Source organism: Salarias fasciatus, chromosome 23, assembly GCF_902148845.1.
Source record: "Salarias fasciatus chromosome 23, fSalaFa1.1, whole genome shotgun sequence".
Lineage (NCBI taxonomy): Eukaryota > Metazoa > Chordata > Actinopteri > Blenniiformes > Blenniidae > Salarias > Salarias fasciatus.
Window position 1 is genome coordinate 34,317,463 of NC_043766.1, and position 283,155 is coordinate 34,600,617.

General features: G+C 44.1%; 3 protein-coding genes and 1 long non-coding RNA gene across 4 annotated transcripts; all 4 read left to right on the top strand.

The window, feature by feature from the left end:
* Positions 1-52,690: 52,690 nt before the first annotated feature.
* On the top strand, positions 52,691-111,349 carry LOC115381302 (uncharacterized). The gene is made up of 12 exons (XM_030082580.1): positions 52,691-53,607; positions 53,676-54,124; positions 54,274-54,903; positions 54,959-55,696; positions 55,742-55,970; positions 64,986-65,233; positions 66,553-68,359; positions 93,075-93,248; positions 93,332-93,505; positions 94,548-94,594; positions 94,779-95,340; positions 111,338-111,349. Exons 1-11 carry the CDS (start codon positions 52,691-52,693, stop codon positions 95,312-95,314), a joined length of 5,949 nt encoding a protein of 1,982 aa, XP_029938440.1. The 3' UTR covers positions 95,315-95,340; positions 111,338-111,349.
* On the top strand, positions 107,254-241,655 carry LOC115381303 (uncharacterized; the record flags this gene model as incomplete). The annotated part of the gene is given in 15 exon segments (XM_030082582.1): positions 107,254-107,342; positions 108,998-109,245; positions 110,564-112,370; positions 112,451-112,624; positions 113,715-113,888; positions 113,972-114,145; positions 118,777-118,823; positions 119,008-119,532; positions 133,932-135,753; positions 135,834-136,007; positions 147,930-148,103; positions 148,180-148,353; positions 197,513-197,604; positions 197,607-197,685; positions 241,499-241,655. Coding segments are annotated over 15 exon segments (5,910 nt in total), but the record flags the coding sequence as incomplete, so codon positions are not given.
* On the top strand, positions 213,203-240,434 carry LOC115382202 (NLR family CARD domain-containing protein 3-like). Its single transcript, XM_030083897.1, has 3 exons — positions 213,203-213,389; positions 237,612-238,004; positions 238,408-240,434. Exons 2-3 carry the CDS (start codon positions 237,728-237,730, stop codon positions 240,273-240,275), a joined length of 2,145 nt encoding a protein of 714 aa, XP_029939757.1. The 5' UTR covers positions 213,203-213,389; positions 237,612-237,727; the 3' UTR covers positions 240,276-240,434.
* A 35,359-nt stretch (positions 241,656-277,014) lies between the features above and the next one.
* Positions 277,015-280,227, top strand: LOC115382252 (uncharacterized). Its single transcript, XR_003930511.1, has 5 exons — positions 277,015-278,205; positions 278,530-278,786; positions 278,982-279,417; positions 279,583-279,766; positions 279,898-280,227. It is a non-coding gene; the product is annotated as an uncharacterized LOC115382252 (long non-coding RNA).
* The last annotated feature ends 2,928 nt before the right edge of the window (positions 280,228-283,155 follow it).

The following is a 283,155-nucleotide window of genomic DNA, read 5'->3' on the forward strand; positions in this document are numbered from 1 at the left end:
GTTAGCATCTCCCATCCACTAACATGGAGTAGTTAGCATGTCCCATCCACTAACATGGAGTAGTTAGCATCTCCCATCCACTAACATGGAGTAGTTAGCATCTCCCATCTACTAACATGGAGTAGTTAGCATCTCCCATCCACTAACATGGAGCTGTTAGCATCTCCCATCCACTAACATAAAGTAGTTAGCATCTCCCATCCACTAACATGGAGTAGTTAGCATCTCCCATCCACTAACATGGAGTAGTTAGCATCTCCAATCCACTAACATGGAGTAGTTAGCATCCCCCATCCACTAACATGGAGTAGTTAGCATCCCCCATCCACGAACATGGAGAAGTTAACATCTCCCATCCACTAACATGGAGTAGTTAGCATCTCCCATCCACTAACATGGAGTAGTGAGCATCTCCCATCCACTAACATCAAGCTGTTAGCATCTCCCATCAACTAACATGGAGTAGTTAGCATCTCCCATCCACTAACATGGAGTAGTTAGCATCTCCCATCCACTAACATGGAGTAGTTAGCATCTCCCATCCACTAACATGGAGTAGTTAACATCTCCCATCCACTAACATGGAGTAGTTAGCACCTCCCATCCACTAACAAGGAGTAGTTAGCTTTTGCCATCTGCTTTCCAGAGTCACTGAATGAAGTCATTGAGTGTCAGAGTTTGATTGACAGCTGCTGTCAGCTGTGTAACTGCACTGTATGCCCATATATGGTCATGTGAGTTAGAGTGGAGAGAGGAGAAAATAAATGTCTTTTTTGGGGAAACAACTGCTCCTTGTTCCTTTGCTGTTTGGCATAACTGAACAAAAAATATCACGTTTGATAGGAAAATTTGTTGTCTTTCAGTTGGTGAGGCTTTCAGAGCAGTCAGACTTTTCGTTTGGACCTCAGAGGCCTCAGTTTGTGAGAAGCGCGAGATTTTTCCCCATCCGGCTCCATTATAACTGACAGGGAAAAAAATGCAGAGCGCACACCAACTTATACCTGTGAAAACGTACATAAATCATGACATTTTCCCCACTTATGTTACATCATCTTGTTCGGGAGAACCTGCTGGAACTTTACGTGTGCTCGGTTTGTTGATAGGAGTCACGGTTTAGTCGCAGTCGCCACTTGTTCGAGGTGCTGAAAAAAGGCGACTTTTTTCCTTTTTTCCCCATTATAACGGATGAGGGCCGGAGCAAGGCAGGATTTCAGACTTCCAACTTTGAACGTTAATAAAATCCACACCGTTAGACTTTTGACAAAGTTGTTCACAACTTTTGTAGAGAAATGTGTCCTCTTTCACGTCGTGTGACTCTTATGTCTGTACGACAAACGGTCTCGGAGGAGATAATTTTTTCGTGAGGAGTGATTTTGATCAAAATTTTACTTTGAAAGGGAAATAGCGGACTTCCTGTTGGATTTAGGTCAGGGGTGTCAGCGCGTGAAATGTAGATCTCGATGAGACGAACGCGTCAACGTAGGTTTGATCTCTCTGCGACATTCCTGCGGGCTGTGGCGCCTATTTTACTGTTTCTAGGTGGCGCTAGAGAGCAGATGGGGTCAATTTTTCCATTTTATAAAATTTTTCGCCGGTCATGACGTGCGTGCCAAATTTGGTGAGTTTTCGTGCATGTTTAGGGGGTCAAATTTGCGTTTACTTGGTAGGTCAGTATAATAATGAAGAAGAAGAACGAGAACGAGAAACACACGAATAACAATAGAGACCTTGCCCTACGGGCAAGGTGGCCTGCGGCCACCTTGCCCTCCGGGGCTCGGTCCCTAATTAAAGCCGCAAGCGGCATTGGACGGGACCTCGCCCTCTGGCAAGGTGGCCTGACTGAGGTCGTCCTCGTACCTTGATGACCGAAGTCCAGGTCACTGGGAACCTTGCTCCTCCATAGACTTCCAGCACCCTCTCACCCACTAACATGGAGTTGTTAGCATCCCCCATCCACTGACGTGGAGCTTTTAGCATCTGCCATCCGCTAACATGTAGCTGTTAGCATCCCCCATCTGCTAACAGGTAGCTGTTAGCATCTCTCATCCGCTAGCAAGTAGCTGTTAGCATCTCCCATCCACTCACATGTAGCTGTTAGCATCTCCCTTCCGCTAACATGTAGCTGTTAGCATCTGTCATCCGCTAGCATGTAGCTGTTAGCATCTCTCATCCGCTAGCATGTAGCTGTTAGCATCTCCCATCCACTCACATGTAGCTGTTAGCTTCTGTCATCCGCTAGCATGTAGCTGTTAGCATCTGTCATCTGCTAACATTTAGCTGTTAGCATCTCCCATCCGCTAACATGTAGCTGTTAGCATCTTCCATCCACTCACATGTAGCTGTTAGCATCTTCCATCCGCTAACATGTAGCTGTTAGCATCTCGCATCCGCTAACATGTAGCTGTTAGCATCTCCCATCCGCTAACATGTAGCTGTTAGCATCTCCCATCCGCTAGCATGTAGCTGTTAGCATCTTCCATCCGCTAACATGTAGCTGTTAGCATCTTCCATCCACTCACATGTAGCTGTTAGCATCTTCCATCCGCTAACATGTAGCTGTTAGCATCTCCCATCCGCTAACATGTAGCTGTTAGCATCTCCCATCCACTATCATGTAGCTGTTAGCATCTGTCATCTGATTCAGCAGGGGCCACGGCAATGGATTGCAGTGCGGGAAGCTCCATTGCCGTGGCCCCCGCTGAATCGGTTGGATTTAAATAACTTCTGAAGGAATCCAAGCTGCACCATGTTTGTCTGAGTGAGTACATGAGCAGGCACACACCTATAAATAAGGTCCAGGTATCAAAAAAACCGGAGTTGCCCTTTAACACTGTTGAATTTGAAATTATCCCTGTGCTTTGTTAAAAATGTCATATTTTGCAAAAATATGGGGTGTGACGCTCTTATTTTGATAGTCATGTCTGCTCCACTATGTCAAACACCAATATATCCATGTGAGTGTGATTCCATACATTCATTTGCCTGTTTGAGCAGCAATCCATTACTCGTGTGATTTGTGGTCACGGAGCGCCATCTACTGTGGAAAGCAGGGACAACATGCAGAATGTTTTACAGCAGCTCTCAGATCAGCCCTGAGGCTCAATGCCCATATATGGCATAAGTAGGTCACATGATGTTAGAGTGTGACTCGGCAGACACACAGTTTCTCTTTGGTCAAAACAGCTGGGGAAATGCATTTCCGTGGACCAAAGTGAGCAAACAATGTCAGAAAGTGATAGGAAATTTAGTTGTCTTTCACTGTAGAGCTTTTCAGAGCAGTCAGACTTATAGTTTTGAAACGGGAGGCTTAATTGATGAAGAAGGTGAGATTTTTGAGCAAAATTTGAGCAAAATTTTGAGCAGAAAGTGTGAATGATGGACTATCTGTTGCATTTAGGTCATGGGTACGAGTGAGAAAGTTGTAGATCTCGATGAGACGAACGCGTGCATATGTTTCTTTTCTCTGTACGACACTGTGAAGGGTGAAACAGTCCATATTAGTGGTTTTTGAGTGAAAAGTGTTTTGAGGCACATTTGATTTGACAGGAAATAACGGACTTCCTGTTGGATTTAGGTATAGGTATGTCTCTTGGTAAATTGTAGAGCTCGATCAGACGAACTCATCCATGTTGATTTTATTTCTCTGCGACATTCGTGCGGGTCGCACTGTCCATTGTAGTGTTGCAAGTGCGTTTTCAGACTTCAAACTTTAAGGGTTAATAAAATCCACACCCTGAGACTTTTGAAAAAGTTTTTAACAACTTTGTGAGAGACACTTGTCCTCTTTTATTTGGCACTACTCTGACGTCTCCACGACAAGCGGTCTCGGAGCAGATAATTTTTAAAGGAGAAGTCATTTTTTGCCAAATTTTACACTGAAAGGGAAATAGTGGACTTCCTGTTGGGTTTAGGACATTTTTGTCAATTAGAGATTTTTAGATCTTGAGGAGACGAACGCATCCACATCAATTTGATCTCTCTACGGCATTCCTAATGGTTGCTGTGGCTATTTTACTGTTTCTAGGTGGCGCTAGAGAGCGGATGGGCTTATGGGGTTAATTTTTCCACCATATAAAATTTTTCGCGAGTCAGGATGTGCCTGCCAAATTTGGTGAGTTTTCGTGCATGTTTAAGGGGTCAAAATTGCGTCGAAAGACGGTGTCAGTATAATAATAATAAGAAGAAACGAACGAAGAACAATAGAGGCCTTGCCCTCAGGCAAGGTGGCCTCAGTTGAGGCCACCTCGCCCTCGGGCTCGGTCCCTAATAAGAAACGAACGAATAACAATAGAGACCTTGCCCTCCGGGCATGGTGGCCTGCGGCCACCATGCCCTCCGGGCTCGGTCCCTAATTAAAGCCGCAAGCGGCATTGGTCGGGACCGAGCCTCCCCGCCAGCCCACGACTGAGACGTCCACCCTTTAACATGGGAGTTATTAGCATGTCCCATCCACTAACATGTAGCTGTTAGCATCTCTCATCCACTAACATGTAGCTGTTAGCATCTCCCATCCACTAACATGGAGTAGTTAGCATCTCCCATTCACTAACATGGAGCAGTTAGTATCTCCCATCCACTAACATGGAGTAGTTAGCATCTCCCATCCACTAACATGGAGTAGTTAGCATCTCCCATCCACTTACATGGAGTAGTTAGCATCTCCCATCCACTAACATGGAGTAGTTAGCATCTCCCATCCACTAACATGGAGTAGTTAGCATGTCCCATCCACTAACATGGAGTAGTTAGCATGTCCCATCCACTAACATGGAGCTGTTAGCATCTCCCATCCACTAACATGGAGTAGTTAGCATCTCCCATCCACTAACATGGAGTAGTTATCATCTCCCATCCACTAACATGGAGTAGTTAGCATGTCCCATTAACTAACATGGAGTAGTTAGCATGTCCCATCCACTAACATGGAGTAGTTAGCATCTCCCATCCACTAACATGGAGTAGTTAGCATCTCCCATCCACTAACATGGAGTAGCTCGCATCTCCCATCCACTAACATGGAGTAGTTAGCATTTCCCATCCACTAACATGGAGTTGCTAGCATCTCCCATCCACTAACATGGAGTAGCTAGCATCTCCCATCCACTAACATGGAGTAGTTAGCATCTCCCATCCACTAACATGGAGTTGTTAGCTTCTCCCATCTGCTTTTGAGAGTCACTGAATGAAGGCAATCAGTGGCAGAGTTTGATTGACAGCTGCTGTCAGCTGTGTAACTGCAATGCATGCCCATATATGGTCATTTCAGTTAGAGTGGAGAGAGGATAAAATAAAAGTCTTTTTTGGGGAAACAACTGCTCCTTGTTCCTTTGCTGTTTGGCATAACTGAACAAAAAATATCACGTTTGATAGGAAAATTTGTTGTCTTTCAGTTGGTGAGGCTTTCAGAGCAGTCAGACTTTTAGTTTGGACTGTAGAGGCCTCAGTTTGTGAGAAGCGCGAGATTTTTCCCCATCCGGCTCCATTATAACTGGGGGAAAAAAAAATGCAGAGCGCACACCTTTTCTTACCTGTGAAAACATACATATAACATGATATTTTCCCCACTTATGTTACATCATCTTGTTCGGGAGAACCTGCTGGAACTTTGCGCGTGCTCGGTTTGTTGATAGGAGTCACGGTTTAGCCGCAGTCGCCACTTGTTCGAGGTGCTGAAAAAAGGCGACTTTTTTCCTTTTTTCCCCCATTATAACGGATGAGGGCCGGAGAAAGGCAGGATTTCAGACTTCCAACTTTGAACGCTAATAAAATCCACACCGTGGGACTTTTGACAAAGTTGTTCACAACTTTTGTAGAGAAAATTGTCCTCTTTCACGTTGCGTGACTCTTATGTCTGTACGACAAACGGTCTCGGAGGAGATAATTTTTTCGTGAGGAGTGATTTTGATCAAAATTTTACTTTGAAAGGGAAATAGCGGATTTCCTGTTGGATTTAGGTCAGGGGTGTGAGCGCGTGAAATGTAGATCATGATGAGACGAACGCGTGAGTGTTGGTTTGATCTCTCTACGACATTCCTATGGGTCGTGGCGACTGTTTTAGACGTTTTTTGGGATATAGGTGGCGCTAGAGAGCTGATGGTGTTCGTTTTTGTATTTTATAAAATTTTTCGCCGGTCATGACGGGCGTGCCAAATTTGGTGAGTTTTCGTGCATGTTTAGGGGGTGAAATTCGCGTTTATTTGGGCGTTAGTATAATAATTAAAGCCGCAAGCGGCATTGGTCGGGACCGAGCCTCCTTGCCGGCCCACGACTGAGACGTCCACCCACTTACATGGAGTTGTTAGCATCTCCCATCCACTAACATGTAGCTCTTTGCATCTGTCTTCCACTAACATGGAGTCGTTAGCATCTCCCATCCACTAACATGGAGTAGTTAGCATGTCCCATCCACTAACATGGAGTAGTTAGCATATCCCATCCACTAACATGGAGTAGCTAGCATCTCCCATCCACTAACATGGAGTAGTTAGCATCTCCCATCCACTAACATGGAGTAGCTAGCATCTCCCATCCACTAACATGGAGTAGTTAGCATCTCCCATCCGCTAACATGGAGTAGTTAGCATCTCCCATCCACTAACATGGAGTAGCTAGCATCTCCCATCCACTAACATGGAGTAGTTAGCATCTCCCATCCACTAACATGGAGTAGTTAGCATGTCCCATCCACTAACATGGAGTAGTTAGCATCTCCCATCCACTAACATGGAGTAGTTAGCATCTCCCATCCACTAACATGGAGTAGTGAGCATCTCCCATCCACTAACATGGAGTAGTGAGCATCTCCCATCCACTAACATGGAGCTGTTAGCATCTGTCATGCACTAAGATGGAATTGTTACCATCTCCCGTCCACTAACATGGAGCCGTTAGCATCTCCCATCCACTAACATGGAGTAGTTAGCATCTCCCATCCACTAACATGGAGTAGTTAGCATCGCCCATCCACTAACATGGAGTAGTTAGCATCTCCCATCCACCAACATGGAGTTGTTAGCATCTCCCATCCACTAACATGGAGTAGTTAGCATCTCCCATCCACTAACATGGAGTTGCTAGCATCTGCCATCCACTAACATGGAGTAGTTAGCATCTTCCATCCACTAACATGGAGTAGCTAGCATCTCCCATCCACTAACATTGAGTTGTTAGCATGTTCCATCCATTAACATGGAGCTGGTGGCATCAGTCATCCACTAACATGGAGTTGTTAGCATGTTCCATCCACTAACATGGAGTTGTTAGCTTCTCCCATCTGCTTTTGAGAGTCACTATGAAGGCAATCAGTGGCAGAGTTTGATTGGCAGCTGCTGTCAGCTGTGTAACTGCAATGCATGCCCATATATGGGAATGTGAGCTAGAGTGGAGAGAGGAGAAAATAAAAGTCTTTTTTGGGGAAACAACTGCTCCTTGTTCCTTTGCTGTTTGGCCTAACTGAACAAAAAATATCACGTTTGATAGGAAAATTTGTTGTCTTTCAGTTGGTGAGGCTTTCAGAGCAGTCAGACTTTTAGTTTGGACCCCAAAGGCCTCAGCTTGGGAGAAGCGCGAGATTTTTCCCCATCCAGCTCCATTACAACTGAGAGGGAAAAAAATGCAGAGCGCACACCAACTTATACCTGTGAAAACGTACATAAATCATGAAATTTTCCCCACTTATGTTACATCATCTTGTTCGGGAGAATCTGGTGAGACTTTACGTGTGCTCGGTTTGTTGATAGGAGTCACGGTTTAGCCGCAGTTGCCACTTGTTCGAGCTCCTGAAAAAAGGCGACTTTTTTTTTTTTTCCCCATTATAACGGATGAGGGCCGGAGCAAGGCAGGATTTCAGACTTCCAACTTTGAACGCTAATAAAATCCACACCGTTAGACTTTTGACAAAGTTGTTCACAACTTTTGTAGAGAAATTTGTCCTCTTTCACGTAGCGTGACTCTTATGTCTGTACGACAAACGGTCTCGGAGGAGATAATTTTTTCGTGAGGAGTGATTTTGAGCAAAATTTTAATTTGAAAGGGAAATAGCAGACTTCCTGTTGGATTTAGGTCAGGGGTGTCAGCGCGTGAAATGTAGATCTCGATGAGACGAACGCGTCAACGTTGGTTTGATCTCTCTGCGACATTCCTGCGGGCCGTGGCGCATATTTTACTGTTTCTAGGTGGCGCTAGAGAGCAGATGGGGTCAATTTTTCCATTTTATAAAATTTTTCGCCGGTCATGATGTGCGTGCCAAATTTGGTGAGTTTTCGTGCATGTTTAGGGGGTCAAATTTGCGTTTACTTGGTAGGTCAGTATAATAATGAAGAAGAAGAACGAGAACGAGAACGAGAACGAGAAACACACGAATAACAATAGAGACCTTGCCCTACGGGCAAGGTGGCCTGCGGCCACCTTGCCCTCCGGGGCTCGGTCCCTAATAATAATATAGAAGGAGAACGAGAACGACAAACGAACGAAAAACAATAGAGACCTTGCCCTACGGGCAAGGTGGCCTGCGGCCACCTTGCCCTCCGGGGCTCGGTCCCTAATGAAGAACGAGAACGACAAACACCGGAAGAACAATAGAGACCTTGCCCTACGGGCATGGTGGCCTGCGGCCACCATGCCCTCCGGGGCTCGGTCCCTAATAAACGAACAATACCCTCAAATATGAACTTAGCCAAAATAACTTTAATACTTAAACCAGGGAAAGACCCTACACTTCCATCCAGTTATCGTCCCATCTCATAATACATCCTGACCAAACAGTGTTCATTAAAGGTAGACATTCATCCACTAACATGCGCAGATTAATTAGGGACCGAGCCCCGGAGGGCAAGGTGGCCGCAGGCCACCTTGCCCGTAGGGCAAGGTCTCTATTGTTATTCGTTCGTTTGTCGTTCTCGTTCTCCTCCTCTATTATTATACTTACGCCCAAGTAAACGCGAATTTGACCCCCTAAACATGCACGAAAACTCACCAAATTTGGCACGCACATCATGACCGGCGAAAAATTTTATAAAATGGAAAAAAAACCAACATCTGCTCTCTAGCGCCACCTAGATCCCAAAAAACGTCTAAAACAGTCGCTACGGCCCGCAGGAATGTCGTAGAGAGATCAAACCAACGTTGACGCGTTCGTCTCATTGAGATCTACATTTCACGCGCTGACACCCCTGACCTAAATCCAACAGGAAGTCGGTTATTTCCCTTTCAAAGTAAAATTTTGCTCAAAATCACTCCTCACGAAAAAATTATCTCCTCCGAGACCGTTTGTCGTACAAACATAAGAGTCACGCGACGTGAAAGAGGACAATTTTCTCTACAAAAGTTGTGAACAACTTTGTCAAAAGTCTAACGGTGTGGATTTTATTAGCGTTCAAATTTGGAAGTCTGAAATCCTGCCTTGCTCCGGCCCTCATCCATTATAATGGGGGAAAAAGGAAAAAGGTCGCCTTTTTTCAGCACCTCGAACAAGTGGCGACTGCGGCTAAACCGTGACTCCTATCAACAAACCGAGCACACGCAAAGTTGCAGCAGGTTCTCCCGAACAAGATGATGTAACATAAGTGGGGAAAATACCATGTTATATGTATGTTTTCACAGGTAAGAAAAGGTGTGCGCTCTGCATTTTTTTGCCTCTCAGTTATAATGGAGCCGGATGGGGAAAAATCTTGCGCTTCTCACAAGCTGAGGCCTCTGGGGTACAAACTAAAAGTGTGACTGCTCTGAAAGCCTCACCAAGTGAAAGACAACAAATTTTCCTGTCAAACGAGATATTTTTTGTTCAGTTATGCCAAACAGCAAAGGAACAAGGACCAGTTGTTTCCCAAACAGAAACTTTTATTTTCGCCTCTCTCCACTCTAACTGAAATTACCATATATGGGCATACAGTGCAGTTACACAGCTGACAGCAGCTGTCAATCAAACTCTGACACTCAGTGCCTTCATTCAGTGACTGTCAAAAGCAGATGGCAAAAGCTAACTACTCCTTGTTAGTGGATGGGAGATGCTAACTACTCCATGTTAGTGGAAGACAGATGCTAAGAGCTCCATGTTAGTGGGTGGGAAATGCTGAGAACTCCATGTTAGTGGATGGGAGATGCTCACTACTCCATGTTAGTGGATGAGACATGCTAACTACTCCATGTTAGTGGATTGGAGATGCTAACTACTCCATGTTAGTGGAAGACAGATGCTAAGAGCTCCATGTTAGTGGATGGGAGATGCTAACAATTCCATGTTAGTAGATGGGAGATGCTAACAACTCACTGTTAGTGAATGGGAGATGCTAAGAGCTCCATGTTAGTGGATGGGAGATGCTAACTGCTCCATGTTAGTGGATGGGAGATGCTAAGAACTCCATGTTAGTGGATGGGAGATGCTAGCTACTCCATGTTAGTGGATGGGAGATGCTAACTACTCCATGTTAGTGGATGGGATATGCTAACTACTCCATGTTAGTGGATGGGAGATGCTAACTACTCCATGTTAGTGGATGGGAGATGCTAGCTACTCCATGTTAGTGGATGGGAGATGCTAACTACTCCATGTTAGTGGATGGGAGATGCTAACTACTCCATGTTAGTGGATGGGACATGCTAAGTACTCCATGTTAGTGGATGGGAGATGCTAACTACTCCATGTTAGTGGATGGGAGATGCTAACAGTTCCATGTTAGTGGATGGGAGATGCTAACTACTCCATGTTAGTGGATGGGAGATGCTAACAGCTCCATGTTAGTGGATGGGAGATGCTAACTACTCCATGTTAGTGGATGGGAGATGCTAACTACTCCATGTTAGTGGATGGGAGATGCTAACAGCTCCATGTTAGTGGATGGGAGATGCTAACACCTACATGTTAGTGGATGGGAGATGCTCACTACTCCATGTTAGTGGATGGAAGATGCTAACGACTCCATGTTAGTGGAAGACAGATGCAAAGAGCTACATGTTAGTGGATGGGAGATGCTAACAACTCCATGTAAGTGGATGGCAGACGCTAACTACTCCATGTTAGTGGATGGGAGATACTAACTACTCAATGTTCGTGGTTGGGAGATGCTAACTACTCCATGTTAGTGGATGACACATGCCAACAACTCCCATGTCAGTGGGTGGACGTCTCAGTCGTGGGCCGGCAAGGAGGCTCGGTCCCGACCAATGCCGCTTGCGGCTTTAATTAATATAACAGATTACTCTACACCGTAAAACACCCAATTACTAAAACATTGACTCAATTAGAAGATTGCTAAGGCAAGTTGAAATAGATAATTGGCTCAAATGCTGTTATTGGGAATGCCAGTTAATAAATGTTTGTACAATTATTCATAAAAAAATATTGAGTCAGGTGATAAATTGTTGTTGAGTGAACGCCCACAATGGCTGATAATGACTCAACTAACATACAGTAATTGAGTGAATGGACTGGACAAGTTGTGCATTTGTTGACTGAACAAATGTGGGCGGCGTCATTTACGGTAATGAACTTCGAGCGAAGGAAGCCACAAAGTTTGTCGATACCGCCTCACGGAGGGACGAGGAGTGACATGTAAGCAACACTGTGCGTTTGCTTCTTTAACATTGTCAATCTCTGAAACCACAGTCAAAAGAAATTTGTTTTTCTGTGGAATCTGTTCTTGAGGGACTGTAACATTTTTTGCTTGCTAGGTAGCCGGGCAGCTAACTTACATATTACCCCTCTAACTCATAAGGTCAATGTTTAGCCAGCTAACAAGCTAACAGCGTTAACCGTCTAAGCGCCCAGGGCCCCACGAGCCGCACGTCCGCACGTTAGCTAACCTGCGGGGCAGGGTTTAGCTAAAGCTAGCTCCGGTCCCGCGAGCGGCACGTCCGCCCATAGCCCGCTAGCTGACGCTCGCCCTGGCGTGGGCATAACAGCGCCTCTGTGCGGGAGCTGTTGGCAGATGAACGCTGTCAGCTCATTGGCCAGCTCGCTCTAGCATAGATTTATAATATGGTTTTGCCTGGTAAACAGCCTAGCAAGCAAACCATCAGTCGGGAAGCAAACGTCTAGGCGGGAAAGCTAGCTTTGAAGGCTTTAATAAAGCCAGTTTTTCTAGCATTTGTATTTAGAATCATCTTTATTTATACCAATACTTGCTCTGGAAGTAGCTGTAATCTTGTCATTATCAAACCACTGGGTTCCCTTAACTCTGACAGAGTACAAATTGAACTAAATGGACCCCAGTCACAATAAAGTTGTTTGACATTTAAGGTATAATGGACGATGTTTTAGCCAATGAATGGCGTGATGCGAGTGTCAACTATTGGTCCTCCGACATGTCAATCACGCTGAAGAAATGCTTGCGTCACACCGTCAAGCATGCTCGTAGGAGCAGCAGAGCAGGTAGGACGGTCTGGCGCATGCGTGTTTTTCAAAAAGCGAGTAACAGACGTTTGGCTTCAACTTTTTCGAGAAAATCGTCCATTATACCTTTAAGAAAAACACTTTTTCCTTAGCTTGTAAGGGTCATTTCACAGTCTCCTAAAGCAGTGGTTCCCAAACCTTTTTGCCTGTGACCTAAAGGGGAATTATGACATTTGCCAGAACTCAAACTAGTGAAAACAACAGATCTACAAGCCCACAACACATCATGAAATAAATTGGCTGTGCCGTTCTTTGGCTTCCATCTTAACTTTTTATTTTGGCATCTCTCTACTCAGGGCAGTTTCTTCTGCTTGACACAGTTTCTTCTTCTCATTGACTTGCACTACCCTGTAAATATCTGTCGCATATCTATAGTTATGTATCTTCTCCCTCAGACGAAAGGAGGTTGTTGCTGAAGATGTGCATGTCTCCACAATCAGCCAGAGATGGCCAGCCCTATTCTTGTTGGATCAGGTAAGTTTGTGTATGTTTTACTTTGTTCCTTCCTCAAAGTACACATAAAATGTCACACAACTGAGACAACCATATGCACTGGAGAGGGGTGGAACTAACTGTAGGTGGGAAGAGAAATAGGATGTAATGATTCTGTCAAGAGGAAGTTAGACTAATATTTCTAGAAACAGAATAAACACAAAAACAACACCAGGGCCATGTTTCGTATACCCTAACATTAAATAAAGGGTCTGATGCCTGAAAGGTGGAATGGCCCTTTAAGCCTGGTATTGAAGATGGTCACTCTGATCTGTCCTGAGCAAGTGATGTGATGCTACATCTATGGTTTTTGCTATGATCTGTCTACAGGTTGTACATTCACAAGTTGTCTCTTCATTATCTAATTGTTGTGCAGGTACATGCAGAATCCACAAGAGTAACAGGAAAAGAATTGATGGAAACGTTCTTCCCCTCCTTGGACGAGCACACCAGAGCACACCGCACCGTAGCTCACCACCCCACTCAAGTGACACTAAGGAGTCTGTTGGAGTACCTAGACGAGCAGGCAAGATGGAAAATAATGGACAAATGTGTCTTCACCACTTAAACCCTACTGGGTGTCCGGAGACCCTCACGATTGAAAATAGTGTTTTCTGTTATTGTGGGTAAAGCTTCTGCTGAGAATAGCTGATCGACAAGCTCACAGTGGCCCAGTTTACATGGGTGTTTTTTTCAATCCGATTGTAAACAATCGCATTAAACGGAGTGTATTCATGTACGGCATACAAAGCGATCCATGATGCATCCTCGTTTACAAGAACCACTTTGTGAAGCGGATTATACAGCGTCCTGTGACATGCGCACAAAGTCTCACGAGGAACTTCCAGGTCTTCCTCTCTGCAGCAGCAGTCCTCAGCGCCGAGCAGAGTGGTTTATCTGCTGATATCTGCTCAAATAATGTCACAAAATCTCCATGATATGCTGCTGAAGGAGCGGCTGCTCTCCTGGCCAGAGCACCGCTGCAGAGCGCCACGTCTCGCTGTGAGCTCTGCGCTGCCATGTTAACTTGTGACCAATACATGACTAAAACATGTAGTCGTTCTGGCGAACATCGGTTATCGACATTTACAGTGAGTGTATACGTTTAACATCTTTTGTGAGTCTTACTTTAACAACTGCTGTAATCAGCATGTGTTTACACAGACCTCCGCCGTCATTCGTTAACACGGGAACCAGTTAATCCATAACACCAGCAGACGATCGCTGGTATTCTGCTATGGAGCTCTTTATACAACTCACTGTTGAGCAATTTGGTTCCATCTCACCTCACCAATGTTTTTTCTGTTGGGGGTTTTTACTAAAAAAGTGTTTTTCAACCACCGTGGCGTTCTTCTGCTGGTTTTTTGACTGTGCGGCTTCCTGTTTACTGGCACGTCACACGTCACTACATATGAGGGAACGCATGCGCAGAACAAACACTCCCCCAGTTCACTCTCCGAGTGAAGCGGATCCACTCGGTCGTTTACATGGCACATTTTACAATCCGCTCCACGTACAATCCGCTTTTACGTGGTCAATGTAAACATGCCCAGTGTCGCATTGTGAGCTTGTCAGTCTGCTATTTTCAGTAGAAGCTATTTTCTGCTATTTTCAGTATACTGTATATACAGTAGATGTATGTATGCAGTTACAATGAATCAGCCTTTCGATTCTAGATGTGAAATGAGCTGCCTGCCCACTCCATTCCCACAGTATGTCTGAAAGAGAGAACATTGTAAAAATTGTACAGTGACAGCATTACATAGTTGTTTTTTGTTTTAATTTAGAACTTACTTTGTTTTCATGTTTAAGCACTTTGAGTTTACACGTCTTGTATGAAATATGCTATATAATGTACATGTATGAACAATATGCATGTGACTTGACTTGTCCTGTGTATCCAGACCACAGAGATCGTTAAACATCGGAGGGTGGTGGCTGTCAAAGGACTGCAGTATTACCTGGGGGAGAAAACCGAGCTTTTCAAGACCTGCCAGGTAAATCAGCACTTCAAGGAGAACATCCATCTGTCCATCAATATCATTTGGATATTGTTTTTAATTTCCTTTTTATTAATGTGCTCCATCTATAGCCAGGCGGTGTGTACGAAGCCTCATGCCAATGGATATCCTGGAGATTGTGGGGCCTCCAGGAGGCCCGGAAGCTGCGCCATTGCTACCTTCGTATTAGCCTTGAACCCCACACTTTCCTTTACAGCTTATACTGTCGGCTATTGGTGTTGCACTGTTTTGCACTCTTTTCAAATGTTGTGTAATTGTTTGAATTTGAATTTAAATGTTTTTTGTACACAGAAAAATAAAAATTGAAAGTAAATTTGTTTTTATTAGTTTTTATTTAATTAGGCTATATTTTGTTGAGTATATATCATAGTATATATCATTTAAATATTAATTCATGCAATCGTTATGTTATTCACTCAATTTTTACTCTATAGTTGTAATGACTAATAAGTCCTAGTTGAGTGAGCACATGATGTGGAATATGACATGGTGTCAACTAATTTGTTTCAATTGGATCAATTAATAAGCCAACAGTCTTTCGTTCTGTCAACAATGATTAAGCAATTGGCTGAATTAATAGCCAACGAAGAATTTTTCGTTCAGTCAATGTTTTTAAATAGTTGTGGGACACATGAACAGATAATGGGGGCCCCCCCCAAAAAAAACTGTTTGAGTTCATGCATTTAATTTCATTTTTCAGTTTATTTAATTTAATAACAGTTACACTATATGTTGTTTAAACTGTCTTGTTGATGATGTTTATTTTCAGAAGTTGATAACAGCTAAGGATAATTCAGGCACTGTAAACACGGGACTAATTACAGATAATACAGAAAACAGTACACACCAAAAAATGGAGGAACAGGAATGGACCTAAAAAGGTACAAAGGGTTTGTCGCTCCAGCTGTACCCTAATGGAGAACAATATTGTACCTCCAAATACAGGTAGATTTTTGTACCATATTGTTTGTACCTTTAAAAGAACATTTCTGTACCTCTAGTGACAAATATGTACCTTTATGTAGAGGTACAAAAATGTACCAGTTAAAAAGGGAACAATTACGTACCCTATGAGGTACAGATTGAGAAACATGTCAAATAGTACCTTAATGAGACAAAAACAAGCCAATAAAATTACAAAATATTTATTGCTCAAAATGCATTTATTTTACATCAGCTCATTTAGATAAAATCACTCTTTTCATACGAACCTGACCATGTTCAGTGCTTTTCATTTATGCCATGTTCTGAAACACTTGAATTTGAAACAAAAGTTTAACAATTCATAACATGACCAAAAAACAGTCTTAGCAACTCAGTAAAAGGTTGAAGATATGATAGTTTATCTCCAGGACTACACAAATTTGCTCTTGCAACCCCTGTATATAGGCCGTTATACCAAACATCTCAATCCAACATACAAATTGTCGTCAATGGTGTATGTGTCAAGTGATGTATGGTCCTTTTCATCTCCTGGTTTAAGCAAAATCCACTCACTGTCTACTCTTACACGATACGCGTGAAAATGCAAGTCAAAGGACAATGGATGCAAAATTTTGCTGCAAAGAAACCACATAGTATCAATGTTGAGAATGTATTTTATCTGACCAAATACTGGAATTTTTTCCACATGTACAAGATCTAGGGTTAACACATCTCTAACAGCATATTTAACATTGTTTACAGTTACTTCTGACACGCGCTGTATTACTTTCCCTTCTACACTACTGAAGTTGCCACTTTCTTTTAGTGTAGTTTGAAGACATGAGGGTAGAGACGATATTGGTGTGCTGATGCTTCTCCCAGGCACCTGTTCAAAATCACCCAAGATGTTACTATGGAAAAATTCCCAACATTGTTTGAGCTGGTGACGAGTACTCAGTGTCACAGTTATGTTTCTGAAATTTCGACAGTTGTTAGTCAAACTCTTGAAATATTGATGTTTTCCTTCGAAACGCATACACCATAGAGATCTAAGAGGACCATACACTGACATTAGTCTGGCGTAATGAACAAGATAATGACATTTTGGCGTTAATACAGTTCCAAAAACCTCTGTCATTTCAGAAAGAAATGTATGTACAAGCAATTCTAGATATGCCTGGTCATCTTTCCTCACTTTGTCTGCCAAAACAATGTCTGCAATATCTCTGCATAATAAGAACACATGCCAGTATCTGCTCCCAGGTGGAATACGGTGCCCTATTATAAAAGGCAGCAATCTGAAAAGGCACCATTTTTGGGCAGCAGTTCCTACAATCTCTTTATTTTTGAGGACCTGTTCAGAGAATATTACAGGCTTATTGGCCTTGTAATTCTGCCCAACACAAAATCTTTGAAGCTCTTCATTTAGCTCTGCAATACTTATATGCTTTTGTTTGCATGCTTCAACAAGAACATGTTTCATCGTCAGTGGAAAAACTCCTTCCAGCAAATCATGCATTAAATCCGGAGGCAAAGACTTGGTTACGTCAAAATAGTCCAGTGCATCAAATGGACTTCTGCAATGCACACCATACACAGCAGCAGTCTCAACATTTTGCTGGACACACTGGAGATGATATTTGTGAACTTCACTTGTTCGTTGAACAAAGTCTCTTTCTTGGAATTTGTGATTAATTTCTGAATGTGTTGCCATACAGTACCGACAAATTCGACCAGAGTGAAAACACATGCGAAAGCCACCAAACATATGAGCTGACAGATTGTCACCTGAAAAAGTAGCTAAAGCAGCATAAACTTTTTCATCTCTACCATAGACATTTATAATAAAGCCTTCTGTTGAAAGTTGTTTTAGGTCCTCAATCATTGGTTTTAATATGACCTCCATGCCAAACTGTTTCACATGAGAATAACGAACTAGCAAAGCTAAGTGAATATGTTTAAGCTGAGACCGATACTTGCCACTCAAATTTCCGATAGTGTAGTAAAATGCACACAACTTATATTTTGTTCTCTTTGATCCTAAAGGATTTACAATTTCAAATTCATCTTCATACAAATGAAGCCTTAAAGCATTTGGATGCTCCTTGAAAAATGCATGTTCCTTAAAATAGATAGAATCTCTGTAGTCTGTCAGAGTGTCTGGATCTTTGACTTCATTTTTTTCAGATAAAACCTGATCCCAGACATCTTCATGAGAACAGTACTTTTGTAAAACTTCAGATATAGGAACATAGGAATATGTTCCCATTGGGTTCCCAAGGGAGTCTTTTAATGCATAGTGTATAGGTTCTGTGTAGTCCATCTTGGTCTTGCAGTGTTCTTTTATCATGTATGGGGAACGGACAGCCTCACAGGCTTTATCGAAGAAATCAGGTGAATGTAAAACTTGCTGAAGTTCAGGACATTTTGAAATATCAAAACCACTCTTCTCAAGATGATAAGAGATGAATGCATCATAGTTTTCTTTGAAAAAACTAAGAAGAAATTGAACATCATCAGTAATTTCTTGTTGAACTGATAAGTGCAAAAGATTTTTCTCTCTACATTTTAGGACAAATTTGAACAGATTGTCTCTAAATTCCTCCAGCAGTTTATCTAAATTGGGCTCAACTATTTGAGGAACACATGAATCTATTTCAGAATCTTGCTGATCAAGGTGCAGATTTTGTTGCTCTACAATGGCATCCTCAGTTTGATCTTCAGGATCAGAAGACTGAAAGACAGAGCATCGATGCTTTCTGTACACATGTTTTCTGAAGGATTGGAACTGGGAAAAAGTTGACTGACATTCACTTATACCACAGGTGATACTAAACCCTGCATCATGGGCATGAACGAGCCCAACATGTTGAATCAATTTAACAAGAGTAAAGGTCCTTCGCAAGCACTTCGGACACCGATATAAGTGTGGCATCAGGATCTAGCCTAGTTGGTTAATGATTCTCAGTACAGTTATAGGCAGAGCCTTGTTTCCTTCTTCCACAATGCTGACAATCCGCCTCTGAAGGAAGGTCATGGTGTTTTTCAGCTGTGGTGGGTAGGCAATGTTGAAGATGAAGTACATACTGAAGGCTGTTATGAAGGCTTCATCAAGACCTTTGCACTGGCAGACATCGACTCCATCCACTTTCACCACACTGGGCCTGGGACTGGTCATCAACATTTTCCAGTCGTTATCCATCAGCTGAATGGTTGGATAGGGTGTAGCAGCATCTCTCTATATAAATGAAACAATAACAAAAAAAAAAAAAACACACACACATGAACTGGCGTGTTATGGGGTTTATAGAGGATATACACTCAAAAATATAAACACAACACTTTTGTTTTTGCTCCCATTTTTCATGAGATGGACTCAAAGATCTAAAATTCATTCCAGATACACAATATTACCCTTCCTTTCAAACATTGTTCACAAATCTGTCTAAATGTGTGATAGTGAGCACTTCTGCTTTGCTGAGATAATCCCTCCCACCTCACAGGTATGCCACATCCAGATGCTGATCAGACACCATGATTAGTGCGCAGATGAGTCTTATACTGCCCACAATAAAAGGCCACCCTGAAATGTGCATTTTTTTTTATTTTTATTTTTTTGCTTTATTGGGGGTCTGGGGACTCAGAACCAGTCAGTATCTGGTGTGACCACCATTTGCCTCATGCAGTGCAACACATCTTCTTCACACATCACCTCATGTTTCAGCAGGATAATGCACGGCCCCATGTTGCGAGGATCTGTACACAATTCTTGGAAGCTGAAAATGTCACAGTTCTTGCATGGCCAGCATCTCACCGGACATGTCACCCATTGAGCATGTGTGGGATGTGCTTGACCGCCATATACGACAGCGTGAACCAGTTCCCACTAACAAGCAGGAACTTCGTACAGCCTTCACAGGCCACAATTGACAATCTGATAAACTCTATGCGAAGAAGATGTGTTGCACTGCATGAGGCAAATGGTGGTCACACCTGATACTGACAGGTTCTGAGTCCCCAGACCCCCAATAAAGCAAAAAAAAAAAAAGCACATTTCAGGGTGGCCTTTTATTGTGACAGTCTAAGGCACACCTGTGCACTAATCATAGTGTCTGATCAGCATCTGAATGTGGCATACCTGTGAGGTGGGAGGGATTATCCCCCGATGCACACTGGATGTGGTCCGGCTCCGGAACGGCTCCGGTCCGGACACCGCAGCTAATCCGTAGTCATTAAAATCAATGCTGTGATGCACACCGGCCGCGGTCCGGCTGCGGTCCGGCTGCGGAGCCTCTGCGGAGCTCCGGTCTCTTTCTGCAAAGATCCTATTTTTGCGCATGCCGGAGCCCTACCGCGTCAATTCCGACAGAAGCAAGTCGGGCGCCGGAAGGAAACGCGATACGTGTTCCAAAATAAGTCACTTCAAAATAAAATCTGTGTCGTGTTTTTGCCTTAATATTCTATTTTTTTTACTTCTTCTGGTAGAATACAGAACAAACAACGTCATGTAGTCATTATAGGCATTAGAAGAATGAACGGTTTTGCTCTTCGTCACTGCTGAAAAGTCAAATGACTCCAAAATGGCTCAAAACAGCTCTGTGACCGGAGCAGCTCCGTGTTGCCAGATTGGGCGAGTCTGTTCCAAATCAAGCATCTTTTTTGAACACGTTGGACGGGTTGATGAAATGATTATGTGTTTATGACGTGTTTTTTATCATACAAATACGGTTTTAACGTGCATTTTCATCCGAGGCGGTGGTTTCGGCTGCTTTCTATTGAGTAAAACGGGTTTCAAATTGTCTACGGGGGATAACGACAGATCTGGCAACCTCCTCCGGCTTGACTGCGGAGACACCGCAGGCGGTGTGAATCACAGTGCTCCGGTGTACCGGGCCGGAGCCGGACCGGTGCCGTTCCGTAGCCGGACCGCATCCAGTGTGCATCGGGGGTCACTCAGCAAAGCAGAAGTGCTCACTATCACACATTTAGACAGATTTGTGAACGATGTTTGAAAGAAATGGCAATATTGTGTATCTGGAATGAATTTTAGATCTTTAAGTCCATCTCATGAAAAATGGGAGCAAAAACAAAAGTGTTGTGTTTATATTTTTGTTGAGTATAGTTACAAGTTGTTTTTTATATCAGATGAGCACGCTGGGTATATAGATGAACAAACTTCTGTGTCTTACAATTTTTCATTTTCCTCCTGAAATCTACTAGTTAGCAAAGCAGAACAATTCAAAAGCCTACCTCTCCCAAAGTGATGTAGTGTTCAATCTTTTCTCTGAAGATGGATGGCAAAAGGAGGAGTCCAGCCCTCAAATCAATCCCTTGATATTAAATGCAAAGGGGAAAAAAATTACAACAGTTCAACTACAACGCCATGTTTATAAACAAGATGACTGACTACCTGAATGATCTTCACTCAAGGCATCTTGTCTTGCATCAATGTACTGTTTTGCCAGCGCAGACTTCCCCTGTGCGAGCTGGAGTACACTCGGCAAGACACTGGCAAATCCATCTCTGAAGCGTTTACAGAAGGCAATTGTTGAAGGATGAATTCTGTCAACCTCCTCCATACACTGTAGAAACATAGACATTATAAATTGAGCAGAATATTGATAAAAGTAACTGCAGGTCATATATTAACATTTTATTTCAGAAAACTATAGGACATATTTACATTTGTGGTAATCGAATGTATAGTTTCTCGTGATAAAGAAAGTGGAATGTGGCAGGTTTAATTGTAGCAATAAATAATATTGCTATTTTGGCACATTTTTTGCATTAATGTCTTAATATTTTCTAATTATTCTCCCTTTCATTTGTCTGTAATGGCTATTTGAACGTAACCATCAATTTGCTTTGGAGACAATCAATGCACATTTAATTCTGTCAGTGCATAACAGGGTTTGGTCAGTTTCATTACTACTGTCTAATAATTTCCTATATAAGGGTAATAATACATATAGTAGGATATAATAAATCTAGTAATTTTAAATTGGCTGAAAACAGAATATTTTTAAGTTTGTTTCTTTGAAAACAAGTTTTCAATGCTGAATTTGTTCAATCAACTGTTATCAAGTAGGATACTGCATCATCATCGAAACATACATCAAACATCCCTTATTAAGCAGTTTATTCTCTCCTTAGTTGATGTTGTCCCACAGGCAAAAAAAAAAAAAAAAAAAAAAAAAATCACAAACCAGTGGCTACTGCATCATGCCTAATAGACATTGAATCTATCGCTGTACTTACTATAGCAGGCATCTTTAAGAATGGATATTTGTTGAGTACTTCCTCAACTGGCCTCCCTTCCACGATTTCACGTCGTCGCCAGGAGAATGTTCGCGTCATGAGGTCTTTGACAGTGGTCATATCAGGATGCATCTTCCGATACTCACTCTGGAGCACAATAGCATGGGCTTCAACAGATGTAGAATCTTCACCGATACCAATTTCCTTTGGCATAAAGAAAGACAGGGCTTAAGCAGTGGTAAGGAATGACTTCCTGTATTACCTTGTCAGTATAAGGCAATAATGCGGTTGATCTGTAAATGCAACTCTTAAAGCAGGGCTACTCAACCCGGGTCCTCGTGGGCTGCAATCCAGCATGTTTTAGATGTTTCCCTCATCCAACACAGCTGATTCAAATGATCAGCTCATCATCAAGCTCTGCAGAAGCCTGGTAACGATCCTGATCAATTGAATCAGCTGTGTTGGAAGAGGGAAACATCTAAAACATGCTGGATTGCGGCCCACGAGGACCAGGGTTGAATAGCAATGTCTTAAAGTGTGCTATATTATTTTTTAAAGTTGGCTTTAGAACATGTAAAATGCATTCTATAAAGATTATTACAAAAAGTCAAAATGTAAGCAATGAATAACACATGGAGATGTACTCACCAATGACTGACTTGGTGGCCTTCGGGACACATCTGAAGATTTGTTGGTTGTCTATGACTGTTTTGTATGGCCAAACTTCTCCTTCAGCTTTTTGACTTCAGAGTCACTGACAAGTGGGGCTCGTTCTGCTTTAAATTTCCGTTTCAAAGACATGTGCCAAGTGTGCTAGAATAATTATATGAAACATAAGTAAAATCCATGTACACTATGTTATACATGCTAATATATGTTGATGGACAATAAGAAATACTCACATAGCCATTTCCTTCCATGTCTCTCAAAAAAGGGTATTTCATGATAAGAGCCTTGGCAACCTGAGTGTACTCCGCATTGGTTGGATACCTATCACAAAGACAAAGAGTTACTTTTTTGCATATGCAACACACCAATAATATAGCAATAGTACTAAAAAGTTACTTACAAGGTATATTCTGCCATCATCTCGTACAGTACTCTGATAATTTTGTTGCGGAGTTTGGGGACTCTGTGACATGGTTCTTTTGCATCCAGTTTCATCTGGACATCTTTAGGAAACATTGGAATGACGGTCACAATAGGGAGTCTCCTATGAGCTGCTTCTCTGCTAAAATGCAAACAAAGAAAAAAAGTTAGAATTTCTCAAGATTGGCAATAAAACAGCATAATACCACTTAAAGGAATACTCCACCCAAAAAACGATTTGGCCTCATTTTCTACTCACCCTCATGCTGAGAAACACTCTGGAGCACTTTTTTGACGATTCAAATGCAATTGGAGATGTTTGGGGATTTTCGTGGTCAACAAACAGGGACCGACAGAGCCCGACAGAAAAAATGGTCCATAAAATCCACAAAACGTTCCCATTTTCCTTCATACTGCTCGTCCGCTGTAATCCAAGTGTCCTGAGCGTGTAACGTCCATAATTAATTCTTAACGAGGTCATTTAGTACATTTTAAGAGCCCAAACAGGGCACTCTCATACAGCTCCATTGCATGTCTGCGCGCGCACCCTGAACTACGGAAGCCGCGGCAGACCAAGCAACACGCTTGTGCCCTTTCAGCAGGACACCGAATACAAAGCTTTAAAACAGTAGCCAATCACTTTTGTGATTGTCCACAGCTCGATCACTCACAGCAGAATATAAACAGCGGAACTTCTTCTTCTACGCTTGCAATTTAGAAAAGTAGTCGCTGAAAGCACGCAAGCGTCTGGCTTGGTCTGCCGCGGCTTCCGTAGTTCAAGGTGCGCGCGCAGACTTGCAATGGAGCTGTATGAGAGTGCCCTGTTTGGGCTCTTAAAATGTACTAAATGACCTCGTTAAGAATTAATTATGGACGTTAAGCGCTCAGGACACTTGGATTACAGCGGACGAGCAGTATGAAGGAAAATGGGAACGTTTTGTGGATTTTATGGACCATTTTTTCTGTCGGGCTCTGTCGGTCCCTGTTTGTTGACAACGAAAATCCCCAAACATCTCCAACTGCATTTGAAACGTCAAAAAAGTGCTCCAGAGTGTTTCTCAGCATGAGGGTGAGTAGAAAATGAGGCCAAATCGTTTTTTGGGTGGAGTATTCCTTTAAGTAAAATAAATAAAACAAAATGGGAAAAAATATTTATTTCGTAAAAGATTTTTGCCAAGATCGCTCCCAATGTTAATTTGGCTGGAAAAGGATTTTCTTGGCCACAAAAAGGCATAACTTGATCTGGACCATAAAGTATTTGTACATTACAACTAGTTTTGTTTGTCTTATTTTTTTTGTGACATTTTAAAAGTGTTTTGTCTCATTTTTAGGGAGTTTCTGTTTTGTAATTTTTGAGGGTTTTGAGTCATTTTTTAAAGTTTTTCTTCTTTTTTAGAGGATTTTGTGTAGTTTTTAGAGATTTTTTTTTTGAGAGAGAGAGTTTTGCATCACGTTTCAGCAGTGAAGAGGAAACCCTTTTGGCAGAAACACCTTTAGTATATATGATGGTGTTTCTTGGGGGCCCCAAGCAGCTGCATAGTCTGCTTACAGGCTGGGCTGGCCCTGCAAGTGGCAGATTTTTAATTTAAACAGCATCAAACAACAAAGTTAAAACCCAAAGTGCCATGCTGAAGCGTCACATTACATAACACTGAAACATATTTCAAAACAAATCTCATTCAATACAATTTTGAAGAAATACACTTGCCTTGCATCAGTAGATGGCAGATATTGGAGCTCTGCAGAAGATGTAGAGGGACAGTAAAGTTCCACTGGTACTGGCTCCAGGGTCATCATCGTCTCACCCTCCTTATACTGGCGCACAAACTGTTGAAACTTGACTTGCTTCTTGAATGAACCATCAAAGAGGAAGGCGACCATGGCTTCTGTTAGTCCACAATCCACCGTCTCTCCATCCACATCATTTTCTGCGGAGTACAGGCACGATGAATCGCGCGCGCGCACACACACACACACACACACACACACACACACACACACACACACACACACACACACACACACACACACACACACACACATTCAGATGAAGCACGCATAAGGGTCTGTAAAGTCAATGTCTTGTATCACGTGCGCTCCTCTTTTTCTGATGAGGCTCCCACCGAGAAGAGTGGCGGTGGCAGTGACGGAGCAGTAGCGGGGCTTCGCTGTCGGCTTCGCGGGGAGCTGTGCTCCGCTCCGCACGCCACGGGCACGAGCAGGCCTGCGCACCGAACCAGCCAAGCTTACGGCAAAAACATAATAAGACCTAACTCACCTAAGAAGCAGAGATAATAGTACCATGCCGCCCACCTTGTACGTGCATAGAAATCCATGTAAAGCCACCGAGTGATACACGATAGGCTGCCGTCTCCCAGTGAAAAGGGGTCGATTAACGAGGAGTCTTCCGTTAGCATGTTAGCTAAATCTGGCTAGCGCCACTGGCGCCAAGTCAGCTAATGTTAGGATATCTTGAGTTAGGCCACTACCGGAAAGCTTTTTGAAATAAATTTTGAATTCCTGTTACAAAATTAATCACTAACATTAACACAAGACCCAACATTTACATTTCAAAATTACAAAGACAATAAATTACAGCTTCTAGTTCAAGTACATTTAGTGGATAGACCGTGTTTAAACTGAAGGGGCCTGGGAGCTGCCTGCACCACAAAATATATAGCCCCTAAATAACGAAAACAAACATTTAGCGAAACAAAAATGGTGAAAACACAATCCCACCATGATAATGATATTCACTGGTAAAAAGTTATAAAGAAAAGAAGAGAAGTCAGAGTAAATTTAGTAATTTCTGTAACACACCGCCAACATGCTGGGCACTGTTTGCAATTAATCTTACTTCAATTCATATAAACTGAGTTTCGCCAAAGACAGAAATAGGTTCAAATACTTACCCCTGAATTTTCTTGCCTCTTCTTCGTTGACTTTGATGCCAAATTCAGATATTTTTAAAAGAAGTTCTTCCGTGGACAGGGAGCATAAACCACCAGGGCTGTCCACCATTTTATATTTCTGCCGCGTTTTCTGTGGCTGGGAGGAGACATGCTGACACCTACTGGTACACTTTTGTACCTTTTACTCCGAGGATCGATCTTGTACCCCTAAAATTAAATAAAGGTCTACAGTAAACCACTTCAAGGGCCATATATGTACTTGCAGGGTACTTTTCTGATTAAAGTACCTTTTAAGTACAAAATTTGACCTTTATTTTTCTGTGTGTAACACATTAAACAGACAATAGTCAGCATAGCTATGTGTAATGTGCGGCACAGAAGTGGGCAGCTACCTTGGGGTCCTATGTAGTTGAGGACCAGCACGAATAGCATTGGAAGCTGTGTTAGCGAGCTGTCTGCGGGATGCTGTTTTCTGTGCTTTGCAGGTGAGTATTGATGGGCCAGAACGAGTATAAAAGGGTGAAAAGGACATGAGAATGTGGCTGTGATGAAAGTATGTGTTTGTCACTGTCATGTGTGATAATGCCGGCGAGAGTGCGCACCGCGGCGGCCGCGAGTAGGCGAAGTGCGTCTGTGATTGGTAATATCCAAGCCGTGTGGATGAACGAGTGTCTGCGTTACCATGCTTCACTGTCTAGCAACCGAGTAGTCGAAGTGCGTTTGTTATTGGTAGTATGCGAGCGGTGTGGAAGAGTGAGTGCCTGTGGTGTAATGTTTCACTGCGTAGCGAAGTTGGTTTCAGAAACGTTATTGTTAGACATGTGTAGGGATGAGAGCATCTAATTAAAGGGAAATACTGTGTTGTTTGAAGGATGTAATAATGTAAAACAGTTCAGGAAACAAAATATGTTTAGAAAGAACAGAAAAAGGCTGGAATTGTAAATCTTGATTTACTATTTTCTTTATTTTTCTATTTTGTTTATTCTTTGTTTAATGCACATGCAGGCTTTTGTTTGCTTTCACTTAGCATTAGTATTTGATCTGTATAGTTGAGGACCAGCACGAATAGCATTGGAAGCTGTGTTAGCGAGCTGTCTGCGTGATGCTGTGTTTCTGTGCTTTGCAGAATAAAAATGGATCCTCATGCCACCACACACTGAAGACTTCTTGTTGCCTTTGTCTAAGTGTGTAACATAGTAATTGAGTCAACTCAAAACATTTCGTGAAACGCTTCACCCTATGAATAATCAATTCAACCATTTTTTTTTAATACAGTGATACATAATCTAGAATCCATAATTATCTCTTTAGATGCGGAAAAAGCTTTTGATCGAGTAAACTGGACATTTTTATTTGGAATATTAACCAAATTTGGGTTTGGAATGTCTTTCATAGACTGAATTAAAATCTTATAGAACAACCCAGCTGCTTGTGTAAAGACTAACGAACAGACTTCTCCAAGCTTCTGTTTGCAGCGAGGAACCAGACAGGGCTGTCCACTCTTTCCCTCACTGTTTGCCATCTTTATCAAACCTCTGGCAGCTGCTATAAGACAAAATAAAGACATCAGAGGGATCCTGGCCAACAATAATATAGAACATAAAATAAGTCTTTATGCAGATGACGTATTGCTTTTCCTGCAGAACTCTCCATTTTCTATCTCCCAGACAATCACACTTATTGACAAATTTTCACTAATATCTGACTATTCTATCAACTGGTCTAAGACTACTGTGATTTACAAAGTATACCTAATGCTACAATCCAGTCTGGAAACATTAGATATTTAGGCATAAACATTTCTCCAAGGATATCAGAACTTTCAAAACTAAATTATGTTCCGTTACTGAAATCAATAGAGGATGACCCCCACCCGGGGGGGTGGCGCCCCTGGCCCTGTCCTTCATCCGTGGGCTCCTGGGTGACGGGGGTGCTGCGGCATCTCTGGACCCCCCTCTCCTCCCGCTCTCATGCACACACACGTAGGGCTTTGGGAGGCGGGCTTATCAGGTAGGGTGTGGTGGAGGGGGCCGTCTAAGTGGCCTCAATCACTGCACCCTTCAGTGGCTCACCTCTCAGTCTTAATTGCACTTAGTCATTTAACACGACCAAATACATACAAACACACACGTTGGGGGGTCTTGGCGCGCCGTGTTGGGGGGGGGGGGGGGGGGGGGGGGGGCTGTTCAGGTAGATGGGACTGCTTGTTTGGCCTCACTCTCGGCACGGTGTGGTTACTGCCCCTCAATTTTAATCGCAAACAACATATACTCCATCAACACACACGAGCCGGGTGTGTGTGTGTGTGCGTGTGTGCGTGTGTGCGTGTGTGCGTGTGGGTGTGTGTGCGTGCGTGCGTGCGTGCGTGCGTGCGTGTGTGTGTGTGTGTGTACGTGTTTGCTAGCGTGTGTGAGTGTGTCAGAATGTGGGTGTGTTTGGTTTAGGGATGAGTGGTTGTGTGTGGCTGCTGGATGTGTGTGTGTGTGTGTGTGTGTGTGTGTGTGTGTGTGTGTGCGTTCTCGTATTTCTATCCTTGTTGGGGCCAAATGTCCCCACAAGGATAGCAAAACGTGGAACGACGTGCCTTGTGGGGACCTTTTTCCGGTCCTAAGTAGGAGAAACAGTGTTTTCTTGACCATGTTGTTGTTACTGAAAAAAGTAAAAGTGCAAAAACATTTCTTTAGGGTTAGGCTTTGTTGTGGTGTGGGTTAGGGTTAGGGTAAGGGTCAGGGTTAGGGGCTAGACATGAATGGGAGTCAATGGACGGTCCCCACAAGGATAGAAATACAAGACTGGGCGCGCATGCGTGTGTGTGTGTCAGCGTGAGTGAGTGGGTGTAAGTGTTGGGTTGGGGCGGGGGGGAGTAAGGTGGGAGAGGACAGGGCGGGAGGGGTGGGTCAGGGGGTGGACGGGGTGGGGGGGGGGGGGGGGGGGGGTGATGCCCTGGATCTCAGGGTGCGTGGCCGGAGCGCTGGGGGGTGTACTGGCCTGGGGTGGGTAGCCGCCCGTGTGGGCCGGTTCTCCCGGGTGGGTCATGGCCCTCCGCCTGTGTGGGGGGTCGCCTGTGCGGTTTGTGTCGTCCTTTTGTGTTGGTTGTCGGCTCTGTTTTGATGTTGTCTAGATTGGGGTTTGGGATTGTTCTTGGTTGCGTGTGGTGCGTTGACAACACTGTTTTGCATTGTGAGTTTGTACATCGGTTGTGCAGTCCATGGACCAGTCCACTGGGTTTAATTGGGACATTTTGCAACGAACAAGAAGACATTAAACGTGCCTTGATGAAGAGAGGGAAATGCCAGGCTGAGGCGCCAATCAGCATGGACGAAAACACAGGACAGGAAATTCAGAAACCATTCGGAATGCGTTAAAAGGAATTTTTAAAGAGACAAAGTAGTTTTCAAGCCTTCATATTGTTTGCGGATCTATTTTTAGTCTCAGAGTGCGACCGTGGCTGGTTCCCCCGCCGGTGCGAGGTTTACAAAACTGTACTAAAGGAAGAGACACCTAATCCTATCAATCATCAGTTAAACAGAGGAAGAGAGCAAATATATGAAAGCACACACACTTCCAACAAAACGTTCGACTGGTTCTTACTGGTCGCTTCTCCTTTGTGTGTTCCCCACCAGCACGCCGAAGTCCAGCGATCTACTTGTCTCTCCGTTCTACATCGACCGGAAACCTGTGAAACGACGATCTTTCCCCTCTGTAGCTGCTACACCAGCTGCTACACAGCTGACAACCATTTTTTCACTACTTTGATGCAGATTTCTCCGCCGAACACGCCACACACTGCTCCGTGTTTGATTTCACTCCAACATGGCGGCAACATCCCGGCATGCATTGCGAGGCCGGTGTGACATCAGCTGCATCAGCGCGGCCCAGAGCTTTTAGCCTAGCATTTAGCACTTCTGTGAGGACATCGTGATTTCCCAAAACTGAATGAATCCCGCACATAGCAATGCAAAACCGCTTTGTTAACTCACTCATGTTGTAACTAGAACATCCGCTGAAATTTTTTTTTTTTCTGGACTTATAGTAACAGGGTAGTTTAACAGCGGCTAGCTTGCTAGCGGCTGGTCATTGGGTGGTTACCGGCTACCTGCAGTGAGTCGTTTTATGGTGCATCACCCTTTGGATGAAAAAGGCATGATCGGCCCACCGACATCAAACCGACCTTGCTGAGACATTTAATGAGCTGGGAAAAAACCAGCTTGTCGGCCGACGCTTGGCCGGCACTTGTCAGATGTTATAAATTGCGGGCCGACGTTCCGATCTGAGGTACGTGTGCTGTCTGGGTTGTTTTTTTCGGTTCTTCTCTTGACTCCCCAAAACAGTTCCACCCACTCCCATGCCCACAGCGCCCCCACAAGGTAACATAACATAACTCAAAAACTCCCACAGCAATAAAGAATCAACATATCAGAATACCTCAGTCATTTTGTTCTCGCACCGCCTCACGAGCCGAACTTTGTTCTTGTGGAGTATGAATAGGCCTTCAGAAGACTTGTCACCTCTGATCCAAGTGGTTTCATTGGTTGTTGTTTTCTACTCTGATGAAGTCACTTGGATAAGGGATGAAATATAAACATATAACCATAAGATCAGTTGACCTGATTAACTTGCTTTGAGACTTGAACTGTATTCCAGCACTGGTCAGTGTCATGTTCCTGCTTTGTACTGTGTGTTTGTGGTATTTCTAATGTCTCTGTGGCTCCCCCTCCTCACGCTGATTGCTGCTCCCTGCCCTGATGTGGTTCACCTGTGCCTGATTGTGTGACTGCAGTCACCTGGTGCTCTGTCTTCAAAAGGAGCTGACTGCCTGTGTTCTGTTTGCCAGTTAGTCTTGTCTTCCTGCTGTGTCTGCCATGCCTTGCCTGTGTTGTGTGTTCAGTCCGTTTCTGTCTGTTAAAAGTCTGTGTCCATTTCTGCAGCCATAACAGCACCACCAGTCCTCTAAAGTACACACAATATCAACAGGCAACTCTTATTCCACTGTTGAGGAAAACAGAGTTTCTAAGAGGGCTTCTGTCATGTTTTCTCTCACTGAACAAGACTAGACTTTCCTTGCTGCTTTTTCTTGAGTCAATTCAAATTAATTTCCCACTACCTTCTTTTCATTGGTTTCCCAAGTGCAGTAGGATTGCATAATTTGATGGATTTAAATTCTTTCATACACCCTGAAGGAGGGGGGGAGGGGGAACAACGGGTAAAAGCAGCCTCATCAGAGTGACAGTTAAACTGCAAATACCTTTGTAATGTTGACTTCCTTCTCTGATGACACTGTGGGTTGAGTTGCTAGTTCCTTGGTTGCGTTCACGCACCAGTTAAAACAGACACACTAAGTTGTTTATGCAAAGCTTAGCAGTTTACATTGGAGAATTCATCAGAAAATTAAAGCTGCAACAACAGAGTGTTGCTGCGGCCTTTGACAGGGGAACAGTGCAGTACTAATTAATGAGTGAAGAACCTAAAACTAGTCAACGTTCAAAGAAAATGTACCTCAGTAAGTGCATTGAAGACTTTAAACTGCTGAAGTTTCTCATAAACATCGCTGTAGAATGGAAGTTTTCACAGCATGACTTAGGTAATTTTTCACACAGTTGATTTCTGAACTCTGGTTATGACTGATTGATGCACTTTCTCACTGAGAACTGCCCTGTTGATGTAGCAGTAAACTGTCACATCAGACCTGAGCCTGGTCTCAGGTTAGCAGTGACCACAAAGCAGGTTTTCCTCTGATGATGCATGTGTGCAGATGTGCCAGATGGGTGTTTTTCTAATGTAAGCATGTGTGTTTTACTGGCAACAACTTTTGTTTATTAAAGAGAGGTTTTATATATTGTAGCGTTGAGCGGCGACTTGAAGGCAGAAGAAGAGGAGACTGCTGTTCATTGCTCAACTGGGCTTTATTGTTACAACTTAACCACGGGAATATTTCACATCACACAGACAATTATGGCCACCTCGCAGGCCCCATGTCACTCCCCCAGCAACCCCCCTGGCCCACGGTCCGACACATGATAAACATGACACAACACGAAAGTGGCAACAGCACACAAGAACACAAATCCAAAACATAACCATGAATAAAGCAACTGCCACAACCACACAGAACCACCACAAACGGTCCCAAAAGTCCCGAACGGGGAGCTCCCAGCATGCCCCGCGGCTCCCCGGAACAGGCTGCCTCTGGCAGCGACCTCTGGCGGCCCCCACGGCCGCTACAATATTTTTTTCATTGATTTTTATTTTTATTTATTTTCTTTTTTTTACTGACTATCACCAAAGAATTTCCGAAACTGTGGAGTGAAACTAAAGAGTCCACAGTTTCGGAGATTCTTTGGTGATGTTCAGTGAAAAAAAAAAAAAAATGCTGTTCATGGAATGCTGTTCATGGGCCTGCAGAAAGAAACTTAATCACCCCCCAAAATCACAAATGCTGAAAACAACAGTCACAATCTGGCTGGAAATAGATCACAATGTCCCAACTCCCCCCCCCCCCCCCCCCCCCCCCAAAAAAAAAAAATCATCGTCTCAGTGGCAAGGGAAACAGACTTTATCGTTTCAAGCAGTTGGAGTTTCCAGTTTTGTGATCTGCAGTCTGAGATGGTGCTACGTCTGGGTAGAAATGAGGGACAATTAAAACTTCAGATGAGGTGTGCTGAAGCAGGGAGTGGTATAAAACATGCAGGACTTCTGCCCAGAGTTGAGCAGCCTTGCTCGAGAGTCTTGACAAAGCCATACAATTTTCTTTTTCAGCTTCAAAGTTCCAGCAGTAAGAACCACTAGAAGAAGTTTTTGCGTTTCTGTGTGTGGCGTTAAACTTTGGAACCGACTGGGAACAGATCTCAAGCAATGTCAAAAAATTTACCAGTTTAAATGAAGATATAAAAAATTTCTTCTTTCTAATTACATGAAAGAAGACAGGGGTGAAGGTGTGTGTTAAAAGATCTAAATCATTATGTATAATAAATATGCACAACTATATAGTGTTATACTATATACTACATACTATATGATGACAAACATCCGATTATAGCAAATATAGAATTGGGTACATGGGTGTGTACAAATGCATGTGTATGCAGGTGTGTATGTGTATATGTAGATATGTATATGAACAATGTGTGTTTATGTACGTGTATACAGTACTCGAGTTGAGGGGGGATGAGGCGGATGGCATCCCCCCTAAAATAAAAAAACCGGTCAAAATCATCCCCGCTGTAAAACTGCCATCCCCCTTTCCATCCCTTCACCTTTCACAGTAAATGTTGGAAATATAATTGATAATTATATATGTAACAGGGTCGATTATACAGCTGTATATGTGTATGTATTTGGAATACAGTATGTATTAGTTTTTTTTAATAATTACACAAAATCTGTATCTGTATCTGGTTTGTTTGTTTTTGTTTCAGTTAATGCCTGACTGTACCTCCTCGTCAGCAAGTGGAACTTTGGTTTGGGTGCCACAATACGTGTAACACTGCCCTTTTTGAGAAGCATTCTCGCGCCAATTCTCTCCCTTTCGTCTCTGATTTCTGCGGTAGAGGTAGGCAGCTTTTGAGTCCGGGGAAATTTCTGTTGTAAACTTGTTATGAGATGTTCATGTTGTCGTTAATTGATCTGTTTAGGGGCATGTGTTTTGGCGACTGCTGACGGGAGGATTTTGTGTTTCTACTGTGTGTCACAGCCCGAAAATAAATGGAGACTGCCTCCAAAAAGATGCACGTCTGATCCATCATTAACACAACGCAGAGACAGATACACACCGGTCACATATATAATAATTTCATCATTAGAAAGTAGTACGCATGTTTAATAAAAGAAATAAACTCTGAGGGCACAGGAGCGCTCAAACATGCAATGACGCAACATGATTGTTATTTTTAATTGGTTGATGCCTGATGACAGAGGGACAAGCGGCAGTGCAGAGCGACATCACTGCAACATCAGCATGGCCAAACGAGCAGCTGGACAACCAGATGTCAGGGAATATTTTAGTCCAAAAAGGTTAATTGGTCTTCCAAGTTATAATCCAAAACAAAGGTTCTTTTCCAAAAACCAGGGAGGTATTTTGTTATTTACCTGACGGTTTCGGCAGCTGTCAGCTGTCTTCTTCAGAGTGTCACGTGATGTTATTGTGACGTATCTTGTCAGCTGATTTATACAGGTTTTGGCGCTATTCTCCCACTAGTGGAAGCGGGAGAACTGGATAAAAGAGGCTATTGAAATTCGGAAACGTGCCCCCGAGACAGTGAACCGGGATGAGGGGGCCTTTTTGCTTTCACACACCTTGGATGCTGTACTCAAGAAGTCGGACTGCAGATGGCGCTGTTCTCCCGCTTCCACTAGTGGGAGAATAGCGCCAAAACCTGTATAAATCAGCTGACAAGATACATCACAACAACATCACGTGACACTCTGAAGAAGACAGCTGACAGCTGCCGAAACCATCAGGTAAATAATAAAATACCTCCCTGGTCTTTGGAAAAGAACCTTTGTTAGGGAATATTTTAGAAAGACGAGATTTACAGGTGAGCTATAAATCAAGACTCAGGAATCTCAGTCATTACTTTTTATTAATCTATACAAGTCGCCAGACTTGCCACAGGCTGCATGCACAATAACAACACAGCTCGTTTTCCAAAGTCACCGTGCAGCCTCCAAACTAGCTGTGATTAACTCACGTTAACGTTAATTTAGAATAACGTTAAAGTTCATTTCGAATAGTTAGATAGCTTGATAAAACACAGGACTTTTCATTGACTCACATTACATTTGGGTTTGTGAGCGTGGCAAACGTGGAACAGCTTACTGTTAATGTTAGACGAGAGTTTGTCTCAAACATTTTACCAGTATTAATGATGAAATATTCTTAATGTGGCTAATTATATTTTCACCAATAGGACTCGTCAGGCAACACAAATAAGTGGAGATGTTAGCTACAATTATGACGTTCAAGGCAGGGGACATCAAAGGTGATCTCCAATGAGTTTTTCCCCCTTCTGGTTCTGGGGCCATTTGCTAGCCTGTAATTTAACAGTACAGACAGTGAATATGCTAAATGTGATTTTAATCTATATTGTACATTCTGTTATCCCAGAACAAGCTCGTGTGTTTTTAATCATTTGTGAAACTTAATAGCATGACATGCCTGCTCAGTCTATCAAGCCCTTTTGTTTTCTTCTCATAAAGGAAAGCCATGGCAGGAAGCAGGAGCGTCAAGAGGAGGAGAAGAAACAGGTTTGATTGTTAAACCTTCTGGCTTTAGATCAGGGATTATGTTAAATGGGAATTACCAGTAATTGACTGTTTTTTCTACACAATAATTGAAAAATCTGAAGGCTGTCAGTCTTCTTTTAATGTAATTAAGTAATTTTAATGTAGAAACTGATAACACAATTTTCATGACTGTCAAAATGGCTGATTACAACAAAAAAGTATAGTGCAACCTGTAGTTTACACACTTACGTTTTTCAATTCATATGTAAGCTTACTAGCTCATTATCTCAGTGGAAATAAGCAAAATGAATTGATGCTTGATTTTGTTGTTTTTGCAGTGGAAACGAGAGAGGAGGGTCAGGACAGGAGAGCAGGAGGGCCAAGAGGAGGAGAAGGAACAGGTTTGATTATTTTACATGTTGAGTTTAGACTCTTTTTCAATTCATATTTAGGCCTGCCACCTACTATAGCTCATTATGTCAAAGGAAATGAGACAAATTAATTATTTGATTTTGTTGTAAAAGTATTGTAAAATGTTGGAAATTCTGTTCTGTAAATTGCTACAATTTGTCACTCAAAGGTACAATGGACAATTTTCTCGAAAAAGTCGAAGCCAAACGTCTGTTACTCACTTTTTGAAAAACGTGCATGCGCCAGAGCATCCTACCTGCTCTGCTGCTCCTACAAGCGCGCTTTGACGGTGTGACGCAAGCATTTCTCCAGCGTGATTGACATGTCGGAGGACCAATAGTTGACGCTATCATCACGCTATCATCATTGGCCAAAACATCGTCCATTATACCTTTAAAATAAACTTGGCTTGACTTATTTGAGAGGATTCAGAAGTCTTATTTACAGTCTTTTTTGTTGATAATGAATTTACATGAATGAGACCCCTGCACCCCCACTCCTTTTTTTGTAAAGATTAAAAAAAGTTGACCATCCCTGTGGTGTAATCTGAAGTTGTATATTTGTGTCACCACTAGAGGGCAGACCATGCTTGGAAGGTGCCTTGATACTACACATTGGTACTCTACTACCGGAGAGTTAGAATGGCTGTGTTGTTGTGAGCAGTTCATCAAAGTGGCTCCGTAAAACCCAAAGAAGCAGTCTTTATTGTAGACAGAACCCAACACGACATGGTGTCAGAAATGGACGCGCTTCGAGGTGTGAAAGAGTGAGCAAAGCCCATGCCGGAGGACGACGAGGGGCTGGTAGCTTCAGCAGCGGGACGGCAGGGACAGCAGCTGCCCAAGCAAATGTGCCGACAGGTCCAGTAGTGGCGGCCGCGGCGGCAACCCCAGCAGCAAACTTCACCATCAAACCACCGGAGCCTTTTGATTTTGCAAAACCCCAGGAGTGGGAAAAGTGGATCCGACGTTTTGAGTGCTTCATACTGGCGAGTAACCTGAACAACTCCTCAGATGCAAATCAAGTAAACACACTGGTTTATGACAAGGGAGATGAGGCTGACGACGTGCTTAGAGGGCTTGAGCTAACAAATATGCAGCGCCAGCAATATGCCGCCGTCAAAGCAGCGTTTGATAGACATTTTGTTTCAAGAAAGAATGTGATCTATGAAAGAGCAAAATTCAACAAAACAGTGCAACAACCATCAGAACCCGTGGATTCATTCATAACAGCACTTTATGCGCTTGCAGAAAACTGAGTATGGTGGACTCCACCTTGAACTTTTGAGAGATAGGCTTGTAGTGGGTCTGAAAGATTCGTCACTGTCAGAGAGAATGCAGCTGGATAAGATCTAACCCTTGCTAAAGCTATCACAATGGCTAGACAATCCAAAGAAATCAAACGTCAGCAAACTCACCTGAGAAGTGAAGTCACCCCAAACAAATCAGCTATGGATACCGTGCATGTGAGAAAGGTCAAGCCAAACAAGTTCAAAAGCAAAGAACAACCACTCACTGAGCAAAAAGACGTTGAATCAACGTATTTTTAAGGTCATTGTTGGACGTCCCAGGAAGGTACCCACAAGCTGGAGAATGTAACGCCAGATGACGTTTTTTTTTTTTACATAATTTCGACGTCGGGTATCAACGTCACCAGGACCTCCAGACAAGGGCCAAAAAAAAGGAGGGGTAAATATAATTTAAACTGACCAAAATCTAATCGCCGGGTTTGGACTCCGAGTTTCACGCTTATTCATCCAGTCACTTCAGCATTTCATTACAGAGGGGTGACACATGAAATTCGAACTCACGACTTACTGTTCAGCGATCCTCAGCCTTACCTGTTGAGCTGTTACTTTATTGAGCATTTCATCAGTAAACAGGAGGGTGACCACTATTTTACGGAAAACTATTCCTGAAATACAGCGCAATACACACGAAACAAAGTGGTGGTTTTAAAAATGTTTGTTTTGTGTTTCTCCATAGTTCACAATTTGATGGAAATACGAACTAAATTTAACTGCTTGGGCGGCTCTTTTATCAGACATAATTCTATATTTAAGAGACAATGACAACAGACTCAAAGAAAAAGAAATACAAGGCAGGGTTAACGTTCACATAAACACTTTTCCAATGGTAAATTTATCAACGTTGTCTGGATGTTGAAATAACGTTTTTCAACTGACATATTTCAGGAAAATTTTTATAAGTCATGATTTAAAAATACTGATGATTATATACATCTAAAGAATGTTGATAATTCAATGTTGAATCCACAGTGAGTTTAAGACACAACTTCACCTATTTACTATCAACGTTGTTTTGAGTCCAAGGTTATTTTCCTATTACTTCATTTGAATCAATCACCAGCAGATGCTAACTCGAAATGCATAAAGACGGCATCCAACCTCCTGACAAGCCAAGGTACAGCAAAATTCACAGGTACAGGAAACTACGATCACAATCCAATTCTTTTTAAACAGATTTTATTGTAAAAACTTCACAGTACTCAAAATACCGGACCAGTGACGAATCTGCAGCTAACTCTTCCTCCATCCGATGTGCCAGCATGCTATGGTGCTGATTTGCCCTCAGAAAGGACTGTGACCGCCCAGTCCAAGGTGGCTCCAGACTACCGTAGGTCCACAAAACAGGAATCAGTGTTCCCCGACAACCACTGGACTTGCGATCAAGGGAAAAACACTTAATTAGCCCGACAGCAGTGTCTCCAGCTCCGTGGCTTTCACAGTAAAGCTACGCATCTGACACACCTCCACTTCCGGTTTCACTCAGTCAAGCTAATATACACTATGGCAGCCAGTAAGTGAACACAGACACAGAACTTCCTGTCTGTCGCCCTTCAAAATAAAACAAAAATAAAATACATCAAAACCCATTTCATACATAATGTCATCTCATCTCTTTCAGATGGTAAACATTTTTAATCAAAAGTTTCCCCGACTTTCGAATGTTCAACTGCATGTAGACGTCGACATTGGGTCCTAATTTCGACGTCCAGATCTTCAACGTCATCTAGACGTCGAAATTGGGTAATAATAAGACGTCCAAATACCTCACCTATTTTGGACGTCCAAAATAGGTCTATAATTGGTCTTGGACGGACGCAATATGGACATGATCTGGACGTCCATACGACGTCCAATGTTTAAGGGGCACAGTTTCGACCTCCAAAGCCTCAGCAGACAAAACAGGACAATAAGACATACTCCAAATGTGGAAAAGCACCAGGACACGTGGCAGCACAGTGCCCAGCAAAAAAATGCAGAATGTCATAACTGTGGGAAACGTGGACATTATGGCAGGGTCTATAGGTCCAATCCAACAGTGAATGAGGTTGCTGATGGTGCAGAAGTATTTTTTCTGGGTGAGGTAGATTCTGGAGAAGATCCTTGGCTTGCAGACATAAATGTGAGAGGGAATACAGTGACTTTCAAGTTAGATTCCGGAGCAGATGTCACAGCTGTTTCACAACAAGTATTTGAAAACTTCAAAAGAAAAGATGAACCGTTGGAGAAAGCAAAAAAAACACTCTACGGACCAGGGGGTACCGCACTCAACGTGTTGGGGTCAACAACGCAGATGATCACATATGGGGACAGGAGCACATCAGAGAAAATCTACGTTGTGAAAAACCTATGTATGGCACTGCTCCGTAGAACAGCTTCTGTGAGACTGAACCTGATTGCCAGAGTTGACACAATAGACCAGGAGGCCGTGAGAAAAGCATACCCGAAGCTATGTGATGGACTCGGACTAGTTCAGAAGCCGTACACAATAAAACTGAGGACAGATGCTAGACCATTTTCACTGAAGGTGCGGAGACGTGTGCCACTGCCGCTCATGGGCAAAGTGAAAGAGGAGCTGGACCAAAGCTGTTCAGGACATGAAGGAACCAAGCAATGTGAGTGAGCTTAGGAGCCTCCTCAGAATGGTGAATAAGCTTGGAAAGTTTGTTCCTAACCTTTCAGAAAGGGACAAACCACTGATGGACTTACTTTCAACAAAGAGCATGTGGTACTGGGGACATGAACAACAAATGGCATTCCAGAACCTGAAACAAGAACTTTCTTCTGCTCCTGTACTGCAGCTCTATGATCCAAACAAACCACTAAAAATCTGTGCAGATGCCTCTTCATACGGGCTGGGGGCAGTCATGCTGCAGAAAGAGGGAGTTGTATGGTCACCAGTTGCTAATGCGTCCAGATCACTGACAACAACAGAGCAACGCGACGCTCAGCTAGCCTGGCAGGCCAGACTGTCTCTCCATGCTCAGGGATACACGGAGATACAGTCTGGTATCGCGCCAATTGAATCTGACTTCTGTCCGGCAAACCTCTGCCGGGCGAATCACAGCCCACGAGAGGCGGGAGTTAGCAGTGCGTCATAGTATACCCCCCCCCCCCCCCCCCCCCCCCCCCCCCAAAACAATCATGGTGGTGGCCGCAACACAGCGAGACTTTACCACGGCTCTGTTTGAAGTTTTGAACGAACTGAATTTGGCGCTGAAACCACAGCAGGAATCTGCTCTGAAGGCTTTACTTTCTAACCCCAAAATTCCACCCAAAATTCCAGAAGCGCCGGTGTTTCGACAGATCACCAGAATGGAGGTGCGCGCTACGGCGCTGGTGATTCGCTTCAGGTCACCGCTTAAATGACGCGGCGCTCCCGGTGTGCATTGACTTCAGGAACAAGACGCCGGCGTGATGCGGCGCTTAAGCGTCCGGTGGAATTTGGGGGTAAAACGGACGTAAAACTCCATGCCATGATCCCATGTTTTGGACTACAAAACTGCTACAATGGAGCGTTGCGTCACGTCACAGCCTCGTTTCTTGGAATTGGTTCTCTCCGCTCAATAGTCCAGCCTCTCGTCAGCCAGTTTGAAATGAAGCCCCAATGTCGCCGTGCCAGACTGTGTCTGTGTGTAACATATGAGGTCAGTCTGGCATGCCAGGCTAACGCTCAGCTGGAAAAAGAAGCGCTGGCTCTCACTTGGGCCTGCGGGGGGTTCAACGACTTCATTCTTGGCCTTCACTTCGAGCTTGAAACTGACCACAAGTCACTAGTAAGTCTATTGGGAGGACAAGCTCTGGATGCACTTCCACCATGAATACAAAGATTTCGCCTGCGCCTGATGAGGTACTCCTGCGCTATTAAGCACATCCCAGGCAAATGTCTCACCACATCTGATACACTTTCACGTTCACTGCTCAGAAACAGTGTTACTCACACGGACACAGATCTTATGGAGGACACTAACATTTATGTTGAATCTGTGCTACAAGCAGCAACTATCTTGCAGATCTTCGGGAGCAGCTGCAGTTGGACAGCGTCTGTTCTCAAGTCAAGAAGTTCTGTGCGGAAGGCTGGCCTGATCGTAACCAGCTACAAGTAGCGGTGAAACACTACTGGCCTGAGAGAGCCGTCCTGAGCATGCACAACAGACTACTACTGAGAGGCATGAGGTTAGTTATTCCTGCCGACATGAGAAATGCAGTTTTGGATAAAATACAAGTGCCAAGTGGCGGTACCTTGCCGTCCTGTCCTTCCTGGAGCCCTCCGTGGCACCACGCCAAACTAGTGGGAATATGAGCCCACGGAGGGCCAAGGAGGATCAGGACGAAGGCCGCCCAGAGGAGCCAGAAGAAGCAGCAGCAGGGCTTTCAGGTGCATGAGGTCTCTCAAATGAAGCTATGAAAATATGTTGTACAAGGCTGACAAAATAGAACAAGGATTATGTGACTCATTGCTATCAATACTGGAGTATTTATTTTACTTTTATTATTTTCATGTAATGAAATATTAATATCATTTGCTGTAGTACTCAGTGCAGTTGCAGCAGCTATAATAGCAGTAAAAACAATGTGATAACAATCCAAATGCTTGCACTTATGAGGTCTTATTTTTTATTTCTTTAATTATACCCTTTCGAACCAGGTGAGCTGTCGACCCAGCCGTAGGACACACAACAGCCAGAGTCCTCCCTGGTAGCTCATTGAATGAGGCGAGCAATGAGGCACTGAGACAGCAAGTGAAGCTCGAGCAAGCAAACAAGACACTGGAGAAGGACTTGGCAAAACAGATGGTCAGATTTGGTGTGAAAATCTGAAATTCAGAAGAAAATGCTCGTTGTGAAGCCTGTCAGGTTGAAGCTCATCCTCTTTTCACTACACGAGACGTTTTGTATTTGTTAGGTCTACAACAAATCAACAATCACCATACAGCAAAGGGAGAAGGGAAACTGACGGCTCAAACAAGACATGCTACACTTGACTGTAACGACAATAATCTGTCTCCAGCAGATAATAACCAGTTTTTTAATTTGTAGCTCTTTGAATCTCCTGTAACTGAACAGTGTCTGGTACTTTTTCTTCAAGCCCGACAGGATGACTGCTAAAGACTAGTTTTTCCAAACGAGTAACAAGTTTCAAACATTTGTCATACTCGTGGTGAAAGAATTTTCTCATATTGAAACTCAATTATTTTAAATTGATCAAAAATGTCTCCATTCAATTAATCTCTGCATATACATGCAATGGTCTCAAATCCATTGTTAGGTGTATGTTATTTAATTTATGAGCCCTTTCAAAACTTAAAATCTTCTCAGTTCAGTTTTTTTAGTTGTTTGTTTCAGTGGTGCTAATGTTCAATATGTGAACATGTTTGTGAACTAATTGTTTTTGTCAAAGTTTGAGCACTGAGCCAAAACCATTGATTTCAAAGATTGTTGTGCTTTGAAACCCACACACACACACACACACACACACACACACACACACACACACACACACACACACACACACACACACACACACACACACACACACACACACACACACACTACACACTACACACAGCTGGGTTGCATGCTTTAATAATCATTAACTGAACTGGACGATTCATTGTTGTTTTTGGTGGTATTTGTGGCAAAGAGGAGTTTGTCCACCTACCTCAAGAAACCAGCGAAGTCACCGCAAAGCCGAGCGGAGCATCCATGAAACTGGAGCTCAACATGTACCTGCAGACAGCTGACCTGAACACAGATGCTATTTGCAGGTATATGTAAAAAAATAGGCATCATGAAAATGTTCAATATTTTTTGTCACTCATTTCAGAAAGTCAGACCCACATACAGTCTAATATCGGCTCAGGACACATTGTCCTGAAATCTTGACGTCTTGGCATTTTGATTTGGCTCACAAATAATAAAAACTCAAAAATCAGTGTCTCGAAATTACAATATTAAATAAGAATTAAAAAGAGGGTATTTTAAACAAAAACAAGGGACAATAAGGTACTTTCCCCCCACTTGAATATTCATTAGTAAAATAATTTTCATTTGCAAACTTCAAGACAAACCACTTAATACTTTCATATTACTATAGCCTGAAGGATTGCTGGTTGTCCCTAAACCAGTTCTCCCTTTCAGTCTTTTACATACCGGTAGTTCATTTTCTCTGCTTTTGTGTTTTACCTTTTCCAATAAGAAGTCTTGCACTATCTTCAGGCATCGATCTTTTGCTGATGGTGTTTCCTGACCCCAGTTTGTCATGATTGCTTGTTCGCTGGCAACCAACAGTATTGTTATCAAATATTTGTCACTGTGTCGGACAATTCCTTCAGGAATTTTACAAAGATATAGAATTAAAAAGCTCATTAGGAGTTAATATCTGAGCTTTTCTCTTAATTATTTATTCATTATTTACATGTTCCCAAAAACCTTATTTTCTGGCATTTCCAGAAGACATGAGAATGATCACATATAACCAGTTTCATTAGATAACCTTGTTAAACATCACCCTTCATTTTTATTTATTTTTTCTGACCATTTGGACATTTGAGCCTTTAAAGCATTGTGGCTGTATTTTAAGCAGCTAAATCAAGCTTTGAGAAAAAAAAAATCCATCAACATTTTCTTTTCTTAAGCTGTAACTGCCTTGTTTCACACAGAATAAAGAATGAGCAGAACAAAAGGCCAGCAAGCCCAAAGTCATCCAAACTCCCGTCATCACCTCGACTTCCCCACAAAGACAGTGAGAATAAAGATCCAGGTGACTCCAAAGCCAATCAGAAGGTGCCTGTTAAGCACTGGAAGTCTGCTCCCACCGGGTCACAAAGTCATTTCACCCTCAGACTCCCAACTGCAGTCTGGTCCTGCGCCTGGGAGGAAAAGCCTCTGGTGCGTCTCCTCACCGTTCGGTCCATTCAGTGTCAGAACGTTAAATTGATTTTCAGCCCTCCGCCCTTCCTGCAGGGTAAATCCAAGAGGAAGAAGCCGTGCACCCGGCCTGTGCCCTTCAACCTCTCTTGGCCCAGAGGTTCAAGAGCGGCCACTGAAAGGCGGGTGAATCTTGTGGAATCGCACACTGGTGGCCAAGCTAACCCACCTGGAGCAGGAGGGTTTTAGTTTGTGGATTTTAGTAGTGCCTTCAACACGGTAATCCCCCAGAAGCTGGTCCATAAACTCACCAACCTTGGACTCCCCACCCCACTATGTTCATGGATTATGGACTTCCTGACCAACAGGCCTCAGAATGTCAGGATGGAGAATCTGACATCCGGCACCATAATCATGAACACAGGAACACCACAGGGCTGTGTTCTTAGTCCAGCACTCTTCACCATGGACTGTGTTCCCATCCACTCCTCCTGATAAAGTTTGCTGATGACACCACGGTGGTAGGCCTTATCAGGGATAACAACAAGACCGGCAGGCAGGAGGTCCAACATCTGGTAGGGTGGTGTGGAGACAATGACCTGGTCCTCAATACCATCAAGACAAATGAGGTCATTATAGACTTCAGGAGGGCCAGGAGAGTTGTGCAGTCCCCACTCTACATCAGGCAAGAAGAGGTGGAGAGGGTGGACACAGTCAGATTCCTTGGCTCGCACATTACCAAGGATCTGACATGGACACTAAACACCTCCACACTGGTGAACAAAGCCCAGCGGATGTTCTTCCTGAGGAAGCCGAAGTGGGCGGCTCTGGCCCCGTGGCTGCTCAGAAACTTCTACGGAGGTGCCATCCAGAGCATCCTGCCAGGGCTGCACGCTGTGGTATAGTTCCTGCACTGCAAAGGACAGACAAGACCTGTCCCGGGTGGTAAAGGTGGCAGAGAGGATCGTGGGAGCAGACCTCCCAGACCTGGACTCTGTGTACACTAAGCGCACGCAGAGAAGAGCGTGGTCCATCTCCATGGACGTCAGTCACCCGGGACACTCCCTGTTTGTCCCCCTACCATCAGGGAGGAGGTTTCGGGCCATCAGAGCACGGACTACCAGGCTGGGGAACAGCTTCTTCCCCAGAGCTGTTGAATCCATCACACCGTTACATATCCTCCTTCCCCCCACCCCTCTGCTCTCAAACTGACGGACAATAATGTTCACTTTGATGTGCAATGGCCATTCACATCGAGCATTTTACTGCATACTTTAGCTCAGATGTTGCACTTTATTGCACTATTGCTTTGCCACTAAATATTATTTGTTTGTATATATATTTAGTGCTTGTTTTGCTTTTGTTCAACAAGATCATGATGAACTAGCCGAAAAACACTCGCAGGCCGAGGCTGAGTTGCAGGCACAGCTCTTAGATTACAGTCAAGTCGGCCCCAAGCCAAGTTGATCCCGACTGACTCGGTCCGACGCGTCTTTTGTCACGCACTCACACCACGCATTGAAAACTGAAAAAAAATTACTGGTAAATTTTTCTGGTGTGCTGCTGCTATGGAACCGGGAGGAATCAAACACATGGTTTGAACATGAAAAATAATTTTTGCCAAAGTTTTCTGCAAGAGCCAACATAAAATTGTCTGCCAGAAAAGCAGCTTCATGGACAGTTTGTACTAACTTTTTAACAATAAATATGCATATCTCTGACTCTTGTTGCAGGCGGATGTCAATGGTAACACAGACTGATGAACTCTGTCATAGCATTGAAGCCCGATCTGAGGAAGCCCACCAGAGGCTGGATCAGATCGGAGACCAGACTGTGCAGGCTCACCTTACATCACCAGTCAGCTCACACAAGTGCTCAAAGCCACATCTGCTCAGTGTAGAAGCATGTGCGCAGGGCTGGATGAGGCCAGTAACAATCTGATCGCACTAAAAGGTGAATTGAAATGAGGACCAGATGGGACTGTGACGCCTCATGCACACTGAATGCGGTCTGGCTGCGGTCTGGAATCACCGCAGCACTGTGATTCACACCGCCTGTGGTGTCTCTCCAGTCTGCTGGAGGAGGTTGCCAGATCTGTCACTGTCCCCCGTAAACAATGTGAAACCGGTTTAACTCAATAGAAAGCAGCCCAAACTGCCATCTCAGTTGAAAACGCACGTTAAAACTGTATTTTTTTATAATAAAGAAAATGTCATAAACACAATCATTTCATCAACCTGCTCAACAAGTTCAAAAAAGAAGCTTGATTTGGTCGAAGCCCACCCAATCTGGCAACACAGAGCTGCTCTGGTCAGAGAGCTGTTTTGAGCCATTTTGGTGTCGTTTGACTTTCCCGCAGTGACGAAGTACAAAACCGTTCATTCTTGTAAAGCGTATAATGACTGCATCACGTTGTTTGTTCTGTATTCTACCAGAAGAAGTAAAAAAAAAAAAAAAAAAAAAAATTGATTATGAAGGAAAAAACATGACACAGATTTTATTTTGAAGTCACTTATTTTGGACCACGTATCGTGTTTCCTTCCAGCATCCGGCTTGCTTCCATCTGAAATGACGCGGTAGAGCTGTGGCATGTGGAAAAATAAGATCCTTGCGGAAAGATACCGGAGCTCCGCAAGGGCACCACAGCCGGACCGTGGCCGCACCATGGCTGGATCATACCCGCACCGCAGCCGGACCGTGGCCGCACCACAGCCGGGCTGTGGCCGGTGTCAACCACAGCATTGATTTTAATGACTACGGATTAGCTGCGGTGTCCGTTCCGCAGCCGTTCTGCATCTACAGTCATGGCCAAAAGTTTTGAGAATGGCACAACTATTCTTCGTCACAAAGTCTGTGGTACTAATTTTTGTAATGGCAGTTTGCATATCCCCCAGAATGTTATGAGGAGTAATCAGCTCAACTGTAATTCATTGCAAAGTCCCTCTTCACTTTGAAAATGAACTTTATCACCAAAAAGCCATTTCCACTGCATTTCAGCCCTGCCACAAAAGGACCAATTAACCTAATTTTAATGACAGACAGGTGTCACACAAATTAACACAAGTGTGGGTGTTGATGAGGACAAGGCTGGAGCTCATTCTGTCATGACTAGACACTTTAAATGGAAGCCAGTGCATGGCACCATTGTTCCTCATCTGTTGCCATGGTTACCTGCAAAGAAACACGTGCAACCATCATTGCACTGCACAAAAAGGGCCTAACAGGGAAGTCCATAGCAGCAAGTAAGATTGCACCTCTGTCAGCTGTCTTTCGCATTATCAAGAACTTCAAGGAGAGAGGTTCACTTGTTGCCACACAGGCTCCTGGGCACCCAAGAAAGTCCAGCAAGCGCCAGGACCACCTCCTGAAGATGCTTTAACTGCGGGATCGGACCACCAACAGTGCAGAGCTCGCTCAGGAATGGCAGCAAGCTGGTGTGAGTGCATCTGCATGCACAGTGAGGCCAAGACTTTTGGAGGAAGGCCTGGTGTCAAGGAGGGTGGCAAGGAAGCCACTACTCTCCAAGAAAAAACATCCGGGACAGACTGGTATTCTGCAGAAGATACAGAGACTGGACTGCTGAGGACTGGGGTAAAGTCATTTTCTCTGATGAATCCCCTTTCCGATTGTTTGGGTCACCTGGAAGAAGGCTTGTTCAGAGAAGATGAGGTGAGCGCTACCATCAGTCCTGTGTCATGCCAACAGTGAAGCATCCTGAAACCATTCATGTGTGGGCTTGCCTTTCAGTTAAGGGGTTGGGCTCTTTCACAATCTTGCCTAAAAACACAGCCATGAATAAAAAATGGTACCAGAACATCCTCCGAGAGCAACTTCTCCCAACCATCCGAGGGCAGTTTGGTGACGAAGAATGCCTTTTCCAGCATGATGGAGCACCTTGCCATAAAGCAAAAGTCATAAGAAAATGGCTCGAGGAACATAACAGTAAGATTTTGAGCCCTTGGCCAGGAAACTCCCCAGATCTTAATCCCATCGACAATTTGTGGTCAGTTCTCAAGAGGCAGGTGGACAACTGAAAACCCACAAATTATGACAAACTCCAAGCATTGATTACACAAGAATGGACTGCCATCAGTCAGGATTTGGTCCAGAAGTTGATTGACAGCAGCCAGGGAGAATTGCAGAGGTCTTAAAAAGGAAGGGTCACCACTGCAAATATTGACTTATTGCATGAATTCTGTTTAATTCTCAATAAAAGCTTTTGATACTCACGAAATGCTTCTATTTGTATTTCATAATACCATAGAAACATCTGACAAAATGCCTAGCAACCCTGAAGCAGCGGACTTTGTGTAAACTTAACAGTTGTGTCATTCTCAAAACTTTTGGCCATGACTGTAGTGTGCATCAGGGGTGAATCAGCTTAAAGTGTGGAATTCAAAGATTTGTTTTGTTTTCTGCTGAAGAGGATGGAGGTGTGGCAGCGCGCTTGGTTTGCTGTGAGCAACACTCCAACAGCTGGTCTTTGTTCCAACTATTCAGCAAATCTCCAGAGGGGGACTGGACAAAATCAGCAGCAGTAGCCATGACGAGACAGCATCAACCCCAGACGCAGCACAGAAATTAAAACTTTCCCACTAGCTACCTACCCAAAGACTAACTAATCTCAACCCTAGTCTTCATGCAGCTACTAACAGTGGGTACTTATGCACTCGAACCCGCTAGAGCGAAAAAGGCAACTGTGTCCACAGCGACCCCTCGACCTCTAGGGAGGTGCTCCCGAGACAACTGCTCAAACGCTTTCGCTGCAACACTACCAGAATCACGAACCAGTCCCAAAGGGGAACCGTTCCTTCAGCCTGCCAGGGAAAGCTTTAATTTAGTATTTGCACGTCAAAAAATTAATGCTGTCACAACGGCTTGATTAACTCAAAGTCTGCACACACCCCTCAACAGAAAACGCACCAATGCTCCATCATTGCATGCAAAACTGCCCGAATCAGGGCAAAAACGCATATCCTACAAAACTTGTGGAAACACAACCAAGCTGACTATATTCACACCCAAAACCACGATAAAGACAACAAGGCCTCCTAAAACCAGTCTTCAGAACATTCAAAGCCCAGACTAACAAACACACTGCTTGAAATACTCTTCTATCCTCCAAGGACAAATCCAAACCCTCACAAATGCACCATGGTGCCAAGACATAGGTGAGAACAAAACGCAGCAGCCTCAAACTAACAGTAGATGATCGACAAGTATCTTAGACCTCAAAGCGAGAATCAGGAAATCTAGCAGCTGGTGTGTGTGTGTGTGTGTGTGTGTGTGTGTGTGTGTGTGTGTCTGTGTGTGTGCGCGCGCACACATGAGTCCTTCAACAAAATATACAACCACAGAAGAAGCCAGTCTGCAGGTCCGGGGAGCGTGGGGAGAATGCGAGCAGCTCAGCTTTTCAGGCTCCTGAGTCCAGCCTACAGAGGTGTACTCCATCACTTCAACTGTCAGGTAAACTCCACCCACAGCTCCCTGCAACACACACGCAGAGGCAGAATATCACAAGGCCAACCCTGAGGCCGCCACACAACCAGAAAACACCTGCTTTCAAGTTCAGTAAGGCAAAAATCAAGGTACAAACATTAAAAAGTACCTAGTTTGTGAATCCAGTACGTACGTCCAAGTCCAAGTGAAGAAAGAAATCCAAACCAAAGCGTGTCCCCGATGGCAGCGTGATCACCACCTGCTGGTCCTAGCAGCTGGTGTGTGTGTGTGTGTGACGGAGTCACTCTGACGGTGGCCGCGGCGCAGCGCTGGAGCTCATTAAAACGCACATTACACTCACCTGTGTCTTTTCTCCGTTTGTCTGCTAAGTTCCCCGCATAGTTGGACATTGTTATTCACCGCAGTAGTCGTGGGTGCACACTCGACCGCTGCCAAATCATCCTCCTGCCATAATCTATCACCCTGCAAACTTTTTCACCAGTATTCATGTCCCATTCACGTCCTCCCACAGTCAAACCGAGCGCCGTGTTCACTTCCTGTTTATAGCCGTCAGATGGGGAATCCCGGAAGTGACGTCATGATGACGTCACTGAAAGGTGCAAAGTTCGGCGTGAAAATAATTTGTTTTTGTTTCGGACCTATTTTGAGATGCAGTGGTTCGACTGTTTGTTTCTGTATATTTCTGAACAAATTACCATGAATTTATTATGGGGATTTATTATGTTTTGTGGGAGAAAACTGTGATTCCCTTGTTAATTACCTGAGGGGAGGGGCCTGTGGTGTTAAAAGGAGGCCCATCTCCACCTGTGAGAGAGAGAGAGTCAGACTTCCCTCTGACTGAGAGAGAGTGGGAGCCTGCAAGCGTTGGTTTTTGCATTGTTACAGTGGAGGTGACAGAAAGCCAGTGAACTTTGTAAGAATTTTCTTTTTCCTTCCTATTCTTTTCTGTAAATATTGTAAATAGTTTTTGAGCTCCTTGTTTTGTTCTGCACTTTGGGATTACGTTGGGTGAAATAAACAATCTCAACATCATCAGCACCCTCGGCTGTGCCATCATTTCAACAACAGACAAGGATCCGCATCACAGTCACCCTCCAGTGAGTGAGATCCAGTAGCAGTGTTGGAGCAGTCTTCCAGCACCTCCAGATGACAGATCTCCACCGCCAGACCCGATCAATGATAGTCCACCGAGGGAACGTCAGCTGGGTTTCGCCACAGCAGACTTCTGCAAAATACAGTCTGCTCATCCTACAGCCACTGTTCTCTGAACAGTTTCACTTCACATCACAGTTGTCCTTTGTGTTTTAAACTGGATTTTATTAATCTGTTGAATCTGGTGTGTGAGTCACATTCTTTGCATTCATTTTCTAGACTGTTCCATAGCTGGACCCCTTGTACTGAAATGCAGTGTTCTGTCACTTTGGTTCCAAGGTTACATTTTGTAAAGTTATTTTCTCGCTTTGGAAATCTGCTCTGAATATTTTTGGGTAATTTTTTTTTTTTTTTTTAATGCACAATATTTTTAATCTTTAATGCAATACATTTCAATAGTTTCAACTGGCTAAATCAATGCTTTGTGGGATATCTGTATTTTCTTTTTGATATTTTTACTTTTGCGTAGTTTGTGTGATTTCCAGTTCAATTTCTCATCCACCATGACGCTCAAAAACTGAGTTAACCCTCACTCTGTTAGTTTCTCTACCTTCTATATTGTCAAGTCCTCAGAATTTTTGTGCTGCTCCAGGCTTGAACGGAGTGTTCTCTTCACATGGATTTAAAGAGGATTCCACTTAAACAATCAGTCCAAGTTTTCTTTCAATTCTTTTGTTGTCATCACATCACCATTAGCTTTCAAGTTCTTTAGACTTCTTTAGTTGTCTGGGATTTCTTTGCCTTCTTCATAATTCTTTGGATCTTAAGTTCTTTTAGGTTCCTTCAATTTTCTTTTAGCTTTGTTTTGAATTCTTCGACCCTTTAGCAGGTTCTTAGTTTCTCTTCATTAGTTTGTAGTCTTTGGCTGTTAGGTGAAAAAGGAAAGACTCAAAATATGCCCACTTACTCCTAGGAGTTGTATTTGAGTTTTTTTTTTTTTTCACAAAAGTTCCATTCAAAGTAATCTGACAACTAATAATGATTTGACATTAAAGTGTCAACTATTTTTAACAAAGGTAGATTTTAAATATTTAACTTAAACTTCATCCACACTTTAAATTAATTGTTGTTTAAACCCAATGAGCAACACAAACTTTGCACTTTCATTGAAAAAACAAAACAAAAAACACATTAAACTTAAAGTTTGCATCTGAAGCCGGAATGTCCCAGGCGCTCCTGAACACAACAAACATTTCGTTGATTACACAACCACCGATATTCAGCGCTGGGAGATGTTATCTGGGAAATCTTAGGTGACTTTATGGTTCTTAATGACTGGCTTCTTTGTGTGTTGATTGTACTGATTGTTGTGTTGCTTCTTATGTGTGTTTTATTCATTTATACAGTCATTCCAATGCAATATACTCTGTATAGAACGACAAAGCTCTCTAAACCAAGCATATTTCTTTTCATGTCAAGGAAATAATAAAAATATTTGAATTAAAAAAAAGTATGATTTATAATAACTTAAAATACCAAGTCTTTACCAAGATTACCACCCCCGACCCCCACGCCCCCCAACACATACACACCAGCAAGAGCAGAGCAGATGAAAACTAAGTTTGCTATGAGGCACACTTCCTCAAACTTCATTGTATTTCTGACTCTCAGACAGAGAAGACAGGATAAATTCAGTCACGCCGAATTGTGCCTCATTAAGCCAGATTGTGTGTTATTTGCGTGTGTTCAGCGCCTGAAGACTGCCCAGCAGGCCGAAACGTTGTGCCGGCAAAAGGCGCAATTTAAGTTTCATTTTGGTTCTTGTCATATTTGTGCTCCTCATTTCAGTTTGTGCCTCATACCAGCCTTTTCCTCCTGATTTTTCTGATAATTTGGCCGAGTTCATTATGGCAAATATGGCAAATTATGTGTGTGTGTGTGTGTGTGTGTGTGTGTGTGTGTGGGGCGGGGGGGGCCTTAACGCCTGATGAAAATATTTGTTGGCGGTAAGGAAGCAGTTTATTGGTTTATTGTTGTTGTGCTGTTCCCACCCATTTTGTGTTGTTTATTTTTCATTTGTTTGAGCACCGTGGCTCAGGGGGACCTGTGGGGGAGGGACCTGCCTGCATGCGGTGTGGGGAGGGCGCTTTTTGGTGCCGGGTTAGTTGTTCTAACAATAAACTCCAGTGCTTGTGTGAACTGAAGAACAGACTCAGCCTCCTTCGCTGTCTCCGCTGCTCGTCGGGATGGAGCCACGGCAAACTCCAAAGAGAAGAAGCCCGGAGAACACAGGAAGGATCGCCGCACAGTGGGGGACCTCGAGCCGGCCCGACGGATCCAGTGATCAGCGGAAGCACCAACCAGAAGCGGCGAGGATGGCCGAAGATGGTGACGGTCGCATGGATGCGGGAGCTCGCCCACCCACCGCTATGGCGAGAGCTGCCGTCAAGCTGCCGAAGTATGATGGTGCCGGCTCACTGGAGCTCTTCATCAAGCAGACACGAGTCGCCGCTACTCATGACGGCTGGAGTGACCAAGACACCTCCGCGCATTTAGCCCTGGCCTTGGAAAGCAAGGCCCAGCAAGTTCTCCTCGACTTGGCGCCGGGAGAAGAGCGGGTCCTGGCTGCGTTAATCACCACACTTGAGCAGCGCTTCGGGCGGCGCACCGTAGAGGCTGCTGAGAGAGAAAAGCTGAATAATCGCCGCCGCCGTGAAGGAGAGAACTTGGGCTCCTTCGCCGCTGACGTCCAGCTATACACACGGCAGGGCTTCCCCACCTTCCCCGTAAGCATGCTGGAGGAACTGGTCCTCCACGCATTCCTGCAAGGACTCACACCCGAGCGGCTGCGTCAGCATGTGCAGCTCGCTACCCCACAGACCTTGGAGGAGGCCCTCCGGGAAGCAGAACGAGCTAAGACGATCCTCTCTACACCACGGGTTGGCGCCAAATCACCGCCCCGTGTTCGTCTGGCAGACACCGCCGAAGAAGAAGCTGAAACAGCCCTCCAGGCACAGCGCTCCACATCGCCCCAAACAATTCGTCGGAAATGCTGCGAAGATGACCGCTGTTACCGGTGTGGCAAGCCAGGCCACGTCGCAAGAAACTATCCGTCGCCCGCCCCAAAAAGTCAGGCTCCGGGAAATGGGAGAGGAGCGGCACCGTGAGGGGGTCGTCGCTCCCCGCTCCAACCCCTCGCCTAGATCCATGTCCGCTGCTGGGACCGTGCAGCTGCACGAAAGGGCTGTATCTGTCCTGTAATGTAAACAATCAACCGTGCCACGCCCTCGTCGACACCGGCTCCACCATCTCCATTGTGCGGCCTGGCTTCCTCCCCGACACAGCGGACCGACTCGCCGCCGACTGGGCCCCCACCGACGTCAAGCTGATGACCATCTCCGGGGAGAAGATCGACATGGCGGGGAAGAAGCAGCTGACTGTCCACACCGGCAACCAAGACATAAAACACGAATTCTGGCTCGCTAATATCCAGGCCCCCTGCATCATCGGTCTGGACCTGCTGAGCCGCTGGAGAGCCAAGATCGACGTAACCAGAGGCAGCATCATCCTGGGGTCCCACATCCTCCCGCTCCAGCCTGACCGGAAGAAACACTGCCGAGTGGGGCAGACGGACGACTCCGCCCACTCCGAGAAGCAGTCGTCAACTACATCCGCAGAACGTGAAGTCAACTCCATTCCTACAGAGCGCGCACCAATCGCAGCGTGAGAGCAGAGCTCCACCCCCTTCAAGAAACTGTCTCCAACGATGTCCGCCGTCCAGAGACAGCACCTCGCTGAGTCCACCTGGGTGGTGGCCACCCATCGTCAGCAGCCTCGCCGCCGTCGCAGAGCAGCCCCTCCGTTGAAACCGCCGAGGCGATTAACAAACTGTGGCAGCGTAGCAGCATCAGGCTAACTCCGCACCAGCAGCAGCAGCTGAGAGAGCTTCTGGGGCAGTTCCGAGATATCTTCGCGGCCAACACCAAAGACTGCCAGCGAACCTCCCTCGTCCAACACCACATCGAGATGGGGGATGCCCCGGCCATCCGACTACGCCCCCACCGGCTCACGTTCACAAAGCGGCAGGCAGCAGAGGAAGTACTCCAGGAAATGATTGACGCTGGGGTAGTGGAGCCCTCTGACAGCCCCTGGGCCATGCCGGTTGTGCTGGTGAAGAAGAAAGGAGGCAGGTGGTGGTTCTGTGTGGATTACTGGCATCTCCACAACGTAACCAAGAAAGACTTCTACCCACTGCCGCGTATTGATGGCGCCCTCGACTACATCTCCGGTTCCAGCTGGTTCAGCTCCCTCAGCCTCCACAGCAGCTTCTGGCAGGTGGAGCTCGCCCTCGAGTCGAGACCAAAAACTGTGTTCACTTTTGGCCAGGGGCTGTGGCAGTTCCGGGTCATGCCGTTCGGGCTCTGCAACGCTCCGGCAACATTCGAGGCTGATGGAGAGGGTGCTGGCCACCGTTCCACATGAACGCTGTGTGGTGTACCTCGACGACCTGCTAGTACACGCTGACAGCTTCAAGAGAGCCCTCGCCAACTTAAAAGAAGTCTTCGAGCGCATCCGCCGGGCCGGGCTGAAGCTGCACCCAGGGAAGTGCCGCCTGCTGAGCCAGGAAGCGGAGTTCCTGGGGCATGTCGTCAGCGCTCGGGGTGTGGCCACCAACCCCAGCAAGGTGGGGGCAGGCTGGGACTGGCCGCGGCCGACCAACGTCAGTGAACTCCGAAGCTTCCTGGGACTGGCCTCGTACTACTGCCGCTTCATGAAAAACTTCGCCACCATCATCAGCCCACTCCACCGGCTGACCGACAAGGGCCGGCCGTTCCAGTGGGACGACAGCTGCACCGCCGCCTTCTACTCCGTCCAAGCTGCGCTGACTGAGGCTCCAGTCCTGGCGTATCCATCTCCAAACGAGCCGTTCATCATGGATACTGACGCCAGCAATGTCGGTGTGGGAGCGGTGCTGTCCCAAGGAGAAGGAGAGGCCAAGAAGGTCGTGGCCTACTTCAGCAGAGTGCTGAGCTGGTCCAAGCGGAACTACTGCGTCATGCGAAGAGAGCTGCTGGCAGTGGTGCTGGCTCTGCGGCAGTTCTGGCCGTATCTCCTGGGCCGGCGGTTTCTCCTCTGCACCGATCACGCTTCGCTGACATGGCTGCTGAGCTTCAAGAACCCAGAGGGCCAGGTGGCTCGCTGGATTGAAATTCTCCAGGAGTTTGACTTTGAGATCCGGCACCGGGCGGGGTGTCAGCACAGCAACGCTAACGCGCTATCCCGGTGACCCTGTGCAGCAGCTGAGTGCCATTACTGTCAGCCGCAGGAGGAGCGGGGACCCAAAGTCCAGAGTGCGGACGTGGTGAGTATCACCCACGGTCTATCACTCTGCGCTGCTGAGTTACAGGCGTCCCAGGTGGCGGATGAAACGCTGAAATTCCTCCAGAGATGGCTGGAGGCGGGCCAGCGGCCTGAGCGGGCCGAGGTGGCTGGCTGTGCGCTTGAGGTGAAGGCGTACTACTCACAGTGGGGCTGCTTCGAGAGCCATGATGGGCTGCTGTCATGAATCATGATGTTTACATTAGTCTGTAATTCAGGTACTTTTTAGACCAGCAGAGAAGGCCTTGCAGGCCCTGACGGCCCACCACTGATATATCTATCTATCTATCTATCTATCTATCTATCTATCTATCTATCTATCGATATATATACAGTATATATATATATATATATATATATATATATATATATATATATATATATATATATATATATATATATATGTCTATATATATATATATATATATATATATATATATATATATATATATATATATATATATATATATAGACATACATAAATTTAAAAGCATTTATTCTTACTGGGCTCAGTCTAAAACAAATTACACAACTCAGTGAGTCATTTGCTCTGTTCTCTACTAAGACTGAACAGTCTTGGTTAAAAGTTAAAAACCGTCAAAAATAGAGGCGCGGCTATAATCATAAAAAAATAATTCCCTTTTCACCAACTAATATAATACTGGATCCGTGTGGGAAGTATGTTATTGTTACAGGAAAATTGTATAATAAACCAGTAACTTTAGCAAATGTATATGCCCCCAATACTGATGATGAGGCCTTCATTAACACTTTTTTCACAGCAGTCCCACATATGAATTCACATCAATTGATTATCGGAGGAGATTTTAACCTTGTTTTAGATCTGATTATTGACAGGTCATCACAAACAACATCCAGTTTATCTAAATCCGCCAAAGCTATTCATAGTTTCATGAATAGTTACAAACTATTTGATCCTTTTAGGATCCTGTCGCCCAATGGAAGAAAATATTCTTATTTTTCTCCGGTTCACCATTCATTTTCCAGGATAGATTTCTTCTTAATGGATTACATAAACTTAACAGACGTCAAACATTGTGATTATGAAGCGATCGTTTTATCAGATCATAGTCCAGTGACATTTGAAATGGCAATAGGCTTTGGTTTCACACCCAAAAAATGGAGAATTAATAATGCACTTTTATCAGACAGTAACATGATGGAAAAACTAAGAAAAAGCATTGCGTTGTTTCTCCAAGCAAATGATAACCCAGAGATCTCTAGATCCACATTGTGGGAAACATTTAAGGCACACTTGAGAGGCCAGATAATTTCTCTTAATAGTTTAAAGAATAAACAAAGAATGGAAAACGAGCTTAAAATCATCCAAGAACTCAAAGAAATTGATGAAAAATATGCAAATTCCCCTACACCAGATCTATATAAAAGAAAGCAGTCACTACACACAGACCTAAATCTACTTTATACTGCAGAAACTACTAAACTGCTGACACAACTTAAACATAAAAATTATGAATATGGAGAGAAAACTGGTAAATTATTAGCACAGCAGATTAAGAAAGAAGCTGCATCAAGGTTAATCACTAACATATGATCGGACATTGGTCAAACAACGACGGACCCTAAAATGATCAATGACACATTTAGAAGTTTTTATTCTAAACTCTACTCATCAGAATCGAAAAATGACCCAAACCTAATGAATATTTTTTTTGAAAATCTCCAAATACCTACAGTGAGCCTCCATCATAAGGAAATGCTAGACCAACCACTTTCAAAAGATGAAATCAAACAGGCTATACAAAATATGCAAAGCTCTAAATGTCCTGGCCCAGATGGGTATAGTGCAGAGTTCTACAAGGCTTTCATTGATCAAGTTTGTCCTCTTCTTTTGAATGTTTATAATGAAGCTGTGGCAGGATAGGTGTGTTTATTGTTGTTCTCAGCCTATTGCCTGGGGGCGCTATAAAAACCCCTCGTACGTCTGTGTCGGCCTCTGGTTCTTGCACTTTCGGGTTGGTGCTGGCTGGTAACGGTGTTTCATGAGAGCAGGTAAAGGCTAACTCCCCTTTATGAAATATATTGTGTTGGTCCTGATGGAAGTTATGCCCTGCAGTATCGCGATGGCTCCGGGGGAGCGCGTCAAGCGCATGCCGCAGCAGCTGTAGATCGGGCGCGTGGGTCCCGATGGTCCGGTGCTGGTCTGAGCATTTGTCCCGCTAACGGAAGTAGGAAGCGGTATGTTGTTGTTTAACTTTCTGTTAATCAACAGGTGTACAGGCTGTAACAAACCCTTTTCATTTATTAGGTTCTGCCCTGTTCGAGCCCCGTTCCAGCGCAGACACACCACGGCTGTCTTTGTTCCTTGTTTTCTTTGTCTTTGTGTTTGTCCGTCCTGGAGCTGCTGCCATGTTAAATGTTATTCTGTGTCGTGTCCTCCGCACGGTGGCGTGTTGGTGTGGGCCAGCCCAAGCATGCACGGGACTTTGGACCGAAATGATGCGCGCTCCTGTCAATTAAATGTTTTTGTTTGAAACAATAATTTGAACGAATGTAACTGAACTTAACTAAGAATAGAATAAATTATTTTCACTTGGAACCTCTGTACTCCTTTTGTCATCCGGTGAACCTGTGTGTCCTTTTGTCACTGGGAAAGCTGAGAGGAGTATACATCACCCAAATTGACCAGACACACCACTCTGTTACAAAGCCTTGGTGACAGGCTCACTTCCACCGACTCTATATGACGCGTGCATCTCTTTGATTCATAAGGCCGGAAAAGACCCATTAGACCCAGGCTCATATAGGCCCATAAGTCTATTAAATGTAGATAATAAAATATTGGCAAAGATCTTGGCAACGCGGTTGGAAAAGGTTCTTCCAACAATCGTGTCACCAGATCAAACTGGGTTCGTGAAAGACAGTCTTTTTAAGTTAAAGAATAACTGTTTAACATAATCTATACCAAAAACCCCAATAAACAAAAGTCGGAGATACTGCTCTCACTGGATGCAGAAAAAGTCTTCGACAGGGTTGAGTGGGATTTCCTCTTCTCAACCCTGTCCAGGTTTGGGTTTGGCCAACATTACATCTCATTGATTAAACTGCTTTATATTCAACCCCAAGCCACAGTACAGACATATAACTTGGAATCACGCCCATTCTCTCTTTGTCGTTCAACATGGCAAGGGTCTCCGCTAACGCCTTTACTTTTTGCTTTGGTCATTGAACCACTTGCTATTTCATTACGATCCTCAGTGGAAAATGTGAAACAGCTGCTGGTGGTCAGAGGAGAGTGGGGTGTTGTCTGCAGGGGTGGGGTGGGAGAAAAGTGGTGGGGAGGAGTTCAACTTTGTGAAGTACTTAGGTTTGAAGAGTTTCAAACAAGCTGTTTTCTACCCAAAGGGAGGGGCTGCTGTAGAGAGCAGCAGGCTGAAAGAGATTACTCAGACATGTGTGGATGGAGGCAAATAACATTTTGGGGGTGGCTTTTAAGGGAATTCAACTTTGGGGCATGCTGAAAACCTTAAAAAATTGGATTTTGCATGATATAGGTCCTTTAAATATCTTGGAATACATATTGTTCATGAAATGTCTGGTCGCTTCAGTAAAAACTTTGTGAGTCTTTATCAACAAACTGAGCAAGAGCTTAATAGATGGTCTAATCTTCCCATCTCGCTAGCTGGACAAATAAACATCATCAGGATGAATATGTTACCAAAATATCTATTTTTCTTTCAATGTATTCCAATATTAATTAAAGCTGTAGGCAGGATTTTGCTAGTCAATGCTAATTTTTCTGTGTTTTCTTTGGATTAAATGTTAGAGTATCCATTGATAATCCTTTAGGAGTGCAGTATAACTGCACTACCGCGAGGGCGCAGTGTTCCCATCTGTCTCTGTTCTGAGCTGAAAAGGAATCTCGACCGCTCCAGGTACCTTTGACCAATCAGAAGAGCCCATGAGGTTCTAACCGTGATTGGTTGAGGGGCGTTCTTGTAGGAGGGGCTTAACTTGCGTAAGGGCGTAATGTCAGAGAAAACAGGACAGGATTGGATGTGCTGGGTTTCAAATCGCCATCTTGCTTAGGTAAAAATTAGACTCTTTAATAAATTCATTTATTTGGAATAAAAAGACACCAAGAATGAAAAAGTCTTTCTTGCAAAGACCAAAACCTATTGGTGGGATGGGGCTACCTAATTTCTGACTTTATTACTGGTCTTGTAATATCAGAAGTATGTCATTCTGGAATGCATCTCTTGAACCTGATTGGGAACGAATGGAAAGCTTTGCATTTTCCCCCAACACATTGAAATCATTACTCTACTGTACTTCTGATCTCTCCAGATTCAAATGCCAAAATCCTGTGGTTTCTCATTCATTGAAAATATGGTCTCAGATTAGAAGACACTTTCAGTGGTGTCAGTGTTCAGTTCTAACACCACATACTGGTAATCAAGCCGTAAGTCTGCTCTCAGGTAATATATTTCAACAATGGGACTTTAAAGGCACACATGTAATCAAAGATTTGTTTATCAATAAATATTTTCCAACATTTGAGCAACTGCAACGTAAATTTAAAATGGAAAACAAAGACTTCTACAAATATTTACAAATACGTGGTTTCATAAAAGCTACATTTCCATCCTTTCCCAATCAACCTCACGAAAATCCAGTGGATAATATTTTGTTATTCAAGAAAGGGTCCATTTCCAAAATATGTAACAGTCTTTTACAGGTAGAGTGCTCAACTTTATTAGATCATATCAAGGATGCCTGGAGTAAAGATTTGGGAATAAACCTTACAGCAGACCAATGGACAGAAGCTCAAGAGCGGGTTCACTCCTCCTCTGTCTGTATCCGCCATGGTCTTCTACAATTCAAAATCCTTCATCGACTGCATTTGTCCAAGGAAAGACTTTCAAAGATGTTCCCAGGAACAGATGCCTCTTGTGAACGATGCGGTCAGACACCGGCTTCATTAGCACATACGTTTTGGCACTGTCCTAATATCACATTCGACTGGTCCAAAACGATAGAGATGTTGTCTGAAATCTTTAAAACTCGTTTACTAATGGATCAGGTTATATGTTTATTTGGAGTTATACCGGCAGGTCTACACCTGAACAGTTCACAAATCAATGTTATTTCCTTTGTAATGTTTTTAGCTCGGCACTTGATTCTTTTAAATTGGAAAAGTAAGACCCCTCCTACTCATCAAAACCTTACGAGAGAAATAATGCAATGCCTACAATTAGAAAAAAAACAAATATACTTTAAGACAAAAAGAACACAAGTTTTTCATTACTTGGCAACCCTTTATCAGGTATTTTAATAAAGATAATTTAGGATAATTCCTTAAAGCTCCCCAAAATTCCTCCTTGGTTTGGAATTGTGCAGGTTCCTTTATTTTTTTTATTTTTTTACTTATTTATTTATTTATTTATTTGATTTTATTTTTTTTTTTTCTTGTCTTGTTTTTGTTTTGTTTTTCGTGGTTGGTATTGTTTTTGTTGCATTGTTGTTCTGTTATTTGGGAAAAATAAAAAAAAAATTATACATGTGAACAATTCATATTTTGAAATAAAAACGTTTCAATAAAAAAAAAAGTATTAAAAGTTAAAAACTGAGTTAACAAACTGAATTTGAGAATTGTTTGAAGTTCCCAAACGTTTTTCAGTAAAATGTTCAAAACTACAGAAACAGATGCATGAATACCTGCAAAAGAGAAAGAAAGAAGGAAGGCAGTTCCCTGGTGGACAGTGTGACGACTAAAGGTTGAAAGACCTATAATGGATCATTTTTATTCTCTCCACACGTCGAGGCAGGCCTGCTAATCACACTGCAGTTATTAGATTCACAACTTTCAAAAAATGTGTTTTTCAGATTTGTTTACATTCCTGTTTCAATCAGTGAAACAACTCAAACCTTGGAGCGACGCCTTCTGTTGTTATTTCCTCCCATTTGACAGAAGCATGGAGAACTTTGGGGATGTCGGAGTTGTCTGGTTCTGTCTGTGGTGAGGAGGCTTCACTGCTCCGCCCTCTCATGCATCAGGGGGCCATTCTCAGTGTGTGTTGAACTTGTATGGTGTTTGGCTGCCCCCTGCTGGACAGACTGCACAGTGCAGCCACATGAATAGTGCTTGGTTGGCCAACAGATTTGACTGTTCTCTGACATAGATGTGTAGAAAGTAGACTCCTCGGTGTGGCGGCCATCTTGGATGGGTCTGCATTGTCTTCTATTGAAGAATGAGGTCTTTACTCTCAAAACGTCAAAACTTACCGAATTTACAACCATTTTTCAGCTGATTTGCTTTGTTACAAACAGCAGACATGACATTAAGATCCAAGATGATTTTATAAATGTATAACTTGCTCTTGGTTCATTCGAAATGGAACTTTTTAGACTAAAATACACATTCTGTTCAAAAATGAAAAAAATGTGGCAACAAGAGTGGTTATATTGTTATATTGTATAGTTGTTATGTTGTTTGTTATACAGTTTTTTTTTTTTTTAACTGTAAAGCAGTTGTGCTGCTTCTGTTCCTTTGATGAAAAGTTTTCTGTACAGTTACAGCTGTGTGTTTGCTTCTTGTCTCAATTCAGATGGACTGTGGCGCTCTGAGGGCGTGTCAGAGCTGAACATGGACTTTGACTACTGGACTGGGAGTTGTGAAGCTGAGACGGCGTCCTCACATCAAGCAGAGACAGACAGAAGGACCGAGGAGGGACGGAGAGCAGCTTCTTCTCTCCTACAGCGTCTGGAAGAAGATGTGAAGAGAGTTCAGCAGGTGAGAATCTCTGTCAGCTCACAACAGAGCTTTCACCACGCCGTCTTCCACTGGATTCCACTGTGTGGCTGCTGGATGTGTGTGTGTGTGTGTGTGTGTGTGTGTGTGTGTGTGTGTGTGTGTGTGTGTGTGTGTGTGTGTTTCAAAGCACAACAATCTTTGACACACACATGTGGGACACATGCCAGCAACATCCTTCAAATGTGTGTGTCTCTCTACACTGTGACTGTGGAGGTCCTGGTGAGGAAATCAATTCATTTGAGGTAACACTTTTTATAATCATGATCAGTTTGTGCACTCACTCGTGTGTGTGTGTGTGTGTGTGTGTGTGTGTGTGTGTGTGTGTGTGTGTGTGTGTGTGTTGCTCAGGCTGAGACTGAAATGGTTCAGAGTGTCAGAGTTAAACAAGGTTAAATATTAACAAGAATGTTGAATTTATGGTGTTGATTAATCTTTATCTTTATGGTTTCACACACACAAGCACACATCCATCTGCCTGTTTCCATGTTTGAGCTCGTTGTCCTTCTGGAAGGTGAAGCTTTGCCACAGATTCACATCTTTTCAGACACTAACAGGTTTAAATCCAGCGTTGTCCACTATTCATGTCCATCAGGTCTGAGCGGCGTCCCTGTCCTCCCCGACAGCGTGCTGCGGAGTGTGTCGGTGTGTCCTCTGCTATGGACCAGTGTGAGGACGGACAGGGGGGAGGCCGTCCCTCTAAAAGGACTCTGAGTGGGGAACACCAGAAACAGACCAAAGCTAAACGGTCAGACTTCCATTTTTAACTGTCCTCCACTCTTCTGCACACCACGCTGTGTGTGTGTGTGTGTGTGTGTGTGTCCAAGAATGATCTTGATCTGAACTTTATTTTTTTGTTCTTCTCGTTCCCTCAAAATCTGAAAATGTTTCCTTGAAGGATGAGGCAGCGGAACAAAGCAGACTCTCCTGGATCTGGACCTGAGCCTAGACCTGGGCCTAAGCTTAGACCGAGACCTGGACATGGACCTGGGTCTAAACTTAGACCTAGACCTGCATCTAAACCTAGATCTGGACCTAAGCCTAAAGTAAAACCTGGTCCTGAAGCTGGACCTGAATGGATACCTGGTCCCAGCTGTGTGTCCATGAGGAGTGACTGGTCCCAGAACCTCAGTGTGGATTTCAGAGGATCCCCTTCCTTAAACTCTCCGTAGGTGTTCTCTCTTCTGGTCTCTGTGTTTTCCATCATTCTTTACTGAATGATTCACTGAACACGACGCCTCTCCTTCTATTTCTCTTCATCAGTATCAGACACATCCGGGCAGGACAGGATCAAACTCATCTGGACCCCATATTTGAGGTGAGAACAAGTCTCCATTCATCACTTTACCGTCACATCAATGGGACAGAAGAAGCTGAAACAGGAAACAGACTCTCAACTTCTTAGATCCATTCAGGTCCAGCGTGAAACAGTCCGACCTTCATCCAGCTTCCAGAGTTCACTTACGACTGAAGATGTCTCTGCTGGAGATCCCATATGAAGTGTGATCTGGCTTCACATGTTGTCTGTTCTGCTGCCTGCTAGCATTTAGCTGAAATAACAGCTTCAGCCACAACTGTAGTGACGACAGCAGAAACCTGAGCAGTAACGCTGGTTTCCATGCTGACAGTTGCATTAATCTTTATAACAACAGCTTTAATGGTGGCTGTAACCTCAGCAGCCGCAGCAACACTTTCAGTGATAATGCTAGCAGTAATTACAGCGATAACAGGAGAGTTTTGCCTAACATTAGCAGTCAGGGTAGCGGTGACCTTAGTGGTGACTGTAGCTGAAACAATAGCCTTAGCGCTAACATTAGCAGTCAGGGTAGCGGTGACCTTAGTGGTGACTGTAGCTGAAACAATAGCCTTAGCGCTAACATTAGCAGTCAGGGTAGCCGTAACCTTAGTGGTGACTGTAGCTGAAATAATAAAAGCATTCATGATTACAGCAGCTGTAGCTGTAACAGTAACCGTAGCAGAATGCTAACAGTCATGCTGATGTTTGTGGTCAGGGCAGCGGTAATATAGCAGGAGCTTTAGAAGTAGCAGTAGTGTTGGTAGCTGTGGTTCACAGTAGCTGTAGCGGTAACGGCAGTGTTCCTGGTAATGTTATCCACATGGGAAGCTGTAACATTAGCTTCAATGGAACAATATTGCTAATACAATATTGCTAATGACAGCTCCAGCAGTAACAGTAGCAGGAAAAGTAACAGTAATCCTAGCAGTAAGAGTAGCTTCAGTGCTAATGATAGCATCAATGGTTGTGGTAGCGCTAACAGTAGTGATATCGGTGGTGTTTGCAGTAACCATGGTGATAACCGTCGCCGTAATGCTGAGAGATTTCCACTCACATCTGGATCTATCTTTAGTCTCAGCTCAAAGTCAACTCCAGATGTTTCTCTGTTCCAGCTGCTGGAGGACAACATGCTGACATTCATGAAGGGGGAGCTGAAGAAGATGAAGAAGCTCCTGAGTCCAGATTACCCAGCATGCTCATGGAGTGTGCGGGAGGATGAGGATGAAGAGCAGAGGGGCAGCAGAGAATCATTTCTGATGTTCTCACTGGACTTCCTGAGGAGGATGAAGCAGGAGGAGCTGGCTCAGCGTCTGAGGAGCAGTACGAGGATTTGATCTCATCAAGCACTGAAATGTTTTCAACTTCAAAGGAAATCAATCAGAAAATGAGTCCTGTCTCAGAACACAGCTCATTTCCAGCTCATACACACTAAGAGAGTTCCTCAACTCTGCTCTCCGTGTCATGCAAGCATCAATCATTCCAGTAACAACTTCAATTAGATGTTCTAGTTCACAAAACTCTGAACTCAGCTGTCATTTGGAATGGGGTTGTTTTCTCCTGGGCTGCAGGGTCACTGTGTCACATCACAGAACAGTGCCAGAGATCCCAACACTGACCATGTTTACACATAAAATCTAGTCGTAGAATAGTGTTTGTTGAGAGCACAGAGTGGCTTCTCAGAATGGAAGTGATTTTGGAGCAAAAATCAAATTAAAAAGCATGATCAGAAGTGCTTTTTAATATGAGGCTGCATTAACTGACTCAGATTACAGATAGTCAATCATTGAAATGGAATTTTCATTTCCTTCTTTAGGTTTCACATTTTGTGAAAAAAACAAAAAATTAATTGTTTAATTATTAATTGGTAATTAATTGATTGGTCGTTTTCATGGCCGCCCTGTGAAAAGTGAATTAAAATTCAATTTGCCTTCGCCATCCGAAGTGGCACAGGAGGGTGAACACTCAGTCAGTGAACGCTCCACAATTCTCTCCTGTAAAATGAGAATCTGGGGCTCCAGTTCCAATTACATTTTTCTTTGTTTTTGGAATGGTGACACAACTATGAATGGCTTCATGTCTCTGGGATTTATGGCACCGACTTCACCGTTCTTCTCCTTTTGGCGTTCTCTCTTTTGAGAATTGTGGTTGTTACCTTATCTCAGGAAGAATTTCTCCTTTTGTTGGTTTTCCCAACATTCAATGTACCCAACAGTGTTTCTGGTTGCTTTGACCTCACTGGCATGTGCTTCAGTTCCCGAAAAGTTCCTCTTTTACCCCCTTTGCCATGATGATGAAAGGTGAGGAAAACACACCAATCTATCAAAAGGTGTTTTGTTGCCATATATAGTTGAGTTGAGTGAATGTGTGCTGGTTGGAGCTTCAGGGCTGAGTGTTCTAATCTAAGGTGCTGCAAATTCCCAAGAAAGACAAAACAAGAATGTACACTTCAAGACAGAGAAAACAAGAATACACGAGAAGCAGGGAATTTCCATGACAACACCTGCCTGAGATCAGAGGCATTTGGTCTCCACTGAGGAGCTGGATGGATTTGATGGAGGAGAAACATCTCCATCAACACACTTTCATCTTCACATTCAATATCAAATGCTTTCCACTGATTCATGGTTTCCTCTTTTCAGGAATTTCTGCTGGAGTCTGCCAACAGAAACTGAAATGTGGCCTGAAGAAGAGGTTCAAGTGTGTGTTTGAGGGGGTCTCTGAAGGAGGACAGTCCACTGAGCAGAACCAGATCTACTCAGAGCTCCACATCACAGTGGGAGGGACTGCAGAAGTCAGTGAGGAACATGAGGTCAGACAGGTTGAAACAGCATCCAGGAAACCAAACACAGAAGAAAGAAGCATCAGACCAGGAGACATCTTTAAAGACTCATCTGGAAGATCTCAACCAATCAGAACAGTGCTGACAAAGGGAGTGGCTGGCATTGGGAAAACAGTCCTGACACAGAAGTTCACTCTGGACTGGGCTGAAGACAAAGACAACCAGGACATCCACTTCATATTTCCATTCACCTTCAGAGAGCTGAATGTAGTGAAGGAGGACAAGTTCAGCTTGGTGGGACTTGTTCATCACTTCTTCAAAGAAACCAAAGAAGCAGGAATCTACAGCTTTGAAGAATTCCAGGTGATCTTCATCTTTGATGGTCTGGATGAGTGTCGATTCCCTCTGAACTTCCACCAGACTGAGACCCTGACTGATGTTACAGAGCCCACCTCAGTGGATGTTCTGCTGATAAACCTCATCAGGGGGAAACTGCTTCCCTCTGCTCACATCTGGATCACCACACGACGTGCAGCAGCCAATCAGATTCCTGCTGACTGTGTGGACAGGGTGACAGAGGTCCGAGGGTTTAACGACCCCCAGAAGGAGGAGTACTTCAGGAGGAGGTTCAGAGAGGAGGAGCAAGCCAGCAGGATCGTCTCCCACATCAAGAAATCACGAAGCCTCGACATCATGTGCCACATCCCGGTCTTCTGCTGGATCACTGCTGAAGTTCTGGAGGAGGAGTTGAAGAGCAGAGAGGGAGGAGAGCTGCCCAAGACCCTGACTGAGGTGTTCATCCACCACCTGGTGGTCCAGGTCAAAATGAACAAGGTCAGGTTTGATGGAGGAGCTGCTACAGATCCACACTGGAGTCCAGAGAGCAGAAAGGTAATGGAGGCTCTGGGAAAACTGGCTTTTGATCAGCTGCAGAAAGGAAACCCAATCTTCTATAAATCTGACTTGAAAGAGTGTGGCATCGACCTCAAAGCAGCCTCAGTGTACTCAGGAATGTTCCCACAGATCTTTAAAGAGGAAAAATTCCTGAACAAGGACAAATTGTTCTGCTTCACCCATTCGGGCCTTCAGGAGTTTCTGGCTGCTCTTCATGTCCATCAGACCTTCATCAAGTCTGGGATTGACCTACTGCAAGAGCAACAACAACAACCCTCCAGGGGGTCAAAAGCAATGAAGAAGAGGCCAAATATTCACTTTCTCCATCAGAGCGCTGTGAATGAGGCCTTGAAGAGTCCAAATGGACACCTGGACTTGTTCCTCCGCTTCCTCCTGGGTCTTTCACTGCAGACCAATCAGAGTCTCCTTCAAGGTCTCCTGACAAAGACACGAAGTAACTCAGAGGCCAGGCAGGACACATTATGGTACATCAAGGGGAAGCTGTTTGAGAGTGCATCTGTAGAAAGAAGCATCAATCTGTTCCACTGTCTGAATGAACTGAATGACGTTTCTGTGATGGAGGAGATTGAAGCGCACCTGAGATCAGCAAATCTCACCACATATCCGCTGTCTCCTGCTCTGTGGTCAGCTCTGGTCTACATCTTACTGTCATCTGAAGAAGATCTGAAGGAGTTTGACCCCAAGAAATATTCTGCTTCAGAGGAGGCTCTTCTGAAGCTGCTGCCAGTGGTCAAAGCCTCCAACAAAGCTCTGTATGTACTTTGTGAACTAATATGAAGACCTGAGTCCAGAACAAAGATTTAGCTGGTTTTCATTGTTGGTTCTTCTTCAGGTTGAGCTGCTGTGATCTGTCAGAGAGAAGCTGTAAAGCTCTGTCTTCAGTTCTCAGCTCTCAGTCCTCCAGTCTGACACATCTGGACCTGAGTAACAACGGCCTGAAAGATTCAGGAGTGAAGCTGATTTGTGCTGGACTGGAGAGTCCTCACTCTAAACTGGAAGCTCTCAGGTTCTGTTATCATCATTTTTAGGGACCGAGCCCGGAGGGCATGGTGGCCGCAGGCCACCATGCCCGGAGGGCAAGGTCTCTATTGTTATTCGTTCGTTTCTTATTAGGGACCGAGCCCCGGAGGGCAAGGTGGCCGCAGGCCACCTTGCCCGTAGGGCAAGGTCTCTATTGTTATTCGTTCGTTTATTGTCGTCGTTCTATATTATTAGGGACCGAGCCCCGGAGGGCAAGGTGGCCGCAGGCCACCTTGCCCGTAGGGCAAGGTCTCTATTGTTATTCGTTCGTTTATTATTCTACTCACCCGGTGTTTCAAGCCAAATTTGACCCCCTAAACATGCACGAAAACTCACCAAATTTGGCACGCACGTCATGACCGGCGAAAAATTTTATAAAATGGAAAAATTAACCCAATCTGCTCTCTAGCGCCACCTAGAAACAGTAAAATAGGCGCCACGGCCCGCAGGAATGTCGCAGAGAGATCAAACCTACGTTGACGCGTTCGTCTCATCGAGATCTACATTTCACACACTGACACACCTGACCTAAATCCAACAGGAAGTCCGCTATTTACCTTTCAAAGTAAAATTTTGATCAAAATCACACCTCACGAAAAAATTATCTCCTCCGAGACCGTTTGTCGTACAGACATAAGAGTAACGCGACGTGAAAGAAGACAAATTTCTCTACAAAAGTTGTGAACAACTTTGTCAAAAGTCTAACGGTGTGGATTTTATTAACGTTCAAAGTTGGAAGTCTGAAATCCTGCCTTGCTCCGGCCCTCTTCCGTTATAATGGGGAAAAAAGAAAAAAAGTCGCCTTTTTTCAGCACCTCGAACAAGTGGCGACTGCGGCTAAACCGTGACTCCTATCAACAAACCGAGCACATGGAAAGTTCCAGCAGGTTCTCCCGAACAAGATGATGTAACATAAGTGGGGAAAATATCATGTTATATGTATGTTTTCACAGGTAAGAAAAGGTGTGCGCTCTGCATTTTTTTTGTTCTCAGTTATAATGGAGCCGGATGGGGAAAAATCTCGCGGTTCTCACAAGCTGAGGCCTCTGAGGTCCAAACTAAACGTCTGACTGCTCTGAAAGCCTCACCAACTGAAAGAAAACAAATTTTCCTATCAAACGTGATATTTTTTGTTCAGTTAGGCCAAACAGCAAAGGAACAAGGAGCAGTTGTTTCCCAAACAGAAGCTTTGATTTTCTCCTCTCTCCACTCTAACTGAAATGACCATATATGGGCATCCAGTGCAGTTACACAGCTGACAGCAGCTGTCAATCAAACTCTGACACTCAGTGCCTTCATTCAGTGACTGTCAAAACCAGATGGCAAAAGCTAACTACTCCTTGTTAGTGGATGGGAGATGCTAACTACTCCATGTTAGTGGATGGGAGATGCTAACTACTCCATGTTAGTGGATGGGACATGCTAACTACTCCATGTTAGTGGATGGGAGATGCTAACTACTCCATGTTAGTGGATGGGAGATGTTAACTATTCCATGTTAGTGGATGACAGATGCTAAGAGCTTCATGTTAGTGGATGGGAGATGCTAACAACTCCATGTTAGTGGATGAAAGATGCTAACAGCTACTTGTTAGTGGATGGGATATGCTAACAAGTCCACTATTACAGATGCTAACAGCTACATGTTAGTGGATGGAACATGCTAACAACTCCATGCTAGTGGATGGGAGATGCTAGCTACTCCATGTTAGTGGATGGGAGACGCTGACTACTCCATGTTAGTGGATGGGAGATGCTAGCTACTCCATGTTAGTGGATGGGAGATGCTAACTACTCCATGTTAGTGGATGGGAGATGCTAGCTACTCCATGTTAGTGGATGGGAGATGCTAACTACTCCATGTTAGTGGATGGGAGACGCTAACTACTCCATGCTAGTGGATGGGAGACGCTGACTACTCCATGCTAGTGGATGGGAAATGCTAACTACTCCATGTTAGTGGATGGGAGATGCTAACTACTCCATGTTAGTGGACGGGAGATGCTAACAACTCCATGTTAGTGGATGAAAGATGCTAACAGCTACTTGTTAGTGGATGGGACATGCTAACAAGTCCACTATTACAGATGCTAACAGCTACATGTTAGTGGATGGGACATGCTAACAACTCCATGCTAGTGGATGGGAGATGCTAGCTACTCCATGTTAGTGGATGGGAGACGCTGACTACTCCATGTTAGTGGATGGGAGATGCTAGCTACTCCATGTTAGTGGATGGGAGATGCTAACTACTCCATGTTAGTGGATGGGAGATGCTAGCTACTCCATGTTAGTGGATGGGAGATGCTAACTACTCCATGTTAGTGGACGGGAGATGCTAACAGCTCCATGTTAGTGGATGAAAGATGCTAACAGCTACATGTTAGTGGGTGGACGTCTCAGTCGCTGGCCGGCGGGGAGGCTCGGTCCCGACCAATGCCGCTTGCGGCTTTAATTAGGGACCGAGCCCCGGAGGGCAAGGTGGCCGCAGGCCACCTTGCCCGTAGGGCAAGGTCTCTATTGTTATTCGTTCGTTTATTGTCGTCGTTCTATATTATTATTATACTAACGCCCAAAGAAACGCAAATTTGACCCACTAAACATGCACGAAAACTCACCAAATTTGGCACGCACATCATGACCGGCGAAAAATTTTATAAAATGGAAAAATTAACCCCAGCTGCTCTCTAGCGCCACCTAGAAACAGTAAAATTGTCACTACAGTCCGCAGGAATGTCGCAGAGAGATCAACCCAACGTTGACGCGTTCGTCTCATCAAGGTCTACATTTCACGCGCTGACACCCCTGACCTAAATCCAACAGGAAGTCTGCCATTTCCCTTTCAATGTAAAATTTTGATCAAAATCACTCCTCACGAAAAAATTATCTCCTCCGAGACCGTTTGTCGTGCAGACATAAGAGTCACGCGACGTGAAAGAGGACAAATTTCTCTACAAAAGTTGTGAACAACTTTGTCAAAAGTCTAACGGTGTGGATTTTATTAGCGTACAAAGTTGGAAGTCTGAAATCCTGCCTTGCTCCGGCCCTCATCCGTTATAATGGGGAAAAAAGGAAAAAAGTCGCCTTTTTTCAGCACCTCGAACAAGTGGCGACTGCGGCTAACCCGTGACTCCTATCAACAAACCGAGCACACGTAAAGTCTCAAAAGATTCTCCCGAACAAGATAATGCAACATAAGTGGGGAAAATTTCATGATTTATGTATGTTTTCACAGGTATAAGTTGGTGTGCGCTCTGCATTTTTTTCCCTCTCAGTTATAATGGAGCCGGATGGGGAAAAATCTCGCGCTTCTCCCAAGCTGAGGCCTCTACAGTCCAAACTAAAAGTCTGACTGCTCTGAAAGCCTCACCAACTGAAAGACAACAAATTTTCCTATCAAACGTGATATTTTTTGTTCAGTTATGCCAAACAGAAAAGGAACAAGGAGCAGTTGTTTCCCCAAAAAACACTTTTATTTTCTCCTCTCTCCACTCTAACTGAAATGACCATATATGGCCATGCGGTGCAGTTACACAGCTGACAGCAGCTGTCAATCAAACTGTGACACTCAGTGCCTTCATTCAGTGACTCTCAAAAGCAGATGGCTACAGCTAACTACTCCTTGTTAATGGATGGGAGATGCTAACTACTCCATGTTAGTGGATGGCAGATGCTAACTACACCATGTTAGTGGATGGAAGATGCTAACAACTCCATGTTAGTGGATGGGACATGCTAACGACTCCATGTTAGTGGATGGGATATGCTAACTACTCCATGTTAGTGGAAGGGAAATGCTAACAGCTCCATGTTAGTGGATGGGAGATGCTAAATACTCCATGTTAGTGGATGGGAGATGCTAACTCCTCCATGTTAGTGGATGGAAGATGCTAACTACTCCATGTTAGTGGATGGGAGATGCTAACTACTCCATGTTAGTGGATGGGAGATGCTAACTACTCCATGTTAGTGGATGGGAGATGCTAACTACTCCATGTTAGTGGATGGGAGATGCTAGCTACTCCATGTTAGTGGATGGGGGATGCTAACTACTCCATGTTAGTGGATGGGAGATGCTAACTACTCCATGTTAGTGGATGGGAGATGCTAGCAACTCCATGTCAGTGGATGGGGGATGCTAACTGCTCCATGTTAGTGGATGGGAGATGCTAGCTACTCCATGTTAGTGGATGGGACATGCTAACTACTCCATGTTAGTGGATGGGAGATGCTAACTACTCCATGTTAGTGGATGGGAGATGCTAATAACTCCATGTTAGTGGATGGGAGATGCTAACTGCTCCATGTTAGTGGATGGGAGATGCTAACTACTCAATGTTAGTGGATGGGAGACGCTAACTATTCCATGTCAGTGGATGGGAGATGCTAACTACTCCATGTTAGTGGATGGGAGATGCTAACACCTACATGTTAGTGGATGGGACATGCTAACAACTCCCATGATAGGGGTTGGACGTCTCAGTCGTGGGCTGGCGGGGAGGCTCGGTCCCGACCAATGCCGCTTGCGGCTTTAATTAGGGACCGAGCCCGGAGGGCATGGTGGCCGCAGGCCACCATGCCCGTAGGGCAAGGTCTCTATGTTATTCGTCGTTTCTTTTCTTAGCTATTATTATTATACTCCCCGCGCCTTTGACCTCAAATTTGACCCCCTAAACATGCACGAAAACTCACCAATTTGGCACGCACATCGTGACCGGCGAAAAATTTTATAAATACAAAAATAAAAACCATCAGCTCTCTAGCGCCACCTATATCCCCAAAAACGTCTAAAACAGTCGCTACGACCCGCAGGAATGTCGTAGAGAGATCAAACCAACACTCCACGCGTTCGTCTCATCATGATCTACATTTCACGTGCTGACACCCCTGGCCTAAATCCAACAGGAAGTCTCCTATTTCCCTTTCAAAGTAAAATTTTGCTCAAAATCACTCCTCACGAAAAAATTATCTCCTCCGAGACCGTTTGTCGTACAGATATAAGAGTCACGCGACGTGAAAGAGGACAAATTTCTCTACAAAAGTTGTGAACAACTTTGTCAAAAGTCTAACGGTGTGGATTTTATTAGCATTCAAAGTTGGAAGTCTGAAATCCTGCCTTTCTCCGGCCCTCATCCGTTATAATGGGTAAAAAGGAAAAAAATCGCCTTTTTTCAGCACCTTGAACAAGTGGCGACTGCGGCTAAACCGTAACTCCTATCAACAAAACCGAGCACACGAAAAGTTCCAGCAGGTTCTCCCGAACAAGATGATGTAACATAAGTGGGGAAAATTTCATGATATATGTATGTTTTCACAGGTATAAATTGGTGTGCACCTTGCATTTTTTTCGCTCTCAGTTATAATGGAGCCGGATGGGGAAAAACCTCGCGCTTCTCACAAGCTGAGGCCTCTGGGGTCCAAACTAAAAAGTCTGACTGCTCTGAAAGCCTCACCAACTGAAAGACAACAAATTTCCTATCAAACGTGATATTTTTTGTTCAGTTATGCCAAACAGCAAAGGAACAAGGAGCAGTTGTTTCCCCAAAAAAGACTTTTATTTTCTCCTCTCTCCACTCTAACTCACATTACCATATATGGGCATGCATTGCAGTTGCACAGCTGACAGCAGCTGTCAATCAAACTCTGACACTGATTGCCTTCATTCAGTGACTCTCAAAAGCAGATGGCAAAAGCTAACTACTCCTTGTTAGTGGATGATAGATGCTAACTACTCAATGTTAGTGGATGGAGATGCTAACTACTCCATGTTAGTGGATGGGACATGCTAACTACTCCATGTTAGTGGATGGAACATGCTAACTACTCCATGTTAGTGGATGACTGATGCCAACAGCTCCATGTTAGTGAATGGGAGATGCTAACTACTCCATGTTAGTGGATGGGAGACGCTAGCTATTCCATGTTAGTGGATGGGAGACGCTAGCTATTCCATGTTAGTGGATGGGAGATGCTAACTACTCCATGTTAGTGGATGGGAGATGCTAACTACTCCATGTTAGTGGATGGGAGATGCTAACAACTCATTGTTAGTGGATGGGAGATGCTAATTACTCAATGTTAGTGGATAGGAGATGCTAATTACTCAATGTTAGTGGATGGGAGATGCTAACAACTCCATGTTAGTGGATGGGAGATGCTAACTACTCAATGTTAGTGGATGGGAGATGCTAACTACTCCATGTTAGTGGATGGGAGATGCTAACAACTCCATGTTAGTGGATGGAACATGCTCACAACTCCATGTTAGTGGATGGAACATGCAAACAACTCAATGTTAGTGGATGGGAGACGCTAACTACTCCATGTTAGTGGATGGAGATGCTAACAACTCATTGTTAGTGGATGGGAGATGCTAATTACTCAATGTTAGTGGATGGGAGATGCTAACAACTCCATGTTAGTGGATGGGAGATGCTAACTACTCAATGTTAGTGGATGGGAGATGCTAACTACTCCATGTTAGTGGATGGGAGATGCTAACAACTCCATGTTAGTGGAATACAGATGCTAACAGCTCCTTGTTAGTGGACTGGGCAAGCTAACAACTCCATGTTAGTGGATGACAGATGCTAACAACTCCATGTTAGTGGATGGAACATGCTAACAACTCAATGTTAGTGGATGGGAGACGCTAACTACTCCATGTTATTGGGTGGGATATGCTAGCTACTCCATGTTAGTGGATGGGAGATGCTAACTCCTCCATGTTAGTGGATGGGAGATGCTAACAGCTCCATGTTAGTGGATGGGAGATGCTAACTACTCCATGTTAGTGGATGGGAGATGCTAACAACTCCAATGTAAGTGGATGGCAGACGCTAACTACTCAATGTTAGTGGATGGGAGATGCTGACGACTCCATGTTAGTGGATGAGACATGCTAACTATCATGTTAGTGGATGGCAGATGCTAACTACTCCCATGTTAGTGGATGGGATATGCTAACACTCCATGTTAGTGGATTACAGATGCTAACAGCTACATGTTAGTGGATGTGACAGCTAAACTCCCATGTTAGAGGGTGACGTCTCAGTCGTGGCCAGCGGGGAGGCTCGTCCCGACCATGCCGCTTGCGGCTTTAAATTATTATACTAACGCCCAAAGAACGCAAATTTGACCCACTAAACATGCACGAAAACTCACCAAATTTGGCACGCACATCATGCCGTCGAAAAATTTTATAAAATGGAAAAATTAACCCCATCTGCTCTCTAGCGCCACCTAGAAACAGTTAAATTGTCGCTACAGTCCGCAGGAAGTCGCAGAGAGATCAAAACCAACGTTGACGCGTTCGTCTCATCAAGGGCTACATTTCACGCGCTGAGACCCCTGACCTAAATCCAACAGGAAGTCTGCCATTTCCCTTTCAAAGTAAAATTTTGATCAAAATCACTCCTCACGAAAAAATTATCTCCTCCGAGACCGTTTGTCGTACAGACATAAGAGTCACGCGATGTGAAAGAGGACAAATTTCTCTACAAAAGTTGTGAACAACTTTGTCAAAAGTCTAACGGTGTGGATTTTATTAGCGTTCAAAGTTGGAAGTCTGAAATACTGCCTTTCTCCGGCCCTCATCCGTTATAATGGGGAAAAAAGGAAAAAAGTCGCCTTTTTCAGCACCTCCAACAAGTGGCGACTGAGGCTAAACCGTGACTCCTATCAACAAACCGAGCACACGCAAAGTTCCAGCAGGTTCTCCCGAACAAGATGATGTAACATAAGTGGGGAAAATTTCATGATTTATGTATGTTTTCACAGGTATAAGTTGGTGTGCGCTCTGCATTTTTTTTGCTCTCAGTTATAATGGAGCCGGAAGGGGGAAAATCTTGCGCTTCTCACAAGCTGAGGCCTCTGGGGTCCAAACTAAAAGTCTGACTGCTCTGAAAGCCTCACGAACTGAAAGATGACAAATTTTCCTATCAAACGTGATATTTTTTGTTCAGTTATGCCAAACAGCAAAGGAACAAGGAGCAGTTGTTTCCCCAAAAAAGACATTAATTTTCTCCTCTCTCCACTCCAACTGAAATGACCATATATGGGCATGCGGTGCAGTTACACAGCTGACAGCAGCTGTCAATCAAACTGTGACACTCAGTGCCTTCATTGAGTGACTCTTAAAAGCAGATGGCAAAAGCTAACTACTCCTTGTTAATGGATGGGAGATGCTAACTACTCCATGTTAGTGGATGGGAGATGCTAACAGCTCCATGTTAGTGGATGGGAGATGCTAACAACTCAATGTTAGTGGATGGGAGATGCTAACTACTCCTTGTTAATGGATGGGAGATGCTAACAACTCAATGTTAGTGGATGGGAGATGCTAACTACTCCATGTTAGTGGATGGGAGATGCTAACTACTCCATTTAGTGGATGGGAGATGCTAACAGCTACATGTTAGTGGATGGGAGATGCTACAGCTACATGTTATTGGATGACAGACGCTAACAGCTACATCTTAGACGAAGGGAGATGCTAACAACTTGCATGTTCATGGGGTGGACGTCTCAGTTGCGGGCCGGCCGGGAGGCCGGTCCCGACCAATGCGCTTGCGGCTTTAATTAGGGACCGAGCCCCGGAGGCAAGGTGGCCGCAGGGCCACCTTGCCGAGGGCAAGGTCTCTATTGTTATTCGTTCGTTTGTTCGTTCTCCTCCTATATTATTATTATTATACTAACGCCCAAATAAACGCGAATTTGACCCCCCTAAACTGCACGAAAACTCACCAAATTTGGCACGCACAATCGTGACCGGCCGAAAAATTTATAAAATCGAAAACGAAAACCATCAGCTCTCTAGCGCCACCTATATCCCTGAAAAACGTCTAAAAACAGTCGTCTACGGCCCGCAGGAATGTCGTAGAGAGATCAAACCAACACTCACGCGTTTCCGTCTCATCGAGATCTAAATTCACGCGCTCAGACCCCTGACCTAAATTAAACAGGAAGTCCGCTATTTCCCTTTCAAAGTAAAATTTTTGCTCAAAATCACTCCTCACGAAAAAATTATCTCCTCCGAGACCGTTTGTCGTACAGACATAAGAGTCACGCGACGTGAAAGAGGACAAATTTCTCTACAAAAGTTGTGAACAACTTTGTCAAAAGTCTAACGGTGTGGATTTTATTAGCGTTCAAAGTTGGAAGTCTGAAATCCTGCCTTGCTTCCGGCCCTCATCCGTTATAATGGGGAAAAAAAGGAAAAAAGTCGCCTTTTTCAGCACCTCGAACAAGTGGCTGACTGCGGCTAACCGTGACTCCTATCAACAAAACCGAGCACACGAAAAGTTCCAGCAGGTTCTCCCCGAACAAGATGATGTAACATAAGTGGGGAAAATTATCATGTATATGTAGGTTTCACAGGTAAGAAATTGGTGTGCGCCTCTGCATTTTTTTTGCTCTCAGTTATAATGGAGCGGATGGGGAAAAATCTCGCGCTTCTCACAAACTGAGGCCTCTGGGGTCCAAACTAAAAGTCGACTGCTCTGAAAGCCTCACCAACTGAAAGACAACAAATTTTCCTATCAAACGTGATATTTTTTGTTCAGTTATGCCAAACAGCAAAGGAACAAGGAGCAGTGTTTCCCCAAAAAAGCTTTTATTTCTCCTCTCTCCACTCTAACTCACATTACCATATATGGGCATGCATTGCAGTTACACAGCTGACAGCAGCTGTCAATCAAACTATGACACTGATTGCCTTCATTCAGTGACTCTCAGAGCAGATGGCAAAAGCTAACTACTCCTTGTTAGTGGATGGGCATGCTAACTACTCCATGTTGTGGATGGAACATGCTAACAACTCCATGTTAGTGGATGACTGATGCCACCAGCTCCATGTTAGTGGATGGGATGCTAACTACTCCATGTTAGTGGATGGGAACGCTCTACTCCATGTTAGTGGATGGGAGACGCTAGCTACTCCATGTTAGTGGATGGGAGATGCTAACTACTCCATGTTAGTGGATGGGAGATGCTAACTACTCCATGTTAGTGGATGGGAGATGCTAACAGCTCCATGTTAGTGGATGTGAGATGCTAACAACTCCATGTTAGTGGATGGCAGACGCTAACTACTCCATGTTAGTGGATGGAAGATGCTAACTACTCCTGTTAGTGGATGGAACATGCTAACAACTCCATGTTAGTGGATGACTGATGCCACCGCTCCATGTTAGTGGATGGGAGATGCTAACTACTCCATGTTAGTGGATGGGAGACGCTAGTACTCCATGTTAGTGGATGGGAGACGCTAGCTACTCCATGTTAGTGGATGGGAGATGCTAACTACTCCATGTTAGTGGATGGGAGATGCTAACTACTCCATGTTAGTGGATGGGAGATGCTAACAGCTCCATGTTAGTGGATGTGAGATGCTAACAACTCCATGTTAGTGGATGGCAGACGCTAACTACTACTCCATGTTAGTGGATGGGAGATGCTAACAATTCCATGTTAGTGGATGGAACAGCTAACAACTCTGTGTTAATGGAAGACAGATTCTAACAGCTTATGTCAGTGGGTGGACGTCTCAGTCGCTGGCCGGCGGGGAGGCTCGTCCCGACCAATGCCGCTTGCGGCTTTATTAGGGACCGAGCCCGGAGGGCATGGTGGCCTGCGGCCACCATGCCCGGAGGCAAGGTCTCTATTGTTCTTCGTTCGTTTGTCGTTCTCCTCCTCCTCCTCCTCGTTCTCTATTATTATACTAACGCCCAAATAACGCGAATTTGACCCCCTAAACATGCACGAAAACTCACCAAATTTGGCACGCAAATCATGACCGGCGAAAAATTTTATAAATGGAAAATTGGCCCCATCTGCTCTCTAGCGCCACCTAGATCCCAAAAAACGTCTAAAACGTCGCTACGGCCCGCAGGAATTGTCAGAGAAATCAAACCAACACTCATGCGTTCGTCTCATCAAGATCTACATTTCACGCGCTCACACCCCTGACCTAAATCCAACAGGAAGTCCGCTATTTTCCCTTTCAAAGTAAAATTTTGATCAAAATCACTCCTCACGAAAAAATTATCTCCTCCGAGACCGTTTGTCGCACACACATAAGAGTCACGCGACGTGAAAGAGGACAAATTTCTCTACAAAAGTTGTGAACAACTTTGTCAAAAGTCTAACGGTGTGGATTTTATTAGCGTTCAAAGTTGGAAGTCTGAAATCCTGCCTTGCTCCGGCCCTCATCCGTTATAATGGGGAAAAAAGGAAAAAAGTCGCCTTTTTTCAGCACCTCAAACAAGTGGCGACTGCGGCTAAACCGTGACTGCTATCAACAAACCGAGCACACGTAAAGTTCCAGCAGGTTCTCCTGAACAAGATGATGTAACATAAGTGGGGAAATATGATGATATATGCATGTTGACACAGGTAAGAATTGGGGTGCGCTCTGCATTTTTTTGCTCTCAGTTATAATGGAGCCGATGGGGAAAAATCTCGCCTTCTCACAAACTGAGGCCTCTGGGTCCAAACTAAAAGTCTCAATGCTCTGAAAGCCTCACCAACTGAAAGACAACTAATTTTCCTATCAAACGTGATTTTTTTGTTCAGTTTTGCCAAACAGAAAGGTACAAGGAGCAGTTGTTTCGCAGAAGGAAACTGTAATTTTCTCCTCTCTCCCACTCTAACTGAATGACCATATATGGACATGCAGAGCAGTTACACAGCTGACAGCAGCTGTCAATCAACTCTGACACTCATGACTTCATTCAGTGGCTGTGTCCGAATGTGCACCCTATGCCCTAACCCTCAATCACTACATAGTGCACTACATAGTGTTGACTACGTAGTGCACTACATAGTGCCCTGAATCTGTTGGCGATTCGGACACTCAGCTCCCTACTTTTTCCCTCAGCGCTGATCACGTGACCCTCGGCCAGTACGATGAAACTACACGCACCGGCTCGTTAAGACTTGATATTTTTAAATGTGCTCTTTCTGCATTTTACTTTCCTCGTCATGTTTCTAATCATTGAAGAAAAAAAATATATTACTTATATATAATACGTTTATGTTTTGTGTTTGCGCCACTCACCTGCTGCGGGAGTCTCATCCACCCGGCGAAATGGCCCCCACTGTCAAGTTTTCTGTGTTTTTGTGCACTTTAATTCAACTTTTACTGGCCAAAATGGCACAAATAAAGGAGAGGAAACGACTGAGAAGCCTTGAGGAGGAGACGGCGAGTGACAGTGGCTCTCATCGCTCATCTCGCACCACGTAAGAACATAACGCTAGTTAATTCCCTTTTATTGCAATTTTCACGCCATCTGCTGGGGAAAGTTAGCTAAAGGTATTATAGTCCTTATTTTTAATTGATTGCTTTTAAGCATTGGCAAATTAATCTCATTTATCAATGGGAATCACTGCAGGACTTGATCTCGTCCATATACCATTTCAGCTATTTACAGTAACTACCCAAAAACCAGCTATTCAACATGTAAACACTTTTAAGTCCATTTGGTATTAGCTGAATGCTACAATGAATTGGCAAACTAAATGAAATGACCATATACTTGAGGAAACAAGTTTTTCATTGACAACATCCTTTCTGACTCCCTGTGTTAACTATATGCATAATTATGATAACAGGAATACATATGGGAAGGAATAAATCCTCTGAAAATCCAGATACAACCTGTGAATAAAGCATTTACCCTTAATAACATGAGAAGTCACCAACCTTGTGTTTTAGTTTTTATTAAGGCAACAACAAAAGAAAGACATACAATATTGAAGTGCAAAAGATAAACCTACAAAACAAGAATATAGAACCACTTTCCACAGCTTTAAACTCCCAGAAATGCTACCATGAGAAGTTGCATTTTCAGGAGCTTAAAGCTGTGCAAAGTGGTTCTAGATTATTCACACAACAAACAAGCGACCTGTTTTTCCCCCCCAGACACCACCGCACTTTATTGTGTGGTCAACAGAAACGTTCCCCTGTTGGCCGGGTACTTCGATGGCCACTCAGAGCTCCGGCCAGACTTCTGGCTACACCGCACCACCATCTCCAGTGCTGGGGGAGGCACCTGGACACCCTGGTGTTCTTCTTCTGGCTGGCTGAGGATACGGAGGCGCCTGATCTCCTTTCCTCCTGCAGAAGAGCTGGAAGAGATCTCTGCTGGTTTCCAGCAGTCGGCTGATCTGCCTCTTTTCGGAGGGTCGTGGGAAGCATCGACGGCTGCCACGTCAGGAAAGCCCCATGCAGAACACGCACAGTGTTATTTTAACCACAAGATGTTCCACTTGGTGCAGTTTCAGGCGGTGTGTGATCACCGAGGAAGATTTCTAGACGTCTTTGCTGGTTACCCTGGCTCGGTCCACGACTCCCGTGTGTTGAGGAACAGCCCCATCTACACCGAGCAGCTGCATCCTCCCGCCGGCTTCATCCTCCTCGGTGATGGGGGGTACCTCCGCCTGTCACGGCCCATCACCGCCCTGACGCCGTACAGGCAGCCTGTGAGGAATCCTGTTGAGGCCAGGTTCAACGGTCTGTGGTGGAGAGAGCGTTCGGAGTCATGAAGGCCAGGTGGCGGGCCATATTAAGGCACTGGAGGTTCAACCCACCTTTGCTGTGAAGGTCATCGCCTGCTGCGCTGTCCTGCACAACCTCTGCCTTCACCACGGGGCCTGTTGGAGCCGGAGCCAGTCCAGGAGCCAGAGACAGAGGCTGTCCACCGGCCAGACAGAGGCTGTCCACCAGAGCCAGAGACAGAGGCTGTCCACCAGGAGCCAGAGACAGAGGCTGTCCACCAGGAGCCAGAGACAGAGGCTGTCCACCAGGAGCAGGACGACCAGGGCCAGCAGAGCGGGGAGTCACTGCAGGCAGCCATGGCAGCGGGGGTCAGGCATCAGGCACTGCTGGACCACAATTACTGACTCTACTGGTGTCATTTTGTTCATGTTTGTTCTAAAATAAATGTTCATATGTACAGCAACAGTTTAATATAATGTAAATAGTTTGTGTAAATAGTTCATTTAATTGTCTATCCTGAAACATAACTATATAATTTTTCTTTAATAATCATCCTTGTTTTTATTTGATTTCTTTATTATTACATTGTTGATTTGGGAACTTTCAACTGTGAACTTAAATAACACACAAAACAAACTCAATTAATTTTGCCCACAATTTTTTCAAGCAGTTAACAGTCTCTCCTCTTCCCCCTTGACCTCTTGCCTGCAGTCTCTATACAATCACACAACACAACCACACAGTTTTATGCAATAGCACACGAATTGGCGTTAAAATAGTTATAGTTCCACAATCACATACAACCACGCAATATTCTGTAACAGAACACAAACGTGCACAATAGAAATAGTATAATAAGCTTACTCCCAGCCGGCGGCCGAGGCCAATCTCTTCCCACTGAAGGCTACTACAGCACCGGAGCCGCACCAGCCGCTCCACTCCTCGTCTGTCCCTTGAAAGACACAACACGTAATATACACACTCAGATATAAGCCCCTGGGTGTCACTACACCCGACATATTATCAGATGAACTGTTAATCATTAAGTATTTACGTTAGAAAACGCCGAAGATATCGATGCACTGTAGCTAACACAGGCTAAATATTAGCGCCGGCTAACTTTCAACTTACTGGGTCAAATATACGTTCAGTGGCCGAAACTTTACATATCTTTAACCTTTACCGTGTTTAACTTATTCATGCCCAGCAAATTCACAACATTGTAATGAATACTTACATTTATGTGTCACAGCTCCGGCTCCCGGCTCGCGCTGCTGCTGAGAGGCTGCTCTTACGTCATTTGCTGGAGACTCGCAATGCACGATGGGTAATATCGAGCCGTCTAGGGAGCATCGATGCTCACTACTTTTCAAGATGCATTGTGGGAAATTTCTAGTGCCCTACTTTTTTGTTATCTGGACATTCGGACACCCCTAAAATGGCGTCTTCACTATGTAGTGCCCTATGTAGGGAATAGGGTGCACATTCGGACACAGCCAGTGACTCAGGAAAGCATGGCAAAAGCTAACTACTCCTTGTTAATGGATGGAGATGCTAACGACTCCATGTTAGTGGATGGAACATGCTAACAACTCCATGTTAGTGGATGACTGAAGCCACCAGCTCCATGTCAATGGATGGAACATGCTAAGAACTCCATGTTAGTGGATGGGAGATGCTAACTACTCCATGTTAGTGGATAGGAGATGCGAGCTACTCCATGTTAGTGGATGGGAGATGCTAACTACTCCATGTTAGTGGATGGGAGATGCTAACTACTCCATGTTAGTGGATGGGAGATGCTAGCTACTCCATGTTAGTGGATGGGAGATGCTAACGACTCCATGTTAGTGGATGGAACATGCTAACAACTCCATGTTAGTGGATGACTGAAGCCACCAGCTCCATGTTAATGGATGGAACATGCTAAGAACTCCATGTTAGTGGATGGGAGATGCTAACTACTCCATGTTAGTGGATAGGAGATGCGAGCTACTCCATGTTAGTGGATGGGAGATGCTAACTACTCCATGTTAGTGGATGGGAGATGCTAACTACTCCATGTTAGTGGATGGGAGATGCTAGCTACTCCATGTTAGTGGATGGGAGATGCTAACTACTCCATGTTAGTGGATGGCAGATGCTAGCTACTCCATGTTAGTGGATGGGAGATGCTAACTACTCCATGTTAGTGGATGGGAGATGCTAACTACTCCATGTTAGTGGATGGAAATGCTAACTACTCCATGTTAGTGATGGGAGATGCTACTACCCATGTTAGTGGATGGGAGATGCTAACTCCTGCTTGTTAGTGGATGACAGATGCGAGCTACTCCATGTTAGTGGATGGGAGATGCTAACTACTCCATGTTAGTGGATGGGAGATGCGAGCTACTCCATGTTAGGGGATGGGAGATGCTAACTACTCCATGTTAGTGGATGGGAGATGCAACTACTCCATGTTAGTGGATGGGAGATGCTAACTACTCCCATGTTAGTGGATGGGAGATGCTAGCTACTCCATGTTAGTGGTGGGATGCTAACTACTCCATGTTAGTGGATGGGAGATGCTAGCTACTCCATGTTAGTGGATGGGAGATGCTAACTACTCCATGTTAGTGGATGGGAGATGCTAACGACTCCATGTTAGTGGATGGGATGCTAACCATGTTAGTGGATGGGAGATGCTAACAGCTCCATGTTAGCGGATGGGGATGCTAACAGCTCCATGTTAGTGGATAGTAGATGCTAACAGCTACATGTTAGTGGATGGGAGATACTAACAGCTACATGTTAGTGGATGACAGATGCTAACAGCTACATCTTAGACAAAGGGAGATGCTAACAACTTGCATGTTCCTGGGTGGACGTCTCAGTCGCAGGCCGGCGGGGAGGCTCGGTCCCCCAATGCCGCTTGCGGCTTTAATTATTATTCTTACGCCCTCCTGTTGACCCCAAATTTGACCCCCTAAACATGCACGAAAACTCACCAAATTTGGCACACACATCCGGATCGGCGAAAAATTCGATAAATGGAAAGAAAAACAGCATCTGCTCTATAGCGCCACCTACATCCCGAAAACGTCTAAAACAGTCGCTACGGCCCGCAGGAATGGCGTAGAGAGATCAAACCAACACTCACGCATTTGTCTCATCAAGATCTACATTTCACGCGCTCACCCCCCTGACCTAATCCAACAGGAAGTCCGCTATTTCCCTTTCAAAGTAATTTTGATCAAAATCACTCCTCACGAAAAAATTATCTCCTCCGAGACCGTTTGTCGTGCAGACATAAGAGTCACACGACGTGAAAGAGGACAATTTTCCTACAAAAGTTGTGAACAACTTTGTCAAAAGTCCACGGTGTGGATTTTTTAGCGTTCAAAGTTGGAAGTCTGAAATCCTGCCTTGCTCCGGCCCTCATCCGTTATAATGGGGAAAAAAGGAAAAAAGTCGCCTTTTTTCAGCACCTCGAACAAGTGGCGACTGCGGCTAAACCGTGACTCCTATCAACAAACCGAGCACACGTAAAGTTCCAGCAGGTTCTCCTGAACAATGATGTAACATAAGTGGGGAAAATATCATGTATCTGTAAGTTTACACAGGTAAGAAAAGGTGTGCGCTCTGCATTTTTTTTGCTCTCAGTTATAATGGAGCCGGATGGGGAAAAATCTCGCGCTTCTCACAAACTGAGGCCTCTGCGGTCCAAACTAAAAGTCGAATGCTCTGAAAGCCTCACCAACTGAAAGACAACTAATTTTCCTATCAAACGTGATATTTTTGTTCAGTTTTGCCAAACAGGAAAGGTACAAGGAGCAGTTGTTTCGCAGAAGGAAACTGTAATTTTCTCCTCTCTCCACTCTAACTGAAATTACCATATGGGCATGCAGAGCAGTTACACAGCTGACAGCAGCTGTCAATCAAACTCTGACACTCAATGACTTCATTCAGTGACTCAGGAAGCAGATGGCAAAAGCTAACTACTCCTTGTTAATGGATGGGAGATGCTAACTCCATGTTAGTGGATGGAACATGCTAACAACTCCATGTTAGTGGATGACTGAAGCCACCAGCTCCATGTTAATGGATGGAACATGCTAAGAACTCCATGTTAGTGGATGGGAGATGCTAACTCCTCCATGTAAGTGGATGGCAGATGCTAACTACTCAATGTTAGTGGATGGGACATGCTAACTACTCAATGTTAGTGGATGGGAGATGCTAACTACTCAATGTTAGTGGATGGGAGATGCTAACTCCTCCATGTTAGTGGATGGAAGATGCTAACAACTCCATGTTAGTGGATGGGAGATGCTAACTACTCCATGTTAGTGGATGGGAGATGCTAACTACTCCATGTTAGTGGATGGGAGATGATAACTACTCCATGTTAGTGGATGGGAGATGCTAACAATTTCATGTTAGTGGATGGGAGATGCTAACTACTCCATGTTAGTGGATGGAAGATGCTAACTACTCCATGTTAGTAGATGGAAGATGCTAACTTCTCCGTTAGTGGATGGAGATGCTAACTACTCCATGTTAGTGGATGGGAGATGCTAACTACTCCATGTTAGTGGATAGGAGATATAATACAACTACTCCATGTTAGTGGATGGGAGATGCTAACAATTTCATGTTAGTGGATGGGAGATGCTAACAACTCCATGTTAGTGGATGACAGATGCTAACAGCTACTTGTTAGTGGATGGGACATGCTAAAAAGTCCACTATTACAGATGCTAACAGCTACATGTTAGTGGGTGGACGTCTCAGTCGCTGGCCGGCGGGAGGCTCGGTCCCGACCAATGCCGCTTGCGGCTTTAATTTATCCACCAGTCTCTTTTCTCCTCTTCACAGTAGTGGTACTTTATTGTAATTTTCTACTTGTTGTTTTTTTAATACTGTTGCTGTTGCTTATGACTGTTCCTGGTTTGACTGTCCTGTAAGCTACTTTGTTTGGCCATAGCCATCAATGTAGACTGGACCAGGATCATGTGTTTGCCCTTTCTGAAGATCAGCACAGTGTCTTTTGTTGTTTAGCAGGAGATTGTTGGTGGAGCACCAGTCAGTTTGATGTTTCACCTTCACCTGTATTGCTGTCTTGTCACCATTAATTGTCAGACCCACAACTGTTGCTCTGTCAGTAAACTCTATGATGGTCTAGACCTATGGGTGGGTCAACAGTAATGGGTGGAGAGAGTGAACAGGAGGGACGCGCCACACATCCTTGTTGAACTGTGGTGTTTAAGGTGAGGGTTGAGGACGAGTCCTTGCCTCGCCTCAGAATCTACAGCTGGCTTGTCAGAAAATCCAACACAGAGTTTCAGATGGTTGAGTTGACACTGAAGCTGTGGAGCTTTCACATCAGGCTATGGAGGGTTACAGAATTGAAGACTGAGCTGTCCAGGAAGTGCAGGAAGAGCATCCTGACATCAGTGATAGGCTTTTCAAGATGCTCCAGGATGATGTGGAAGAAGGGCTGAATCCAACCTCTTGATCAGTTTTCCCTAGATGCTGGTTCAGTATGACGGGTACGGTGTGCTGGATATAGCTTAGAGTCCGTCTCTCAAAACATTGGTCATGACTGCTGTGAGCTTAATGAGGCAGTAGTCATTCAGCATAATTCTGGTTTTATCTGACTTGAGTCTCTTCAGTGCCGTTAGCACTCAGATCTTTACAACAACTACAGCAATTCAGTTTGTCAGTACAATCCTTCATCCTAGCATGAAGAATAAACTCGGGTATGGATCGCCCTCTGAAATCAACACTTGCTGGTAGCCGTAACCTTAGTGGTGACTGTAGCTGAAATAATAAAAGCATTCATGATTACAGCAGCTGTAGCTGTAACAGTAACCGTAGCAGAATGCTAACAGTCATGCTGATGTTTGTGGTCAGGGCAGCGGTAATATAGCAGGAGCTTTAGAAGTAGCAGTAGTGTTGGTAGCTATGGTTCACAGTAGCTGTAGTGGTAACGGCAGTGTTCCTGGTAATGTTATCCACATGGGAAGCTGTAACATTAGCTTCAATGGAACAATATTGCTAATACAATATTGCTAATGACAGCTCCAGCAGTAACAGTAGCAGGAAAAGTAACAGTAATCCTAGCAGTAACAGTAGCTTCAGTGCTAATGATAGCATCAATGGTTGTGGTAGCGCTAACAGTAGTGATATCGGTGGTGTTTGCAGTAACCATGGTGATAACCGTCGCCGTAATGCTGAGAGATTTCCACTCACATCTGGATCTATCTTTAGTCTCAGCTCAAAGTCAACTCCAGATGTTTCTCTGTTCCAGCTGCTGGAGGACAACATGCTGACTTTCATGAAGGGGGAGCTGAAGAAGATGAAGAAGCTCCTGAGTCCAGATTACCCAGCATGCTCATGGAGTGAGCGGGAGGATGAGGATGAAGAGCAGAGGGGCAGCAGAGATCATTTCTGATGTTCACACTGGACTTCCTGAGGAGGATGAAGCAGGAGGAGCTGGCTCAGCGTCTGAGGAGCAGTACGAGGATTTGATCTCATCAAGCACTGAAATGTTTTCAACTTCAAAGGAAATCAATCAGAAAATGAGTCCTGTCTCAGAACACAGCTCATTTCCAGCTCATACACACTAAGAGAGTTCCTCAACTCTGCTCTCCGTGTCATGCAAGCATCAATCATTCCAGTAACAACTTCAATTAGATGTTCTAGTTCACAAAACTCTGAACTCAGCTGTCATTTGGAATGGGGTTGTTTTCTTCTGGGCTGCAGGGTCACTGTGTCACATCACAGAACAGTGCCAGAGATCCCAACACTGACCATGTTTACACATAAAATCTAGTCGTAGAATAGTGTTTGTTGAGAGCACAGAGTGGCTTCTCAGAATGGAAGTGATTTTGGAGCAAAAATCAAATTAAAAAGCATGATCAGAAATGCTTTTTAATATGAGGCTGCATTAACTGACTCAGATTACAGATAGTCAATCATTGAAATGGAATTTTCATTTCCTTCTTTAGGTTTCACATTTTGTGAAAAAACAAAAAATTAATTGTTTAATTATTAATTGGTAATTAATTGATTGGTCGTTTTCATGGCCGCCCTGTGAAAAGTGAATTAAAATTCAATTTGCCTTCGCCATCCGAAGTGGCACAGGAGGGTGAACACTCAGTCAGTGAACGCTCCACAATTCTCTCCTGTAAAATGAGAATCTGGGGCTCCAGTTCCAATTACATTTTTCTTTGTTTTTGGAATGGTGACACAAGTATGAATGGCTTCATGTCTCTGGGATTTATGGCACCGACTTCACCGTTCTTCTCCTTTTGGCGTTCTCTCTTTTGAGAATTATGGTTGTTACCTTATCTCAGGAAGAATTCTCCTTTTGTTGGTTTTCCCAACATTCAATGTACCCAACAGTGTTTCTGGTTGCTTTGACCTCACTGGCATGTGCTTCAGTTCCCGAAAAGTTCCTCTTTTACCCCCTTTGCCATGATGATGAAAGGTGAGGAAAACACACCAATCTATCAAAAGGTGTTTCGTTGCCATATATAGTTGAGTTGAGTGTATGTGTGCTTGTTGGAGCTTCAGGGCTGAGTGTTCTAATCTAAGGTGCTGCAAATTCCCAAGAAAGACAAAACAAGAATGTACACTTCAAGACAGAGAAAACAAGAATACACGAGAAGCAGGGAATTTCCATGACAACACCTGCCTGAGATCAGAGGCATTTGGTCTCCACTGAGGAGCTGGATGGATTTGATGGAGGAGAAACATCTCCATCAACACACTTTCATCTTCACATTCAATATCAAATGCTTTCCACTGATTCATGGTTTCCTCTTTTCAGGAATTTCTGCTGGAGTCTGCCAACAGAAACTGAAATGTGGCCTGAGAAGAGGTTCAAGTGTGTGTTGAGGGGGTCTCTGAAGGAGGACAGTCCACTGAGCAGAACCAGATCTACTCAGAGCTCCACATCACAGTGGGAGGGACTGCAGAGTCATGAGGAACACGAGGTCAGACAGGTTGAAACAGCATCCAGGAAAACCAACAGAAGAAAGAAGCATCAGCCAGGAGACATATTTAAAGACTCATCTGGAAGTCTAAACCAATCAGAAGAGTGCTGACAAAGGGAGTGGCTGGCATTGGGAAAACAGTCCTGACACAGAAGTTCACTCTGGACTGGGCTGAAGACAAAGCCAACCAGGACATCCACTTCATATTTCCATTCACCTTCAGAGAGCTGAATGTAGTGAAGGAGGACAAGTTCAGCTTGGTGGGACTTGTTCATCACTTCTTCAAAGAAACCAAAGAAGCAGGAATCTACAGCTTTGAAGAATTCCAGGTGATCTTCATCTTTGATGGTCTGGATGAGTGTCGACTCCCTCTGAACTTCCACCAGACTGAGATCCTGACTGATGTTACAGAGTCCACCTCAGTGGATGTTCTGCTGATAAACCTCTTCAGGGGGAAACTGCTTCCCTCTGCTCGCCTCTGGATCACCACACGACCTGCAGCAGCCAATCAGATCCCTGCTGACTGTGTGGACAGGGTGACAGAGGTCCGAGGGTTCACGACCCCCAGAAGGAGGAGTACTTCAGGAGGAGGTTCAAGAGGAGGAGCAGCCCGCAGGATCATCTCCCACATCAAGAAATCCGAAGCCTCACATCATGTGCCACATCCGGTCTTCTGCTGGATCACTGCTGAAGTTCTGGAGGAAGAGTTGAAGAGCAGAGAGGGAGGAGAGCTGCCCAAGACCCTGACTGAGGTTTCATCCACCACCTGGTGGTCCAGGTCAAAATGAACAAGGTCAGGTTTGATGGAGGAGCTGCTACAGATCCACACTGGAGTCCAGAGAGCAGAAAGGTAATGGAGGCTCTGGGAAAACTGGCTTTTGATCAGCTGCAGAAAGGAAACCCAATCTTCTATAAATGACTTGAAAGAGTGTGGTATGACCTCAAAGCAGCCTCATGTACTCAGGAATGTTCCCACAGATCTTTAAAGAGGAAAAAGTCCTGAACAAGGACAAATTGTTCTGCTTCACCCATTCGGGCCTTCAGGAGTTTCTGGCTGCTCTTCATGTCCATCAGACCTTCATCAAGTCTGGGATTGACCTACTGCAAGAGCAACAACAACCCTCCAGGGGGTCGAAAGCAATGAAGAAGAGGCCAAAATTCACTTTCTCCATCAGAGCGCTGTGAATGAGGCCTTGAAGAGTCCAAATGGACACCTGGACTTGTTCCTCCGCTTCCTCCTGGGTCTTTCACTGCAGACCAATCAGAGTCTCCTTCAAGGTCTCCTGACAAAGACACGAAGTAACTCAGAGGCCAGGCAGGACACATTATGGTACATCAAGGGGAAGCTGTTTGAGAGTGCATCTGTAGAAAGAAGCATCAATCTGTTCCACTGTCTGAATGAACTGGAATGGACTTTCTGTGATGGAGGAGATTGAAGCGGCACCTGAGATCAGAAAATCTCACCACAGATCCGCTGTCTCCTGCTCTGTGGTCAGCTCTGGTCTACATCTTACTGTCATCTGAAGAAGATCTGAAGGAGTTTGACCCCAAGAAATATTCTGCTTCAGAGGAGGCTCTTCTGAAGCTGCTGCCAGTGGTCAAAGCCTCCAACAAAGCTCTGTATGTACTTTGTGAACTAATATGAAGACCTGAGTCCAGAACAAAGATTTAGCTGGTTTTCATTGTTGGTTCTTCTTCAGGTTGAGCTGCTGTGATCTGTCAGAGAGAAGCTGTAAAGCTCTGTCTTCAGTTCTCAGCTCTCAGTCCTCCAGTCTGACACATCTGGACCTGAGTAACAACGGCCTGAAGGATTCAGGAGTGAAGCTGATTTGTGCTGGACTGGAGAGTCCTCACTCTAAACTGGAAGCTCTCAGGTTCTGTTATCATCATTTCTTATCCACCAGTCTCTTTTCTCCTCTTCACAGTAGTGGTACTTTATTGTAATTTTCTACTTGTTTTTTTTTTAATACTGTTGCTGTTTGCTTATGACTGTTCCTGGTTTGACTGTCCTGTAAGCTACTTTGTTTGGCCATAGCCATCAATGTAGACTGGACCAGGATCAGTGTGTTTGCCCTTTCTGAAGATCAGCACAGTGTCTTTTGTGTGTTTAGCAGGAGATTGTTGGTGGAGCACCAGTCAGTTTGATGTTTCACCTTCACCTGTATTGCTGTCTTGTCACCATTAATTGTCAGACCCACAACTGTTGCTCTGTCAGTAAACTCTATGATGGTCTAGACCTGTGGGTGGGTCAACAGTAATGGGTGGAGAGAGTGAACAGGAGGGGACGCGCCACACATCCTTGTTGAACTGTGGTGTTTAAGGTGAGGGTTGAGGACGAGTCCTTGCCTCGTCTCAGAATCTACAGCTGGCTTGTCAGAAAATCCAACACAGAGTTTCAGATGGTTGAGTTGACACTGAAGCTGTGGAGCTTTCACATCAGGCTATGGAGGGTTACAGAATTGAAGACTGAGCTGTCCAGGAAGTGCAGGAAGAGCATCCTGACATCAGTGATAGGCTTTTCAAGATGCTCCAGGATGATGTGGAAGAAGGGGCTGAATCCAACCTCTTGATCAGTTTTCCCCAGTTGATGCTGGTTCAGTATGGCGGGTACGGTGTGCTGGATATAGCTTAGAGTCCGTCTCTCAAAACATTTGGTCATGACTGCTGTGAGCTTAATGAGGCAGTAGTCATTCAGCATAATTCTGGTTTTATCTGACTTGAGTCTCTTCAGTGCCGTTAGCGCTCAGATCTTTACAACAACTACAGCAATTCAGTTTGTCAGTACAATCCTTCATCCTGGCATGAAGAATAAACTCGGGTATGGATCACCCTCTGAAATCAACACTTGCTCTCCTTGCACTCCTTTCAGCTCTGTCTATAATTCAGCGACACATGGAATCACGAGTGGAGTGTTGTGTGTGTTTTATGACTTTACTGACTTCTTTGTTTGACCTTCTTCTTCAGGTTGAGGAACTGTGGTCTGTCAGAGAGAAGCTGTGGAGCTCTGTCTTCAGTTCTCAGCTCTCAGTCCTCCAGTCTGACACATCTGGACCTGAGTAACAACGACCTGAAGAATTCAGGAGTGAAGTTTCTATCTTGCGGACTGGAGAGTCCTCATTGTAAACTGGAAGCTCTCAGGTCAGGATCCAGCTGCTGCTTCATCATGTGGAGGATCTTCCTTTTTCCTTCTTGACTTGATGCAGCCGTGTTTGTGCCTCCAGTCTGTCAGGGTGTCTGGTCTCAGAGGAAGGCTGTGCTTCTCTGGTCTCAGCTGTGAGATCCAAGTCCTCCCATCTGACAGAGCTGGACCTGAGCTACAACCATCCAGGAGACTCAGGAGTCAAACTACTGTCTGCTGCTGTGGAGGATCCACACTGCAAACTGAAGACTCTCAGGTATGAACTCACAACAGGAGCTTATCCTGGAGACTGAGATGTTCTTCAGAATGTCTCCAGTTGTCAGCAACTTACACTCAATTCCCTTCTTCTCTCGGTCAAAGTGAGGACACAGTTGCACACAGCCAGATGTTTGCAAAAAAACCCCAATATATCAGCCTCTCCATTGAGGAAAAAAACATTGCAGTGAAAGCTGCTATGACCATGCCAAACCTTTAGGGGGCAGTGTAAAGAGAAACATCAAGCATGGCAGTCAATCAGAAGCCTGAAAAAAAAAAAAAATACAGGTTAAAGACATAATGCCCATGCCAACGAGCTAATGCTAATTTGCTACCATAGTTTGCATAGTTAACTTAAAAACAAAATTAAAATAACTAATACATTAGAAAACAACAAGAAAAGTGAAGTTAATGGAAAGCTTTGTAAATTAATGCCATGAATGTAACAACAAACACGTCAACCTCATCATAATTTTAACTACGAAAAGTTTCCAACCTCATCGCAAATTGAATTAAAAAAATCATTTATGCAATCATATTGTAAATTTCACTGAAAATCATACATTTAAGTAGCAAAACATTTTAACTAAAAATATTATAAAGATGTCTAAAATCATGTTGAGTACAATGAAAAAGATTTTATGATAAAACTGTTCTAATCTTATTGTGAATTTCATTAAAAACATATATAACAAAAAAAGTGATTAAGTTGACTACAAAAATGGAAATTTCATAAGAATATCAGAAACTTAAATGACTTAAATAAGCCTAAAAACTGTAAACTTAAAGAACATGCTGACTGCATTGAACTAAATTGAATTAACTCAATTAAATAAATTGAATTGAATTGGATAAATTGTCTTGTTAGATGATCTTGAGGTAGAAATGTTGGACTTGTTCTCCAGACTCATTCAGACGTTGACTCAGAGTCTTTCAGCCTCTTTCTGTCTGCAGAGACAAACTGAGGAGTTCTGCTTCATGTTCAGCAGCAGTGAGGACTCATGTTGGAGAGAAAACCCTTCTGACTGTCTTTCTTCCTGCAGGGTGGACCATGGTGGACAGCAGAGGCTCAAACCTGGTCTGAGGAAGTGTAAGTTGGACTCATCACTGTCCGTTTGTCTTTCAGTCAAAGCTTTGGATTCATTCAAACATTACTGTGAAGAGAAGCCTGACAAAAAGTGTCCTCATCAAACTTTCTCTCAATCAGGAAGTCCACAAACAACAAATCCATCACATGTGTCTGATCAGGACTTTTCTGTTTTTCTCTCCATCAGATTTCACCCAACTTGACCTGGATGAAAACTCCATGAGCAGAAAGCTCAAACTGTCCAACAACAACAGGAAGGTGACACATGTGGAGGAAGAGCAGCCGTATCCCGATCATTCAGACAGATTTGGAGGCCACTGGACTCCTCAGCTGCTGTGTGGAAATGATCTGAGTGGTCGATGCTACTGGGAGGTCGAGTGGAGCGGAGATGTTGATATATCAGTGAGCTACAGAGGAATCAGGAGGAAAGGGGAGAGTTCTGAATGTGTGTTTGGATGGAATAATCAGTCCTGGAGTCTGAGGAGCTATGATAGCAATTACTGTGTCTGGCACAACAACATCGTAACATACATCTCCAGCGCTTCCTCCTCTGGTAGAGTAGCAGTGTATGTGGACTGTCCTGCTGGCTCTCTGTCCTTCTTCAGAGTCTCCTCTGACTCTCTGATCCACCTCTACACCTTCAACACCACATTGACTCAACCTCTATATGCTGGATTTGGATTCTGGTCCCCTGGTTCTTCAGTGAGTCTGTGTCCTCTGTAGGAAGGACGTCTCTGTCTCTGACAGCAGTCCTGTCAGCACCAATCAGAGACACAGAACATATTAGTGGAGTGCAGCAGGGCTCACAGATGGAGCCTCAAACAGTTTGGAAACACATCCTCACTCTCACTTTCTGGACAATATTCTAAAGTTAACAGGCTCGAAGCTAACAGGATAAAGGCTAACAGCCAAGAGGCTAACAGGAAAATGCTAATAGGCTAGAAGCTAACAGGATAAAGGCTAACAGCCAAGAGGCTAACAGGAAAATGCTAATAGGCTAGAAGCTAACAGTACAAGGGCAAAGAAGTAAAAGATTAAAACAATTTGAAACTGTTATACATAAATCAATTAACAAGTGAAATTATTAAAGCCACTAAATGTGTGGCAGTTGCTGAATACAGCCTAAAAACCACCTAATAGGACAAAATCTGCCAACAATGTCAAAATCATTACATATAGCCTCAAACAGGTGCATTTCTTAAGACTGTTAAAATTATTAGCCTACTTAACAATGGTAAATTTGCTCAATTTCAGTGGTGTCAATCAGTTATCTTTTTAAGCAATTAATTGTAAATCAGACTGTAGTTATCATAATTAGTTGCAGCATTTGTGAACTTGTAATCAACATAAAAATCACCATTTAAATGCAAAAAAAGGTCATTCTGAATATTTTATCTCAATTGAAACATGTATTTTAATTTTAAACAATTTAACATTAAAAAAAAAATCAGAAATGTGGAATTAAAACCAATATTTAGGAATGCTCAAGGGCAGGGCGGTCTCACTGTCTGTTATGATCAAAACCAGAAATTAAACTGATTTAATTTGCTCAAATAACTTGAAATTAAAATGAAGTGCAACACCAGTGCATTAATTTCAAGGTTATAAAATTCACAGTATTCCAATGAAATGTTGATATCTGAGAATGTGCAAGTGGGAGACACATTAGTGCTCGATACTCCTCTTCACAGATTGAACCGTAGCAAAAGTGTACACACACTGGAAGTGTCTTCAGAAAAGATTCTATTTCCTTTTGTTCCATTTTGTTTGGTGAAACATCATCATTGTTGGTTTGCTTGAAGTGTTCAATCATGAAGTAATAAAGACAAATCATTGACAAGAAAAAGACAGTTTCAATTTTCTTTGTCGTGTTACAGATAGATAGATAGATAGATAGATAGATAGATAGACGGATGGACGGACGGATGGACGGACAGACAGACAAGTTTATTGTCCCACTTGGGAAATTTGTCTTGGGAAAAGTGCAACGTGCTACATTAACATATAAAAGACAAAACAACACAAAACCACAGTAGCAGAAAACTACAGCATTTTGAGAAGAACACTGGCATTTAAGATACATATTTCCATAAAGCAACACAGAACAGCAAGTGCAGGAATGTCAGTCCTGCAATAGCCGGTAGCCGGCACCGTAGTTAGAGCTGTGCACTATGCCGCCAGCTGTTCAATAATACAATAAAAACAGGAAAGAAGGAAAGTTTAAACGGTTCCTCTTGGTGTAACACACTCTATAACACCGACCAGAAGGTAACAGCTCATACTCAGGAAAAAGAGTGTGAGAAGGATCAGACAGTACTCTGTTAGCCAGACTGAGCTCTGCCTTCTCAACGATCATCTGAAGAGATGGAGAGTCCTGCTTGCCAGTTACCTTCATGGCTGTTCTTTCCATGTTGGCTAGTCTGGCTTTCAGCTGGACAGAGAGAGTCCCGGCCCAAGCTGTCATACCATACCTAATGATGCTTTTTTTTTTTTTTTTTTTTTTTTTTTTTTTTTCCCTTGTCCTGTTTGGCAGCTGGGGCGTGCAATATTGTATGATTGTAGCCTTTTACTATCCGAACAGTTTTTAATATTAGCAGCAGGACGAGACTGAGTCTCCTCCTGCTGCTGCCTTTATTTAAAGCTGGCATCCGGCATGGCTGCCGGACAGGACCGGGACGGAAATGATCAGAGAGCAGGGACAGAAAGAGAGAAGATAAAGACAGGGAGAACGGAAGGGGGGGGGGGGGGGGGGGGGGCACAACCTATGTACAAAGTCACAATACAAAACAGTGTTGTCGACGCACCACACGCAACCTAGAACAATCCCAAACCCCCAATCTAGACAACACCAAAACAGAGCCGACAACCAACACAGAAAATTACAGAACCATACATACATTTTTTTTTTCTTCTTTTTTTCCGAACCATATTGGTGAACAGACCAGGCCACAAAAATAAAAGGAGGTGTAGGGGAGGAAGGAAATGCAAGGACACCACAAACCGTAGTTTTTTTTTTTTTTTTTTTTTTGAATATAGCTAGTCGTAACTAGTAGTAAACTAGGGGCGTGCATCAAGAGAGGTCTGCTACAGATCACCATTAGTCTAACCACCACAAGAAGACAAGGTAACCCAGTATGTAAAGAGTGATTAAAGATCAACGTGATCATGTGAATATGATGGTGACAGTGATGGTGATAGTGATCATGCATATATGACCTCTGACCTCTGAGAAGGCCAGAAACAGGCCAGAGAGGCCCTCAGAGCCCAGACAGCCGGCGGACATCACAGAGCCCGGATCCAAGCCGCCCCCCCCAGGCAGACGCCCACGCTCCAGTCCAGAAACGGGGCAGAGGAAAGCCCCGGCCGGGGACCCCGGCAGTCCCGGGGCCCGGGCCCCGCGGAGCCACGACCGGCAGGAGCCGGTCCACCCCGGGCGCCGGACGCCCGGGGCGGGCAGGGCCGAGAGCCCAAGGCCCAAGAGCCCAGGAGCCAACCCCCCACCCAGGCGGAGGGCCATGACCCATCCGGGAGAACCAGCCCACACGGGCGGCTACCCACCCCGGGCCAGTACACCCCCCAGCGCTCCGGCCACGCACCCGAGATCCAGGGCATCACCCCCCCACCCCACCCCCCCACCCCCACCCCACGCCCCCCACCCGGAACCCCCCCCCCCGTCCACCGCCCGGCCCACCCCTCCCACCCCCTGTCCTCTACCGCCTCACTCCCCCCCACCCCAACCCAACACTCACACCCACTCACTCATACTGACACACACACATGCACACACGCACACACACAACCACTCATCCCTAAACCAAACGCACACACACACACACTCACATTCCAACACACTGACACCCTCTCACGCACACGCTAACAAGCACGCGCGCACACACACACACACACACACACACACACACACACACACACACACAGTCCATCCTACCCCAAACACACTCACATTCCCGCGTCATCCAACTGTCACATCCTGTGGGAGACACCCCCGGAAGGCAAGGGAACACCGAACCCCACATCCAGGACCCCCCGCCACCCACAACTGCCGCCCCCACCCCCCCACCCCACCGCCGCAGACAGGTATGCACCCCCCTGAGCCAGCAGCCCCCCAAACCACATACCTAATGATGCTGCCTAGCACTGACTTCCAGACTTCCATGCTCACGCCAAAAAGTCTGAGCCTGCGTCAAAAATGCATTCTTTGGGCCACAAGTAACACACAGGTAATCAACATGTACATTCCATTTGGCCTGGTTGTCCATTTGGATACCAAGATATTTAGATGAGGCAACCGGCTCAATTTGTGTATCCCCCAAAACCACAGGTTCATGGACACGCACACCTTTAAGATCAAATACCATTTCTTTGGTTTTGGTAGCATTCAGAACAAGGTGATTGTTCTCACACCAAGCTTTAAAATGATGAATCTCTTCCAGATATCCCACCAGACTGCCAGCACCTCTCAGAAGACTAAGAATTACAGCGCCATCTGAGAATTTTGAAATGTAGTTATTTACCTGACTGCTCCTACAGTCATCTGAATAGATGGTAAAAAGAAAAGGAGAACTCACGCCCCCTTGTGGCACACCAGTGCTACACTGTCTAGTGCCAGAGAGTACAGAGTTAACCCTGACCTGTTGAGATCTATTAGTTAACAGAGAATGAAACCATCCATCCATCCATTTTCTTATCCGGGGCCGGGTCGCGGGGGCAGCAGTCTCAGCAGAGATGCCCAGACTTCCCTGTCCCCAGACACTTCCTCCAGCTCCTCTGGGAGGATCCCAAGGTGTTCCCAGGCCAGCCGAGAGACATAGTCTCTCCAGTGTGTCCTGGGTCTTCCCCAGGGTCTCCTCCCAGTGGGACATGCCCGGAACTCCTCCCCAGGGAGGCGTCCAGGAGGCGTCCTGACCAGATGCCCGAGCCCCCTCAGCTGGCCCCTCTCGATGTGGAGGAGTAGCGGCTCTACTCCGAGCTCCTCCCTGGTGACTGAGCTCCTCACCCTATCTCTAAGGGAGCGCCCAGCCACCCTACGGTGGAAGCTCATTTCAGCTGCTCGCATCTTTTCCTTTTGGTCATGACACAAAGCTCATGACCATAGGTGAGGGTGGGAATGTAGATTGACCATTTATGAAACCATTTATTTATAAACGGATTGACATTCATGCTGGAGAGCTTTTGCACCAGAAGCTGAGGACAGACAGTATCATAGGCAGAGCTAAAGTCTGCAAAGAGAGCACGTGCATAGGCCGTCGGTTTCCTCAAAGTGCTGACTAATTACGTGAGTTATGCTTACAGCAGCATCCTCAGTACTTCGTCCAGCTCTATACGCAAATTGTAAGGGGTCATAGTAATAGGGGTCATGGTAATAGGCTTTGGTTTCACACCCAAAAAATGGAGAATTAATAATGCACTTTTATCAGACAGTAACATGATGGAAAAACTAAGAAAAAGCATTGCGTTGTTTCTCCAAGCAAATGATAACCCAGAGATCTCTAGATCCACATTGTGGGAAACATTTAAGGCACACTTGAGAGGCCAGATAATTTCTCTTAATAGTTTAAAGAATAAACAAAGAATGGAAAACGAGCTTAAAATCATCCAAGAACTCAAAGAAATTGATGAAAATATGCAAACTCCCCTACACCAGATCTATATAAAAGAAAGCAGTCACTACACACAGACCTAAATCTACTTTATACTGCAGAAACTACTAAACTGCTGACACAACTTAAACATAAAAATTATGAATATGGAGAGAAAACTGGTAAATTATTAGCACAGCAGATTAAGAAAGAAGCTGCATCAAGGTTAATCACTGACATATGATCGGACATTGGTCAAACAACGACGGACCCTAAAATGATCAATGACACATTTAGAAGTTTTTATTCTAAACTCTACTCATCAGAATCGAAAAATGACCCAAACCTAATGAATAATTTTTTTGAAAATCTCCAAATACCTACAATGAGCCTCCATCATAAGGAAATGCTAGACCAACCACTTTCAAAAGATGAAATCAAACAGGCTATACAAAATATGCAAAGCTCTAAATGTCCTGGCCCAGATGGGTATAGTGCAGAGTTCTACAAGGCTTTCATTGATCAAGTTTGTCCTCTTCTTTTGAATGTTTATAATGAAGCTGTGGCAGGATAGGTGTGTTTATTGTTGTTCTCAGCCTATTGGCTGGGGGCGCTATAAAAACCCCTCGTACGTCTGTGTCGGCCTCTGGTTCTTGCACTTCCGGGTTGGTGCTGGCTGGTAACGGTGTTTCATGAGAGCAGGTAAAGGCTAACTCCCCTTTATGAAATATATTGTGTTGGTTCTGATGGAAGTTATGCCCTGCAGTATCGCGATGGCTCCGGGGGAGCGCGTCAAGCGCATGCCGCAGCAGCTGTAGATCGGGCGCGTGGGTCCCGATGGTCCGGTGCTGGTCTGAGCATTTGTCCCGCTAACGGAAGTAGGAAGCGGTATGTTGTTGTTTAACTTTCTGTTAATCAACAGGTGTACAGGCTGTAACAAACCCTTTTCATTTATTAGGTTCTGCCCTGTTCGAGCCCCGTTCCAGCGCAGACACACCACGGCTGTCTTTGTTCCTTGTTTTCTTTGTCCTTGTGTTTGTCCGTCCTGGAGCTGCTGCCATGTTAAATGTTATTCTGTGTCGTGTCCTCCGCACGGTGGCGTGTTGGTGTGGGCCAGCCCAAGCATGCACGGGACTTTGGACCGAAATGATGCGCGCTCCTGTCAATTAAATGTTTTTGTTTGAAACAATAATTTGAACGAATGTAACTGAACTTAACTAAGAATAGAATAAATTATTTTCACTTGGAACCTCTGTACTTCTTTTGTCATCCGGTGAACCTGTGTGTCCTTTTGTCACTGGGAAAGCTGAGAGGAGTATACATCACCCAAATTGACCAGGCACACCACTCTGTTACAAAGCCTTGGTGACAGGCTCACTTCCACCGACTCTATATGACGCGTGCATCTGTTTGATTCATAAGGCCGGAAAAGACTCATTAGACCCAGGCTCATATAGGCCCATAAGTCTATTAAATGTAGATAATAAAATATTGGCAAAGATCTTGGCAACGCGGTTGGAAAAGGTTCTTCCAACAATCGTGTCACCAGATCAAACTGGGTTCGTGAAAGACAGACAGTTATTCTTTAACTTAAAAAGACTGTTTAACATAATCTATACCAAAAACCCCAATAAACAAAAGTCGGAGATACTGCTCTCACTGGATGCAGAAAAAGTCTTCGACAGGGTTGAGTGGGATTTCCTCTTCTCAACCCTGTCCAGGTTTGGGTTTGGCCAACATTACATCTCATTAATTAAACTGCTTTATATTCAACCCCAAGCCACAGTACAGACAAATAACTTGGAATCACGCCCATTCTCTCTTTGTCGTTCAACATGGCAAGGGTCTCCGCTAACGCCTTTACTTTTTGCTTTGGTCATTGAACCACTTGCTATTTCATTACGATCAACAAAGGAAAATAAAAGCATCATGAGGGGAGGTACAGAGCACAAAGTGTCGTTGTACGCAGACGATCAGCTGCTATACATCTCAGATCCACCAATTTCTTTGCCAAAAATTATGACCATGCTCTCTGATGTTGGGAAAGTGTCTGGGTATAAAATGAATTTTTCAAAAAGTATACTTTTCCCCATTATTACCAAAGCAAAAGAAAACAAAATCAAATGGGTCTCATTTCCTCTCTCCATTTCAAATAGTTTTAAATGGCCTGTATCATGCTTTTTTAGCTCATCCAAACGCTATTATTGGCATTAACATGGTAATAGTTTATTTTTGGCACAAAGGAAAAGTCATTTTGTGTTAAATAAAGCATTTTCAGAGGTTCATTCTGAAACCCGGAAGAGAAAATGCTCTGTTTCACTGAAAATCCCGCCTCTTCCCCTGTGGACTTTGACTGACAGCGAACTTCAACCAGTCGGAGCTACGTTAGCTTCTCTAAGGGTTAGCTTTAGCTCTTTAGCTTTAGCTTCTCTACATGCAAAGACACGCGAAAACGTCTTTTCCAGTCAGAAACTCACCAAGCGCAGACCCTTCAGACTCTTGCTCTTGCTTGATTGTTGCTTTCAGACGATGGTTAAAGTTTATCTCCGTAATAGGAGTCACAAAAAGCGGCGACGTTGATTGCCGAGGGCCTGGGGAGGGGGGGGGGGGGGGGGGGGGGGGGGGGGGCTCCTCAGTGGAAAATGTGAAACAGCTGCTGGTGGTCAGAGGAGAGTGGGGTGTTGTCTGCAGGGGTGGGGTGGGAGAAAAGTGGTGGGGAGGAGTTCAACTTTGTGAAGTACTTAGGTTTGAAGAGTTTCAAACAAGCTGTTTTCTACCCAAAGGGAGGGGCTGCTGTAGAGAGCAGCAGGCTGAAAGAGATTACTCAGACATGTGTGGATGGAGGCAAATAACATTTTGGGGGTGGCTTTTAAGGGAATTCAACTTTGGGGCATGCTGAAAACCTTAAAAAATTGGATTTTGCATGATATAGGTCCTTTAAATATCTTGGAATAAATATTGTTCATGAAATGTCTGGTCGCTTCAGTAAAAACTTTGTGAGTCTTTATCAACAAACTGAGCAAGAGCTTAATAGATGGTCTAATCTTCCCATCTCGCTAGCTGGACAAATAAACATCATCAGGATGAATATGTTACCAAAATATCTATTTTTCTTTCAATGTATTCCAATATTAATTAAAGCTGTAGGCAGGATTTTGCTAGTCAATGCTAATTTTTCTGTGTTTTCTTTGGATTAAATGTTAGAGTATCCATTGATAATCCTTTAGGAGTGTAGTATAATTGCACTACCGCGAGGGCGCAGCGTTTCCATCTGTCTCTGTTCTGAGCTGAAAAGGAATCTCGACCGCTCCAGGTACCTTTGACCAATCAGAAGAGCCCATGAGGTTCTAACCGTGATTGGTCGAGGGGCGTTCTTGTAGGAGGGGCTTAACTTGCGTAAGGGCGTAATGTCAGAGAAAACAGGACAGGATTGGATGTGCTGGGTTTCAAATCGCCATCTTGCTTAGGTAACCCTAAGCAAGATGGCGGAGATGTGGAATCCTGCCTACAGCACAAGGCATTTTTTACTAAATTAGACTCTTTAATAAATTCATTTATTTGGAATAAAAAGACACCAAGAATGAAAAAGTCTTTCTTGCAAAGACCAAAACCTATTGGTGGGATGGGGCTACCTAATTTCTGACTTTATTACTGGTCTTGTAATATCAGAAGTATGTCATTCTGGAATGCATCTCTTGAACCTGATTGGGAACGAATAGAAAGCTTAGCATTTACCCCCAACACATTGAAATCATTACTCTACTGTACTTCTGATCTCTCCAGATTCAAATGCCAAAATCCTGTGGTTTCTCATTCATTGAAAATATGGTCTCAGATTAGAAGACACTGTCAGTGGTGTCAGTGTTCAGTTCTAACACCACATACTGGTAATCAAGCCGTAAGTCTGCTCTCAGGTAATATATTTCAACAATGGGACTTTAAAGGCACACATGTAATCAAAGATTTGTTTATCAATAAATCTTTTCCAACATTTGAGCAACTGCAACGTAAATTTAAAATGGAAAACAAAGACTTCTACAAATATTTACAAATACGTGGTTTCATAAAAGCTACATTTCCATCCTTTCCCAATCAACCTCACGAAAATCCAGTGGATAATATTTTGTTATTCAAGAAAGGGTCCATTTCCAAAATATGTAACAGTCTTTTACAGGTAGAGTGCTCAACTTTATTAGATCATATCAAGGATGCCTGGAGTAAAGATTTGGGAATAAACCTTACAGCAGACCAATGGACAGAAGCTCAAGAGCGGGTGCACTCCTCCTCTGTCTGTATCCGCCATGGTCTTCTACAATTCAAAATCCTTCATCGACTGCATTTGTCCAAGGAAAGACTTTCAAAGATGTTCCCAGGAACAGATGCCTCTTGTGAACGATGCGGTCAGACACCGGCTTCATTAGCACATACGTTTTGGCACTGTCCTAATATCACATTCGACTGGTCCAAAACGATAGAGATGTTGTCTGAAATCTTTAAAACTCGTTTACTAATGGATCAGGTTATATGTTTATTTGGAGTTATACCGGCAGGTCTACACCTGAACAGTTCACAAATCAATGTTATTTCCTTTGTAATGTTTTTAGCTCGGCACTTGATTCTTTTAAATTGGAAAAGTAAGACCCCTCCTACTCATCAAAACCTTACGAGAGAAATAATGCAATGCCTACAATTAGAAAAAAAAAATATATACTTTAAGACAAAAAGAACACAAGTTTTTCATTACTTGGCAACCCTTTATCAGGTATTTTAATAAAGATAATTTAGGATAATTCCTTAAAGCTCCCCAAAATTCCTCCTTGGTTTGGAATTGTGCAGGTTCCTTTATTTTTTTATTTTGTTACTTATTTATTTATTTATTTATTTTATTTTTATTTTATTTTTTTTTTGTCTTGTTTTTGTTTTGTTTTTCGTGGTTGGTATTGTTTTTGCTGCATTGTTGTTCTGTTATTTGGGAAAAATAAAAAAAATTATACATGTGAACAATGGGGTATTTTCACAGCTTCACTACTTCCTGAAAATAGCTGTGCACATTCATTTCCTGTCTTACATTATTGGCCAAACTGATTAATCCAGGTGTGTCTGGTTTAGACTGCTGCAACAAGACACACCTGGATTAATCATTTTGGCCAATAATGCAAGACAGGAAATGAATGTGCACAGTTAATTTCAGGAAGTAGTGGAGCTGTGAAAATGGCCCATTCATATTTTGAAATGAAAACGTTTCAATTAAAAAAAAGTATTAAAAGTTAAAAACTGAGTTAACAAACTGAATTTGAGAATTGTTTGAAGTTCCCAAACGTTTTTCAGTAAAATGTTCAAAACTACAGAAACAGATGCATGAATACCTACAAAAGAGAAAGAAAGAAGGAAGGCAGTTCCCTGGTGGACAGTGTGACGACTAAAGGTTGAAAGACCTATAATGGATCATTTTTATTCTCTCCACACGTCAAGGCAGGCCTGCTAATCACACTGCAGTTATTAGTTTCACAACTTTCAAAAAATGTGTTTTTCAGATTCGTTTACATTCCTGTTTCAATCAGTGAAACAACTCAAACCTTGGAGCGACGCGTTCTGTTGTTATTTCCTCCCATTTGACAGAAGCTTGGAGAACTTTGGGGATGTCGGAGTTGTCTGGTTCTGTCTGTGGTGAGGAGGCTTCACTGCTCCGCCCTCTCATGCATCAGGGGGCCATTCTCAGTGTGTGTTGAACTTGTATGGTGTTTGGCTGCCCCCTGCTGGACAGACTGCACAGTGCAGCCACATGAATAGTGCTTGGTTGGCCAACAGATTGGACTGTTCTCTGACATAGATGTGTAGAAAGTAGACTCCTCGGTGTGGCGGCCATCTTGGATGGGTCTGCATTGTCGTCTATTGAAGAATGAGGTCTTTACTCTCAAAACGTCAAAACTCACCGAATTTACAACCATTTTTCAGCTGATTTGCTTTGTTACAAACAGCAGACATGACATTAAGATCCAAGATGATGTTATAAATGTATAACTTGCTCTTGGTTCATTCGAAATGGAACTTGTTAGACTAAAATACACATTCTGTTCAAAAATGAAAAAAATGTGGCAACAAGAGTGGTTATATTGTTATATTGTATAGTTGTTATGTTGTTTGTTATACAGTTTTTTGTTTGTTTGTTTTGTTTTTTTTTTTTAATGTAAAGCAGTTGTGCTGCTTCTGTTCCTTTGATGAAAAGTTTTCTGTACAGTTACAGCTGTGTGTTTGCTTCTTGTCTCAGTTCAGATGGACTGTGGCGCTCTGAGGGCGTGTCAGAGCTGAACATGGACTTTGACTCCTGGACTGGGAGTTGTGAAGCTGAGACGGCGTCCTCACATCAAGCAGAGACAGACAGAAGGACCGAGGAGGGACGGAGAGCAGCTTCTTCTCTCCTACAGCGTCTGGAAGAAGATGTGAAGAGAGTTCAGCAGGTGAGAATCTCTGTCAGCTCACAGCAGAGCTTTCACCACGCCGTCTTCCACTGGATTCCACTGTGTGGCTGCTGGATGTGTGTGTGTGTGTGTGTGTGTGTGTGTGTGTGTGTGTGTCTGACACATATGTGGGACACACGCCAGCAACATCCTTCAAATGTGTGTGTCTCTCTACACTGTGACTGTGGAGGTCCTGGTGAGGAAATCAATTCATTTGAGGTAACACTTTTTATAATCATGATCAGTTTGTGCACTCACTCGTGTGTGTGTGTGTGTGTGTGTGTGTGTGTGTTGCTCAGGCTGAGACTGAAATGGTTCAGAGTGTCAGAGTTAAACAAGGTTAAATATTAACAAGAATGTTGAATTTATGGTGTTGATTAATCTTTATCTTTATTGTCTCACACACACAAGCACACATCCATCTGCCTGTTTCCATGTTTGAGCTCGTTGTCCTTCTGGAAGGTGAAGCTTTGCCACAGATTCACATCTTTTCAGACACTAACAGGTTTAAATCCAGCGTTGTCCACTATTCATGTCCATCAGGTCTGAGCGGTGTCCCTGTCCTCCCCCACAGCGTGCTGCGGAGTGTGTCGGTGTGTCCTCTGCTATGGACCAGTGTGAGGACGGACAGTGGGGAGGCCGTCCCTCTAAAAGGACTCTGAGTGGGGAACACCAGAAACAGACCAAAGCTAAACGGTCAGACTTCCATTTTTAACTGTCCTCCACTCTTCTGCACACCACGCTGTGTGTGTGTGTGTGTGTGTGTGTGTGTGTGTGTGTGTGTGTGTGTGTGTGTGTGTGTGTCCAAGAATGATCTTGATCTGAACTTTATTTTTTTGTTCTTCTCGTTCCCTCAAAATCTGAAAATGTTTTCTTGAAGGATGAGGCAGCGGAACAAAGCAGACTCTCCTGGATCTGGACCTGAGCCTAGACCTGGGCCTAAGCTTAGACCTAGACCTGGACATGGACCTGGGTCTAAACTTAGACCTAGACCTGCATCTAAACCTAGATCTGGACCTAAGCCTAAAGTAAAACCTGGTCCTGAAGCTGGACCTGAATGGATACCTGGTCCCAGCTGTGTGTCCATGAAGAGTGACTGGTCCCAGAACCTCAGTGTGGATTTCAGAGGATCCCCTTCCTTAAACTCTCCGTAGGTGTTCTCTCTTCTGGTCTCTGTGTTTTCCATCATTCTTTACTGAATGATTCACTGAACACGACGCCTCTCCTTCTATTTCTCTTCATCAGTATCAGACACATCCGGGCAGGACAGGATCAAACTCATCTGGACCCCATATTTGAGGTGAGAACAAGTCTCCATTCATCACTTTACCGTCACATCAATGGGACAGAAGAAGCTGAAACAGGAAACAGACTCTCAGCTTCTTAGATCCATTCAGGTCCAGCGTGAAACAGTCCGACCTTCATCCAGCTTCCAGAGTTCACTTACGACTGAAGATGTCTCTGCTGGAGATCCCATATGAAGTGTGATCTGGCTTCACATGTTGTCTGTTTTGCTGCCTGCTAGCATTTAGCTGAAATAACAGCTTCAGCCACAACTGTAGTGACGACAGCAGAAACCTGAGCAGTAACGCTGGTTTCCATGCTGACAGTTGCATTAATCTTTATAACAACAGCTTTAATGGTGGCTGTAACCTCAGCAGCCGCAGCAACACTTTCAGTGATAATGCTAGCAGTAATTACAGCGATAACAGGAGAGTTTTGCCTAACATTAGCAGTCAGGGTAGCGGTGACATTAGTGGTGACTGTAGCTGAAACAATAGCCTTAGCGCTAACATTAGCAGTCAGGGTAGCGGTGACCTTAGTGGTGACTGTAGCTGAAACAATAGCCTTAGCGCTAACATTAGCAGTCAGGGTAGCCGTAACCTCAGTGGTGACTGTAGCTGAAATAATAAAAGCATTCATGATTACAGCAGCTGTAGCTGTAACAGTAACCGTAGCAGAATGCTAACAGTCATGCTGATGTTTGTGGTCAGGGCAGCGGTAATATAGCAGGAGCTTTAGAAGTAGCAGTAGTGTTGGTAGCTGTGGTTCGCAGTAGCTGTAGTGGTAACGGCAGTGTTCCTGGTAATGTTATCCACATGGGAAGCTGTAACATTAGCTTCAATGGAACAATATTGCTAATACAATATTGCTAATGACAGCTCCAGCAGTAACAGTAGCAGGAAAAGTAACAGTAATCCTAGCAGTAACAGTAGCTTCAGTGCTAATGATAGCATCAATGGTTGTGGTAGCGCTAACAGTAGTGATATCGGTGGTGTTTGCAGTAACCATGGTGATAACCGTCGCCGTAATGCTGAGAGATTTCCACTCACATCTGGATCTATCTTTAGTCTCAGCTCAAAGTCAACTCCAGATGTTTCTCTCTTCCAGCTGCTGGAGGACAACATGCTGACTTTCATGAAGGGGGAGCTGAAGAAGATGAAGAAGCTCCTGAGTCCAGATTACCCAGCATGCTCATGGAGTGAGCGGGAGGATGAGGATGAAGAGCAGAGGGGCAGCAGAGAATCATTTCTGATGTTCACACTGGACTTCCTGAGGAGGATGAAGCAGGAGGAGCTGGCTCAGCGTCTGAGGAGCAGTACGAGGATTTGATCTCATCAAGCACTGAAATGTTTTCAACTTCAAAGGAAATCAATCAGAAAATGAGTCCTGTCTCAGAACACAGCTCATTTCCAGCTCATACACACTAAGAGAGTTCCTCAACTCTGCTCTCCGTGTCATGCAAGCATCAATCATTCCAGTAACAACTTCAATTAGATGTTCTAGTTCACAAAACTCTGAACTCAGCTGTCATTTGGAATGGGGTTGTTTTCTCCTGGGCTGCAGGGTCACTGTGTCACATCACAGAACAGTGCCAGAGATCCCAACACTGACCATGTTTACACATAAAATCTAGTCGTAGAATAGTGTTTGTTGAGAGCACAGAGTGGCTTCTCAGAATGGAAGTGATTTTGGAGCAAAAATCAAATTAAAAAGCATGATCAGAAGTGCTTTTTAATATGAGGCTGCATTAACTGACTCAGATTACAGATAGTCAATCATTGAAATGGAATTTTCATTTCCTTCTTTAGGTTTCACATTTTGTGAAAAAACAAAAAAATAATTGTTTAATTATTAATTGGTAATTAATTGATTGGTCGTTTTCATGGCCGCCCTGTGAAAAGTGAATTAAAATTCAATTTGCCTTCGCCATCCGAAGTGGCACAGGAGGGTGAACACTCAGTCAGTGAACGCTCCACAATTCTCTCCTGTAAAATGAGAATCTGGGGCTCCAGTTCCAATTACATTTTTCTTTGTTTTTGGAATGGGGACACAAGTATGAATGGCTTCATGTCTCTGGGATTTATGGCACCGACTTCACCGTTCTTCTCCTTTTGGCGTTCTCTCTTTTGAGAATTGTGGTTGTTACCTTATCTCAGGAAGAATTTCTCCTTTTGTTGGTTTTCCCAACATTCAATGTACCCAACAGTGTTTCTGGTTGCTTTGACCTCACTGGCATGTGCTTCAGTTCCCGAAAAGTTCCTCTTTTACCCCCTTTGCCATGATGATGAAAGGTGAGGAAAACACACCAATCTATCAAAAGGTGTTTCGTTGCCATATATAGTTGAGTTGAGTGAATGTGTGCTGGTTGGAGCTTCAGGGCTGAGTGTTCTAATCTAAGGTGCTGCAAATTCCCAAGAAAGACAAAACAAGAATATACACTTCAAGACAGAGAAAACAAGAATACACGAGAAGCAGGGAATTTCCATGACAACACCTGCCTGAGATCAGAGGCATTTGGTCTCCACTGAGGAGCTGGATGGATTTGATGGAGGAGAAACATCTCCATCAACACACTTTCATCTTCACATTCAATATCAAATGCTTTCCACTGATTCATGGTTTCCTCTTTTCAGGAATTTCTGCTGGAGTCTGCCAACAGAAACTGAAATGTGGCCTGGAGAAGAGGTTCAAGTGTGTGTTTGAGGGGGTCTCTGAAGGAGGACAGTCCACTGAGCAGAACCAGATCTACTCAGAGCTCCACATCACAGTGGGAGGGACTGCAGAGGTCAATGAGGAACACGAGGTCAGACAGGTTGAAACAGCATCCAGGAAAACAAACACAGAAGAAAGAAGCATCAGCCCAGGAGACATATTTAAAGACTCACCTGGAAGGTCTAAACCAATCAGAAGAGTGCTGACAAAGGGAGTGGCTGGCATTGGGAAAACAGTCCTGACACAGAAGTTCACTCTGGACTGGGCTGAAGACAAAGCCAACCAGGACGTCCACTTCATATTTCCATTCACCTTCAGAGAGCTGAATGTAGTGAAGGAGGACAAGTTCAGCTTGGTGGGACTTGTTCATCACTTCTTCAAAGAAACCAAAGAAGCAGGAATCTGCAGCTTTGAAGAATTCCAGGTGATCTTCATCTTTGATGGTCTGGATGAGTGTCGACTCCCTCTGAACTTCCACCAGACTGAGATCCTGACTGATGTTACAGAGTCCACCTCAGTGGATGTTCTGCTGATAAACCTCTTCAGGGGGAAACTGCTTCCCTCTGCTCGCCTCTGGATCACCACACGACCTGCAGCAGCCAATCAGATCCCTGCTGACTGTGTGGACAGGGTGACAGAGGTCCGAGGGTTCACCGACCCCCAGAAGGAGGAGTACTTCAGGAGGAGGTTCAAAGAGGAGGAGCAGGCCCGCAGGATCATCTCCCACATCAAGAAATCCCGAAGCCTCCACATCATGTGCCACATCCTGGTCTTCTGCTGGATCACTGCTGAAGTTCTGGAGGAAGAGTTGAAGAGCAGAGAGGGAGGAGAGCTGCCCAAGACCCTGACTGAGGTTTTCATCCACCACCTGGTGGTCCAGGTCAAAATGAACAAGGTCAGGTTTGATGGAGGAGCTGCTACAGATCCACACTGGAGTCCAGAGAGCAGAAAGGTAATGGAGGCTCTGGGAAAACTGGCTTTTGATCAGCTGCAGAAAGGAAACCCAATCTTCTATAAATCCGACTTGAAAGAGTGTGGTATTGACCTCAAAGCAGCCTCAATGTACTCAGGAATGTTCCCACAGATCTTTAAAGAGGAAAAAGTCCTGAACAAGGACAAATTGTTCTGCTTCACCCATTCGGGCCTTCAGGAGTTTCTGGCTGCTCTTCATGTCCATCAGACCTTCATCAAGTCTGGGACTGACCTACTGCAAGAGCAACAACAACAACCCTCCAGGGGGTCGAAAGCAATGAAGAAGAGGCCAAATATTCACTTTCTCCATCAGAGCGCTGTGAATGAGGCCTTGAAGAGTCCAAATGGACACCTGGACTTGTTCCTCCGCTTCCTCCTGGGTCTTTCACTGCAGACCAATCAGAGTCTCCTTCAAGGTCTCCTGACAAAGACACGAAGTAACTCAGAGGCCAGGCAGGACACATTATGGTACATCAAGGGGAAGCTGTTTGAGAGTGCATCTGTAGAAAGAAGCATCAATCTGTTCCACTGTCTGAATGAACTGAATGACGTTTCTGTGATGGAGGAGATTGAAGCGCACCTGAGATCAGAAAATCTCACCACAGATCCGCTGTCTCCTGCTCTGTGGTCAGCTCTGGTCTACATCTTACTGTCATCTGAAGAAGATCTGAAGGAGTTTGACCCCAAGAAATATTCTGCTTCAGAGGAGGCTCTTCTGAAGCTGCTGCCAGTGGTCAAAGCCTCCAACAAAGCTCTGTATGTACTTTGTGAACTAATATGAAGACCTGAGTCCAGAACAAAGATTTAGCTGGTTTTCATTGTTGGTTCTTCTTCAGGTTGAGCTGCTGTGATCTGTCAGAGAGAAGCTGTAAAGCTCTGTCTTCAGTTCTCAGCTCTCAGTCCTCCAGTCTGACACATCTGGACCTGAGTAACAACGGCCTGAAAGATTCAGGAGTGAAGCTGATTTGTGCTGGACTGGAGAGTCCTCACTCTAAACTGGAAGCTCTCAGGTTCTGTTATCATCATTTTTTATCCACCAGTCTCTTTTCTCCTCTTCACAGTAGTGGTACTTTATTGTAATTTTCTACTTGTTTTTTTTTTAATACTGTTGCTGTTTGCTTATGACTGTTCCTGGTTTGACTGTCCTGTAAGCTACTTTGTTTGGCCATAGCCATCAATGTAGACTGGACCAGGATCAGTGTGTTTGCCCTTTCTGAAGATCAGCACAGTGTCTTTTGTGTGTTTAGCAGGAGATTGTTGGTGGAGCACCAGTCAGTTTGATGTTTCACCTTCACCTGTATTGCTGTCTTGTCACCATTAATTGTCAGACCCACAACTGTTGCTCTGTCAGTAAACTCTATGATGGTCTAGACCTGTGGGTGGGTCAACAGTAATGGGTGGAGAGAGTGAACAGGAGGGGACGCGCCACACATCCTTGTTGAACTGTGGTGTTTAAGGTGAGGGTTGAGGACGAGTCCTTGCCTCGCCTCAGAATCTACAGCTGGCTTGTCAGAAAATCCAACACAGAGTTTCAGATGGTTGAGTTGACACTGAAGCTGTGGAGCTTTCACATCAGGCTATGGAGGGTTACAGAATTGAAGACTGAGCTGTCCAGGAAGTGCAGGAAGAGCATCCTGACATCAGTGATAGGCTTTTCAAGATGCTCCAGGATGATGTGGAAGAAGGGGCTGAATCCAACCTCTTGATCAGTTTTCCCCAGTTGATGCTGGTTCAGTATGACGGGTACGGTGTGCTGGATATAGCTTAGAGTCCGTCTCTCAAAACATTTGGTCATGACTGCTGTGAGCTTAATGAGGCAGTAGTCATTCAGCATAATTCTGGTTTTATCTGACTTGAGTCTCTTCAGTGCCGTTAGCGCTCAGATCTTTACAACAACTACAGCAATTCAGTTTGTCAGTACAATCCTTCATCCTAGCATGAAGAATAAACTCGGGTATGGATCACCCTCTGAAATCAACACTTGCTCTCCTTGCACTCCTTTCAGCTCTGTCTATAATTCAGCGACACATGGAATCACGAGTGGAGTGTTGTGTGTGTTTTATGACTTTACTGACTTCTTTGTTTGACCTTCTTCTTCAGGTTGAGGAACTGTGGTCTGTCAGAGAGAAGCTGTGGAGCTCTGTCTTCAGTTCTCAGCTCTCAGTCCTCCAGTCTGACACATCTGGACCTGAGTAACAACGACCTGAAGAATTCAGGAGTGAAGTTTCTATCTTGCGGACTGGAGAGTCCTCATTGTAAACTGGAAGCTCTCAGGTCAGGATCCAGCTGCTGCTTCATCATGTGGAGGATCTTCCTTTTTCCTTCTTGACTTGATGCAGCCGTGTTTGTGCCTCCAGTCTGTCAGGGTGTCTGGTCTCAGAGGAAGGCTGTGCTTCTCTGGTCTCAGCTGTGAGATCCAAGTCCTCCCATCTGACAGAGCTGGACCTGAGCTACAACCATCCAGGAGACTCAGGAGTCAAACTACTGTCTGCTGCACTGGAGGATCCACACTGCAAACTGAAGACTCTCAGGTATGAACTCACAACAGGAGCTCATCCTGGAGACTGAGATGTTCTTCAGAATGTCTCCAGTTGTCAGCAACTTACACTCAATTCCCTTCTTCTCTCGGTCAAAGTGAGGACACAGTTGCACACAGCCAGATGTTTGCAAAAAAACCCCAATATATCAGCCTCTCCATTGAGGAAAAAAACATTGCAGTGAAAGCTGCTATGACCATGCCAAACCTTTAGGGGGCAGTGTAAAGAGAAACATCAAGCATGGCAGTCAATCAGAAGCCTGAAAAAAAAAAAAAATACAGGTTAAAGACATAATGCCCATGCCAACGAGCTAATGCTAATTTGCTACCATAGTTTGCATAGTTAACTTAAAAACAAAATTAAAATAACTAATACATTAGAAAACAACAAGAAAAGTGAAGTTAATGGAAAAGCTTTGTAAATTAATGCCATGAATGTAACAACAAACACGTCAACCTCATCATAATTTTAACTACGAAAAGTTTCCAACCTCATCGCAAATTGAATTAAAAAAATCATTTATGCAATCATATTGTAAATTTCACTGAAAATCATACATTTAAGTAGCAAAACATTTTAACTAAAAATATTATAAAGATGTCTAAAATCATGTTGAGTACAATGAAAAAGATTTTATGATAAAACTGTTCTAATCTTATTGTGAATTTCATTAAAAACATATATAACAAAAAAGTGATTAAGTTTGACTACAAAAAATGGAAATTTCATAAGAATATCAGAAACTTAAATGACTTAAATAAGCCTAAAAACTGTAAACTTAAAGAACATGCTGACTGCATTGAACTAAATTGAATTAACTCAATTAAATAAATTGAATTGGATAAATTGTCTTGTTGGATGATCTTGAGGTAGAAATGTTGGACTTGTTCTCCAGACTCATTCAGACGTGGACTCAGAGTCTTTCAGCCTCTTTCTCAAAACGGGGCATTATGTCAACAAGATGGCGCCTGTGACTGGCTGTGCCTCTGCTCGGCTCCTGTGTAGACTCTCTATGATAATTTTTTCTGCATGTGTGATCTTATCAGCCCGACTAACTCATGGATGCGCCTTGGCTTTGCAAACTTATGACCGGGACTCTCTGTTTTGCATCAAAGAGACCATGGAGAGCCTGTTTCATACTCAGGAACGCTACAAACAGGCATTTCCTCCCCCGGTGTCTATTGACCTAAACTCACCGGAATATTTGTTGCTGTTCCGGGCGACTGGCAAGGTCCGCAGGAGATCGAGGAAAAGGCGAGGATCCCGGGGCGGTGTCCAGGTACGGCGAAGGCGTGAGGCTGCTCGCCTGGGCTCTGCCACTGCACGCTGCGGAGGACGCGCTCGATGTCTCCGCCACGTCCTGCTCCTCGATGATAGCGACAGCGCATCCATGCCGCTGTTTGCCCGGGCCACGACTGTCCTGAATTCTGGGCAGCGTTTGAATCCTGGTCGCGGATCCTCATCGGAGCAGCGCACTTCCGTGTTTCCATCTGCACGGTCCAGCTGGTGCCCGCGTAGCAGCTGCCTTCGCCCAATCACGCTGGACACTTCGGACCCAACCTCCGTGACGTCACACTCGATCCATCTCGGTCTTCTGAACGCCTGATCCATCGGGAACAAATCCTTTTCCCTGAACGACCTCATCTCAAGGGAAAACATGGATATAATGTGTATCACGGAGACTTGGCAGAAAGAAGAGGAGTTTATACATTTAAACGAGCTCTGCCCCACTGGATTTGCCGTGCACGGGAAGCCACGCCCCCATCGAGGTGGAGGGGGGCTGGCATTCGTCCACAAGGAGGATTATATTTGCAAAGTGATTCCTTCACAGGATTACTCTTCTTTTGAATCCCAGATGGTCAAGGTGGGAACCCTGCACCCTCTCTACTGTGTTGTGGTCTACCGTCCTCCTGGCTCTGCTGCTGCCTTCTTAAAGGATTTTAGTGACTTTTTATCCTCTATTATAAAGCTGGAACCTGTTTTAATCCTTGGAGACTTTAACCTTCATGTTGACAGCACCTCCTCACCCTATGCAATGGAATTTTTATCACTGACTGAAGCTTTTAACCTTGTTCAACACGTTTCATTGCCAACCCACCGAAAGGGCCACATTTTAGACTTAGTTTTTGCACTCGGCCTGGACATCTCGAATGTGTCTGTGACTGATGTCCACATGAGTGATCACTGTCTTGTGTCATGTGATTTGCATTTCAGTCTCGAGCCCAAACTTTTAAAAGTAAGGTCTCAGAGGCGGATCATCACTGCTAATACTGCAGAAAGGTTCTCTGTTTTGTTTGATCCCCCTCCTTTTACAAATGGCTCCAGTGTAGACGACCTAATCCAGTGCTTTGATGACCACTGTGTAATGGTTTTGGATCAAGTGGCTCCTGTTAAAGTCAATCTGTCTACGCAGAAAAAAGCATGTCCTTGGATAAACGAGCATATTTTAAGCTTTAAGAGACTGTGTCGAAAGACTGAACGCCTGTGGAAATCCACTAACCTTGAGGTTCACAGGCTCCATCTCAGGGATCTTATTTCCTCATACAACAAAATGGTTGAAAATGCCAGGTCCAACTATATCCGCCAACTGGTGGCAGCAAATAAGAAAAACCCTAAAGTACTGTTTGATACAATTAACTCTTTCATTTGCCCTGCTGCTCCTGTCACCCCCGTTTTCATCTAAGCTGACAGCCATGCTTTCCTGAATTTTTTCGCTGATAAAATCAAGAAGCTCAAGGACAACATGCCACCCCCTCAGTGTGGTGCCTCGGCTGCTGCTGAGCCTATCTCCAGCTTGTGGTCCACCTTCGAGCCTGTAACTCTTGCTGATGTTCTGGCTCTGGTAAACAAGACGAAACTCTCATCCTGTTCCTCTGATGTCATTCCCTGTAGACTGTTCCCAGAGGTTCTGGAGGCAGTTGGTCCCTCGGTCATTGAAATGATAAACCTCTCTCTGTCATCAGGTGTGTTCCCGAATGCCTTCAAGCACGCCATTGTGGAGCCTCTTCTAAAAAAAGGAGGTTTAGACCCGGCAGACCGAAATAGTTATAGGCCCATCTCTAAGCTGCTATTTCTGTCAAAGATTCTTGAGAAGGTGGTCTGCAATCAGCTGTCTTCCTACCTCGACCAATACAACCTCTTCGACAAATTCCAATCTGGCTTCCGTAAGCACCACTCCACAGAAACAGCCCTACTAAAAGTGTCCAGTGACATAATGATGTCTGCCGATTCGGGCAGTTGCACCGTCCTAGTTCTCCTGGATCTGTCCTCAGCGTTCGACACTGTTGACCACCAGGTCCTGCTATGTAGACTGAGGGACCATGTGGGACTGTCGGGGTCGGTTCTCCAGTGGTTCACTTCATATCTGTCTGGACGCAGCTTTTGTGTGTCTATAAACCAGGTTAAATCAGAGTCCATGAATCTGGCAAGTGGGGTGCCTCAGGGCTCCGTCCTGGGCCCTATTTTATTTCTATTGTATCTGCTCCCCCTGGGTAACATAATCCAAAGGTTTAAGGATGTCTCTTACCACTTGTACGCTGATGACATCCAGCTCTACTGCTCTTTCAAGCCAGATGGGATACAGAAGCTGGATTCCTTTTTCCACTGCTTGGCAGAAATCAAACAATGGCTCAGCAAAAATTCTCTCCAACTTAACGCAGACAAAACTGAAACACTCATCTTCGCCCCTGATGTCTCAATTCCAGGGATCAAACAGTACCTTGGTGACCTCGGGCAGTCTGCCAAATCCAGTCTTAGAAACCTGGGTGTTTTCTTTGATAAAGACATGTCTCTGGTGGAGCACTGCAAGCAGCTGACGAGAAACTGTTTCTTTCAATTGAGAAAAATCTCTAAACTTAGGAAAATGGTCTCATTCAATGATTTAGAGCTCATCATTCATGCTTTTGTCTCTTCGCGCTTAGACTACTGCAACAGCTTGTTCTCATGCCTGAATAAGAAGGAGCTTTCGAGGCTGCAACTTGTGCAAAACTCTGCAGCAAGAATCCTGACCCGCACAAACAGATGGACCCGCATTTCTCCCATTTTGAAGGAGCTTCATTGGCTGCCAGTCTCCTATAGAGTTAACTTTAAGATTTTGGTTTTAACCTTTCGGGCCTTGCACGACCAAGCTCCCTCTTATATTCGCGATCTGCTCCAGCCCTACTCCCCTGTGAGGGCTTTAAGGTCTGCGGACCAGAATCTCTTAAAGGTGCCGCGTACCCGCTTTAAGACCAGAGGAGCCCGATCATTCCAGGCCGTTGCTCCCAGGCTCTGGAACGATCTCCCGCTCTCTCTTCGATCAGTTGTGACTGTTGACACTTTTAAGTCACAACTTAAAACTTTTTTATTCTCTCAAGCATTTGCTTAGTTTTTCGGGCCTGTTTTGATCACATTTTTAGTGCTGCTTATTTATGTATGTGTATTTAATTGTTGTTTTATTTATGTATGCTGTGAAGCACCTTGTGACTTTGTGTCTGTGAAAGGTGCTATATAAATAAACTTTACTTACTTACTTACTTACTTACTTTCTGTCTCCAGAGACAAACTGAGGAGTTCTGCTTCATGTTCAGCAGCAGTGAGGACTCATGTTGGAGAGAAAACCCTTCTGACTGTCTTTCTTCCTGCAGGGTGGACCATGGTGGACAGCAGTGGCTCAAACCTGGTCTGAGGAAGTGTAAGTTGGACTCATCACTGTCCGTTTGTCTTTCAGTCAAAGCTTTGGATTCATTCAAACATTACTGTGAAGAGAAGCCTGACAAAAAGTGTCCTCATCAAACTTTCTCTCAATCAGGAAGTCCACAAACAACAAATCCATCACATGTGTCTGATCAGGACTTTTCTGTTTTTCTCTCCATCAGATTTCATTCAACTTGACCTGGATGAAAACTCCATGAGCAGAAAGCTCAAACTGTCCAACAACAACAGGAAGGTGACACATGTGGAGGAAGAGCAGCCGTATCCCGATCATTCAGACAGATTTGGAGGCCACTGGACTCCTCAGCTGCTGTGTGGAAATGATCTGAGTGGTCGATGCTACTGGGAGGTTGAGTGGAGCGGAGATGTTGATATATCAGTGAGCTACAGAGGAATCAGGAGGAAAGGGGAGAGTTCTGAATGTGTGTTTGGATGGAATAATCAGTCCTGGAGTCTGAGGAGCTATGATAGCAATTACTGTGTCTGGCACAACAACATCGTAACATACATCTCCAGCGCTTCCTCCTCTGGTAGAGTAGCAGTGTATGTGGACTGTCCTGCTGGCTCTCTGTCCTTCTTCAGAGTCTCCTCTGACTCTCTGATCCACCTCTACACCTTCAACACCACATTGACTCAACCTCTATATGCTGGATTTGGATTCTGGTCCCCTGGTTCTTCAGTGAGTCTTTGTCCTCTGTAGGAAGGACGTCTCTGTCTCTGACAGCAGTCCTGTCAGCACCAATCAGAGACACAGAACATATTAGTGGAGTGCAGCAGGGCTCACAGATGGAGCCTCAAACAGTTTGGAAACACATCCTCACTCTCACTTTCTGGACAATATTCTAAAGTTAACAGGCTCGAAGCTAACAGGATAAAGGCTGATAGCCAAGAGGCTAACAGGAAAATGCTAATAGGCTAGAAGCTAACAGGATAAAGGCTAACAGCCAAGAGGCTAACAGGAAAATGCTAATAGGCTAGAAGCTAACAGGACAAGGGCAAAGAAGTAAAAGATTAAAACAATTTGAAACTGTTATACATAAATCAATTAACAAGTGAAATTATTAAAGCCACTAAATGTGTGACACTTGCTGAATACAGCCTAAAAACCACCTAATAGGACAAAATCTGCCAACAATGTCAAAATCATTACATATGGCCTCAAACAGGTGCATTTCTTAAGACTGTTAAAATTATTAGCCTACTTAACAATGGTAAATTTGCTCAATTTCAGTGGTGTCAATCAATTATTTTTTTAAGCAATTAATTGTAAATCAGACTGTAGTTATCATAATTAGTTGCAGCATTTGTGAACTTGTAATCAACATAAAAATCACCATTTAAATGCAAAAAAAGGTCATTCTGAATATTTTATCTCAATTGAAACATGTATTTTAATTTTAAACAATTTAACATTAAAAAAAAATTAGAAATGTGGAATTAAAACCAATATTTAGGAATGCTCAAGGGCAGGGCGGTCTCACTGTCTGTTATGATCAAAACCAGAAATTAAACTGATTTAATTTGCTCAAATAACTTGAAATTAAAATGAAGTGCAACACCAGTGCATTAATTTCAAGGTTATAAAATTCACAGTATTCCAATGAAATGTTGATATCTGAGAATGTGCAAGTGGGAGACACATTAGTGCTCGATACTCCTCTTCACAGATTGAACCGTAGCAAAAGTGTACACACACTGGAAGTGTCTTCAGAAAAGATTCTATTTCCTTTTTTTCCATTTTGTTTGGTGAAACATCATCATTGTTGGTTTGCTTGAAGTGTTCAATCATGAAGTAATAAAGACAAATCATTGACAAGAAAAAGACAGTTTCAATTTTCTTTGTCGTGTTACAGATAGATAGATAGATAGATAGATAGACGGATGGACGGACGGATGGACGGACAGACAGACAAGTTTATTGTCCCACTTGGGAAATTTGTCTTGGGAAAAGTGCAAAGTGCTACATTAACATATAAAAGACAAAACAACATAAAACCACAATAGCAGAAAAGTTCTCAGCATTTTGAGAAGAACTCTGGATTTTAAGATACATATTTCCATAAAGAAACACAGAACAGCAAGTGCAGGAATGTCAGTCCTGCAATAGCCGGTAGCCGGCACCGTAGTTAGAGCTGTGCACTATGCCGCCAGCTGTTCGATAATACAATAGAAACAGGAAGGAAGGAAAGTTTAAATGGTTCCTCTTGGTGTAACACACTCTATAACACCGACCAGAAGGTAACAGCTCATACTCAGGAAAAAGAGTGTGAGAAGGATCAGACAGTACTCTGTTAGCCAGACTGAGCTCTGCCTTCTCAACGATCATCTGAAGAGATGGAGAGTCCTACTTGCCAGTTACCTTCATGGCTGTTCTTTCCATGTTGGCTAGTCTGGCTTTCAGCTGGACAGAGAGAGTCCCGGCCCAAGCTGTCATACCATACCTAATGATGCTGCCTAGCACTGACTTCCAGACTTCCATGCTCACGCCAAAAAGTCTGAGCCTGCGTCAAAAATGCATTCTTTGGGCCACAAGTAACACACAGGTAATCAACATGTACATTCCATTTGGCCTGGTTGTCCATTTGGATACCAAGAAATTTAGATGAGGCAACCGGCTCAATTTGCGTATCCCCCAAAACCACAGGTTCATGGACACGCACACCTTTAAGATCAAATACCATTTCTTTGGTTTTGGTAGCATTCAGAACAAGGTGATTGTTCTCACACCAAGCTTTAAAATGATGAATCTCTTCCAGATATCCCACCAGACTGCCAGCACCTCTCAGAAGACTAAGAATTACAGTGCCATCTGAGAATTTTGAAATGTAGTTGTTTACCTGACTGCTCCTACAGTCATCTGAATAGATGGTAAAAAGAAAAGAAGAATTCACGCCCCCTTGTGGCACGCCAGTGCTACACTGTCTAGTGCCAGAGAGTACAGAGTTAACCCTGACCTGTTGAGATCTATTAGTTAACAGAGAATGAAACCATTTATTTATAAACAGATTGACATTCATGCTGGAGAGCTTTTGCACCAGAAGCTTCGGACAGACAGTATCATATGCAGAGCTAAAGTCTGCAAAGAGAGCATGTGCATAGGCCTTTGGTTTTCTCAAAGTGCTTAATAATTACGTGAGTTATGCTTACAGCAGCATCCTCAGTACTTCGTCCAGCTCTATACGCAAATTGTAAGGGGTCGAGTAATGGAGAAACCTCAGACTTAAGAACATTTTCAATAATTCTCTCAAAACACTTCATAACCACACAAGTTGAAGCAATAGGTCTGTAGTCTTTGTTCTCTGAAGGACAAGAGACTCTGGGAACAGGGATTATTAAAAACCTTTTCCAAATATTAGCAACCATATGTTTGTCCATAGACTGCTGAAATATGAGACACCAGGCAGCAGTAAGCTCCTCTAACACCCGACCAGGCAGCCCATCAGGCCCTGTGTTTTTTTTTGTTCCCAATTTTACTAAAAGTACTCTGGACCTGACCAGGATTGATAACGATACGATCTGATGCATCACAAATGGGGAGAGAGATATCAAAGTTAAAGTCCGCTGACATCTGTGATGAACATGCTGTGTCATATCTAAGAAAAAAATCATTCAACTCGTTAGCTCTCTCAAGTTCATCAGGAGTAACAATTTGATTGTGGCTGGAGTTCATGTTGGTAATCTTTTTCATATGATCCCTTTTTGGTATTCATGGTGCTGACACAGTCCTCCAGAGCAGCGTGATGGTTCTTCCTGACCTGCCTTAGTAGTTGATTAAGCTCTTTTTGAGCCGCGATCATCACCTCTTTTAAAAGCCAACTTCTGTTGTTGATGCACTGTTTTACCTCCTCGGTGATATCGGGCTTGTTGTTCAGAAAGTGTTGAATTGTCTTTTTGGGCACAATGTTGTCCACAATTATTGTGCTCTAATGATTTTCTGAACTGAATGATATGGTTCTCTAAAAATTATCAAATATTTAAAACCACTGCAATTGCTTCAAATGCTAAATTGAGTACTAACATTTTAAAAAATTGTACACGTGTGTGTGTGTGTGTGTGTGTGTGTGTGTGTGTGTGTGTGTGTGTGTGTGTGTGTGTGTGTGTGTGCGTGTGTAAACTGTACAGTTTGCATGGTTCAGCCACATGGATAGTTTTTGTTTGGCCAGCAGATTTGCTCTCTGTCATAGACATATAGAAGCAGACTCCTCAGTGAACGGTGTGGCGGCCATCTTGGATGGGCCTTCAATGACAACTACTGAGGAAAGAAGTGTTTACTCTCTAAAAAGTCACAACTGACTGAATTTACAGCACATTTTCACCTGATCTGCTTTGTTACAAACAACAGACCTGAGGTTATTATGATCCAGGATGATTTTATACATTTAGATCTTATTTTAGCCCATTAAAAATGTGACAGTTTGCAGTGAAATACTGACTCTGGAGAAATAAAATGGAAAGACAGAATTATGGATGAGGAGAGTGGCTGTCAGCGTTTTACTGCTTCGTCTTTTTCTACTGTGAAACACTTATTCATTTGATGAAAAGTTTAATAAAGAGTTCCAGCTTTGTGTTTAATGTATTCTCTGTTAAATGTCTGTGTTTTGTTTCCACAGGGTATTTATTTTTGTTACAATGAATCAGGAGCAATGTGGATTTCATGAACCAGCAGTATCCACATGAAGAATTGTTGTGATGAGAGATGAGAGACGACAAAATGAGGTCAGACTGGATTTTAATAATGTCTGGTTACTGTGGCAGGGAGGATATGTGCACGATGAGGTTGCTGTCTTTTTTTGCTTTTGTACAGCCAATTTGTACATATGCTTTCTGGAATAAGGATCCAAGAAAGGCTGTCTTTGAAAGTTAATTGAAGCTTCATCACACAGTCATATAATCCTAAGTGAATCCTCAGAGGTCTGCAAGTGTGTGTGTGCGCGTATGTGTATGTGTGTGTGTGTACGGGTATTTCTATCCTTGTGGGGACCAAATGTCCCCACAAGGATAGGAAAACCTGGCACGACCTGCCTCGTGGGGACATTTTTTGGGTCCCCATGGGGGGAAACAGTGTTTTCTTGGCCATGTTGTTGTTATTGAAAAAAGTAAAAGTGCAAAAACATTTCTTTAGGGCTACGCTTTGTTTTGGAGTGGGTTAGGGTTAGGGTAAGGGTCAGGGTTAGGAGTTAGACATGAATGGGAGTCAATGGACGGTCCCCACGAGGATATAAATACAAACATGTGTGTGTGTGTGTGTGTGTGTGTGTGAGTGTCATGCTCCTCAGTGCATGAAGTCTTAAACCCCTCAGGGCGGGGCTGAGGGCCTATCAAAGCACAGCTTCATGCACGTACACACTCTAAAACTCATCTCCGCTCTTACCCACTCTTTCTCATCATTTACTGCTCCCCTCTCCTTCTCCAAGCAGCACTGCATTGCTCTCTCCTGCCCCCTGGTGGAAGCTGGTACCATGCTCCAGCATCCAGCTGCTGTTAAACTCATAAGGCAGTTATTTCCCTTTATAACCAACAGTAAATAAATAAAAATCACTCAGATGACATGTCATTTGTTATAAATTTGTCACCACACTTCATTCTGTTTATTTTTATTTATTCAACCTTTAGGCAAAACCATATTTTGTGCTTCTATGTGAAAAAGGCCACACTGAATGTATTTTTAGTGTGTTTTGGACCACCCTGAAAGGTGCAGTTTCTAAATTCTACCACCAGGGGGGAGTGTCTAACCAGCTGAGCGCTGCTTGTGGGACCAGGAGGCTTTCTTTCCTCAGAGAACAGCCTGCTGAAGGCGCCCCGCTGTGGCCTCATGACTCTGCTTTTCCTGTATTTAACAGGTTAGTAATGTGCTTCAGTTCATGACATGACACTCTGAAGGACTTTTAAAACCTTTCTGATGTTGTTTTCACCATGTTTGGAGAAGAAAGTATGAAGTTTTTTTGTTGATCATCAAGGCAGCTCCCCTGGAAAAAACAAGATGGTGACCTCCATGAAAATTTAGTATTTCGTTATTAATATTACCCCTTGACAGAAACATACTTTACCCTGCACAAGTAAAAAAGGTTTGAGTGAAATTAATAGGTTTTATACCACAGCAATATGTGATATGAGTCATATAAACGAATCTGTTGGATCGTGTCCAGGAGCCTGTTTTCTACATGTGTCTGGGGTCCTGGTCCACAACCATCTAGACTGTCAATGGACCGACATATTTTAGGAGCAGGGGTGGCGCTATCAGGAGATCAGTAAGAATTGCAGCATCTCGCTGGAATCGCTGCTCTCCCACACTAACTTGGTTACCGGAGCCACAACCTCAAGCTTCCTCCAACACGTCTGATGAAGTAAAACACAAAGTTACTACAATACTGTGAACTGTTTTACTCTTACTTCACATGAAACACATTTTACTTCACCTGCAGCACATTTCCAGATTTCCATTCAGTTAATTAGAGTAAGTTAATTCATAATGCTGAGCCTGAGTTTGAAACACAAACAGAACTACACACGTCATGGTGTCTTCAATCACGTTGCATTGTGACGCTAATGGGAGTCGTAGTTCTTTCTTCAAAATACTGTTTTTTTTTCCAAATAGAAGAATGAAATATGAAAATGTAAGTACATTCAGGGGTTTAAATTGATGAGGAACACGTTCTTCCGGACTGAGTTAACAAATGAAATTGATTTTAACAGGTGAAATGAAGTTCTTACCTGATACCATGATGCCCCTGCTGGTGATGATATCAAGTCGCAGATTACATATTTGTGGAGTTAAAGAACTTTGTATCACAGTTGGTCGCATGATTCAAGCATATTTCATTGTCAACATATAAGCTTTAAAAGTTTTACCAAAGTCAGAGTTCAAAGGTCAATATCTCTGAGCACATGCAAATTAAAGCTTCCAGACTGGCCTCCAGAGGTGTCAAGAAAGTACTTTCCCATGCCATGTTTTTGTTGTGCCCAGTCAGTTAACAAAGGGCTGGGCTGATTTGAATCACCTGCAACAAACAGTTCTGGGCCCAGGTGATCACAATCAGCCCAGCTCTTCGAGAACTGACTGGGTACATGGAAAACATGGCATGGGAAAGTACTTTCTTGCCACCTCTGCTGGCCTCATCTTACTAACCTCATCATCTGAAGCAGTCAGACTGACAGTAAGATGAACTCAAACACAGCAGAAACCAAAAAATGACCTGCATGCAGCTCTCATTGTTCACTACTGAGCTGATCCCAGGAGGACTTCTCCACCTGTCCTGCAGAGGGAGCTGTTTCTACACTTTGACCTGGAGGACAGCCTCACTGATCACATGGAGAAACCACCCACCCATCCATGTGTGTTTGTGCACAGGTTTGGGGAGTAACGGATTACATGTAACGGCGTTACGTAATCAGGATACAAAAAAAATGTTACTGTAATCCGTTACATTACACACAAAAAATATGTAATCTCGTTACAGCAGTGGCGGACTGTCCATTTCACATTAAGGCCTTCAGAACAGATCCGCCTGAATCAATCCACCTCTCAATAACTATTTTATGTCTATAAAAAAAATATCTTATTGTGCAGATATGCACATAAAGAGTTGTTGCACAGCAGATAGATACTTGTGCAGCCAGAATAAATGCCTTTGCTGAAGTGCACAAGTCTCCTACTACATCTGTGCACATACAATGAGCATCAACAACTTAAAGGGCAACTCCGGTTTTTTGACACCTGGACCTTATTTATAGGTGTGTGCATGCTCATATACTCACTCAGACAAACATGGTGCAGCTCGGAGTCCTTCAGAAGTTATTTAGATCCAACCGATGTAGCTGCACTAGCGGCGGTTCCACAGCAATGGAGTGTTAGCGCTGGACATAATCTCTGCAAAGTCGCTCATTTCGGCTGTATTTTTCCTCCATCGGCGCTGGGTTGCCTTTCGGTCAGAAGGGGGGCCTCCGGCGGTGTCCCGTGGCCTGGCTTAGAGCGCGCATCCGCCGGGCGGCGGAGATCTGGATTCTCCCGGCGAGGAGAAAGCTCCGGCCGTCGCGCGTCCCACGGCTGGCGTGGAGCGCGCATCCGCCGGGGAGCAGAGATACGCTTCCTCCCGGCGAGGAGAGAGCACCGGCCTCAGCGTGGCGGGCCGTCGCGCGTCCCGCGGCCGGCCCGGAGCGCGCATCCACCGGGGAGCGGAGATACGCATCCTCCCAGCGAGGAGAGACATCCAGCGGCCCAGCGGCCGCGTGTGAGCCGTGCGTCTTCGCGGGTGTCCGGAGCCTCCGTGGAGCAGCTGAGGGCCGTTTTCCAACTCGGCCCCTGGAAGTCAGACGCCGGGGCACCGTGACAGCCGAGGCCGACTCAAAGTGCCTCTCTGCAGGGGAGAGGAGCGCCGCAACATTCCCATCTGAGCTAATTGTGGCTAAGTTAGCGAAAACTGTCAGCTCTTCAGCTGACCCACCTGAAGACGGTAGACGAGCTGACTTTATAACACTGGCGATGGATGAAGAAATACAGCCGAAATGAGCGACTGTGCAGAGATTATGTCCAGCGCTAACGCTCCATTGCCGTGGCCCCCGCTAGTGCGGCTACATCGTTTGGATCTAAATAACTTCTGAAGGACTCCGAGCTGCACGATGTTTGTCTGAGTGAGTATATGAGCATGCACACACCTATAAATAAGGTCCAGGTGTCAAAAAACCGGAGTTGCCCTTTAATAAAACAGCAATATTATTTAGGAAAAGAGGAAATTTTACTCACCAAAATCCCGATTATTTGAAAACAAAATACATCCACCTTTCCTTCCTCAAAAAGAGTTCAACTGCTCTGTCATATAGATTATCCGTGCGTTTCAGTTCCATAAAGCCAGGGCTGAAAGTCCAGCTTGCCTTGTGGTATTTCTGGCATAAGTTTTATTTCTCTTCAGGTCTTCTTCTTCTTCTTCTTTGAAATAATTGAGGTAGGCAACCAACAACTTAGGTGCATACCGCCCCCTACTGTATCTCTTGGTGAATGTAAATCAGAAGGCCTGGATGTGCTGTTGTTGGTGTACACTAGCTAGAAGGCGCTGAGTCGCCAACTCGAAATCTGATTGGTTGAAGCAACTGTCTGCTTGACGCTTCACTTTACTTTACTGCGCTATCAGAACGGACAGTGAAGGCCTCAGGCAGATTTCTTTTTACCCTAGCAACAGATGATGCCTGAAATCTGATTGATTAAATGATTTAATATGAAAAAAACATGTCTGGAAGCAGCGTGACCACGGGAAAACTATGAAAGGAACTGGAACATACCGTTTGGAATCATTTAGTAAGTATTCATGGACAAAATATAATTTACATCAGTCTGTAATTCAGATAACTTTTAGGCCAGCAGAGAAGGCCTTGCAGGCCCTGACGGCCCACCACTGCCTTACAGTACAGGCAAAAAATATGTAATCTCGTTACAGGTATATCTGATAAAAGATGGATTACTGAGTGGGATTACTTTTGAAAATCAGACGGACTATACCAGCAACAACAGACATATGCGCCGTATACAGACATTGTGACACTTTACAGCACTTTATGGCACAAACCGCCACATCATAGATCTATAAACAATAGACACCGTAGATATATAAATGATAGACGCCGCATCGACTGCTGTCTTGGAGCAGCCTCCCGCTATACTATTATATGTTTAATCGCGAATGAAACAACCGGTGTTGCAACCAGAGTGTTTCCAAAGGAGAGTGTCAGAGATGTGAGAGGACTTGATGGTCTGGTCTGTCATGGTGATGATGTGCTTGTGAAAACAAAGCCAAAGTGACTGAGCAGCTGCCACAGCCCAAGTGAGAGGAAGACCTTCACCATCTCACGAGCATGGCTAACGACCTCGCTAAGTTCATGCCACAGTTGGCCACAATAGCCACACCGCTGAAGGAGCTGCTTCATCTGCTTCATCTGCTTTTGGAAGCTGAGGTTGAGATTCCTTTATTAGCCCCACAGGGGGAGATTTCCAGTCATCAAGAGACACCAGGAGGATGAGGAGGGGGGGAGTGAGCAGGCAAAACAGGAGACACCGTACAAGACCACTTCAGAAACTTACACCTGGACAGAAAGTCTGGATCAGCACAGATGAAACTGCAGGAGCAGTAGTTCCACCTGCCAGTCCTCCCAGATCTTATGCGGTAGACACTGATGGAGGGTTTCTAAGGAGAAACTCCTGAGACCTACAGGGGTTCTTACAAGACCTGGAGGAGTGGTGGGACCTCCTGATAGGATGGATGAGTCAACCAGGGACACATGCTCACTTTTCTGACTAAAAGAAGCTTTCAAACATTGTTCATGCTGTCATTTTAAACACTTTGTGTTCATGTTGTGAACAAAGAGAGACGTTCAGGTTCGGGTTGAAATGAGTCTGCAGGACTTTAATGTTCATATCAGCGGTCAGATACTTTATGCTGTTTACCTGAAAATGAGTCTGAATTGATCTTAAAGGAGGAGGTAAAATAGTAGGACTACTGGACTACTTATCCCAGAATGCTTTGCACCTACAGGTTGGATGAAGGTTCCTGGTTCCTGAAAACAGTTTTTTTTCCTTAGAAACCTGCTTCAACACAACAACACATCATCATTGGTGGGAAGCTGCTTGCAGACTAACAGCTCACTGGCTGTGATTTTCTCCTCCTTCAAGCTTTAGCAGAATTCCAATCAACGCTCCAAAGACACCAGTTGTTTGTCTTCCGTCTCAGAGACATGAAGGGGACACTGCCGGCCCAGCAGGAAGTCCATCAATCATTGACTTGTTGAGGAGTGCTGCCATACAGATCACGTTGCCTCACCTTAGTTCAGATGGACTGTGGCGCTCTGAGGGCGTGTCAGAGCTGAACATGGACTTTGACTCTTGGTTGTGAAGCTGAGATGGCGTCCTCACATCAAGCAGAGACAGACAGAAGGGCCGAGGAGGGACGGAGAGCAGCTTCTTCTCTCCTACAGTGTCTGGAAGAAGATTTGAAGAGAGTTCAGCAGGTGAGAATCTCTGTCAGCTCACAGCAGAGCTTTCACCACGCCGTCTTCCACTGGACTTCACTGTGTGGCTGCTGGATGTGTGTGTGTGTCTGTCCAGCCTACGTTTCTAGTGGGGCACACATCAGGAACATCCTTCAAATGTGTGTGTGTGTTTCTCTATACTGTCACTATGGAGGTCCTGATGAGGAAAATCCATTCATTTGGAGGAGACCACTTGTTTTACAGCCACGTTTTGTTCCAGTCTGCAGGAAGTTAATGGAGTGTCCTCATTAGAATAATTGATCATAACTGTAATTTCCTGAAAATATTTATTTTTGTTCAACTCTGACACACTGTCTGAACCAAACAGTGTCTATCTGAGGAACACACACACACACACACACACACACACCCACACACACACACACACACACACACACACACACACACACACACACTTACACACACACACACACACACACACACACACACACACACACACACACACACACACACACACACACACACACACACACACACACGCTTATCTGATTGATTGTGCTGTTAGTCAGAAGCCTGTGTTCTTTGTTTATTCAGGGCAGTCTTGCCTCTGACTCCTGGGGCCTCATTTATCAACTCTGCACATGCACATTGTGTGTGTTTTGAGTGTGTACGAGCATTTCCACCAACGTCTGGAATTTATGAACTTGAACCTAAAGTTATGAATGTGTTTAAATGTAAGTACAACTCTGACCATGGTTCCACAAAGCACCTAGTGGTTTTACAGTGGAACTACAAGTAGAAAGAATGACGAGAGTCATCAGGTGCAAACGCCGCATATGTCCTCTGTTTGCTCAATAAGTCATTTTATTGAGTGTATGTGATTAAAAGGTTCTAAAATAAACTGTGACAGCTTGTTAAAATGTTTATCAGTACTCACAGAGGTTTTTAGCCAAGCCATGAACGTGCAGCTGACCGGTTAGCTGAGAGCACAGAGGTAAAGGCACCGATTAGTTTTAGTTTATTTGTCCAGAGAGTTCAGCAACAGAAAACCTTTGAAATAATCAGTTTTGACTAATCCAACTGTCCCGTGATAAACTTGTTGCCCTTCATGTGAGAAGTTCAGGTTCAATTCCCATCAGCGACGACATTTTGTTAATATTCTTGGCAAAACAAATCATGGATTTATGCAGTGATTTCTGCTCTATTGAAGCCAGAGACTAGAAGAAGAGAAGCCATCCCAGAGCTCATCCAGCTCCTGTCTTTTCTGGGATTTATGACACTGATTCTACCGTCAAACCAAACTTTTCTTTCTTCTGCTGACCTCTCCTCTGAGCATTGACTGGTGGTTCCTTATCAGGCAGCACTGCTCCTGGTGTTGGTTTTCCCAACATTCAGTGTACCAAACAATGTTTTCTGGTTTGCTTCATTTTTTGCTATGACGATAAAAAGTAAAAAAAAAAAAAAAAAAAAAAACGTCAGTATTTACAAAGAGCCGTGTTGTTCCATATATGGTTAATTTGAGGCGGCTCTGAATGCAAATGAGCCCGAAAGTGGATGAGCATGGTGATTCAGAACAAGTGGAATTTATCAACACTGCTGACTTACTGATCTGAGTACGACCCACACACGCATTTCTGGCAAATATGGATTTTTGGGGGATTTACACACTTTCAAAATTCCATTTTAAGGCCTCAGGAGCCTCATTTATAAACGTTGCTTACGCTCAAAACAGGGCCTGAAAGTGGTGTACTCCACTTCCTACGTCAACGTCAGGATTTCAAATTATGACTCAACGTGACAATGAGTGCACCGCTACGCCAACTTTAAAACTGGAGGATGGAGATGATGGACACAGGAGGAGCCACCTGCACCATGGCATCTGAGCCCTGGGATTCCTGCTCATCATCCGGGCCCTGATGGCTTCTCTGGCCTGCTTGTGGTTTTCTCAGAGGTCAGAGGTCATATTTGCATGATCACTGTCACATTTCATGATCACGCTGACCTTTAATCGCTCGTCACATTCTACATGTGGACTGTGTTACTGTCCTCTGGTGGGTCAGACTAATGGCTGTCTGGATTAGATCTCTCCTGATGCCCTGGTTTGTAATTTGACACCTGGATCTTCAGCTTGCATGTCTCAGATATGTACCAGCTATGTTCTCTAACAAAATTCCACAGGATGTCCCTCTGTCATATCTTTATGGAGGTGTAGCAGCCAGTCATCTGGAGTGTTGGTTCCAATTGAAGGATCGTGATATTTTCCTTCTCTCCACTGTTTTTTTTTTTTAATGTATTTTTTTCTACTTCTTTTTCCTCTCTTTCTGTCCCCCTGTCAGGTCAAAAGTATCATGTACTCATATTCAAAGTAAATGAAATAAAATAAGAAAAATATTATCAAGAGGAGCTTTACACTTTACACAAGCTCCCCTTGGAAGAGCAAATCACAACTCCTGCTCTGTAGACCGCATTGTTCCTCAAAACTTCTGAGTATTTAACATACATTTCAATCAGCTTTTACAATTTCTTTTCCAACCTTTTACACTACGTCGAGCTACATGAAATTTTGATTTGACCGATTTTAATGAAAGCAAAGAAAGGGCATATGCTGTGTTGGCACCTGCTGTGACTCTTTTCAAACTTTTTATTTGTAGTTTCACTGGTCTACTGCTAGATTTTGTGCACACGTGGTCGGAGTAGCGGGAAACTTTTCATTCGTTCCAAAGCAAAAATTCAAGTTGATAAATTCCACACTTTGCCTAGAAATGCACGTACGCACTCAGTACACACATATCTGTGAGTGCGAATTGATAAATGAGATCTCAGGTCTCTGACTCCTGCTCTCTGACTCCTGGTCTCTGACTCCTGTGAATGCAAGTGAATGATTGAGAAGGAGCTCATGAGGATTCTTGTTTTGTGTTTTTCAGAGTCAAACATCTCACCTGCAGTAAAGCATGTGAAAAGTTTCGTGACATAAATCAGACTCTTCACATGGTTAAAGATGAGCTCAACCCTAGAAATCCTCCTGGGAATTCTGGAGGATTTGGGACATGAAGACTTTGATAATTTCCAGTGGTATTTGTGGCATGATAGGGTTCTTGAAGGGTTCAAATCAATCCCAAAGAGTAAACTGGAGGGATTGGACAGGAAAAACACAGTGGATGAGATGATCCAAGCCTACAGCATTCATACTCTTAAAGTCACTAAAATGGTTTTGGAGAAAATGAAGATGATGGGTTTATGGGAGAAGCACGAAAAAAAGATTCCAAAACCTGAAGGTAAGTCCTGGAAACATGAAAACTTGATGATGTTCTAACTGACATTTGTCAGGACCCTGTGGGCCCCACCCCCTGACCAAGTCTCCCATTCTTCTGCTGTCCAAGTCCCTCGCTGGTTCCTCTCCTGTGTGTCATCAGTTCCACCTGTCGTCTCTCTGCCTCACCTCATGTTTCAATCTTCCGATTAGCCAGTCTCCTCCCAGCTTCTTCCCTCCTGAATGTATTTAATCTCCTCTGTCCTGTCAGTTGGTGTTGGATCATTGTACCTTTTGTGCCCTTCCTTGTGTGCTCCCAGTCACCCCATAGCCTTGTGTCTGTATTTCTGGACCCAAGAAATTAATCAAAAAAATGAACTCCACCTGTCCTTCGACATTTGGGCCGATCCGCCGGTCATGACAACATTTGCACAACGTGAAAAAACAGATGAATGGTTAAAGCAAAATTGTCTTCTGCTTTCACAACATTGGATCTTTTTAATTTTTCTCTTGTTGATATTTTATTAGATTAAATGATAGATGACCTTTGATTCTCTTTCTCTGTCAAACACCACAAATCTGCTGAAAATCAGTTTGTGATTTCTGTATGACACTTTGGACTGTCTGAAGTTCACAGTCCAGTGAGCTGATGAGAAAAACATGAGGAAATGATTCATTATTCTTTTAACCTCGGAACACCTCTTGAGTTGATTGGCATTTTTGAGTATGTCTAATCACAAAGCTAAGATTGTATAGTTTTTGCTGATGTTTAGAGGAAGTGTGAGTCCTAGGATTTTGTGGAACAGTTTGAATGCAAATCTTTTTATCTTTTTTTTTTCTTTTTGTCTCTGAAAAAATGAATAGTGGAAGATGATTCTCAAAAGAGGTGTCAGGAACAACTGAAGTCCAACCTGCAGAACAGGTTCCAGGAGGTGTTTGAGGGGATCGCTAAACAAGGAGAGTCCACCGTCCTGAACCAGATCTACACAGAGCTCCACATCACAGAGGGAGGGACTGCAGGGGTCAATCAGGAACATGAGGTCAGACAGATAGAAAAAGCATCCAGGAAACTAGACAAAGAAGAAAGAAGAATCAGACCAGAGGAAATCTTTAATGACTCACCTGGAAGGTCTAAACCAATCAGAACGGTGCTGACAAAGGGAGTGGCTGGCATTGGGAAAACAGTCCTGACACAGAAGTTCACTCTGGACTGGGCTGAAGACAAAGCCAACCAGGACGCCCACTTCATATTTCCATTCACCTTCAGAGAGCTGAATGTGCTGAAGGAGGACAAGTTCAGCTTGGTGGAACTTGTTCATCACTTCTTCACTGAAACTAAAGAAGCAGGAATCTGCAGCTTTGAAGAATTCCAGGTGATCTTCATCTTTGATGGTCTGGATGAGTATCGACGCCCTCTGGACTTCCACCAGACCAAATTCGTGACTGATGTTACAGAGTCCACCTCAGTGGATGTTCTGCTGATAAACCTCATCAGGGGGAAACTGCTTCGCTCTGCTCGAATCTGGATCACCACACGACCTGCAGCAGCCAATCAGATCCCTGCTGACTGTGTGGACATGGTGACAGAGGTCCGAGGGTTTAACGACCCCCAGAAGGAGGAGTACTTCAGGAGGAGGTTCAGAGACAAGGAGCAGGCCTGCAGGATCATCTCCCACATCAAGACCTTACGAAGCCTCCACATCATGTGCCACATCCCGGTCTTCTGCTGGATCACTGCTGAAGTTCTGGAGGAGGAGCTGAAGAGCAGAGAGGGAGGAGAGCCACCCAAGACCCTGACTGAGATGTACATCCGCCACCTGGTGGCCCAGGCCAAAATGAACAAGGTCAAGTATGATGACGGATCTGCCAAAAATGAAATCTGGAGTCCAAAGAGCAGGGAGATGATAGAGTCTCTGGGACAGCTGGCTTTTGATCAGCTGCAGAAAGGAAACCTGAGCTTTGATCCATCCGACCTGAAAGAGTGTGGCATTGATCTTGAAGCAGCCTCAGTGTACTCAGGAATGTTCACAAAGATCTTTAAAAAGGAGAAAGGTGACGAGAATGTTTTGTTCTGCTTCATCCATCTGAGCTTTCAGGAGTTTCTGGCTGCTCTTCATGTCCATCAGACCTTCGTCAACTCTGGAATCAACCTGCTGGAGAAGAAACAAACCATCAGGTGGCCAAAACTGTTGATGAAGACACCTAAGCTCCACCATCTCCATCAGAGAGCTGTGGACGAGGCCTTGAAGAGTCCAAATGGACACCTGGACTTGTTCCTCCGCTTCCTCCTGGGTCTTTCACTAGAAAGCAATCAGCGTCTCCTAAAGGATCTGCTGACACAGACAGGAAGTAGCTCAACAACCAATAAGGAAACAGTCCAGTACATCAAGAAGAAGCTGAGTGAGAATCTGTCTGCAGAGAGAAGCATCAATCTGTTCCACTGTCTGAATGAACTGAATGATGGTTCTCTGGTAGAGCAGATCCAACGGTACCTGGGATCAGGGCGTCTCTCAATAGTTGCAGTGTCTCCTGCTGAGTGGTCAGCTCTGGTTTTCATCTTACTGTCATCAGAAGAAGATCTGACGGAGTTTGACCTAAAGAATTACTATGCTTCAAACTCTTCAGGAGCCTCAGAGGAGGCTCTTCTGAACCTGCTGCCAGTGGTCAAAGCCTCCAACAAAGCTCTGTATGTACTTCATGAACAAATATGTAGAACTGAGTCCATGACAAACATTGATCTGGTTTTCATTGTTGGTTCTTCTTCAGGTTGCGCAGCTGTGGTCTGTCAGAGAGAAGCTGTGGAGCTCTGTCTTCAGTTCTCAGCTCTCAGTCCTCCAGTCTGACACATCTGGACCTGAGTAACAACGACCTGAAGGATACAGGAGTGAAGCTTCTGTTTTCTGCGGTGGAGGATCCATGCTGCACATTGAATAATTTGAGGTTGTAAGATAATTGTTATTTATTCACCACTCTCTGGTGTCTTCCACACATTTGTAGAACATCTGAATGGAACTTTGAAACATTTGATATTTTCTCTACAACTGTCCAGGAAGTAAAACTACAGTGTAAATCCAGAATGTCAATCATGTAGAAAAGTGATTTAACCATTTCTAATTTGATGTAAGTCAGTTTTACTTTGTGTTTTTCAGTTCTGGGTATAACCGATCATTCCTATCATTGTGAAGCAGAATTCACCAAGCGTTGGATTGTTCACCCACTAATAGAGAATGTGAGCTGGGTTTAGACCGTCGTGAGACAGGTTAGTTTTACCCTACTGATGATGTGTTGTTGCAATAGTAATCCCACTAATAATAATCAGTGGGTGAAAAGTCCAATGCTTGGTGAATTCTGCTTAACAATGATAGGAAGAGCTGACATTGAATGGTAAATGGTAAATGGTAAATGGACTACACTTATATAGCACTTTTTACCGTGCACTGACCCAAAGCACTTTACACTGCAATATCACATTCACCCATTCACACTCACATTCACACACCAGTGGAGAAGGCTGCCATGCAAGGCGCTCAGTCCATCCACTGGGGGCGATGTAGGGTTCAGTGTCTTGCCCAAGGACACTTTGACATGCAGACAGGGGGAGACAGGAATCGAACTAACAACTTCAGAATAGTCTTTATTGTCATTGCAACAAGTTACCGAAGTTACAAGTTACAACGAAATTGCTTGGGTTTTAAAGACACCCAGCCAGCCAATTATGGTGCTCCGTCTTGAAAAGGACACAGAGTCAAAGAAACCACAAAAGTGTGGTGGAGACGTTGAGAGTGGGGGAGGGACGGGCCTTGAACGAAGCAGTCCAAAGGTGAACTTGGGTAGCAGCTGGGAGAGAGAGAGGGATGATAGAGAAAGAGGTCAATCTTGTCCTTGAATCTTCAGGGAGATTGTTTGGTCTTCCAGGGGCGCCAGATGTAATCAGAAGGTATCTTGTTTTGGTGTAAAGAGCCGTTTAACCTTCCTTTGCTTGGTATCTCCACTTTCAGACAGAAGCTGGGTTTAACCCTCTCGGTGATGGTGACATCCAACTAGCGTCTCAATTGTCCATAACCCAAATTGTCCACCTTTCGAAAGGGTTCACACAAACGATCAGCCTCAGCTTTTGCCCGTTGATTTGAAAAGACCGCCATCCCTTGGACGTCTTTTGTGGTGGCGGTCTTCTTAATCCTCCAGAGGATCAGGTCGCAGTACAAGCCAATCAGCAGCAGGCCGATCATCATAAATCCGAAAATGTAATCATCCACAATGTCCTTGATGGACAGGGGTGCCAGGCATGTGACACCCCTCCACTTCTCCCGGGCGTCCATCACATACCCAGCATGCCGAGTCCCGTCCGGACAGGCAGTATCCCCTGCTCCTGTGCTCTTTGTTGAAAAACTCAAATCAGTTGCGTAGAGAGACCAGCTGATCAATTCCATGGTTGATATTTGGTTTGTTTAAAAAATCAAGTCAAGTGATTACTCCAGTTAAACAGATGAGACAAGAGTGCAGCAAGCAGAGACAAGAGGGAGGGAGAAGCAAGTAGGGAGCGACAGAAAAAGCATCTGCCTCCTCTGAGAGCCAGCCAGAATGTCAACCTTCTGAATGAGAGACGACTGCTATCCCCACTGAACCACAGCCGCTCAAAAAGCCACGTCAGAAACAAAAATGATCTCCACAAGAGCAACGACGGTCGGAACAGTTAGTCTGAGTTATGTGCTGCAAATACAGGACTCATCCAAGAGTTGGTAGGTGGAGCTGTAGAGTGGAATTGATGTAGGAAGCAGGTGTAGTAGTGAGGTCCTACAGGTGTAGTGGTGAGGGTCATTTTGGTGTAGTGGTGAGGTCCTACAGGTGTAGTGGTGAGGATCGTCTAGGTGTTGTGGTGAGGTTGTCTAGGTGTAGTGGTGCGGTCCTGCAGGTGTGGTGATGAGGTTGTCTAGATGGAGTGGTGAGGTGTTACAGGTATAGTGGTGAGGTCCTACAGGTGTAGTGGTCAGGTCCGACAGGTGTAGTGGTGAGGTCCTACAGGTGTAGTGGTCAGGTCCGACAGGTATAGTGGTGAGGTCGTCTCGGCGTAGTGGTGAGGTCCTGCAGGTGTAGTGGTCAGGTCCTACAGGTGTAGTGGTGAGGTTGTCTAGATGTAATGGTGAGGTCCTACAGGTGTAGTGGTCAGGTCCTACAGGTGTAATGTTGAGGTCCTACAGGTGTAGTGGTCAGGTCCTACAAGTGTAGTGGTCAGGTCCTACAGGTGTAATGGCGAGGTCCTACAGGTGTAGTGGTCAGGTCCTACAGGTGTAGTGGTCAAGTCCTACAGGTGTAATGGTGAGGTCCTACAGGTGTAGTGGTCAGGTCCTGCAGGTGTAGTGGTCAGGTCCTCCAGGTGTAATGGTGAGGTCGTCTAGGTGTAGTGGTAAGGTCCTACAGGTGTAATGGTGAGGTCGTCTAGGTGTAGTGGTGAGGTCCTACAGGTGTAGTGGTCAGGTCCTACAGGTGGAATGGAGCTGCTGTGATCCTGATTTTCAGGATCACCAGTCTCTCCAATCTATTTACCAGCGCGGCCGATTTTGCAGTCATCACCAGAATTCCATTCCCCAGTTTTTTTTTCTAGTCGCATGACAAAGTGGGGCATTTGTGAACGTTTGTTCTTTTGTGACGGCAGCAGCTTGCAGCTCCTGCCAGAAGAAATTGCAACTGTGAGATCGAAATCAAAACTAAAGTCGTGTGATCAAAGTTCCAACTGTGAAATGCGCATTAACTGGCTGCAGTGCACAGTCAGTCTCTGCTCCATAGTTGATTCAGTACAAAAGTCCTCCACAGTGCTTAGAGTTGGGAAACTGTGTCTGCTTGCAGATGACCTGTCCCACAGTCTGCAGACACAAGAGAATTCACCCACTCTTAGTCAAACTGCTCCTCTTCTGCTCCCCTGTCTCTCTCACACACGAACACACCAGCTAGGTTCAGAAATCACAGCCTCAGTCACACCTGAACCAATCAACCTGGACCTGCACACATCTCACACACCTCTGCAGAAAAATTACCCTAACATAGAATTCCTTTTACAACATACATGAAATAAAATACATTCAAACATTTTAATAGTGCTGTCAGTTTTAATTGCATTAATCGTGATTCTGTCAGGGGCGGCTGTTAGATTTTTTATTTTATTTTTTTTTAAATTCCAATTAATGAAAAAGTTAGGGTTAGGGTTGGCAGTTGGCTCAAAGAAAAGAAACAGGATACAACTTATTTACTGTCATTGGAACTTCATTGTTTTTTTCCATCCCTGTGCAGTACAGCAGAATTATGAGGATTCAATTCTTCATTTGATACTTGAAAATGTGATAATGTCCTACTGTCCTGCTGTGGCTGTCTATTTTTTGGACTGTTCAACATTAAGAAAGTTGCACATCTCGACTTTAAAATGTCGAATGTTTCAAATTTGACATTTGTGAGTGTTTTCTCATGTGAAACTGTTCCACTCAAGTTGAAACATCCAGATAAAGACATTTCGGTGTAATAAATTGGTGATTTTATGTGTTGATTATAAGTTCACAAATGATGTGATTAATCACAAATAACTATGGTCAAAGTTGCAATTAATTAGTTAATTTTTTAAATCAATTGACAGCACTATTTTTTCACAATCCACATGCATTTTAAACAGAAATGCAGAAACTGATAATACACATTTGAATTGTTTTAATCCATTGAAAACATTCTATTTATTAACATATTTAAACATTTATCATTATTTCTCACTGAGCTACAAAGAATTTGTAGTCTAAATTCAGTTGGAGAGTAGCAGCTTTCTGTCCTCCACTCACTGGCCTTCATTTATTAAACGGTCGTACGATGGTATATGGGCGTACGCCCGTCGTACGTCCATATGAAAGACGGGTTAGTTATTTATCAATTTGGTCGTGTTGGGGTTTACAATTGTTAATTGGAAATAAAATACTAAAGTATCGATTACTGGGAGTAATTGGTTACTTTAAGTAATTTAGTTACTTATTAATTTGAGTAAATTTTGATTTACCAATTAATAATTGCAGGTCAATCACAGTGGATCACCAATAACAATCAATTACTGCGCAATAAACTGTTTAAAGTGAAGCACCAAGTAATTTAACCCAACATCAATTATTATTAATCAGAATAAACTGTTAATTATTCGTTAATAATGTTAAATAATCAGCTATTTGGGAATAGAGTAGACCATAGGGTGATTTAACCATTAAATTATTGATTAACAAGGTGTTATTCGTTAACCAATAAAGCCACAAATTACCAATTATTGGAAATGGGTAAATTACAGAAAATGAGCTGAGGGAAGTTGTGAATTATGCATTAAATAAACCTGTGGGTTATTTAATTGATAATTCCGGGGCACCACCTCATCAGAGGAACATTCATTACCAATTTTCAGTCTCAAAGATGGAAAGATAATTTGAGCTGGTTGTTAATCTTTGGATACACAACCTTTAAATTATCAGAGAAGGTGTGAGATCGAGCATAGACTGTTACAACCAGGACATTTGTCACAAAACACAATGAATTGTCCAGTTCAGTTAATGAGCGTTTATTAACAATGTCTATTACTAATTAACACATCTAATCAACAAAACAGAACATTCAAAACTGAATCAAGACTGAATCTCCTCCTGCTGCTGCCTTTATTTAAAGCTGGCATCCGGCATGGCTGCTGGACAGGACCGGGACGGAAACGCTCAGAGAGCAAGAGACAGAAAGAGAGAAAGATAAAGACAGGGAGAACAGGGGGGGGGGGGGGGGGGGGGGGGGGGGGTTTTGGGCACAACCTATGTACAAATGCAAAACAGTGTTGTCGACGCACCACACGCAACCAAGAACAGTCCCAAACCCCAATCTAGACAACACCAAAACAGACCCAACAACCAACACAAAAACTGACAGAACCATACATATACATATATATAAATAATTTTTTTTTTTTTTGGAGAATATAGCTTGTAGTAACTAGTAGTAAACTCGGGGCGTGCATCAAGAGAGGTCTACTACAGATCACCATTAGTCTAACCACCACAAGAAGACAAGGTAACCGAGTATGTGAAGAGTGATTAAAGATCAGCGTGCTCATGCGAGAGAGAGCGTCTGGAGATGCACAGGAAGGGGCGTTAACCCATTCGGAGCGTGGCCCGATTGGGTCAGCTGTGTGGTCCCTCTTCCTGGAGGAAGAGGAGGGGTGTGTGAGTGTGGGTGTGAGCGTGGGTGTGTGTGTGGTGTAGTGGCCACCTGAAGTGACAGGAGGAGTCGATCCTGAGTCACTCACGAAGCAGGCGTGACTCGGGTCAGGCTTGGGTGTTCGTGAGTGTCCGGATGGCTGACGAGTTGGCACATGGGTGTCCGCATGCGCGGTAGAGAGAGAGAGAGAGAGAGAGAGAGAGAGAGAGAGAGAGAGAGAGAGAGAGAGAGAGACAGAGAGAGGATGAGGGAACGGAGTTCTGGCCGAGCAGGACGGGCGACCCTGTGCGCGCGTGCAGAACCGGTGTCTGCACGCCTGCGCGGCAGAGAGAGGAGGGGAGGGGGTGTTCTCCGGACCTTCCCCTTGGTGGGCGGTGTGCGGATCTGCTTCTCGGGGTGTGAGACGAGATTACGCGAGATGGAGACGGAGGGGAGGAGGAAGAGAGAGAGGGGAGAATCGAGCGGGCGAGCGATGCACGTGCATGCTCCTGACGGAGGTCTACCGCGCTGGTTCAACTTACTACTCTCGGGTTAGTAAAGAGGAGAGGCGGAGAAAGATGAGCCTGTCTTCCTATCTCACACGCACAGATGCACGGCTAGCCGGCATCTTGCGGGTCTGATCTGTGAGGAGGAAGCGCGTGCTCATGAGCGTGCGCATGGGAGCGCACGAGGAGAAAGAGAGAGAGATGAAGAAAGGAAACAACAGTGCATATGTCATGAATGGCTTCAGTCCTGGTTCACAATAAAAACACAAGCATGAATCATCACCACTATCTAAGCCTGTGGTATCATACATCCGAGGATGCTTCTCCTTCAGTCATCTTGCAATGACTGGAGCTTTTAGCCAGGGGGTTGTGTCATCAGATGGTTATCAACGATCCTCAAGTGCTTCGACCCTGAACCATAACACTCTCCTGTTGGTGGGTCAGCAGTGGTGGCCAGCCACTACTCACTTCCCCGTGGCTGCCAGCTCAGTTCCTCCCTTCTATTCCATATCCAACAGGAGGCTCTCTCTGCTGCCTCCCCGAGTCTTCATACCACTTTCTTTCTCTCAATTGCTCTCATTCCCACAGCAGACAGCAGCTTCCAGACAGACTGGACAGGGAAACCTCTGCATCCCACCTCAACAGTGTAAAGCTACATCTGCCAGCCTTTGTCTTTGCAATCCTGCACCAAGTCACTGTAGCGATCAGACTTTCTTTCAGATGCCTCTTCACACCCCTCCTCCCAAGGGACAGTAAGCTCCACTAGGATGATCTTCTTTCCTACAGTGGAGAAAAGTACTGCATCAGGCCTGAGGGTTGTGTGGACAAAATCCGGAAACTGAAGTCTTCTCTTCAGGTCAGCTCTGAGCTCCCATGCTTGGGTTGCCTGCAGGATGCCTGCCCTTGGTTTTCTGGGCCCGGGAAGCTTTGCTCCCTCCTTGACAAATTCTATTCCAGGGAATGGCTTGATCTTACATGGACGTTTCCTGGTTCTTTCCTGCTCTAAGATGTCAGCGAGCATGACCAGTACTTTGTCATGGCGCCATCTGTATCTATCCTGGGCTAGTGCTGTTGTGTACCCTGTCAAGATGTGTGCCATGGTTCCTCTCTGCCCGCAGAGCTTGCACGATGGATCATCCTTCAAGCCCCATTCATGAAGGTTCACTGGAGATGGAAGGGTGTCATAGACAGACCTTAGCAGAAAGGAAATGCGGTAGGCCTCTAGCCTCCAGAGGTCGCTCCAGGTCACTTTCCTTTTAGGGAGGTCCCACTTTGTCCAGGCTCCCTGCGATCCTAGCTCCAAGATTCTAGCCTTCCTTTGCTCCTCTGCTAGGTTCCTTACTTCTTCCTGGAGCATGCCTCTTCTTTCTGTAGTGTTAGCTGATCCCCAGGTTTGAAAAAGGGTCATTCCTAAGCCTTGGCGCCCTATGCAGGGTGATCCAATGATATCCTTGAGCCTCAGGCTCCCCTCAGCCTGGGCCAGAGAGGCAGAGGCCGCCCACTTTCGTCCCAACCTTGTTGTTACACCGGCCTCTCTGACACTGCTGTCCTTTGAGTCTCTGAAAGTCAGTGCCACCCTGCATTTAGCTACTTGAAACTCCTCTACCAGAGAAGAAAAGGGCAGTTGTAGTTGTCCGGATCTGATGTACAGGCCTACTGACGTGAAGCTAGGTGGAATTCCCAGCCATTTTCTGAGATGTGAGTTGATTTTATGCTCCACTCCTTCCACCACTGAAAGTGGGATCTCGTAGACAGTCAGTAGCCACATCAATCTGGGAAGCAGGCCATGTTGATATAGCCACGCTTTGAACTTCCCTGGGAGACCGGCTTTCTCGATCTTCTCCAGCCAGGTCGACACTTGCTTCTCAGTGGTGCGAACGTTGTTATGGTCTGTTAAAGATTCATCATACCACTTACCCAGGTACTTGATGGGATTGTTCTTGATGGAGGGAATGGTCTCACCTTGGATGGAAAGGCTATATTTGAAAGAAATGTTACCCTTACTGATAATCAAGCACCTTGATTTCTTTGGCTTGTATGTCATTCTTGCCCATGTAGCCATCTCTTCGAGCTTTGACAAGACCCACCTAGCCTGCACATGGGATGCAGTTGTAATCGTGAGGTCATCCATGTAACCTCTGATAGGCGGTTGTCGGATCCCTGAGTCCATCAAGGGTCCCCTGGTTTCCTTTTCTCCTGCCTGAATCAGAAGATTCATGCCCATCACGAATAAGATGGGGGACACAGTGCATCCTGTAACAATCCCTCTTCCAAGATGCTGCCACTGTGTGATGTAGTCCTTTGTCTTAAAACGAAGCTTGATTCCATTCAAATAGGTGTTGAACATACTCCTGATGTGGTCTGGGATGTTGTAGTGTGTTAGAGCTGTCCGGATTAGAAAGTGGGGGATGGTCCCAAAGGCATTTGTTAGATCCATCCAGACAACAGTCAAGTCCCCTTTCTTCCTACGGGCCTCTCGAATCATCTGACTCAGGACTCCAGTGTGTTCCAGGCATCTAGAGAAACCTGGTATACCCCCATTTTGAACTGAGGTGTTCACATATCCATTTTTGATCATGTACGCGGACATTCTCTTTGCCACCACTGAGAAGAAGATTTTGCATTCGGTGCTGAGTAAGGAAATAGTTCTAAATTGGCTGATGCTCACTGAGGCCTCCTCTTTGGAGACAAAGCAACCTTCTGCTTTCTGCCAGAAGGTCAGAACAACACCTTTCTTCCAGATCCTCCTGAGCAACTTCCACAGTCGCCGAAGAAGCTTTGGACACTTCTTATACACCTTGTAAGGAAGGCCACTTGGACCTGGGGCTGAGGCAGCACGTGCCTTTTTCACCACCTCCTGGATTTCCTTCCAGGTTGGTTCAATGGTGTTTAACATGGTGTTAGGAGGTTGTGCCAGGCCGATGTTGATATTCTCCTCCAGTGGGAGGTTGCTGTTTGGATCACTGTGCGTCTCCTTGAGGTAGGCCTCCACTTCCTCCTTGGGACTAATGAGGATCCCAGATTTTGCTTCTTCCAGTAAAGACCTGGTGAAGTTAAAATGATCCTTAATAAACTGAGCCCTCCGCTGGTCTCTTTCTCTTCTCAGTTTCCGTGTTCTTTCCACTCTTCTTAGTCTCCTAAGGCGATCCCGAAGGTTGCTTGTGATCTCCTTAATCCCTTCTTTCTCCTCAGCACAACTGCCCTTGTATCTCTTGTTTAGGCTCTTTATTTCCTTCCTCAGCTTCTGAATTTCCCTCTCTCGTCTGTTTGCTTGTCTCACAGGCTTAGAGCTAATTTTCCGCTCAATGGCTCCACACCGTTCCTTTGCTAGGTTGTACGCGATCTCTGTTAGCATGTTTAATTTGCGTTCTGCAGTGCCCGCCACTGTGACTTCGAGGATTCTATTCAGGTCTTCATCATAGGTGACCCACTCTTTAGAGTCTGACATTTTTGGCCACCTGATCCACTCCTTCACGGCCTCCAACTGAGGTAAGGAGTTTGAAGTGCTCTGTTTGGGTGCAGGTGACTGGGGTGCTGAGAAATCTCTTAGCACTGTGGGGTGACTCCTGGCTGGGGCCTTCCTGCGTCTCACCAGATTTTACATTTGTGCGCTGCACCTCAGTCTTACCCTTCCCACACTTTGTCTTGGCCTGGCCTGAAGCTGCCCAAGGCTCACCTCTGTGTGATGGAGGATTTAGCAGCTCTCTCAGCTGCTCTGTGTGTGTCCTGTGGCTGATGAGGTGTTCGGTGGGGAGATCAAAGCCGTCACTCTGATCTCGATCGGGTTCTGTTGTGTTCAACAGAACCCTGGGCTCTTGGAGGGGTCCACGTGGAGGAAAAGAGGCATCTGGTTCTCCGGTCTGGGCCCTCAGTTGGTTCTTGGTCGGCTGCGGGGGGAGGAGAAGGGAGGAGCTCTGAGCTGTGGCTCTGCAGGAGGAGCGGAGCTGTAGCGGTGCGGTCCTGCTGGTGTCTTCGGTCTGCTCCAGGGGAGTCCCTGCCGTTCTGCTCTGCTGGGAAAAGGGGTTCACCGGTGAAGGAAAGTTGGGCCCGAAAGTCCCGGCCAGCGGGTCAGTTCGGTACCGGGTTTAGTCCGTGGGAGAGACGCGCTGCACACGTCCTACCTAGACAGAAACTTAAGTTGAACTAAAGATGGCGTCTTGTGACTCTATTTGACTGGCGGGTGGAGCTCCCGCCCCCAGGGTCTTCTTGGCCAATCAGGTGGTGATCTGGGTCCTCCCTCCACTGCTCTGGGGAGGAGCCTCACAAGCGCCCTCGTGAGGTTGGCACTGGTATTGCACCCTCATCTGGTTTTCTTGCGCTGTGAGGAGAGATGAGCGGCCATTACATGAGGGTTTCTTTGTTCTGAGCACATGGTGGAGGAGATGGGCAGCCATTTTGAGGCTCTGTGGACCATCATGGTGCTGGCCCTCCTGCTGGGGGAAGAAGTTCCTCTCCTTTGTTCTAGAGAGCTTCAAAGTCTGCTGTGTCTCTGTCACAGCAGGGGTCATGTCTCCTCTGTGAAGGGGGACAGTATTCGCAGACAACATGACTCTGGGTTATGTCTTGAAGGGCCTGTGGCCTGCTGAAAAGGCCTGGGTCCTTCACATTAATATTTCCATTAATGCGTCCCCAACAGTCGTGATCGTTCGGAAAGATGAAATCTCACAACAGGTCTGACATCGTGTTTCAGTTTCAGTCAGTGCGGACTTGCGGTGCAGTGCAGAAAAACCTGGCAGAGCGTGAAAATAATTATAAAGCACATTTCAAACACACCATAAAGCACAAGCAGCACACATTCAATACAGATTGAAAATAAATAAATAAATAAAACATAAAATGATGCCCTTACAGAATATCTAATAAAATTCTTGCTTGTGGGATTAATAAAGGATTTTTAACTTTCAATAAGTACGCTGGTCCATCCTGCCACGGAGAGGAGCGCAGTTTTAACAGTGCGCAAAGACACACACATGCTGCTGCTGTGGAGCAGCTTCAGACGCTCAGATCCAGCGGTGGAAACACTGCTGTTCCTGATCATCCCCGAAAATGTGTGTGATTTTATTTAGGCAGTTTTACACAATATTGCACCGGCCGATAGAGTTGCTTTTGATTCGCTTGCGCCACAAGGATGTGGGAACCAGTAGACCCTCGACTGGATCTGGACGGAGGAGACAGGACCTGAAGAACCGCTATTGAAATGTAAATAAACTCTAAAGTTTAGCAAATGATGTATTTAATCAGTGACGTGATGCCAGTAACCTAGAAAATGACATGAACTAAAGGGAGATTAAATACAGACAGTGAACGTTTAGTCAAACATTTTATTAAGATTTCTATAAATTGTCTTTCATTTAAACAGATCCGGCAGCAGGTGGCACGCACCGCCCTCGGTGGCCTGAGTCCCGGCTCCTGTTCGGTCCTGTGTCCCGTTCGGTCCGGGGTCCTGCTCGGCACCGGGTCCGGTGCTGGGTGTGTGTGTCTCGGTGGGACCGTCCCTGCTTTGGGGAGGAGACCGGGCCGCGGTGCCGCGCTGTCCGACTCTGAGACATAATTAAACGAAACAATAAAAATCTGAGCTGTATAACATGAATCAGCCTCATTATTTGTAATACCAGGGTTAAATTAACGGATCTATAATCTATTCAGACTTCAGCCGGTGTCTGTTCGTCCAGGTGACACGGCTCACCGCTGCCGTGAACAGCGTCCTCCAGACAGCGTTTTTCTATTCTCCTTTAATTTTAGTTTTTATTCTTCTGAAGAGCTCCTCCTGATTTACGTTAATCTCAGACCTGACAGCATCCATTTCCAGCTTCCAAAGGTTTCTTTTTTCGCCAAAATCGATCCTTTTCTGTGTTTGACCTCACTGGGTGCGGCTTCGGAACCATGAATATTTCAGGGCGTAAAATGTTAATGTCGATCAAATTCAGCCGCCGCATTTATCAACACCCATCATTCAAACACTGAGATCGGCGAGGTACGGAAGTTTCTGTAATGCCACGCGAGCCCCATCGTACGATGAGCTCACTGCTCAGATATACACCCGTTTCAAAGATCGTTTGATAAATGAGGGCCACTGTGTTTGTGACGCCCCAAGCCAGACACGGACGCAGAACCGAGTCCAGGACAAACATTGATCTGGTTTTCACTGTTGGTTCTTCTTCAGGTTGAGCTACTGTGGTCTGTCAGAGAGAAGCTGTGGAGCTCTGTCTTCAGTTCTCAGCTCTCAGTCCTCCAGTCTGACACATCTGGACCTGAGTAACAACGACCTGAAGGATTCAGGAGTGAAGCTGATTTCTGCTGGACTGGAGAGTCCTCACTGTAAACTGGAAGCTCTCAGGTCAGGATCCAGCTGCTCATGTGGAGGATCTTCCTTCTTCCTTCTTGACTTGATGCAGCCATGTTTGTGCCTCCAGTCTGTCAGGGTGTCTGGTCTCAGAGGAAGGCTGTGCTTCTCTGGTCTCAGCTGTGAGATCCAAGTCCTCCCATCTGACAGAGCTGGACCTGAGCTACAACCATCCAGGAGACTCAGGAGTCAAACTACTGTCTGCTGCAGTGGAGGATCCACACTGCAAACTGGAGACTCTCAGGTATGAACTCACAACAGGAGCTCATCCTGGAGACTGACATGTTCTTCAGAATGTCTCCAGTTGATGATCAGACAGGATTTATCAGAACGAGGTTTTATTCCTGTCAGGTGGAAAGATTCCTAAATGTTGAACAGTCCTCGCTGTTGTAACACTGGACACTAACTTTATCATTAGACATGGGAAAGATGTATGATATAGTTAAGTGGGAGTTTGTTGGGATGTCATGGACAGGTTTGGATGAGGAGAGGAGCTGATTTAAAACAATAAAAATAAAACAGATACTCACTTATTCTCAAGAGGTTTTTATCTTGACCAATTTCATGTTCTCTTCCCCCTTCCTGTCAAGGGACAGTACAGGGACGCCTCGTGTCCTCCTTCTTTTAGTCCTCGCGTCAGAGACACTGGAAAAATGTATCAGGAATAGTCAGGATATTCACGGTGTTACTTAAAGGAGTCATATTATGCAAAATTCACTTTAAAAAGGTGTCTTTACAGTCATATTGCCTCCCAGAGCCTCTGTATGATCCCCCAGAAGTGAAAAATTCAGTCACCTCCCTCAATTGTGCGCTCCACTTTTAAGAAAATATACACTCAAACATGCGGTTCTGAAATCTCCCTCTTTCTGACGTCAGGAAGAGGAACGCCACTCCTCCCCCCCCCCGGAAAAGAATCCAGCCTTTGGCCGGCCCCCAGACAGGTCGCTCATTTCGGCTGTATTTTCTCATCCATCGCCAGTGTTTTCATAAAGTCAGCTCATCCACCGTCTTCAGGTGGGTCAGCTGACGAGCTGACAGTTTTTGCTAACTTAGCTACAATTAGCTCGGATGGGAATGTAGCGGAGCTCCTCTCCCCAGCAGAGAGGCACTTTGAGTCGGCCACGGCTGTGACAGCGCCCGAGCGTCTGACTTCCAGGAGCCGAGTTGGGGCCGATTGGGTAAACGGCCCGGAGCTGCTCCACCCCGGTGCCCGATGGAGGCGCACTGCGGATGAAGAGGGCTGCTCCTCTGAGGGGCTGTCGTGCTCTTGATATCATACGAACAACACATGATATAAACAGAAAATAAAAAACACACCTCATTTCGCTTCTGCGAGGTCGCTCTGCTTGTCCCAGCCACATTGATCTGTAATTTATAGACTTCCAGCAAGGATGTACATGGTTTATGTTTTGATCTCAAATGAGTGCTTTTCTTTATCCAATCGTTGCTTTTGTATGGTTTATTCTATACAAAAATGGTAATTTCCGCGTTTGCTACTGTCTGGGACCCTGTTCAGCTGATTCTCGTGCCTCCCGAGGCGGCATAATAACAACATATAGGAAAAAATTTACGTCCGTGAGGTCGTGCATTGTGTTTTATTTTGAAGGTGCTTTCTTAACGACAGTGAATTTACGAGGTGGGCGTGGCCAGATGCGTTCAAGTTCATCACGGAAAATAGGCTGTCAAAAACAGGCTGTTCTGAAGAAGGCTCCTCAGAGCCACTTTTAAGAATGCTCAAACTCCGAAAATAGGACGAGTTTGGGGCAAACAAACTTATATACTATGTTTTTAGGTGTCTGTGACCTATATGACGTGACTGAAAAATAGCATAATAGGTTCACTTTAAGGCAAGACTACAGAAGATATTGTTATATGCTGATGACATTTCACTTTTTCTTTCAAACCCTGAAGTCTCAGTCCTGGACACTGTCAGTTTTTAACATGTGGTTGAATATGTGGATATAAAGCAAATCTGAGGCTGATACAGAAAGACAATGTAAGATACTGCATAGAGCCCACATAACATCATGTGTCTTTAAAAAGAGGGATAACCAGACCTCTGTTCTTTGCATTCAATGGAAACAGAATATAGGGACATTCATTCAATGTTTCTGGGAGTGTTGTTTGATTTCAAGGTTTTGGAGCAAAGTAGCACAGGAATTGGGTCAAATGTTCTCTCTTAAAGGACCTGTATCATGCAAAATCCACTTTTTTAAGGTTTCAAGCATGCCACAAAGTTGATTTCCCTTTGAAACCACCCCCAAAATGTTATTTGCCTTCTTCCACGGATGTCTGAGTAATCTCTTTCAGTCTGCTGCTCTCTGCAGCAGCCCCTCCCTTTGGGTAGAAAACAGTTAGTTTGAAACTCTTCAAACCTAAGTACGTCACAAAAGTAGAACTCCTCCCCACCACTCTTCTCCCATCCCACCGCCGCACAGACAATACGCCAACTCTCCTCTGATCAGCACTCAGCTGATTCGCATTTTCCACTGAGGAAGATTAGACCTGCCTTCAGAAACATGATCTCTGAGGAGATCTGACTTCAGAATCTGTGGCAAACTTGTGTTTGTGGTGAGGAAATGCAGTTTAAAACAGTGGAAAAGAGACAAACCATCCATCGTTACACTATGGGACCAAGAAATGCAGAAAGTTTGACCTAGATAAAGATTGACTGCATGAATGAATGGAGCTGATCATCTGTTTGAGAAGACATGGTCTGCTTTTCTGACGTACTTAATCTCGCCCCTTCAGGGAACTGGACATAAGGTCATAAGGTCATAAGGACATAAGCCCTCAACTGGTGTTCTTCCACCAGATGATCTGTCAGAACGAAATGTGAAGATTTATTGTTAACACTTGTCTTTAAACCTCCAACTGAAAAGATCCTTTAAAAGCAAATTTCTGAACTGCATTTAGGAGGAGAGGAACATAAAAATTCCAACAGGTTTCATCTTCATCACACTGATTCAAAGCAGCAGAAAGACTGTCAGGTTTGGAGCAAAGTTTGAACCTTTAAGAGGAAACACAGGATATATCTCAATTTCTCTCTTCATGTTGGAAAACCCTTCTGACTGTCTTTCTTCCTGCAGGGTGGACCCTGGTGGACAGCAGTGGCTCAAACCTGGTCTGAGGAAGTGTAAGTTGGACAAGAAAAGCCTGTCAAAAAGTGTCCTCATCAAACTTTCTCTCAATCAGGAAGTCCACAAACAACAAATCCATCACGTGTTTCTGATCAGGACTTTTCTCTTTTTCTCTCCATCAGATTTCATTCAACTTGAACTGGATGAAAACTCCATGAGCAGAAAAGTCAAACTGTCCAACAACAACAGGACGATGACATATGTGCAAAAACCGCAGCCATATCCTGATCACCCAGACAGATTTGGTGACTGGGGTGGTCGGCTGCTGTGTAAAAATGTTCTGAGTGGTCGATGTTACTGGGAGGTCGAGTGGAGTAGACTGAATTCCGTATTAGTGAGCTACAGAGGAATCAGTCGGAAACGAGGCATTGAGAACATGTCTGGACATCATGATCAGTCCTGGGAGCTGTTCTGGTATGCTCGAGATTATGCTGTCTTTCACAATGACAAAACAACATTGTTGCCCAAATCCTCCTTCTTCTCCTCCTGGTCTGGTAGAGTAGCAGTGTATGTGGACTGTCCTGCTGGCTCTCTGTCCTTCTTCAGAGTCTCCTCTGACTCTCTGATCCACCTCTACACCTTCAACACCACATTCACTGATCCTCTCTATGCTGGATTTTCAGTCTCGACTTCAATGAGTCTGTGTGACCTGTAAGAAGGCTGGTCTCTGTCTCTGACAGCAGGAAGGAGGAGACGCCCATCAGAAAGTGGGAGGGGTCTGTAATAAAGTAGCTCCTTCAAAGATTTCTTGAAATGTTCAATGCTGACATGTTGATGACATTGTAAAAAATATGACACAAGGGGAATTTCACTTCCAGGAGATAAAAGAAAGGAAGGTCATGCAATGTTTGACAACACCGGACAGAGACAAAAATTTTCCCAAACTACAACCACACTTTATTCACAGTAATAAAACCAGTAAACACTAAAACCTAAAAATGACAGAGCAACTCGGTTCAATGAAAGGAATGAGTGTAACAGCTTAACTTTTCCATTTTGACCGAGGTCTGCTGACCACTCAACCACATGACAAGCCACCCTGAAGGCCAGCAAGAGGCAGCAAGGAAAGAAAAGCAAGGCTCACCTCCATCACAATGACCACACACACACTGGAAGACGAGACACCACTGCACTAAGTGAAGTGACAATGTAAATAGTCATGACAATGAATAAAACACTTGCTGTTGGAGCTCTAATCTCAGTTTCATGTTTGACCACTAGGTGGGGCATGATGATCAGAAATGATTATTGGAAAGACACAGGTGATGGGCAGCAGGTTTTTTTCTCTGTAAGAGAAGAAAGAGTTTAACAGGCCATGATGTGACTTTACTGTTTATCTAAATGTTTATCAAATGAAAGAAACTGCAGCTGTCAGCCTGGCTCGGATCAGGTTTGCATTCCTTGGAAAGCGCAGGGAGGAATGTGTCGTGAACATTTATGTTTTTGAAATGTTTGATTGTTCTAATGATTTGACTACTCTGTGAAATGTTGATCTAATTATTATTTTGTTTATACAGATGCTTTGAAAACTGTTTCACTGTGTCGTAAGTAGTTCATCTTGATGAATAAATAAAGCCCCGTGGCATCAGACAGAGCTCTTGCGTGGTTAATCCAAGGGCTGCTGCACACACGTCTGGACAGGAACCATGGTGCTGTCCATGGTGCTGAACAACAACCAAATACAGTTACTGGGTACTGTTTAAGCCTCATGCACGCAAAAAACTCAAATGTAAACACACACACACACACACACACACACACACACACACACATACATACATATAAATGGACATACACATATGGACACACAAACAAACAGTCATAAATGGACATACGCAGTTATTTTCAGGACACATGGTGCTGTCCATGGTGCTGAAGCAACAGCTGAAGATTAGTATAAGTGTTTTTGTTTTTAAATTTCTCAACAGCCTTGCACCCTCTTATGCCATGCCCATGCCGAATTGGGGCCAGGGCCTCACTTTGAACCGGTTTTTGTGTTTCCACCGACTGAAGGCCAGCTCCGGCTCCAAAAAATGGGGGCTTTTTCGGGCACCTCTTCTGTGCTGGGCCAGATCAGGCCCCAGCCACGTATCCACTACATCAAGCCCTGGGGGGCGGGGTTACATCTCTTCCAGCAAAACACGGAGTCGCCATTTTTTTACAATCAGAAAGTGGCAGTGGAGCAGCACTTAATTTAGTTTAATTTAGCCAAGAAATTGATTTTAAGAATACGCGGTGGTCTGAGGAGGAGACCCGGGGCCTCCTGGTGCTGTGGTCTGCAGCAGAAGTTCAGGAGAAACTTGGCGGGGCAGCGCAGACCCTATTTGGGATCCAATGGGAGGTGAAGCAGCTCCTGAATGACTCTGTATCCTGGTAAGTTTTATTCATAAAGCACCAAGGTGTTAGCCTGCTGTGAATATGGAAGCTAGAAATGATCCAAACTTTGAGACTGATCAGCAGTTCGCCGGTACCGTCCTGCAGGATGTCTGATCGCCATCCTGCCAGACCAGACTCGACCCGTAAGATTTGTTTACAGTACCAACTCATGACCGCAGAGTACAACAGTTATTGGTTTGCTTATGAAAGTAGAGAATATTTATTAAAAGCTGTTCTTGTTTCTGTGCTTTTATTCAGCAAAACGAAGCGCGGTTCTGACGGCGGTCCGACCTCAGCCCGGCCCACTCTCGATCCCCACCTACTGAAATCATGGATTATAATCTTACATATGAAAATACCAATATTCTGTAAAGCCTTTTCGAAAACATTTCCAATTCATTGCAAGGAAGGGTTGCTTTATAATGCAAATTTATTTCAACACAAGCACATCAACATATTAGACGACACATCTTCATCATTTCAGAATATATATTTCAAATATATGTTAACAGATGTCCAAAAATTGAAAATAAAAAATAAATATAAAGATTGAAAAAAAAATTGAAAAATTGAAATAAAAACATAAAATATTAGATTTAGAAAATAAAATAAGAGAATGTGCTTTCTCATAACACTATCATCTGTTTTTCAAAGAAACATGGCCAACCCTTAAACATGAATAAGCACCTGAGCCGAGCTCCGGCCTCTGCCACTTTGTTTATGAGAAGATTATTGCTCAAGTTGTTTCTGGGTCAAAGGGCTCCTGTACTGTTTTTAATGATTTTTGCTGATGAACTGCCCTCACAGGATACTTGTGTGATGGACAGTGTTAATAGCAACTTGTAGGCCTGTTCAGTCACATGGTAGAAATCACTGAGCAGAAACTGAGAGAGAATGAGGTGAGCACAATGACGTCACTTTCATCCTTTTTGCTTTTCAACAGTGGGCTTTGTGTATTTACTATCTTACTTTTAATGATTAAAAAATATGTCACTGGTCACTCCTGCCGTTCAGGTATAGAAAGTGGTATTACTGGAAGTAATGCTGGCTTGTTCGCACACTGTTCTGACAGCTCAGCTGTTCTTCCATCCTGACAGGATCAGTCCCTCATCACCTCTGGCTCCTGCTCTGCTTCCGTCACACTTTAAAGCAGAACTATGCAACTTTTTTACCTCAATAAATGTGTTTCAGAATCCCTGTGGGGGTAAACAAAGACTTGTCACGGTGATTCGTCTGTCCCTTCACTCTCCCCGGGGTCTGTGTCCTGAAAACAGCGCTTGCAATTTCATGCAGAGGGATGCAGAGGGGGGATGCAGAGGACGTTTGCGACAGTGAGCTTTCACAGGAGACCAGTAGGGGGAGCGCTAAAGCAAATCTTGCATAGTTCTGCTTTAAACATGATCTAAATTTTGAGCTCAAATCTCCCCAGTTTATAAAGCCTTCTAATCTAACATTGTGTACTACTGACTGTACATTCACTGGGGTAAATAAACACAGTGAAAGGAATGAAATCAAACGGGACTCACCCTGAACTCATGAACATATGAAGCAGATATAACCTCACACTAACAGCCAATACACACTCACACTGTTAGCTTCAAGATGCTAACTTGCGAATGCTAACAAGCAAAAACGGACGTTATTCCTTGAATTGAAAACGGTATCTTCAAGTGTGGTTATCGGTTTAATATATCGACCACCCAGTTCTGATACTGAAACCTTCAACATCAAATTTGGAAATATCTTAGTTCTCCTAAATCAAATGAATAAAAAGAGCATCATATTGGGAGACTTCAACATTGATATCTCTAAAGAAGATAATAAGGCGGCAGATTTTCTAAATACTCTGCACTCTACATCATTCTACCCAACAATCAATAAATACACTCGAGTCTCAAAGACAAACAAGACAATTATCCTATAACATAATAACAAATTTACAGAGCTATGATTGTAAATCAGGAGTATTATACTCTGACATTTCTGATCATTATGCTGTTATGTTTTTTACCAATTGGATTAAAAGAGCTCCTCAATCAAGTATGAAAAGGAAAGTAAGGGATCAGAAACAAAACCCTCTCAAATCTAAATCAATTTCTTCAATCCAAGACCTGGGATGCAATTTATAACTCTGCTGATCCAAATCATGCATATAATATCTTGATCCATGAATTAACTGTATCTATTCAGATGAAAATTCCTGAAAAGACAATAAAACACTCTGACAGAAATAATCCATGGATCACAAGAGGTATCCTGAATTCAATAAGGAAGAAGAATAAATTATACAATCGATACTGGAAAAACCCAAATAGTTGTAATAAAAATATTTACACTAATTATAAAAACAAATGGACACGCCTAATAAGAGTAAGTAAAAAAAAAATATTATACTAACCGTCTTAAAAAATCCTTGGGAGATCAAAAGAAGTCATGGGGGGTGTTAAATGAGATTCTTGGCAGAAACAGTAAATCTCCAATATTGCCAGACACTGTAATGCAACCTCCATCGAATGCTTCAAACATAAACGATGATACAATACTTTCAACAATTATTTTGCCTCTGTTGGAAGGAGACTTTCTAAACAAATTAGTCCACCAGGGGGCATCACCTCCAAACATTTTATGCAAAACAGTTTTCCCAACTCACTATTCCTCAAACCTACTTGTAAGGTTGAAGTGACAAATATAATTAACAAAATGAAATGTACGTACACGTCAGATGCTGATGGCATATGCAGTAAGATCATGAAAGCTATTGTAAATCATATAGCAGAGCCACTTGTGTACATAATTAATTTGTCCTTGCAGCAAGGTATTGTCCCTAACAAAGTTAAAGTAGCAAAAATAATACCTATATATAAATCTGGGGACAAAAATAATGTAGAAAACTATCAGCCCATTTCAATCCTGCCTACCTTGTCCAAAGTTTTCGAAAGAGTGATCTATTCAAGATTAACAGATTATTTAGATAAAAATGATATCATAGTGCCATCACAATATGGCTTTCGTAAGAACAGGGACACATGTATGGCCATTCTGGACTTAATTGAGAAAATTCCTGACACTTTTGAAAGAGGTGAAAACAGTGTCGGAGTCTTCCTCGACCTTTCTAAGGCATTTGACACCATCAGTTTTTCTATCTTACTTGACAAGTTGCATCATTATGGTGTCAGGGGCACTGCCCTTCAGTGGCTTAAGAGTTATATCTATGGAAGAGATGTATGTGAACATCAACGGTTTAAATTCCGAAATGGAAAGCATAGACACTGGGGTACCACAGGGATCTATTCTAGGCCCACTCTTGTTTATTTTATACATAAATGATTTTGTGTACTGCTCAAGACTACAGAAAATACTCTTTGCTGATGATAATAACTTATTTTTTTCACATAAACAAAATGATCATCTTGAAATTCTCCTAAATAACCAACTAGCTAATGTAAATATTTGGTTTAGGTGCAATCAATTGTCCCTAAACATAAATAAATCATACTATATTGTTTTTTGTTCAAACAGAAATAAAAACATTGGGCATATAAGTATAAATATTGACGGCACACCAATAAAAAGAGTGGATTCCACTAAATTTCTTGGAGTATATTTTGATCAATATTTAAATTTTGCAAAACATATCAATGAAATAAGTAAAAAATTATCCAAAATCGTAGGACTATTTTACAAAGTCGGGAAATTTCTTCCATTCGAAGCACTGTTGACTCTGTTCAGGTCACTTTTGAGCCTCATTTAAACTATTGCAATGTTGTTTGGAATAATACATATCCAACGTATACTACAAAACTACTCATATTGCAAAAGAAAGCAGTGAGAGCCAGTCCTTGGGCTTCTTATAATGCTCCCAGTGACCCACTCTTCCATAGATATAGACCAGGGGTCCTCAAATACAAATCTTGAAGGTCCACATTTGTTTTTTACATACAAGCATGGGTCAGGGCTTCAGCACCCTGGGGGGGCGGGGGTGATAACGAGGGATGCCAGGCAGTGCCGAGCAGTGCGGTGTGATGGAGCGCACCGCAGAGCGGGGCGGTGCAGAACGGTGCTCATACGGAACACGGAGCGTTTAAAGAAAGTTTTTTTTTCTTTTTTTTTTCCCATACATTTGCCCTGGGTCCACGGCGAGGTGTGCCGGACCGCGGTCCGCGGTCCGCTAATTGAGGAACCCGGATATAGACTAGTAAGACTCCCTGAAAATAATCTTTATCATAATGCTTGTTTAACTTAAAAAGTTATCTATGGGTTAAACAATAGACTGACTGAGCTCCTTTCATTATCCCTACCCTCTCATCAACATGACACCAGACAAAAGTTCCTTTATTGAGGGAAAAATAGAACATTACAAATCACTCGCTTTGGTGTATGTTATAGAGGGCCTTGGATATGGAATGAATTGGAAAGTGATCTAAAAAACTCTGCCACTTTATCTATATTTAAAAGAAAGTTAAAACAAAGGCTTCTGGAGAACTATGCTGGATGAGACACTAATGAGTGGGTAAAATTGACTAATAACTATTCTTTTGTGTTTACAAATTATCATGGTATGGACTTACACTTGCCTCGGACCAATTATGGTAACATAATATGACCTTAACCACTCACTCTGTCATTGTTTGCACTGTGATGTTTTATTTTATGACATTACTTGTAATGACCTGGAGTTTGAATTCAGACTGTACACAGTGCAATTACTTGGTGGTGGGTTGGACCCCTGTTGAAAAGCGCTAAGCTTCTGGGGTGTCCATTTTCACAATATGCTACGCAGTTTTTGTAGGTTACAGTTTTTTAGTGCTTATAAAATTGTGAAATAAATGCACAAACAAACAAACAATTTTAAGCAGCATAAATACAGCCCAGGAGCTACACAACACTAACAGAAGATTTAACATCACTTGGAACATAATATACACCATGGAGCACCACAATGATGCTCCATCACCATAAATGCTTCAGCAGCTGAACGTTGGAGCAAGAAGGAAGTGCGGACATCTTCAACAATAAGAGCGCCACTTCAACATAAAAGTACACACACAACTTGACACTTTCTCTTTCTGTCACTGCGCCTCCCCTGAAGCCCTCTGGCGCCACCCAGGGGAGGCGCGCCTCACACTTTGAAAACCGCTGCTATAGAGCAATAAAACGTCTGATATTTACCTTCTTTCTCAAACGCCGTAGCTGGTGAGACAGGGTGCGTGTCGCTAACAGCTGGATGATGAAATATGGGAGTCCTCCATTGTTGTTGTGGTTTGCGTGTGAACGACTGCGCCCACAGTGACGTACTGATGTTCTGCAATGACGCAATGACATGGCTCCACCTCCGCCTTCATGGCTCCCGACCGGTGGAAAAGCAGATCCGGTTTTCAGGAGGCCCGGGATTTCAACCAAGTTGGCCTCGGCCCCGATTCAGCCAGAGAGCCAGTTTGGTGGAAAAGGGAAAAGATCAGTGGAGGTTCTGGCTCTTCTGGTTCCTCTCTGATCAGTGAAGGTTCTGGTTCTTCTGGTTCTGCTCTGATCAGTGGAGGTTCTGGTTCTTCCTGCTCTGGACAGTCGTTTGTTTCCTGTTTCACGATCTGCTCCTCTCCACAGTCATGTTGCCTTTGGAGCTCTGAAGGAACAGAAAAGTACGAGATAAAAAGTTAATGACATTAGTTCTGTACGGAGCCCCGGACATGACATGGTAAAAAAAATAATTTAATTGTGGCCACGAATTACTAATTTGTTCCCTCGAATTAATAAATCGTGCGCACGAATTACTAATTCGTTCCCACGAATTAGTTCTATCATTCATATACTGAACAGTTCAGTAAAGTTGGCAGCATATTGACAGATACGGACTTTCGGTCTCAATAACTCTTTAACAAAATGTCAGTAACATACAAAGGGCGCCTGCATCCCATCGTTGTGAGGTGGACGATATGCTACAAGTTCATTTTTATTAAAAATATCTGTCTATCAAGCAGCAGAAACAATATTGATTTCAATCAGCACCCGGTAGTGCTGCAGGCTTCAGGGACCGTCTACAATTTACAAGACGCAGCAACAGTGAAGACAAATAGCTCAAAAAAAAAAAACCCAACAACTAAAACAACAACAACAACAAAAAAAACGTAATACCACCACTTGGATTTACTACAGTGTCACCATAATCGCTACAACCTTCATTTGTCTCCTATCAAATTTATTGGATATGGTCTTTGTCTTCACTGTTGCTGCGTCTTGTAAATTGTAGACGGTCCCTGAAGCCCGCAGCACTACCGGGTGCTGATTGAAATCAATATTGTTTCTGCTGCTTGATAGACAGATATTTTTAATAAAAATGAGCTTACAGCATATCGTCCACCTCACAACGATGGGATGCAGGCACCCTTTGTATGTTACTGACATTTTGTTGAAGAGTTATTGAGACTGAAAGTCCGTGTCTGTCAATATGCTGCCAACTTTACTGAACTGTTCAGTATATGAATGATAGAACTAATTCGTGGGAACGAATTAGTAATTCGTGCGCACGATTTAATTATTTCGAGGGAACGAATTAGTAATTCGTGGGAACGAATTAGTAATTCGTGCGCACGATTTAATTATTTCGTGGGAACGAATTAGTAATTCGTGGGAACGAATTAGTAATTCGTGCGCACGATTTATTAATTCGTGGGAACGAATTAGTAATTCGTGGCCACAATTTAATTTTTTTTTTTTACCATGTCATGTCCGGGGCTCCGTAGTTCTGCAGTTCCAGCTTCAAAATAAAAAATCACCTGGGACTCAAGTTTCGACATTGATGAATTTTTAAAAAAATGGAAAATATAGGGTTCAATCACAACATTATTGCTTGATTTGCACCTTGAGCTGCTGAGCAGCTGGTAGATTAACCCCTTCTGTTGTGGATGAACGTTTTCTAGGTGGAGATGTTGATATATCAGTGAGCTACAGAGGAATCAGGAGGAAAGGGGAGAGTTCTGAATGTGTGTTCGGATGGAATCATCAGTCCTGGAATCTGAGATGCTATGATAGCAATTACTGTGTCTGGCACAACAACATCGTAACATACATCTCCAGCGCTTCCTCCTCTGGTAGAGTAGGAGTGTTTGTGGACTGTCCTGCTGGCTCTCTGTCCTTCTTCAGAGTCTCCTCTGACTCTCTGATCCACCTCTACACCTTCAACACCACATTGACTCAACCTCTATATGCTGGATTTGGATTCTGGTCCTCTGGTTCTTCAGTGAGTCTGTGTCCTCTGTAGGAAGGACGTCGCTGTCTCTGACAGCAGTCCTGTCAGCACCAATCAGAGACACAGAGCACATTAGTGGAGTTCAGCAGGGCTCACTGACGGAGCCTCAAACACTTTGGAAACACATCCTCACTCTCACTTTCAGGACAATATTCTAAAGTTAACAGGCTAGAAGCTAACAGGATAAAGGCTAACAGCCAAGAGGCTAACAGGAAAATGCTAATAGGCTAGAAGCTAACAGGATAAAGGTGAACAGACAAGAAGCTAACAGGAAAATGCTAATAGGCTAGAAGCTAACAGGATAAAGGTGAACAGACAAGAAGCTGATAGAAAAATGAAGAAGTGAAAGATTAAAACTATTTTAAATTGTTATATATAAATAAATTAACAAGTGAAATTGTTAAAGCCACTAAATTTGTGACAGTTGCTAAATACAGCCTGAATACCATCTAATATGACAAAATTTGCCAAAATTGTCTAAATCATTACATAAAGATGAAACAGGTGCATGTTTTTAAGGCTGCTCAAATTGTTAGCCTCATAAACAATGGTAAAAAAATGTAATTTCAGTGGTGTGAATCGGTTATCTTTTTGAAGTAATTAATTGCAAATCAGACTGTAGTTATCATGATTAATTGCACCATTTGTGAACTTGCAATCAATGCAAAACTCACCAATTATGTGAAAAAAATGTTGTATCTCAGTTGAAACGTATTTTAATTGTTAACAGTTTCACAATCAAAAACATTCACAGATGTGGAATTTTAACCAATATTTAGAAATGCTCAAGGGCAGGACAGTCTCACTGTTTGTTATGCTCAAAACCAGAAATTAAACTGACTGAAGTCACTCAAATAACTTGAGAGTAAAAGAAAGTCCAACACCAGCATATGAATTTAAAGTTCAGAAAATTCACAGTATTCCACTGAAATGTTAATATCTGAGTATGTGCCAATGGGTACAGCATTATGGGGCGCTGAATGTAAAATTTCACTTACTGTGTAATTGGTCACACTTTTCTCACATTTAGATCACTTTTCTCACATTTAGCTCATTTTTATTTCATTTGTAAATGTATATCTAAATGTTAAATCTAAATGTTACATCTAAATGTTAAATGTAAATGTCAAATCTAAATCTAAATGTTAAATCTAAATGTTAAATCTAAATCTAAATGCTAAATCTAAATCTAAATGGTAAATCTAAACCTAAATGTTAAATCTAAATCTAAATCTAAATGTTAAATCTAAATGTTAAATCTAAATGTTAAATCTATATCTAAATGCCAAATCTAAATCTAAATGGTAAATCTAAACCTAAATGTTAAATCTAAATCTAAATCTAAATGCTAAATCTAAATGTTAAATCTAAATCTAAATGTTAAATCTAAATGTTAAATCTATATCTAAATGCTAAATCTAAATCTAAATGGTAAATCTAAACCTAAATGTTAAATCTAAATCTAAATCTAAATCTAAATGCTAAATCTAAATGTTAAATCTAAATGTTAAATCTAAATGTTTAGAAATTATGCAAAGTAGGCAGGTCTTCCACGCCTCTAGCAGGAGCCTCAGATCACGAAGCCCCGCCCACAGCAGCAGCGGGGAAGAGACAGACATGGCGGGCGAACTCCCATCTGGCGAGTTAGAGAGAGCGGTAATGGCCGGTGTACGGGCTGCTCTTCAAAGTCTTGCTCCACAGGTTCCTTCTACATCACAAACGGTAAGTGATTCACAGCAAACATTTTTCAATGCTATGTTTGAAAAACGTAACTCCGTGTCACCACTACTTAGCGCAGCGTTTGGCAATATGGCTGCCCGCTTGCCAAATGATATCTGACCCGCCAGACGATTTTGAAAATCTGAGGCACCTGTTTCGCGGAGGCAGTAACATCGTTCATTAACTTTTATCCAGCTCGTCCTAAACTGCCTCAATTGCCCGTTTGAAAACCTCTGCGTGCTGGCAGCAAGCTATAGCTTAGCTACCAGCATCTCGTCAACTGTTAGCTTAGCTGTTAGCCACCTCACACAGCCTGGATCAAGTTGCCCGTCGTTTAGCGGGTACCAGTAGCAACAGTGACCATGCTGTGCTGTCAGTGATGTTAAAATATAATCTCCAAGCAGCTGACATTAGCTTGATTGCAAGCAAAGGTTTGCCTGGTAAAGATCTTTACAAAATCAAATTCTACCGCGGGTCCAGGACTTAAGCTACATATGCTAAAATCTCAAATATGTTGATGTGTTGAGATCCACAGTGTCACCTGTGCTGAACTCAGAGAAATCTGACAGCCTGTACAGCGCCTTTATTTGAGACTGAACACTAATTTCTGTTTCGAGAAAAACATGAGTGAACTCCACTAATGTTAATAAAAAAAATTAATTAAAGCTGAATATATTATTTGCACACCGGAGAACTTTCGCCTCACAGTGGTGAACACGAAGTATTGCACCTCCGTACAGCAGCATTACAGTAGCAAATTGAAGACATACTATAAATGTCTCTTAACATGATGTGTATATATTTACATTTAAAACTTTAGTGACTAATCATAATTTCCATATGATCCACTTCTCCAAGTTGTCTTGGAGTTGATTCTTTTATTGATAAGTGGACATTTAGTGTAGTGATTTGAAACACAGTGTAGAAAGAGATGTCAACTAATGCAGGTTCATAAGTCATTAAGTACTTGAAATTGGATAATTACTTTGGCCCAGTCTACTTACCTTGTGTTCAGGACAGGGGCTCTTCCGCCACACCTGACATTTGAAATATGGCCCTTTGTTTCAGGTTTCCACACCACAGATGCCTCTGGCGGGGCCCTCACATGCACCAAGCTTTGCCACTACCACCACGTCTTTGAGATCAGTAAGTAAAGCTGTCCTATGTGGCCAAAAAATGTGATGTAGGACACACTGGAAATGAGAATACTGGTTGTGTGCCAATCAGGATAGCTGTTGGCAAATTGAATGAAGTCTATGACTTCTAAATTAAAGATGCACATGGTAGGATTATTTAGTAATTTTGAAGTTCAACATTGGTCATAATGGGTGTATGTAAACAATGATATTGATTTTCTGTTTTCCTTACATGGCACATATTTACATTCTGTGTGATACGAAAGCCTCCAGATCACTAGATTTCAGCCTGTTGGTCTGTAACAGGACTGCTGCCTGTCTTGTCTATTAACAAAATATCTTGGTGTGCTTATTTTTCAATAGGCACCCCTCCCATCCATTCCACGATATGGTGGTGCTCGATCCAGATATCAGGACCAACGGCATGTCAAAACATACACCAAGGACGTTGTATGCCTGCCTTTTTCAACAAACAATTCAGTGTTTGTGATACCTCGAGGAGATACTCGGACCAGGCTGGCTCAGGCTGGCCTTGTTGGAAAAATTTCATTCTCCACAGTAGGGCTGTAGCGATACACTTATTTGACGATACGATACGATACACGATATTCAGCTCACGATATGATATATATCACGATTTTCGGCCAACGATATGATCCGATACGATTCAATGCAACTCGATACGATTTGTTACACTAACATTTTCTGCAAGATTTTCAGGGGAAAGTGTGATTTTGGTGACATCTTGTTACTGTTCCATCGACTTGGATTGATTTAACCAAACTGAAAAAAGAATGCATCAAATACACAATATATGGCTCTGACTAGGCAGAGAGTCTACAGCTTGCAAATGCTGCATAAAGTGAATCAAAGACGTGGTGAGAAAATGTCTTTTTTATTGAAACAGTGCAAACTGTGGCTTGCAAGCCTTTGCGAGGTAAATAAAGTGCAACAGCATTCCAGTGCACATTGAAAATTGTAGCAAGTGGCCTGTTCTGAACAGTTTCTTTTACAGTTTTTTTAACTTTACATTTAACATCTGAGGGTATCCCTCTAGCCACCCAGTCAGTAAACATAGTACCTTGGCTACTCTAAAACATCCAATAATTCAAGTAACAAAGTGCCATTTGAACACATTTAACTTCAAATGTAACCATCTTAGTGAAGCAACGCAGGGCTTGTAGGCCCTGGCATACAAGTGAACACTAACTAGAAAGTCTTTCGCACTACAGATCAAGTGACCTACATTCTCCTCAGATTTTTGTTCAGGAATAGAATCTGATCGACGTGCTCTGGGAGAAGAGCACTTCTTTGAGCAGTGATGATATCTCCGGCGGTGGAGAAGGCCCTCTCTGAGGAGACGCTGGTGCCAGGGACGCAGAGGTACCTTTTAGCAAGATGTGACAAGAGTGGATACTCATACTGGTGATCCTTCCACCAGAGCAGTGGATCTTCTTTCACTTCCAAGAGATCTGCCTCCTTGTAGCGGGTCATATGCTCCCTGGCCTCGTCCTCTAGGGTATTTGCCTTGGGTCGTGCTGCACCACCGTATCGTTCACCAAGAAGCACAGCCAGTGGACAAGATGGTCTTGGATTCTTGGGTGGATGATGCTGACCTGCAAATAAGTAAATAATAAAAACAAAACATAATTTATAGTTAAGTTCTTTCCATAACTCCAACACAAAGGTTCAGATAGTACAGTGTGCCTCACAGGATGACAGTGGGTGATACTAACCATGACTGCTCTCTCCTTCATCGAATCGCTCTCCATCACCTACACCCTCTTCTCCAGATGTCAATGCGATCCCCTCTTCATCAGCACTGGGGTTTGCTGTCCCCTCTTTGCTCACATTCCGGAGTGACAACTAAATTAAATAGATCAACATGAAATTAATTTCATTAGCTTTTAGAGTAATAAATATTTAAGTACTATATTTAATATCTATGTCTTCAAACCTGTAAACATAATACTGTATTGGCCCGAATATAATATATATATTTTTTCCAGAAACTGTATTCTCCAAAATGAAGTCTTGCTATAATCAAGGACTAGGTTGTCGTTACACATCTGCGCCGCTAGATGGAGCCAAAATACCAGTGACCAGAAAGGGAATGAAGCCTCAGTCATATGATGCCTGTGGTGGTCACAGTGATCTGATGAAAAATGGAGGAGCATGACCTGGAACGAAGGAGCTTAAATGCTAGACAAGTGAGCAAACAGAGGAGAAATTTTGATGCCAACTTTAAACTGATGCTAATCAATGCAGCAGAGTCAACAAACAACTGCCAAACTGCCAAGATATATTAGACTGAATTATTAATGTTCATGAAGTTGAATAGAACTTGAATTTGATGGTTATAAAGTTGTTGTCTCACTAATGCAGTTACTGAACCTTTGAGGTTCTTATTTGTTGCTTATTCACTGAGTCACAGCCTCAGATTTTGAGAAAGGGAATATAGTTTTTATTTAATTCTGCAGTAATATTTCTTGATCTTAAACCACATGAAATATTATCTCTGTTTGTGAGTTTTCCTAGACAATTGTACAATTAAAATTAGTTTTTTGAGTGACCTTATTGTCTTCAACATATTTTATTTTTTACAAAATGATATTTGAAAAAAAGGGATCGTCTTATAATCAGAGTCGTCTTATATTTAGGCCAATATGCTAGTATTTATTTTTTTCAACTATTTGTTATTTATCCATTTTAAACTGTCAAATTGTAGTATTTGCCTATACTTTTGCCAGGGTAATATGATACCTATTATAACTCAGCAGTGTTATCATTGCCTTACCTCTGTTGACTGCATGCCCAATCTTGCAGCCTCTGCAATCAGTCCATCATAGACGTCCCGTCTTTCGTCGTCAGTCAGGAAGGGAAGACTTTGAATCTTGGATCCATCGCTGAACATGCATTAAGAGTTGCCTTTAGGTTGATGTACCTCTTCTGAAGATCCTCAGCCATGGCAGCCTTCATCTCTTCTATGACTGCAGATTCACCTTGTATTGGCTTCAGTCCATTTATCAGTGTGTCCTGAAGGGGTGCCACAACTGACAATGTGGGGGTCTTCTCCTTGGACATGTACAGTGTGGCCTCCTTCATGGGCTTCAGTGCACCGACGACTTCTTCAGCTGTTGTCACGTCTGACTCGGTCAGTGTGCACAGATCTTTCTCTGACTTCCTCACCTCGCTTGAGAGCAATGCTGCGCAGATGGCCGGTTGTTGCTCGAGGAATCTTTCCAACATGTCGTGCGCACTGTTCCACCTGTAGTTAAATAAAGGTAGAAATTTATAGATGATAGCATGGATGCAAAGAATGCTGCTCTAAATTTAAGTGTATTTTTATATATCAATATGGACTAGGACAATATCAAAACATTACTGTCTATACCAGGGGTGCTCAGTCCTGTTCCTGGAGAGCCCCTATCCAGCATGTTTTAGTTCTCTCCCTGCTTCAACACACCTGAATCCAATTATTGTGTCATCGTCGAGCACCTAACAAAACACAATGATGAGCCTGTCATTGCATTCAGGGTGTGTAAAAGCAGGGAGAGAACTAAAACATGCTGGATAGGGCTCTCCAGGAACAGGATTGAGCACCCCTGGTCTATACTATACACTTTGCCCATATCCCCAGCCCTAAGTGAAAGTAAAACACAAACCTGGTGACCACGTCTGTCATCAACTTGTGCTGTGGTAGTTGTAGCAGTCTCTGTTTGATTTTCAGCATGTTGCTTGCTGTGGTGCTTCGCCTGAAGAAATTTACAATGCGCCTCACCCGTCCCAATAGGCGTGCAACTGCTGGGATTTGAGTGCACGTTGTGCTGCCAGATTGAGGGTGTGAGCGTAGCATTTGACGTGAAGTGTGAACAGTGCCTCCTCTGCTGCTATTGTCATATTTGATGCATTGTCGTTACAATTACTGGATCTTTTCTGTTAGTTCCCACTCAGCGAGGGCTTTTCTCAGATTTTCGCCAGGTTGTGTCCGGTGTGGCTCTCGGGCATGTCCCTTGTTGTAGCACATAATTAACGAGCTCCAATTCTCGTTGATGAAGTGAGCTGTGATGGTGACATACGCTTCAGTTGTTCGTGAAGTCCACCCGTCCGCAGGTCAGGGCAACTCTCTCCGCTCTGGCCGGGAGGTTTTAACGTGTGCCTTTGTCTGCGCGTACAGCCTGGAACACAAAACCTTGTGAGGTGTTCGCGGGTCGGAATGGGATAGCGGGCTCCATTGCATTCACCATGCGCCTGAATCCTGTGTTTTCAACCACCGAATAAGGTCTCAGATCCTGACAAAAAAGTAGGCAATGGCCTCTGTAATCTTCTGCGACCTTGGCGAGGTAGATGGAAACTTGTGGGAACATCCACCATCGCTGTCCAGCACGGTTTGTTTTGGGTCAAGCCGCAGCTTCGATGGCTCCCCAGTTTGTATTACCTTGTCCGGGTGTGACGTTTGAGGTGCGCCCGTAAGTTGGTTGTATTTCCTGAGTATTTGACGTTTGCGTGACACAGCTTGCAACCGCAAAGTTTTTGTCCAAATCGACACTTTCTTTCTTCTTTTTAAAACCAAAGTGCTCCCACACATCAGATTTAAGACACGACGGCGCTGGAGTTAATTTCTCGGCCATTTTGTCGATGCTTCACGCTCTTTCTTCTTCTGTGGGTAATTACTAGAAGTGCTACAGCGACACCAGTGGCTGCTGACCTAATTGCTCTTCCTGCAAAGCAGACGAGCAGGGGGAGGGCAGCGAGCAGAGTGCCGGACGGAACAAGCGGGATTTGAGACTTAATCTATCGATACTTGCGGCTGAAAGATCATACTTTCTGGGGGAAAAAATATCGATTTATATCACAGAATCGATAAAATTGCCCAGCCTTACTCCACAGCCTGGTCAGAAGAGCAACTAAAAAATGAAATTACAGCTATCTTCAGAGGACTGTTTGGGCTATCAGAGCATCAGATACTCCCATTTCATTACTTGAGCACCATCAAGGGATGTAAGAAACTGATGAAACCCAGGCTCACGTCCAATTTCCCATGGAGTAGTAAAGAAGTTGCCTCTGTTTGTTCCGGCACCTGTCTGTATATTCTTGCAGAAATGGAACTTCCAGCACAGGTGAGCATGTACTGTACACATCCAAATATGGTTTAAAGTATCAGGAATTGCAAACATTGTTATACACGGTCCACTTATTTTAGAAGTCATTAGGCACTAAAAACAATGTTCTGCTTTAAAACCTTGTCCAGAGTCCTGTGCAGGCGAGCTGTCTGATGACAGTGATTTTGAAAGCTCATCTCTACAAGGCGCAGAGGTGTGTACCAAGTAACAAATACTTCTAACACTCTTCATCTGTATGAAGATCATTGCAAATACTAGCCTGCTAATTGCTGATCTTAATAAGGTGATGAATTTATGACTGATGGTTAAGTTTAAAAGGCAGGGTTGATGAGTATAATCCGGGACACTTAAGCTCCAATGCATTTATCACTTGTCTACAACATTGGAGTGAACATGATTGGTTTTGAATTCAAGCAGGGATGTTGTAATAGAAATCTTGTGACTTTGTATTTATGATAGCATCAATGGGGGTGACAAAATACACAGGATGTACCTTGTGAAATGCACACAATGGTCATGACATAGGATTTGCACACCTGTTAAATATAATAATATAATAACTATAAATAAATAAAATATCTGACAGTTGTCTTCTGATTTATTGAGAACACCAACACCAAAAAATATGTTGATACTTTTTATTAGCTTCATATGCAAATTACTAAGTTAGAATTGAGAATATATCAATATCCACCCTACTGAATTGTTTTGTCTGTTTAGTGAGACAAAGAATGGCACCATCTACTACCCAGAGGGAACTCAATCAGATACGCGAAGCTGTTCCTGCCAGTGATCCAAGTGATGATGCAGAAGAATTACTGCAAGGGCCAAATGAGGCTGCTCACTTTGCAGATTTCATGTATAAGTAGTCATAATTTCACAGATAAGTTTTCTTAATGTTGGTCCCTTTTTTTCCTTGTTATTCACCTTGTTTTTTCCCCCTGTGGCTTATTTCTAGTCCTATTGATGTTGATGAAGATGAAGTCATTGAGGAGGCCATCAGACGCAGTCTCGAAGGACCTGAGCAATCCTTACAGGATACAGCGTATGCTAATAGGTCAGTGAAAACAAGGATTGGTGAGAAATTCAGACGTGGTAAATCTTTATAAGCAGCATCAGGTTTGTTGAAATGTACATTTATTTTTGTTTGAAGGTCTTCAGAAACTTTGACCACAGAAGAAATCAGAGGAATAGTGCAGGCACACAGTGACAGAGTGGTCACAACAGCCTACAGACCAATCTACATCAGCCGGCAAATTGTGGACAACTGCCCTCCGACAATTTAGCAGACGTCGATTCGCTGACAGCACTGATATGCTCTATGTCACTTTTGCGAGCGATGAAGACACCACCGAGGACAGAAGACCTTGGAGGCCCCAGACGAGAATTCTTCCATCTACTTGGGAAGGCTATCTTTAAAGACAGTGGAGCATTTGAAGGTAATCCTTTTTTTCATAAGTGTACACAATTTGTACAATGTATTACTTTGTGTTTTTTTTGTTTTTTTTTATATATGCCCTTCAAAACGTATTATTTCCTCCAGTATTTTGTGTGCTTTTCCTTAATGATTTTGCAGCCTAAATGCCTCATTTCACAGCAGATTTTCAAAAATAGTGATTTTAGGCAGCATCCTATACCTGCTTACTGATGGAGCATCTCTAGTCTTCATTGAGTGTCCAGACCTTTTCTTACAGCACACAGAGGAAGTTGTAGTATTCCTGCATTATTCCCCCCCCCCCCCCCCCCCCCCCCCCCCCCCCCCCCCCCCCCCCCCTTAATTCCTTAATTTAATGAGGGCCCAGTTACAGCAGATTACTGTATCTTGTTAAACAACATAACATCTCGTCTTATATTTGGTTTGAAATACATTGATATTTAAAAAAAAAAAAAACACATCTCAATCATAAAAGTGTGATGTTGTGACCTCATGAGCTCAATTAGACTTGGCAGCACAAATCAGACGAGGCATAGTAAATGATACAGACTATCATCAATAGGAAACACTGCTGTTGTAACTAAGTTAGATTTGCATCAATCAAGTTAGCATGGAAAGATTTCCTCCTGATGTTCAGTGACAAATATATTAAAGATTGTGTTGAACTCTTGGGTTTAGGATTCTTTAGGCCAAATAGTTCAGTTGAGTCTAAGGTACCAGTACTTAGTTTTTTTTCTCTCCTCTTACAAATAATCTATTTCAATTTAATGGTATTTTCAGTATATATATATATATATATATTACAAATATATTTTATAAAATATAAAAATAATATATTACATATTACATATAATTACATAAACATATGAAAGAGTCATCACCATATGTGCCCGCGTCTTTCACATGAACAACCGGATAGGAAGAAGAATACTTATGTAATCATGCCCCTTCGCATCACTGCTATTATCTTATCATACAAAACAATATATCTTTGTCCGTCAACACTTTCAATTCATTAGAATACTATAGTGGTACTATGTCAACAGTTAAAACATCCATCACTCAAACAGCACCACGAATGGGTGTCTTTATTCAATGTGTAATTCTGTTTTGCCCTTTCCTTTTAGAGTCTCCGAATGGCTTCATTCCAAAATTGAACATTTCATATGTTCAGAATGGAGTGTACAACACGATTGGACGGATGATGTCAACCATTATAGTCCAGGGTGGTGAGCCTCCAGCCCTCCTTTCTCCTTTGGTGGTGGACTACCTGATGACCGGAAACTTTTTTCAGATGAATGTCACTCCAGATGACATTGCTGACAGGGAACTGAGAGAGGCCCTGAAGAAGGTATGATGGTGTGATTGATGCCATTTTGTTTCAGTTGATACCTACTGTCTGAGGTATTTATTTGAATTGTGGTGTGTGCGTCTGTTTTCATTATGCACTTGGAGGTTCATCAAGCAGCATCCAGTGATGAACTGGAGCAAGCAATGGAATACTGTGACTCGTGGAGGCATCACATTGAGGGTCTTCCACACCAAGTGGACATGGAGAACAGAGATGCATTTGTGCAGAGTGCAATACGTTTCCATGTACTCATGCAACGCCAGGCCTGCCTAGATCAGTTGGTTGAGGGTTTGAAGCACTATGAGGTAAGTTGAGACTTGTATGTTACTGTAATAGCATTCTACTGTGCAGGAGTGTGTGTCTGTGTGTGTCTGTCTGTCTGTGTCTGTGTCTGGCTTGGAATGGACTTTTGTTTGTGATTTTACAGGTTTTACCACTGCTGAGAAACCATTCCAGCTTCAGGGCTCTTTTGGAAAAAAACAGAATGTGGCGAAGTCGCAGCGGATGTTGTGGCTGCCCTCCTAAAACCCAGCTACTCTGTTCTTGGGAGTAATAGAAGACCAAGGGAGGAGTTAATGGTGGTTAAGTTCAGAGAGTTCCTCCTCTCTGTTCAAGGTAAATGGATGTAATTATTTCAACATTTTTCCATGACAAACACTAATTTTGCTTAATTATAAAAAAATAGACCAATACTCTTAGTAGTAGGAATACTACAGCTTTTATCAGTCGCCTCCAGGGTTTGTCATGATGCATTGTGATTTAGATGGGAATATTCCAATTGATTACAATTACCATGTATCCAGGGGTAACTCTCTGCTCAGGCATGTAAACGGGTTATTCCCAATATTTCAGAAACTGGAATTCTGACCAGAACCCTTACGCCGGGTTCACACTGGATCCATTCTGGCTGCGGAACAGACACTGCAGCTAATCCGTAGTCATTAAATTTAATGCTGTGGCTCACACCGATCGCTTTCACGTGACAGAGCCCTTGCAGAGCCCTTGCAGAGCTCCGGTATCTTTCTGCAAGGATCCTATTTTTCCAGACGCTGGAGCCCTACCGATCAATCCAGACAGAAGCAGGTCGGGTGCCGGAAGGAAATGCGATATGTTTCCAAAATAAGTGATTTCAAAATAAAATCTGTCTTGTTTTTGCCTTAATTTTCTATTTATTATTTACTTCTTCTGGTAGAATGCAGAACAAACAACGTGATGTAGTCATTATACGCATTCGAAGAATGAACGGTTTTGTACTTCGTCACGGCAGGAAAGTCAAATGACTCCAAAATGGCACATGACAGCTCTCTGACCGGAGCAGCTCTGTGTTGCCAGATTGGGCGAGTTTCTGCGAAATTAAGCTTCTTTGAACATGTCTGACAGGGTTGATGAAATGGTTATGTGTTTGATGAGTTTTTTTTATCAAACAGATACGGTTTTTATGGTTTTAATGTGCATTTTCAACCGAGATGGTGGTTTGGGCTGCTTTCTATTGAGCTAAACGTGTTTCATATTGTTTGTGGGGGACAGCAACGGATCTGGCAACCTCCTCCAGCGGACTGCAGAGGCGCGGCAGGCGGTGTGAATCACAGTGCTTCGGTGATTCCGTTCAGTAGACGCAACGCATCCAGTGTGAACCCAGCGTTAACTGACAGCAGTGAACACATGAAGAGGCATTTCGTCAAATTGTTTTCCTCCAAAATAAGTGTAATGAATTTTATGACCACTGACGCAGAGCTCTGAAAACAGTGCTGAATGGACAGACTGTTGCACTAGTTTTTGAGCTGGTAAGGGGGGGGGGGTCCTGGAAGCCAATATAGTAACAGCATATAATGTGATAAAACAATATCACATTATCGACATTTCATTTATTAGATAACTGAAACTGAGTGCATTCTCTTTCTTTGTGCATTACTCGATTGTGACTGCTTTTTTGCATTCATGTACTTATGTAATTTTGATATTTTTTATTTCGTACCTTTTTTCACCCTTTGTAGATAAGGAGGTGGAGGAACGCCTACACACCAGGGACCTCACTGAAGATGAAAAGGCATTCATCCAGACATTAAATCTCGGACACGTCTTGGCTTTTGCAACGGGAAGCAGCAAAATTCCTGCAATTGGATTTAGTCCCAGCCCAAAACTGGTTTTTATTCATGACGATACAAAATGCTTCCCAGTTGCTCACACATGCTCAAATGAGCTTCAGCTCTTTGTTAATGACAAGAATCTGGCAGATGACGATGCTTTTGACTACTGTTTCGTGGTAGCTCTCATGAATGGGGCCATTTTTAGTGCAGTGTAGTCTGCAGACAAAAAAAGAACATGCATGTGAAAAAAAATCATTAACACAAAGTACACTGAGAAGTTTCTGATGTTTAATGTTTTTATTCATGTGAAGTATTTACAAATATATCAGTAACTATTTACAAAAGATGTACACCTCTGTTCTTGTTACATTTAGACTGTTGCGTCTGCTGCTGTTTAATAAAAATTACACTGCCACAAGTTTGTGGAACACAAATTCTTGGACTCTGCGATATATTGTTTTTCCCTTGTTCCCATCATTTTCAAGTGGGTTCACTGCCACAACAAGTTCTTGCAAGTCCTGTTGGTTAAGAGGGCAGAAGGAATGCTGTGTGTGAGATGTTGCCACTGTATCCACTGTCCTTTCATTGGTTGCAGTTTGTGGGAAGTTTAGTGTCAGGAGATGTCTGTCTAGTGTGAAAAGCTGAGCTGGGGTTCTGTTCCCTTCAGAGGAAATTGTATGATGGTTAAATGCAGCTTTGAACTCTTCTAATGTGCGATTTACCCTGGGGATGTAAACAAAATGAAGACAAAACAAATCAGATTCATTGTCCACATCCAAGGTCTCCATTGACTCAAGCTCATAGAAAATAGGTGCAAAGACATCACGACAGTTTTTGTTCAAGTCCCGATTGAATCGTTCAGTTCGCTGATTATGGACCGAGCTTCCAGTCAACGCAGAATTTTCACCTCTGTGGAGTCTCATGTCTTCCCATATCCGGACATTCTCCCCGCCTTGATCGGTTCTGATGTGAAGCGGTCGACCAAATTCACTGATGGCTGCATTGAAGAGGTCCTGAACAGTTTCAGCTCGGTTGTTGTTCGAACACTGCAGAAAGGTCAACATTCTGCTGTATCCATCCATTGCGGCATGTACAGCTAGTTTCCACCTAATGAGTTTATGGTTGCCGTCAATGTGCCATATGTATTTTGGACAAGGTACAGTGTACACTCGTCTTCGCACCGTTACTGTTCTTCTGGAATGAACGCCAGCGTCATCGACCCTTCTCACAGAGGCTCTAAGACGGTGTCTTTGCACCACAATGTTTCTTGCACGCAAATGTCCTTTTAGCATAACCTCTCCTACGTGAGGATGCTCTGCCTTTATGTCCTTGATGGTTTCATCCAATTCCTGATCAGAAATCTCTGAAAATTTTGTGTGCCTTATCCCGTATGCCCGCATCAGCTTGTACAGTGTGGGTCTGGAGATCCTCAGGACCGAAGCCACTTCAGTATATGTTATTCCCAGCTTCAGTAAATCTTCAATTTCCTCTTTGGAGATGAAGGTATCATCACCCTGGAAAAAAAAAAAGGTGTAAAGTGTGTAAAATTTGCCAACAGCTATCCTGATTGGCACACAACCAGTATTCTCATTTCCAGTGTGCCCTACATCACATTTTTTGGCCACATAGGACAGCTTTACTTACTGATCTCAATGACGTGGTGGTAGTGGCAAAGCTTGGTGCATGTGAGGGCCCCGCCAGAGGCATCTGTGGTGTGGAAACCTGAAACAAAGGGCCATATTTCAAATGTCAGGTGTGGCGGAAGAGCCCCTGTCCTGAACACAAGGTAAGTAGACTGGGCCAAAGTAATTATCCAATTTCAAGTACTTAATTACTTATGAACCTGCATTAGTTGACATCTCTTTCTACACTGTGTTTCAAATCACTACACTAAATGTCCACTTATCAATAAAAGAATCAACTCCAAGACAACTTGGAGAAGTGGATCATATGGAAATTATGATTCACTAAAGTTTTAAATGTAAATATACACATCATGTTAAGAGACATTTATAGTATGTCTTCAATTTGCTACTGTAATTGCACTGCTGTAGGAGGTGCAATACTTCGTGTTCACCACTGTGAGGCGAAAGTTCTCCGGTGTGCAAATAATATTCAGCTTTAATTAATTTTTTTATTAACATTAGTGAGTTCACTCATGTTTTTCGAACAGAAATTAGTGTTCAGTCTCAAATAAAGGCGCTGTACAGGCTGTCAGATTTCTCTGAGTTCAGCACAGGTGACACTGTGGATCTCAACACATCAACATATTTGAGATTTTAGCATATGTAGCTTAAGTCCTGGACCCGCGGTAGAATTTGATTTTGTAAAGATCTTTACCAGGCAAACCTTTGCTTGCAATCAAGCTAATGTCAGCTGCTTGGAGATTATATTTTAACATCACTGACAGCACAGCATGGTCACTGTTGCTACTGGTACCCGCTAAACGACGGGCAACTTGATCCAGGCTGTGTGAGGTGGCTAACAGCTAAGCTAACAGTTGACGAGATGCTGGTAGCTAAGCTATAGCTTGCTGCCAGCACGCAGAGGTTTTCAAACGGGCAATTGAGGCAGTTTAGGACGAGCTGGATAAAAGTTAATGAACGATGTTACTGCCTCCGCGAAACAGGCCTCAGATTTTCAAAATCGTCTGGCGGGTCTATCATTTGGCAAGCGGGCAGCCATATGCAAACGCTGCGCTAAGTAGTGGTGACACGGAGTTACGTTTTTCAAACATAGCATTGAAAAATGTTTGCTGTGAATCACTTACCGTTTGTGATGTAGAAGGAACCTGTGGAGCAAGACTTTGAAGAGCAGCCCGTACACCGGCCATTACCGCTCTCTCTAACTCGCCAGATGGGAGTTCGCCCGCCATGTCTCTGTCTCTTCCCCGCTGCTGCTGTGGGCGGGGCTTCGTGATCTGAGGCTCCTGCTAGAGGCGTGGAAGACCTGCCTACTTTGCATAATTTCTAAACATTTAGATTTAAAGCTATAGTGCGTAACTTTGGTCGCCCTCTAGCGGAATTCTGCGTTGTTACAACAATAAAGCCGGCGCTTCCATATGACGTACGCTCGGGTGTCCCCAGTGCCCCCCCTCCCTCCTCTTCCCAATCTGCCACGGTGATTCGCGTTTCCACAGCGCGAATCACAGTTGGAAACGGTTTTTATTCTGCGTGAATAAGGACAGCTGGTGAAAAAAAAGATGGATTCTTTCGAAGAGGTAATTATTGTTTTCTTTTTTTTTGCCACAGAAATGTAAAGCTTATTAAAACGGGAGACAAGGTGCCTGCTAATTTGTAACTGACAGGTTAGTGGATGAAAAGACCCAGTGGTAGTCAGCAGAAATCATTTGTTGTCCGTTGGTCTCCAGTAGCTTCTTGATGAAAAACGAAGTGTTACACACAAAGTACAGTGTTTCCTACAGGAAAAGAGTTTGGCAGTGGGGTGGGGGGTAGCGTGTGGTGTTGCTGCTAACGCTGCTGGCTGCTAACGCCGCTAATGCTGCTAATGCTGCCGGTGTTCGCCGTCTGAGAGGTTTTTTTTTTTTTTCCTCCGTTGTCCGGGTGCTGCACAACTTAGCGCGGGCGGGGCGCCCGGACTGAACCCTGAAGTCGCATGTGGCTTCCTCGGTCTGCCTGAGACTGTGAGCTGAGCCTGTTGCTATGAGACCCTCCACGCGTCCTCCCCCTCCCTTCTTGCTTTGACGTAAAATGCGTAATTTCCTGCGCGCCAGCGCGGGAATGTCGCCGGTCGACACGCAAAGCAATAATTATATATACTGAAAAATCCCGCGACATGTTAGAGGAGCCAATCGGCTTAATCAGCATTTTGTCATCTCCACTAGTAGTGGCTTGGCTAAAACGGACGTTCATAGACATTTAAAAGTTACGCACTATAGCTTTAACATTTAGATTTAACATTTAGATTTAGCATTTAGATTTAGATTTAGATTTAGATTTAACATTTAGGTTTAGATTTACCATTTAGATTTAGATTTAGCATTTAGATATAGATTTAACATTTAGATTTAACATTTAGATTAACATTTAGATTTAGATTTAACATTTAGATTTAGATTTAGATTTACATTTAGGTTTAGATTTACCATTTAGATTTAGATTTAGCATTTAGATATAGATTTAACATTTAGATTTAACATTTAGGTTTAGATTTACCATTTAGATTGATTTAGCATTTAGATTTATATTTAACATTTAGATTTAACATTTAGATTTAGATTTAACATTTAGATTTAGATTTAACATTTACATTTATCATTTAGATGTAACATTTAGATTTAACATTTAGATATACATTTACAAATGAAATAAAAACGAGCTAAATGTGAGAAAAGTGATCTAAATGTGAGAAAAGTGTGACCAATTACACAGTAAGTGAAATTTTACATTCGGCGCCCCATAAAGCATTAGTGCTCGATGCTCCTCTTCACAGATTGAACTGTTAAAATGTACACACACTGGAAGTGTCTTCAGGAAAGATTCTATTTGTTTTTTGATCCATTTTGTTTTGGTGCAACACCATCATTGTTGGTTTGCTTGAAATGTTTAATCATAAAGTAATAAAGCCAAATCATTGACAAGAAAAAGACAGTTTCAGTTTTCGTTTTTGTTATTGTGCTCTAATGTACGGAGCCCCAGACATGACATGGCAAAAAAACCAAAAATTAAATTGTGGCCACGAAATACTAAAAATTGAAAAAATTGGTGTGCACCAATTGCTAATTTGCGGCCAAATTAGTAATTGCAACAACACATCATCAGTAGGGTAAAACTAACCTGTCTCATGACAGTCTAACCTGTCTCCCAACGGTCTAATCCTCACTCATGTTTCCTATTAGTGGGTAAACAATCCAACGCTTGGTCAATTCTGCTTCACAATGACATGGAGGAGTCGACATCCGAGGATCAAAAAGCAATGTCGCTATGAACACTTGGCCGCCACAAGCGGTTCTCTGTGGCAACTTTTCTGACACCTCCTGCTTAAAGCGACACTAAGGAACTTTTCAACCATAATAAAACATTTTAATGTCTTTTGTGATGATACATCAACTTACAACTAGTTGAATGACCCTCTGTCACGGGCTGAGGGCGTCAGTATTGCTTCACTTGGACTGAGCAGCTGTGAGGAGGGTGGTAGGAACCCTGCACACTAAAAAGCTCCAAATGTGGACTGCTTTACGGCATGCGTCACATCATGATATAACATTGTTTAGCCACCCTTAGATTCATAACCTATATATATATATATACGTATATATATATATATATATATATATATATATATATATATATATATATTATATATATATATATATATATGTATCGCTTCTGGTTCTGTCCGTTTTTGTGTTGGTTGTCGGCTCTGTTTTGGTGTTGTCTAGATTGGGGTTTGGGATTGTTCTTGGTTGCGTGTGGTATGTCGACAACACTGTTTTGTATTGTGAATTTGTATATAAGTTGTGTGTCTCCCCCCCCCCCCCCCCCCCCCCCCCCCCCCGCCGCTGATAAGTACGGTTTAAACAGCTTTCACGTCGTTTATAGAATGAAGTAGAGCTCCATTTTAGGAGCGACGTTGCCCATGCCCTGTCTGCTAGACGTATATGGATGGCCGCCGCTCGATTTTGGATCTAAATTTCTCCCAAAGCACCGTTTGGATCAGAAAAGCCTTCACTTCATTTTATAAACAACGTGAAAGCTGTTTAAACCGTACTCATCCTTTAAAGCCCCATAGCTTTAAGACTTTACGGCTCAGGGCACACCCCCTTTCTATTGGAGAACACGTTTTTGCGTTTTATTTTATAGACGCTTACAGTGTCTGCCGACAACTTCGCCTGACAGTGCTTTGGTGGAAAAGTCTACTGTTCCCATGGCGCAGCCTACAGACTCTGCTCGCATCACTCCTCCAGCTGCTGTGGAAGGTTTCTCATCCTGCCGAGACCCCTGTGACAAGGTGAGACCAGAACAGGTTCAGAATAATGCTTAGTTCTGCAGTATGGTAGTTGTTTAGAACTCACCGTGAGGTCTTCACATGCTCTGACAAATCACATATTGTGAATTGGCTGAAGGAGAACTTTCACTCAGAAGTTTCTCTGTCTTTGTTTTACCGCATACGAGGACAACAAAACAGCTGAGCAGCACTGACAACAGAAGACTTCACAGACAGCGCCAGCAGAAAACCGTTGAAAGCAAGATGAGTCAGCAGTGGGCTGTTCTTCAGACGAGTTGGAGTCAGATGCCGCAGTGGATCAGTTGGGTGATGAATCAGAATGGGACTCCTCCAGTGTAGATATGGGAAACGAATACAAACCGACTAAGATGAATATGAGGACAGCACAGATGATTTGAGTGGAAGTGAATAATTCTTCACACAGAGGAAAAAAATAAAGAGGACCACAAAGAAAGGTGATGCAGTGTCATCAAATAGCAGAGCCCCGGCTTCACGGAAAATAAGAAGCAGCAGCATCCCTGCCACATCTAAAAGTCCTCCTGGTTAGAAAGAAGGTGAGACACCACTACCTTGTCCTGTGTCTGTTTCTGAAGTCTCCAAAAAGTCAGATGGGGCCCGGATATGTGACAAAAAAACAGTACTAGTACTGCCAAGTTTGTGAAAAATCAGTAACTGAATGTGCAAGACCATCTGGAGCGTCATCACAGTAGTGTGGCCGAAGTTGCCAAGGCTTTAAGTTACAACAAGGGTTCAAAGGAAAGAAAAAGTCATTTGAATTTTCTTAGAAGCAGTGGCAACTTTCACCATCATGCATCTGTACTCAAGAGTGGACATGGTAGCCTCATCGCAAAGAAGTGACCCAGAGCACATAGTTCCAAGAAAAAAATATGTACACTGTGCGCACTGCCTTGGCCTTTTTTCAAGAAAGCTATTGTGGAAACACCTCAGAAAATGACCATCTGAGAAAGGAGCACAGAAAACGCTGTCTAAAACTCGAGTGCTGGCCACTTGCTCTGTTGAACAGCCTTCACCTTCAGACACGCCTGGAATGTTTAACGATCTGGCCAAGAGCATGCGTCATGATGATATCAGTGATATTGTGAAAACCGATCCAGCAATCAGGGGTTTTGGCTGCCATTTATTGAACAAAGTCATGGAAAGTGGTACTGACACATTTGGCAATAACAAGAATGTCACACAACAGCTGAGGAATCTTGGTAGGATGATAAAGGCAGCAAGACTGATAACAACTATGAAGACCATCCAAGACTTAGTAAGCCCTGAAAATTTCAAGGAGACCATTAAGGTTGCTCGTCATGTCGTCAGTTTTGATGAAACGACATCAAGGTCAGAAATTGCAAGTCCTTATAGTTAATTGGGTTTTGGATTGAACAATGTGGCAAAGTACTTGAGAGCTGAAGCACTGCAGGTCATGGATCATGCCGAAGCAGACCGGTACCGTGCATTTTCCACAATTTATGAAAGTCACTGGGGCGTGTACGTGTCAGGTCATGACTGGAGGGACCTCAGGGAGGCCAAATTCAATGCTCCCAAGCTCTTGCCATTTACAGATGATGTTCGACTTCTTCATGCTCATCTTGATAAAGAGGTAACCCATGGCATCAAGGACCTGGAAGAGGAAGCTTCACCAGCTCAGTGGAAAAGACTGTGTGAGGCTACTTTGACAGGTTCATTGTTTCAGGGGCAACCGGAGGCGACAGAACAACTTTCTTCTTCCAGTCCAGTTTAGTGCAAAATGGAAGAATATCTGTCAGATGAAGATGTTGTGGACGAGAACTTTGAATGTGAAGGGTGTCCTTACAGTTTTAAGCCAGAGTATACAGATGAAGAGCACATCGAAAGGCGAGCGCAGAGACAAAGAATAAACAAAGCTTTCAGTTCAGAGGTCAACAAAACAACAAAAACATTTATCTCGACACCGGGCTGTGGTGGAGGAGTGGCATGAGCGAACCATGATGAAATATTGATGAAACTCATGAGTTTTTGGACGATTAAAGCCGTTTTAGGAGCGGCTATACAAATGCCCAGTGTGCTAGACCTATACGGATGTCTGCCACTCGATTTTGGATCTAAATTTCTCCCGAAGCACTGTTCGGATCAGAAAACCCTTCTGGGTGAGTATATTGTTCTACTTCATTCTATAAACAACGTGAAAGCTGTTTAAATCCTACTTTTCCTTGAATATATGGTGTTGTGCACATTCAAACATAGGAAATATCAAGGCTGTTATTGCAATTTTTTCAGGTAACGAAATGGAACAAAGGATGGTGGGAAGAATAAATCCAGTTACATAAACTAAATTTACATAAATCAGTGCATCCGCAAAAGAATAGTGTATGATGCTTCTTCGACAGCTCCATTTGTCTGATGATTTTGAGGGTACAGAGAGCAAGAAACCACTGATATGTGAGTCGGGTTTATATCACAACAGCAGGTGGGGATGGGTGTTTCTAACAGGGTGGAATCCAGTCTGTTGTGAATTGTTAAGTAGATGACAGTGTCCACAGCTCTCATGAGAAAAGTGTAGCCTGCATGTAACTTTTTTTATTTTAGGCTGTGATCCGATCAGAAGGCTCCGTTGGTTCTCGGAGTGGAGAGTAAAAGACTGAACGCAGATTGGTTGGAAGTGATGGTACCCTTTATAATTTGTGCAAATAGACAAACAAACAACAGACAAAGAACACAAACAATAAGTTGATAATTATAGGAAACAAATGAACATTCGACAAAAACCTATATACACGCATGCGTCACACAATGCAGCGCGTCATTGTCCACCGAAAAACCACACGAATAGGGATCCGTGTGTCAGGTGGGAAAAACAACCAGTTCAGGTCCCACTTGTGAGCGTCCAGAGGGAAATCCAAATTGGGGAAGGGGATGTTATGGTTGCAAGTGGCCTGTGAATGAGTTGTGGGGGCAGAACGAGGGCAGCTGCAGTGTGATGTATCCTACCAGCCTGACCAGGGCAGAGTAGAACAGCGCAGGGCAGAACAGGACAAAGCGAGGTCCACACTTGGTCTGTTTCTCCAAGTTTCCTCAGGCTCTCGTGCCTGACTGGGCCTTCTGGCTCGCCATCGACACCTGGCCTGTATCAAAACAGGTCCAGTGAGTTGAAGTGTACACTTATCAAAAATAACTTGTACTAAATAACATATTGTTATAAATACAACCAATCCCATATTGTACAATATAATATATCCATTATAAAATCTGATTTGAATAAATATAAATACAATCAGTGTTAAAGTACCGTATTGGCCCGAATATAAGACGACTCTGATTAAAACACGACCCCTATTTTTCAAAGATCATTTTGTGAAAAATCAGAAGAAGAGGAGCAGCCCACCAACTCCAGTGTTGAAAGTGCCAACGTCTGTGTGTGAAAGAGGGAGAATCAATAACTTACTGTCAAATGAATGAATGAAGTATTAAATGTGTGTTAATGCACCCTGCTCAGTGATTTAGTTTTTTTTTTTTTTTTCCCTTGTCCTGTTCAGCAGCTGGGGCGTGCAATATTGAATGATTGAAGCCTTTTACTGTCCGAACGGATTTCAATCTTAGCAGGAGGAAGAGACTGAATCTCCTCCTGCTGCTGCCTTAATTTGAGACTGGCATCTGGCATGGCTGCCGGACCGGACCGGGATGGAAATGCTCAGAGAGAAGATGGCGGCCCCCCCAAGGTACACCAGAGAAGGGACACAGAGAGGGGCGCCCGGGCCCGGAGCAGCCCGCAGGAGGGGCGGGTGCACAGGGCACCAGAGACCGGGCCAGCAGACCGGGACCGGGCGGAGGTCGGAGCCCCCAGGCCAAGCGGCACTGCTCAGTGATTTACAATATGTGCAAGAGGCAGTGCAGTGGAGAGTGAGAGATGTTGGTTTGTTTTGCATTTTGTATAAATGTATTCATTGTCAATTCATCAGACTGTGTCCCGGAATATGTTGTTGGCATCTGCTGTGGTCTAAAGTTACGGTAGGTGTATGCATGTTATTTTCTGAGCTGACTTCCTGATTCCATCCAGGTCTTTATCAGCTGTAGTGCAACTGCTGAACTATGAAGTTGTGTGTGATGATGCCTTGCACGGGACGTGTAGAATGACATTTGTGTGTGTGTGTGTGTGTGTGTGTGTGGTGTGTGTGTGTGTGTGTGTGTGTGGTGTGTGTGTGTTCGAGGTAGGTATTTGGAGGAGTTGAGGAGGTGAACAGCGCCGGGGTCAAAGGTCACTCTCGAGCTGCAGCAGAGACGTCGTCCTGAAGGGAGACAGTGGAATGCAGCATGGAGAGGGGGGGAGGGGTCCTGCAGGATTCTGTTCGATGAAGCGTTCCTACTGGGAGTTCAGGGATCTCAGAGCACACTCTCACAGGAATCCCCTCCCTCCCCGCCCCCCACTTCCTGTTTCCTCTGTCAGCTCTCCTCCTCCACCTCTCTGAAGGACACGTGACTTCCCTTAAAGATAAAAAAACTTTTCGCTGTGTGTTTGTACAGCGGAACGGAGACAGAGTGAAGAACGGAGACGGACTGAAGCAGCTTTTTCTCTCCAAAAGCGTCTGGAAGAAGATGTGAAGAGAGTTGATCAGGTGAGAACCTCTGTCAGCTCACCGCAGAGCTTTCTCTACTCTGTGTTGGACTGGATTTGACTGTGTGGCTGCTGCTGTGTGTCTGTCCAGCCTACATTATGGAGACCTGCTGTTCTAGTGGAGACACACTTCAGGAACAGCCTCCAAGTGTGTGTGTGTGTGTGTGTGTGTGTGTGTGTGTGTGTGTGTGGTTGTGAGTGATTTCACTATAGCCCCTTTCACACTTGCCAAAAAACCTGTTTAAACCTGCGAATAATCGGCTCCTCATGGCAGTGTGAAAGGGTTTAATCGGCATGTTGACCCGGGTCTTTCAACCGTGCAATCGACGCGGGTTTTTAGCGGGTCGGCTTCTATCAGCTTTTAGTGGGAGGGGCGAAAGGGAGACGCGAGACGACGCGGTAATTTATGTGATGAGTCGGCTCGCCAGCAGGCAGGTCTGCAGGCAGTGTGAAAGGAGTCAAAAGGCGATTGTTAGCAGGTCAGAAACACGGGTCGACCCGCTAGTTGCAGTGGGAAAGGGGTATGAGAGGAGGAAAAGAATCAGACATCAGGTATTCATACATATGCTTAAATTAAAAGCGCCTCAGAAGCTGAAACTTTGTCCGGTGGTCTTATTAAATATCAGCGTTGCATTTGCTATCAGCTGGAGTTTACTGCTGGCATTCTGAGTGTGATTGTGTTACTCCGAGGACGATGACTGTAAACTCCTGGGAGTAGCAGCGTCTAAACACATTTTTACACAAACTCTTAATCCAGATGACACATTTTTCTACCTTATAACAAACTCTGTTTGCCAAAATCCCACCATCATCCTCCAATCGGTGACTTCAGCAGCGCCGTTTACGGGCCGGGGACCGTCGATTGCGTCCATTTATTGGAACCGTCTCCATGTCTTTTCAGCCGCGCTCTTTCAGTCCTGGTCCTTGGTGTTTCAGTTTTTCTCGGCACTGGGTTGAGGTCTGGTGGGATCCGTGGTCCGCCACCGACTCAGGGAGGTCTTGAAAAACTGGGTCTTTTAATTCCCACTAAACAAATGATCATCTGAACATCCCAACATACCAAGGAGTTACTGTTTGCTTTGCTGACATTGTTTTTATTATTATTATTGTATTCATTTTCTTCTGTTTCTCCTTTAGCGCCTGTATCAGCAGTCTTTTAAGCATGGCGATATTTTTGTTTTCTCTCAAACCACAGCTGGTCGCTGATTGTTCAAAATCACTGACCAATCAGCTACTAGTATGATTGGCATCACATTTTCAGCCTGACCAGTCCCCCCCCCCACCCCTACACGACATCATACGTAGACGCCTCCTTCACGGTGCTGTGGACTGGAGCCGACGTGCCTGCGCGGCGGCCATCTTGCTGGAGTGGACCTCGCTTCCACAGCACATTGAGGAACGATATATTTCACCATAATAGTGATCATAAATCCATCATTTTTTAAATTCTATTCATATTTATTATAAACATCAGACATGGAGGACACACAGACATAAACAGAGCAAAATGAACTCAGGAACCGTTGAGGCTGACTGAGGTTTTAATTGAGAAAATTGGTTTAAGGATTTAGAATGAACAGTATCTGGTTTAAATAGAACATCCATAAGAGGGACAAAAAAATCCAGCATCTTTTCCAGTTAAATAGTGTTGGATTTTGTTTTTAAAACATCCAAGCATCCTGTGTCATGGCCACACGTGATGTTTTTTTTTTACAAATCATCACTAATTCTACTTTAGGGTGAAGGAGAAGCCCTGACCTCCATCCACTTTCATGCACTGCAGTGTCTCTGACCCCCTCTCCAAGATGGCCGCCACACAGACATGTCTCTTCACACGCAACGAGGGTCTCTGTGGTCCCCCCGGCTGAGTAGGGCCAAAAAAACCTACCCAGGTAGCGGTAAAGTGGGCTGATGGAAACGCCCAGAAGAGGGGTAGAGCCGAGTGGAGTAGAGCAGAGTGAGGGAGGTAGAAACACACCATAACAGGAGACATTCCCACTCTCCCTGTTTCATGTCTCAGTTCTCCTCCCTCCTCCTCTCTTCAAAACGTGGTTTCTGTGTAAGATGAAAAACACATTTCCTTATCAGAGAAAGAAGGTGAGGAGCTTCTTGAGGCTGTTTTCTTGTTCTTTGTTTATTCAGAGCAGCTGTGTGTTCATGACGTGTTCTTCAGGATTCACATCATCGTTTTATAGTTTTAACAGAAGTTTGTTCAGAGATTTGATGGTTTTATTGAGGGGAGCAGGTTTGACTTTGTGTTTTAACAGGAAGCAGGAAAAAGTAGTTGGTTCAAAGCTGTGTCGGTTATGAGGCTGAGACGGTGTCTCTCTCTCTCTCTCACACACACACACACACACACACACACACACACACACACACACACACACACACACACACACACACAACAGTAGGACTCAGGAGTCTGTAGAAAGTGTAAAGGCAACTTTATCTAACAAAGGGCATCAAGCGGTGAGTTCTTGGTGGTCTCAATTTTTTAAGCTGAGAAATCACACAGTCACTAGAGTGAGTTCCGCCCTCGCAGGGGCGTGCAAGTTTATAAAAACTGTCTACCACGTTCACTCCCAGAGGCCTTGACTGCACCCAGCTGTAGGCCGGACACAGGAAGACTCCCACGAGTGCCCGCAGCTGCTGAGCTAAGATTACCAGGAAAAGTAAATTCTAGACAAAGCTTTCGCAGTTCCCCACACATCTGAGTGTGTGAGAGCTACAGTTATTTATAATAAATACATCTAAGCACTACCAAACAATTAAGCATGCACTCAAAAGAAAGTTCCACCACACATTTCCCCCTTTTGATAAAATCAGTCTCGTTTTAATCAGCCTTATGGGAAATTTCACCTGATCACTTCATCACTCAACTTCGAATCATCAGGATCATCGGAGATGTGTGTGAAAGAGGAACAGAAGGTTCAACAGAATGAAGCAAAGTGTATTGAGCCAAAGCAGCTGTGAACATGCGAGCAACCAAACAGCGAACCAGGAGAATAATGCTGCAGGAAAATGAAGACAACACAGATTATAAAACAGCAAGCATGCCAGCAATCTTAGTAAGCCAAGCTCGCCAGCTGCCCTCAGTCAGCCATCTCCAGAAGTCCCATCTGGACGAGAGGACACCCGTTTCCCGAGAGTGCAGTTCAGCAAGGAGGGAACACAGCTGAGTGTCTATGTTAGTCATGTTATCCGAGATTATTGGACTACACTTATGTAGCGCTTTTCACCCTGCATTAACAGAGCCCAAAGTGCTTTACACTGTATTATCACATTCACCCATTCACACACACATTCACACCCCAGTGGAGGCGGCCGCCATGCAAGGCGCTCAAACCATTCACTGGGGGCAATTTGGGGTTCAGTGTCTTGCCCAAGGACACTTCGACATGCAGACAGGGGGGGACAGGAATCAAACTAACAACCATAACCTCCCGATTATGAAGCTCACCCGATGCTCTCCCCCACTGAACCACAGCTGCCCCAGATGTGAGGAACCTCGGTGCAGCACTGATCACCTATGAGAGGGCAAACCCTCCTTTCTTGTCAAGAAGGAGGACCAGGGCCACTCAGTTCTGTAGGCCCAGGACACACACGGCCTCCAGCTCCCCCTTGAGGTCAAATCAGACTAGTGAGGGTCTCGTGCTGGTTATGAATGGTGGTTGGTTCAGAATGCTGCTGCAAAGGAGAGGGAAAGGGTTATGATGAGAGTAAGGGTTAGAGTGAGAAGCATTAGGATGTCACAGCTCTGTATCACTGCTATTCCTGCCATCATGCAGAAATGTGTAGAGAGAATCCTCGAGAGCAACAGGAACAAGGATTACTAGAGTGTTAGCGGAGGCAGCATAAGGCATACAAGCACAAACAATACAACTGACATCATGTAACCCTCGAGCTCTCCACCACAGGCTGTCCTGATGTCCAGCCAGGTCCACAATGTGTGTCTGCAATGAAGCGAGGGTGCCACTGCACTTTGGGGCAGCAGTATCACCAGGAGCAGGAACATCTCCACCGTTCCCTGGTGGAGGGTGGACTACCTCACACAGAGCTGATCTCAGGGATTATTCTGCCCTGTGCCTGGGAGATCAGCTGGTGGAGTCAGGGTGGTACTGGAGAAGGCTTATGGTGACTGGTGTGGATCCAGGTAGCTCACTCTGCTACCTTAACGGCAGTGTGAGTCACCAGCAGGATCTGGAACGGACCTGGCCCCGTCTGGCCTTCCAGTGTTTCCTGCAGAAGTCCTTCACCAGGATCCAGTCACCTGGGTTCAGCCAGTGGAAACGGCCTTCAGCCAGGAGGGGAAAGGCTTCTTTTACAGTCTTTCTGATCTGAATCAGAGTCAGCTCCACAAAGTCCATCATGAGGTAGTCACAGTGGCACTCAGGTGGCGGGGAGCAGCATTCTCCACAGCGTTATCCTCCACCTGCCTTGTGAGCTGCACACTCCAAACACTTTATAGTGTTGTTCTGCTGCCACTGAGAACCTCCTGGTAAACCAGAGTGATGTGACCTGTTGGGAATGATGAGGCCTGATGTGTCATTCTCCCCTCCAGACACACCATATACACTCATATACACCCAGACATCAACACATCAGAATGGATCAGTTTGTTAAAGCTTTGAGCAGGGGGGAAATAAAAAAATTTTTATTGTCCAGAAGTTGCTGAGAGTGTAAAGGAGGGGCTGAGCACTCTGAAGAGACAGCTCTATGAAAACAATCTCAAACACAAGCTGCATGTTATCAGCATGTCCTTCAACTCCAGTCATTTTCCCCAGTGTGAAATTCGAACAACCTGAGCCTGGTGGCCAAAACAAACAGTGTATCATGACACAAGCTGCTAATGTGGAAAGAACATTTAACTGTTAACACAAACAACATTATGATATTCAATTTTACTAGGAAATCAGAACCATAACATCACATTTTGATCAATATCAGAAACAATAAATGACAGGTTGAGACACATAAGTGAAGAAAGACTGCAGGGCCTGGGACACTTCCAGGTCATCTGGAGTCCAGGAAACCTGCAAACATGCAGTCAGAGACCTATCCAGAGTCAGAGACCTAACGGAAGCATTAAATCACAATAACTTAGCGCAAACTGTCGACAGCAGGAATACATTGCCAGGAATGAGACAACCTGTTTCTCGGTGAGCGGTTTTGGTGTGAAATCTGGTGAATTGTATGGACTCTCTGTCTCAACTAAACACCTTGGCCATTTATTCACTCCATATCACGTTCAACACCTGCAACCACTTTCATTGTCCAGGATGTGTTATATGACATCTGGATTTAACTTTACTCTGTGAGGTTTAGCTGAGGTTATTAAGCTTAATATTGTTTATGTTTAGCCTGTAGTGGAGCCAGAGTGGGGCCAAGGGCATTGGGCCCCGTTTCATGTCATGTGTTCACATTTACTCATAAATAAATTATTATAATAAAATGTGCAGTGTGTGCGAGATGCTGTATGCATATGATTGTGGGCTCCAATTTGCCAATTCTTACATCACGACTGTCCATGAATGCACCAGAGCTGTAAGCCAGTGCTGATTGGCTGTGCGGCATTAACGAGTTTTTTTTCTTTTGTACTTGATCTGAACTCTTTGGAGGGAAGTTAAACAGTATGCTAAACACTATGCTAGCCGCTAGCGGTACTACCCAAAACCTGACATCGGAGCCACTGGTGAGTCAGTGAAACCTTCAAAATATTATCTTTATCAGAATGCTGTGGTCTTAAACACCTGCCTATTTGAATGTGCCTTGTGTTGCTCTCAACTACAAGAGACCGCAGAGTCTATTTTTTTGTAATATATGTGAATTCCAAAAGATATAGATAGCTGTGTCTATATCTATCTGAATAGATTGTGTAATTTTAGACCAGCTGTGTTCATTTTATATTGAAGCTGTATCAAAGATGGTACAGATGTAGCAAATGAGTTTTTAATCTGAGCTTTCAGCACCATGGACAGCGGACGCTCTGAGATAGACCCTGTCAGGCTGCATTTGTGTGTGTGTTGTGTGCGTGTGTGTGTTCTTGTACATACCCAAAAGTAAGGACCAAAATTCGTATTTCACCAACAGAGTGAGGACATTTTTGCAAAGTGAGGATATTTTGCCTGTCCTCACTTTTCAAAAGGCCTTTTTTGGCTTTTTTGAGGGTTCAGACTTGGTTTTTGATTTTGGGTTACATTGGGTTTAGGTTAGGTTTAGGGCTCTTTTTGATGGTTAGGGTTAGTGTAAGGGGCTAGGAAATGCATTATGTCAATGAGTGTCCTCACAACGATATAAGTACAAAACGTGTGTGTGTGTGTGTGTGTGTGGTGGGTGTGTGTGTGTGTGTGTGTGTGTGGTGTGTGTGTGTTCGTGGCCTGACCTCAGCGATCAGTCATGATGCTTCATGTCGTCGTAACGTCTCAGCATGTCATCGTCCCGGAAGTTTTCACATTCATAATCAAAACCCACCGCCTCCACAGCTTCCTCAACCTGCCAACCACCACACATTCAGCCTCTGGAGCAGCTCCCTCCATTAATGTGTCCACTGCTTTCACAGCCACAACACTTTCTCCTTACTTCCTGTTTAAAAAAGTCTCTGCAGAAACAGAAGAAGAATCACCACACGTCCTCAGAAAAACAAATCTAAATCTGAGTCCGTCGTGTGTGTGTGTGTGTGTGTGTGTGTGTGTGTGTGTGTGTGTGTGTGTGTGTGTGTGTGTGTGCAGTGTGGCTGGTAATAGAGGATCGGAATTGTGTAAACGATGGAGGGTACCTGCAGGAATTTTCTCACAAAACAAAAACACATCAGTATATTATTTTTCTATTAAACAACTTGATTAGTGCACTTTCAAAAGGATGATGCCCTTTATTAAATAGAATTGCCTTTACAAGGATCTTTGTATCTTCATTCTCCCCACTCTTTTTAAAACAAAGTTCTGCTCTCTCTCTCTTCCTGTTTTGTGTGCCCCTGTCAGGTCCAGAAATATCATATTCAAATGAAATAAAATATAAGAAAAACATTATCAAAAGGTAATCATTGACATATGAGGCCCCAGATCCCTGAATCCTGGTCTCTGACTCCTGGTCCCTGACTCCTGTCCTGGTCTCTGACTCCGTCTTTCATTAAGTGAACCTGAAACACTCCTGGTCTGCAAACACCTCGGCTGTCTTTAAGAAGGCACAGCAGCGTCTGCACTTCCTGAGAGTTCTCAGGAAAAGTAACATCTGTGAGAAGCTGCTGGTGACCTTCTACCGCTCCACCGTTGAGAGCATCCTGACCTACTGCATCACCGTGTGGTTCTCCCACTGCACCGAGGCAGACAGGCAGAGACTACAAAGAGTGGTGAGGACAGCTGAAAAGATCATCGGATGCCCTCTTCCCTCCATCAGAGACTTATTCACATCCCGCTGCCTCAGCAGAGCTGAGGCAATCAAAGAGACAGTACCCACCCAGCACACCACCTGTTTGAACTGTTACCCTCTGGCAGGCGCTACAGGTCCATCAAAACAAAGACAAACACACTAAGAACAGCTTCTTTCCACAAGCCATCACTGCACTGAATCTGAAGGGTCACTGACAGACACGCACTCATGGAAATGTGCAATAATCTGCAAATACTGCAAGTTCTTTTCTATATATTATTATTTTATTTATATTTTCCTTTTAAATTTGCACTATTGTTAGGTTGTTCTTTAAATTATATATACACGGATGCTGCTTGAAATTTCGTTGCACTTTGTGCAAAGACAATGAACTGATTCTGATTCTGATTCTGAAACAACAGAATGACTGAGAAGGAGCTCATGAGGATTCTTGTTTTGTGTTTTTCAGAGTCAAACATCTCGCCTGCATTAAAGCATGTCAGCACCCCTCGTGGACTTTCCAGGGAACAGAGTGAAGTTTTGTGAATTAAATCAGACTCTTCACAAGGACAAAGATGAGTTCAACTCGAGAAATCCTCTTGGGAATACTGGAGGATTTGGGACGTGAAGACTTTGAAAGGTTCAAGTGGTATTTGGGGCTTGATGAGGTTCTTGAAGGGTTCAAACCAATCCCAAGGAGTAAACTTGAGAGCTCGGGTAGAATTGACATGGTGGATACGATGGTCCAAGCCTACAGCAGCCATGCTCTTGAAGTCACGAAGATGGTTTTAGAGAGAATGCGTATGACCCACATATGGGAGGAACACGCCAGAAACATCTTTGAACCTGAAGGTAAGTCCTGGAAACATGAAAACTTGATGGTGTCATAAATCACATTTATAACACCATCAAGTGAAAGAACAAGAACAACAGGGCTGATGGATTACAATCAAGACAGCAGTAGTGACAAGTATTTCATTTGATAAGGTGACACATGACCTTACAGTCTGTCTCTCACACATAGAAAATCTCTTCCTAAATATCCACAAGTCTCTGGAGTTCATGTTGAACATCAGTTTATGACGTCTACATGACAGTTTGTACCCAGCCTGCAATTCACAGGAGTAGCTGAAGAGAAAACAAACACATGAGAAGATGATCCATGACTCCATATTACTGAACATTTTAAGGAATTTTGAGTGGATTGTCGATGATTATACATACCCAAATACCAAAGCTCAGATCTTTTAGTGTCTGGTGATGTGTATAGGAAGTGTGTGAGTAAAATGAAAGTCATGAATGTAACTACAGTTTGAATCCCAGATGACTGCCAGAAGGCGGTGCTGACAGCACTGAATGTTCCCTTCACACATGCGCAGTTCAAGTATGCATACCAACAAGGTCACCTGTGACCCCTGGGTGATGCCAGGAAGGTAATAAGTTCTGATGCCCACACAGGCTCATCCTGCAGAATCTTCTTGCGTGATCACGAGAATTCTGAGTGACAGAACGCTTTGGCGTTCACCCAGGATTTGTAGAACCATAGCTACATTCATAGCTTTCATTCTATTTCATCCCTACTGACCGCCAGAAGGCGGTGCTGAAAACACTGAATGACGTATCCCAACTGAGTCACAAGGAATCCCAGAAAGACACCACGCTGGGAAGCTTCATCCAGAGGAGACGCCACAGCGGCACCAACCCACCTTAAAGGATGAGTTCGGTTTAAACAGTTTTCACGTTGTTTGTTGAAAGAAGTACAACAATATACTCACCCAGAGAGCTTTTCTGATCCAAACAGTGCTTCGGGGCAGACGGGGCTATGTGTATAGCCACGCCTAAAACGGCTTTAATCGTCCAAAAACTCATTAGTTTCACCAATATTTCAGGCAGTACGGTGGATGAGTGGTTAGCACTCTTGCCTCACAACAAGAAGGTCACGAGTTCAATCCCTGGACCGTGTGGACCTTTCTGTGTGGAGTTTGCATGTTTCTCCCTGTATTTGGATGGGTTTCCTCCAGGATCTCCGGTTTCCCCCCATCAACCGATAACATGCACTACAGATCAATCCTCCGGTCAGGCGATCTGACCATAAGCCTGGCTCTACATCTGGAGATGGGTCCTACTGCTCCTACGGAATGCTTCAGGGGCATCGATGGATGGGTTAAATGCAGGAAACAAAATTTGTTGTACCTCTCTTCCAGCCCGGGGTCGCGAGATATGTCATATATGCAGATATAGTTCGATTTGAATGTACTACTTGGTGTCCATGCATATCTAGACACCTACTTCTAGATATCTATGTCTATATGTCTAGGTGATAGTGTGACGTAAGCGGGAGCTACGGAAGCCGCAGTGTTGTTGTGTGTTTCTTCGACTGCCGATCCTAACGCATGTTTCTGAACAAACATCTGAATAAACATCCTCACGCTGCCAAACGCTCTGGACTTCTTTCAAGCATGTTAGAGAGATAAATGTTTTGGTTGTTTTGTTGACCTCTGAACTGAAAGCTTTGTTTACGCGCCGCGCCATGCGCAGTACGGCTCATTGTTTCCGGGGCAACCTGAGGCTACACACGGCGCTTTTTTTCCCAGTGAAGTGTAAAATGGACGAATATCTGTCGGATGAATGTTGTGGATGAGAACTTTGAATGATTTTCTCTTTAGCAAAAGCAGCATTAGCATTTAGCATCGGCAGTCGAAAAAAACACACACACCAACACTGCGGCTTCCGTAGCCCCCGCTTACGTCACACTACTGCCGAGACATATAGACATAAATATCTAGATGTAGGTGTCTAGATACGCGTGGACGCCAAGTAGTACATTCAAATCGAACATATATCTGCATATATCATATCTGGCGAAGCCGGCTGTCATGGAGGAGAGGCATGAGCGGACCGTGATGAAATATTGGTGAAACTGAGTTTTTGGACGATTAAAGTCGTTTTGCTAGTGGCGCTATACATGCCCCGTCTGCTAACAGCATAGGGATGTGCGCCGCTTGATTTTGGATCTAAATTTCTCCCAAAGCACTGTTGGGATCAGAAAAGCCTGGCTGAGTATATTGTTGTACTTCATTCTATAAACAACATGAAAACTGTTTAAACCAACTTATCCTTAAAGGAAGGAAAAGGGTGTAACCGCCATCGCAGGATTTGGAGGGCAAACTTCGCTGCTCAGACCAATGCAGTTGCAGGGCTATCAGCGACAAAATAAGATGCTGTATAGGCTTGTCATATAATGTTCCAAGTGGATGCAAAATGCAGATGAGAAAAAGAGGAGCCGAATATGAGTTGACACCAGAATTTATTATCTTCCTGGGGGTCACCCAGGGGTCACAGGTGATGTTGTTGGTTTGCACACTCGAACTGTGCAAACATGAAGGGAACATTCAGTGCTTTCAGCACCGCCTCCTGGCGGTCAGTACGATGAAATAGAAACTAAATCATTCTCGAACAGTTCCATCATGACTTGATTTTTTTTTTTTTTAATTGTCTCCCAAAAAACAAACAGGGCAAAAAAGTCCTGAAGAGGATCTGTTGTCAGCAGAATCTAAGAGCTGTCAAATAAACCTCAAGGCCAACCTGAAAACAAGTTCGAGAATGTGTTTGAGGGGATCCCTAAACAAGGACAGTCCACTGAGCTGAACCAGATCTACACAGAGCTCTACATCACAGTGGGGGGACTGCAGGGGTCAATCAGGAACATGAGTCATACAGATTGAAAATGCATCAAGGGAACCAGACACAGAGGAAACAATTACCACACTAGACAACATCTTTAAAGACTCACCTGGAAGGTCTAAACCAATCAGAAGTGCTGACAAAGGGAGTAGCTGGCATTGGGAAAACAGTCCTGACACAGAAGTTCACTCTGGACTGGGCCGAAGACAAAGCCCAGGACGTCCACTTCATATTTCCATTCCCTGCAGAGAGCTGAATGTGCTGAAGGAGGAAGTTCAGCTTGGTGGGACTTGTTCATCGCTTCTTCATGAAACTGAAGAAGCAGGAATCTGCAGCTTTGAAGAATTCCAGGTGGTCTTCATCTTTGATGGTCTGGATGAGTGTCGATTCCCTCTGGACTTCCACCAGACTAAATTCCTGAATAAAGTTACAGAGCCCACCTCAGTGGATGTTCTGCTGATAAACCTCATCAGGGGGAAACTGCTTCCCTCTGCTCGCCTCTGGATCACCACACGACCTGCAGCAGCCAATCAGATCCTGTTGACTGTGTGGACAGGGTGACAGAGGTCCGAGGGTTTAACGACTTACAGAAGGAGAAGTACTTCAGGAGAAGGTTCAGAGACAAGGAGCAGGCCAGCAGGATCATCTCCCACATCAAGAAATCCCGAAGCCTCCACATCATGTGCCACATCCCGGTCTTCTGCTGGATCACTGCTACAGTTCTGGAGAAGGTGTTGAAGAGCAGAGAGGGAGGAGAGCTGCCCAAGACCCTGACTCAGATGTACATCTACCACCTGGTGGTCCAGGCCAAAGTCAAGAAGGTGAAGTATGATGGCGGAGCTGCCACAGATCCACACTGGAGTCCAGAGAGCAGGGAGATGATAGAGTCTCTGGGAAAACTGGCTTTTGATCAGCTGCAGAAAGAAAACCTGATCTTCTATGAACCCGACCTTACAGATTGTGGCATCGACCTCAAGCAGCCTCAATGTACTCAGGAATGTTCACACAGATCTTGAAAGAGGAAAGCTGCCTGTACCAGGACATTGTGTTCTGCTTCATCCATCTGACCTTTCAGGAGTTTCTGGCTGCTCTTCATGTCCATCAGACCTTCATCAAGTCAGGACTGAACCCCCTGGATGGAAAACAGGAAACATCCAGGATGTCCAAAGGGATGAAGACAACACCGAATCTCCACCATCTCCATCAGAGAGCTGTGGACGAGGCCTTGAAGAGTCCAAATGGACACCTGGACTTGTTCCTCCGCTTCCTCCTGGGTCTTTCACTGCAGACCAATCAGAGTCTCCTTCGAGGTCTGCTGACACAGACAGGAAGTAGCTCACAGACCAATCAGGAAACAGTCCAGTACATCAAGAAGAAGCTGAGTGAGAGTAAGAGTCAGTCTGTAGAGAGAAGCATCAATCTGTTCCACTGTCTGAATGAACTGAATTATGGTTCTCTGGTGGAGGAGATCCAACAGTCCCTGAGGTCAGGAAGTCTGTCCACAGACAGACTGTCTCCTGCTCAGTGGTCAGCTCTGGTCTTCATCTTACTGTCATCAGAAGAAGATCTAAGGAGTTTGACCTGAAGAAATACTCTGCTTCAGAGAGGCTCTTCTGAACCTGCTGCCAGTGGTCAAAGCCTCCAACAAAGCTCTGTACGTACTTCCAACTAATATGAAGACCTGAGACCATGACGAACATTTAACTGCTTTTCATTTATGGTTCTTCTTCAGGTTGAGCGGCTGTGGTCTGTCAGAGAGAACTGTGATGCTCTGTTCTCAGTTCTCGTCTCTAGTCCTCCCGTCTGACTGATCTGGACCTGAGCTACAACCATCCAGGGGAGTCAGGAGTGGAGATGCTGTGTGGTGCAGTGGAGAATCAAGACTGCATACTGAAGACTCTCAGGTTCTAACATGATTGTCAAATCATATCCGCCACTCTCTGTTCTCCTCACTTCTGCAGAACATCTGTCCAACACCTCAGTGAAACATTGTAACTTTTGATATTTTCCCCACTACACACTCTTGAAAGTAAAATTAAAAAAAAGGTTTCCAGTTTGAGTTCATCAGGACAGTAGCAGCTTTCCATCCTCCATTCACTGTCTTTGTGATGTTGCAAGTCAGATAAGTTTAACTGTGTCCTGAAACATTGATGTGGTTTTCATTGTTGCTTCTTCTTCAGGTTGAGCAGCTGTGGTCTGTCAGAGAGAAGCTGTGGAGCTCTGTCCTCAGTTCTCAGCTCTCAGTCCTCCAGTCTGACACATCTGGACCTGAGTAACAAGACCTGCAGGATTCAGGAGTGAAGCTGATTTCTGCTGGACTGGAGAGTCCTCACTGTAAACTGGAAGCTCTCAGGTCAGGATCCAGCTGCTGCTTGATCATGTGGAGGATCTTCCTTCTTCCTTCTTGACTTGATGCAGCCATGTTTGTGTCTCCAGTCTGTCAGGGTGTCTGGTCTCAGAGGAAGGCTGTGCTTCTCTGGTCTCAGCTGTGAGATCCAAGTCCTCCCTGACAGAGCTGGACCTGAGCTACAACCATCCAGGAGACTCAGGAGTCAAACTACTGTCTGCTGCTGTGGAGGATCCACACTGCAAACTGGAGACTCTCAGGTATGAACTCACAACAGGAGCTGATCCTGGAGACTGAGATGTTCTTCACAATGTCTCCAGTTGATGATCAGACAGGATTTATCAGGAGGAGGTTTTATTCCTGTCAGGTGAAAGGACTCCTTAATGATGGATGGTATTCCTCACTGTTCTACCACTGATGAGATGATGATGATGAGATAAACTTTATTGTCCCTTTCGGGAAATTTGTCTTGGACGGCAGTGCTACTGGCTACAGGTACAACGTACATACAGAAAAATCACCAGCCAACATAAAACAGTAAAAACAGCAGAGGTCAGCAACAAGCATGGTCAGTGACAAGCATCGTCAGTATTGCACAGGGTTACAGTGCGGTGCTCATAAAAATCATCATTAAAATAATAGGAAGTTAAATAATCGAGAATATAAGAATAATAAAACCATGAATAAAAGAGGAATAATAACAAATAAGAAACCGGTGGCAATAAATAGCTAAAAAAGAAGAAAAAGAGAGGGGTCTATAACCTGAAATTAAATATCAGTTTCAGCAACAACTCACTCAGACTGTTTGTTAGACTGTTTGTTAAGGAGATATGGATGGTGGGAGAAATGAGAGCTTATAGTTAGTTTTGTATTTGCTTGCTCTGTATTGTCTCCCAGAAGGCAAAAGTTCATATTCAGGAAAAAGAATATGAAAGGATCATTCAAATCTTATGTGCCTGATTTAGGACCACACTATCATAAACAGACTGGAGAGATGGGTGGTCTTTTTGACCTATTACCTTCATAGCAGATTTAATCAGTTTGTAGATTTTGGATTTACTCTGGGTGGATAGTGTGCCGAACCAGGCTACAAGTCCATATCTCAAGAGACTCTCAAGATGGCATTATAGAAAATCAACATGATTTCTCGCCTGACACCAAACAGTCTGAGTCTGCGTAGGAAATGCAGCCTTTGAGATAATTTGCTGCAGAGGAAATCCACTTGGTCTGACCATTTCAAAAAGTTGTCCATGATAATACCTAAATATTTGTAAGAGGCGACCTGGTGATAACACAGTTGTCTATCAGTACCGAGTCATGTTTCTGTACCCCTCTCGGGTCGAAAACCATCTCTTTAGTTTTTGTTGTATTTAAAATGAGATTGTTTCTCACATACCAGTCCTTAAAACATGTTATCTCACACAGAGGGGCATTCACCCGCATGCAGAAGACTCAAGATGATTGTATCATCTGAAATTTGATGATGAAGTTATTTGGTTGGCTGCTTCTGCATTCATTTGTATACAATGTGAATAAAAAAGGGGAACTTACAGCTCCTTGTGGGACTCCAGTACTACAATGTTTAACAGCTGATAGTGTGCCATTCATTTACTTGTTGTGTCCGGTCAGTTAAAAGAGCATGGAACCATTTTAAATCCAGGGGTTTACCTCTAAATTAATTAGTTTCTGAATAGCAAGTGAGGACTGTGTCAAAAGCAGAACAATTGCGAATAAAATACGGGCAGAGGCTCGGGAGTTTTCCAGGTGCTTACTGACCAAATGGGTCACACTGACAAGTGCATCCTCTGTTCCACACCCTGCCCTGTATGCATACTGGAGGGGATCCAAATATGGGGACGAGCCAGGTTTGATTAAGTTTACAATGAGTTTTTCGACACATTTCATCAGAACATGTTAATGTAATTGGGCGGAAGTCCTTATTTACCTGGGGACGTGGAATCTTTGGGACTGGGATGATTATGGACTTCTTCCAGAGAGCAGGAACATGGTGACAGCAATAGATCGCTGGAAGACGGGGAGCCAGGCAGCAGTAATTCAGATGAACAAGACTTAAGCAATATGCCTGGTATACCATCAGGCCCTACAGATCTCTTAGTGCTCACTTTCTTAAAGGTGGCTTGGACCTCCATGGGGTTTTTTCCACCTGGTTAGAAAAAGAGCAGTTTTCAAAGGACATATCCAGCAGTACAGGGGAAGAGGACTGAGAGGACTGTGAATCAAATCTCAAGAAGAAGTCATTCAAAGAGTTGGCTTTGTCAAAATTGTTGGGGGTGACAATTCCCTTTTAATCCATTGTCGTCATATTAGTCATTCTCTTCATGGAGTCCCACGGTTTTTTACTGTCATTGGAGTTATAACTCTGCTCTAATATGGCCCGATGCCTCATTCTAGCCTCCCTCAAGACTGCATTAATTTCTTTTTCTGCAGCGGCCACAACCATACGATCTTTGTTTTTAAAAGCAATCTTCTTTTTGTTAATACATGATTTCACCTCCTTGGTTATGTAAGGCTTATTATTGGGAAAATGGGTGACCACTTTTTTTGGAATTATGCTTTCAACACAGAATTTAAGTGTCAGTGATAGTCTCTGTAGCACCGCCCCGCCCCAGGTCATGGAAAATGCTCCAGTTTGTACACTCAAAACAGCCCCGTAATTCTCTATGCTGTCTTCATTCCACTGCAGAATGGATTTTTGTTGAGGCTTGCTGGACTTAAGCACGATGGACTGTTTGATGATTAGAGTTGGAAAGAGGTGGGAGAGACTTAGTTTATAAGCCCCACTGACATTTCCATAACACTTGTCAAGAGTTTTATTGTTCCGTGTGCTGCATTTTAATATTGATAAAACCCAGGTAAAACAGACTCCAGCCTACAATGGTTGAAATCTCCCAGAAGGAATATGGGGGCTGCGGGGGTCCGCAAAAGTTGATTTTGCACACATTCTATGAGCCATTTGCAGCTTTGGCAGCGTTCCCATTTGGGGGTACATAAGCTGCACAGATAATAATATTCCCAAACTCCCTGGGCAGGTAAAACGGCCGCGGAGACACACAGAGTAGCTCCAAGTCTGGGTCACATACAGACCTCTTAACTGTGACTTGTTTACACCAATTGTCTTTTATGCAGACACATAATCCCCCACCTCTCAGTTTCCCAGAAGAGATGCCCCTGTCCTGACTCACAGGAGAAATCCCGCAAGTTCAGTGCGTCGGAATGTCTTTGTGTAGCCAAGGTTCGGTAAAAACCATAACACATGACTCTCTATATTCATGACTGTAATGTGCATTCATTCTGAGTTCGTCCATTTCACCGTACAGAGAGTGCACGTTGCTCAAGATGATAGATGGCCTGCATCCTTCTGAAAAAGACTTTACTCATTTTTCAGCCACACATCAAATTCACTCAAGAATAGACTTCTTTTTGATGAACACGGTAGACAGGCATAGGGTGAAATGCTCAATCGGAACCTCAGATGTGTCAGACCACAATGCAGTCTACTTAAAAATACATCTAAATAGCAGAAGGAAAAAGGCTTTGTGGAGAATGAATATTGGGATCCTAAACAACATAGCTATAGTGAATGAAAAAAAGAAGAACTTAGGGAATGTATAGAAAATAACACTAACAACGAAGTGGCACCAACAATCGTATGGGATACTGTTAAAGCGGTTATGAGGGGGAATTGATCTCTCACGACTGACATGAATAAATTGAGGGATTAAAATATGAAGAATTGAAAAAGAATTGAAAAAAATTAGAGACAAAAAGCAAATAGATAAAGATATAGGATTGACAGATAAGTCAAAAGAAGTTAGAAAAAATAGATGCAATTTTGACATAGGAATTGGAAAAGAAACATAGATTCATGAGACAAACATTTTAAGAACTCGGTCCTAAATCATCTAAAGCTCTGGCAAGGCTCTTAAAACACAACAAATTAAAAACATATTCAAGATTAGAGACCCATCAAGTAACGAATTGACCTTTGAACCCGAGAAAATTGAAACCTGTTTCAGAGATTATTACATGCACCTATATTCGGAACCAGACCCAATGAATGATGAAGTCATTGATAAATACTTAAAATCATTAGATCTTCCCTCCATAGCGGCAGTACAAAATGAATCCCTGACCACCCCAATTACAAAGAAAGAATTAGTCAGTGCTATCCAGAATTTGAAAAACAGTAAGTGCCCAGGGAGTGATGGGTTTCCTAATGAGTGATACAAGGTCTTTGCAGAGGACCTTGCACCTACATTACTTGAATCTTTGAATTGGACTCTTAAATATGCCAAAATTCCCCCTTCATGGAAAGAAGCGGTTATATCGGTATTGCTAAAGGAAGGCAAAGATAAAGAGCTGTGTGAATCTTATCGCCCGATCTCCATACTAAATGTAGACTATAAAATATTCACATCCATCATTTCTAAAAGAATGGAAAATCTTCTACCTGACTTAATAGATGAGGACCAAACTGGGTTCATTAAGGGCAGACAAACACAGGACAATATCAGGCACACATCGCATATTATAGAACACATTAATAAAAAGGAACTGAGTGCAGCCTTATTAAGTCTCGATGCCGAGAAGGCATTCGATAGAGTTAACTGGTCCTTCCTTTATGAAGTATTGGAGAGATTTGGCTTCAATAAACAATTTATTAGTTGCATAAAAGCTCTCTAGACTCAGGATCAATGGCTCTCTAACAGACAGCTTCAACCTTAATAGAGGTACAAGACAGGGATGTTGCCTCAGCCCCTCCCTCTTTGCGTTGTTTATATAGCCGTTAGCACAGGATATAAGAGAAAATACTGAACTGGAGGGTATTAACATAGCAACAGAAGATCAAAAAATAAGTCTTTTTGCCGAGGATATAATAATCTACTTGACAAACCCAAATTTAACAATACCCAGTCTTTTTAATACTTTAGAAAACTTTGGTAGTATGTCCGGATATAAAGTGAATATCAAAAAAACACAAATCCTTTGTTTAAATTATACACCAAACAGCAAAATTAGGGGCATCTATAAATTAAAGTGGGATTCAAAATCATTAAAGTATTTAGGAGTAATTATTACACAGAATTGAAATAATCTATATGAATCTAATTATTGTACTTTGAGTGATAGAATTCAGAAAGACGTAACACACCGGTCAACATTAAAGGTGCTGTAGGCAGGATTTTGCTAGTCAATGCTAATTTTTCTGTGTTTTCTTTGGATTAAATGTTACAGTATCCATTGATAATCCTTTAGGAGTGCAGCATAACTGCACTACCGCGAGGGCGCAATGTTTCCATCTGTCTCTGTTCTGAACTGAAAAGGAATCTCGACAGCTCCAGGTATCTTTGACCAATCAGAAGTGCTCCTGAGGCTCTGACCGTGATTGATCGAGGGCGTTAGTCGCACGTTCTTGTGGGAGGGGCTTAACTTAAGGGCTGATGTCAGAGAAAACAGGACAGATTGGCTGTGCTGGGTTTCAAATCGCCATCTTAGATGGGTCAAATCGCCATCTTGCTTAGGGTTACCTAAGCAAGATGGCGGAGACGCGGAATCCTGCCTACAGCACCTTTAATTATGGATTTCAGCTCTAGAATAGAGGTGATAAAAATGAATATACTGCCCAGACTATTGTATTTCTTCCTTTCTCTCCCTGTACGAATACTAGAATCTCAATTCTCCACGTGGAACAAACTGATATCTAGATTTATCTGGGCAGGTGCTAAACCAAGGATAAAGCTCAAAACACTCCAATTAGATAAAGAATGAGGAGGTCTCACCCTTGACTTAAAACAATATTGCTGTGCTGCTCAATTGAGATACGTTATTTACTGGGTTCCGCTGAATATCAAGCAAGGTGGAAAAACATAGAATTCAATTTAGATAAAGTACCACCTTCTGCTAAATTAGGAGGGAAAGAATCCAAGGACCACAAAGAAAAAAATTCTATATTAAAAAACACTTTTAAAATATGTTTTGATACTGTTAAGAAAAACAAAATGGAAGGAGACAGTGAATTACTATCATGGCCTTCTCATGTGCCTAACTTTGGTCCTGGTGTGGTAGATGAAACATTTATCAGGTGGAAAGCAAGGGGGATTACTGCAATATGCACTCTTGTTGAAGGAAAAAAATTTAAAACCTTTGAAAAACTCAAACAAGAATTTGATCTAGAAAACAGAGACCTGTATCGCTATTTACAGCTCAGACACTTCTATCAAAACGAAGTGAGGAGGCATTTATCGGACGATATTAAAAAAATGATACTATTTGTGGCAGGTGCATTCAAGAATACTCCTTCAAAGATTGTATCTAAACTGTATAGCTGTCTCCAAGAATGTAATGGAAGAACTGCCTTAAATGTGAAATCAAAATGGGAACAAGAACTTAACATCACTTTGTCTGAGGAGGATCGGTTCTCCATGTGCACCACACAGCCATCTTCAACTTGCTCAAGAACGTGGAGAGAATTCAGATGGAAAAACCTCATGCGCTTTTTTATAACTCCTCAAATAAAAACTAAACAATTAAAGCTACAACAGAGTTGTTGGAGGATGTGTGGGCATGTGGACGCCAATCCCACCCATATATTCTGGACATGCAATAAAATACAGTCATTCTGGAATAATGTGATTCGAATGATGGAGGAAATGTTAAACGTAATACTACCCCGAGATCCATGCACTTTATATCTGGGTCTAATACCTGTTGGAATAATTGAAAAGAACATATCTCTTTAAAATACTGACCATCGCTACCAAGAAGGCTTTGACAAGGAACTGGAGGAAAAGTGACCCCCCAAAAGCCTCAGCAATGGCTGGACATTATTGAGGAAATTTACACCATGGAAAAACTGACCTTCCGTTTAAGAGTCAGAGAAAGGGACTTGGACTTAAAATGGCAGAGATGGACTGCGTTTAAGAACAAATCTCACCAGTGACGGAAAGAAGAAGAAGGGAGAAAAAAAAAACATGGAAAACCTCCCCCACTATGTTATTGTTTATATTTTGTGTTTGTATTTTCTTTGCAAATTGATATTTGAAAAATGTTAAAATAAAAAGTAAAAAAGAAAAAAAAAAGATGATAGATGGCAGCGGTGGTTTGTTTCCCCTCCGTCTGAGGCGCTGTCTGACTCCTCCACGTCTGCCCCTCTTACGACGATGGAGTCTTTTTCGGCTGGCTTTCTCCTCACCTCCTGCGGTAGATGATCTGGCGGAGCATCCCCAAGGTGGCGGAGAGCTAACAGGCTCTCCCTTGAATACATCCTCTGAACATCAGTGTCTGCCGATGGAGCCGTTGATGCGGCCGGACACCAGCGTAAGAGTTCCCGAGTCATCAAAAGTAAACACAGGAGGGGTATGTAAGTCTCCATGATGAAGAATGCTGGAGAGCTGGAGACTTGCAGCGTTCATGTCTGCAGACTGGTTCACCTGTTGTGCTAATTAGCCATGCTAGTTAGCAGTGGTAGTTAGCCGTTGGTGTCGATTGCAGTAATAGACCACAATTCTGTAGACCTTCCTCTGGCATATATGAAGACGTTGACACACTTGACAGTGCAGCACATGTAGGTACGTTACTTCATAAGACAAGACAGCGACAAAGGAACAAAAAGTAGCAGCAGCAGGACCGTCCGAGTCGCCAGCTGAGCAGCGCCACTGGGCACTGGATCTATCATTAGATGCATAAAAGATGTTCGATTGGGTGAAGTGGGGGTTTATGTTTGAGTTCCTGGACATATTTCAATTCAGAGAACCGTTAATTAAAAACATCGTCTCTGAGGAGATCTGAATCAAAATTTGACAAAATTTGTGTGTGGTGAGGAGATACTTTAAAGCAGTGGAGAAGTGACGGACTCCCCCCTGTTACACAATGGGCCCAAGATACCTAATAAACTGGAACAATGAGGGGAGATTTACCCTCAGCTGCTGTTCTGCCACCTGATGGCCTGCCAGCATGTAATGTGAATGGTTATTGTAACCACCTGTCTTTAGGCCTCAAAAAATGTAATTTCTAAACACTGTTTTTTTTTTTTTTTTTAACAAGTAAACAGATACACACATAACCAAAATCCTCTTGCCCCCACGTCAAGGCTCTGAGTAACAACGAAACAGCAGTCCTTACAATTTCTTCCAGTCAAGCTCATGCCGATTTACGTGAGTACAGTAAGTTTGTCAATAGAATCAGTCCTTAGATAACAGTCAGGTGACCATCAGTTACAATTAAAAGAAAAACGCTCAACATCATCTATGGAAAGTTTTACAAGTCTGCGGGCCAGTAGAGAGGCAAACACAGCGTTTGAGTTTGAAATTTGGAGCTGCTCTGCCAAAAGAGGCTTCAACTGGTTTGTCGTCTGTCCACAGCTATGAGAAAAAAACCCAAAGATCAGTCTCCAATATTCAGTGAGAGAAGAACATAACCACAACATATGTCCAATTAATGCAGGACAATGACTAATCTGAGACAGCCCGGTTCACACTGGGAAGATTCTAGAAAGTCTATCATTTGAATCGTAGACGATGAGGAATCCGGAACTGAATCAACCCGGACACAAAGAGAGGAAATACGTGTAGGAGTTAGACTCTTCTGTGAGGCATCATCTATAGTCTCTCCCCCAATCTGTCTCCCATGCTGCTTCTGTCTTGTTCCCAGATATTTTACTTAATCTGTGTATCATTTTGCAAATGATGGAAGGCCTCTACCTGTAAAAGGGATCAAGCTCTAGTCGTGCATTAAGCTTCTTGGTGCCGAAGAAAAGAGAAAATGGGTTGTGGCAAAAACTACAGGCTGAAAGACATCTGAAAAGGGTTCCAGTCAGTAAAAAACTGAGTTTTTCCATGAGTAGTAAAGAATGTGATGGATCATTTGAAAGCACATTTCCCAGCTGGATTAAGGAGGAGAGAACAGAAACATTCCAACAGGTTTCATCTTCATCACACTGATTCAGCAGAGTCACTTTCAGGCTCCAAATGTCAAAACAAACATTTGGAGCAAAGTTTGAAACTTGAAGTTGATCTCATCAAACAGTCCCACAGATGGTGGACTCAGAGTCTTTCAGCCTCTTTCTGTGTCTCCAGAGACAAACTGAGGAGTTCTGCTTCATGTTCAGCAGCAGTGAGGACTCATGTTGGAGAGAAAACCCTTCTGACTGTCTTTCTTCCTGCAGGGGAGCATGGTGGACAGCAGAGGCTCAAACCTGGCCTGAGGAAGTGTAAGTTGGACTCATCACTGTCCGTTTGTCTTTCAATCAAAGCTTTGGATTCATTCAAACATTACTGTCAAGACAAGTCTGACAAAAAGTGTCCTCATCAAACTTTCTCTCAATCAGGAAGTCCACAAACAACAAATCCATCACGTGTCTGATCAGGACTTTTCTCTTTTTCTCTCCATCAGATTTCATTCAACTTGAACTGGACACAAACTCAATGAGCAGAAAGCTCAAACTGTCCAACAACAGGAAGGTGACACATGTGAAGGAAAAGCAGCCTATAATATCATTCAGACAGATTTAATGTCTTGCAGCTGCTGTGTGGAAATGATCTGAGTGGTCGATGCTACTGGGAGGTCGAGTGGAGCGGAGTGTTGAAATCAGTGAGTTACAGAGGAATCGAGGAGGAAAGGAGTCCAGTGATTGAGGGTTGTGTTCGGATGGAATCATCAGTCCTGGAGTCTGGAGTGTTTCTGGTGGAGGTTACTATGTCCGACACAATAGACAGTAACATCCATCTCCTCCTCCTCCTCCTCCTCCTCCTCTGGTAGAGGTAGCAGTGTATGGGGACTGTCCTGCTGGCTCTCTGTCCTTCTTCAGAGTCTCCTCTGACTCTCTGATCCACCTCTACACCTTCAGCACCACATTCACTCAAACTCTGACTGCTGGATTTGGACTCTGGTCTCCTGGTTCTTCAGTGGTGCTGTGTGATCTGTAGGAAGGACGGTCCTCTGTTTCTGACAGCAGGAAGGAGGAGGAGCCAGTCAGAAGGTGGGAGGGGGTTTATTACCTCACTGACTGCCAATGACACTTTAGACGTCAATCTAATTCCTATCTCTGGCGCCACGGATGTCTTTAGACTGGAATTGTGCCTGTAGAGGCCCATCACAACTCTGGAGGGGAAGTCAGCACCAGCTGACCAGAGAGGAGTGCACACACACACACGCACGCACACACACACACACACACACACACACACACACACACACACACTCTCGCTCTCTCTCCCTCTCTCCATCTCTCTCTCTCTCTCTCTCTCTCTCTCTCTCTCTCTCACTCACGCACTCACTCACTCTGAAATCTTGAGTTTTTTTGTTGTTGAATTGTCCATTGTTGTCACTGAAAATAAATCATTATTTTGTAATCAAAATCCCCTGACTGGGTGTGTTTTTTATTGTACTGTAGGAAAAGTATGGACTGTTCAGATGTTTCTGGTGTCACTAAAGGAAAAATATATGAGTCCAAAGTCAGTTTTTCTGTCAAAACGTGTGATAAATGATTTTTAGCACTTCTATAGCAAATCCGAACTATATATTCCAAACACTCAAGAAGGCTCAAACACACAGTTATACAGAATATTTACTGTAAAATGGAAACAATGTCTCAGAGGCGATTTTGTGCAACTATTTATGAAAGAAGTATGAATCCAAATGCAGTGTCTATTTGTGCTGCTCAAAAAAAGTTCTACTTCGTGTGGTGCTTAGCCCACCTATAGGCTTCGCTATTGGTACTCTCCCTGGCGTCAGCCAGGCACAGACAAGATCAAAAACAGCTACCCCGCCAATCCCGCTCGTGCCCGGCACACTGCTGCACCCCACCGAGGGATATCGGCAGCACGAGCCCGCACAACTCCCTTCTTCTTTCTCAGTCATGAGACTGACTGATCACGAGAAGCTCCCACTCTCACGACAAAGATAAAGACAAAGACGAAGACGAGGCATGGACAAGCCGGCCCGATATGAGGCCCGATATGAGTCGCCCTCCGGGCCTTTTTCACCTGCCGCTGCTGCGGCACACCACTCTAGAAAGGATAGCTGCTTCGCCTGCTTCAGGTAAGCATCTGGTCAGGTAAGTGCTTCTTCGGCCGTCCTGTCCTCCCGCTGGAAGAGGCTCAGTGCCGGACGCCTTCTGGGGAGCCGTGTTTCCGCACCTGGGGAATCTGACCCGGCGAAAGCGTCTCGACAGCTGTCTCACCATTGGTGGCCCTGCCTGCTGCCGTTTGGGACAAGCGGTGGATGGAGGCGGCCAAGGAACGTTCTGGCTGCGACCAGACAACCCGTCCTCGCCGAGGTGACGGCATGTGACAATCCTCTGCTCATGCGCCCGAGGTTTCCCTGGCCATGAGCATTGAGCGGCTCTCTACTACTACTTTGCCAGCGCTGCATTTCCACTACGCTGGGGCGTAGCCCGGCTTTTCATCCCAAGGTGATCACTTCGGACTTCGGTCGAGAGGTGATCCGGATCAGGGCACTTTGCTCCTCGCTGGTTCATCAGTGGATTGATCCACGGCTGAGGTTGCTGTGTCCGGTCAGGGCTCTGCGTTGCTACGGTGAGCATACAGCTAGTTTCCGCACTTTGTGGGATTTGGAGCCAGGGGGCGTGGTGCCCCGCTGTCCCCAGTGCCCCTGCCCACTGGGTTTGTTTGTGCTATTACGGCTGCCTATGAGGCTCGGAACCGCCCGCCTCTGCGGTGGTTCGTGCTCATTCTACACGTAGTGTCCGCCGCTTCTGCGGCTCTGTGCAGGGGTGTCACGGTGGGTGACATCTGCAAGGCCGCCTCTTGTGCCTCTGTGTACTCCTTTGTGCACTCCTGCCTGATGGATATGTGCACAGATTCTGAGGCCATGTCAGTTTTCAGCGAGAACAGGGGTTCTGTCACTTTATTGTGTGGTTCTTGACCTGGCCGGCTACTGCTTCCCTGGAGGGATTCAGGCCGGTGTGGTCCTGTTGCCTGCCGTTGTGACTCTGGGGAGTCCTGGCTGGCGTATGTGTGCCGTTGTGTTATGGGGTTGTCAGACACGTCATGCGGTTGGTGCCTTGGTGCGGAGGCTGCTGGCCGCCGGAAGTCTTGGAGGTTTGGTGTGGCGGGTACTGGGCGTACAGCCTGCCTGCTTCCTTTTCCGCATTCAATCTCGTCAGCTTGTCCAGCTGGGGGCACATTACTCCCCTACGGTCTCACCTTGGTAGTGTACTAATAGCAAAGCCTGTAGGTGGGCTCAGGCACCACATGAAGTAGAAAATTATAGTTACTAAAGGTAACTACAGTTCTCGAGTGTGTGTGTGCCCACCTACCTGCAATCCCAGCTGTAGGAAGGAAGTTGTGCGGGCTCGTGCTGCTGATATCCCCTCGGTTGGGGCGGGGCAGTGTGCCAGCCCGTGGGCACGATTGGCGTGGTAGCTGTTTTGATCTGTCTCAGTGTCTGGCTGGCGCCAGGGAGAGTACCAAAAGCGAAGCCCGTAGGTGGGCACGCACCACACTCGAGAACTGTAGTTAGGTTCAGTAAACTATAATTTCTTTGCATCACAACAAAGAGGCACCATGCAGGCCTGGCACTCAAGGGAGTCCCTTTGCTGGATTTGATCAAGAGGAGAAGAGATTGGGGCTAAATTCGTCCCAATTATCCTGTAGTGTGAAAACCAGCCTTACCTTGTAATGGATTACATTTTAAAGCAACCCTCCCAACCCTGGTAGCAAGTCTATACTCGGAAGCACAACTGGCAAGTCTGTTGTGTGTGTTTGTTTTGTGTTCTTCAGTTTCCTGCAGAGGTTGAGGTTTGGGCTGGTTTTTATGAGGTAGGGGGTTTTACACTGTGTTTAGGCAGGACACACTCAGAGGGTTTGACGGCATCTTATTTAGCAAATTAGTTTATTTCCGAATGAAGTCAATGAGAATTATGATATTCTGCCTTTGTATACACATGGGAAACAGGAAGGAATAACTTCTGGGGTGAGAGGGTTCTGATTGGACAGCGGGTGGAAGTGACAGTGTATGCATGTTTTTCTCACTTTCTTTCTGTTTTATCTTTGATGCTAGACCTTTAAATAATTCCACGTTTTTATGTTTCCGTCTACCTGCTCCTGTCATGATATCCATTTCTCTGATGGCTTCTGTCCAATTGAGTCAAATGCTTCCCACAAGCCGCCATCTTAGAAAATGTCTCTGCTTAGAGAACCTGCATGAGCAGAACGACTGGAATAAAGTCAAGGTGGAATAGAAGGTTTACATGTCAAATTTACATTTAATTCTGCTTTACAATGAGAACAAACCAGCTAATTGATTCAGAATTACATTTTATTGAGAATAAACATTTCATTCAGGATTAGGTGGTCATTTTAAATCAGAATTATCATTTATTCAGAATTAAAGAGGAGTAAAAGTCCTATGTGAACCCACCCATTGTGAAGCAGAATCACCAAGCATTGGATGATTCATCCACTAAGCGGGAACACAAGCTGAGATGAGACCGTCCTGAGACTCGATAATTGGACTCCACTGTTGGTATGATTGTTCAGCTGTACCTGGATCAGGTGGTGGTGGAGGGAATCATCAGGTTGTGTTCCAGGTGCTGTTGGATGGGCGGCTCCCACCGACACAGCAACACACACAGTTCTCATTCACACTGTTCCCACACACTGTATTGATAAGAACGAAAGTAAAGTTTATTGATAAAGCTGTTTTCACAGATTAAATCACAAAGTGCTGTAGAGAGCAAGAATTAAGAAATAAAGACAGTTTAACAGTTTTTAAAGATTTTTGGGTGAATATTCTGGAAAAAGATTCCCCTGAATAAAAGAGTCTTGAAGTTCTTTTGAACGGTGCTGTGCTGGATCGCTTTGTTTTTCAAAAACGTCCACAGATGGACAAAATAATGTCTGACGGTGGGAAAACAAGTGGAGAGTTGTGGAGGCCACGTTGGAAAGAACACACATGGAAAGTTTGAACGACCTAAAGATTCACTCTTTCTTTCCTGTAATAGACAAGCTACTGATGGAGATGAAACGCCGCTTTTCAACTGAGACAATTAATGTTTTGAGAGGAGTGCCAGCTTTGAGCCCCAAACACTCCTCATTTCTTGACAAGGAGCACATCCTACCCATGGACCGTCACTATGGAATCAGGGAGCAACCAAGTTCGCCGGTTACGAAAGAGAAAAGAAGAACAGGGCCATCAGATCAGCACCAAGCAAGAGTTCTTATCCCTCATGAGACATTACAAGGATGCCTTTATAGACTTGTTTAAACTCCTGTCCATATCCCTCACCCTTCCTGTGACATCAGGAGCTTTGAGCGCAATTTCTCATGTCTGCGTCATTTAAGAACAACCTGACAGGATCGGTCTCCAGGGTTTTAAACCAGCAACCTGACAGGATCGGTCTCCAGGGTTTTAAACCAACAACCTGACAGGATTGGTCCCCAGGGTTTTTATTTGTGTTTGTGGGACTTTCAGGAGTTTCTGGCCTGAAGACTGAAGGATGGATTCAGGTAACGGATGAAGGTTCATGAAGCAACTGTGGAGGTGTAGAATCTTCAGGCCGTCTCCATGAGGCCGCTCCAGCCGAGGCTTCCCCTCCAATCACGCCTCGATCCCACAGAGTCTTTTTGGATCCCAGTATCAAGGTGTACAACAAGGACCTGACAACTTCTGGCTGTTTAGTGTGTGAATTTATTACAGTAAGATGTTGTTTCCCTGACAAGGAATTCTAGTCTTTGAGTCCCTGGTCTACCCGAAAGTAGCGTCCAGCAGGCAAAAAGCGATGTCTGATCTGTGTGTTTGTATTTCTGATTCCTCGCTGCAGGCGGGGTTCTCAAACAGTGGTTCTCGGTAGTTTTCCATCGGCCGCCCCGTCCTCTCTCCCAGGCACGTGGATCTCCTTGGTTTCGCACCCCGGGTTATCTCGCCCCGACAGGCTCCGTCCTTCACTCCCTCCAGTGTTATCTGCAAGAGCTCAGACGAGAAAAACCTCCCGGGACCTCATGTGCTTTTTTCATGGTTAAAGTTACAAATCATTAAGAAATACAAAAGCAGCTGCAAAACAAAGTTAAATGCATATTATATTGTAATATTTTTCCCTGAGTATCATATGTGAGCAAGCAAGTATTAGAATAAGAATATTGAAACTAAAATAAATTCCCACAGAAGAAGAAATGATCTGACAGTCGTCCAACCTTCACTGTTGTTATGAGGATGAGCATGAGGATTTATGAGGTTGAAATCAGATTAGATTAGATCAGCTTTTCTTTCCCAAGTGATAATCAGACATATTTACTCCTTTATGCAATATGATCGTCATCAACAGATAGTTTTATTGATCAGAGCAGAGGCTGAGCTGAGAGAGCTGAAGCTGTGTGAACTGTGTGTGTGTTGGTCTGCTGTGGTTTGTGCTGAGAAGCAGAAGTGAGTGCACGTTCAGGTCACGGCGACTGTTGTTGAGAAGCAGACCACAGACACAGGAAGTCCCGCCCTGGTTCCCCTCTCAGCCCTCCTTCCTCCAGCGCTCTGCAGGAAACGTGATATCTCTGAAGGGGGAGAAAACATTTCCTCATGAAGGAAAGAAGGAGAGAAGCTTCCAGAACAGAGCAGAAGACTTTTCATCCTCTCATTTCAAACTGCTGACTGCTCCTTTCTTCTTTTTCACCTTTTCACTTCATATTGAGACCAGAATTCAACTCATTTTGACCTGAAAACACTTCAGTCCTTCAAAGGTATGGACACACACACACACACACACACACACACACACACACACACACACACACACACACACACACACACACACACACACACACACACACACGCACTGCTTGTATTGAGGCTGTTGTGTTTTCTGTGTGTGTTCAGTGCAGTTGTGTGTTTATGACATGTTTGATGGTTCCAGCTTGAGTTCCTGCAGAGGCTGACATTAGAACAGTTTCTCATTGAGCTCAGCAGGTTTGACTCTGTTTGAACAGGAAACAGGAACTCTGGAACAGTTTACCTGCTGTTCTTTCAGTCCGACTGAAAACAGTCATGTTAAAGGCAGTTGTTACATGACGGCATACAAAGCGATCCAGGATGAATCCTGGTTCTCCAGGGTCCTGGTGAAGTGGATTATACAGCGTCCTGTGACATGAGGACAAAGTCTGTCAGGGAACTTTCAGGTCTTCCTCTCTGCAGCAGCAGTCCTCAGCGCCCAGCAGAGAGTTTTTATCTGCTGATATCTGCTCAAATAATGTCCCAAAATCTATATGATACCCTGCTCATAGAGCGAGTGTTCCCCTGGCCGGAGTCCCACCCAGCAGCACGTCTTGGTGTAAAGCACCGGGGGCTCTGCTCCGCCTGACGATGTTTCGAATGAACTGGTGTCCGTGTTAACTTGTGACCAACAGATGTTGAAATACTGACTGAAAGTTGTGATCGTTCTAGCGAGTTTTATACAGTTACAGTGAGTTTATAAGTTTAGAGTCTTTTGTGAATCTTATTTTAACATCTGCTGCTACCAGCATGTGTTTACAGAAATCCGTCATTCATTAACAAGGGGACCAGTTAATCCATAACACCGACCGTTCGCTCTGCTAATAGTCTGCCTCGAATCTCTTTGAACAACTGGCTGTGGAGGGATTTGCAGTCATCTCTCCTCTCCAGTGTTTGTTCTCTCGGGGTTTTCATTAAAAAAGTGTTTCTCAAACACTGTTGACTACTTCTGCTTGTTTTTTTCTGTACTGCTTCCTGTTTACTGCTCACGTCATCACGTCACTACGTACCTGGGAACGCAAGCGAGGAGCAGCCAATGCCCTGGTTAATCTGCTCAGCTGTCAGCCGCTGTTTATATGACACACAGGCTGATTATCGATTGGAATAGACGACCTCGTACAGTCAGATCACAAATACAATCCACTCCGAGTGAAGCAGATCCACTCAGTGTTTATTTGACACATTTACAATCCGCTCCACCTGCAGTCCGTTATATACACAGGATGTTTAGAGCCATGGAAACCTGGACCGTCTGATGGTTCAACACTGAGTGAGAGGAACACACACACACACACACACACACACACACACACACACACACACACACACACACACACACACACACATATTCATAGAAAAACCATCAATTCAACGTGAGACAGTGGACAGGAAAGACTGGATCTGATGGGAAGAAACCTGTAGAACCAGACTCAGAGGAGACTTTCTGTAGTTTAGTTTAGTTTAGTTTAGTTTAGTTTAGTTTAGTTTATTAAGCTACCCATCAGCCGCTGAAATCTCAGTAGCTATTCTTCCTGGGGTCTTTTCAAATTCATTACATACATTTTATTATAATATAGGCACACACACACACACACACACACACACACACACACACACACACACACACACACACACACACACACACACACACACACACACACACGCACACAAACACTGAATATGAACGCCCAATGTTAATCCTGATCCCATTATTTTCCAACTATATATATATATATATATATATATATATATAACATAAAACATCAAATACAAAATATAATACAGCTCATTTTAAATATGTAATATAAATACATACATGTAGCGCTAAGTAAAATACATAACAGTAACAAAATTCATCAGATAATTTTGTAAATAGGAAAAGTTTCAAGTTTTTCTGAAATAATTTGCTTGTTTCAGACAATAAGAAAACAGGTAATGCATTCCATGCAACCATGGCCCGATAAACAACAGTGCGCTGCATTTGACTGCTTCTACACACAGGGAGCAAGACTCTCACGTTACTAATTTGATGAGTTGCATAATTATGAACATTAGAAAAGAATGATAATTTACGATAAATAATTTCTGGTGTTTTGGTTATAATAAGATTACTAATTAGTGTCAACAAATGATATTTCAGCCGACTCTTTACCATCAACCAGGCAAGCTCACTGTGTATGAATGTTACACTGGTTCTGTAGGGGCAACCCAACACAATGCGTGCTGCTTTATTCTGGGCTACTTGTAACCTGTGCAAATTATTTTCACTAGTATTTGACCACATAACAGATGCATAATCCATTTGAGAAAGTACTAATGACTGAACTAGTTGTTTGGCCAAATATTGTGGAATACATTTTCTACAGTGTCTAATCATGCCCATACTTCTACCCATTTTTTGCAACATGTAATTTATGTGACTGGTCCATGTTAATTTGGAATCTGCAATTACACACAATAATTGAATTTCTTCTATCTGTTTAATTTCAGTTTCTTCTAATTTTAAGAGTAATTTTTCTTTAATTGTTTTCAACATATATTGTGATCCAATTAACATACATTTAGTTTTCTCTGCATTGATTACTAACTTATTATTTCGAATCCAGCATGCTACTGTTGCCAACTCCTCGTTTAAGATGTTGCTGAGTTGTTGTCCAGTAGGTGCAGATGCATATAATGTTGTGTCATCAGCATATATGGCCATGGTTGCATGTTTTTGTACAAGTGGAAAATCATTTGTAAAAATAGAAAATAAAAGGGGTCCCAAACAACTGCCCTGGGGCACTCCACAACTTTTTCCCTCAGTCACAAAATAACTACCATTAAAGAAAACGCTGTACATACGATTATTTAAATAGCTTTCCATCCATTTTAAAGCTGATGATTCAAATCATAACAGCACAATTTTTTCAACAATATATTATGGTCTAACACATCAAAGGCTGTGCTTAGATCTAAGAATACGCTTCCTATGAGATTTTTGTTATCCATTTCATTTAACCAATAATCAGTAATTTGAGTGAATGCAGTTGAAGTGGAATGACCCTTTTTATATGCATGCTGATAGACTGTATTTAACCCGTTCATTGAAAAGTATGTTTGTATTTGATCATATGCCACCTTTTCCATGATTTTGCTTCACACAGGCAATAAGCTAATCGGTCTGCTGTTTTTACCTGGTAACAGTTCTTTACTATTTTTAATCAGAGGAATTGATTTAGCAGTTTTCCATTGTGTGGAAAAAAAAAAAACATTTAGTCAGACTTACATTAATGACGTGAGAAACTGGCAAGTCAATAACCTCAGCCACCATTTTCAGAAGTTTGCTTTCAAGATTATCAATGCCAGCCGGTTTATCCTCACCTGTTTTGAGTAATTCTTTAATATAATTTTGTGTTACTTTATTAAACTTGAATTTACATTCCATCTCTTTCATAATATACTTACTTATTAGTTTGTAGGAAATGTTATGCCTTTGTCCTGTCTCCATGCAATTTCTTAATTCCTCAATTTTCTTTTAAAAAAACTGGCTCAAATGATTTGCAATTTCCTTTGGTTTTGTTCGGTAAACCCCCGTTTGATTCTAAATATGTAGTTGTTAATTTTGTCCTTCCTAATATTTCATTTAATGTTCCCCAAACTTTTGCAGGGTCACATTTTGCGTGTTCAGTCTTCTTCTGATAATATAAATGTTTTTTCTTTTTATTTAATTTGGTCACATAATTTATTAGTTTACGGTAATTGTTCCACTGTTCAACATTATCAGTCTTAAGTGCTTCCTTTTTGGTGTTGTCTCTCTGTGTCATATACTCCTGAAGCTCTGGACCTAACCACGGGGCGGAGATATTCCTCACAGCTTGCTTCCTTATAGGAGCATGTTTGTCCATGACTTGTGACAAAATTTTTTTAAAAACCTCCACTGCTCTACTTGGGTCCTGTTCTTGTGTCACCACTGACCAGTTAATGCTACATACATCTGAAACAAAGCTATTCTCATTAAAATGTTTGAACCAGACTCAGAGGAGACTTTCTGTAGAACCAGACTCAGAGAAGACTTTCTCCTCTTCTCCTTCAGATTGAGGGTACAGATGTAGAAGGAGGGGACAGAGACAGATTTTCCCAATTTCATTGACTGTAACATGATGGAGGCCTGAAACAGGAAGTTCAATAGGAACGGAGAGAGAGAGAGAGAGAGCGACAGAGAGAGAGAGAGAGAGAGAGATTGGCGTAGACGACCTTGTACAATCTGATGTGAAATACAATGAACTCCGAGTGAAGCGGATCCACTTAGTGTTTATTTGACACATTTACAATCCGCTCCACCAGTCCGTTATATACGCAGGATGTTTAGAGCCATGGAAACCTGGCCCGTCTTTTTTTTTTCCCCTTGTCCTGTTCGGCAGCTGGGGCATGCTATATTGTATGATTGGAGCCTTTTACTGTCTGAACAGCAGCAGGAGACTGAATCTCCTAATGCTGCTGCCTTTATTAGAAACTGGCATCTGGCATGGCTGCCGGACAGGACCGGGAAGGAAACGCACAGAGAGTGTCACATATCACATGTGACAGAGAACAATCCACAACCATAGCAATTGTAACTGACAAAAAATCGATAGCTAACACCAGGACTGACAGAACCCCAACAGATTATCATTATTATTATTATTATTATTATTATTATTATTATTTATTTATTTATTATTAGCACTCCTGCACAGCCTCCAGCTTTTATTTCATTGACAATTTTAATCTTTTCTGGAACCGCCCAGCATTTTATCACCAGGACTTACTTCACCCGAGCACGCTGGGCAGCTCCATTTTAGCAGGTAACATTCAGCACACAGTTCACTCATCCCCCGCTGACTGACTACCTGGCAGCCCCCCCCATCCACCACACGCCACACACACCCCTCACACACCTTCACTGCCCCCGGACACACCACACACTGTACATAATATCCCAGTCCTCACCTCCTCCAGACACCACATCCCCCGGACTGTTTTTAAACGAAAAATGACTCTTTTAACAGTCAAACTTCACCGAGAGCGCACATTCAGCCCCCCCACTACTATTAATATGGCCCTGCTGAATGTGCGCTCTCTTTTAAGCAAATCCTTTATTATTAATGATCTCATTTTAGACAAAAACTTAGACAGTCTGCTTTTAACTGAGACATGGCGGCACTGATGCACCTGTTACCCTCACTGAGGCTTCCCCACCGAGTTTTAACTTTTTATTTTCAACCAGACAGGGTAAGAGGGGTGGAGGGACTGCTTCTATTTTAAAAAACTCATTTAATGCGTGTGCAGTGGCTTTTAATAATTTTACATCCTTTGAGCACCACGCCTTTGTTTTTAGCAGTCCCCCGATCCTGTGTTTAACAGTGTACAGACCCCCTCAATACTCTAGTCTTTTTATCAGTGAATTTTCAGAACTTTTAACAATAATTCATTCAAAACATAGTAGAATTTTAATAACTGGTGATTTTAACTTACATGTAGATGACAACTCGAACTCTATGTCCAGAGACTTTTTAAACCTTTTAAACTGTTTAGATTTTAAACAGCATGTCACACAGCCAACTCACAACAGAGGACACACTCTGGACCTGGTTATAACCCACGGTCTGTCCATCAGTGTGTCCTCTGTTGTTGACCTGGCTGTGTCTGACCACTACTGTGTGTTTTTTAACATCACCAGTTTTAACCAGCAGGAAGCCCCGGTGAGAACAGTGAGGAGACGCTACCTTACTTCTGAAGTGGCTGCAGATTTTATAGAGATATTACAGAGCACTGCTGCTGTGATTTTACCTGCACCCTGTGATTTTATCATTGACGATTTTAACAGTAAACTGTAGTCCAGCCTGGACTCAGTAGCTCCACTTTTAACCAAAACAATCAAGGGCCATTCCAAACCCCCGTGGAGGAAAAACAATACAATCTTCAAACTGAAAAGAAACTGCAGGAGAGCTGAAAGAAGGTGGAGGAAATCCAAGTTGACTGTACATCACCAAATTCTACGTCAACAACTCAAAATCTACAATAATGCAGTTAAACAGGCTGAACTTCCCACTTCTCTCAACTTATTTCAGACAATAAAGACAACCCCCGGTTCCTCTTCTACACCTTCAACATTTTAACTGGCACTAATTTTAATAAAGCTTTTAAGGAGCCGACAGACGCTCTCTGTGAAGACTTTGCAGACCACTTCAGAACTAAAATCATGGACATCAGGTCCAGTCTTTTACCCCAACAGGTTCTATCAGTGAACACAGCTGAACCGTTGTCCATGCCTGAGGAAACACTGGACAGTTTTGACCTGGTTGACGCGAGGACTCTTGGTCGAGTTTTCTCCCAAGTAAAATCAACAACCTGCCTTTTAGATCCCATCCCCACACCACTTTTAAAATCATTTTATGAATTCCTCGAGGAACAGATTTTAAATATCGTGAACAGCTCTCTTCAGACGGGTGTCTTCCCCACTGCCTTTAAAACAGCGGTGGTGAAGCCCCTTCTGAAGAAGAGCAATTTAGACCCCAATGTTCTTAACAACTACAGACCATTTTAAGTACAGTTTTAGAAAGACTGGTTTTCAACCAAGTCAATGACTTTTTAATGATTAATAACATTTTAGAAAGACATCAGTCTGGTTTTAGAGTGAACCACAGCACCGAGACGCCCTTTAAAGATTTTAAATGATATCAGGTGGAATTTAGATAATAAAAAGCTCACTGTGTTGGTTCTGCTGGACCTGAGTGCTGCATTTGATACAGTAGACCACCACATTTTAATAAACAGACTGAGTCACCTGGTGGGCCTCTCTGGTACTGTTCTTAACTGGTTCAGTTCTTATCTCACAGATCGATGTTTTTATGTAAGTTTGGATACTTGTTCCTCAGGAACCCATGAAATTAGGTGTGGGGTTCCCCAATGTTTTAGGTTTTTAAGGTTGTTTAAGATTTTAGGTCCCATACTTTTTAACCTCTATATGCTTCCACTTGGGGACGTCATCAGGAGACACGGCATCAGTTTCCATAGTTACGCTGACGATACTCAGCTGTTCATGGCCGTGTCTCCTGATGACTCAGGGCCAATAGAAACCCTTTTTAACTGTATTTCAGACATCAAGTTATCATAGTTATCGGTCCTGAAGGTCAGAGAGAGAACATTTTACCAAAATTATTAGTTTTAAATGTCGTATAATGCATTTACATTCCAACCACTATGCTGTGATCACTCATTAATCCAACATATTAATCACATTCTAAATCATTATGCTGAGATTCACTTGTTTATATACAGTTTTAATCACATTCTAATGAATATGTACTGATTCAACTGTTCACTATATTTTTACCTCATATATACGTATTCTGTAATTGTTTCATGATTTTGAGGCCTTCAGTATAACAGGCTGTAACTGAAAGCTGATTCTGTGTGCATTCTGACGGTCCCAGGCCGGTTTCAAGGTTAGGAGCAGGGAGAAGATCTACTCCCTGTTCTCTCCCCACATGAGAAAAAAGCTTCTGTGTCTCATGAAACAATTGCTGTCTGTATTGGTCTCAGGGAAAAACAACCTGTGACGGTCAGAGTTATCAAAATGTAACCATCAATCCGCTTGAATCATGCAAACTGAAGGTTTAACTTCCCGAGCAAAGGAGAGCTTGATGCCATTTTCTGACGGAAACTCTGATGCTGTCAGATCTCACGGATGTGGTCCAGGACTCCTGTCTTTCTTTTATTGCTAGCATTTAGGTTATCTCCCTGTCTGATCAACTTTCTACTGAATTAAAGATCCTGTGCAAGAGACTTCAACGATTCGAGCATTTTTAATTACTTTGTTCTTCAGTTTTTGCTCAAGTCTCAACATAAACCAGCACAATCAGTGAAGAACCTGGGCCTGATTTTTGACTCTGAGCTAAATTTTATTCCACACAATAAAAACATAACTAAGATTGGATTTTATCATCTTAAGAATATAGCCAGAGTCCGCCTGTTTCTCTCTCAGGCCAGTACAGAGGTGCTAATGCAGCTTTTATCTCCTGTAGGTTAGATTATTGTAATGTCTTGCTCTCTGGTCTTCCCAAAAAGAATATTTCAAACCTGCAATTATTACAGAACTCAGCTGCACGCGTGCTGACGGGGACCAGGGGGCGGAGCCACATTACACCGGTTTTACAGTCGCTGTATTGGCTCCCTGTCCGCTTCAGGATCGATTTTAAAGTTCTCTGAATTAGTTTTTAAATGTCTTAACGGCCTTGCGCCTTCTTATTTAACTGACCTGTTTTTACCCTATCGACCCTCGCGGCCCTGAGGTCCTCTGGCAGTGCCTTATTGTGTGTTCCTAAAGCTAGAACCAAAACCCATGGTGAAGCAGCTTTTAGCCACTACGGCCCCCGCCTGGGGAACAGCCTGCCGGAGAACCTCAGGACCGCAGAGACTGTTGATAGTTTTAAAGGGAGGTTAAAAACACACCTTTTTAATCTGGCTTTTAATTGACCTTTTATACTTCTTATATCCATCGTTTTTATTTTTTTGGCATTTTTATTTTATTTGTTTATGTTTTCTACTTATCCTAATTATTTATTCTATTTTTATTATGTACTTCTAACTTATTTTACTTTTTTACTTTATGATCTTATCTTACTTATTTTCTATTAACTTTGTATCATGTCTTTTTATGTTTTTAGCTGTTTTAACTCCAGTGTTTCCTGAGGGGGGTCCTTCACACTGAGGGGGTCCTTCACACCGGGAGTTGGTTCTGATCCTCTGCTGGGGTCACTGCGCCCGAGTCCTCTGGTCCTGGCTGGCCTGGGGGGCTCCACACCTCGGTGTGCGGGTTCTCCTTGGTCTGGCAGGTTCGGGGGTCGAGCGCCGGGGCCCCAATGTTAATGACCTTCGCCTTCTCCTGGTGTGGACGGCCCCACTGGTAGTGTTTTCCCATGATGCCTAGTGCCATGCCATGTCTCCTCTGCTTTGCTGTGTGCAAAAACTGTGTGTGTGTGTGTGTGTGTGTGTGTGTGTGTGTGTGTGTGTGTGTGTGTGTGTGTGTGTGTGTGTGTGTGTGTGTGTGTTTGTGCGGTGTATACTTATTGATGGTGCGGTTTTTATTCTTTTGTTTTTATTACTGCTTTTTATTGTTCAGCACTTTGCGTTGTTTTTATTCATATGAAAAGTGCTATACAAATAAAGTTTGACTAGATTTTTTTTTTTTTTTGTAAAGTTAAACACTACACAATCAGTTACTACTACTACAAGGGTAAGACAAAGGACATGTTTTTTTTTGTTTTTTTCCCCCTACCCTTCAACAGATCACCATTAGTCTGAACCACCACAGGAAAACTATTTAACTAATTCCACAAGTAGAATGTGAAGAGTGATTATGAAGAGTGATTAAAGATCAGCGTGATCATGCAAATGTCATAGTGATAGTGATAGTGTTCATGCATATATGACCTCTGACCCCTGCGAAGGCCAGAAGCAGGCCAGAGAGGCCCTCAGGGCCCAGATAACCGGCGGCCATTCCAAAGCCCAGATCCGATCCCCTCCCCCAGGCAGACCCCCACGCTCTAGTACAGAAGAGGGCGGAGGAATGCCTCGGCCTGGAGCCCCGGCGGCCCCGCGGCCCGAGCCCCAGGGAGCCCCAGCCGGTGGGAGCCCAGAGCCCAAGAGCCGACCCCCCACCCAGAGAGAGGGCCATGACCACACCTAGAAGAGCCAGCCCACACGGGCGGCCACCTGCCCAAGGCCAGTACCCCCCCCCCCCCCCCTCCCAGCGCTCCAGCCACACACCCTGAAATCCAGGGCATCACACCCCCCTCCCAAAGCCAACCCTCCTCCACCCCCTCAACCCAGTCCCCAGCCCACCCCCTCAGGCCCCACCCAGTGCACCCCCCTCCTCACTCCCAATCCTCCCCCCACCTCCCTCTCCCGCCCAGACCCCAGGCCTGCGGGGAAACAACACCCCCCCCCCCCCACACACACACACAAGAAGAAACCCGGAGATGAGAACACAGAAGACCCCATTGCCCTCCCCTCCCTCGCTCATGAGTGTTGATGTATATGTTGTTTATGATTAAAATTGAAGGGCAGTAACCACACCGTGCTGCGAGTGAGGCCAGACAAGCAGTGCCATCGACCTGGACAGCCCCTGCCAGCATCTGACCCCCTGCTGTGATGGTCTGTACTGTCTCTGGGGCTTCTTTGCACAGTTTGCACCTGGGATCTTGTTTGGTGTAGTAGATCCCGGCCTATCTATTGATCTTATGTTAAGGGCCTGTTCATGTGCAGTCATGATTAGTGCCTCTGTGCTGTCCTTCAGTCCAGCCTTTTCCAGCCACTGGAATATATTTATATATATGTGTATATATATATATATATATATATATATATATATATATATATATATATATATATATATATATATATATATATATATATATATTCACACACACGGATATACATATTCACACATATACACCCAAGCACATACCCACACACACACATACTTCCATACAAACCTCAATCATACCACCTGCCACCCCCTCCCACCACCACCACCACCCCACGCAGGCCGACCCCCCCACCCTCAAGGGAGGAGACAGCCCCCAGGCACCAGGGCCCAGGGCCCTCGGCCACACCCACCCCAGAACACCCAGGCCCCCCGGACGTGAGCCGGCACCCAGCAGCCCAGGCCCCCCGGAGCCCCCGCCCCGCCACCGCCAGACAGCCCCAACAACCGGCGGCCCTCCCACCCCCCATCCAAACCAACCACAAACACACCCCCTCAGCGAAGCAGGCCAAATCCCAACCGCAAGACAGCACCAACCACCCGCAGCCATCAGGCCCCCCCCACAAACAACCGACTCCCAAAGAGGCGAGGTCCCCATCTTCCCCTTACATTAAGTGATGGAGCTGATCACAGGGGACCAGAGGGAACCAGATTCAGCTGATTGGTCCTTTGAACAGACAGACATTGTCTCCAAGCTAATATGATCTAATAAAAGACTCTTAAACTGCCTATTGTTTAGATTATTTCTGGATTTCCAATTTACAAGGATGGGTTTCTTTGCGATGCACAATATAGTGAGAATCATGTAAACTGAATTTATTAACATCTTAATTTCACCCAGATCACCTAAAAGGCACAGTGTGGGAGTTGCAGGGATATTGCATGTGAACCATGTTGACAGGTCTTCACACACCTGAAGCCAGAACCTCTGCACTGGTGTGCAGGACCACAAGGCATGGAGGTAGCTGTCAGTCATGTTATCATTGCAATGTGAACAGATATCAGATTGTGATCGACCCATCTGTAACATCCTTCGTCCTGTATAATGAATTCTGTGCAGAATTTTAAATTGGATTAGTTGTATATTTGAGTTCTTTGTCATTTCAAAGGTATTTAAACATATCAGTGACCATGCATTTTGATCAAAATTATTGGATAAGTCAGCTTCCCATTTTAAAGTCGGAAGAAAGATTTTGTCTTCTATCTTTGATAATATTCTATATATCTTTGATAGCAACTTTGGATAACTAATGTTTAAGAATTCTTCGACCCTGGGAGGTAGCTGCCGGTGCAGTTGGTTGAAGGTATATTTTTTACCTATGATAGATTTAAGTTGATGATATTCTAGAAATGCTGTGCTGCTGATTCCATATTGTGAGGTGAGAGTATTAAATGATAGAAAGTTGCCATTTTCAATGATATGTTCAAGCTGTCTAATTCCTTTATTTCTCCACTGAGTGAAGTTTGTCATCTTTTTGTTTTGAAGGATGTCCGGGTTGTTCCAGATGGGTGTGAGTTTACACGGGATCAGAGAAGATTTGGTTAGCTTTAGAAAGTCCCACCAAGCCATTAAAGAACTGATGTTAATACTTTTAAAACACAGATGGGATTTGATGGTGGGACTGATGAATGGTAAATCAGAGATGACTAGATCCTCACATAATGCTTGCTCTACATCCAGCCATGGTTCATCTAAATTATTACCTCCGCCAGGAGGTTATGTAATCATGTCGGTTTGTTGGTTTGTTTGTTGGCTGGTTGGTTGATTGGTTGGTTTGTTAGCAAGATCCTCGAAAAAATAATGGACGAATTGCAATGAAACTTTGTGGAAAGGTGGATCTTGGGCTAACTTAGAATCCATTAAATTTTGTCGAAGATCCGGATCACTGTCTGGATCTAGGAATTTTTTTAAGGATTCTTTATTATTGAGAGATAGGGAGTCTTTCACATAGTTGGGCAGGCCCGCCGACCGGGGGGGACAAACGCCTGGTTCACACAGGACGCGCCGCTTTAGACGCGGAAGTGGAAGCGCTGCGCACCGACTTTCAGATCGGTGTCCCTGTTAACCTATCTGACGGTTCATACAGGAGGCGCGGGGGACTGCCGCATGCGTAGCAGCTCGCGCCCTGGACCGCGGCCGCTCCGCTCCTCTCTATTTTCTCCACGAGCTGCGCGCGCCATGCACCGCCAGTCCTAAAGCTGGACAGAGCAGATTGCACCACACAGGCAGTCGGGAACGGAAAATACAAGAGAATCTGGTCCATTTTCAAATTAAAATCAAGTAAAATAACATAAATTATGTTGCTTTTTGGTTTTCCTTTTCAGATAAACACACACACACACACACACACACACACACACACACACACACACACACACACACACACACACACACACACACACACACACACACAGGGAGAGAGGGCGACAGGGCGACAGACAGAGGCACCGCACGCCACAGCGCTCCGCTCTGATCACACCCCCGATCACAATGTTGGTGTTCTTATGGTTGTTGGTGACTGATTTGAGCTGTGGCGGAGGTATGTGCTCTCTGAGTGCCAAATTCTAGTTAGGTTTAAGCCATTTGGAGACATATTGCAGCTTGCTGGTGTAACCCTTTAGTGGTAGTGCTATTGATAAGCAGTCTGAATATCTATATACATAGGGCTATCGAAATCTAGGTTCAATGAGAAGGCTGGTTGCGTAGGCTATCATAAAGTAATATGATGCATAGACTCCACTCCAAATGAAGCACAGGACAACAAAATGAAATTTAAATTGAAATATGTATTTCTTCTTCATTTCTTTTGTTTCTTTTATCAGTTAAATCACATGAAATCACATGAAAAGAAGGAAACAAAGGTGTTACAAATCCCCAAAAAACACTGAGATCTCAGGAACCAAAATAAATAAATATACCATTGAGTGCAGTCATAAAAGTTTTTCTAGACCAGTCATCACTTAATGCTTAAGCGTCCATTGCAAAAACCTGATGGGATCGTTGCAGTGCTGATGAGAGGAGACTCGGACGATGGAACCAGGCACCAGATGAAGAGCAGAATCCGGCCTCGGGAACAGCCGACCAGGGTCCAGCACAAGAGAGGCCGGGTGCCGGGGAACAGGGTTCAGAATAGCCCTCAAAAAAAAAAAAAAAAAAAAAAAAAAAAAAAAACGTCTGCACAGATGTGCAGAAATTTAACCTCTATTTATAATTAACCATCTCATTTTTACCCTAATAGTCAATTTATCTGCAATCTGACATCAATGAAATCTTAATTCAAATGAATAATTCGTGTTGTAACAAAAGGGTATTGAACTGTGTAAAGCAACTACAAAAAATGAATATCCATGGTCAACATATACACATTTGCATATGAATTCACAATTTACACAACGAAATCAGGCAAAATAAACAAATTTTACCTTTTGGGCAGCATCCACTGGTGGTAGACAGCCAGACTGTTTTTTTCATTCACCTCTTATTCACTGAAATGGTGAAACATGCATATTTAGCCACGTGTTATGAGGCTAGTTTAACAAATACAGAGCATGTTCACAAAAATAACTCACCGAGAGAGATCTTCTCAACAACTGGGTTCTCCCACGTTTCAAACTGTGATACCTCAAGTATTTCTTTCCTCTCTGAGTCAAAATCAGTTATAAACGTTTCGGTTTGGTTCAGCTCAGTTCAAGTTCTTACAAGTTTTCTCTGCAGCCCATCCAAGATGGGGGACCCACGAAGAAGAACAAATTATGATGCACTGCCCCACAGTGGTGGACAAGAGAAGTGCGCATATCCAGTACACAAAGATCATACATCTACAGAACATCATCAAAGATTAACTTTAAACAAAAATACAATTACAACTATTGCATGGGAGAAAAAATAACAGGGTTACACCCTCCCCCTCTAAACCGCATGTGTCCCTGCATGTGCATTATACTGAACAGGGCATCTGATTTGGAAAAAGGTCTTGGAGTCTCTCAAAGAATTGGTTCAGTGCAAGTACTACAGGTTTCCCTGACTCATCATAAGTGAACTTAGGTGGAGGATGCCTTTCTCTGCGTGAATGTCGGGGCTCACCATGTTCTTCACTGCGATAAACCTCTGGATGACTTGCAGGGATCTCAGAAAAACTGCTCTGAGCCTTCTCCATACTGTGAACTGGTGATGTGTCTGTGACTTCCTTGGGTTGCAATGATTCACATTCAGGAATGTCTATGATGACATGATCACCGTGAGTTGGAGACTGATGCACAACTGTGTCACATGGCTCTGTAGGTAGGACTGAGGGAATCATTTGAGGTTCTGGCAACACAAACTCAGGAGCCGTAGGGTTCAGTTGGGACTGTGAGCTGCCGACTGGGACATTTTCAAACTCAATCAATCAATCAATCAATTTATTTTTGTATAGCCCAGTATCACAACAACAGTTGCCTCAGAGGGCTTCAAGATGTTACATAGGTCAGTAAAAGTAAAAACACTGAATAAGCATAATGGTAATCTGTCAATATTTACAGTAACGAGACAGAACAAAGCAACCACCGCCTTCGACCCTCACATCCGGCAAGAAAAAACTCCAAAAACCCAGTGGGAAAAGAAGAAATCTTGGGGAGAACCACAGTATGGAGGGATCCCTCTCCCAGGGACGGACAGCTTTGGCAACAGCTAGCATGAGACAATAAGAAGTACAGCCTAGGACAATGTTGAGTACAGTCCGTTGGACGGTCCAGCACAAGAACCACAGATCCCAGCAGTAGAACCGAAGCCAGTCCATGGGCAGGACCGACAGGAGTGTCCTCCCGGTCCGGACGGAGCTTGTTCGTAGGCCCTCGTAATAGTGGAGTCAGCAACTGAAACTGGAGAAGATTCCCCTTGAAGGCACATAGGGCACCCATGTGATGAACTGTGGAGGCTCATTCACATAGTAGTCATCATACTCTTCCTCTCCATCTGAGTATTCACATTTTTCCTCCTGTGTTTTGTTTTGCCTACTTCTCAAACGCATTCGGGTTTGTCTGCTTTGCTGTGGCGTTGGCTCAGGAGTTTTCTCAACTGGCAGAAATCTACATGGTAGTAGTAAGTCCCTGTGAAGTGTACGCTGTGGACCATTCCCCCTTTCTGGTTTAACGACATAGACAGGACCATCATTTATCTGCTTCACGACCACATAGATTGACCTTTCCCATCTATCGGCTAACTTGTGTTTGCCTCGGATGTTGACATTCCTCACTAAGAAACGATCTCCTTCCACCAAATCCGCAGACTTCACTTTGGTATCAAATCTGTGCTTGTTTCTTTCTCCAGATTTCCTCTAGTTTTCTGCAGCCAATTCATAGCTTTCCTTGAGTCACTGACACAGATTTTGGACATATTCAGAGTAAGTCTTCAAACTGATATGTGAAGGTTTATTTTTCCAGAGAAATTTGGATATATATGAGTCCAGTGATTTGAACCAACCAGAGGATGGTTTGGTGGGTATCATTAAGAATAGATAGTTAACCTTAGGTAAGATCATCATTTTAATTGTGGCAACCGTTCCCATAAGAGATATAGGTGAGTGTCTCCCACATAGGAGGTCATCTTCTATTGATTTCAGTAACGAAGCATAATTAAGTTTTGGTAATTCTGATAACCTGGGCGAAATATATCTAAATATGTCTATATCTATATTTATATCTAAATATCTAATGTTTCCACACTGTACTGTAGCATTGGGGATATTTGCACCTTACAGTTTATAGGCATGGCTGTAGTTTTAGACCAGTTAATAGAATAATCAGACATGAGTGAGAATTTGTCAATAAGTGTGGTTGTCTGGGAGATAGAAATTTGAGAGTTCCGCAGGAAAAGTAACATGTCATCCGCATAAAGACTTAATTTATGTTCTGTATTGTTGTTGGCCAGAATCCCTGTGATGTCTATATTTTCTCTTATAGCAGCTGCCAGAGGTTCAATAAAGATGGCAAACAGTGAGGGAGAGAGTGGACAGGTAGGTAGGTATGTAGGTAGGTAGATAGGTAAGGAGATAGGTAGGTAGGTAGGTAGGTAGGTAGGTAGGTAGGTAGGTAGGTAGGTAGGTGAGGAGATAGGGACGTAGATAAGTAGGTAGGTAGGTAGGTAAGGAGATAGGGACGTAGGTAAGTAGGTAGGTAGGTAGGTAGGGATGTCGGTAGGGAGGTCGGGGGGTAGGTAGGGATGTAGGTAAGTAGGTAGGTAGGTAGGGATGTAGGTAGGTAGATAGGTAAAGAGATAGGGAGGGAGGGAGGTAGGTAGGTAGGTAGGTAGGTAGGTAGATAGGTAAGGAAATAGGGACGTAGGTAAGTAGGTAGGTAGGGACACAGGAAGGTGGGAGGGAGGTAGACAAGTAGGTAGGTAGGTAGGGAGGGAGGGAGGTATGTAGGTAGGTAGGGAGGGAGGTAGGTAGGTAGGAAGGTAGGTAGGTAGATAGGTAGGTAGGTAGGTAGGTAGGTAGATAGGTAGGTAGATAGGTAGGGAGATAGGAAGGTAGGTAGGGATGTAGGTAGGGAGGTAGGGGGGTCGGTAGGGAGGTAGGTAAGCAGGTAGGTAGGTAGGTAGGGGGGTAGGTAGGGAGGTAGGTAAGTAGGTAGGTAGGTAGGTAAGTAGGTAAGTAGGTAGGTAGGCAGGGACGTAGGTAGGGAGGTAGGTAAGTAGGTAGGTAGATAGGTAGGTAGGCAGGAAGGTAGGTAGGGAGGTTGGTAGGGAGATAGGAAGGTAGATAAGTAGGGAGGTAGGTAGGTAGATAGGTAAGGAGATAGGGGCGTAGGTAAGTAGGTAGGTAGGGACGTAGGCAAGTAGGTAGGTAGGTAGGTAGATAGGTAGGTAGGCAGGAAGGTAGGTTGGGAGGTTGGTAGGGAGATAGGAAGGTAGAGAAGTAGGGAGGTAGGTAGGTAGATAGGTAAGGAGATAGGGACGCAGGTAAGTAGCAGCGGCGGCTGCTGGTCTTCCAAAGAGGGGAAGCTCATTTTCAGCATACATTGTAATATGTGTAATCTGTTTTTTGTATGTAAATTCTATTAGCTTTCATGCCTTTTGTACGCCCTGTCAAAGTTAGACAGATCCTCAAAGCCCACTTGTGACCAGACAACACCTCCCTGAGATGGTTTCATCCAGAGGCATGGCCAGCAGGACATTTTATTGGTGACAGCGCTTCCAGTCAGCAGCTCACCTGGTCAGACCAAGACAGCTGAAAGGACCTGTTACTTTTCCCCACCTTTCGGCACCAGCTCAGTCTTAGGAGTTGATCTGTTATGCAGTTTAACACCAATTTTCTCTTCGTAAGGAAGAATATCAAATGGCTTCGCCAAAATCCGGTCCACAACATTCACATTGTCTGCCGTTGTGTGCAGCTAGCGAGCAGCTGGAGCTGCTGGAGGCTGGAGCGCTGTGTGAGAGAAGGGGAGAAGCTCCACAGCTGCTAGTCGAGGACAGAAACTACAGAGTGACCGAAACGAGTCTCCAAACACAACGCTAGTCGTTTTTCACAAACACAAAGTCTCCAGGGATCAGCAAAGCCTCCAAATCAACTGAGAACAGCAGAATGAAAAACTTCAGAAGCGCTTTGGTGCATTTTTTTTTCTTCAAGATCGCTGATTTGCTCATTTCGCTGTCAATCAAGCTTCACACAGGTCATCCAATCACCATGCAGAAGCTCAGCGTCCATGCCAGCGAAATTCTCCATAGACCCCCAGAGACGCTGAGCGTCCGTGGGCGGGACCAGCCCAGTATTTTATCCAATGAGCGTCCAGTTTCACTGCAGCAGAACAACCCACTCTAGCTTCCGCATGGACGCTCAGCGTCCGGCTGTTTAAAGCGCCGTGCCGCTGCGAGGAGGAGTGAGAAAAAAGCCGAGTCAATTACTTCAGATAAGTAGCCGATTCTGAACAAAAAATGAACGTGTTGTAGCGCATATTTAGTCAATGAAATGTTCACACAACAGTAAATATTGGACCACTTATTTTTTGATATTTTAGGGGAAGTTGAGCTTCCCTTGCAGTCTTAGAGCAATCGCCACTGGTAAGTAGGTAGGTAGGGACGTAGGCAAGTAGGTAGGTAGGTAGGTAGATAGGTAGGTAGGCAGGAAGGTAGGTAGGGAGGTTGGTAGGGAGATAGGAAGGTAGATAAGTAGGGAGGTAGGTAGGTAGATAGGTAAGGAGATAAGGGCGTAGGTAAGTAGGTAGGTAGGGACGTAGGCAAGTAGGTAGGGACGTAGGTAGGTAGATAGGGAGGTAGATAAGTAGGTAGGTAGGTAGATAGGTAGGTAGGCAGGAAGGTAGGTAGGGAGGTAGGTAGGGAGATAGGAAGGTAGGTAAGTAGGGAGGTAGGTTTGTTTGTTTTATTGAGATCCCCATTAGCTACTGTTAAAACAGTTGCTATTCTTCCTGGGGTCTAAACTTCATCAGAAATAATTCTGCACCAACACTCAGCAATGCGTCAACAACAGGATGTACAGACAACATTCATACAGACAATACAATAACATAACTATCAACAAAGACAACATTAACAAAAACAAAACAATATCAAAACAGACGAAATAGCTCACCATTAAACAATCATAAATGACCAGTTCCATATGTTATTCCTGAGTGAATAAAAATAGTCTCATTTGTTTACAAAAATAAGTTGTGTACATCTGTGAAATCAAAAACTGCGGCAGACGATTCCAGGCCACCATTGCCCTATAGTGCACGGATCTTTGAATGTGACTGGATCGACAGACAGGTAACAGAAAACGTCCCTCAACTGTTTGACGGGTAGAATGCTGATGCACATCGCTGAAAAAGGTCAGCTTATTATAGAGTATTGCTGGTGTTCTTGTAATTATAACATTTCTGATAAATTTTGTAAGAGAATAATGTATTCTACTTTTTACTCTCAGCCACGCCAGCTGGTTATGCATGTCTTCAATGCTTGTCCTAAAAGAACAGTTCAGGACGAGCCGAGCTGCTTTATTTTGTGCAACCTGAAGTTTATTGATATTAGTTTCTGTAGTGGCTGACCAAATAATGGAACAATATTCTAAATGACACAAAACTATTGATTCAACCAAAATCTTTCTTATTCGGTGTGGTACACATTTTCTACAATTTCGAACTGCTGCCATACTTCTGCCCATTTTATGTAATATCTGTTTTATTTGATGGTTCCAGGTAAGCAGGCTGTCCACAGTCACACCAAGCAGCTTAGCCTCAGTGACTTGTTCAATGATTGTGCATCCTACAGACAAACGCAAAACAGGAAAATCTTTTAAATAATATGATGAACCTATGACCATGCATTTAGCTTTCTCAGCATTAATTACCAACTTATTTTCATTGATCCAATATTCTACTAATTTTAATTCATTATTCAGTAATGTATTCAATTCTGCAATATTGTCACCAGACACATAAATAGTTGAATCATCTGCATATAGAACAAGAGCGGCATGTTCCAAAATAAAAGGCAAATAGTTTGTAAAAATGGAAAATAACAATGGTCCTAGACAACTCCCTTGCGGCTCTCCACATGAAAGAGGACTTGTCTCAGAATAACTACCATTAAACAATACGGTATAATCTCTATTAATAAGGTAACTTTTAATCCATAGAATTGCAGAGTTTTTAAAACCATAACAACTTAGCTTTTCCAAAATTAAATCATGATCAAGTAAGTCAAATGCTGCACTCAGGTCTAGCAATACAGTCCCAATTAATTTCCCTTTATCAATATTATTTGACCAATCATCAGTCATCTGAGCCAAGGCAGTCATTGTGGAGTGCCCTTTCTTATAAGCATGTTGATATGGTGAATTCAAACCATTTTTACAAAAATAATAAGTGATTTGATCATAAACTATCCTTTCCATAATTTTACTCAAAATGGGCAAAATACTAACAGGCCTACTGTTTTTCCCAGAAAAGGGTTCTTTAGTGTTTTTCGGAATAGGAACGATTTTAACTGTTTTCCATTTGACAGGGCATTTACATTTTTCTAAACTTAGATTAATAATGTGACACACAGGCATTGAAATTACATCAACTACTAATTTCAATAACTGTACATCAAGTTCATCAATCCCTGGAGGTTTTACTTTCATTACTTGCAACACATTTTCCACTGTAGTTACAGTTACTTTATCAAAAGCAAATGCACACGATTTCCCATTCATAATGTTATTTTTAATTGTTCTACATGATAAATCACCTTTAGTCTTTGAAATCAGGTTTTTCCTTAAATTCTGGATTTTATTTTTAAAATAATCACTTAAATGATCAGCTATATCAGAAGGTTTAGTCAAGAATGAATCACCAAGGTAGCTAGGGATGTAGGTAGGGAGGTAGGGGGGTAGGTAGGTAGGTAGGCTGGTAGGTAGGTAGGTAAGTAGGGAGGTAGGTAGGTAGGGATGTAGGTCGGGAGGTAGGTTTGTATATCGATCGTGAGAGCACAGTTGGGGCAATGATGGTTGGTCTGTCCGCACTTCCAATAATCCTGCCCTGTCCTCTGAGGGCCCCCAGTGGGTTGGGAAGAATGCTTGGAGGAGGATGCAGCACGAGGCCGGTGTTAGGTGGGGGGCGGAGCAGTGTCTGATGAAAGCCGGGCTACCCTGCCCTCCTGCTTGTACCCAGGACTGGCCTCCCCAAGCTCTGAGCTAGGGTCTTCTCCACCTCCTTGGAATGGACCACCAGGTGTTCCTCGACAAGTGTGATGGCTGCATCCTGTTCTCTAGGCCAATGCCAGCATACCCACTCTACCATCCCGTTTGGCAGTCCATCCAGGAACTGCTCTGTAATGATCATCTCCATGATCCTCTTCTCCTTGGTTGTCCCTCTCAGCCGTAACCACCGAGGCACGGCGTCTCTGAGCTTGAATGCGACGGGGAAGAGTTACTCCGCCTTCCCGAGGCGTGTTCCCTAGAGTCTGTGGCGGTGGTCCTCCGATGTGAGTCCAAGTCTGTCCACAACTGCCCTCTTGACGTCTTGAAAGCCCTGTGCTACCGTCTGCACTTCCCCATTTAGGAGGAGCAGCCTCACTGCCCACTCAGTCGCTGGCCACCCACATGCTTCCGCCGGGGTTTCAAACTTCTCAATGAAAGTCTGGGGATAGTCTGTCACTGTCATCTTGTGGAGAGTGAGGCCGGAGAATGGAGAAACTGGCCAATTCTTTGGTGCGCCGTCTGACTGGGACAGAAGACTCTCAAGAACCCGGGTCTGCTTCTCCGTCTGTAACAACACTGACTTCAGGCAACCCTGGTTCATGGCAGGCTGACTCTCTGAGCCACTGCCACCACCCCGCCCCACAGTTGAGTCAAAACCCCACCCACCACCACAGCAGGAAAAGAGGAAATGCTGCCTGGGATGAGGTAACCACCAGAGTTAATGCTCAGTGGAGAGATCGCAAAAGATGGTTTGACGTTAAAGTCCATGGCAGAAATCCCAGAGTAGACAGAAGCTGGATGAGCTCTGGGATGGCTTCACTTCCTCTTGTTTCTGGCTCCAATAATGTGTCACAACATAAATTCATTAACCCCTTAAGCTCAGACTTCTCCCAATGCATTTATCAAATATCCAGACGCATTTTACAAATTCCACAGAGGTACTATGTACCATTAGAAAGCTGATATTCTCATGAATCCGTCGGTATAAACCACTTTCAGATGTGATTACCACAGCGGGTAATATAAACACATTTGTCCAACACAGCAAATTAAGTAAACAGCGCAACTCACCTTTGTAGGCTCATAACTGATCACAGATGATCCATAATCCAGACAATCCAGCAAAAACTGACACAGTCCAAATGTATGAATCCAGGCAAAGCTAGAAAGTATAGCCTTTTGTCCAAAACATGTCTTGAAATAAGCAAATAATCCGGAATTAGACGCGCCACCACGTGCGCACGCGGCGCGTCTCTCCACGTGCGCGTCCTATAATAATCCATTTTTTTATCAGCTAAAAACATCCAGACCTCTCTCACTCACGCTGAGGATATCCAATATGGCGACTGATCGGTTTCCATTGCTTATTCATCATATTTCAACCAATCAAGTGACTTATCCCTGCCTCCGATGGCTAACCAGCCAACCGCTGCCGAGACTGATGGACCCACGCCATCGGTCGTCATCACTCGTCATCAATGAATTCTGAGCCAATCACATCAGTAGAAACGTTTGACTGACAGGGCTGGTAGCCAATGAGCTTGCTGAATGGCTGGCTGGACCGCTAGCGGGGTTTTGTGACTTCTCAGACATCTGCTGAGGGATGTACCTGCTGCCTATCCCTGCTCCTCTCAATCTGAGTGCCTTATCCCACACTGAAGCCCATCTGAAGTGATTTTTTGAGTACTTTATGAGTTTTTGGAGTGAAAATAATGTAAAAACGGGCCAAAAACCAACATATACCATTGTACAGAGGGCATCCAGAGGGTGTACAGAGGATGTCCAAAATTGACCCCTTCCGGGGCATAGGAGTACAAATACATGTGTGAAACACTCATTTCTTGTATTACTGCTCTGACATTTTGACCTGAACTATGTAAGACCCCAGGCTTTAGCAAAATTGTGTTTTCAAGCTATTTCAGTGCTTCCACACTTATTTCCAGGTGTTTTATGAGGGAAAAAATTCAGGCGAGAATGAAATTCATCCTAATTCAGTGTGCTGCAACATAAATAAATCTGTGCCAGTAGCACCTAGAGTAATTCTGCACTGCACTGGGTGAAAATGCAGGTTATCAGCTTTCAAATGAGACCCCAACCATGCATGTACTCCAAACAGTTCAAGAACAGCATTCAGTTTACTTTGGGTACGTCTTTAGTTGAACTTTTAGGCGAAAATGGCCCCGAGCTTAAAGGGTTAAAACATGTCTTGCCAAAAAAATAAACAATCATATATCTGAGCTGGGTACCAAACCTTGGTTTCCTGCATGACGGACATCAATTTGGTCCCTGCCGCTGACCCCTGGTCTCTGACTCCTGACTCAGGAGTCAGAGACCATTCCTCCTGACTCCTGGTCCCTGAGTCGTGGTCCCTGACCCCTGGTCCCTCACTCCTTGTCCCTGACTCCGGGTCTCTGACTCCTGGTCCCTGACTCTTGGTCTCTGACTCCTGGTCCCTGACTCCTGGTCTCTGACTCCTGGTCCTTGACTCCTGGTCTCTGACTCCTGGTCTCTAACTCCTGGTCTCTGAGTCTTGGTCCCTGACCCCTGGTCCCTCACTCCTGGTCCTTGACTCCTGGTCTCTGACTCCTGGTCCCTGACTCTTTGTCCTTGACTCCTCGTCTCTGACTCCTCGTCCCTGACTCTTGGTCTCTGACTCCTGGTCTCTGAGTCTTGGTCCCTGACTCTTGGTCTGTCACACCCAGAAGATGGACGCAAACTCAGACCACATGAGGATGGAGTAGTGAAGGGTTTCCTGAAATTCAGAGGCATTGAAACCCAACGCAGAGTTCCAGAAGGCTGCATGATATGAGCACACAAGGAAACAAAGCAAGGTGACCGAGGAAACACAAAGGAAGCCAGATGAACCAGCAACCACACAAGGGCTGAGAAAGGTTTATAAAGGGGAGACACAGAGCCAGCACATGAGGGTAATGAGCACACGGGGAATGACCACTGGTCGATGGAAACATGAGGTGAGGTAGACAACAGGTGGGGCTGATGACACACATGGACACAGAACAGGATGGTACCCAGCCAGGGGGCGGGGCCCAGAGGGTCCTGACATGGTCTTTGACTCATGGTCTCTGATTCCTGCTCTGCACTCCAAGTTGTCAAGAACATATAATAAAATCTGTGGTCGTCGTACCCAAATAAAATCAGACATTGTCTTTGATAAACTTGAACCTAAAACAAGCGAACGATTGAGAAGGAGCTCATGAGGATTCTTGTTTTGTGTTTTTCAGGATCAAACATCTCACCTGCATTAAAGCATATCAGCACCTCATCGTGGTCTTTCCAGGAAGTCGATGAACACAGTGAAGGTTTAGTGAGATAAATCAGACTCTTCACAAGGACAAAGATGAGCTCAACTCCAGAAATCCTCCTGAAAATGCTGGATGATTTGACATCTGAAGACTTTAAAAGATTCAAGTTCCATTTGACTGAAATTGGCATCTTTGAAGGATGCAACGCAATCCCAGTAGGACAACGAGAGACACTGGACAAGGTGGACACAGCGACACAGATACACGACAGGTACAGTGATCATGCTCTGGATCTCATGAAACTGCTGTTGGAGAAAATGGGGAAGAAGTGGATATGGGATAAACACACCATAAACACCACAGAACCTGAAGGTAAGACTTGGAAACATGAAAACTTGATGTTATGAGTTATATTTGCACAATGTGAAACAACAGAGATAAATCATGGCAGATAAAATGGCAAAAAGGACAAACTGTCCTCTACTTTTACAATGTTTGATATTTTCATTTTTCTGTTATTGATATATCATTTGAAAAAAATATACATGACTTCAAACAAAACATCAAAAACCATTGCAGTTATTGTTGAAATTTTACAAACTTATTTTTCTGATTATTTTCTGATTATACAAACAAAACGTCAAAGCTAAGAACTTCCAGTTTCTGGTGAAGTGTACAGGAAGTATGTATGTGTTAAACTAAATTCATTCTAGAGCAATTTGAAAATGAGTCAAAACTGTTGTATTTTTTTTTGTCTCTGAAAAAAAAAAATTAGGGAACGATGGACCTCAAAAAATTCTTTTGTCAATGATATCCAAGAAGTGTCAAGAAAAACTGAAGTCCAGACTGAAGAACAAGTTCCAGTATGTGTTTGAGTTGATCCCTAAACAAGGAGAGGCTCCCGTCCTGAACGACATTTACACAGAACTGAAAATCACTAAGGGAGGGACTGCAGGGGTTAATAAGGAACATGAGGTCATTCAGAATCCAACAGCATCCAGGAAAAAAGACAGAGAAGAAGGAAGCATGAAACCAGAAAAACTCTTTGAAGCCTCACCTGGACGATCTGAAAAAGTTAGAACAGTGCTGACAAAGGGAGATGCTGGCTTTGGAAAAACAGTGCTGACACAGAAGTTCACTCTGGACTGGGCTGAAGACAAAGCCAACCAGGACATCCACTTTATATTTGCATTCACCTTCAGAGAGCTGAATCTGGAGAAGGAGAAGAAGTTCAGCTTGGTGGGACTCGTTCATCACTTCTTCACTGAAACTAAAGAAGCAGGAATCTGCAGCTTTGACGACTTCCAGGTGGTCTTCATCTTTGATGGTCTGGATGAGTGTCGACCCCCTCTGAACTTCCACCAGACTGGGACCCTGACTGATGTTACAGAGCCCACCTCAGTGGATGTTCTGCTGATAAACCTCATCAAGGGGAATCTGCTTCCCTCTGCTCGAATCTGGATTACCACACGACCTGCAGCAGCCAATCAGATTCCTGATAAATGTGTGAACAGGGTGACAGAGGTCCAAGGGTTCACTGACGAACAGAAGGAGGAGTACTTCAGAAAGAGGTTCAGAGAGGAGGAGCAGGCCAGCAGGATCATCTCCCACATCAAGAAATCACAAAGCCTCCACATCATGTGCCACATCCCACTCTTCTGTTGGATCACTGCTGAAGTTCTGGAGGAAGAGTTGGAGAACAGAGAGGGAAGAGAGCTGCCCAAAACCCTGACTCAGATGTACATCCAGCACCTGAAGGTCCAGGCCAAAATGAACAGTGTCAAGTGTGATGACGGATCTACCTCAGATGAAATCTGGAGTCCAACGAGCAGGGAAATGATAGAGTCTCTGGGAAAACTGGCTTTTGATCAGCTACAGAAAGGAAACCTGACCTTCGTTCCGTACGACCTGACAGACTGTGGCATCGACCTCAAAGCAGCCTCAGTGTACTCAGGAATGTTCACAAAGATCTTGAAAAAGGAGAAAGGCCTCCACAACAGTGTGTTCTGCTTCATCCATCTGAGCTTTCAAGAGTTTCTGGCTGCTCTTCATGTCCATCAGATCTTCATCAAGTCAGGAATCAACCTGCTGGATGGAAAACAGCAAACATCCAAGATGTCCAAAGAGATGAAGACAACACCAACTCTGCACCATCTCCATCAGAGAGCTGTGGACGAGGCCTTGAAGAGTCCAAATGGACACCTGGACTTGTTCCTCCGCTTCCTCCTGGGTCTTTCACTGGAGACCAATCAGAGTCTCCTTCGAGGTCTGCTGACACAGACAGGAAGTAGCTCACAGACCAATCAGAAAACAGTCCAGTACATCAAGAAGAAGCTGAATGAGAGTCTGTCTGCAGAGAGAAGCATCAATCTGTTCCACTGTCTGAATGAACTGAATGATGGTTCTCTGGTGGAGCAGATCCAACAGTCCCTGAGGTCAGGAAGTCTCTCAATAGACATTCTGTCTCCTGCTCAGTGGTCAGCTCTGGCCTTCATCTTAATGTCATCAGAAGAAGATCGGAAAGAGTTTGACCTGAAGAAATACTCTGCTTCAGAGGAGGCTCTTCTGAGGCTGCTGCCAGTGGTCAAAGCCTCCAACAAAGCTCTGTACGTACCTCGTGAACTAATATGGAGACCTGCGTGAGCTTCACATCAAGCACAGATATTATGAAGTTTCCAATGAATGTTTGAAGATAATATGAGTTTCTTTTTGTTCATCAGGTTTTGTCATCTTGTAAAAAAATCAGCCTGGAAAATCCAGATTGGTGAATGTGTCAACAAAGGATTTCCATGGTCTTTAAAAAAAGAGAGATTTCCATTTGGAACCAAAAATAGAAGTTCTTCTGCACACATGATGTTTTGCAGATGCAAAGCATAAAAATGTCGCGCAAGACTCTGAAGTTGTAGTTACAAGGTTTGTCCTCGTCTTTACACCTCTTTGATTGGAAGATGACAAATCAACCAGATCAGTGAGGAAGCAGGTGGCTTTCTGTCCTGCAGCACCGCGGTGGACTTTTCAAGGGGAGGACTGTTTCAACATGGGCTAAAAAATAAAATACAGAAAAAGAAAAACTGTCATCTCCTGCATCCACTTTGAATATTTGGAATTTAAACACTAAAAACTAAACACTTTTTAAAAACTAAACACTCCCCTTGAAGAGTCCACAGCAGTGTGGAAGAACACAACACAATCTGCTCCCTGATTGGACAGTTCGATTTGTCACTATCCCATTGGATAGAGGAATAAATTTGAGGTCAAAAATTGCAACAACTTCAAAATCTTTCACGCAGTTTTGTGTCTCACATCTGGGAACAGAATTTTTTTTCAAAGGAACTACTCTTTTTCTCATAAATGCAAATATTCTACAAATTCAAGTAGAATTTTTGTGCAGATTGTTTTTGTACATGATGGAAAAAAAACAATGGACAAAGAAACTCTGAAGCTATCTGCAAACATTCATTGAAAGCTACAAAGTATTTGTGGCTTAATAACGAGCCCATAAAACTGTATCCATGAGAAACACTCAGCTGGTTTTCATTGTTGGTTCTTCTTCAGGTTGAGCGCCTGTGGTCTATCAGAAGGAAGCTGTGGAGCTCTGTCCTCAGTTCTCCATTCTCAGTCTTCCAGACTGACTGATCTGGACCTGAGTTTCAACCATCCAGGGGAGTCAGGAGTGAAGATGCTGTTCGATGCAGTGAAGGATAAAAACTGCATACTGAAGACTCTCAGGTTCTGACATGATCGTGAATTATTATTCACTGAACTCTGTTCTCCCCCCTATTCCTCTACTCACTGTGTTTGTGATGTTCCAAGTCAGACAAGTAGAAGGCGAGTCCATCTGGTTTTCATTGTTGGTTCTTGTTCAGGTTGGAGAACTGTGGTCTGTCAGAGAGAAGCTGTGGAGCTCTGTCCTCAGTTCTCAGCTCTCAGTCCTCCAGTCTGACACATCTGGACCTGAGTAACAACGACCTGAAGGATTCAGGAGTGAAGCTGATTTCTGCTGGACTGGAGAGTCCTCACTGTAAACTGGAAGCTCTCAGGTCAGGATCCAGCTGCTGCTTCATCATGTGGAGGATCTTCCTTCTTCCTTCTTGACTTGATGCAGCCATATTTGTGTCTCCAGTCTGTCAGGGTGTCTGGTCTCAGAGGAAGGCTGTGCTTCTCTGGTCTCAGCTGTGAGATCCAAGTCCTCCCATCTGACAGAGCTGGACCTGAGCTACAACCATCCAGGAGACTCCAGAGTCAAACTACTGTCTGCTGCTGTGGAGGATCCATACTGCAAACTGAAGACTCTCAGGTATGACCTCACAGCAGGAGCTCATCCTGGAGACTGAGATGTTCTTCAGAATGTTTCCAGCTGATGATCAGACAGGATTTATCGGGAGGAGGTTTTAGTCCTGTCAGGTGAAAAGACTGCTCAATGTTAAACATAGATGTAACACTAGATCTATCATTGTCACATCATGTGTTCTGTCTTCAACAGGTTTAGAGTAGCACTTTATCAAAAACAAACAAGGAAAAAAACTGTCGATAATCAGTCAGAGACTTATGTCTTGATCATGTTCTCTCCCCTCTTGCCATTCTGTAGACCAGACAGAGATGCCCGTTCTCCTCCTCCCTTTTTCCTCACCTCAGAGCCACTGGCAAAACACATCAGGAAGAGTCAGGATATTAACAGTGTTACTTAAGGCAAGCGCACCTTAGTGATTTATGCAGACGAAGCTTTACTTTTTTATTTTTTACTCTGAGGTCTCAGTACTGGACAGTCTGCCAATTATTTACTCATTTGGTTCAATATCTGAACAGTAGCTGCAAGGGGACACAAGCCAGTGTCTTGCTGTGCCGGTCCCAAGCCCGGATAAATACAGAGGGTTGTGTCAGGAAGGGCATCCGACGTAAAACTTTGGCCAAATCAAACATGCGAATCAATTGTATGACCCCCATACCAGATTGGTCGAGGCCCGGGATAACAACGACAGCCATCGGTGCTGTTGACCTACAGGGTGCTGGTGGAAAATGGATGACTGTTGGTCAAAGAAGGAGGGGAGGAAGGTGCGTTCGTAGGAAGAGAGAGAAGAGGAACACCGAAAGTCTCAGACTGAGAGTAGGGACTTTGAATGTTGGAACTATGACAGGAAAAGGTAGAGAGCTGGTTGACAAGATGCAGAAGAGGAAGGTGGACATACTGTGTGTCCAGGAGACTAGGTGGAAAGGTAGTAAAGCTGGACGTTTAGGAGCAGGGTTCAAGTTGCTCTATCATGGTGTAGATAGGAAGAGAAATGGAGTAGGATTTATCTTGAAGGAGGAGTTTGTTAGGAATGTCCTGGAGGCAAAAAAGTGTCAGATCTAGTGATGAGCCTGAAGCTAGAAATCAAAGGTGTGATGTTCAATGTTTTTAGTGGGTATGCTCCACAGGTAGGATGTCAGCTGGAGGAGAAGGATAAATTCTGGTTGGACCTTGATGAAGTGATATAGAGCATCCCTAGAAATGAGAGAGTTGTCATTGGTGCAGACTTCAATGGATATGTTGGTGCAGGAAACAGAGATGATGTGGTCATGGGCAGGTTTGGTATCCAGGAGAGGAACGTGTAAGGACAGATGGTGGTTGACTTTGCGAAAAGGATAGAAATAGCTGTAGAAAATACTTTCTTCCAGAAGAGGAAGGAGCATAGGGTGACCTATAAGAGTGGAGGTAGGAGCACACAGGTAGACTACATGTTGTGTAGACGGTGTAATCTGAAGATCAGTGACTGCAAAGTAGTGGTAGGCGAGAGTGTAGCCAGACAGCAGAGGATGGTGGTGTGTAGGATGACCTTGGTGGAGAAGAAGATGAAGAGAGCAAAGGCAGAGCGGAGGACCAAATGGTGTAAGATGCAAAAGGAAAAGTGTTGTATGACTTTCAGGAAAGAGTTGAGACAGGCTTTGGATGGTCAGGAGGTGCTTCCAGATGATGAGAAGGTGCAGGAGTGGATCCAAAGAAAGAGGTTAGCTAAGAAGAAGTGGGACACTGAGAGAACCGAAGAGAGTAGACAGGAGTACAGGGAGATGCAGCGTAAGGTAAAAATAGAGGTGGCAAAGGCCAAACAAGGGGCTTACGATGACTTGTATGCTAGGTTGGACAGTTAGGAGGGAGAGATTGATCTGTACAGCTTGGCAATACAGAAAGATGGAGATGGGAAGGATGTGCAGCAGGTTAGGACGATAAAGGACAATGATGGGTGTGTGTTGACAGGTGCCAATCGTGTAATGGGAAGATGGAAAGAGTACTTTGAAGAGTTGATGAATGAAAAAAATGAGAGAGAACGAAGAGTAGAAGAGGTGACTGCTGTGGACTACGAAGTAACAAAGATTAGTAAGGATTAAGTGAGGAGGGCATTGAAGAGAATGAAGAATGGAAAGGCACTTGGTCCTGATGATGTCTGTGGAGGTATGGAGGTGTCTTGGAGAAGTAGCAGTAGAGTTTCTGACTGGGTTGTTCAATAGGATCTTAGATAGTGAGAAGCTGCCCAAGGAATGGAGGAGAAGTGTGCTGGTGCCCATCTTTAAGAATAAGGGAGATGTGCAGAGTTGTGGCAACTACAGAGGCATAAAGCTGACGAGCCACACGATGAAGCTATGGTAAAGAGTAATTGAAGCTAGGCTAAGGACAGAGGTGAATATCTGTGAGTAGCAGTATTGTTTCATGCCAAGAAAGAGTACAACAGATGCAATATTTGCTTAGGGGATGTTGATAGAGAAGTACAGGGAAGGCCAGAAGGAGTTTGCATTGTGTCTTTATATATGTGGAGAAAGCTTATGACAGGGTGCCCAGAGAGGAACTGTGGTAGAGAAGTGTGTTAGAGTGGTGCAGGACATGTATGAGAACTGTAAGTCAGTGGTGAGGTGTGCTGTAGATGTGACAAAGGAGTTCAAGGTGGAGGTGGGACTACATCAGGGATCAGCTCAGAGCCCCTTCTTGTTTGCTTTGTTGATGGACAGGATGACAGAAGAGGTTAGACAGGAGCCTCCATGGACTATGATGATTGCAGATGACATTGTGATCTGTAGTGAGAGCAGGGAACAGGTGGAGGAGAAGCTAAAGGCGTGGAGGTTTGCCCTGGAAAGGAGAGGAATGAAGGTTAGCCGCAGCAAGACAGAGTATCTGTGTGTAAATGAGAGGGACCCAAGTGGAAGAGTGAGGTTACAGGGAGAAGAGATCAAGAAGGTGGAGGATTTTAAGTACTTATGGCCAACAGTTCAGAGCAATGGAGAGTGTGGAAAAGAGGTGAGGAAGCCTGAACAGGCAGCCTGGGACGGCTGGAGAAAAGTGTCAAGTGTGATGTGTGATAGAAGAGTTTCAACTAAAAATAGAATTTGGCACTCAGAGAACGCAGACCTCCACCACAGCTCAAATCAGTCACCAACAACAATAAGAACACCATATATAATAAAACAACATTTCATTTCTCCCCAATACAAACAATGTATGGGAGAAAGCTGTTTGCTGCATGTTCATATCTCAATGTGTTGCCTCACAGTGACTGACACTCCGGAATCCCCCTATTTTTGTCTGTTGTGGATCCTGGTATCCGAAATACTTTCGTGATCTGGATCAGCAGCTGATATCTCTTATACCCCTTTCCCACTGCAACTAGCGGGTCGACCCGTGTCTGCAACCCGCTATCGCCTTTTTAGACGCCTTTCCCACCGCCTTTCCCACCGCCCGCAGACCCGCGTCTCACCTCCTGCTGGCGAGCCGTGTCGCTGCATTTTCCCGCACTGATGGTGTCCCACGTTGATGACATCATCAGCGCGACGGAGCAAAACGAAAGTAAACAATGCAGCGGAAAACAGTCCCTGTTACCTGTAGACGAATCTCCTCTTCCCCATGGATCAGGGGAAGCTCTCTGGTCTCGCTATCTTGCCATTGCTGGGTCATGTTGACGAAGGAAATCTCACGCTGTGTCCAGAAACAACAACTAGCACGCTAACTTAGCCACGCTGCGTCGACGTCATCATGTAAGTTCCCGCATGTGTCCCTCCCACTAAAGGCCGATAGAAAGCTGACCCGGGAATTAACCGGGTCGATTGCAGGCTGAACGACCCGGGTCGAAATCCCGGGTCAAACCTTTTCCCACTACCATGATTTAGCGAGTTTTAACAGATTTTTTGGCCAGTGGGAAAGGGGTATTAGAGTCATTGAAGAACTTACACTGTAATTTTTTTGCTAAGCTCCCTTGTTATTTATTGTTCAGTTATGCCCAACAACAGGCCCGCTGAAAGCTTTGTCTGGGCCCGGGACAACTTACTGTTAGTTGGGCCCAGTCCCAACTGTCTGAGCAGTGGTGTGGCGTGCGGCGCGCGAGGCGGTGCGGCGTGTGGCGCAGAGTGGTGCGGCGCGGTGCCTGCATGCGGTGTTGGATCGGGGGGTGGGGAGGGGCGGAGCGGTGCGGTGCCTGCATGCTGCGTAGGGAGCCATGAGTGGGGTGCTGGATGGGCCCCCCCACCTTTAATTCTGGACCCCCCCCCCAACCCTGGGCCCGGGACAACAGACCCGTTTGTCCCCCCCTGTCGGTGGGCCTGCCCAAATATGTGAAAGACTGCCCTATCTCTCAATGATAAAGAATCCTTTAAAAAATTCCTAGGTCCAGACAGTGATCCGGATCATCACCAAAATTTAATGGATTCTAAGTTAGCCCAAGACCCACCTTTCCACTAAGTTTCATTGCAATCTGTCCATAACTTTTTCCGTAATGTTGCTAACAAACCAACCAACAAACCGACGTGACTACATAACCTCCTTGATGGAGGTAATGAAAGGAAAGGTTTACAAAACTGTTGTCACAGTGCGTGGGACAGAGACTCATTTGCAGAAAGCAACCAGGCGCAGGGAGCGAGTTAAAAGGTTTATTTTACAGACGCTTACAGAATTAGTCTGACAGTTGAGTCCAAGAGTTGAATCTGAGAGTTTAGTCCGAGGAGTAGAATAGAAGATTCAAGTCCAAAAAAACGAATCCCATTGTTAGGCCCGACGGCGGAAGTGAGCAGTGAAGGTTGGAGCTGAGCAGGCGGCGGTGCTGGCAGCTGGGGGCGGCTGTCGAGGTGGAGGGTTTCCAAAGGATTGGAGTAGCTTGGTGTAGCAGAGTGGCAAGGTGAGCGAGTGGCAGACGAGGAGAGGATGGAGGTGATCCAGATGAGGCAGTACAACGGTCCGGCATCGGCGGATGGTCACAAGCCAGGTTATGTAGTGTGGGTGAACAGGTGGAACGAATCAGATCACTCCCCGTACAGGTCACATCAATGAGTTGATTAGCGCCGCGCCAACACAATTAACACCTCTGCACGCCCACCTGCAAACAGAGAGGGAAGGGGGGAACAGAGCGCAGTGAATCCTGCTCCCATGTCGTGGCTGAGGAGGCGGGCATGACAACTGTGGTGAGACCAGCCAGGTTGTTTGGTCTGGAGACAGTGTCCCTGAGGAAAAGACAGGAGGCAGAGCTGGAGGTAGCAAAGCTGAAGATGCTGAGGTTCTCTTTGGGGGTGACCAGGATGGATAGGATCAGGAATGAGTACATCAGAGGGACAGCACATGTTAGAGGCTTTGGAGATGAAGTTAGAGACTGAGATGGTTCGGACATGTACAGAGGAGAGAGAGTGAATATATTGGTAGAAGGGTGCTGAGTTTCCCACTGCCAGGCAGGAGGCCTCGAGGCAAACCAAAGAGGAGGTTTATGGATGTGGTTAAAGAGGACATGAAGGTAGTTGGTGTGAGAGAAGAGGATGCAGAAGACAGGGTTAGATGGAGGCAATTTATTCGCTGTGGCGACCCCTGAAGGGAAAAGCTGAAAGGAAAGAAGAAGGAGGTTCAATATCTGAACATTGTCAGAACGCCTTTTGGCCAGTCACCACTGGCATCAACTTACAGGTAAAATTATGTTGTGGATCAACTTTAAGGTTAATTTGATGTATTTGTTAATGAATATGGTTGATAATGATCACAAGAGATAGTGACTGATTATTAAAATATTTACAATCTGATAACCTCTGGAGCACCATTTGTTTCGTAGGAAATAATAGTCAATTTGTTTATATCTGTATAACCCAGGGGTGGACAAACTTTTCAATTCGTGGGCCACAATGGGTTCTAAAATTTGACAGAGGGGCCGGACTACGAGCGGATGAATGGAATGTTTTGGTAACCCCACCTCATTGGAGAAACAAATACATATCATGGGACATGGGAGAAAACTTGTGATTTAACTTCAAATGAAAATGAACAAAAGCATTACAACATAATATCTGTCTTTGACGCCTTACAGTATTTAACTATTTATTGAAATGAGTCTTAAAATCCTGAAAATTAAATGAACCAACTACAACGTTATTTTATTACTAACAATGTCTATTTTAAAGCACTGAAAGTTGTGTTATCCTTCAGGATCTCATCATCATCACTAGTCTCCTGACTCTGTTTATTTCAAAAATGGTTGGAGATGCAGATGTACTTGTTCTGCTGCTTCTATTCAGTTTGTTTCCCCAGTGCCAAAAGTCAACAACGACCAGTCGAAGGAGCAAACAGTGGCAGCGAGCCAGTCTGTGGACCGCCTCATGTTTGACCTGCACACATTGTATATCTTGAGAACTTGCGCTCACTCCTTAACAGAATTAACAAGTGACATATAAGGCTTACTGAGCTAATTATTTTCAAATGCATTTTTTACATAACACAATGGAGAAGCTTAATTGGTTTTCAATGGAAGCAGTGTTGCTGGTCTCTCTTTTTAGCCAGCTAATCAAAGTCTGGAGTTAGTTTTGTTGTGGCGATTTTAAGGATGAATCTGAGGTGTTGGTTGGTTAAATTGGATCTGTGGCTGGCTCTGTTGATGTTCATGACGCTAAAGGTTTGTTCACACACATAGGTCAAGCGGAATAACGCCAGCATCTTCTGCGCTGTCCTCCGTAGATTTGTAAAGGCGCTTCATTGAGTGAAGCATAAAAGTCAATCAGTTTCAGAGAGTTTAACTTCTCTTTTAAGACAGGCTCGGACTGAAGGTTGATCAGTTCGGAAAGGAAGGACCCACATACAGGCAGTACAGGCACAGTTGAGCTTGTTTATTTTCAGGAATGCAGGAACGCAGGAACACAGGGCAGGCTGAACTGAGGTGCAGGCAGGGACACAGAAGCACGTCCAAGTCCAAGTCCAAGACCAGTTTATTTATAAAGCACTATTAAAAACAACAGTGTTGACCAAAATGCTGTACAGACACAAAATAAAAACAATAAAAAGACATGAAAATATGAATAAGACAACACTGACAACTTTTCAGTAAAATACAGTCTCAGACGAGTTAAAAGCCAAAGAAAATAAGTGAGTCTTAAGACGAGACTTAAAAACTGGAAGAGAGTCTGACTGCTTTATGTGCAGAGGTAAATCATTCCACAGTTTCGGACCAGTGGTAGAAAACGCTCTATAACCCCTACGTTTGAGATTTGTATCAGGAACCGCAAGTAAAGCTTTGTTTGCTGATCTAAGGCAGCGTCCCGGCACATAAGGCACCAACAGTTCGGACAAATATGGTGGGGCAAGACCATTTAAAGATTTAAAAACAAATAAAAGAACTTTAAAATCAATCCGGTAGCGGACAGGAAGCCAATGAAGAGACGACAACACTGGCGATATGTGGTCATATTTTCGTGTGCCAGTTAAAAGGCGAGCTGCAGCATTTTGGACGAGCTGCAGACGCTTGAGTAAACTTTCCTCACGTGGACAAACCCACAACGCACCGACAAGGACGCTGCAAAAACTGCAAAAATTCAAAATCTTACCGAGTTCAAAAGTCTTGTTTTCATTCAAAATGTCTCATCTCACTTGATTTAAGATATATTTAAGATACAGAGACTTATTTCTTGATTTAATATTCTTATATCAAGATCTCGTTTTAAGTAAAAATTGAAGTCAGTGAAGTCGCAGGCAGAGCGCGCCCACAGCCCGCGCGAGGCCTGCGTCGAGTGTACGCCCGCCGTCGTCCTGGGGACCACAATCTGCACAACTAGGTCTAGGACCAGGTCTATTTTTACAGCAGCGCAGCAGAGCTGGAGTCAATTTCCCATAGTGTCAAAGCATCAACAGGAAACCAAAAGAGTGCAACATCTGTTTTATCAAAACAAATTACTGACACAAAGTAGACTTTTTTTATTCCGAGGCATATTATATATACTTATATTAGGGCTGTCACTTTAATGAATTAATTAGATTAATTAATTACACTACAAATTAGTGCGCTAAACAAATTAATCTAAGATTAATTATGGCACAATTGACAGGCAATTCAATATGAATGGAATTGTTGTCTTATTTAGGGGCATGTTATACTTGTAGTATTCATTCTGAATTGCTGTATTGAGTCAGCTGTAGTGTTCATTTTGAATTTAGTTTGCTTCAGTGGCTCTCTGACACTCAGCCTTATTTTATTTCTGATTTTTTTTTTTTTTTATCAATATTTGTGCTGTATTTTTGAACAGTGCACCAGGTTGAATTGGTTTGCTGGGATGTACTTAAACTTCTTCTTCTTTTGAATTTCATTAATGAAACACACTGAAAGTGTCATTTAAGTTGCCTGATTGGGCTTAGAATTTATTTTGGGCAAAACGTCCTGACTTAGGTTTTATTCATCATCAACATATATGTGGATTTCAAATCTTCTCTTCTCGGTGTTTTCATTTGATGAGTCATGCTCTACAATTCTGTAACGTCCCTGAATTTGAATTCTTCACTTGGGGACCTAAAACAGGTATGAGATTCAAATGTGAATTATTAGATTAATTAATTACAAATCCTGTAATTAATTAGGTTAATTCTTTTGATCGCATGACAGCACTAATACTTACATACACACACACACACACACACACACACACACACACACACACACACACACACACACACACACACACACACACACACATATATATATATATATATATATATATATATTACTTTTGAAGTTATCACACATGTTTTCACATGTAAATTATACACATATACACTTTTATGCATGAGTGTTTCATTTTGAAACCTGAACACGCTCTGATGTCACACAAAACAAAGGAATCGTGGAAGTTTTAAACACTTGAGAGAACAAGCATCATGGTTGACGAAGAAAAACTGGCAGCGCACCTCTGGCCAAAAGGCAGAGTGCTGTGGCGCAGGCACTGCATCAAGTGGGATCAGTAGTACGGCTGCGGAATGGCTGCGAGCTTTGTCCTCTTTGTGAGGAGGCCTCAACAAGAAACATGACTTCTGCCACATATGGTTTAGTTCATCACATTAATGCTTCACCATCCCTGAGGCCCCGACACAGTCAAACTATGTTTTCATTGAACAGTCAAGAAGTGTGAGGGATCCTTTGAAAGCACATTTCCCAGCTGGATTAAGGAGGAGAGGAACAGAAACATTCCAACAGGTTTCATCTTCATCACACTGATTCAAAGAAGCAGAAATGCTTTCAGGCTCCAAACATCAACACAGGGTTTTGGAACAAAGTTTGAAACTTTGAGATAAAACATGAGAGGAAGCTTCATTCATCACTTCAACTTTGTCTTTATCCATCCATCCATCCATCCATCCATCCATCCATCCATGCATCCATCCATCCATCATCCTATTTCTCTGTGTCTCTCTCTTTCACCCTCCCTCTCTCCCTTCCTCTCTCTCTCTGACTCCCTTCTGTTACAGTTGCTTTGTATGATGATCTCCGTGTAGAAATGTTGGACTTGTTCTTGTCACTCAGTCAACCAGTCCCACAGATGGTGGACTCAGAGTCTTTCAGCCTCTTTCTGTGTCTCCAGAGACAAACTGAGGAGTTCTGCTTCATGTTCAGCAGCAGTGAGGACTCATGTTGGAGAGAAAACCCTTCTGACTGTCTTTCTTCCTGCAGGGTGGAGCATGGTGGACAGCAGAGGCTCAAACCTGGGCTGAGGAAGTGTAAGTTGGACTCATCACTGTCCATTTGTCTTTCAATCAAAGCTTTGGATTCATTCAAACATTACTGTGAAGAGAAGTCTGACAAAAAGTGTTTCTCTCAATCAGGAAGTCCACAAACAACAAATCCATCACATGTGTCTGATCAGGACTTTTCTGTTTTTCTCTCCATCAGATTTCATTCAACTTGAACTGGATGAAAATTCAATGAACAGAAACCTCAAACTGTCCAACAACAACAGGACGGTGACATGTGTGGAGGAAGAGCAGCCGTATCCTGATCACCCAGACAGATTTCATTTCTGGACTCAGCTGCTGTGTGGAAATGATCTGAGTGATCGATGTTACTGGGAGGTCAAGTGGAGCGGAGAAGTTTATATATCAGTGAGCTACAGAGGAATCGAAAGAAAAAAAGGCACTCTTGGGTGCACGTTTGGAAAGAATCATCAGTCCTGGAGTCTGCAGTGTTCTGGTGGAGGTTACTCTGTCTGTCACAGTGGCATCAAAACAATCCTCTCTTGCCCCTCCTCCTCCTCTGGTCGAGTAGCAGTGTATGTGGACTGTCCTGCTGGCTTTCTGTCCTTCTTCAGAGTCTCCTCTGACTCTCTGATCCACCTGTACACCTTCAACACCACATTCACTCAACGTCTCCATGCTGGATTTACAGTGTGGAAAGGTTCTTCAGTGAGTCTGTGTCCTCCGTGAGAAGGACAGTCTCTTTATCTGACAACAGGAAGCAGGAGAAGTCTATCACAAGGTGAGAGAGGTGTTTCAGAAGGTGGGAGGAGTTTAACAAGAAGTCTACAAAAGATCTGTGCACTGCCACACAAAACTAAGATGAGGATTAAAGGAATACTCCAAAATTTTTGGACCCACGCCCAAGGATATACCGGCGCACAGCGGCCGAGTCTATGGCTTCTACTGCTGTGCTCCAGTATATCCTTCCACGGAGCGCTGCGCATGTCTGTGTGTATCAAAACGTTATTTTAACGGACTGAAAAGGAAAACACGTCTTTTAAAATGTTTTATAACCATTCGGATTTACTTCATGTGCTAATACGCCATCCTCTGGACCACTGGAAGGAGGATTTTGTCCACTTTCATCAGTCCGGCTCTGTTTCCTCTTCACCTCCCACAGCTGAGCTAAGCTAACTATGATGCTAACAGCTGGGAGCCAGCAGCTGGATGCAGAGAGACAATAAAGGTATGTATGTGCTTGTCTCACCATAAAAATGATAGGGATAGGGCGTGGGTCCAAAATTTTCGGAGTATTCCTTTAACCCGGTCTTTCTTGGTTATCCTGAATGAACTTATCCATGATTTGTTTGCACAAAAGTGAGATTGGGGAAAAAGGATATGTTTTAAAATATATTACCATAAAGATTTATTCCGTATTGCTCGCCTCCTCCTTCTTTCGTTAGAAGTCCCCGCAAACAGAAATCGATACTTGTTGGACTTCAAGTGGAGCCCTCCATGCATTGTGAGGAGTTTCCTTGTCTTGATATCGGTAGCTTGCATCTCTTCCAGTGGCCAGGATATTATGCCAGCTGGGTGTCTGATTACTGGAAGGCATTCATGTTGATGGCCTGGACTGCTCAGGACCTGTCTCAGCCTTTGGAGGTGTTTGGCTTGGACCTCCAAGCTGCTTCATCCTGGTTGCCATTTGCCTGTGGTATCCCCAGGTATTTGTAGGTGTCTTCCTCTTATGTTGCCTTCAGGTAGTTCAGGCCTCTGCAGAACAGCAGACTGTCTCCTTGGTATATGCCACATTTGATGCTCAATTCTGCCACTGGCTTCCAATTAGCTTCCACAGTTGTATTCCATAGCCTGATGGAGTTTCCCAGGAACGTTGTCATTTCCCTGGTGATGTTGTACAGTTTCAGGCATTCCAGTACCCATGTGTGTGGCATTGAGTCAGAGGCTTTCTTGTAATCAATCCAGGCAGTGCACAGGTTGGTGTTTCTGCTCTTGCAGCCTTGTGCAGTTGCTCTGTCGACCAGTAACTGGTGCTTGGCTCCTCTGCTGTTATTGCCAATTCCTTTCTGGGCTTTACTCATGTATTGTTCCATGTGCTTGCTCATCTATGCGACAATGATGTGAAAAATGATGGAATGATTTTTATTTCACTTAATAATATGCAATGGTTCAATACAAATGAGAGAGGGTGTCAAAAGAGGACAAATTAATTCAATTCAATTCAATTCAGCTTTATCTATGAAGTCCCAATTACAACATGGTCGTTTCTAGACACTTTTACAGAGAAACCCAACAGATCCACATGAGCAAGCATAAGCGGCTGTGGAAAGGAAAAACTCCCTTTTAACAGGAAGAAACCTTTGCAGAACCAGGCTCAGAGGTGGCGACTTTCTGCTGTTCCAGTTGGGGTGAGGGGACAGAAAGAGAAGGAGATAGGACAGACAGTTTCTTGTATCTACATACAATTTATATATAAACACAGGGTACGTAGGCTACAAGAGGAACAATCATCAGTGACATGTAGCAATACAATGACATCACAGTAACACAACGAAATTACATTGAAATGAGAGAAGGAGCAGAACTGGGAGCGGGTTCCACATGGTAGAACCCGGGTTTCAGTAAACCTTCCACCCACTGGGTCCGGGTTACCTCGACTAATCAGTGGAGCAGCTGTTTTGTTTGATGCCCAATTACAATTGCACCCATTGGATCCAGGCTGTCTCAATGGATCAGCCGCGATTGATGTTCTGTCTGCAATCCCTCAATCACGGCTTTAATCCACCTGAAAGACAGCCTCTTGGTCCAGGGTTTTGGTGTTCTGACTTTATGGTCTCACACAGTGGAAAGAGAGAGAGAGGGAGAGATGATTTTATTTCCATTGAAGTGGACATAGGTTCACAGATCTATACAATAAATCCATGACTCATTTTCCCAACATCACCTTACAGAACAGTGACATAATAGTTGAGAGAGAGAGAGAGAGAGAGAGAGAGAGAGAGAGAGAGGAGAGAGAGAGAGAGAGAGAGAGAGAGAGAGAGAGAGAGAGAAGAGAGAGAGAGCAGGCGCGACCTTAACTGTAAGCTTTATTGAACAGAAAGGTCTTCAGCCTGGTCTTAAAAGCAAGACTGAGTCAGCCTCCCTTACAGACACTGGGAGCTGGTTCCACATAACAGGAGGCCTGATAGCTAAAGGCTCTGCCTCCTGTTCTACTTTAAGAGACCTAGGAACCTCCAGCAGACCAGCACTCTGAGAACAAAGCATTCTCCTGGGACAGTATGGGACTAATAGCTGTTTAAGATATGATGGGGCCTGGTTGTTCAGGGCTTTATAGGTTAAGAGGAGGATTTTGAATTCTATTCTAGATTTAACAAGAATCCAGTGAAGAGAAGCTAATTTTGGGGTGACATGATCTCCCTACTGGTTCTTGTGAGAACTCTTGCTGCAGCATTTTGAATGAGCGTTGTTTTTCAGTGACACACATCACACGTGGTAAGTTTCCAATGATTTTTATGTTTACTTTTGATTTTTATTCATTACTCTTTATGTTTAGAAGTAGTATCATGTAAGCTCATTAATCAAATATTGTTTTATAATCCCGCTCATATATAATCCCATGCATGCTGGCTGATTTAACCAATAAGGTTTTGTTATGATTGAGATGCAGACATTATCAGCTTTTGCAAATAAGGATGGCTTTGCTGCACAGAAATTTGAACAGGAAGTGGTGGGTTCTCTGGCAGGTGTTGAACTGAATGTAACCTCGCAAGTCGACATCTTGTCCTGATTGGTGAAGAAGTCACTTGCAGATCCCACGTGGGCTGAAAGCAGATGATTGTTTTTTTTCTTCTTTTTTTCAAAATGTGCTGTTGTGTTTTGCTGAGAACTGAGGCTGAGTTGGTTTCCTTGGTAACGAGACAGGAACACATGCGTCAGAGCAGATTATGTTCAAAACTTATATAAAGGCTCTATCTTCCGGTGGAGTGTGCACGCTAAAAGAGGCTGCCACCTGCTGGGAGCTCTCTGAACTTTGAATCAGACAACTTTTAAGGTTGAATTAAACACCCAAAATGAGATTAACAACAGATCATAAGGAGTGTAAATTCTGATCACTGCTCCCCCTACATTTTCAAAATGCAAATCAATACATGGCTGAAATTTAAGACATGTAGGAACCAACCACAAATCTGTTCTCTTTGATTTTTATATCATTTATTTGGTGTTTATATCTGTTTGCAAAAATGTCCTCTTGAATTAAAACTTGTAATCCGTGGACTGAATAAAAAAACATAAAAAGTTAAAAAAAGCTTCAATACAGTGGTGTCATTTTCCTTTGCATAAGACCTGGATAGCTACACGGACAAGGTTTCTTCTAGAAGCGAGACACATTTCAGCCCAGTCTCCCTCCAAATTGTGTAATATCTACGTGGTCCAGAGTACATGTTGTAGATATGTAACGGTAATGCATAGAGAGTGTTGTAGTGCGGCAGTTGATCATCCAGTTCTTCCTATGGGTATAGCTTCAGGTCATTTGACTTCCTGCAAACCTGACTTTGTGCAGTTTGTTTACATTCATCTCCACTATTAACAACAAACAGAGAGCTCATTCCCTCACACATTCATTCATATCGGCAATTGCTCCTATTTCACTGACATATAGCGAATATATTTCACTGACCGATAAAGTATATATATCTCACTGTTATATATACTGAATATTTGTCACTGGCATAAATAGTCAATATATTCCACTGTTATATATAGTGAATATATTTCATTGACATATTTCGGTCATGCCCTGTGCCCCTGCCACCATGTGGGGGCGCTCAGGTCCTGTTTTGTGTTTGTCTGCCAGTCATGTTCACCTACCTCCTCCTTACCACCTAATGTGCCGCACCTGTGTCTGCCCCTATTTAAGCCCTGCTCCCCGGGTGTGTCTTGTCGGCTCGTTGTAGGTCTGTCCGTGTGTTCGTTTGTCCTGGCCTGCTCCAGCTCCGTTCCTGAGTTCCTGAGTTGTTCTGAAAATAAAGGACTTTTTGAACTCCACCTGGCTGCCTGCACGTGGGTCCTTCCATCCCACAACCGTGACATATTCATGTCTCCATGACATGAACACAGCTGAGACAGGGATTTCTAGAGCAGCAGCGTCAGTCAGAAGCGGTTCATCCAATCAGGGAGTTTTATTTAGGAGGGTGTGGACAGGTTGGCTCCCAGCTGATCCACACACAAACAGTTTCTGTTCAGAGTATTAAACATATTCATTTTCATGTTCATTCTCTTTTACAACACAAGACAATCAGACCTTTGCTGGCTTTGATCATGAGGACAAGATCAGGGCTAAATTCATTCTGATTGACCTACGGTGTGAACACTGGCCTTACCTTGTAATTTCCTTCCGATTACATTTTGAAACAGATTTGCTCTTCCAAGAGATCTTATGAATATAAGTTCCTCTTGTTAACAGCTTCTTCCTAATTTATTTTGTTTACTTTGAGTACTGATACATGATATTGGCTGGACTTGACAGGGGGACAAAAAGACAGGTAAAGAGACAGGAAAGTGGCAGAAAGAAACTTGTGAACAAACAAGTAGACAACAACAAAAAAAGAGTGAAGCGAAGAGGAGAGTGCACAGATATGACGGCTTTTTGTTATATTGACAACAATATTAATAACATTGGTTGACGATCGGCAACTGCATGTTCATAAAGATATGACAGAAGGCATCCTATGGACTTAGTTTGAGAATATAGCTGGTAGAGAACTGGGGCTTGAAGCTGAGGATCCAGGTATCAAATTACACCAGAGCATCAGGAGAGGCCTATTACAGATCACCCACCCACAGGTCATCATCTGACCCACCACAAGAAGACAAGGTAACCGAGTCCCACATACACAATCTGTAGAGTGATTATAGATCAATGTGATCATGCAAATGTGAGAGTGATCATGAAAATATGACCTGTTGACCCGCTGAGAAGACCAGAATTAGGCCAGAGAGGCCCTCTGGTCTCCAGGGTTTTAAACCAACAACCTGAGAGGATCAGTCTCCATGGTTTTCATTTGTGTCTGTGGGACTTTCAGGAGTTTCTGGCCTGAAGACTGAAGGACGGGTTCAGGTAACAGATGAAGGTTCATCAAGTAACTGAGAAGAAGAAATGATCTGACAGTCGTCCAACCTTCACTGTTGTTATGAGGATGAGGATGAGGATTATAATTTTTCATCAAATCAGATGGAGTGAGATCAGATTAATTCAGATCAGATTAGATCACATGAGATTAGATTAGATTAGATTAGATTAGATTAGATTAGAGCAGCCTTTTCAGTCCTACAAGTGAGATATACATATTTACTCCTTTATACAGTATTATCGTCATCAACAGATAGTTTTATTGATCAGTGCAGAGGCTGAGCTGAGAGAGCTGAAGCTGTGTGAACTGTGTGTTGTTGGTCTGCTGTGGTTTGTGCTGAGAAGCAGAAGTGAGTGCACGTTCAGGTCACGGCGACTGTTGTTGAGAAGCAGACCACAGACACAGGAAGTCCCGCCCTGGTTCCCCTCTCAGCCCTCCTTCCTCCAGCGCTCTGCAGGACACCTGATTTCTCTGAAGGGGGAGAAAACATTTCCTCAGGAAGGAAAGAAGATGAGAAGCTTCCAGAACAGAGCAGAAGACTTTTCATCCTCTCATTTCAAACTGCTGACTGCTCCTTTCTTCTTTTTCACCTTTTCACTTCATATTGAGACCAGAATTCAACTCATTTGACCTGAAAACACTTCAGTCCTTCAAAGGTATGGACACACACACACACACCACACACACACACACACCACAACAACACACACACCACACACACACACCACACACACACACACACACACACACACACACACGCGCACTGCTTGTATTGAGGGTGTTGTGTTTTCTGTGTGTGTTCGTGCAGTTGTGTGTTTATGACATGTTTGATGGTTCCAGCTTGAGTTCCTGCAGAGGCGACATTAGAACAGTTTCTCATTGAGCTCAGCAGGTTTGACTCTGTTTGAACAGGAAACAGGAACTCTGGAACAGTTTACCTGCTGTTCTTTCAGTCCGACTGAAACAGTCATGTTAAAGGCAGTTTGTTACATGACGGCATACAAAGCGATCCAGGATGAATCCTGGTTCTCCAGGGTCCTGGTGAAGTTGGATTACACAGCGTCCTGTGACATGAGGACAAAGTCTGTCAGGGAACTTTCAGGTGTGTAGCTCTGCAGCAGCAGTCCTCAGCGCCCAGCAGAGAGTTTTTATCTGCTGACATCTGCTCTAATAATGTTCCAACGTCTCCAAGAGACGCTGCTCATAGAGCGAGCGCTCCCCTGGCCAGAGTCCCGCCCCACCCAGCAGCACGTCTTAGTGTACTGCATCGGGGCTCTGCTCCACCTGCTGATGTTTCGAATGAACTGGTGTCCATGTTAACTTGTGACCAACAGATGTTGAAATACTGACTGAAACTTGTTATCGTTCTAGCGAGTGTTATGCAGTTACAGTGAGTTTATAAGTTTAGAGTCTTTTGTGAGTCTTATTTTAACATCTGCTGCTACCAGCATGTGTTTACAGAAATCCGTCACTCATTAACAAGGGAACCAGTTAATCTATAACACCACCCGGGCGGTCGCTAACAGTCTGCTACAAAGCTCTTTGAACAACTGGCTATGGAGGGATTTGCAGTCATCTCTCCTCTCCAGTGTTTGTTCTCTCTGTTTTCCGTCGACTACTTCTGCTTTTTTTTTCTGTCCTGCTTCCTGTTTACTGCGCACGTTATCACGTCACTGTGTACAAGGGAACGCATGCGAGGAGCAACTAATCCCCTGGTTAATCTGCTCGGCTGTCAGTCGCTGTTTATATGAGACCCAGAGCGGGCTATCAATAGGAATAGACAACCTCGTACAATTGAATCAGAAATACAATCCACTCCGAGTGAAGCGGATCCCCTCAGTGTTTATGTGACACATTTACAATCCGCTCCACCTACGGTCCGTTATATACACAGGATGTTTAGAGCCATGGAAACCTGGACCTCTGATGGTTCAACACTGAGTGAGAGGAACACACACACACACCACACACACACACCACACACACACACACACACACACACACACACCACACACACACACACACACACACACACACACCACACACACACACACACACACACACATGCACCCACAGACATGCATGCATTCCCAGTCGTGTGCACAAACACACACACAGTGGGACCCAGGAGTCTGTAGAATGACACAAAATTTCATTGTAGTATCTTAAATTCAACAAAGTTCTCAGCAAAGACTTCAACGGAGAAAAACCAAAAATTTTACCCAAGCAGCAGGAGATGATGGACAGAAGACTGTGGCTTTAAAAGAAAAACCAGAGAGAGAGATGGATTTCTGAAGGAGAGAGCGGTGTTGGCTGCACAGCTACAGCAAGTAATAGCAGTGGTATCAGTTACCTGTTCTTCTGCCATTGTTCCCACGAAGAAATGACTTCCAGCAGTTTGGTGAAGAGGGTGAAAAGTTTGCCACGCTCCATCCTCTGCAGGCATCGCTGTAGCTGTTCTAAAATAGAATTGCCGTCCATGCCGTCGCCGCAGCTGTGCAATATTTCTCCAACTCGTATCTTAAAGCACTGAAGCCCACTGGCTGAGGGCGCAGTAACATTCTCCGACCTGAGCATACCTAGGCAAGCCCTCTGAGTCCCCTGACATGATGGAGTCCGAGTTTTAACTTGAGCGGGCCTGAAAACGGACAGCCTCCATGCGTTGGTTCACAGACCCCGAGGAGACGCTCTGACTCCCGCGGTGTCCTCCCCCGGCTGGAGCTAGCTAGCCTGAATAAGTAGCTCCTGATGTCCCGTGTGCTTTTAACGCTGCATTGTTCTTGTAGATTGTGTAAATCAGGTCATGTCTTCAAAACCGTAATGATAAATGTATTCCTTACAGCGGAGAACTCTTCTTTGGCTGTAAATTCAAGGCAATGTGAATATGTACATGTACTTCCCGCATCACCTACAAAATAAAAGTCCCCATGTACTCCTGCTATCAGGATAGATTTATTGTGACGAGGTGCGACAACAACAAAGCCTGTAACCTTGCGCATATGACATTTTAGACCAAATGAATGAAACTACTTCATTAACAAAGCACGCAAGCCAGAAAAAGAGGCACCCCAGTCATATGCGCTTATGATACGTATTTTTTTCTTAATTTTTTCAACTGACGGAATTCCGTCGTGGCAACGGAACTCTTTAAAGAGCAACTAACCCCCAAATCACTTTTTTTTTGCTGATAAACTATATAAATGCATGTCTTATATTGTTGTCTACTCGTTTCTGACATTACTTTTACAATTTAGTGCAAATTTGTTTAAAATCCTATTTTTGTGACAAAAACCGTCTTACTACCGCCCCAAGTGGTTTAACAGCGTTTACTACATTTGAATTTTGTGATTGGCTGGATGCTGGCATCCAACGTACGTATTACCCACGCCCCTGCATCCATCGTACGTCATCGAGTACAGCCCTATATAAGCGATGCCTCCCCTACGAGTTGGAGTCGGACCAGAGCGAGCGATCTTCTCCACAGCGATTAGCTGATTAGCATTGTTTTAGCAGTAGCATCATTTTAGCATTAGAGTGAGCTGGTTAGATCATTTAGCGTAGTTCACAGGCGTAATTTACATAGGGTTGGTGGGTTATAAAAACCGACGAGCTCCCCGGGAGCCCCGACGCTCCGTGTTCCGAGTGAGCACCACTCTGCGCCGCTCCCACGCTCCGTGTGAGCACCGCACCGCCCGTCACCGCTCGGAGTCGCTCGGCCAGCATGCGCTGTCACAACAACTCAGCCCCCCCCAATCCATCGAGCCCGCCTCTTTTCAAATCCTGAGGGGGGCGGAGTAAATCTCTGTCAAGGGGGTTAGTTGCTCTTTAAGCCCCGTCATAGACCCAGAAGGCAGATTTGTTATTATCGCATTATCTATCCAGAATGTTAAACTCTGCATTGCTGACGTGTATGGACCTAATGTTGACGACCCCGCCTTCGTGCACTGGCCCTGGTTCAGTGCGCGTTGCCAAGGCGCTCTCGGCTCGCGTGAAAAATAGAAGGAAGCAGAGCGGGCGCGCTGTGCTCATATGCGAGTTGTGTGCGGCCAGCAGAGAGGTTCACGACATTGAAGGCGATCACAAACTCCGTGTGCGTGGCGCTTCCGCGTGCGCACGCGGCACTTCCGCGTCCAGTGCGTTCGCTCCCAACGGAGCTCCTCCAATGGGGTGGGAGCTGGGCGGAGCCTTGGGGAGATGCTACATTCGTGCTACATGCTAGTTTTCCAAGATCGTCGACCCTAGCTTTAAATAAACGGTAATAATCTGAAGTCAGTCGTTTTGGCATTCTTTACACAAGCATAGAATAAAACAACCGGTGGAGTCGACCGGACGGAAGTCCTGGGCTCCAACATAAATGATTGTGAGATGAGCATCGTATCGACTGCAGGCTTGTGAATCCAATAGAATTCGTATGGTGACAGACTTTGTGATATTGGCAAACAACGTATGGTGGTCCAGAAATACGGACATCTTATCTGGTGATTTACTCCCCTAATGTCAATATAAGCTGGGATTCAGAAAAAAAAGCCCCTTCCTCCCTCTCTGAGCTGATCTGGACTGAAATCATCACTTCATTGGTTTTGTGTGTCTGAGCTTTGAATTTAGTTCCTTCTGAACCTTGATTTATTGTGAAAACCCAATCAGCTGATTTTAGAGCAGTAAAAAGGCCTTTTATTCCCGTTAGGAGTGTTTTTAGTTCCCAGTAAGTTAAGTTCCATGAGGGATGGATTTCCTCAGCTAGCAGCTTTAAGATGACTCCAAACACACAACGGTGACGTTCCTCCTCGATTTCTTTAGATCCCACTGTGGTGAGAGGAGGAGAGGAAGAGGAGCGCTTCCTCTCTGCAGACTGACACTGAAGGAGGTTTGTTCCAGTTTAGCTCAGACTGACTGCTTCACTGAGGAAGACCACAACACACACAGGAAGGAGACACACAATCACACACACACTGGCCCAGTTCACATGGCCGTTTTTTTCTCCATCTGACTGAAAACAGTCATATTAAACACAGTTGCAGACATGGACGGCAGATAAAGCCATCCTCTTCTCCAAGGCCCCGGCTGAAGCGGATTATACGGCGTCCTCCCAAATGGACCACGTGTCTGTGACGTGCACGCAAAGTCTCTGAGGGAGTTTTTAGCTCTGCAGCCAGCAGAGTGCCTGCAGTGTGTTTTTATCTGCTGAGATCTGTTCAAACATCTCCAGGATACACTGCCCTGACTAACCTCATTTCAGACGTTTGACTTCACACCAGCTGAGCAGCCAGACTTCATTTCCACCATGACTCTGGCCCTGAACAAAGCTGCTGCTTTCCTCTAGAAGCACGAGAAGCTCAGCCGGGCTGGATTCACTCCGAACCAGACATGGCAAACTACGGCCTGTTAGGCTTTTCAATCCGGCCCGCCGAACTCGTCCAAATTATAGTAAAAACCTCATTAATTTCCCCTTTCCTGCAATGCCCGTGTTTCCCCAATAGATGGCGCGCTCAAAAAAATTGACCGGTGTTGGAGCGGCCGTGTTACTCTTGTTTCACCTCGTCACCTGTCGCCGTTCAAGCCCTTCTGTAAACATGAGCGCACCAAAGAGAAGGGAAGTGGACAGACTGACTGCCGAGTGTTTAACAACAACAACACTGTTCACACTGACATTAGTGAGTTCTTCTGCTGTTATGAAAAAATGCATATGGAAAGTTTGGAGGTGAAAAGCACTGTGTGCATTTCCGCACAGCAGCGGTACATCAGCTTCATTAACACGCCACATATCGTCTGAATTTCAATTTCTAGTTTCAGCTCCAGGTAGGATATTTAATCCAGCCTGTCTGTGTGCGTGACGTCTTCAGTTTGCCATTATTGAGCTTGAAATATGTTTTGAATGTTGAAAGTGATTCCATTTATTTTTTCCCCAATAAATGTTGATTTCTTTAACTTTGTACCTTTGATTGAAACGTATTAAAACACATAATCTCCAGGTTTTAGAAATCACAGTGCGTATGCCATTTTAATCTATTTACACTTTTCTCCTTCCAGTATTGTACTCAGTATATAAACACCGTATCTTGCATATCCCTTGAGACAAAGTTATGAACTGATAAGGGCTATTTTGTATATTTGAAAGTGTAGCTACCCTGGTCTTCTGAAAAGGACTGACGCTTCAAACTGATGTCTACAGAGGAGCATTAGGACAGGGGGAAAAAATGGAGATTTCTATGAGCAGCCGGTGGTGCTGCGGGGTTAAGGGACCGTCTACAATTTACAAGATGCTGCAACAGTGAAGACAAATACCACAAAACAGCACAGGAATTCGCTGCAGTGTCACCATAATCACTGCAACCTGAAGTAACTGTACTTAACCTCAGTAATTCTGAGCACTTTTATTTTTCTTCCTGGTTGAAGCACCTTGTCTAAATGCATAAGAAAAACTGAGTTGTAGTTTTAAAGTTTTAATATTAATTAATATTGAAAAGGTGAGTTTATGGCAGTTATTTCAATCCCCTGTCCCAGTAAATTTGTTGGTTATTGCTCACTCTTTTTTCTGTTTATTGCAGTAATTCTGAGCACTTTTATTTTTCTTCCTGGTTGAAGCACCTTGTTTGAATCTGTAACATAACATAACTGTATTTAAGTGTAAAGTTCAAGCTATTTATATTGAAAAAGGTGAAACTTACATTTATTTGACAGTGATTTTAAATTTCTTAATAAAAGGTAAACATTTAATTTATTGTAGTTTTTATTTCTAAAGTGTTATACTGGAGGAGCTTCCCGGATAAATCATTTCTAATTTTACAGGTAGTACATTAAGTGCATGATTCTCAACAGTTTTTCTGAGGCTTTTGTATCATTTATATCGATATTGGAATTATATCGTATCGACCGAAATTAAGACCTACATCATGATAACATTTTTGGCCATGTGGTCCAGCCCTACACTCTTTCTATTGAGGAGGCTGATCTGAACAGTTAGTGAGAGCATCAAGTTCCTACCCAGCAGGACGGAGGACACCAAGGGGCTGGAGGACATGAAGACCAGGATGGAGGCAGTGGAGATCCAGGGCCTGAGGAGAGGAGGATGATGATGAAGAGCAGGACTGACTGGAGCAGCACACTTCAGTCTGGAGGAACAGTCTCAACAATATTCACTCCCTGCTCCACATCTACTGATTCACTCTCACATTTCTCTCAACACCAACATATATGAAGCTCATATCAAACCATTTCACGTTTTAACAGCATTTCTTCACATTTCTCTTCATCCTAACTCAACACAGTCTGTAGATCTGGGGTGTCAAAGTGAATCCTAAAAGGGCCCGGCACCCTGCATGTTTCTGCTCTCTCCCTGCTGCAGCGCACCTGAATCTCATGTTGATGAGGACCTCAGACTTGTAGAAAAGCCCAATCAGCTGTGCTACAACTCAGAGATCTAAAACATGTAGGGTCATCGTCCGAGGACTGGACACGTGTGCTGTAGATCCTGATATATGAGCATGCACACACCTATAAATAAGGTCCAGTGTCAAAAACCGGAGTTGCCCTGGCCTGGAAACAGCTTCACCAGGTCACTACTTTCATTCATTCTCAAGGTTAACACATGCTAAATAGCTGTTAGCATGCAGCTAACTCACCGGAAATCCTCCATAAACGTGGCTCTGAAGGAGCTGCAGCTCCGTGGCTGTGGTTCAGCTTCTCCAGCAGCTTTCAGCGATATTCCCACCTTATCAGGACTTATTTTCTCCTCCAATCCAAGAGCTTCACTTTCTTCCTCTGGCAGCAGGACGCTGCTCGCGGGTGTTTCGGATTAACTGGTCTCCATGTTAACTGGTGCCCCACTTCCTGTAGCGTCTCTGCTGCTGCTAAAAGCAGATGTTAAAAACCCAGGAATCAATCCGGAGCTGTCCTGGAAAACTACTTTAACCGCACTGAACACAAGTTTAAAGAGTTGGACCTTTACTGAGTCTCGATCCTTGTTGGACCAGCACGTGTCAGACCAGGACTGGCATCAGCTACAGCTGCAGCTTCTTCTTCTACTGACTTCCGGCACGCCGGACGCTGGATAAGCGTAATGCTGCCCCCACCTGGTCACTATGCATACTGAGAAGAAAGAACAAACTTTACAACTGCCTGATCCGATGGCGAGTTCAGCCCAGACAAAAATATCCTCTTGAACGGAGGCAGAGGAGTTGGCCCTGAGCAGAATATGGGAAGACCAGCGGCTGAGGGAATCCTGGAGGGAGCTCGTCCACTGAGGGCACCCCCCAAGACACAAGTGGGTTTATAAAATATGTGTGTGTGTGTGTGGTGTGTGTGTGTGTGTGTGTGTGTGTGTGTGTGGTGTGTGTGTGTGCGCGTGAGAGTATAAATTTTAAAAATGTTATTGATACAAATATTTATTTTGTCTTTCATGTCCTTTTCTTCTTTTGGCCCCATAGATTATGAAGGTTCTATCCGCCTGGTGGAGCCCCTTCATGCCACAACCAACCTTAAAAATGCCCTCAAATGACTCCAAAACATTCTTTGTGTACAACTTGTAGCTTGTACATCCACCATGCTATGAAAAAATAATCCAATATTAAAAGACAGTGGTTTTAAAGTCAAATGAGCAGCCAGAACCACATTCTCGACATACGGTACCTGCTGGGCAGAGTGATTCCACACAGCCAAAGAAAGTAGTTCCGTATTTGGTTCATGTGTATGTAATGTGAAAATTAAAAAATAGATGTTGATAGTGTGGTGAATGTGCAAGCTACCAGAGATCCACAAGAGCGTTTTGGAGTCATTTGATGGCGTATTTAATTAGCTTCAGAGGTGGCGAGGGGCTGTACTGTTCACCTCCATGTAAAGCTCCAAGCAGCGGGCTGCTCCAGCCACACCACTCTCTGGACAACCAGCACTGACCAATATAGTCACTGTAGCTACCATCTTACTGTGGGGAGTACAGCAATAAGACCAGTTTCAGTGGTGTCTGACTGGGTACCCAGCTGTGTGTGGGTATGACGCACGGTGTGTGGCTGGCTGTTTAACCCGGCTGGAGCTTGTGGTGCCCGGGGGAACTTCCAGAGCCTAGGGAGGTGGGGCGGGGGGCTGTGGAGCTTCTGTGTCTGCCATAGATGCACACCTTGTGTGGTGACTGTGACCTGGCGCCCCTGCAGCAGGGAGGAGGTGCCCAGGAGGATGGCCCGTGCCTCAGCCGAGGTCCCAGGCTGATCTTCAGAGGGCTCGTCCTGGCAGCTCAGTGTCAACGAAGCACTGACGCATCTTCCGAGCTCTCTGCGTAAAAGCGCTCCTGCTCGCGACACTGTGGCAAATGAATTTCGCCACACTCTCCCTGACCAGTGGATCCTGGTTCCTCTCAAAGTTCTGAAACCAGACGAAGCGGATGTCAATTGCTGTATGTCTGTAACGGCAACCGGACTGACTGTGTCACTTGCATAAGTGCAGACAGCCGTGCGCAGGTCGAGGAAGGTGGTCTTCTTCGGAGGCCCATTGCCTTCCAAGCCTGCAACATGTGCCTGACCAGGCCCTTCGCTGGTCCTTTGCCGAAGCCACTGAAAAAGTAGGGGTTGGTGGGGACGGAGCGGCGCAAAAGCCGGATCCATCTCCGGCACCAGCCGTATTCCTCTGCGTTGAGGTATATTTGCGCCACCCCGTAAGTCCCCAGCGTCTTGTGCTTGGCCACCTGCAAACAAATGTTTGAGGTAAAACGACTTAGTGCGTGTGGAGAAGCTCCCACTATAGAGAGAGCGGGGGCTCTCACATCGATGACGAACCCGGCCTCGTCGTCCCCGGCTGCGTTTCAGACCTCCCTAACGGTCATGTTGGTCAGCATGCCGGACCTGTGACCGTACAGGCAGCTGAAGTAGGCTGCCAAGTGGCCCAGGAAATCGCACCGGGCATAGCGGGTCTTTAAGGTGGCCCACTCCACAGCATTTGTACATAGGCACATGGTTATGGAGCAGCACTGGAGGGAAAGAAATCAATGTGCAACATCAAATATTACCAAGGAGGGATGGCATCCTGGACCTGCCCACATCCAGGCACCTTGCAAGGTCTTCTTTGGGCACCAGATGCCGCAGTTTCTGGGCCTTCACCTTCTGCTGGTGGACAGAGACAGGCCGGCCCAAGTCACGGATGGCTTTCGTGAGCTCATTATGATGACTCGCATCGACCGCCGGCAGACGCGGCTGTCGGGTGGCAGGCTACTCTGGAAGTAGCTGGCAAACGACAGGGCTTTGGTGAGATATTGGGTGACTGTCGTCACCTTTTTACCTACAGCTTCAAGAACGATGGGGAAGCTGTTGGAAGACAACTTTCAATCAGCCAGACTCTAACACAGAGTGCAAATGCTCCACCGGGCTACAAACTTACGTCCTGAGGTGTTCGATGTTCGTTAGAAACGACCAGTCCCAGTAACGGGACTGGTCCCACCCGGCCATCATAAAAGCGACGAACATCTTAGCCCGTGTGGCATACGTGACGCAGTGGTCCTGGACCTTTGGAGTACCCGCCGGGCGGAAAATGTAGTCCTGGTATCCGTTCGTGTAGTCATCTGGAGGAAACATGTTTCTTATTCACACACCCACACGCACGCACGCACGCACGCACGCACACACACACACACACACCACACCACACACACACACACACCACACACACCACACACCACACACACACACACTCGGGCTGTTGAAAAGAGAAGCTCATGCACTCATGTAAAGTAATACACATTTCCTCAAAGTGAATATTCACTTACCTCCTTCTGTGACTCCTGCACGAGTTTATGGATGTTTTCTCGGAGGGCATCCATTTCAGGAAAGGTCCACGGTGTCACCCGGGGCCACACTGCAGTGTCCCGGGCTGACCGGGATGCCACCCGGGTGTGGCACGGCTCGGCGTGCTGCCTCCCCTTGGTCTCCAGCTCTGGCTGGGCTGCCTCTCAGGAGTGACCGGCTCGGGACTGGTGAGGTCCAGCCGGGAGACCATCGGTGGATCCGGACAGGTGGTTCTTAAAAGGCGCAAAAAACCAACGGCCGCATTCCAGCTGGACCTGTGCAGCAGGTTCTGTTTGGCTTCGGTGGTCATTTCTGCGTGTGAGTGCACGACGTGCTTCCTCAAGTGGCAAACCGAAGCGAGCATCCCCGCACCGGGCATCTCCCGGCGGGAATTAAGAAGTGCCCCGTGGTCATTTCACACAATACTTTGCTCTCGTCCCTGTTTCGAACCTTGTGCACATTCAGGAGGTGCGCCGCGACGCTCTTCATGCGTTTGCCGCGAAGGGACAGGTTCCGGGCAGCCTCGGTCGTGTCATTTTGGCTGGAGAACATGCACATTACAGTTAATTGTTACTTAATTGACGCTGGTACGCCATGCCTGCGTTTCACGGGCGAAAAAGCTCCGTGTGCGGTTGTTAAAAAGTGGGTATGAATGCACAGCATCATTAACCACATAGTCCATGAGTTTAACTGTGAAATATTCCATTTTCATACCTCTATTCCGCTGTTTCCGACTCCCAGGTGGAAGCGAGGCTACCTGGTGCGTGCTGCGTGCGTGCACTGTCCGGGCAAACGTCCACTCACTGGGATCGCCTCCTATATATGGTCACTGGAGGACCCGCCTCCGGGTCCTCCAAAAAAAGCACAAAACGCTTGTAAAAATTTTAAATCTGCCACTACGACACCTCACCCCTGACGGACTTAATAATAATTGATATGGAATAATGCTTTGTTTCCAAGTTCTCAGGAACACAGTGTGAAGGCCGCTCTGTTTTGTCTGAAGTCACTTGGAAACAGCGTCTGCGAGTCTCGTGAGATCCAGCTATATGAGATGGCATGGCCGGGAGTCATGCCAGAGTTGGGTTGGATTCTCCCCGGAGCAACAGCCTTGCTCTCAATCAGCTGATTGTGTGTGCTTCCTCTGCAATCCTCAATAAATCCTCCTTGTGCAGCGTCAACACCTTGACTCTCATCTTTGGCTCTGATTCACCAAAATTCCACAACAGTTTGGGGCTCGTCCGGGATCTAAATACAACATAAAACGTGAGTGCAATGTTCCCTTCTTAATACTTAATAAGGCAGTAATGTCTTACCTGTGGGAATGTTTGACTAGATAAAGAACTATTTCATTGTTGATTGAAATTGTTAAAGCAATTGCTAAACATAAAGAGCCAAGGATGTCCCTAAATTTTTGATTGATTCTTATCAATCAATTGCTAATCATTGATTAGTAACAATTGGGTTGTAATAATAATTTTATTCTAATTTGGAACTGTGGCTGAGAGAGCTCAGTAGAGTTTCTAGACTTGGAGTCTGGATGGCCCTGGGGCCATTGGCGCGGGTTTACAGTCAGGTCGGCACCAATCCACCATGCCAAGTCGGCATCAAGCCAAGTCGGCACCTAGCCAAGTCGGCCTCGCGGGGGGGCTCTCAAGTGCCGAGTTGGTCGGTGCCGAGTTGACTGTGAGCTGCTTACCAACTCGGCCAAAAGTCTCTCTTTTTTTTTTTTTTTTTTCCAATCACGATGCCGGCTGCGTCGCGGCGATTTGCAGTTTTTTTTTCATGTGCCGCTTCTCTCTAATACTTGTTGTATTGCATCACAACCACAACATAATACTTGTATTGCATTATGCTTATGCTGCTTTGTTCATTTCTGATCAACATTGTTCATTTATCAATCATTATTCTTTAACAATCATTTTCATTTGCAAAAACATGTATTTTGTTGGAATGTTGTTTGCCCGCCATCTAGTGTGCAGGCATTAATTGTACTGGCTGACCAAACTTCAGGGGTGGAGAACATTACAATAAAATTATAATACAGGCGACTGGTTTGATCAGGCGGCGTTCGCCTGGTCACATGATCTGGTCACATGACCGGACAGCCGCTCGTAGCTGTGCGCTCGTAGCTAAGCTACTCGGTTCAAACAGAACGTCAAACATGCAGTGGTGGGCGCAGTCCGCTAATCAGCTAACTGCTAATCAGCGAAGCTAACATTTTCATTAGCGGATTAGCTGTTCAGCTAACTTTGAAAAACATTAGCGAACTAATTAGCTTCCGCTAAATTTACACACTAGCAAGTCCGGTTCCCGAGGGTACTTGAACGCCTCTCGTACGAGCTTCCGTTACTGTGCAAAGTAATGAAAAGTCTCTTCTCTGCGGTTAAAAAATGCCGAAAACTGTTTTGAAAAAACATGCATTTTGTAATGCATATAACTCCCAATCCGTTTGTCCGATTGAAACGATTCAAAAACTGTTAGAAAGCCCCGGAACTCAAGATTCCGGGGGTATTTGAATGACTCGCGTACATGCTTGCGTCATGGCGCAACGTCAACAAATAATTCCCTATGGTGCTCTCGGCGCTCGGGGCCCGCGGAGAAAATAGAGAGGAGCGGAGCGGGCGCGCACGGCGCTACCCCGCGCCACCTGTATGAGCGGTCAGGTAGGTTAACAGCGCCGATCTGAAACTCGGTGCGCGGCGCGACCTGTGTGAACCAGACGTTAGCGGTTAGCAGTTATTGTTAGCTTCAGCTAAATCTTTTAGCAGTTCATCGGTTTAGCGTTATCGAAGCTAACCTTTCAGTTAGCGGAAGAACGGTTATCAAGCTAACTTTTTGGTTAGCTGTGCCCACCACTGCAAACATGAAGCTCCAGGTACGTTCTCCACCTCTAACCTGTCAGTCACCATAATCACACAGTATGTCCTCCAGTCTCCCGCCTGCTACGTGAGGAGAAGCGGCGCAAAAAAACCGTGCAAATCGTCGTGCCGCAGTCGGCATCGTGATTTCAAAAAAAAAAAAGAAGAGGCTTTGGCCGAGTTGGTAAGCAGCTTACAGTCAAGTCGGCACCGACCAACTCGGCCACTTGAGAGCCCCCCCGCGAGGCCGACTTGGCACGGTGCCGACTTGGCACGTGTCGACTTGGCTCGGTGCCGGGGGCGGTGCCGAGTTGCCTCGGGCCGACTTGGATTGGTGCCGACCTGACTGTATCCCATTGGCGTGGAAGGGCTGAGCCCCTGAAGCGGCCTGGTTTTCACTCGAGATTGACGCACCGCAGAGCTTGGGGGGTATCTTAATATAGCCTCTTCACCAGGGCGGCCTGGTGCATGTAACAGAAGGGTTGATGATCTCCCTAACGGGCTGACCTGCACTGTTGCAACTGTGGGTGGCGTCGCTGTGGAAGTTTCTACCGGTGAAACTTGTTGAAAACCTGGTGAGTGTGATTCTGCAGGTCAGCTCACGACTCTGACTCTCTCTTTCATGATAAAAAAGGGGTAATAAAGAAGGTCACGATGCTGGGAGGTTGTTTAGGTTTGCAGAGGACATGTGTTGCTGTGACAGACTGGCGACCTGTCCAGGTGTACCCTGCCTTCGCCCACAGCAGCTGGGATTGGCTCCAGCCACCCGCGACCCCGAAAGGGAGCAGCGGAAGAAAATGAATGAATGAATGAATGAATGATGAATGAATGAATGACGTTTGCTGTTTGTTTTGCCGTTTGTGTGCAGTTATTGTTTGTGCTAATCCGTTTGGTAAACACCAAAGTGTTAAACATAGGAAAAGAAGAGCAGGAAGAGAGAGACGGGCAGAGAAAGAGAGCCAGAGCAGGTAGAGAGAGAGGCAGACAGGGAGGAAGAACAGGGTTAAGATAAATAAGCAGGTTTTAACCAAAAGGAAAGGTTTTCAACCTGTTAGTTTTGTTTCGTGTTTTTTACATGTTTAAAATAAGGAATCCATCAACGAGTCAACAAAGTTGCTTGTTGAGCGGGAGATTTGCAGGGGTGGAAGTAACAAAGTACAAATACGAGGGTGTACCCAAAAAAAACCGGAATTTGATTATAACTTTTTATTTATGACATTTCAAAATAAAACACCACCGTCGCCTTCAAAATAATCCCCATCTGCATTCATGCAGCGCTCCAGCCGTGTCTCCCGCTTCACCAATGCGTCGTCAGACCCGCGCGTAAAAGTGCCATTTTTTGCCGGCTGCGATTTTTCTGTCACCTCCTCCACATCTGCAAACCGCTGTCCCTTCAGCTCTTTCTTCAGCTTGGGGAACAAGAAAAAGTCACTGGAGGCTACATCTGGCGAATTAGGCGGATGGGAGAGGAGATTCATCTCATTCTTCACAAGAAACTGCGTGAGGCGCAGCGCCGTGTCCGCTGGCGCTCTGTGGTGGTGGATCAACCGGCTCCACTCCGCCACTCCGCGGGCCGCTTCCTCCTCACGGCGCCGTCTGAGGACTTCCATGTAGTAGTTTCTGGTTTACAGTCTGACCTGGAGGGACAGACTCGCTGTGGACGATACCCTGGACAGCGGAAAAGCAGCTCAGCATTGTTTTTACGGCTGAGCGCACCTGACGCGCCGACATCTGGCCCTTTTTAAACCACCCGAACCACTTATGGACCTGATTCTTCGCCAGAGCATCATCCTTGTAGGCTTGCTGCAACAAGGTGAGTGTTTCTGCTGCTGTTTTTCCCAGCAGAAAGCAGAATTTAATGTTTACGCGCTGCTCTGGCTTCCCCGTCAATGTCGCCATTTTGGAAAAATCGCAGACCTCCTCTGCACTCTGTTGCTATAAATAGCGCCTGACAGGCGTCAGTGTAACTCTCGGAGCTCAAATTTCTCACAGATGTGCATGAGGCTTACCTGCAGCACATGTGACGGCCAGAAGTCGGAACTCATTATTATTATTGTTTTCTGACCAAATTCCGGTTTTTTTTGGGTACCCCCTCGTACTCATGTTAATGTTATTAAGTGAGTTTTGTACCTTTATTTTACAAGTTTGTGATTTTACTCATACTTGCATAGAATTTGCAACATGTTATCTACTCCACTATTTTTAACCTGAATTCTACTGAGGACACCCACGATTTGAATTTATATTCAAACCTTTCAATCTGCATCTTTGAATCTGATAGCCTGTCTGATCACGACGGGGTTGATAAATCTATGATGTGATTGAGGATTGATTCTCTGAGAGGGATTCACTCTGCAATCTTAAAAAATTGATTAATCTGGGATTAAGTTGATCTGCAGATTAAACCAAAATAAAGAAAAACAGTAACCTTCATCTAGAAAGAGGGAATTCATTTAATAAAAATAAATTCCTGCTTATATCTACATTTGGTCTTGCCATTTTTCATCTGAGAAAAGAGCTTTAAATGTAGTGTTTTATCAGATGAATCAAATAAATTGTCTGCTACTGACAACACAAAACATCCATTGGTTGAAAGTAATAATACTCTGAGCAGTTTGTCTAGAGACATGCTTTGCACTCATAAGTATTTTTCTGACTCCAGTACTTTTACGTGTAATTGAGCATTATCATGTAGCAGTATTTGTGCATAAGTACTACATTTTCAGAAACCTCCACCTCTGGAAATTCGTCAAAATAATGGCAGAGGCCAGAAGATCCACCTGTGAACCGTTTCCTGGATAATGCTGTAAAGCAGGGGTCAGCAATTAGATTTGGCGGCGGGCCACTTTTTTGGGGGCACTTCAATCGCGGGCCGAGGGTCTCCTTGCGGCGACGGAGGCATGCACCCGCAGACTGTGGGGGGTGAACCATCAATTCGGGGTTGTTAAATCTTCTGCAGCGGTAGCTCCTCTCGCTGCCCGGGAACTTCCTCCGGTTGCTCCATCCGTCATAGACACATCTGCCTCTTACGGTGTGTTTCCACCGGACGCGCGAGACGCACGAGTTTTCGCTGTGTATGAATTCATTCGCGCGACGCGTCACACTGGTACAAATATGCAACACAGAACATCCTGCAGAAACATCACAGCCTCCTCATCACCGTCTCCTGCACAGCAGCAGTGGGCAGGACTCTTCTGATATTTCCCACAGTCCCGTGTGCACCCGGCTGTCTGTGTGGTAGTGTATGAGTGTGTGTGCGCGCGCATACTGATCGATGGTGCGGGTTTTGTGTTCTTTGTTGTTTTTTTGACTGTTTTTACTGTTCAGCACTTTTATGAATATGAGAAGTGCTTTTACAATAAAGACTGAGATTGAGATGCTCCGCCTGCCGCCATCGCTGCTCTGTATTTGACATGGGGAAGTCAGCTCCGGCTGCGGCCGAGGCACAGGCATCGCTTCTGGCTGCCTGCTGCCCTACGGAGGCGGTCTGAGCTCGGTGAGTTCCAGCGTCTTCTGCAGGAGCTGCGCCCGGATGGCCGGTTCCAGCGCTGCTTCAGGCTGACGCCCGGTTTCCACCAGAAGCGGTGAACAAATGAGATCGCGCTCGCCTTGGCATCATGCCAACTGTTCTGCATGGTCGGAGTCCTGCTGCCCTACGTCAGCACGTCTGTGAAGACCTCCACGCTGATAGGCTGTCCTGGCGCGCTTGAAAAGTTCAATTATTTCAACTCGAGCGACAAGCGTGGAGTGATGAAGCGGCGGGTCAGTGTTGCCAGCTGGGAAATGTAGGATTATCGTACCAGAGATATAAAATTATCGTATTTTGAGGAACATTATCGACACCCGTCATAATCAAACTAAAAAAGTCTATGATGCGCTATAGTCACTCTCGTGCTGAAAAGCGTCTAACAGGCACTCACGGCTTTGCGCCAATACGGAACGGACCAAAGAACGTCTGAATGGATTCATCAGCAGCTCCACAGTTGCGTTCGGAGTGTGTCCCCCATAAACACTGACGGGTGGGAACTAATGAGCCAAACCATGAGGCCTGGAGCCACCCAATGTCAGGAAATAGACATAGCACCAGGTTTAAAAGGTAAATAGTTTTCATGATAACTGACAAGGAAATAAAGGTCTGGCTTCAAGTATTGAAATTTTATTTTCAGTGAAACAACATGTCTCTGTCCTCACAAAGAAAGCAGTTCAGAAAATTAACAAAAACTGCACTTATGCAAACTTAAAAGTGCCTGTGTCGTGCCAAAACTTGATTTTTGCCAGAAAGTGATTTCCGGTAGGCGGAATCAGTTTTTGTCAAGCAAAATAAGCTGATTTTCACATAATGTCCCTTTACTCAATTTTCAAAATGTACAAAGCACTGCTTGGGATCAAATCACTCCACTCTGTTGAGCGATCTAGTAATTTGGTGCAGAAAAAAAAAACCACATAGAACAAGGCAGCTGGACGTACAGGAGGCTATCACATGCAAACACATAAACATCGTTCGATGTTCATGAACAAACTTGTTTGAGCCGGATGGAGACTGCTGCAGAGCCAGAGAAGCTGCGCTTTCAGCCGCCGGCGGAGCGGCTCCATTTCTTCTTCTATTTTTTTTTTTTCCTTTCCTCACTCATGGGGCGGGCGCAGCGGACTACTCAGCCAATCATTACCGTTGTTCTGAGGCCAGCTCACATTTAGAAAAGCACGATTGGCTTGAAACTTGTCACATGGAAAGAGATGCCTTCAGGGTTCACCAAAAAAAATCCGACAGGCTGATTACAACCAATTACAACCACACTTTCACGGAATGGTCAGATTATCGTATATTTGGCCTTTTTTGGGATATTGATCGTACAGAGGGCAAAATTATCGTACAAATACGATAATTATCGTACACCTGGCAACACTGCGCGGCGCGCGGCGAGTGGTGGGCGGGGCCGAGTGGCAGTGCAAGTTGACGGGGCGCGGATTTTTCGCTGGAAACGCTCGCCGCCGGCCGCCCGCCACGTCATCGCTCACCGTCCGCCGCTCAAGATTAAGCGACAATCGCGTCATTACATTGACTTTGTATGTAATCTAATCGCCCAAAAAATTTGCGTCGCGTCTGGTGGAAACACCATTACACTCAAACTTACTGGAGAATAAATACACACGGTGACATGCTGCCTTCAGCTCCTTGCGGCGCACTCACTTGCGCTCTCTGTTCACCAGACGAGGTGCCACTCCTCTTTATTTTTCAGTGACAAACCGGAAACCACAACTAAACAACACATCCTTCAAAGATTGTCTATTGCAACACAATGACAGATATCCAAAAACAAAGGTTCTTTTCCAAAGACCAGGGAGGTATTTTGTTATTACCTGACGGTTTCGGCAGCTGTCAGCTGTCTTCTTCAGAGAGTCACGTGATGTTTTTTGGATTATAAATTGGAAAGACCAATGAACCTTTTTGGACAATGACAGATATCGCACTCCGACAGGGGTGCGTGCGTCCGCTCGAGGGCCCGGGGTAATGCGTGCGTTTGTGCGTGCGCGTTTTGGAATCCTCTCGCGGGCTGGATTGGACGGTTTGTCGGGCCACATTTGGCCCGCGGGCCGCTAATTGACGACCCTGCTGTAAAGCATGTGATTCAGGCCTGCTTGAGAGAAAACTGATTTCTCCAAGACTGCCAGCAGCAGGGTCAGAGGTCACTGTTTGAGCCATTGACAGGTTTGAGGATGGTTCCCTGAGGACAAACCCTCAGGATGATTATTCAAGATTATGGTAAAGACAAAAGACAACGCTGCCTCATATTTAAGGCAGTCTAATTTATTTTTTTTTGACAAATGTTAACCCGCAAAGCGTCTGTTTTTTTAACAACCTGAACATGGAGTTCAACTTATTGGGATCATAACATGAGAAACCCATGCATTTCCACACTATTTTAAACCCTCCAAAGTGAACTCTGGAAAGCAGTTCTTTCACTGGTTCCTCCTTATCAGACTGCTGAGGAGCCAAGGACCATGAACAGAAAACAATCCAGAGAAAATATCAGCACTAGTGAGAGAATGGAGACGAAGGTCCACCAGTCACACTGTTTGACAGACAAATATGATAATATACTAATATGTTTTTCTCTCTTGAGTGTTTGTTTTGTTATAAAGTCCTGTACAGGCACTCGCCGCTCCGATCCTCAGCCCCGATCCTCACGGCCAGCTGCACTGCACCAGCCGACCGGGAGGGAAGCTCTGTCAGCGGCGGGAAGTACAGACACACACACACACACACACACACACACCACACACACACACGCACACAGGATGACGAAACTCAGATTTTAGCGAGAAAATAGTTTTTCTATGATGATGACATGTGTGGCGATTCTCTGGGTCCGTGTACCTCTCGGCCATTCGATTTTCGTTTTATTTTGGGAAATCCAAAATCTGGAAACAAGCCCACTTCCGTTTCCCGATTTGATTATGGGAAACAAAATCCGTTTCCCGTTTCTCGTTGGAAACGAAAACGAGCCTTATCATCTGATTCTAATTATGCGTTTATCAAACTAAAGTCGGAAATAAAATATGGCCAATTCTTTTTCTCAAGCTTGCTTTGACGGAAACCCGGAAGACGTTCTTCTTCGTTTGAAAAGTCAGAGTATTGAGTGTGTGCTGCCCCCTTCTGCCTGTCTGTCTGTAAGCTTCAAACGCTGAGCCCGCCACGTGATCGACATCAATATTATGTCTATAGCAACCCAGCTGCCCCCCCACCCTCCACACGGCCTCTTTCGCCATCTCTCTGTCTGAGAACATTACAACGTGACGGAGTCCTATGTGTTATTTCGTGGAGGGAGGAGAGTCACTCTTAGAGGGGAAGACATGACGGTGGACAAAGTCTGCAGGATTTTTCAGGTGAGAAAACACCACATAACATGATATAAAAAGTTTGAATTGTGTTTATGGAAGACGAATTTAATGAATAGATTTAGCATCAATCCAGGTTAGCTAGCAATAATTGGCAATAATTTTTCCGTGGACTTCGCACTGTACTGTTTTTGGTGTTTAACTACTTTTTGTTTCTACTGTTGATAATGCACTACCCAATACTTTTTTCTCTCAGTCATAGTAATCAACACTGTTATTGGAGCAAAGATGCTATGATGAATTTGAACTTGATAAAACCTTGGTGTTGTACAGATCATTTATATTAGTCTTCCACTTTATACAATTATACAGGTTAGTGCTGGCAGTGTCTTCATCACTGACGACACAAACACCGCCATTTTCCCTGACCTCTCAGGGAATTTTCCCCCAATGAACCTCACGAACCGTGGCCATTATGAGGTCCACGGAGACCAGGGGCCAAGCATGACCCCAGTCAACAGGGCCCCTGTCCCCTTCTCCATGCCCTCGCCGTCTGTCCCCTCAGTGGGCTCAAGAGCACCGGGATTGGGGACATCAAGACCCGTTGGCTTTTCTAGACCACTGCAGAGGTAAAGGTTACTATATGATTATGTAATTGAGACTTAAAGTGAAATTTCATTCTTCAACCTCCCCTAATCAGAAAATAACTGTTTATCACTGATTATTGTTTATTAGCTGGAAATGTTATATATTTGTGAACTACTGGATGATTTCATATCCCAGGAAGTAATAAAGTGTCTATTCATCCATTCATTCATCCCCAGGTCAATCCATATCGGTGAGGCTGTCAATGGGAGGTTGGCAACCTCCAGAACAGTGGTCATACGCTTCTCTGAAGCAGAGGCCACTGTTGAGGGGATTGGCTCCAAAGTCAGAGACGCTCTGGAGAGTGAGGAGGACATTACTCTGACTGACAGTCAGGGTAATGAAATCATAGATTCCGAGGGAACAAGAAGTAAGTTGGGTTTTTTTTCTCAGGCATGAGAGGTTATCTGGGACTCTTTGGTACGTATCACACATCCAAACTGGGAATTATATAATAGCGATTTATAATTCTTTTGAGCTTTTAAATGGAAAACTAATACACATTCTCTCTGAATCTTCAGGCTCCCACTATTGGAAGCAGAATTCCCGGAAAGTGTTTGCCTTGTTCGACAGTGAATTCCGAGAATTCCAGAGTGGACGGCGGGCCAGAACAAGGTAACATTAGATTTGACATGGAGGAAAAATGTATCATTTAGGTTGTGACTTACAATGTGTGCGTTTTCTGCACACATTGTAACAGAATCTTACACACACAGAAATCTTAAATGATTATGATCCTTCACTGTCTTCAGCTGCTTCTTTTTTGCTTCCACATGTAAGTCGAAGGGCTCCAGACAGCCGTCTGCAGGATGTCATCGACAAAATCGATGAGCTGAAGAATGCTGCTGAGAGCCTTCATGGCATCTCAGACAACATCAATCAGCTATCTGAGATGGCCATGAGGAAAATTCGAGAAGCTGATGTCCAGCCAGCATGGAAGCTTTCTCCTGCTTGGTTTATAAAGGTATGTAGAAGATAAGTAACAGGGACTTGTGAAGTGCAAGATACAACCTTCAGCTAACGTACACTTTGTGTAATTTCAATGTACTGTTTAAATTTTATTTTTCTGTATCAGAATTGTGTTTGCATTTACAGCTATCATGGATGAGCCCATGTTTGTGACCTGCTGTGGCTCACTGGTGGGGTGTGGAGCCTGTGTGAGGCAGTGGCTCATAAACACAGACCACTGCCTGAAGTGCAGAACCCCAGACTTCGAGTCAAACGTCCACCAGGCGAGGGGTCTCGATGCTGCCTTGGCCTTTTTCAAATCAGTGAATTAATGTGTTTTCTCCTTTGCTCTCCTTTTCAATGCACTTTCATGTTTTTGGAGTTCATATTTTGTTATTGTACATAGTTTATCTCATTGTTGCAATTAATTGTTGAATGTTTCTAATGCCATTATTTGCAGTGTTATGGAATACATGTAGATATTTCATATCCTGGGTGTTGGTTAAATATATTGTGCGGAAGGAACTGGCTTCCTAGATGACATGTTTTGGATTGCTGGTTTAGAGCTCACAGTAGGCTGATCGGTCAGAATCAGACAGACATCTTCTGTGGTTGAATATTTATTATGCAGCAGCTAGATATCAGGTGGATAAACAATACAGGTGTGGTTCTGAAATGGGAAAATGACAAACAGAAACCACAAAACGCAAATGCAAATAAGGCCACAGTACAAATAAACAGCAATTAGATTCACGGTAGCCTACAGTAAAGCAATATATTACTTAAGTCTAATAAATGATTGTTGTGAATATACATGCTCAAACTGTATTGAAAACTTAATTATAGGCTTTCCTGAGTGTCTAACAAACTGCATCAACAGGTTGGAGAAAGTAATGCTATTTCTTATCCGACACTGCCATCTGCTGGTCAAACGAATAGCATCAAGATGCGCGCTGCACGTCAGGCTCAGAGTCACGTGACCTCAGTGTGCGCGCAGGGTTGCGGCCTAGCACCAATTAAGCTATATTACGAACATAACACCTCTAAAAAGAGCCGAGGGTGCTACTAAAGCATTAGACATGATATAAAGTACGAAACAGCCCTTAAATGGCGACATGTACATGTTTAAGCACAGCTCCGTGACAGATGTAACTTCAACAGTACAGAACAGCAAACAAAACCATCTAACATCAGATACAGCCAATAAAGGCGAAACAAGCTCTTACTTGAAAGGACGCACACCAATACGGACAGCTGCCACATATGACTCCCAGGTTCTTGCAGCGTGCTGCTTCATGCGCACGCTCCGACGGACTGACGTGCTGTGGGGCTTACTGTCTTCGGATTGGACGAGAGTCCAGATGAAGCGAGTAGGAGGGAGATAGTCCAGATCCACTTCATCGCCGCCACAAGGGGGCCTTTTTTACATATATGATTCTTGATTCCTTTCTTAATTCGTGAACACCCTTATCTTAATCTTGTGCTGCAAAAAAAAAAAAAAAAAAGTAACTTTAATGGGAGAACAAACTCTCTCCACTTTTTTTCTGTTCCCTGATCTCTTCATTCACTGCTGACACGGATGAGGTGCTGCAGAGCATCCAGAAAGGCCGTTGGATGTCATTGGTGATGCCATCGAACAGCGGAGTGATGTCGCTCTTCTGTGGTGAAAGGGTCGACTCCAAACCTGAGACCCTGGTCAGGGAAGAGCTTCTCTCTGCATCGTACCAGTCTGCTGCAACAGAGGCACAAGGCAGCAGTTCTCAGAACCTGGACTGGACAGCCACCTGAGGCCAGAACATTGGGGATAACCTCTTCCTGCATTGGGTTACAAAAAGGACACCGGGACAAGAGTCGCACAGAGCAAGTGAAACAGCCTATTAGCAGTACATCATGATCAAGATCTGCAGTGACTGGTCACTATGGCTACGTTCACACTGCAGGGCTTAATGCTCAATTCGGATTTTTTTTGTGAAATCCAATTTTTTTGCGAGTTCGTTCACATTTACAATAAAATGCGACTTGTATGTGATCTCCCGTCTGAACGGAATACCACCCAAAGTGTCCCGCATGCGCAGAAGAGGACATAACGACGTCACGCAGCAGCGCGCTCACTGTTTGCGGAACTCACAAACAACATACAGAATCTGTAGCTTTTCAAGCGTCGATGATTTATTTAAGAACTGGTCAAACACGATTCTTACAATTGAATAGTGAGCAATCATTTAAGTGCTGCGCTTCTAATCCGCGCCGAGCTCCTTCTGTGTGTGTGTGTGTGTGTGTGTGTGTGTGTGAGAGAGAGAGGGAGCGAGAGAGATAGGAGAGAGGGAGAGCGCGCGTGTGGATATTATTATTATTATTCCTCCCCGTTGTCCTGGTGCTGCAGAATTTAGCGAATGAGAAGGAAGAGAGCCAAGTTTTTGAGGGGCAGTGGTACAACAGAGAAACGCAGCCAGGAGTGGTGGACAGTGATGTGAGAGGCTTAATGATACGGAGTTCAATAATAATTTTCGGATGACAAGAACTCCCTTAATGTGCGTCTGCGAGCGCCTTTTTTTTAACACTCACGGTAAGACACACGTCTTCGGCGCCCTATATCGTGACGTGTAGGTCGGATAAATGGTGACCTGGCCGTTCAGCTGAAGTCGCATGGCAAAAGATCAGATACGTATCGGATTAGGACCACATCCAAGTGACCTGGGTCGCATTTGAAAAAAATCGGATCTGTGTCGTTCAGACTGTCAGGAAAGATCCGATACAGGCGCATAGGGGCAAAAAATCGGATTTGGGTCACTTCAGCCTGCAGTGTCAACGTAGCCTATTTTTCCTCAAACTGTCATGATATAGACACACTAAAACAGACGCTGAAAATGAAAGTACCAGGAATCTGTGAGCATTCCAGGACTCCACAACCTGCTGATGCCAACACTGGCGACCTGGCATTATAGAGCTGAGACGCAGAACCTGACACCCCATCCTGCATTGAAAGGACTCCTGGTCTGCAGATGTGTCAAGCAGGCCTGATTTTATAGTTGACCCTGTTGTTGACCCACATAGTCAACATACATCACAATTAAATTGTATCTGAGCTCATTAAACAAATTTAATGTCTTACAGAAAGAAAAACATACAAACCTCGACCCAGCCCGCTCGATGCCATGGTTCTGAAAGCAAAGAGTACAAAAAAAAGGAGAGATTTGAATTCATGAATAATGATGGTTGCATGTAAACAAAAGATTCAAATGGATGAAAAGTAAAACATTAAAATAATTCAACAATATCATTCCTGCGAAGTAAAATGAAAACTGAATTATCAGAGCATGTAATTTCACAATGTATCATTCAGAAAAAGAGCAGCAAGAAAACCTACCCATGTTGACGGCGTCTGCAGAAATGCCGGACGCTCCT

Excerpts from the sequence above, each read along its gene's own strand:
- LOC115382202 (XM_030083897.1), top strand. The coding sequence starts at position 237,728 with ATGAGCTCAACTCCAGAAATCCTCCTGAAAATGCTGGATGATTTGACA. Across the intron at positions 238,005-238,407 it reads AAACACCACAGAACCTGAAG|GGAACGATGGACCTCAAAAA; the intron begins GTAAGACTTGGA and ends AAAAAAAATTAG.
- LOC115381302 (XM_030082580.1), top strand. The coding sequence starts at position 52,691 with ATGGAGCCACGGCAAACTCCAAAGAGAAGAAGCCCGGAGAACACAGGA. Across the intron at positions 54,904-54,958 it reads ATTCGAGGCTGATGGAGAGG|TACACGCTGACAGCTTCAAG; the intron begins GTGCTGGCCACC and ends ACGACCTGCTAG. Across the intron at positions 68,360-93,074 it reads AAAGCCTCCAACAAAGCTCT|GTTGAGGAACTGTGGTCTGT; the intron begins GTATGTACTTTG and ends CTTCTTCTTCAG.